The following is a 288358-nucleotide window of genomic DNA, read 5'->3' on the forward strand; positions in this document are numbered from 1 at the left end:
CCATAGATTTCATTGTCTCGTTTCTCTCCTATAATGTTTCTGGTAAAGGCTGCGTGGCTTGCTAATCTAAATGGTAAGAGCCAAAAGTATTGCTTAAATGGCTGCATTTGCACTGAAGTGCTGATGATGGCATCAGCCCCAAGGTTCTGAGGACCTGTGCTAGCCAGCTGTCTGAGATCCTGGGTGAGATAGCAGAAGATACCAGCTATCGAAAACATAATTGAATGATCCCTATTTTTCCTGCTGTTATGTAGTGAAAATCATTTTTTAGTTGTTGAACTTTTTGCCACACAGAATACCTTTCCTTCTGAACGACTCTAGGATGTTCCTTTTTTTTTTTTTTTAAGACAACTCTTTTACTCATTAACCTAATTAGCAGTGAGATGTTTGACCAGTTAGAATGATTTTAGGTAATACGTTTCTTCTGTTAAACTTACGCAGCATCCCAACTGAAGAAAAACATAACTGCGCTTTAACAGAGCCAGGCTTCCTGTTTCCAACACTTCTAGTCTGTGTGACCCTCTGCTGTTCGTGTACAAAGAATGAATCTAATCATCCACATGCTGCAGAGAGCCTGCTCCCATTTGGGTGGTAGCAGCTGCACAGTGAAGATCACCTCCTTTAACATAATTCAGCTGCTGAAAAAGAAGCTATAGGAAATCTCAGTAAACATGTTTACCGGCTCATACATTAATGACCACCTGACAGACAGGGTGCAGTATACAAGACTGGTGCTCTGTCTGCATTCCTGTTCACAGTGTACAGCTCAGATTTACAGTACTACTACGGGGTCGTGCCACCTACCTACAGTACTGACAGTTCTGCAGTGGTTGGTTGAATGTGTTAGTGGGGGGGCACTAGTGGATGAGTTTGTGAAGTGGTTTGGAAAGAATCAGAGACAATCCATGTCTATCCCGGGGCAGGATCTTGATGTAATGGAGGAACGCAAGTGCGTCCACATCAACAACAGGCAGAAGGGGATAAGTGGTCTCTATTTCCTAAGAAAACCGAGATCCTTCAGAAGCCAACCCACACAACCCACAAGATCTGCTTCCTGTCCTGTATCCATGCCCTGAGGGGGCTCTGCATATTATTAGGTTTTAAAGTTGTAGCTTATTGGTTAATACTCCTTAATACTTTATCTGGGCTTGTGTTCTACAGTCATATTTAGGAGACGTCGTGTGGCACACTACACGCTAAACCTCTTAATTTTTATTCAGCGCACAAATGCACAGCATGAGCAGTCCTTTTGAAAAGAAAAAAAAAAATCTCTCATTAGTTTCCAGGTTACGTTGGTGTGATGTCAAAAAGGAACTTTTCTCCCTCCGAGGCATTGATTCATGTGTCATCTCTGCACCAGCTAATAGATCTTAATCTGTAATTAACATTTTCCCCGTGAGCTGTCTCTTCCTGACTTCCAATGTGATGCTCTACCTGTAATTACAGCCAATAAAATCCCTCACCGTGCTCTCTGCTCAGATCGGGGTCATCACAGTTAATCACAGGTTGAGACTTAATAATGGTCATTTGCTCATGCAGGGCAGATGACGTGCAGAGAGATGGAGAGCTTAAATGTTATTTTTTATTAGATACTTTGAGATCCACATTATCCAGCGAATGACTGAGTCTCTCTGATAAGACTTTATTTAGAAATTCTAAAATTCTATTCTGTCCACTCAGATCTATGAAACACAGAGAGGAGCCAAGTTCATTGCACAGGTGAGATGTTTTATTATTGCATGCCATTTTCCCGTCACATCTTTAGGCCTCAAACATACAAACGCACTGGCAAAAATGGCATCTGAAAATGAGAACATTACCTACCAAGCTTACACTGGCTCCAGGAAAAGAGCTGGAGAGTAAAACAATAAGGAGAAAAAAAATATATTATTTTTAGCTGCTTTACTTTGTTTATCATGTAATAGAAAGGCACAGGAGCATTTCTAGAACACATTACTGAGCAGTTAAACACAATCAACCCTACTGAGTATAGTCTGGCTTAAGCATTCGCTGTAACTGCATCAAACAATGCTTTTTATCTATGACAAATGTGAGCGTGTTTGAATTTTAAGTAAATGTTACTGTTTACTGCAAAATTACCATGTCACTGCAGATCAACTGAAGCACACAATGTTGATATAAAGCAGGGGGGTCCATAAAAGAAACTAAATGTACTGCCTTGCTAAACAGCTCACATACGACTTGCTCCTGATGCTCTACCACAGATGATGTTTGGCACTCTTTAACTTCTCTTAAGCTCCAGAGAGCCCCTGTGATGTAGCGCGGACACATTTTGTGTGGCCTGGAACGTCTCACATTTTCACTTCTTTGACAACTTCAACTTCACATCACTAATAATATTCATTTGTAAGAGTTTACTTTTTATGCCATTGTTTTTGCTGAGTAAAGAGTACATCAAAAGAAAAAATAAACATGCACAACTCATCCCAATCCCAAAACTTCTCCTCTGTACTGTATTCAATTGTGGGAAAACACTCATTCTTTCACACACAAACAAAATGCTGAGCAGCAATAAAACAAATTAAACCTAAAACTGCAGAGAGAAGCGAGCTTCGCATCACACTCATCTTAAACTAGGATGATGAGTCCCAAGTACGTCTTAGTATGGACTGATGGATCTTGGGGAAACTGCCTGAAGTATAGAGTGACTATGGGATGAGCTGTTCTCACATTGATGGTATGTAGCGGTTGTGGTGAACGTCACTGGCGTTAAACATCAGTGTTTGTTCCAGGTCGGGACTGCTATGGGACCTCTGGAAGACCTCTCCACCACTATCAGCTCATCTGGGTTGTCATGGGCTTTATAGTGGAACAGAAGATCCTGGATGGCCCGCTCTTCAATCTATAAAGACAGAAAATAACAAGGAAAAAACTGTGAAAAAAAACAACAAAAAACAAACTTCAATTGAGAGGGAAAAGAAGAAAATGCTGACGCTGAAAGCTTAATGGTAATAAGTGTTTTACTTAATAGCAACCAGAAAACCTCAGGGGGGAAAAGTGTTTTTGTGAAGGCTCTGACAGAAGTCTGGCAACCAGCTGGAGAGAAGAGTGTGCTGTCAAAGAGACGAAACTGGAGACACCTCATTTCTAACCAGCACTGTACAGAGTGCAATGCTGATTAGGTAAAAGTCAGTCAGATAAGGCAAGACAGCAGACACAAGAAGCGTCTTCTGATGGACCACTGCCATGTTTTCCATACCGACGCTGTGCACAGAAGCTATCCAATCAGTGATGCCAAGGGTGTGTGTGCGTGCTTGTGACACACAGACACGATATGTTACCTGGATGAGCGCCAGCGGCTTCTCTCGGCTGCGGATCAGCGCGGCTTCCTGCTGCTTCTCTTCCTCCACGATGGAAGCAAAGGTCACCAGGGAGGAGAGGGGAGGGCTGCCCACTGCACCCAGCACCCACGGCCTGAGGGGATAGATGGTTGACACACACACACACACACGTTGGTATCAAGTGCTGCAACAAGAGTCTGAGTCAGTGGACAAAGGTTGAGTCAACCACTACTGACAAGCTCCGGTGTGTGAATGGCCACCTGTCCACCCAGCTTTAACAAGCCTCTGCCACTCCTGCACAACAGTACTGAAGTTAAAATGCTTTGCTGAAGACTTTAACATGATTGCTGCACATGCTACAATAAAAAGTCAAGCTACAACCCTTTCTGATCTCTGCTGCATTTGACACAGCACTCTTCCTAGGTGTGCTGTGTCAAATATCACGGTATTTATTTGGGTCTGGTTCAGGGACACAGGGATGGATGGGAAGAGACAGAGGACATAGCGACATTCCAAGCCAGCCAGACAATAGACATAATCTCTCTGGGGTTTCCTGGGTCTGCCCCAGAGTCCTCTCCAAGTAGGATGTGCCTGAAACACCTGATCTAAAAGGGATTCAGGAGTTATATCCCTCAACCACCTCAGCTGGTTCATTTTAATGTAGAGGAGTGTCTGCTCTACTCTGAGCCACACCAAAATGACTGAGCTCCTCATCTCTGAGGGACAGCCTAGAAACCACTCGGAGGAACTTGTTTGTTCCTTCACTTGTATCTGCAATCCAGTTCTGTCACTACCCACACCTCGAGGCCATAGGTGAGGGCAAGAATGTAGACTCACCAGTGAGATGATAACTTGGCTCTGATGTTTGGCCCTCACTTTACCAAAACAGACTTGGTAAAGCGTCTTCATTACTGCAGACCACATCATCCGCAAAAAACTTTTTGCAAATTCAATTTCAAAGTCCTAGTTTCACCTCTTGGCTGAAACTAGAAATTCTGTTCATAAAGATATGAGCAGAATGGATGACGAGGGGCACAAACGACTGGAGTCTGACTTACTGCTGAAATTTAAAAATACCAGCATATTCTAATGCTGCCTTGTGTAATGCATTTATAGAGTAAAGCTGTGTCAGAGTTTGCAGTTCTCACTGCACTCTCCCACTCATTCAGTCCCCCCCAATGTTATTCTGATAGACCAAGTTAATAGCTACATGTTTCATTACATTCAGCAGCTCAGTGGGGTTTCTGATAGCATGCAGCACACTGTTCAGTCTGTTAATCTTCCCTTGTCAGAGGAATGAAGGTAAGAACAGTCACAGGCTACATCCATTTACACACCGAGGACATACACAGCAACATTTTTGGGGATTTGCGTTCGCAAACACATTGTTTAGAGACTTTTATATTCAGCATCCTTGTTGACGCTAAAAATGGTAGAAAAACAGACTCCAAAACGTGAAGGCTCACACATCAGTGTCCAAATGGATTAGCCTAAAAATAAAATGCAGACCTTGCTCCAACAGTATAAGAAAAGTCACACCTGTTATCATTTGTAAACATGAGGCGAGTTACTGCAACAGCAGAAAAAAAAAAAGCTGTCAGAGGATTCAAAGTGTGCACAAAGGTTGACTGAAAGCTGACTTAAACCCCTTTCCTGCTGCTTATAGATGGTGTTTTTCCCTTGAAACACCATGTATATATATTCACATTTATCCTCCTAAATCCTAAATCCTCCTAAAATACTTGTACAACAACTTAGAGAAGAGGGTATAAATATATAATGTTTGTTAAAGAATACATCTATTCAACACAGTGGGTAAAATATGACATGTCTCATACAAATGAGTTACCTTTAGACTGATTTGTGTGTGCTTTAAGTGATTTTTTTTTAGTTTGTAGGTCGTTTATATAGCGGGTTGTTACAAATCCTGCCAAAAACACTCCATTATGGCGCACGCTAATGTCGTATGGAAAGAGGGGCCTCTGTTTGTGTGATTGTTCATCTGGACGAGAGACAACGCTGGAAATATTTCCACAAGACATAAGCAGAGGAAAAAATGTCTGACATTCAATCACAGCGCAGATTATAAAAGGCATCTCTATTAAATCTGATTTGGGATGTGGAAACTGTGTCCCAGAAGGCAGACACAAGAGCGTGCACGGCTGCTTCCTGAGCCTTGAACTCGCCCGTGTCTGCTCATCCAAATACTCGGGCGAACCTGAAACCTGCTCCCGTTTCTGTGTGATCTGTTGTGACACGAGGGCTGCCCTTATCAATTCTGATCAACATCACTGGCTTCACTTGACTTACTTTCACAGCTGTTTAATATCTAGAGTCTGCTCTTAACAGCATGAAGCATGGCCAAACATACAGCAGAGGAGGATGAAATCAGATAAGAGATGTGCTTACATACAGATAGACAAGATTAACTTGACTTTGCGGACCTGAAAGGAATAAAAAGCTGCAAAGGTGGCCAAACAGAGGATTTCATTGCTTCCGCGCTACCCAACATCAGAAAGAAGAGCACGCCACTTACTACAGCTAGGAATATCTTCTGTGCATGCCGTGTTTATCCAGCTGTTGAGGAACATTGTAAAGGTCAGGGTGACTCAGTCAAGGGCAGGTCAACCCAGCAGCACTGGGTCATTCAGAGCCATTCACCTCACACAACAAAGAGCTTAATGCGTTTCTCAGGCTGTCAGCCTATCCAACTACAGCACATCTTATCAGTGCCCTGGCACCAGTAAGTGTTACGGTTAGTTACAACTCACAGCTTTTATTTTTGTGTTTCCTGAACAATAAGTCTAAACAATCACTATCACTTCCTCTTTTATATGTCTTAGCTGCGAAACAGTGCCTGCTTGTGTTACGTATATACTGTCTTCCTGTTTTGGGGGCCAAGTTTGATGTTCAGGCTGCAGAAATTAGAAGTAAAAATAATGGGAGATTATTGCTAAGACAATGGGTTATCTACAGGGCTGCAGACTGCTGGAAAAAAAACCCCACAACAGCTGATACATGATGACACCTCGATAGTGCCTCCAAGTGGAAATCAGCAGCACAAGTCAGAAACACTCAATCTTACTGCAGGAGCAACCTATAATATGTTTTATGTAACAGATGAGGTACTCTTTGGCCATCTCAAAATATTTGGCACAGATTCGAGTCTCAGTTCAAGTCTATTTCTATCTCCTTAAAAAGAGAGGCTATTTTGGCTCTACCTCCAGTGTGTGGAAGAACCCCTTACTCCTGTACGCTACACTTCGACTTCTGCTTACCCCGTGGGTCTCTCTGACTCGCTGCCTTCAGCACACTTGAATGTGACCCTTCTGGCAGCAGGTGCAGCAACGATGGGGGATCCCAGGGTGCTCTGGCCCCTTTGCGTTCCGGTTTGCCCTGCTCGGATCAAATGGTTCTCTTCCTCCTCCAGCAGAGCCCGAAATGAACATGAGGAGGGTGGGGACTGGACAGCCGTTGCCCTGCAGGTGGAAAGAAATCATAGAAGGGAAGAAGAAGTTCACAATTAAAAGCAAAAGGTGGCTACCCTTTCTGTAGCTGCTGGTGCGTTTAAGACATTACATAGTGGCTCACAACTTTCTTCATCTTGTCTCTTTTTGAGTAATTTAACCACAGATTCAGGTTTCAAATGCCCAAGCTCAAAGGGGACCTATATTGTAAGCATGCCCAACTTTGATCGTAAAATAAAAAAAATAAATAAATAAATACTAAAATCATAGTGTAGGGTAGATCACAAGGCAGATGACTGTGGCACATATTATAACCTGTTTCAGAAACAGAATGCAAATTGATCATGTGTAAATGTCATATTGCTAGTATAGTTAGTCTTACCTAATCCAAACACAGCAACAAATATCCACCACAAGTATTCTCCAAGCCTTTTAACTAAACACTGGATGTATCATAAGACTTCTGCTGTCAAACCATCGACAAGCAGTCAAACGATCACAATGATGCATTTTCACTAAGCCAACTTTTACCTGTTGTACAATGTAAACAAATGTTTTTATTAATAAAGCAGATCTACTTTACAAATAGGAAATATAGAGCTTTTGTAGCTGTTTGCACTTGTATTAGCTGTAAACCTGCTTTGTGGCAGTTAAAAAAAAAAAAAAAAAAAAAATATTCATATATATATTCATATATATATTCATATATATATATATACATATATATATATATATATATATATATATATATATATATATATATATATATATATTCTTTTTCTGTGGAAGGGATTAACAGTAGCATTTTAGCTAAGAGGAGAAGGGAGATTTCCACTCTTGATATTTTCTACATGCTACACAATTTCACAAATACTTGTCCCATCCAGAGTAGGAATGTGTGGGCTTACTGCACAAAATGCATTTTTTCTCTTTTGAGATTTCCTGAAATATATCAGGAACACAAAGGTATTCTAAGACAGTAGCGGTATTCGTATTTGGGCTCACTCACCAGGCCTTTCCACTGCTTTTGGATGGAGTGGCTGTGGGGGTTGGTTTGGATGCTGTGGACTCCGCACTGGCCTCCTTGTTAGCCATGGCCAGCATCTTCCTCTGTTTCTGGGACAGTTTAGTGGAAAGAGGGGAGTGCTTAATGCTGGTGCTGACACTGTGGACAGGTGGGAAAATAAGCAGAGCTCAAGTAAGCAACAGTTCTCATTTCCAGACAGTGGATTAAGAACTGAAAGATACATGTGTAATGTACAGATATTAGTCATTAATTAAACCCATCACTTCCTTCTATTGACTGGAATAAGTGGTATAAATCATTTTTTCATTGAAGATTTCTCAGTTAAACACTGTAGACCACCCGCCCACCTTCCAGGGCTTTTAGGAGTTGCTCCAAGAGTCTGCAGAGAGTTGGCTTCCATGTCCATGATGGTTCTCAGATCCAAGACTGGAGGTGCACGAGCAGGACTGCAAATTGAAAAAACAGAGTCACACTTAATAAGAAAGATATACTGCTCAAATTTCAGTGGTTATTTATTTATCAGGGCTGAAAATGCTTCCTTTCTGTTAACCACCCCCTCAACATAAAGTGGGTGGATATAAGGATAAAATGACATCCTCTCAAGATAGCCTTTGTTCAATCTTAAACCTGCATTTCTCAGCCGAGGAGACGTGGGAAAAACAAATTAATAAGACAATAAAAATGTTGATAAATTTCAGACCATCAAAGTTGCCCTACCAGGGAAGGACCTTTGGGATGGTTTGCGGAGCAGAGTTGGGGGGAGTTGGGAGGCCGTTCTTAATAGATGTTGGGGTGCTGGGTGGGGTCTTCAGCCTCTGGCTAAAAGTTTTCTCATCCTGCAGATAAAAAAAATAATAAAACTCACAAACACTTCAACTCTAACTTAACAGTGTTAAGTAGACCATCTTTGCAGTCTTGATTTTAATCTAGCAATTCATCTAATTATTTCACACTTCTAACTACACGCAATGTGCAACATATTAAAGATGTGAAATTAACCTCAGCTCTCTCATGGAAAACAGGTGACTGCATGTCTCTGGGACTGCCGACCCCCATGTAGCTGCCTTCAGAGTCTGATGTGAGGAGCTCCTGCAGAGACTCAGTCGAGTTCACCTTACCTGACTTCACCAGGCATGGGGAGACCACTGAGCAAAAAAAAAAAAAAAAGCATGTGTTAGGTAACTTGTCATAAATTCAATAACAACAAGATCCAACATCACAAAGAAGCTGACAGCCACACACCAGCAGCAGGAGGGCTTTGGATGATATCAGAGAGAGTATAGCCCCCTGAGCTATCAGAGCGCCTCCTTGGTTTCTTCTTAGCCTTCATTTTAGCTTTTTTTAACAGGATTTCCCTGAAAAAGACAATGTGTGAAATTATTAGCAGATCATTGTTAGGCTGACACACTGAAGACATTTAATAGACGTCTTTAAAGGTATCACAGATAATTCCCTGCCTTTTAGCTATAAACTTTTAGAAATTAACATAGTGATACTGTGTACCAAGTTAATACCATATTTGACTGTACCTGCAAGAGTGATCCAATTCTGCTTCTGGTTTAGGGCTGAATGTGGAGTCCAAATCCTCATCCTCATACATACTGAGGTCTGGTGCACCAGGATATGGGGTGATAACACGCTTCTGCATTGCTGGGATCTGAAATCAAATGGAGAAAAAGAAAGAAAAACTTATGAAAAACTATGCAATAGACAAATAAATCCAAGTATGGCTGTCTTAGAAAACATTACATCACCTACAGTTAATCAACGAATCAATCGACAAACATGTTTTCACAGTCTACAGAGGCAGGAGAAACTCTCTACAGCTCAATCTTTACATTGTGTAGATAATTTTAAGATTTATGATCAGTGAAAGTCAGAACAACGGGATGATTTCTGTGACAAAAGACTGGAAATAAAAGGCAGATGTAGTGACATCACTTCAGACTAGGTGAAGCCCCACCTGTTGATAATAATGTACAAAGTGAACTTTATGTTGTGTTCAGTGTAACTTTAACCTAGCAACTGAGCCCATAAAGTCATCAGGAAACTGTTTGAAGCCAAGGGTTGCTCCCCTATAGGCTTTTATACAACTGGATGTCTTTCTACAACTACAAAAGCTGCCCCCTGCTGTTCACTTTAAAGAATTATTTTATTTCACTGGGGGGAAAAAAAGAAATAAAGTTAAACAATGAGCATCCTTAAAAAGGAAATTCTGACACAGACTGGGGTGTTTTTAAGGGTGGAAGGGGACTCACCATCTTCCTGTAGGCTGCAGAAAGCTCCACCAGCACTTCATCACTGAGAATATCCAGAGCTCTGAGGACACCAAAGTAACACAAAACAAAAACATATTGATTAGAAAACACTTCTCCTGTTTGCTCTGCTCTGTGGATCCATATTCACATGCACACGTTCTACTAAACATATTCATGATCTTGAACACACCACTTTGAATCCAAAATGCTACACTGGCTTTAAGTTCTCACTTTGATTCCAGCAGAGCGGCCATGTTGAGCACAATGAACTGGAAGCAGGACAGTTTTAACTGTTCTGCATTGTACATGATGGCAAACTCCAGGAGCTCTGCAGCGTTCTTCAGAGTCACTGAGGGCAGAAAAGCAGCAGTTTGAAACGATGCAGCTGTGTGTGCTTATTGTTTTCATGAGTTCTATGTATGAAATGATTCAGAATCAAGATGACACGAGGACAATGTGAACTTAATGCAACTTTAAACAGATGCCCCAAGGCTAACGCTGAGAATTAGATACCCGCAAATGAAGGGGGCTACTAAAAGAAAAAGAAAAGCGCAAGTGCAAGAAGTTATGTCACAAATTGGAGTAAGAGAACGTACGGTTCTCCGTGATGACAACCTCGCACATCTCCTTTAGCCGTGTGATGAGCAGCTGGTCAGCGACAACCAACACGTTGCAGACAAACTCTACATTCAGAGACTCTGGCAGGGAAAAGTGAGAGAACAGTATGATCAGTTTGATCGGTTTTCCCCCACATTCATCTAAATTTGGAGAGCACATGACCATAAAAAACTGTTCAAAATGTGTTTTCATTAGGAAAAAAAACCCCAACTTGTTAGGTTACCTTTAATCGTGGGAGACTCATCTGTGTAAATGTACTCGAGAATGACCTGCAGGATCTCTGAGCTGGTGGGCATCTCGAGTGCAGAACAAGACGTAGCCTGAAGGGTTGCGAGACAATATTATCAGAGTATCAGTACAAAACTGTGTGACTTTAGAGCTGTGACTGGTTTAAAAAATAATAATAATAATTATATATATATATATATATATCACAACAGAAGGATGGGGGACTTGGAATACCTCAATCCAGGGGTTACCGAGCATACTGTTGAAGTACTCTGCAGAAGGACAGAAACAAGAAAACAATTTAAGTACATTTTTCAAAAAAAAAAAAAAAAAAGGAAAAAGAAAAGTGTTTCTAATCAACACTAAAATTTGGCTACTCACATGAAGCGAACATTTACATAAAATACAGGTTTCAATTTTGGTCAAACTGGATGACTATCGAAAACATCTTACTAGGTTTTCTCAAGTGTACTTCTGGAGAATATTGTCTCCAAAAAGGCCTACAATAATTAAGGAAGAACTGGATGTGGAACTGTCTCGACTGCATTTGCAGAATTTTGGGTTGGGGGATTTATTTATATAGACAGCTGGTGTTGGGACAGAACATGGACCAATATTAAGTACCCTAGGAATGTCAGAACAGTTGGCTGCAAGACTGCAGCCAACCCCACAGTCTTCTAAGAAATACTGTTAATTACAATCCTACTGCTTGAACAGAAACTCTGCATTTACATTCAACTGGGTTTTTATCTTAAAAACAAACCCATTTTAAAACATCTGGTTCACTTTACAGGTATTGTATTTTGTGAGGTCTGTTCATTTTTTACATGTCTCTTTGTTACCTCAGCTAAGTCATTCTGGATCCAGGAGGGGGTAGCATGTGTATCTAGATGACATGCATGATAAAAACTCATCTTTTCAGTAACAGTATTTGAACCTACAGACTACCTTTGCATGCTCTCTTACAGGCAAAAGGAAGGAAAACCAATTGTGCTACAAGAGGTAATGAGTTACTTTCTTAAGCGGTTAGCCTTTTTAGAATTAAATGGTGCAAATGATATGTTATGCCATACACAGTTGTGCAAAACAAACTGAAGTTACAGTTTTTATTGATTTGAATGCTACCTGATTCATCTTACCTAGTCTGGCACAGAGGACACTTTTATGACAAGAAAATTCTTTCCCATCTTCAGATTTCAGAGTGACATCACAAAGATAAGAGCTGCACAGACATAGAAAGAACAAAATATACAAACAGTTAAGTTGTGTCTGACAAGTTTGCAGTTTATTCAGTAACTAAAGCTGATTATAGACACACATATGTACCATTTCTTCTGGTAGAATTTTGGCTTGTTGCCGGTTTTCTTGTTTGTAACATTAATTTTTCCATTTTCGTATTTGACACCATCCAGTCTGTGCAGAAATAAAAAAAAAAAAATGGATGAAAACAAAGGACACGAAATCTGTATTGCCCTTGAGCTTAAAGTGCGCTCGGCTTCTCACCGTGCCGACAGGCTGCCCAGGCCGAGTTTTTTTGCAACACCCTGTAAGGTTTTCACTGGGTTGGCACCTCCCTCGTTGGCTCCGGCCTTGTCACCTTTGCTTCCTTTCCCCTTTTTGCCAGGCTTGGAGCCTTTGCCCTTGGCCTTGTCACTGTTGCCTTTGGCTGCAGGTGGAAGGGAACGGTACACCTCGAGGGCTGAACGACCACTCAGACCCAAGTCCTGCAGGCTACTGATAAGCCTGCCCTCCTCTGAATCCTGGCCAAGGCAATGGATACAGCAGAAGACAGTCTTCATGAATTAACACAGCCGAGTCAGAGCTAACAGACCTCCCAGGTCAATGAAAATGAAATTATTGTGGAGTTAAAAATCGATGTAGCGTAAAGAAAAAGCTACATTACAGTACAGCGTAATCAAGCACATATGATTTTCCTTTTTTTTCCCCCCTCACCTGGTTTGGGACTGTAATGACCCCCGACACTCTCGGCCTCGCTCCGTGTACCAGCAGCTCACAAGAGTCTGTGTAGATGAAGTGAAGAGCGTATTCCATCATGTCCGGTGGGATTTTTTCCAGAATGAGCAAATCGCACCCCACGGCATCTTCGCTCTTCCTCACTTCCTTATCGAGCTCCTCATCGACCCCACAGTGCTCAGACATGAACTGCTTCTGGAAGAACTCGGACCTCATGGACAGAATGTACTTGTGAGCCGGAAAAGTGCGATCACCAGCCTGAAGCGTCACATCGTGGATGCTGTCCATTTCGTCCGCCTCATCCAGAAGGCTCCCGAAGTGCTGGGAGAAGGATGACGGAGAAATGCTGGGAACCTCGTACAGGCTGGAGTACATATACACAGGGAACATGATTGAGGTTTAAATGATAAAAACTCATACATTACAAACACACTCACACACACAAAAACCTAACTGGATTTAATCTTTCAAATCCAGTTTAATCAGAAATTATATAACATAGCTTTTGAATAACAAGAGAAGAATGATAGCAAGTAGCTTAGCCCTTAAAGAGACCAGAATCTTCCCAGCTGACTCCTAATAAAGCAATGAATGTAATGAGCAGAGAGGAGATCTAAAAATAAAAAACAAGGCACAAGCTGCTCAGAGAAACAGTCCACTCTCCTGATTCATGCCTAAGCAGCTGCAGTGTGAATCCTAAACACATCATTTAGTGACCTTTTTAAGTATGAAGGGGGGGGGGGGGGCTTTAAAGTACCTCTTTTTAAGTATTTAACATTAAGGTTTTACCGAAGTGTGGATAGTAGGGCTGGGTATCGTCACTCATTTCTAGAATCGATTCGCTTCCGATTCACAAGGTCCCGAATCGATTTGATCCACGATTCGATTTAATTCAATTAGATTCAATTCAATTTGAATCTGGGAAATTTTGACAGTCAGAAATATTATAATTCAGATCAGTAGATTTACATATTTTTGTATCTATAAAAAGGAAGCTGACACTCGCAAGACTTTATCAAAGGTGTTAGCGACACAGCAGATGCCTTTGTGTCAAAGTAGCTGAAGATAAAACACAGAAAAACATGAAGGTGATTTTCCTGGCCTGGATTTTATAAAAATATTCTGCAGTACATCAAAAACGAAAGAAAATCATTAATCAACATATGAACATTACCTCTGACGTTACAGCGGTTTTATTAGAGACACGGCTAAGCGTTTTGCATTTTGCATAATTTTAAAAAGTTTAAATTTGTTCAGTATTGAACAGCAGAAATGAGGCTTTCTTTTCGGAAGTAAGTAAAAGGGGGGGAAAAAAACAGCGGCCGACAGCGCTGTAAACAACGGTAGACTTGTGCGGATCTTTGTTTGGATCTTCTTTTGCTGCTGGTTCGGTCAATAATGTTTGGAGAGAGATAAAACTAACAGCTCTAGAATCAGCGCAAAAATGGCGTAAACACAAAGCGCGGACTCGCCGACACATCAGAATCAGCGAGCTGTCGGCTTTCAGCCCCGACTGTGTCCGTGCCGTCGGGTGAGAAAGGCGACATCTCACTGATTCTGATCCGTCGGCGGGTCCGCGCTTTGTGTTTACGTCTTTGTGCAGAATCCGTGTTCCTGCTCTCATTTACTGTTTTAGCTGTTTGGTGGTTGTTGAAATTTTGTGAGGTTTAGCCTGAGATTCTGGCGTTTCGGGCAAAATAAATTTATATTTATATAAATATAAATTTATATTTATATAAATTTATATTAAAAAATCGATTCAGGATTTTAATGAATCGATTTCACGTTATCCAAGCCAGAATCGATTTTAATCGATAAATGGATTATAAAAACCCACCCCTAGTGGATAGTTATAACAATGTTTTTATTGCGGATGGAAGAACTTATTACACTAGTGATTATTATTAGTAAAGATCAGAATATTAAACCTCTTCTTTTTACTTAAGTTTAGATATCATACTTCATAGACATAAAGAACTAAGATTTTAAGACTTTACTTCTTCATGTCAGTTGTTCCTTAGGTGTTAGTCATTTCATTATCTACGCCTTGTTCACAGAGGCTGTGTTTAAGCTGCTTTCTTTCTCAAGCTTGACGTGGATAACCGATCCAAAAGTGGCTCTCTAGGCAATAATAATTGAATTTTATCCTAACACATCAAAATGTTTAAGATAAAACTACCTTACAATCATTCTGGACAGTGTACCTTCTGGTGCTGCATTGTTGCCTTCATACTGGGAAGTAATCTGTGCTCACTGGCACACACAAAAAACTTTTTCATGGCCATTTCACCTACAGTGGGTTACCTAACAGAGATGTATAAACTATTGCATGTGTGGGCTGCTGGATTAGGCAATTTTTTAGGTTTGTGTACCTTTATATAATATTTTGGTTTTTTTGTACACAACATTTATTTTTTCTAATCCATCTCTAATTCACTTTTTCTTCCTGACCTTGTACTCCTGTAACAACTGTATTTTCCCAGCGTGGGATGAGCAAAGTCTCTATCTACAGCTCTACTAAAGTGTCCGTCCCTTATTGTAGTGCCTTTTCTTCACTTGAGGGTATGTGTACCTGGTTTTTGGGTCAGCCTGGAGAACTCCAAAATTCCGGCCCTTTGAGTCCATGGTAATGCTGACAGCTCTGTGGACATAGGGGAGTTTCTCCAGGCGGATTCGTTCATACAGTGTCCCAACATCCGAGTGGCCACACACCTCCACACTGCCCTCTGTAACACAGAAGGAGAACATTTACCACATATAGTAATAATCCATTTCAAGGCACTCCTCTTAACTTTCATTGAAATGTATTTTATAGATAGGCCACAATATAACAAAGTCTAATCCCAGCACGGATAAAAAAGTGTGGAGGAAAAATAAATAAATCAATTGCCAAGTTAACACACCTTTCTCCCCCCTAAATTCCTCACCTTTCTTTTCCCCGTACTTCTTATATTCTCCAGCCCACACACCACTGAAGCCCTCTCCATCCTGAGTCACAAACATCATGCTGTTCTTGCTGAGAGCGATGTCCGCCATGAAGACCTGACGCGCGTACGCCCACCGGCACTGTCTCACCGAGCTGCCAGTGGAACGCCAGCAAAACACCTGACAGAGACAAGAGAAAAACTAGTCTTACTCACCATTTTTATCTATAGGCTGTCACACAGGTAAGGCAGATTTTGGATTGTGTAACCGTGTAGCATAGGTTAGATAACAATAGGAAAAGTAAAGTGATGATAAAAATAACAGGATGTATTTCTTTCCATGTACCAGAATTTAATAAGTGAAGCACAAGTGAACTACAGCTTTACTGTTGTACATCCCTCTTCTGTTGAAGATACAGGAACTAAATGGTGCTTGTCTTGTGGTTTTTAAAGCACCTCTAAAGTAGAACAAAGAGCACAGCGCTGCATAACAGTGCACTTACCCTCCCAGCTGTATCCAACGCCAGAATGACCACCTTTTCCGCTCCTCCCTCGTTCAAGATCTGTGGAGCTACTCGATGGTCCAGACTCCCCCCACTGACCAGGACCTTCCTGATGTTGAGCTGCCTGTAAGAGACCCATCAAAATCAATAATCGGAAAAGAAAGAAGAGCAGGAATGTATTTACAAATACATACATTTGTATGTACGACACTAAACTACAGAACTCACAGAATAGACAACTATTTCCAATCTAGGGGATGATATTTAATACAATAAAATCAAACTTCTAATAAAGCTGTTCTCAAATATTTTTTGTCAGACACAGAGCAGTGCCTGAAATGCAGTTCATTAAGACTACATGTTAAACAAGCAGCAACTTCTGAGCTGCAGTGAAAGAGACTTATATTTATAGATAAAAAAAATCGCTTGAAAACAAAATAAATGAGAAAATTGCTGTGCTTGTAAAAAAATCTTCACATCTGGCTCTAACATAATGACAGATAAAAGCTCTGCGGTTTTTGCCAGAGTATGAGCAATTTTCAGTGGAAAAATATGAGAAGGTTGGAGCAAAGTGAAGTTTAATTAATCAAATTAAAAGATGAGCCATTTAACATAGCTTAATTCATAGCTATTTATTGATTCGGGTATAGGATTATGGTCTAGTCTAACACAATAAAAATATGGCAATGTGAAACCTTTGAGTCTCTCATAGTGATGAACCGACAGAAAATTATCAGCCGATTCTGCAGCTACGCTTGGCTTTGCTACTAAGATAAATTTAACCATTTAGCCAGCCAATTTTAACCCATTTTTTTTCAACTTTTGTTTAGCAGTGAGTATAAGCACAGAAAGACAGTTAGCAAACCACTGCCAAACTGAGTATATCATCTAGCAATCAGGAGTCAGTGGAAACAACAGCGGCGAACAAAACCAAAGCTAAAGGAGACTGAATACTAGCAAGTTTGCCAAATAGCCAGACAGATGACTCAGAATAAGTTACTGCTCAATGTGTAAATGATTAATTATTTGATCACAACACCAATCTAAATGGGGATCATGATAATGTTGAGCTCATACTTTGTTTCTGCTGCCCCCACATGGCCCAAATATACATTTTTGCAGGTTTAAGAGCGCTAAACTTTAAGGTTGGCACGATATCCTACTGATTTATTCACCTTGAAGCCATCTTCTTGCATTGGTAGTCAGCTAAGAGGTACACATCCCCCTTCTCGGTCACAACTACCGTTGCGCCATCACTAGCTGCTGCCATAGATATGGCTACATCCTTGTGGTGCAGAGCTGACACCTGCCGGGGGGCTGTTACGCACTTTTCTCCATTTGGATCCAGCAAGTAACCTGGAAAAGAGGACAAAACATACCAGAAAAGAAGGGATTATTAAAGAGTTTTTTCGAAACATGGAATGATTTTATTTTATTTTTTAAATCTCCTTATTGTCTTTTTTTTTTTTTTTATTTTTTTTTTTATCTTATTAATGGCATTTTACAAAAATAAAACGTCTCTCCTACAATAAGTAAACTGAAAATTGTGCAAAGCTACTTTTGCAATACAATCATTATTCATGAATTTGTGCTAAATATACTGGCTCTGTTCTCTGGCATGGGCACACATGACCCCATGCTGTGTGTTTCATCTTAAACTGACTGATCTAAACTGTTAAATCATATCATGTATCTGAAAAGTGTTTATTTTTTTATTTTGTGGTAATATTTTGGCTGACTTTAAGGATGAGGACTTACCCAGCTGGCCTCCATTGAGTCCCATTGTATAGACAGCCTCCCTGGTCCACAGCACTGTGTGGAACCTTCCTGCTGCAACTCCAATCACAGTCCTACCTTTGAGCATCTTGGAGAAAACCTTTATGAAGAGCAAATCATTACATCATAAAAAAAACAAACAAACAGATAACATCAATTCATAAGGTCATTTTATATACTAATAATGACCAAATTAATTAAAGGTAAGCCAAAGCTTTATGGATTCACTGCAAAACATCAGCAGCTCCCACTGCTACCTCCTACCTGTTTAGGTACAAATGCAGAGGCGGGAGGAGGAACTAGGCCCAGCTGGTGGAATGTGTTGAGACCAAACGTATAAACATAGCCTTCCTCTGTCAGGACCACTGTGTGGTCTTTAGCTGCTGCCACCTGGGAGCAGTGATGGGACATCAGGCCTTCTACCATTCCAGGAACCTGAAAAAAAGCAAAAAAGGAATGAGACAAAAGAAATATAGCCAAAAATATAAAACAAGATTAAGAGAGAGAAACAGAGGGTTTAATAACTGTGTCCAAGCCCATCTGAAGTACACGAAAGAAGTGTTAAATTCGTATCAGCAGAAGGCTGATACCACAGCTCTACATTTCATTGGTTAAACCATTAAAAGCTCAGAAAACAAATGAGACTGTGCATTTAGCGTAACAGACTTAAAGACATTTCTGTACCGTATATCTGTGTAGTTGGGATCTTAAGTTACAGATGCAATACAAGCACCTCTCTCACTTACCATCCCCGTCTCTAAGTCCCACAGACAACCATAATCCTCTAGTGAACACAATTATTGTACTTCCTGTGGCTTTATTGAACACACATTTTTCAGCATGTACTGAAAAGTGTCAACTGAACAAAGTAAGTGAACCTTTGTGCTGACAGCTTTTCAAAATCTCCTTAAAATATGTGTTTGAATCAAGGAGATATTGAGTGCTCATCCAGTTTGTCAACTGACAAAATCTGCTTTTCTACAGAAAAGAAAGAAAAAAAGTTGGTGGGAATAATCACGTCACTAGGGTGATGTGGACACCCAAGATTGTGAACTCGAGGACGAAGTGGAGTGACAAAAATAACCAATCAGCCTTTAAAGGCTGAAGAGTAAAAATAGAGGATTTTCAAGACTGTAGATGCTCACAAGATCAAACAACAATGTGATGTATGAAGTTAAGTTTTGTTAAGCTTTGTGCATTAAATCTCATGATTAATATTTAATTCTGCAGGATTAATCTCATTTTATTTTTAAAAATGCTACATTTTACTGACATTTTTGTATTATTTATATATTTTTTAATCACCATTTTATAATCATCATTATCATCTAAAAGCATTTCTGACTGGAGGTGGCACTCATAGGGATCATTTTGTATGGAAAGGAAAAAAAAAAAGTCATATGACCCCCTTTTCATGTGAGCACACATGGAGACCAAAGCAGAAAGCTTGGCTTACCAGAGAAAGCTGATAACCACCGTTATGATACCCGTTATCTACAACTGAGGTTTAAGGTTTTCCCAAGCCAGCTAGCACAAAGAAAACCTGGCTGTTTTGAACTTCATTTATAATAGATTAAAATAGATTGTGTTTGTCTATAATTATGATTTAAATGAATATCAAATCCAGATCAAGTTTCAAAACCACTTTTTTTTAAACCTAAATTTTCTGTAACTGAAGCAATAAAATGCACAAGCACGTGATTATGATGATAATGCATTGATATATTTGTTCATTAAAGAGGAAGGAATTCTTCATTTCGTTTTAAATATATTTTGACATGATGCCCAGATCTCACCAGATAAGTCTGTTCATCTCCATGGCCAAGTCTGCCTCCCTGTCCATGCCCGCAGGTGAACACCTGGCCTTTCTGAGACAAGAACACAGAGTGGAACTTGCACAGCACCACCTGCAGAAAGAAGAAACAAACGTAATTGTGGTATCCCCTTGTTGCTTTCAGTTTTAATAGCCTGCATATCCCACTACAGGAAAATTGCAAGGTGCTTGGTTGTGCTGATTAATGCTCTTGTCATTATAATTTTGACCTCACGTCCAAGGCTGCAATGCATCTCTTTCCATGTCCCTGGGCCAACCCTTCTTGTAGCGATAGTAAAACACTACGGCAATAAAAGGCCAGGGCACAGGTGGAAAAGCAAACATCATTACTAATACATCGCTCCCCTCAAGCCTTCAATAGAGCACAGGGATGTCTCCTGAAGTATCGCATTGATGTGGACATCCACACACATGCGTACACATGAGTATAGCTCATTTAATTAAAAACATGTCATTGTGGAATTAATATTTAACCTCTGGCACCTGCTGGATTGGACTAGGTAGACAAAGACTACACTGAGTCTCACTGGGTCATGAAATGGTCATGAAATCAGATCCACCTGTCCTCAACTAGCTTTATGAAATGACTCCTGCAGGTTAGAGGAAAAAAAAGAAAAAGAACAACCCTCACACTTTCAGCTGTAAACAGCAATTAAACAACATTAGGCACAGATAAATTATTAGTCAACAGATAAACAGAAAGTGAAAATATAGCAAACGCAGTCTTATCTTATTCCGACACCCATTGGGTACACAGGCCACTGGGGGTAATTGAACTGGTTCCAGGAGCTTTATTAATCACACTAAGAGCCTAGACATGACAAACGCATGAAATTGTAGCCTGGCTTGGCACAGTTTAGCTAGCAGGGGTTAACAATGTACAGACCAGCTCCACTAAGTCACAAATGAAGGTTGTACAAGAGACGGCAGACCACGCCTGATGATACAGAAACAATGTGCTGTATTAGACTCAAATAACATTACTGATCCAGCCACCTCCTAGATGAACCGGGAAATGAGGCCATGACTCACTACAATATGCCAAATTATAGTATGTAATATGCTTTAATGTATAACTTAATACATTTATCGCAGGTACAGTTTGAAGCTCTCCAGCATAAGCATTATTTCAGCTGCTGTGGACTAAACAGTACTGGACAGCTGAAAGGGGGAGGAAAAAAAACATTCTGCAAATTTTCATGTGCCCTGAGGAGAAGGTGGTGTAATACAGGGCTCTGGGGATAGGAGTGTTTTACTGGTTTTACCCAAGTGATGTGGCTTATCTGAAACACCCATGTGCACTGGCTTTTTTCTTTTTTTTTTTAATTTAATGTAATATCTTGGTACTCAGTCAAAACACGGAGCTATGAGTTGGGTTTTCAGGGTGTGAGGTAGAAAAACACTTTCCCACTCCCTTGAGAGATGTTAAGACAGCAATGCATTGTTAGCCTACCTGCTTGATGTAAACTCCAGTCCTGGCAAAGACATCGACAATCTCAGGGTGCTGTCGGCTCTCCTGATTGCCATGACCGAGGCTGAAATTTGTATTGTTTCCCCACGTGTAAACTTCAGTTGGGTCTAAGGTGAAGAAAGAAACACTATTTCAAAAAACAAAACAAAACACTGTCTCCACCTAATGTTCGATTTAACTACAGAGGCCTGTAGTGCAAAACTGGATTTGGGGTTCAGTGAGACACCACATATGCTGCACACCTAGCCTGCTCTTGACAGGCGGCCTAGGTTTGCAGCCTGCCGGTCCAGAGCAGTCCTAGGCTGCTCTGGACCGCTCTGTTCCACAAAGGAGATCAACGCATACCAAACAACCACCTGCTGACCAATCCATTCCCTGGAAAATAACATAACTATTCCTAGAAAAGCCTGGAAACCTACTACATACACACTGAGGTCCACAATGCACAGGTAGGAACTTTTGCAGACTACCTAAAGTTTCGTCTTTCTTTGCAGAATATGAATAAGACATTATTTTTTAAACTGTTTAAAACATTTTATAAGCCTCAATATAGCAATATGATACTAAACTGGAGAATTTTAGCTCTTGACTTGGTGATTTTGAATCAAATCAAGCACACTAAACATGGTTACTGGTTTAAATTCTGTTTTTGTAGTTGCCACCACCAGTGTGTGAATGTGCGTGTGAATGGGTGGATGACTGAATGTGTAAAGCGCTTTGGGGTCCTTAGGGACTAGTAAAGCGCTATACAAATACAGGCCATTTACCATTTTTATATTTATTCTTTATTTGTTTTCAGACCTTTTAAACACCGCAGGGGCTTCAGCTGCAAGAATAACACACACACGTCACACAACACAGACTGTTTAACAGAATACGAAATTGTAATTATATGTCTGAATCGCCTGTGTTCCAGTGATACAGCTATGATAATGATAAGTCTGTTACCTGACACAGTGAGCTTTTCTGGTCTCACTGAGCAAAGCTCGGAGTGCACTTAAACACATTTACACAGAGCTTTTCAACACTGAACTACTCTGCAGCACTTTGCCTATCACACACACACTCGCATTTTGCTTATTTGACTGCAGCAGCTGTGTTGCTTTCAGCAGGTGGTTGTATTTTTGTACTATTACAATCTGATCATCATAAAATAGACTGCTCGGTTGCCATCGGACCTGTCCCTATTTGTGGTTAGTTATATGCTGCCAACACAGCCTCTTCAATGTGAGCTACATTTGACTGATCCAGCCGATAACCACTTACCTATTACCAGTGATATGATAAGGGAAGGCAGAAAAGACAAAGATATCACATATATATTGAATTGTAGTATAGACCCAAGCTTTGTTCTTTTTTGAACAAGCGAAGTGACATATCTCCAAACCAAAGCATTAAAAGCAGCGTCTGAGGGGGTCGGCTTTTCTTACCAGTGTTTCTAAACAAGACATGTGATGGGCGGTCCTTCATGGTCAAGTCCAGGACTGAAAGACCCTCCTTGTCTTGGGTGGAGAGAAGTCCCCCATGCTGCAATACAAAATTCAAATGTAGGTCAAAGTTTGAGTCTCTTCACCATAATGTTTGTCATTTTACAGTACTGAAAGCTTTGATTGGACTGTTTCTTCTTGGTAATAATTTAATAGATACAGTGGTAAATTTTGATGGCACTCCATCAACACACACCTTGACCAGTGATATGAGACAGTGGATCTGTCCATAGAAGGCGCTGCGGTGCAGAGCGGTCCAGCCGGACTCCTTATCCTTAAGCATCAGGTCAGCACTTTTGATTTCCAGCAGCCACTCCAGCAGGGCCTTCTTACCCAGTGAGGCTGCCAGGTGCAGGGCTGTACGACCGAAGGCATCCCGCAAAGTGGCTGCATTGTGGCAGTGTGAAGTCAGGAAAGCCCGGAGCTGCCCCTCAGAGCCGCTTGTTAGTGCAGCAACCACCTGGTCTGCATGCTGCTGTGAGCGGCATTTGAGGGTGCAGTCCAGCGGTGCCTGACTCATCCTGACCTCTGACAAATCTTCACAGTGAAGCCCTTGTCCTCTTGGCAAAGACCTTCTGCCAGCCCACCACCAATAATGGCAAACACACTCAAAAACAATGTAATGTGTGGCAACAAACAACAGAAACAATCGGGAAAAAAATAGGACAAAAATAAAACAGCCGAGGTAGATTGGAGTGCTAGAATTGTGCTTGTGTTGAGGTTCCACCGCACCCTAGCGACTCCAGAGCTCTGCGTGACTCGTTTCAGTCCACCATTTCGACCAAGGACCGCACACAAGGCTGGGTGCTCGCAGTGTACAATGGCATCAGGACTTTAATAAATAGAAAACTTCTTTATGAATTTATACAAAAGAAATTGTACAACATCTGCAAAAATAGTCTTCCCTCTAATTATGTACAAAAGGCAACAACTTCACCAGCCCTCTGACCTTCTCCTCCTGCAGTCCCAACCATCAAACCTGAGGGGAAAGGCCACCTTCCCCCCCAAATTTTGACACCTCTTTTTCACAACTCCATAATTGTAGAGTGTACCTAAAGGAGAAAGTTGAAGCACACATTAGTGACAAAACAGCGTCCTCATTTTGATTACATGTAATCACGTGTGCAATAGTCAAATACAAAAGTGTAAACTTCAGAACAAGTCTTCCCTAAAATCAGTCTGAAGTAGCTCGAGTCGGCTGAGTTTACAAGGTTTAATGTTGACTAATCACCACGATTATGTAACAGGCTAACTTAGCTTAGCTTAATGTTAACTGCTGTTATTGTCCACTCACCATTTGGTCTCGCTAATGGTCAGCTAAAACACCCTTGATGTTAAGGCCTAGTGGCCCCATTTCTTTAATAGAAACAGTCGTATCTCCTTTATTGCTTATCTAACTTGCTGCAGAAGCAGGCTGTGCACAGCAGCTACTTCACCCAGTAATATTAGCTCATCCTGCCTAACAGGGTACTGCAACATAGATAATTTCAAAGCGGGATAAACGCACCGATTTGGACAAGTTTGAAAATCAGCCCAGTATAGTTAATTAAAGACAGTTACCTAATACTACTTTGATAGCTCGCTTAGCTGACACATCATCGCAAGCTAACGTTAGCAAGCTAACGTCGGGGTATTGCTTACCTTCCGCTAGTGAAAGAAAAAAGAGGACATGGAGAAAGTAGCATCAACGACGTAAATCCACTGTGTCATTACTACAAATGGAAAACGCAATGTATTTTTTCGCCGGTACGAATTTTGGACAGGTATGAGCCCCTGCAGGATAGGTAAGAGAGCTTGCATCAATGTCAAGACTTCTGATTGGCCACGGCTCCTGCATCCTGATGTCCTATTGGCAGATTTTTGGGGCGGTCAGTTCAGTTCAGAGTGTGCTGTCGCTCTGTGGGTGATGTCATAGGATGCGATTTTGACATTTAGTTTCCTATACCAAGATTATTCTGGTTAACTAACACTAAATGAAAAACTAAAACTGCATAAAAATTTTTTTTAGTTAGCTACAATAAAAATAAAATATTCTGGGGAAAAAATAAAGCTAACTGAAACTATTTTGTGACCTCAAAATTAACTAAAATAAAATAAAAAAAATATAGAGGAAAACCTTAGTTTTAGTATTTCTTAGTTTGATGAAAATAAAATAAATAATAATAATAATAATAATAATAATTATTATTATTATTATTATTATTATTATTATTATTATTATTATTATTATTATTATTATAGTTACAGTTTGGCTGATGACTCTGTGTGTCTACAAGACTGTTAAAATTTTTAAAAAGTTCAAAAAGTAAACTGAAACAAGAAAACCCAGTATGGAACCAAACTAAAACTAAACTGAATTAAAAACAAAAAGTCAAAATGAAATAAAAACAAAAACTGATCAGAAAATACAAAACTATAATAACTGTGCCTTGTACATATGTTAATGAATAATAACATAATAAAAACAAAAAATGAAAACATACATACCATAAATATTACATCTTAACAAGCTTGCAGATTAATCAAGAGAAAAGACAATAATAAGCGTTCCATAGAAGCAAGAATTCATTATTGAATATTTTTTAAATGACTAATGCTATTCACACTTAAATATAAACTTTGAGGATAAACTAATAGGATAGAAAAGGTTTTAAAAACCATCTCTGACCATTGTTTTGTTTCTTCAACGGTGAATAAAACTTATGTGATGATCAACATTTTGAGTTTACCACATTTAGCGTTAATATAACAAGAAGATGTAAAGTTTGTACACAGCAAAATCTCCAGTGTTAAATTAACACTAGAGAGTGTCTATATGGGTCCACACCTCTGAGTGTTAAATCCAACACTGTTGAGTGTTAAATTAACACTTTTGACAGTGTTTTATGTCTAAAAGTAACCTAGTCAGTTTTGAAGATTAACAATGGCTAACACTGAGCAGTGCTGATTTTCTAACACTGGAAAATAACTCAAAATGTTAGAAATATTCCAGTGTTAGAAAATCAGCACTGCTCAGTGTTAGCCATTGTTAATCTTCAAAACTGACTAGGTTACTTTTAAACATATAACACTGTCAAAAGTGTTAATTTAACACTCAACAGTGTTGTATTTAACACTCAGGGGTGTGGACCCATATAGACACTCTCTAGTGTTAATTTAACACTGGAGATTTTGCTGTGTAGGTTCTCCAGAAAAGTATCATGTAGTTAGATATTCAGAATCCAGGTTTCATGGAATTACACAGATGATTGGCATATTGGCCAGGACTATGAATAGCAGAGGGTCAAAGGAGGGTAAAGCTAAGATTACGCTCAGATACACACTAGGGGCTGCTCCTAAATATGCCATATTAATGAGCACTCCCTCCCTCACCGTTCAAGCTTATGACTCTTGTTCAATTGCCCAGACGATGCTTCTACTACAAGGCCGCAGTCAGGTACAATTACAGCCAAACAGTTATGCCATAATTAATGGGGATCAAAACCATGTTTAGAAATTACACATATAGTACTATATTAATACACAATATCCAGGCACTTTTTGTGTTTTCTTTACTGTTATTTAATTTAGTATTTTGCTGACGTAATAAATCTTCACGGTGTTCCTCGTTTATCTTCATAGATTCATCATGTAAGCAAACTGTCCCCAGTTTGAGACCAGGAGGAGACACACGAACCCAGACTCAGGAGGACACAAGCTGGTGTATTCCCAGTGCTGGTCCCAAGTCTGAGAAATTCGGATGAGTGGGTAAGCAAGGGCATCTGGTGACCCTTTGACATAAGAGACCACATGAAAGCACCTTTTTCCTTTTAACTAAACAGTGCAAAATACTGATTTATGGTCTGTTGCTTAGTAAAAACTACAATTCATAAAAATGCAATAAGGACTGATAATCCTTTACCTTCCCTCCCTTTCCTCATGCAGGGTCACCTCCTCTTTTTGTAGAATATCAAGTACCGCTTCAGTTTTATTCATGAGTTATTAGAGCTTCATTACACTTATTTTTAACTTATGTTTGACAAGTCATTCAATCCAAACGCTACAGTTATTCATAAAAGGAAATCTAGACTCCTGTAGGGTAGAACAGTGACATATTAACATTTAAAATATAAGAAAACAACTGAAGTGTGCATGAGCACAAAACCCTTCCATCTCTCTTCATAATGTCTTCACATCATAATACTAATAATGACAGTGCTGTGTCTCGTTCTTTCTAATATATAACACTTAATCCAACAGCCAGACTGGCTTGCTTCTTTAAATCTGTTCTTGATTTTTTTTTTTTTGAGACTATATAGAACATTTTATTATTTAATACAGAAAGTAACTGCGATTTTCAGGAATAAAATGAATGTTAACACTTCCACACTAAACTATCCATAAGCCCATGTCCCATTTAAGATGAACTATTCAGCCCTCTTCATACATACTGCGAGCCAATTTATGAATACTGCAAGAGTTTCAGGTTAGGTTTATATAAAAAATAAACCACTTATAAGCATAAGCATAAGAAATAAAACTGAAGGCCGAAGAAAACTTGTGGGAGTTTTCTGTTCACCCCCTCTTTTCTTGAATAATGGTACGCTCCCTCCTTGCAATGGTCTGCACTGTGTTGCTGCGGTTGGTCTTTCCCTCTTGACGCGCAACGATTAGGAGGAGCAGAATGCTGGAAATACGTTTGTAATATATGGCACCTCTGGGAGAACGAGAGTTTTGTCTGTTTGGAAACCGGCAGCCGGAATAAGTAACTGGATGTAAAAAAAAAAAAAAAAAAAAAAAAAGAAGAAAAAGAAGAAATAAATATTCTGGATTTGCTTGTTTTGCTAAGGAAAGGGGGGAAAATATCTTGTACCTCTAATGTTCCGCAAAGCCTGAGACTGGGAAGACAAAGAAACAGGATCGGAGAAGTTTGCCTGCTTCACTGAAATGTAGACTCATCCTAAACAAAGATGGTGTGGCGGTAGTTGTATGGAGTTGGAACTGGGGGCATTTTTCGAGAGGATAAACGTGGGAAACGGTGTTAGAAAAACTTTCCTTTGTTCCCCACACCGCGGACGAATAACGAAGCAGGGGTCGCACGCTTGGATTGTTTTAAAAACGATTTATTTACGCACGCTCTGCGCACACTGATTTCCAAACTCCAAGAGGCGCATGTTAAGCACGTTGTGCGATAGTGACTGCGGAGGCACGCGAGGGAGACTCCGAAAGTCCGGCGTAATGTTTTTACTTTTCCTCCTCGCGATCGTGCCGTCCGGTCACGGGTGCCCGGAGGAATGCGTGTGCTCCTCACAAACTGTGAAATGCCAAAACGAGGACTTGGACAAGATTCCGCATTTCATACCAAACAACACCAAAATTCTATTTGTGTCAGGAAACAGCATTTCCCGTATTAGTGGGGAGTCCTTCCCAACCCGCCTGGAGCTATTAACAGATCTCCATCTCAGTGGGAATGAGCTGGAGTATGTGGATACGATGGCATTTAACAACTTACCAAACCTTGTGCGGCTGGACTTGAGCAACAACACACTCCAGAATTTCAGTGAAAGCGCTTTCCCCAGTGACAATAAACTGCAGCACTTGAACCTCAGTAGGTCTTTGCACAATCACTCCACCACAGATGAGCTTCTAAATTTCCTGCGCAGCAGGAACCTCGTCCAGCTGACAGTCTTGGATCTGTCCAACAATGACCTTGTGATTCTTCCCAGCGATATATTCACTGGTCTTTCCAGCCTGGTCAGCCTCAGCCTGCAGAACAGCTCCATCATCAACATCCACAACGGGACTCTCAGAGTGCCCCTATTGCGTGACCTTGACCTGAGGAACAACAGCCTGAAAGATCTGTCCAGCACCATGATGGCAGAGTTCAGCCTTAAGCCGGACCTCCGCATCCAGCTGGCAGGGAACCCCTGGCATTGCAACTGCCTTATCGAGGACACGCTGATGTGGCTGAAGAACTCCACTCAGGTCGTCGACGTCCAGAACCTGACCTGCACGAACCCCAAGGACCTGAGACGCCAGCCGCTTCTGCAGTTGGAGAAGTACGAGCTGAAGTGCTCGATGGAGATGAAGGGTGTGCTGGGGACTTCTTACGTGTTCCTGGGACTGGTGCTGGCCCTGATCGGCGTCATATTCCTGCTGGTGCTCTACCTGAACAGAAAGGGCATCAAACGGTGGATGTACAACATCCGGGATGCTTGTAGGGACCACATGGAGGGGTATCATTACAGGTATGAGATAAACTCTGACCCACGTTTGGCCAACCTGAGCATCAATTCAGATGTGTGAAGAGGGGGCGTACAGCGTGGCACCAGCCTGGGACCGTGCAGTGAGATAATAAATGACTTTATACTATTAAGATTTGCATGAAAGTCTTCCTCCCCCCCACCCCATGATAATACTCAGACTTCGCACCTGTCGCCGCTCCTTTTTACCCACCCCTTAGTGACTTCCCCATCAGCCACTGCCGCATGTCCCGTACCAGTCACCTGGCAGCTGCGATGTCAGCAGCATTGTCTCTGTGTAACAGTGCATGGACAATGAGTCATGGCAAAGGGGTTTTCTGGACAGTTGCAAAGAGTGATATGTTCTATTTTTACTTTCCCCTAAAGGATAAACGAATGAAGGGAACTGACTTGTAACTAAAAGAATAGTTGGTGAAAACACACTGCCAGTCGTTGCATCCTTCTCGTAAAGCCTCAGCTGCAGACAAATGTTACACTGCTTGAGTTTGTTTTTTAAACGTGAACATGTGTAATACAGTATGCCTTCTTTTGAATGATTATAGCGCACACTGCATTAGCTCTTCGGATTTATTAGGTGGATGTGATTGCTCTTTTTTTTTCTCCTGTGATGATATTGAGCTGAATAAAATGCCTCTGGATTGCTGGTATCTGTCTCGACTGAGGGCTTTTTAATTGTAAGACTGAGGAATGTGATCCCAAAGCTGTGATGAAGGAGTTCACGGGCACACACACACACACACACTTACATTCCCGAGGCAGGGCCACAGCTCGGCTAAAAACCACATGATGAACACTAAATCTCACTCCAGCTGTCAGCGAGCTCAGCAATGTGTGAAACGTTTGCACTTTTGCCACTTATAGTATCTCCAGGGTAACAGTGTACGGCTGTGTTCTCATTAACAAGCAACTTTCTGTGGAAAGAAGTCAAATTCTGATGTTGAATAGAGGACACGTCCTGAATTCAAATGAGCTTCTGTCTGCGGGTTTAAAGGTGATGAGAGTAGCCCAACTGTTATCTCCGGTCCAATTTACTTCACGCTGTGTGTCTGATAAAGAACCACTGGCTCTGCTGCGACCCCTTCCCCTCCCAGAATAATGTCTGTAAGCCTGCACTGCAGCCAGAAGACTAATCTCACTACTAACAGCTCCTACCAGCGTTTACTGTAAGCATTTCAATATGCTCCAGCTGCAAAAACCCGGGAAAAAATCAGTGTTCGTGTCGCTCCATGGCACATGCAAATGAAGAAAAACTGAACCAGAGATGCTGGCGCTCATGGGGGCACACGGAGGTATTATGGAAATGAGCCCAAGCGGCTTTTCTTTTCATGTAACCCTTCTTTAGGGGAACTTGCATCCATGGAAGTAAGTCATTAGTGTTTTTACTCATCTGTCAGTTGCTGTTGTATTGGGGGGAGGGTTATTTCTTTTTTTTCATGTTGTCCACTATATTATGGATTAATAATTTAATAATGCGTGGTATTCCTTTGAAGGGATGCCATGCGTGTTGCCATCTAGCAGTACAAAATAATGATGTTTGTTGTGTCTGCATGCAGGAACAACTGTGAACTTCCTTGGCCTTTAAAAAAAGAAGAGATTACAGATAATCATCTCCCTATTCCTCAGTTTCTTTAATGAAGGGGCTCACGTTGCCCGCAGCATGCTATTTCCAGTGCACGCAGCGTGCCTCTTGCACAGATTTCCTTCACAGTTTTGCCAGGCCTGCGTGTTTCTGCACATCTGTGTGTTTCAGGGTAGGGGGGAAAAATAAGAGCTTTTGTCATCAGCTGCTGCTGCTGTAGTTGGGACTGTCTCTGGATGTGTCTGATTAGACTTGTTGGATATCAGAAAGGGAAGTCATGTGGAACGCTGTCTGTGTTATCTGGTGCTCCGGTTAGTGTTGATGCTTTGTGTGTCTCCTGCAGGCGCGGCAGGTAGTGCTGTGTGATACTGCAAATTTTGCTATCAATGTGATACCAAGTAAATACGGGGCCAGTGCTGATGATATCAATACCAATACTTTTGACTTATTAAGGCTGCTTATGGAGGGAAGAGCAGTATGTCATGATTTCTGAAATGAATCGTTATCAGTTTGCAAATTCAGTGACCACTGAATCATTGCGATTTTTACTTTTCACAATAATAACACAACAACACACACCTTTCAGCTTTGCAGAAAAAATAATGAATTTCATAGAATTCATAGAATAGGTTACATATTGAACTTGGTAGATAGAAACAAAGTGTCAATCCAGTCATGCTATTATCAATCTGATACCAATATCAGTGGTGTTATCTATACTATCGGTATCTTTAGCTTTGTGCGTACCATGTGGAACTCTTGCATCTCTCAAGACATTGGTTCAAACAACAGCTTTGCCAGTTTTAGAGGTGGGGAGGGTACTTTTGTGTGTAATGTGTGTGTCCTCTAATTCAACAATGTCACCTTTGATTTATACCTTCCTCATGCACGCTTTAGCACTGAAATTTTAGCCCATTAAACAAGCTCTTACCCAACTGTGCATTCGAAATTGTTGCCGGCTGATTTTTGAAAACGGATGGTCTCATTCTACACACACACGTTATTCCCCAAAGTGAGGCTTCTCACTTGGCCTTCCCAGGAGGGGCGTACAGGTGCAGGCTGCTTACAGCCTAATGTTTCGACAGAGACCATCAGTAAGTAGCTCTCCTCCTCGCACACTATCTGCAGATTCATATTAACAAGTGATTTTTGCCCAGCCACGCCTCAAGCTACGCTTGGCAGAGCAGGTGTAATTACAGTGAGAGAGAAAAGGGAGAGGGAGGCAAAATGAATGGCTGAAGGGGAAGCAGAATAAAATAGATGAGTGAGGGGAGGGCTTTCTTTTCTTTAAGCATGACGACACCGTCTCTGAACCCTTTGTGATCGTTAACTCTAGTCTCCAAGCAGCCTGGCTGTCTAAATAGCTGGCCGCTGACTTGTGGTGTCAAGTGAGGTCCAGTGAGGAGGTGGTGTCTCGGGCAGCTCTCTGGACTCCCTCAGCAGTCTGTTAGGGCCGTCGGCTAAAGCTCATTTCTAGACAGGGGCAGGACTGATGGTTGTACTTGTTAGTAAACAGATACTGTTACAGATATTGGCACCAGAGGCTCAACTGGTACATATATTACCTACTTGTTGCCTCTTGTATGAATACTTACCCACAAAGGTTTCTACTCAAACCTCTGTACGTGCTTGAGAGGTCATTTTTTAAATTAATATTAATTCTTTTTTTTTTTTTTTTATAAATGAGTGCTTTTCATGTTTAAGAACACATATACAAGAAACTATGTCTTTTTATACTTTGGTACTGTACAGATTGTATTTATGGTAAGTTAATATGTTTAATTATGTTCAATATGCTTAATTACTATGACCCGCCCTTTAAAATGTGGTTTTCTTGTAGTTCCGTTCTACACAAGTGCCCATATTTATGTTATGTTACACAAATTTTGGTTGACAAATCAGGTAAACTTCTTCCCTAGAGACACATGTTCTAGGCCCAGGTCATATTTGTTATAAAAACCATGGAGTATGTTTTATTTCTTTTTTTAAAAATCTCCCTAGAATAGCATATGACCCAAAAATAATAGAGAAAAACCCCAAAAATCAGACAACCCCCTATGAGCAAGCACTTGGCAACAGTGGGAAGGAAAAACTCCCCTTTAACAGGAAGAAATCTCCAGCAGAATCAGGGTGAGGAGAGAAAGACAGGACAAAAACAATGTGGAAGAGAGGCAGAGAATCATAACTAATTGTTAAATGCAGAGTGGTGTATAAACACACAGAAAGTAAAACGAGGTGAGTAAAGAACAAGTGCATCATGGAAAGCTCCCAGCAGCCTAGGCCTGCCAATGTGATTAAGGAATGGTTCAAGTTCACCAAGAGTGTTAACTTGCAATTTCCTAAATGTTAGTAAGTTGGGGATTGTTACTAGCAATTAGAAAACTGAATGGTAACACTCACCTACCTCCTAAGTTATGACCTCATAACCTACAAAAAATGTCTTTTAATGTAAATAAGTTTCATCTGAGAACATTTAATAAACCATAAATTTACAAACCTGATAATGAACAGCCTCAGATGTTTTTTTAAGTGTTTTCCTGTGAGCAGGAAGTGGAAGTTAAAGTGGGATTAAATAAATGTGCAAAATTAGAGACTTTGTCCCATAATTAAACATGCAGAAATTATCTGTACGTAATTTCTCTGATAGCTCCAATTGCTTAGCAAGTCTTTTAAAGCATTAAAAGGGAATGTTGGTACCCTGCTCTCGAAGACCCCCACTTTATTCGGCCAACACACAGCTGAAGCCACATCTTAGCATTCAGCAAGACACAGGGCCACTATCACAGCTGATAATGGAGATCAAGGCTGCAGCTGATTATGTAACAGTCATCTTACCTGTCCTTTAGTGCTCACAGGAGATTTTTGTTCCCTGACTTTTGCTGTTAAGGTAGTGCATCCTTCTAGACAACAGACGTACCTCCCAGGGGGCAAACCCAGCCTTGTGCATAAACCTGAGGAAGAAAAGTGCCTCCCTTGTTACTGTCAGCCATTCCCATAACCTGGGTGTACACAGTATAGCCTCCTAGCAAAGAGAAACTGAAGTTGCAATGCATTAGTTTTTATATATCAGAAAGTCTGAAATTTGTCAGTGTTTTGAGAACTGAATAATAAAACACCTACAGATGAAAACTCCTGAAAACCCGACAGAACACTTACCCCATTATACTGCCCACACACACACACACACACACACACACACACACACACACACACACACACACACTGTTCCCTGTTTGTTAAGCCACATTTAATATGCCAGTGCACTTTCCTACTGTTGAGAGACAGGCTGGCAGGTTATCAGATTGCCAGAGTGCCGTAATTACATTCACCACACTGCACTGGTCTGCTGCTCCGCAAACACCTGGCATGTTGCCCCAGCTGCTGACCTTTCCCTTAGTAAAAAAAAGAAAAAATCAGACTATGTAAATGGCGGTTGTGAGTGTGGGGGCATGCTTTGTAGATAACAATTTTAAACAAAGCAACACGAGGTACAGAAATCACCAACACTGATCCTCATCCTTAAAGGTTGTGTAGCAGCTTTTATGAGGTCTTTACGCGTACGTTGGGGCATTGCTGGTCCTGGAGTATTTGTTATCGGCCCAGCCTCTTTCCTTCCCCCTTACGATGTCTTGTCCTTCTCTAATGTGGATTTATGATGCCACGCTTGAGCCTCCCGCTGAGCCACACCAGGGCTTGACGACCACAAGCCTCCGTAAACGAAGACGGAGCTGAGCTGGCAGTGCCGCGGCCTTTTCCAGCAACCGGAAGCATCTGCCACATCTGCTTGAGGGACAGAAATGCAGGGATGAGTGAGAAAAGGACACAAATGCTGTGAAGCTATCCGGCGGCTCCAAGAAAAATAAATATAAAAGGTGGAACTCAGTAGGATGCTTGTAAGATGCTAAAATGCATATTTGCAGTGACCTTTATGTGTAGATTAGCTGGGGTTATGTCATATGTCACTGGGTTTTTGGGTTTGTTTTTTTTAAAGAAGCTTGGGTAACAGCATGATGGTTGTAAAATGTTAATAATATTCTAGCCTTTCCTGTGACCTTTGTCTGTTTGGATGATGGATTTGATCTTCAATAGGTTTTTCATAGAACATCAAAAATTCACTCTTAAACACATCAGAAAGCTCTTGATATTCAACAAACTGGGCCAAGAACATTTGATTCTTATTGCACCCTGGTAGATCATATGCTCCTGTGTTTTTTCAAGTGATTTTTTTTTGTGGAAATTCTGCAGATAAACATGGTTTAGATGCCCCATGAGTAACCCTGGTTGCCTGGCTGTATTATTTCACATTTCAGTTTGATGAAGCTCACACCTCTGATGAGTCTACTGCAGGAATATCTTGACGTAAAAGTACTTCAGTGTCACCACCGCGGCTAAGAAAACAGACTGATCCACGCACCGAACGCCTCCCGTGTAAAGATTTATTTAGCTGTGCAACTCTTTCTCACTCCGCTGAAAATTACCTGTGCGCCTAACAATCTATCAGGCGCACGTGGCTGATTCTCGTGTTGGTTTCTCAGCGCTCAATAACATGGCTGATCAATGGGCCGGTCTCAAAAGGAGCCCCGTGTTTTTCCATCAATATGTTTTCTGTGAACTTGGACTTGAAAGCTGCCCGATTCTAGCAATGTCAGTAACTCAAAGGCAGCCTTTCCAACACTTAAAAAAACCCCACCAGAAGCTGATTAATGTATGGCCTCAACCAAGTGCTTGAAAGTGACATGTTGGAGTGTTTTCACACTCATTTGTTTCTTGAATGAAGTGGTAGCAGGCAGATGTGTTTAAAAGGTGACAGGGGATTTCTAAGAATCACCCCGCAGTTCTTCAGCTTGAGACACCTGAGTTAGAAAACACAAACACTGCAGCTGTCTTTCACTCACGAGGGCAGTCATGGACGCAAGACCTGCGTCTCATCACTGTCTGCGTGCTTTATTTATACTTTTCTGTGTGTGTGTGTGTACAAATAGCTCAGAGCTGAGGTTCCCCTTTTTCTAAATCTGCATGTTCTTACAGAAAGAGGAAGCTGTAAGTTGTTTATCACAGAAGAGTTCATGTCAAAAGTCACGTAGACATTTGCTTAGTTGAAAATAAAAAAGCACATTTCATGTAGCTGATCATATATACACAATTTTCCTTTGACAAAAGGGCTTAAAGCGGGCCTGTTATGCTAATTTAAAGCTCCATATTTTTATTGTAGGGCTCAAGAAGAGCAGCTTTGCACGATTCACTCATTCCAAATACACCTTTGTTTATCTTGAACCCCTCAGTTCACCCACTGTCTGAAATAAGCTCCTCTCCCTTCAAACTGACTGTCTTCTGATTTCCTGCCCCTCTCAAACAAAAGGTTTCAGCAGAATGTGGGTGAACCATGACCATCTATTATCACAGTTTCCTTGTTATTAAAAAGAGAAGTAAGAGTTCTCAAAAAAATCACAAACCTTTCAGATCAGGTGTCAGAATGGTGTCTAGGAAGAGTTATTAATGATCAAGAGACAATAGGACAACATATTGAGACATGTTGATGTTTTTATTTAAAACAAAATGAAGGGATTGTAAAATGAGTCTCATGATGACTTCACAGAGGGTCTGCCCTCAGGTGGTGCCACATTACTGAAGTTTAATGATAATCCAATTCTACATAGAGTAATACTGACGATTCTTTCTTATTTAGCTGCCATGAATTACTCTTTGATTCTCACCCACAGTGACAATGAGGTAGAAATAAAGGGATTTAAATTACCGCAGGAAGTGTTACCACCTGATTGGTAGTCTGGAAACCTGATCTGGACTAGGTAACACCCTTACACCTTTAGCCCTGAGCTCATGGAAACATGTTGCTCTACAGTCCACTTATACAAACAACATGTTTACACTGACTCACAATCAGGGCCTCACAGCTCCGAGTTGCTGTTGAAAGCATTAGAATAGAATAGAATAGAATTCAACTTTATTGTCATTGCACATGCACAGGTACAGGGCAACGAAATGCAGTTTGCATCCATCCAGAAGTGCTTTAGTGATATAGATATATTACAATATATATTAGCAATAATATAGATATGTAAGTATATTACAGAAATGGGTCTATTATGGTATGTTATAATGTACACGGTATGAAGTATGTTGTGAATATTCTATAACTATAGGTATGTACAGGCTGTAGTGAGTACAAGCTATGTACAGGATATGAACAGGATATAAATATGAAAAACTATACAGAATATGAAATAAATAACTTTACAGAAATCTGAGATATACAGTTATACAGAAATGGGAACTATGCAAGTTGTAAACAGTTGTAGGGTTAAAAATTATCGTATGTACAGAATGATTATTTACAGAGCTATACAGTAGTGCAGTTAAGATAAATTAGATATGTGGATAATTTCTACAGTATCTATATAAAGTGCTAGTGGTTGTGAGTGGTGGTTCAGTCCATGTTATTATTGTGTGTTTGAGGGTACAGTTGTCCATTGTGGGTGTGTGTATGTTCAGTCCATGTGTTAACGTGGGTCAGATGTCAGGAGGCAGAGTTCAGGAGTCTGACAGCTGTGGGGAAGAAGCTGTTCCAGTACCTGGTGGTCTTAGTCCGGAGGCTCCTGTAGCGCCTCCCAGAGGGCAGGAGGGTGAAGAGTCCATGTGATGGGTGACTGGGGTCTCTGATGATTTTCCCAGCCCTTTTCAGACACCGCTTCCTGTAGATGTCTTTTATGGCAGGAAGTGGTGCTCCGGCGATGCGCTGGGCAGTTTCGCCGGAGCACCACTTCCTAGGTGAAGCTGTATGAGCACAGTCTTGGCAAATAATGTGTGTTTTATAAATGTATTATAGCGATTTACAGAAATGCATGCCAGCTTTTTTTTTGTACTGTGATGTTTGAGATATTGTGTTCATAGACGGAATTAAAATGACGAATGTAAAATGTAGTTTGAGTTTGAAGTGAAATTTTGTGATTATAAAAATTAAAATCAGATTTTGACATCAGAGCTCTGGTTCAGTGTGGGATTATTTACCTTTTCTGCCATCTGGTGACTTTCACTCCTGTGGAGAATTTCAAGTGCATTCCTGTTCCTGACGATGAGGCTAAAATCTCATTACAGAGAAAGCAGTCTGGAACTTTAGATCTTATCATGTAATCTGAACACAACTGTAAAAGTTCATGCTTTTTTTTCTCAGATTACAATCAGATTTCCTGGCAGAGACTGAAAGAAGGTCAAAAGTCCAATATTACCTTTTTAGGCAGCAGTTGGAAACAATAATCTCTACAAGCTCCATTACAGTGGTTTCAGTCACAGCATGCTATCAGCTTTTAAGCCGGGACTTCTCATTTCTACATGGACAAACTCCAACCACGTACACAAACGCAGTTAGGCAGAAAAATAAAGATTAAAACGAAACACATTCACAATCTAATCTAAAGCAATATTTCCCTACAGCACAACCTTTCTGAGGCACATTTGTGCTGTATGGTAAAGTGGTTCTTATGAAATCTTAGCTACAGTATGTACCATCTCAGAGCAAGAAATGAATCAAATTTAGAGAAGAGCAGGAAAAATAGGGGATTGTTAGATGGAAAGTCATCTTTTTTCTTCTTGTCTTTGTGCAGTTTCCAGTTTTGCAGTGGGGGGGTGGGACTGAAGACAACAGGAGTGGAAAACAAAAGCAAGCTCAGAATTGTTTGTTATGCTGGGCTGAACACGTAACACCTCAGGAGGTAAAATGTGAAAAGGTTTTGATTGCATAGTGTGTGCATTTTCTCACATAAGGTGATCAATTGCTAATCAACCAGAATGTCAAACCAAAGTTGCGAAGCAAAACTTAAAAAAGTTTTGCAAGACGCGAGAAGGATTTGCTGAGGAAAGAAGCACTGAAACTATCGTGATGCTGTATTTAATTTGGCTTTTTTGTACTTGTTTTGCGAGGCCACGCGTTCAACACGGAACAATATTAAACGCTTTGTAATATGATGTAGACCAGCAGAGGGTGTCACAATGAGTAATGACCTCAGCGGAACAGTAGCAAGCAACGGGAGCAGAGACAGCCAGAAGGAGCTTGATCACGCCATCCAGCACTGCTTTTACAAGGTCATGTGGTGCAAAACCCCCATTTAAAAACATGTACGTTTCTTTCTGTATCCAAATTAGAGTGCTCAGCAGGCCTTGAAGAATCAGTATAACAAGGTCCACACAGAATATGAAAACTGTGTTCCTTCCATTAATCTGCTGGTACAAGAGGTGCTAAAGTGGATGCTGTGTCAACTCCTCCAGCTACAGCACTTAGAGAAGAAACAAGAATTTATGCTGCCTAAAATTATCTTCTTTTTCATGGCTCTTTACACATGGCAGCCACATCGGATTAACTTGCACTTCTCTGCTCGTTTTATGCTTGGTTTAAAAACACATGCTCTTCCTGTTTACGATAATGTGAAAGTTGATCTTACACGATATTTCTGGCCGCCACAGGCGAGTATTACACAGGGTCAATTGCAAAACATCACAAAAACATCACAGAGGACAACCGGTGCAGTATGGCCGCTGGATTATCACCTGTATTAAACTGTGTGCAGTGTGTAATACTGTTTTAGTATTTAGTAAATTTAAAATTGATTGTGTCTTTGGAGTTAAATTTGTTCAAACTAGTTGCTGACAATTGTTACCATCTAAAATCACTGCTGCAAATATTGTATATGCTACTGCTGCTGCTACTTTTTAACTGCAGCAAATACAGGGGAATGGCTATATTAAAGATATAACATGTATAAAAGGGATAAAGATGCATTAAAATGAATAGATTTGTGTTTTCAATAATTTGGTGACTTTTGTACTTACACTATACTGCATATCTGCAAGAATTCCTAAACTTGATGTGTTAAGTTGGACTGTTTTGAACACAGTGATAATTGGATTTCAACCGAGTTACGTTAAAAGTTATTATTTTATTTCCTAATGTAGAGGAAATAAGTGCCAGTCTTGTTGCTTATGGCCACACATAAACAAAGCATGGGACTGTAATAGTTAAATTACATAATAATTCATATCCAAAACAAATATATTTTATTTTTGTGACCCAATTGATAAAGCTCTGTAAGGTTATTTTTAGGGTTAGGGTTAGGGGTTAGATAAATAATAAAGTTATTGTATAATTTTGACCAAACTGGTGTCTGAACATGAAACTGAACATTTTTATATCTAATGTGATGCATTTTTACAAAGAAAAAATTAACCTTGTCCAACAAAAGTAATGTTTGGACATCCAATAGTTTCCCAAGTGTATTCAGGAATATTTTACCCCCATACACATCACTATGAGTGCTGCATGAGTACTATCATCTAGAATGATGCTGATATTAAAATAAAGGTGCTTCCAAGGAACTGTCCATGAAAAAAAACATACATTTCATGTTACTTTTAGACACCATTTTGAAAATTACAGTTTTTATAGCAGCATTCAGCTATAACTTGGACTTTTTCCTGCACTTTGTCAGTTTTAGTGCCCCACACCTTGTTAACATTTCATACATGTGCATATTCAAGACATCAAGTGAAGCCTTTTCTCTCAGCAGCTTCAGTGCACGTGGAAATACTTACATTCACATTTCTCCTGTTACAATCTCTGCCCCCAGTTGTCAAGTGTGCCGTTCCGCCCCTTTGCACACCATCTTGTCATTTTCTATTCTCTGTATGAAATGAGACGAGTCTCCACGCCAGAAAGGTCTGACAGCAGCGCTTGAGAATAATGAAACAGGCTTCAGATAGAGCCACAGACAGCCCCCACCCCGCCCGACAGATGACATGCAGCATTCTTAAAGTGCTGTGTAACATGAGCTTCATATGTAGACATCAGATAGTACTTGACGATGCCTCCATTACCATTCACAAGCCAACGCTTTGGGCAAGCTAGATCTCTCCGGTTACCCTTCTGTACACAAGCCAATCTGAGATGAGAAGGATAGAAACTCAATTAGCTTTTGTAAAGTGCTGATCGCTCACATACCTGCTGACATATTCCATACTATACTTGCTAAGCTACGACCTTTCTTATTTCCTTCTTGTCACTACTTTGCATTTTGAGATGAATTTCCAGGCCCCCCTCATAGCAGCAAAATTTCTAAATTCACTGGAGTTTACAAAAAGCACAGCTCAAGGAGGATTAATCCATCACACGCCCTCACAAATCCCTTTAACAATGTGAGGATAAACATGAACAGAATACTTGATCTGACAACTGGTCCTCCGGTTTATACGTCATTGAGTGGGCAGTCTAAAGAGGCGTCGGTTCAGTAACTATAAAGGTATGCGGCGAAGTCACGGCCTTCTTAGTCGTCAGAATGAAGGAGCTGAGACAAAATGTACCGTTTCTCCTCATACTGTCTCCCTCCTCCTTATCTTTCCATCAACTTCTATTTTCTCCTCGCCCCGCAGAGACACACTTTGTCAAAGATTCATTTATTTGAGATGAATCGTTGTAAATCAGAAATATGGGGATTGCAGCCAAAAAAGCAGACAAAGTTCTGAAATTATGTCTGTGGGGCATTGTAACTCCACAAATATCTCTTTGATTTGATGGAGAATATGTAAATTAATGAAATGAGGCGAGCTTCGTGTTAATGGTAAAAAAAAAAAAAAATTCCTCTGCTCCAATCCAGCCAGGTCACATTGAGTTTAAAATGTGACTCACAATCATCTGATAAAGATCTCCTGGCTTCCTAAAAACTCGTTTTCTCCCTTAAATCTTTTATATCTGCAAGTAATGAAGCTGCAACAGAAGCACGCTCGTTTACTGAAGTGCAGTAACACAATAATGTCACTTTATTCTTTTTCTAACAGAAATGTCCCTACTGAACTTTAAATTAAAACAAGGTCATAAAAAGAGCTGAGTGTTGATAGTTGGGCATTTATTTAACAAGGACAGTAGTAACATTTATCACATCACACTTTACATAAAAACACAATCAGTCAATACCATAGCTGAATGTATAAAATACATTATATGTACATACATATAGGCCAAATCTTTTATATCTACTATAGATTTAATATAGACCTTTATCACTATGATGGTATATTAGGAGAGATAAGTATGATATGCATATAGCAAAAATCAGGCGAGGGAATAACTAAATCACTTTACCTTTAATGGATTTTATTTTATTTTGCTGGCTTTTGATTAGTTCTTTTACGGTTATTATCAGTTCAATGTTTTACTAAGAAATGCATTGTCCATTAATTTACTGTCGTAAACCATGATTATGATCATTCAGATCATAATCAAAACAGGTTTGGTTTCCAACCAAAAAGATCTACCAGCTCGTGTACACTATTGGTTCTCGACTGTAAATTAAAGCACAATTAAAATAGTTCAAACATTTTTTTTCAAATATGATGTAGCATTTTTGCATGTCATTTTCTACAAGATTTACAACAATATTTACATTTTTAAATGTAAATCTAAATCGTAAATGAAATCTAAAATTATCAAAATTAAATGTAAAATGAATCATGTATTTTAAATATAAATGCTAAATATTAAAAATAAAATAACACGTAAATGTGACAGGTAATTAGTAAATATGTATATTTACAGAGTTCAGTCAGCAGCATTATGATCTTGTTAGATCATAATGCTGATCAAAGCCCATAGAGCGCTTTGAGTACTCCAAGAAAGTAGAAAAGCACTGTATAAGAGTCATCTTATACAGTCTATCTTTTTAACCTGTTGTCTTCCAGTATGCCCAGAAATTTAGGTGAATACTTTGGAAGGGACATTTTAGGAGCAGGTCAAACTCTGCACTAATCAGCAGATAAACCTCACAGCCTCCACAGTGTGTCCGGTGGATAGCTTTAAGCAATAGTAGCAAATCTGGCAAACATTAGCCCAGTACTGGTCAAAAACTAGCTAATGTTAGTCCTGGACTTGTGAGGCTATGTGAATACAGGTAGTTTGTTTGGCACCAAAGTTTTCATAAAGCTTTCTTTTGATGCTTCTCTGATCAGCAGTTTAAATTTGTATAACAGATAATTATTTACTTTTAACCATGACATTTAGGTGTACTATTTAAATGTAACATTTAAAAAAAAAATTAATTTAGATTTGATATTTGTATTTAAAATTTAGATTTAAATTTTATATTTAAATATTAGTAGTCGGGTTCTGGATGTGAATTCACCGGCTGCTGGTTTTGCGTGTTCTCTCCGTGGCTCCGTACATTCTCTCCATGTCCTCTGACTTGTTAGGCTGAATGGTGAATGTAAACTTGCTATAGGTGTGAATGTGAGTTTTGATTGATTTTCTGTCTCTCTGTATTAGATTTTTCATAGACTGGTGCTGGGACCTGTCCGGGGCCTTGCCTCTTGTTTCATGACAGGTTGGATATGCCCCAGGCGCCCCTGCCACCCTGAATCGGATAAGCAGAAGGGAATGTATGGATGGAGGATGAAATGAAAGCATTGTATAATATATATTATTTTATATTATATTATAAATCTAAACTTAACTTTTTCCCTTTTTTCTAAAGTTTGGAGCTAAATGTAGTAACATGTTGCAATTAATTTTGAGCTTTGATTTACAATCTATGTCCTAAGTTAACCTATTTCCCAAAGTATAACTGGTTAATGTAACATTTATCAGATAATCATAATACATGATGCGACACGTCTTGCTCCTTTATGAAACTCAAAAAATCTACAAATCATATTTGTAATTGTAAAGTAAGGTGCTATAAATTTGAAGTAGGATCTGAATCTCTCTCAACATAACCATTTATCATTTCCTTAACAGGAAGAAGACGGCCTTTAGAGCTGGCAATAGGGAGGAGGTGAGAACAGTTCAAAGTGAACTGAATACATCAATCAAGGAGGCTAAGGGCAATTACAGGAGGAAGCCGGAATACAAACTACAGTGGAACAATGCAAGGGAGGGCTGGAGTGGCATGAAGACCATCACTAGTTTCAGGACAACCAGCAGCAGTGGAGGTGAAGCCTACGATCACCAACTACCTTCTGTTCCTTCTCTCCTTCTCTCCTCTTCACTTTCCTTGTGTCTGGAACTCAGGAGTGATGTCACTCCCAAGTTAGTGCATTCGGGGGGGAAAGTGAGGAGCTAGGTATAGCCCTTCATGTCACTTACAAAGCCAAGAAAATATTGATTTTTGTGCTTAAAAATAGCACTGTAGAGCATTCATGGATAGAGCCTGGTCAGTAATCTGTGTATGGTTTATTCAGTTAGTCACAAATACATGTATGTTCCACAAAAAAATTCCCACAGCGAACTCAGAATTTCAGATTTAAGCCTACTGCTTCAAGCCTATTTCACACCTGCTCCCCGGGTTCCCAGATACATTGCACTCTCAACACTCTAGATCAGGACACCACCACTCTCTCCGCTCCAGCCACCTTCACTGTTGACTAAATTAGGAGACAGCTGTTAAGAAATCACTCAGGCAAGTCTGCGGGGCGTGACAACATGAGCCTTGGAGTTCTGGTTCTGTGCCCAACAACTTTGAGAACCAGGCAGTTCCTTAAAGATGAAAAGCCTGAATATGCAAAAGAATCCCCATGATATCATGTCCCAGTGGCCCTAAGGAATACAGAGCTGTGGCACTCACATCACGCATCACGATGTGGAGAGACTCAACCTCTTTCTTATGGTTAGCCCACTGATAGATCCCACCCAGTTCAGGTTCAGACCTGTGGGCGTGTCTATACCCAACTGGATAAGCCAGTGTGCGCTGTGAAAGTCGTGTTTTTTGACTTCTTCAACACCTTCAGAGTGTCTCTAGTAGGTGAAAAACTCACAGTGATGCAGGTGGCTGCCTCTCTAGTGTGCAACTACAGCAATGTGTTTCAGACAGTGTGGTCAAAAACACAGGAGCCCTGCAGGAGATCATCATCTCTCCCTATCTCTTCACCCTGTACACCACGCAATTCAGCTACTGCAGAAAGACCTGCCACCTTCAGAAGTTTTCTGATGACTCTGCAGTAGTGGGAGGAAGAGTACAGGGCTGTGGTGGACAACTTTGCTGTGTGGTGCGAGCAGAACCATCTGCAGTTTATCGTGGCAAAGACTAAGGAACTGCTTATAGACATGAGAGCAACCTGAACACCAGTGGCCAAGTGAGAACAGCCCATGATCATGATGTTACATGAGTTAGTTATTATTGCTGTTGTTACATGTTACTGTCAGTATTAGACAGCTTCTATAGCTAATGCTGAATAGCCACAGAAGCACATTCAGCAAAAGACTAATTCCAACATGATGCACCACAGAACGCCATCAAACTGTCCAACTCTTCCTTATGACTTATGAAATATATTGTTTATACAGTACATCTTATTTTTTTTTAACTTTTTATTAAAAATAAATTAATATTATTATGCAATAAAATTAAAGTATTCTTATTCAGATAACCAGTTCATTTTGGCATTGGTCTCTTCTTAAAGTGAAAGAGTATCTCATTAAACCTTAAAATGTACATATAGCATATATAACATTTTACAAGTGCTGTGTATATATGTAATTATATAATGATGGTGTTTTAATAAGCAACTTGAAAGGCAAGAACTGCAGACTGTGAGCTCATTTACCTTCACAGACTCAGGTAAACTCCATCTTTAATTAGTGAGAGAGAGAGAGACCAGATAGGTGTGGCTGTGTTTGCGTTTGTGTGTGTGTGTGCGAGCGCGTGCATGAGGGGTACAAAGTCAAACAGACAGCTGCTGAGGAAAAATGAAACGCTTCTTCCTTGTTGTTCCCATTAAGGGAGTTTTCAAACAGTTTCCTTTTATCAGCAGTGATCCTGAACAAGGCTGGCAGGGTTACGGCGAGGCCAAAGCTGCAGGCAATAATGCTGTGCTACACTGACGTTACAAAGAGGAGCGTAAAATGTTAATGACAACAGATCGACTGGGCATGCACACACTCTGTAATCACATCATCCTCCCTATTGGCCAGTTAGTCAGCATCCTTAAGTAGGAGCTGCACTTTCACCATGAACGCTGGTGAAGATGTACACGCAGCGCCCTATAAGCTCCACAACCGTGTGACATAAGCCCAGTCCTCGAGGCCTGCCGCTCTCCTCCGCAGCGACTCTGAACTATGATGATGGGGCTGTTCGAGTGATAAAGGAGCTATTGGATAACAAGCACAGACAGGAAGATCAGAGGAAAAGGGCTGCTGTAATAACATCCCCTGCTTGAGACGCTGACATCCCTGAGAGGCATCATTTAGTGGTGTGAAAACAACAGAGATGCATGGCTCACAGACAAACGCTGCACATTAAGCTTAAGTTCAAACTGCTCTTTTGAAATGTTCCCAGGAATTAAACTCCAGAAGAGCTGATTTTGGGTCAACTTACTTTCCTCTACCAGAACAACATTAATGCTAATTATACAGACGAGCAGAGGAAACTAAGGGGTGATTGTTACCTTTAAAATATACCATAAAGCATAAGAACAGAATAAGAAAAGTATCATTAATTTAAAAAAAAAAACTGTAGGGTGCTTTATTGTGTTTAAACTTTTCCTTTTCTTTTTCAGGTGGAAGAATATATTCCAGGGCCTCTCGAAAGTTGTATAGAAACTCTTTAACAGTGTAATATAAACGAAAGTAAAGCATTTTTTCTTGTTGTTATGGCGGGCTGAGGGTAGAACACACAGGGCAGGCATCAAGCCTACATTGTTCTTTGTATTCCCTTGTGCCGCAGCCAAACTTCCACCCAGAAGCAGCGCAGATAGGTCACAGTGCAGATCGCCCATCATAGATGTGGCATCATGTTCCTCACTCATCTCATGCTAAGAACCGATGGCTCAAATCACCTTATGTGATGAATTAAATAAAAAACCAGAATAATATAATATGATCCCAGCAACTAAAGAAACTGTGTGATATTGTTTCAATTGTGCTACATGTGAGAGGCAAACTGTCTCATTTTCTTCTGTTTTCCCAACATAACCACGCTGAATATGCACTTGTTCTCTGATTGCTGCCAAAACACTGCTCATTCTGTTTCTGACTACTCCCTGAACAGATGCTGGAGCTGTTGCTTCTGCTTTCTTACAGCGTTTTTTTACACTAAGTCTCCTTTATACACACAGTATAAAGGGCAGCTCCTTATAGTTAATTTAAAGGTTGTTAAATCTATGTCGAGTCTATGACATAACATACTCAAGTACGTCCTTGTAGGATTGGAAATGTGGAGTTTGGTATTATTATTGCCTAAAATTTATGTTGAAAACCTGTAAGAATCAAATCAGACATTTGGTGCTAGGTTTGACTCATTTCTTGTTGCTAATTGCAGTAAAATCATTCCCAGCATTTATACTTGTGCGTTATGTGCCTGTGTTGTTCTGCAGTTTCACCATCAACATCAAAGCTAGCAGCAGGCTTTCTCTGTTCAGCTTCATCCATTCTCTCCAGTCAATTTAGTAAAAAGTAATGACAGAAGAAGAAGCAGCAGGCAATAGGTAGGGGAAAAAATGATGCTACTGAACTGGAGCTGGCACTGATGCCACATGTAGTTGTATTTCTAGAGACATACACATACGTATATTATGGCGTACGTTACAGCACAGGGTTTCAGAAAGGTTGGAACAGCTTGAAGACTAAATGGGCAAGTGCCATAGGGATTTCTCTCATATTTCAGGTTGGCTTTTTGTTTTGTTTGGTTGGCCACAATGGATTTTGAGTTAGATGAGTTTGCCAGAAATCCTACATTACAGCAGCTAAATAAGTGTAGAAAAGTAGATTTGATGCGAATTGCAAACTCTGGAGCTTAGATTATGATGTGGCTAAGGCTACAGTGTTGGATGGTTATGAGTTGGTGCCTGAAGCATATGGACAGAAATTCCAAAATTGTGAAAAAAAAAAAAAAAGATCAACCTGGGCTGCTTTTTCATAAATGTTGTCAAGCTAGCAAAGTCAAGGATTTTGCAAAGCTGAAAGAACTAGTGCTTTTCGAAGATTTTAAAAAATGCATGTGGTAGTCTATTTAAAGGAACAAAAAGTTGAGTATTTTGCAAACACTGATGTCCTAGCTGATGAGTTTGCCCTGACTCACAAGGGTGCTTTTTCATCTCCGACGTGGCATAACACTATGGTTTCACCTGGTGTGGATATAGCACGATCACCTCAGGTTTCCCAGTGGAACCTCATAGTGGCTGGAGGTGTTTCTATTGTCAGGAACTTGGTAATTTCTTTGCTTTTTGCCTGGTGCTAAGAAAGAAAGAAATGTTGAAGGATAAAACCTCTGCTGTGGGGTCAATCTACTATTGATTAGCATAAACCAGTGTCTGCCAGAGTGCCAGCAGTAGAGATAGATAAGGTGTTCAAGCCTTTTATGTCTAAAGGCTTTCTTTCACTGACTGGGAGTGAGGGGGACAAAGTTCCAGTCACAATTTTAAGGGATCCCAGTGCAAAGCATTCTGTGGCGCGATGTGGTGTAGTGCCTTTTTCTGACCAGTCATACTGTGGCTCAGATTTGTTGGTGTGGGGAGTAAGAATGAATATGTTTGGCATGCCGCTTCATTCATTTACCCTATTTCCCCCCTTTTGGGTGCGAGTGGGGTGCAAGATCAGCTGCCAGTTGCTGGTATTGATCTTATTCTTGGAAATGATTTGCCTCGGGGAAAGGTGTTTCCTGCCACACCCAAAGTCACTGAAAATCCTGCTGCAGATGTTTTCGTTCATACCCCCTCTGGGCTCAGTGTCTCTTCAGTTTTACCGGCATGCGTGGTTACTCGTGCCCAGGCCGTCACCTTGGTGATGTGGTGGACATTTCCGATACGTTCTTGAAGTTTAAAACTGCTGTTAAGCTTTCTCCTGGGATAAAAAAAAATAAATCTAGATCATTTAATGTGCTACCAAACGACTTGTGTTTGGCGACAGACAGAGAGCAGTTCACTAAAACTCAGCAGTCTGATGCTACTTTGTCTGGGTCCCTGTCTGCTGCCAGGCAACAAGCATATGTAACCCAACCTGTGTTGTACTATTTGACCACAGTGTATTGCTACGTAAGTGGTCTCCGGTGTCTGGAAGAGAGTGTGATGTGGTCACTAAGGCTGCGATGCCAAAAGATTACCAACTACAAGTTTTAGGCCTTGCCCATGATGATCCTCTATCTGGCTAGTTAGGAAATAAGGAAACTTATGACAGAGTTTGTCGCCTGCTTCCAAACAAGCTGTGCATTTAGCCCTGTACTTTGTGTTTAGCTGTGTGTTACTGTGTGTTTCTGTGGCTAGAACTAGATGGTTGTTTTTGTATATATTGTAAATAGTGTAACTAGACCGTTGTTGATTGGGTGGGAAGCCTTTTTCTTTCAAAACTTTTTTTCTCCTGTTTAGGTTAGGGACACAGGTAAAAGGTCTGTATTTTCTGTTGGATTTCTCATGAGAGGTAAGTTAGTTCTGTTTCATTTCTAGAGCGTTTTATTGGTTGTTTTGTTCATGCCCACTGCTATAACCTCACGATAAAAATGCTCGGAAACTCGGGTGCCACTTTTAGGACGTTTACTGACCACTTTTAGAAACAACCACAGCTAGACGCAACACATACAGGAATGTTTTTCACATAACATTCCGACAGGGAAAACCCTGAAAAACCTCTGAAGGTTCCAGGGTGCAACGCCCCCAAACATACATTAACAACAACACGGTCTACAACACCCACCCTGACATTTCCTACCTTCAAAGAAAAATAAAATATTCGGTTGTAAAACTGCAAACTCTGTGGCACCATTGGTCCTTCCTTGGGAGCAAGGAGCAGGGGAGTTAGCTTTTTGTGTTCTTGGACTGTTTGTACGACACTATAGGCCATATCATTAAATGAATAATTAATTTTAAATGCTCCAAAAGGCACAAAGAGCACAAACAGAAATCCGGTTCAAGTGGCTGTTTGAGGATCTACAGCTTTTGGTCCCTTTCACATTGGCTTACTTTTTCATCCTGAGGTATTACAGCTTGGTTCATTATGCTTGAAATTAAATACCAGTTCTTTTTGGATGATATCAGCGGTACTGCAAAAAAGCTGATAAAATCATCTGGGTTATTTCTTTACAAAGGTCAGTTAGAGTTGCATAGGACTGTTTCCACTGGCAGAACAGCATATCTTATAACTACAGGTCCTTTAAGACATACACTCTTTTCCATTAATCATAGAGCAACGCGGTTACTTTTCAGTATTGCAAAATCTCATCCCTTTTAAAACTGAGCTAGGCGTGTGTTTGTCAAGATTAGGTAAAAACATATTGCTTGTTTGTGACCTAATGCTGGAAAGAGGAAAACTTTAACAACTAGCTGTTTATGAATTTAATTGGCCTTTTCTACTCAGTGTGGGTGACGAATGACATTCCTCCTACTTTCTTACAATGGTTCAATTTGTCAGTGTGCTAAAATGATCATTTTATAAAAATGTGCAGAGGCCACTGTATGGTACTGCCAAGGGTGACAGTCAAACCTGCTGTATAGTAATTATAAAGCCATCACTGTTGAAAAAGTCCCTGCTAACTGCTCTTGATAATAACGTGCACTGCAATTAAAGTAGATATAAAAACCTCTCCCTCGCCCTCTTTCCTCCACAAAAATTACATTAAATGCTGCGTGTCATGGCCGTGATTCATTCACCGCATACAGCACAGTACAACGCATGTAGCCTTCAGCAAATTGAAGTGAATCATTTCTTACTTTGTTACAGAAGCTATTACAGTCGACACAATGCACTGCAAGATCCCCAGCCAGAGGCACAGCACGGACAGGCTCTCTTATAGATAAGAAGCAGTGGAGACAAGCAGGTCCAACATTCAAATGTGCTTTTTTTTTCTTTGAGAGAACAATGCAAAGATATGCTCTGTGTCCAAAATGTAACAGGAATTGTTTTTCTCATGATTGTGGAATTACGAGGTTTTCTTTCGAGTGAAGCAACCTGCATTTTAACCATTACTAAAAACTTTAGAAGGGGCTAGTTAAGTCAAATCCCACATATCCTCTATGATTTCAAGGTCTTTCGCTTGAACTTCTGTCACCCTCCATTGCTGAAAATAGACAAAGAAAGGTAAGCACACTTAAAGAAATATTATACTCACGTTTTCTCTCCGGAAGGTACGAAAGTGTTGCAAAAGAAAAGGAAAGCGGCACTTTGACAGAGAGGAAATGAAATGACTTTCTCAACTTGTCAAACTGTCCTCCCTTCCAACTCAGTGGATACGAGGGTCATTGTTCAGTCTCAGCGATAAACCCCCCAACTGAATAAAGGCTTCTGTCTGATGTAGCAGGCCGCCTAGGGACACCTGCATGTGGAAGGTAGTATAATTTGAGAGAGGTACCAGGAAATGGGAATCTCGAACCTGAAAACATCAATGCCTCAAGAGGCTCATAATGTGCACAATCCTGGAACCATTCAGAAAACCGGACTCATCAAACTGAATGCCATCTAAAGATAGATTGTCGGAAATATATTGGAACAGACAAAAAGCCTCGCTTTGGCAAGAAGCAATGGGTAACACACAAACTGGCATGAAGGCACACACAGAAACTGTGAAGACCATCCTGGTTGGCCAGTGGGAATGTGTCTCTGCCTATTATTTGCTTTGGTTCCAGGTTTCCACTTTTCTTGGGTTCATCATGTGAAGGATGTGTTGCTGCAGGGTTTCAGAGGTCAGGTCTGCTACACAAACAGAAGGCCTCTTTATCCTGAGGCTAGAATCAGCTAAAACTCCCGGAGAAAAAGAGGGGGAGGACAGCAGAGAAATGTGCTGAGCAATATTGCAATTTTGTATGTGCCCTATTCTTTTCTTCTCTCCTTGGCTACAGATTTTCTGGTGTCCTAGAACTGCTGAAAAGATGAATGCTTCAATTTTGTCTACAGTTTTGTTTTGTTTGTTTTTTAAAAAAAATATGTTTTAGTCAAGACTGAGATATCGAGGTTTGTGGTTTTGGTTTTCATTGAAACATCTCCAGAACTATTGGGTGGAATTCCAATGAATTAAGCCGTTTCCCTGAGGCCTAATTATAATATCATTGATGTTCCTGACTTTTCAGCTAGAAGACTCAAAGTACATGTAAATTTTTTTGTTTTGTTTTTGGAATGAGGTCTGGGTTTAGATGAATTTGAAGGTTTTACATACCATAGGTTAATAATTTATTTTGGAAATTGCATTTTTGTTTATAAAAGTTGCATTAATTGTGGAGACTATCTGGCAAAATAGAACTACAAGGGTAATAAACATTTGTTTGCCAGGACTTATTTTTTGCAGTAATAAGGTATTAGTAATGCTAACTTTCAGATTGGCCCACAGAAAAAGAGCCATTGCTGCAGCAGTGTATTTGTGTTTATTGCCAAATGTTAGCAGGTTAGCATTAACCAATACCATAATCAATGTGGAGTGTGAGTAGCATTCATCTCAAGGAAGCAGACTTACCTATTTGGTCAAAATATGGTCATTTTTCCCTCGCTTATGGACAAGGAAAAAGTTGAGATAGTTGGTAGCTTACTATAAGGACAGTTCACTTGAACACAGTTATGTGAGGTAAACCTTTGCAAAGCTTTCTGTTTTGATCCCAACATCCCAGAAAAATTCACTTATTTGTTGTCTATCATGAATAAAAAGACAAGATCAAATTTGTGGGCAGATTGGAACGTTTTAAGTCTGACAGATTGTTCTGTCATTATTGTCCCTCCCTCTGTTTCTTTCTGTTCTGCACCTCCTTCGTTCAGGTCCTCCCACCAGTTCACGTAGCTATCATTCTCATGCTCATCTTTACTAAATACAAGAACGAGTTCAATTAAGACCAGAAGTCTATTATCAGCCAAATGTGGTCTGGAACTAAACTCCATCGACATCCAGGAGCAACCTCTAAAAAAAGTCATGTTTCGTTTTCATTTGTGTGAACCCTTGATTTTATGCCCTGTTTCTACCTGGTAAACAAACTCGTTCCTTTTGAATTGGGATTTTAGAGCACACTGTGCATCTACCCCTGGAGTACAGATTAGCAGCAACAGGAAACTTAACTGCTTATTTTACCATAATACATCTGAACATAACCACTGATAAGCATTTTGCCCTCCGACAGTGAGGCAAAAGCTCCTCTGTCTCCAAACTGAGAAGCAACAGACGATTTATCTTCCCTCGGGCTGGAGGAGATATCAAGCTGTAGCGGCAGCAGAAGCAGCATCCTAACACCCCACTTCCAGCAGGGCTTCCATCTCCTCTGCCAGCTGTCAGCTCAAAATGTCTTCTGCCTGTCACACCACAGCTTTCAGCTCAATCCGTATCTGTCTGCCCACCTACCACCTCACTTTCTTTCCAAAGTTAGAAATTAGGTTTTGCATTATGGCTGAATATCAATGTGTATCCTGGAACCCCAACAACTGAAATATTGCTGATGCATTTGACAAGCTTCATTCTCACCACTGTATTCTCACTCTGAACCCACTGCTCATGACAGTAAGCACTTTTCCGTTTGTCATTGCGCTGTCACAAGCATTATAACTTCTAAAAGTGCTTTCTGTTTGTCTGTTTTGAGATGGGTGGGGGGTTTATGCTTGCTGAAGCAGCTGCATCCTTCTTCCCCGGGAGCATGTTGACTTTGTGGCCTTAGCCTGCTTTAAGGCTTGGTGTAGGCTTGCTCCAAGGTTAGCACTGAAGCTTGTTGAGACCGATGGACAAACTAATGAGCCCCTGAAGAGTCATGGATATGACCCAAGGTTTGATTAGATCACAGAGATGGGGAAATTGCAGAGGGAGATGTATGGATGCAAAGGTTGGGTGGTTTATATTTATGGGGTCAGGAAAGCCAGAGGGAAAGACAGTTTGACTTTGAAATTAGGATCACAGAAACGACTAAGAAACGACAGTTATGCCAGTGGCTCTTTGTGGTCATTACTTAAGTGCAGCAGTGTTTGGAACACTAATATAAGATTACTGACATGCTCACAGTGACGGTAATTTTTTTGAGAACTATGAATTAGCATGCTAAGATACTAACACAAATGTATGAGCTAAGACTTAAAGTCTTGCAGGTATTTAGTTAGAAACCAAAAATACTGGAAAAATGTCACAGAACTTAAACAGCTATAGCTGTCGAGACATTTTACTCAAATAAGTCAATTCAGCCTCATTGTAGCATATGAGGAAGATTAAACACCACACTAACATGTGCTATATATGGCATTCAGAAGTACTAATCCTGAAGACTACTTATATAAGAAAGCTACCTAACACAGTTCAGGCTGTGTTGAAGAAAATAAAGATAGTCATAATGTATACTGTATATCCATGTGTGTTTGTGCATGTTTCGATAAACTGCTGCACATATTTCACATTTTCCTAGTACATTATAAAGAAATAAAGTGTTGTTATTGTGGCCCGCAAACACATTATCCTGCTAAAAGAGGCCACGGCCACCAGAGAATATCGTTTCTATGTAAGGGTCTATATGTGAAACTAACATCCACATGGTTGGGAGAATTCAAGGTTTTCCAGCAGAACATTGCCAAAACATCACACTGCCTCAGCCAGCTTGCCTTCTTCCAATAATGCATTCTGATGCTAGGTGTTCCCCAGGTAAGCAACACATGCACCCAGCCATCCATGTAAGAAAATGTGATTCATTAGAGCAGGACACCTTCTTCCATTGGTCCTCCGTTCAGTTCCGATGCTCACTAGCTCACCGTTGGTGTTTTCAGCGGTAAACAGGGTCACCGTATTCACCCTGACTGCTCTGCAGCTATGCAGAGGAAAGCACTGTATATTCTGTTCTGTCAAAACCAGGATTAACTTTTTCTTTTCGGCATTTTGAACTGCAGTCGGCTGTCTGTTAAATGAGACCACATGGGCCTTTGGGGCCACATGCATCAATGAGCCTTGGCCAGCCATGACCATGTTATTGTTGTTACTGTTCCTTCCTTGGACCGCTTTTGGTAGATTTTGACCACTGCAGACTGGGAGCACCCCACAAGAGCTGCAGTTCTGAACTCCTCACACTTGCCCATTTTTTCTGTTTCTAATTCTTTAGCTTTAAGGACTAAATATTCACTTGCTCCATAACATAGCCCACCTTCTTAAAGGTGCCACGATGAAGAGATAGTCAGTGTTATTCACCTCGAGTGTCCATGGTCATAATTTTATGCTTGATCGGTGGATACGAGTCTAAGTTCGCAGTTTAATGGTACTGCCTTCTGCAGTAGAGGATGGATGATCCAGTGGGTGATGTAGGGTCAAATTCTGTATTAGTGCAATATTCTCAAATCCAATAACAATCTGTCACTATCCCATTGGAATCCTATGAAAACTACAGATGGACATCACTTGACTGTTTCAAGATGTTTTTCTCTTTACTTGGTCACCTTCACAGTGACTCAGACAAAAAAGAGAGAGAGAGAGGAGAAGCAAAGCTTGTGTGATCCCTCTTTGGCAGAACAACTCCAAGATTCTCAGGATAGATGACCCATTAGGACTGGGTGACTAAAACGGGAACTCAATCTAATGCCTCATTGCCCCTCAGAGATGAGACAAGCTTTATGGCTTGAACTCTCCCAAAGGGATCTCTTTCTTTTTACACTGGTCATACTCTAATCTCACACATCGCTGTCTCGCTTAAGCCGAAAATAATATCAACACCCATTAGCAAAGGCACAGACCTGGAAAATCCAATTTGAAATTCATACTGTGGTGTTTGCAGACCTGATCATTCCACACGTGTGATGTCACGTGTCAATTTACTGGACATTTATTCCAGATGGGTGAAGAAGTTCTGGACGAAGAAATGTATTAATTTCTACTTCTCAGTCCCAGTCTAAGAACATCAATGACTTTGATGAGCCTCTAACTTTTATTTAGTGCCACTGTCAGGTCAACATTTTCACTTATCTAGTAACAGGTCAATATCCAGATAGATTACCTCAAAACGGAAGACAAACACATAATTATGAGACTGTGAATCTTCATCTTAATTAGTGATCCTAGACTTCTTCTCTAGCACCAGCCTGAGGTTGATATTTGTTATTTTCAGTGAAGCGTCTGGACAGCTATAGCCAATGAGCCCTTCTAGATAAATTCTAACAAATTCAGCACTACATTTTTATATATCGTAATCATCAGGCTAATTTGTTTTCTTGCTCACTACTGATGAATATTTGCAAAACTACTTCTATTTCTAATTAGCAAATATGAGCATTTCCAGAGGTTGAAAAAAGACTTTGCTAGGATGATTGTTTTTGATTCCCTGCTGTGCAAAACACAGCCTAACCAAACCACTAGAACGCCTGAAGATGTTTATGAAGCATTTTACTATGATGTTATTTTATTTTATTTATTTTGGTCACATCGCTTCTCGGTGAGTCTGGCGCCCTTGAAATAATCACAGCATCAGAGTGTGGACATATTGAGAGAAGTTCATAAATGTATTAAAAAAAGATTTGCACATAAAAACATCATGTGCTTATGCTATGCACCATCACTCACAAGGCACACTACCACAGCTAGCTCCCTGTTACTAACTTTACTAACTCAATTACCACAGAGTGATTACTCACTGAAATAATCAGGTTTAGTTTTATGGACAGGACACATAAGCAGCTATTTGCTTTCTCTGGACATTTTTGTAAGGTGATTAGTTTGGCCAGGAGCACCAATGGAGCATTTTAATAAACCAAATTTGATTGGTTGGCACTTGAAAAGTTCATTTTTACACCCCACAATACGATATTAACTTATCAAAATACTACATGATTGCGACGTCTAACATTTTGTGAGTATTGCAATGAAATATTGCAATTTATCACAGTTTTTAAACTGCAATTTAAGTCCTCAAATGTTACATTTTGAGGACATAAATTGGGACGAATGATGTATCAGAATAATACAAAGTGACCGGTGTCAGTCAGTAACCTTCCTGTTCTGTAGGAATATAACCAGAATACAGTCAGCTGGCAGCTAATTGACTTGAGCCCCCGGGAGTTGTCCTTACTGATAAAGACTCATTTAGACTGATGGCAACATATTGGCAATCTGTCTGCAAAGCAATTATTTGTAAACTGATTGCAGTCGGTCCAAGTCAGACTGTGACTGTTTGCAGGACAGGTCCTATCAGGCGATCTCTGTGTAGTTGCCTTAATATCAAAAGTGCAGCCTGAGGTGCAACAACCTCAAGCTCTGGGCAACCATTTAGTTACTCGTGTGACTGAGCCGTTAGCTTGCTCTGATTTAAGAGTTTGCTTTGTCAAGCTAAGTATGTCCAGTGTTGGCTAACGTTATCTCAGGATAGTGGCACATGAGGTGAGCCCTCTTGTTCATAGTACTCCCAGAGTATTCAGTTTATTTCATAAAATACTGATATTTGGTGTCCCTGCACCCATACAATACTGCTACGCAAAATATTTAGATACACTGCTGTATCATTACCCCCCACCCCTAATGCTGATTTTGATATTGTTTATATTAAAACTTGGTGACAGGTGGTTATAGTGCAATGTTCTGCTGGGGAATGGTGGATCCTAGGAATCAAGTGGATCTTACTCACAGAAACACTCGTACAGAGCAAGGCTGATCTCTGAAAATTTTTAGTAACGTTCCAGTAAAACTGGTCAGTAAATTATCCTAAGATGCCACATGACTCCAACCCATCCAAAAAAACAAAAAGCGGTGGGGTCATGTGGGCTGCCGGGCTCTGTGGGGCTTGGCGATGCTGCTACTATCGGCCCCAGTCCGGATGGGCCTGGGCCCCCTGCTCTTGGTGGATTCCAGGAAACGGGGGTGCCCACGGAAGGGATGCTTATCCACCGGGGAAAATAAATCTGTTGGGCATTTTTCTTGGCCTTCAATAATAACAACAATTATGATTGCTACTGTGCCAAATGGGACAGGCAAAAAAAAAGAAGAAGAATATTATGGGCATGGTAATATCAGTTGGGCTGTAATAATGACAGTGATATCTCTGCAAAGAGCCAGAACTATCCCACAGGAAAATTTTGCACCTGGAACAATGCACAACAATGTCAGTTTATTACAATCCTTGCCAGCTGCAGCTGAGTCTCATCTTCTTTTCTTCCTTAAATTTACTGCACACGTAAAAGAAGAGCAACCATTAAAAAAAAAAAGCCCTCCAACATGGACATGTAATTAATTAGTCAGAATATGTAGTAGACCTTTGTTCAGGCTAATATTATTCATGGCATAACTGCCTGAAAAGGCTAATGAGCCACACAGTGTCAACAGACGGTGGTGTACTGGCCAAAAAAACTTTTAATTTGACACTTCTATTGTCTATCATCAAGAGGGGGGAAGACGGAGAATTCCTCAAGGCTTCTGGGTGACTGTGTCTGTTGGCATGTTCACAACAGCGGCAGTAGCCAGTAATGTGGAGTAGCTCCGTCTGCTCAGCGGGCTTGAAACAAATGGGTTATTTAGAGCCTACTTCATTTGCACTTGTGGAGAAAGGGCAGAAAGGAAATGAGAACCCCTTGACGGTTCAGTGTTGGATGTATTTAATTAGCCAATTCACTCTCTGCTTTGCTGCCTCGGTGGGCACAATGCTTCTTTGTATTTTTAAAAGTAATTGTCACTTGCCGCATCAGCATTAAGCAGATCCAGGCATGCAGTGAGGAGAAGGAAGGAGAAAAAGTCCCCTTGTCCTCACTAGGAGCCTGTAAAAATAGACGTGCGGGCAGATATTATGCTGCACTGTTGGTCGGAGATAACCTATGCACACTGGGTGCCGTGTTCATGAGCCGTGAAGTAGAGGTGTGTGCATCACATGCTTCAGTGGTAATCTGTAATAGATCATTTTGCTTTACTCATCTGGCTGGCCTCTGGAGGCAGTTTTGCTCATAAGCAGGAAGGAAAAGTATTTCTCTCTTGATTTATGGGGCAAGTTCAAGCATTCAAATGCGACACTGATGACATGCTCTTCCATACAACATTTGAAAATATGAATTAAAAGTGTCAAATTAATAAATCACCTTTCTTTCACAGGCAAAAAAAGAGTTGAGGGATGAACAGTGACTGGTAGTGATGACAGGTAGAATAACTGGATACATGAGTTAAACTAGCGTCAACTTTGAGGTGAGCAGTTGAAGTGACAGCTAAGTGAAAGATATGGCTTTCTGACATTACATAAGGGGGAATATACAGCTAGGTCTATATGTTTTTGGACAAGGACAGTTTTTCTAGGTTTCTTATTCACAACACCACAGTGAATTTTAAATCAGACAATCAAGACTTGGTTGGAGTGCAGCGTTTCAGTTTTAATTCATGGGGTTTAACAAAAGTTTTGCATTAAATGTTCAGGAGTTATAGATATATTTTATTTACAGTTAACCATTTTTAGAGGCTCAAATTTAATTGGACAGTTAACTGCTAAACAGTTTCATGGACAGGTGAGGCAGGTTCCCTTGTTATTCAGTAACAAATTAAGCAGACAAAAGAGCTGAAGTCGATTCCACATGTTGGACTTTTATTTCGTAGCTGTTCATTGGAGGTATCAAGAGGAGGCCCAACCTGACGTTGATGTAAATGACGGAGGACATCAAAGCAAAACAAAACAAAACAAAACATAAAATCTAAATAAAAAAGTAAGATGAAAGTGCCAAAAACTGCAGTTCCTTCACTGGCCACTTGACGCTGCATCAAAAAGAGAGTAAGTCCCCATAGAGTGCCATGTTAAAATTCTGAACTTTACAGGATTAATAAACATGTTTTACAACCTAATAAAAAATATGGTTCCAGCGTCTATGGACAGTTTCCCCTTTCATAACAACTGTGTACAACTGTATAGCTAGTTGCCAGTCACAGGAACCCAAAACATGGTAGGTGTGTTTTATCGTGAGTCATATAATACTGATGACGGATTTTTAGGCTAATAGTTAGGCTAACACACTTACCTCTCATCTTTTCTTTCCTCACAAAACCGATCGATCCTCCACTTCTTTAAAGTGTCTCCCAGCGCAATTCTTAGTATATTTTGGTTCCCTTGTGCTTTTGGAAATCTGTTTTTTCCTATTTCCGTTGTCATTTTTTTTTTTTAATTTCCGTTGTCATTTTTCCTATTTCTGTTGTGTTTTGTGTGCTTTTGCAGCGTTTTTCTTATTGCTGGTGTTTTCTTAAGTTGCAGTCCGTTTGGCCTCTCAGGGCCACCATACTTTGCCCTTGTCTCTCCTCATTTCTTGCAAGCTTGTGTCTTTGCTAAAGGAAAAGGAATGCAGCCAGTGAGATCTCCTTCTCACTGTCAGACCCTTCTATGCTGTTTGCCTTCAGCGTGTAAAAGCTGGGCCATGGGAACTACTACTCGCTTTGGCAAGTGAAGTAAATGGTAAATGGCCTGTATTTATATAGCGCTTTACTAGTCCCTAAGGACCCCAAAGCGCTTTACATGTCCAGTCATCCACCCATTCACACACACATTCACACACTGGTGATGGCAAGCTACATTGTAGCCACAGCCACCCTGGGGCGCACTGACAGAGGCGAGGCTGCCGGACACTGGCGCCACCAGGCCCTCTGACCACCACCAGTAGGCAACGGGTGAAGTGTCTTGCCCAAGGACACAACGACCGAGACTGTCCAAGCCGGGGCTCGAACCGGCAACCTTCCGATTACAAGGCGAACGCCCAACTCTTGAGCCACAATCGCCCGAAGTGAATAACACTGATTATCTCTTCATCATGGCACCTGTTAGTCAGTGAGATATTTTAGGGAAGTGAATATAATAAAAATGGTCAAGTATAAGGATTTGGGCGAGTTTGACAAGGGCCAGATTGTGATGGCTAGACGACTGGGCCAGAGCATCTGCAAAACTGCAACTCTTGTGGAGTGTTTCTGGTCTGCAGTGGTCAGTATCTATCAAAAGTGGTTAAAAGAAGGAACAGTGGTGAACCAGCAACAGGCTTATCCAACAGCCAAGCACCGGGCCCCACCATACCCAGGGAACATGTGACACCAGGATGCACTGTGGGAAGAAAGCAAGTCGGTGCAGACAGTGTGTGATGCTTTGAGCAGTGTTCTGCTGGGAAACCTTGGGTCCCGCTATCCACGTGGCTGTTACTTTGACACGTACCTCTTTCTAAGCATTGTTGCAGACCGTGTACACCATTTCATGGAAACGGTATTCCCTGATGGCTGTGGCCTCTTTCAGCAGGATAATGTGCCCTGCTACAAAGCAGGAATGGATTGAGGAACACAAGGAGTTTGAGGTGTTGACTTGGCCTCCAAATTCGAGCACGTGTTGGATCGAGGGAGGCTCCACCTCGCAATTTACAGGACTTAAAGGATCTGTGGCGAACATCTTGGTGCAGATACCACAGCACACCTTTAGGGGTTTAGTTGAGTCCATGCCTCAGTGGGTCAGGGCTGGGCAACAAAAGGGTGACCAATGCAATATTAGGCAGGTGTTAGTAAATCCCAAGTTAAATGTCATTCATGGAATCCCTGATTGTTACTTATCCTTACTTGACACGCCGACAACCTTTTAATTATGTTCAGCATCTTAATTTTAAAATGCTAGCATGTTAAGAGGAATGAGGTTTATGGGAGTGTTATTAGTTTTGCAGGCATTTGATCATAAACCAAAATGATGGACGTAACAAACTAACGCATGTCTAGGCTACATGGTAATCCTTGTGATAGTAAAACATTTTTTGTCAAAGCTATAAACATCACACCATCTGTGGGACCACCAAAGATTTCTCTGTAGTAAATCCTGACCGTCTGCATGAATTTCCATCCATCTGGAAATAGAGCAATTATTTCAAATGAAAAGGACCACTTTCAAAGTATAAACATCCTTTTTGACAATAATTCCTCATATCACACACATTATATAAATACTATCAATAACTGGTACACACTCCCAAACAAACCCACAACAAGACAAAAAAAAAAAAAAATCACCTAGCTCCATGAGCTGTAATTACTCTCAAGTGGAAGATGTGCTGCTGTGCCCTGGGGCTGAAGTGTTCCCATAATAAGCCTTCATCAAGCGCCAACTGAAGAACAATGTCCCACATATCAACCAGCAGTCATCTCAGGGAGATAAGACAAAAAAAAGAGAGGTGATTCTTTTAAGCAACTGTTTATTCAGGTTCTTTGCTAAGAATTGTCAAAAAAAACCAAACCCAACACATATACACAGGCTTTTGTACCATTGTGATACATTTCAAGATCATTGGAACTACAAATGTAGTGTGCCATCATCCTGTTTCAACATGAATCTAAGTGCAGGTGATGACACACTAAAATATTCTGACAGAAGCAACCGCAATCCACAACTTGACGTGCTTAACAAGCTACAGCCTGCTTGGTGCACTTCTCCCCCTCCTGCAGTAAATTCCATTCCCATTCTCTCAGTGCACTGGGGGGATGTTAACTTAAAGAAACGGCACATGTAATCCTGGCTGTTCCCAGTAGTTCTTGAAATATGTAACCAAGAGTGATGAGTGGGAGTCCTGACCACCTAGCCTTCTGACCTGCGATCTCACAGCCTTAAGTACGCCACCTAGAAATGACAAGCACAAGTTTAGTAAAGAGTGAAAATCTATGCAGAAACTCACAACATGGAAAAATAAATGGAACTTCAGCATTTGGTCAAATTCCACTTTGCAATGGGCAATTGTACATTTTTCTTTTTCTGTTGTTGGCCAAACCACAGATGTACTCAATCTCTACAGTCCACTGATCAGCTCAGGAGCACATTATCTGCAATTACTGTCTTCAAACAGCAAAAAAACAAAAAAAACCAAAACAAAACAAAACACAGGTGGTAGAGATTTAATCAACTTCAAAAACACACATTCAGATAAACAAAGCCCAGAAAACAAATCAGCTCGCCCCATCCTCCCTCTCTCCCTCCATCTGCTATTCCTGGGTGTGTGCCTGCTGCAGACAATGGTTGTGCTCCACTGAGGGCTCTATATTGGGATGATAGATGAGGGCATTTGCCTCACTCAAGGCCCTGTCTTCTCCGTCCCTGTGCCAATGTCTGCTCACTGCTCAAGCGCATCAGTGGTAATTCATACAAATGATAAGAAATGGCAACGAGAGGTGAACTGCTGCTGCTGCTAAGTCCAAGAAAAAGGAGACGAAGCAGAGACAGACTTGTGATTGGAGGGGCGCCATCCCTCAGTGTGAGAAGCTGATTAAAACAACACTGGTTTTCAGAACGTTTAAAGAAAAAGCTGCAGGTTTCTTCCTTTCTGCGACATTAAATTAAATGCTTAAATGTTTCCCCTGCTTGGACAAAACACGTACATTAACTTTTATTAATCTGTGAGACTCCTCATTTACTATTTGAGAAAATAACAAATCTTTCAGAAAGACTCCACATATAATAGGAACCCTGAAATATGCAACCCACATGAAGAAAACAAACCTACCACATGCGTCAAATTCAGTCTGAGGGACTCAGTGATTGCTCACATATAGATAACAAAGGTAAGCTGCCAGCATTACCAATTTTCTGGCCCACAGCTTGTTGTTATTCATCTTTGGCATCAACTATGAAATTAAGTGGGTTGAAAACCTGGTAACCAAGTCGAGGTAAACAGATTTGACTTTTTCTCCCCCCTTTTAAAGTCACTTGTCTATATTGTTAGAATTTAATTAGAACTTTTCATTAGAATTTAAATTTTTATTATTAGAATTATTGGAATTGAAAAAACAAAAAGCTTCTCAGATCAATGAAAGTCTTTTGGGATGCTGACAGCAGATCTGCCTCATTAATATACTTAAGGGTGTCTTTGATCTATCAGAATTCAGATTTTATACATCATCGCACAGCAAATCCTTCAGAGTAATACACCTAGCTGTGGTGAGAGACCACCTTTTCTAGTTTTAGTTTTCATCTCTACACGACAGCTCTTTAGCTCAGTGGCTTTTACAGTTAAAGTGTGGGTATTAAAGGTAGTGAGACAATGACAAGAGCCTGGTTTAAGGAAGTCACTCGAGTAAACACGCTCTTTGATTCTTGGTGCCAGAGCTCTACTATCATAACACTCCAAACTTGGCCAGCAGCACTGAGGACATGTCTTTGCCTGTGAAGAACTGAAAGAGGTCTGAAAGAGTAGAAGGTGATGAAAGAAACACAGCAAGTTCCCAGCAGTTAAAACTGATAAATAAATAACTTTGACAAAATGAGCAAATCTGCTGATCTCTGTAATAATGCACTGTTACTGCCGACCTCTGGTGTGCCTCCATGACATGACGTGTTTTTCTTTATCGCTTCAGATTATAGCTGCTATCAAGTTATTACTAGCCCAAATACAGGATACTCTTAACCTGTCATAGAAAATGCCATTCATGAGTTACTAGAGAACTAAGGGATTTCATTAAAAAAAAAAAAAAAAAAAAAAAACTGGGGGGGGGGGGGCATGTGAGGAAGTATAAGACAAAGCACTTCTTTAGAGTCTCATCTATTAGGTCTCCAATAAAGTTTGGAGGTATCCAACATATAATCAACTTTATTCATATCTTCATGTTTAGAACAGAGTCCAGTGATGTAAACATTTAACTGAGAACAGGATCACACCCCCCGTGTGTTAATTAATTGCCTGTTCAATGAATCACTACGCGTGCAACTCGGATGAAGCCATTTCTTTCAAAGTGCAGCTGTGTTCCTGATGTGACGGCATGTGGACTGCAGAAACACTGCACGATCGATGGATCTTCCCGCTTCTCCATTGTTCAACACTGGATCACTTTTCTGTCTGAGCTACATGCCATCTCGGTGTGTGTGAGAGGGAGATTAATGAAGCAGAGGGGGAGGAGGGAGGCGTTGTCTGTTTGCAGGCTCAAGAGTGACACTCCGAGCTCGATCTACTTTACACCCCATTACGCTGGCAGGCCCAGGGACGCAGGGCGGGGAACCCAGCAGTCCACACATTCCACATGTAGCATAATAATGGGCACAGCTACGGTGCAGACTTTGATCTGGTCACACTGACTGAAATTAAACAAAGAAACTCAGATCTAAAAACACAACTGATTCAACACAGTTAGCTGCAAACAATGCCGAAGTGCTGTGGTAGTGATATGAGGCTGTTCTGGTTGCTACTCATACAATATGCTGGTGAAAAATAAATATGTAGGGAGACACCTTAAATATATATATAGATAGATTACTGCATTTTATATATCTAACTATATGTTAAATGTAGGCCTGACTTGTTTTAATCCGATTGAACATTGTCTTTTCAGTCTGTAAAGAACGTTTCTTTTTTCATGGCACAGATTTTGGCATCATCACAGAAAAAACAAAAACAAAGGTGTAATTAATGACAATGGCAGCTCATTCCATTTGGTGAGCCGTTCCCGGGCCCTGTAAAAAGCTTTTTCACAGCGAACATTTTCACTTGTCATATCACAAGAAGTGCTGTCACTAATCACATTAACAATGGCTCAGTTCTATTCAAGTGTCCCAGTCAGCCTTGACAGGGTGACAGTGAGCCAACATGCACAATACCAGAACTTTGAAAGTGAGCTCAGTAAATGGAAGCCAGTGTAGGTAAAAGTTAGTAATCTGCTGAGAAGTTAAATGTAGGCACGACACATGAAAGAATGACTGCTAACTTTAATGAAGTTTCAATTAAGCGTCGTGATAAGTCATTCCAAAGATCCAGCATGTGTACTCCCACAGTATATTCATTAGTTACCTGTACTTGTACAACTATGACTTGCTGAAAAGGTCTTTTATTAGCTCCTAAGCTCAGCATAGTGAATACATTGAGTTTTAAGAGCCATTATTATTTCCTATAGTCACACAAATATAAGTACATGCTATGAGTCAGTAACTTGTAAAACCAACATTTAGCACTATTAACTTGCAGTGATGGTTTTCTGTATGACTTTATCAGTCTTGATTTTATCAATCATTGGGGAGTAATTTTGGTCCATTCTTCTTTACAACATTACTTTAGTCCATCACAGCATTTCAGTCAGGTTAAGGTCTGGACTTTGACTTGGTGACTGCGACCCCTTCATTCTTTTCTTTTTCAGAGGTTCTGTTGTAGATTTGCTGCTGCATGACCTAATTACAGCCAAGCTTTAGCTGTCAGGACAGATGACCTAACGTGGAATACTTTGGTATAGAGTTCATGGTTAACTAAGTGAGTGCTTCACTGAGTGCAGATCATGTGGCTGCACAACAAGCTCAAAAAACATCACCCCTCCACCACTGTGCTTAACAGCTTAACAGGAGGTTCTTGTGCTGCTATGCTGGTGTTCAGTTTAAGGTAATTATACTCCATGTCATCTGTCCATTAGACACTGTTCCAGAAGTCTTGCAACTTTCTAAATCTAACCCATGCTACCATGTTCTTTTTATAGACAAGGGACTTACTCCTTGAAACTCTTGCAAACATGCCGTACTTGTTCAGTCGTTTTCTAATTGTTCTGTCGTGAACTTTAATATTTAACATGCTCACTGTTGCCTGTAGAGTCTGAGATGTAAATCTTTGGGTTTGTTGCAATTTCTCTGAGTATTGTACAACTTGGGGGTGAATTTGTTGGGAAGTCCACTCCTTTGGAAATACTGGCATTCTGTTAACACACTTAACACAATGCACCCATCTTCGTAGGACGTGCATGCTTCAGACCAGTAAACTGCCAAAACTTCTGCCTTTATAGGCTTACTTATCCTCTTACTTTCTATATAAAGAGTAGATGGAGCAAAAGTAGACTTAGTTTTTCACAGAGCTACCTAAAGGCTTGTGAAATATCCATTTTTCAAATGACTACAGACTTTCATTTACATAAGTAACAGCAGGAAGTCAGACACAGGGACGGGACAAGAGAGAATCTGGTCAATTTTCAAAATAAAAGACCCAGTACAAACTACATCTCTGCTTCAAGATGTTGCTGTTACGATTAAAGCCATGCGATGAACGGAACACAGCTGCACTGGAAACAACATTACAGACACTACATATTATATGGTATTGTAATATATTACCTGAAAAGTAGCCATTACATATACTGACCAAGATCATGAACACAACACAAAATTCACTTTATTTAATTTACTTTAAATATAGTCAAAATCTACTTTTGTCTGTCATAGCAGGTAGGTCCACATATGCAATACCATATCTGGCTGGAATTGAACCAGTGACCCTCCATTTGCCAAGTGTATGTTACTATAACTATAACAGTAAGCCTTTTACTCACTCAACAGTCTAAGCAGCAGAAATAATTCTTCAGATCATTGGTGGATGCCACACTACATGCTTTGATACTCTGTTGTGTTTTCAAACAGTGAGTCTCACATACTCTTCTCAGACAGTCTCCGGTAATTCTAGATAACCCTATGATCACATTACCTTCCCGTACTCTGCCGCCTGCAGCACAAGAGGCTCCTACTATCCGGAAATGTTTGAGTGTGTCAATTTATCACACTCTCTTTACTGTTACAACCACTTCCACCACCAGACAGATACTGTGTCTCTTGTCTGGGTCGCTCTCTCTGCAACCTTCTCCATTTCAACAGGGCCCAATTTCCCTCCGCTCCACCCACCGCTGTCATGTTGTTAGCAGAGAAAACAAAAATACTGCTCATTATTGTACCACAATGTATATGTGTGTGTGTGTGTGGGGGGGGTGAGAGATAGAGCTGACCTTTTATTAGTGTCTCACCCTTAAGGATTGTGGCGAGATGGCAATTCCATAGTGAGGAATGTTTAAGCTTTAAAGACCACTCCCCTCATAAGAAGGAAGAAGGAAAAGTGGCTTCATCTAAGTTTAACATTATGTTAGTGTTGATGTAAACTGGTGGACTTCAGTTTTTATGCGTGAGGAATGAAAGCAGACGAGTCAAATTCAGATCTTAGTCAAAATAATATAGCAGAGTCTTAAGATTTCCCTCCCAGCGCATTTCATTAGGGAGCCTGGGACAAACAGCAGCCATCAAAGAGAACAAAAGAGTGGGCTTCCTTATGCCTTAAGGGGATATCCTTATTATGGCATATGCCATAAGAGACTAGCACAAAATTGAAGAGCAGAGCTTGTGGAATCACTATAAAGTTTGGTAGCTAGTAGCAATGATGTGAGGAGAAGTGGACAGGTAGCAGTTTAAACTAATCTTCATTTGAGGAAAGCAACTAGAGAACATATTAGTAGTAGCAAAGGAGGCTGGTAACTGACATAACAGAGTGTGGGGTACCTACAAACCCAGCGCCTGGGTTCCAGTAGTGCCCAAGTATCAGCCACAAAGGGATAAGTGCTGAGAGGATTGTTTTATATGTGGATGATGGGAATTTAATGTGGTTTACATGGACAGGGCCAGAGAGCGATCTGGTCCTTTGCCATGGCATTTCCATTTCCTGAGCTAGGGGAAGAAAAAAAAAGTGTAAACATCCACTTGTAAATTCCCAAGTCTATTAGCTTATCTTAAAGTAGCGCTGAAATACCACAACCTATCACGTAGGCAATAAGCAGAGATTTGAGTGTGTGAAATTACAAGTTCCTAATTATATCTTCATCAGTGCTTATACTCAGTTCTTCAGTTCTCCACTGGTTCTCCAAGTCACAAATCAGTTGGTCATTGATGACTTTGATGATTATTTCTTTAAACCTTACCTTATCTGGGTCTCTTCTTAATTATCAGGCTGTGTTAGAAATAAATGGAATATAAAGATGTTCACTTTCTTAGGTACACCTGTTCAACTGCTAATGAAAATATTTATTCAGCCAATCAAAGCATTCTGGCATTGAGGCATATATGCTTATAGTCACAGTAATCTGCTCAAGCTCAAACCAAGCATCAGAATGAGATTTAGAATGTAGATTTTGAGGCTCAAATCTAGCCTTTGTAATTTTTAGCAGACTTGTTTAAGAGGTAGGAGTCCCTTCCCAAACTTTCTGAGAAGTAAGTGGAGGATAATGGCACTAATTACCCCATCACTGTTTAAAGCCTCACAGAGAATAGACTTGTCAGCAAAGTTAACGCCTCCCATTTTCTAGTCGCATGGCTTTCCTTGGCAACTCGGGCTAAATATACACATTTTGCACAATTACAGGTGTATAGGAGCTGAAATAAGGCTGACAAAAGAAAAGTCTTACATTTGACCCACATAATCCCTAAAGCGAGGCTGTTAACTGAAAGCTCTGAATCATGAAATTAATTAAGGCGGGATAAAAACACTGTCAAGCACTACTGAATAATGGAGAAACAAGGCGCTGTATGGAAAAAGGGGGAGCAGTAAGCAAGCGCTGTCAACTAAAACAAAGTCTGTGGTGCTGCTAATACAGCTTTTTACAAAAGGTAGAAAGCTAAAGGTACATGAAGTGCCCTCTCTCTTTGCTTATGTAATAAAGATAAGCAACCAATGAATATGGCTTTACAATACATTGTAAACGTCTCACCTCATAGGACCTCATGCAACGCATCGACGCGGGAAGTGTTGAGTTGCTGTCATCCATCACTTGCAGCAGCTCCTCACACACCTTTAGTGGCAGCACCACAGGATGTCCTATGACACTGACCTCCCAACTAGTTACAGTGCTGAAAACAAAGAGAGAAGCAATGATTTATTGTGACTGCCTTAGCATTTTACGACCAAAATGAAGTCCAGAAAAGCTACCGTAAATCTCAAGTTGAAGTGGTCGTCCTGCCATTTTAATTGACTAGTTTTAAACTGTAAACTGATAACCATATATACAAACACATGGATTTATAACCTGTGTGAGCGCGTGTCGCTATACGTGTCTGTGAGCCTGATGAAGTGTGTGTTCAAGACAAGGACAAAAAGAAAGGGGAAGGGCTGAAGAGAGAAGAGGAAGAGTGATTGAGAGAACCAAGATTGATGGTCTGTCAACGTGAGGTGCTGATCCAGTTTGTTTGGGTGACATTTAGCCGTCTGTGCAGTTTCTGAAAGGGTAAAGTCTCCTCAAAGTTTTGGCAGTTGTACTTAAGATGAAAGACAGTCAAAAAAAAACCAAAAAAAAAAAAAACCCAAAACACAGTAGTGTTTTGGGGGTTTGAGAAAGGCAACTGTGGCTGTACTGAACCCCAACCAGCCAACATCATAACGCTTTGTAGGAGTTGATTAGACATTATGAACAAGTTGTGCATGTGTGTTTTTCATTAGACTCACTTTCCACATCTATTAGACCTCCTGTTTCTCCATTGTACCGGGACAGTGATGGTGCCTGCGACTTTCACTCAATTTATAATCAAATAACTGCCATTAGTGACAAGCCTAATCCACTTAGGCACTGGCTCACTGATTCTCTAGCCAATTATTGGCAGTTTTAACAACGCGTACTGCAACCACTGGCTGCACTCAACTGTAACCAGCTGTATCCTGAATAAGAGGGCCGTCATCCTGGGACTACAGCTCTCCAGGCATAACATTTAATTTAAAAATGTCAGAGATGAGTGATGAAGGGTGAATGGTAAATTATGTGGGGGGGATGGAAGTGTGAGTCACACCGGCATTTTGCTTCGCTAAACTTCAAAAATTCAATTGTCAGAAATGGGTAAAATTCTAAAAAGCAGCCCACCAACGTGAAGCTTATTCTCTAAGAAGACGTGGAGTTCATGGCAGGTTTAAACACAGAACAATTGAAAAAGAACAAAAGAAAAATAAAGACAGACCCACACTGGCTGGGCTGATGTTGCCCAATAGGTGACTGCAGTCAAAAATAAAGCATGTTTAAAACTGTTCAGATACAGTTTCACTATGATAAATAGTAGTTTCACAACCAGAGGGTTGTGACATGTTTACTTTAAGAACAAAATATCTTGTTTAGCCTATTTCTTGGCAAGTTTGCCACAACAAAAAAGATCCTTTTTAAAATAATCTTTATTTGTGATAACTTTATTATGGGTTCCTGTAATATCTGGAATCTGCTGAAGCCATGTGACATAAACAACATGTCAATAAAAAAGGAGTACGTGTGTGACACAATGAAATGACTGGTGAAGCCTTGTCACCTTATTTTTTGTACATAATATGGTGTACAAGCCACTTAATAAGCATAAAAATGAGAAACTGATGGATCAGCAGTAACTGTCGAGGTTTCTTCCTGTTAAAAGGGAGTTTTTCCTTACCGCTGTCACCAAGGTGCTTGCTCATAGGGGGTCATATGATTTTTGGGCTTTTTTCTCTGTATGTATTATTGTAGGGTCTACCTTACAATATAAAGCGCCTTGAGGTGACTGTTGTTGTGATTTGGCGCTATATAAATAAAACTGAATTGAATTGAAAATCACCATGTCCTCAAATGGCCACTTGAGGCATCTGCCAAAAGTGAGTAAAAACTGTGAGTAATAACTATTTCCCCATCTGTGCCAACTCTAAGCGAGGTAAACTGTCATATTAATTACCAGTTTCAATTGTGTTATATCCTAAATGCACAGAGTTTAGTGACATTCAGTGAAAAATGGCGGCAAATTTGCCATGCTCACCACGCTAACATAGCTAAGCAGTATGATGGTCCCTGCCTGAATCTGTAAAAACATATGTGACTTACAACTCCACATTTTTGGGTGTCTCAGAATGTAGGAATTCAACTCTTAGCTGATGTACCTACTGGTTTAGGAACCAGGATGAAGCCTCTTTAGCTCACAACTCTTTCTCTCGGATATGGACTTCCTGTCGGCATGTGCATGCTTACTGATATCGCTGAAGAAACTTGCTTTCTTGTTTACTCCCCTCTACCCTTTTCTCAGGATATGGTTAAGTTTTGCTTCAAAATGGAAGTCTATAAACCACTGAGTGATGTCACAGTGGCAGTGTTGATCTTTTATTTACAGTCTATGACTACTACCTATAATTAGGTCTTAAAGTTAAGCGCCATTTTAAGACTGTGAGTGAGTAAATATAAATTGTGCTGACAAAGCATGAGCTCTCCAACATGACTGTAATGTTATGAAAGGGTGTATTTTTAACTGAAACCGTGATCTTTTCCTAAAACAAAACAATCAGGACGTTGTTGTCTAGACTTAACCACACCACTCTTCTTGTGAAAGGTTAGCTGTGTTTGTGCCTCAGCCTCCAACACTTGCTTTGTTTTTTGTTTTGTTTTTTTTTAAATAAAGTGAATCACTAATATTTCTATTGAGGAGTGCTTACATGGGCTGTTTGAGAGAGTGTTATTTATTTGTAGGAGTTATTGGGTAAACTCGAGGTGGACAAAGTACAGCACAATAAAAAAGGAGCAGATTGTTTTGAAAGTATGTCCTAGTCTCTCACTTCCCCTGAAGATGCATTCATAGCTTGTGTAAGAGAAATCGACTCTGTACCCATGCATCACTAAGCTTAACAGTACATTACAGTATTCCTCTTAACTCTTACTACTATGGCTGAGAAAACCAGCTTTATTTCTCCTTTGGGTTAGTGTTGTCTCTAATTATCGTTTCTCCATCATAACTTGTCAAAACGGTTGAAACAACAAAACCTGTTCTGTTCTGCTTTCACTCTTCCCCGGCAGCGGGAATGAAAAAGGGGAGAAAGAGGAGGGTGGGGGGAAAAACTGCTGAGCTCTGATTCTGTTGAAAATAATGAGGGTGGAAGGCTCTTCCAGTGGGGTGCTGCTGTACTGAGCATGGAGAACCACATGCAGCACATCCACCTACACTTCTCTAATGCATCACAGCAAGGCACACAGAGCCTCAATACAGTCAAAACAACATAACAACCCGTTATGTGTGCAACAAACATGCTGCTGACAACTTTGAGGCAGCTTTGATGGGAAGCTCATTCGCAGGATAACAGACAATTATATCCGAGCAGGGACCCTTAGAGCAACGTGTTCTATTAACACCTAAAGTCTGTTCACCAACAAAGTAGGCTTTCATCCCTCACAGTGAGCCAAGAGAGATGGTGATTGAGAAGGTGCGCAAGAGAGATGAAAGGATAAGATTAGGAGGAGGAAAACAAAGATTGAAGGGGAAGGGGGGGGGGGGGGGGGGGGGGATATGTTAAGTGTCCTCTCTTACTCTCTCTGCTGGATGCCCGTGTCAGAGCAGGCTATGTAGAGGAGTTTCAGGGCTCTCGTAGCTCTGGGTGATGGACTGTGAAGAGCAGGGGAGCCGTTGGAGCTCTCAGTCCCGACACGCGTCTCCGGGACTGATGCTATGATGGAGTCGCTGTTCAAGAGCCAGAGCTGCAGGAGGAGCAGACAGGTCACTTAACACTTGAGACATATGTGGGTGAGGAGTCACACATCACAAAGCAGAGAGATGATATACATTCATTACTTTGATTTTCAGAAATAAAATGGTCTATTCTGGTATAGCTGATTTAACATGAAAGATGAAAATATTTCTTTATTCTGTAGGATAACACAGGTTTAAGTTCTATTCTCTAAGTTCAGTGTAAATCAAGGGTTACTACTGCAATATGATTCCATACTGATGTGTAATAATGGGAGAACAGAGGTGGAAACGTTGATTTTTCCAATCATTTTTGTCTCATTTGGAATATGCTCCTTTTCAGCCCAGTTGCACACAAGATTAATTATACTGTTACTGCCATCCCGAGTTTTACTGATGAGTTTTAATGTGCTGCTGTTTAATATCTGCCAAGAACACAACCAGAACACTGGAATAGTTTTTGGACATTTTTACTGTGAAAATGTTTCAACTCAAACATCAGGTAAAACTGAGAAAACAAAAACACAATTTTATGAATAAACCTGTTCACATGTCAGATACACATTTTCCACTGACATGATGCCTGATCTGGAACAACCAAACAAGACTTGGTGTCATAGAACTATTAGAAGCTATGACAATAAATTTACTAGCATAAGGAGTCTGTCCGCCACGATTTTCTTACAATGGATTAGGAACAAAATGATAGCATAACAGATATTATTCCAAAAACTAGAAGAATATCACAAAAACAGAACAGTGCATTGTTGGAGAAGAGCAAAAATCCATCCTTGGGCAAGACAATAAACTGATTATAGCACCTTACTACTAAACTTGAGTATTCTGTGTTTTCTACTATAATCCTCATTCACAAAAATAAATAAATAAATAACCCCAAAAACCTTATATAACCAAGCATTTTTATCTAAAATTTACTCACTCACTCTGTTGGACGCACTGGGGGAATGCTACACACAACACAATCACAGTCAATCTTTTTCCGTTTCTTTTATCATTTATTTTTCTGATTATGCTGGGTGGTTCTTACCAACAGGAAGGCTTTTCCATCGGGAGTCTGGACAGAGAAGTGGTAGGTGCTCAATGAGTTTGACAGCTCCAGCAACCTAACAGCTACCGTCCTCTCCACAAACAGAGATCTGTCCAAGAGAGACACGACGTTCATTCACTTCACATATTCTGTCCTGAAAAGGCATTCGATCGTGGTTGAGCACTCGCAGTAAAACAGATTGGAGCAAACACTATCTTAGGAGAAGATGATCCTGCCTGATCAAAGTTTACAAAAACAAACAAAAAAACAAAAATAAAATATGTCTGGTAAAAGTTGGTTTTTATGAGGCGGTTAATCAAATCATGAGGCCGTAGACGAGAAACGCTTATGTGCAGATTTTTGAATTATTCAGACTGGTGCAGTGGGACATGTGGTTATTAAAGTGTTTAATTCAGACCTAGACTGCAATCATTTTTGAAGACGCCTGAACACAGTGCTGATATGCCTCATTCACCCCCAAGATCCAGTAAAATCCAATCAGCGGTGTGTCAGATACTTGAGAAAAACATACAAATGGACCTGAACTGATTTATAGTCATCGTACTGATTTTATTGTGAAGGGCTAAAAATATCCAACAGCAGTCATAATGATGAAACTATAGAGAAAGTAAAGCCTGACTAGAGCTTGTGTGACTCGACCCCCCACCACCAAATAACCTGAAATGAAAAAAAAAGGATTATTTTCTATAAAATAGTGTAATTTAAAAGCAACAGATGCCTTCTTGTCATCTGTGGAATATGAGGTTCCATTTGTGCCAAGAATTCACATCCACACTGCACTGCAGATGACAAACATTTTTCATGCTTTAAACACTAGTTCAGTTTTATACAGCATGGGACAATAACAAAGACAGTGCCTTCAGGATGGCAATTGCAATAACGGAGCCAAACAACGCACCGACACAAGATTCACAACAACGTGGCTAAAATGAAAGGAAGCTCAGAAGTAAAGTTGCACTGGCATCAACAAATGTTCTGTCACGTGTTCAGTCGACATGTGCATGCGAACAGAATCTTTGGCACCGACAGTCCCTCGTATGGATTTGAAAGGGAAAAAAAACAAAACAAAAACCTGCCTGTTCAGTGAAGCTTCTGGCTTTCTGTCTCCCACAGCAGGCTCCACCACCACCTGTGTGACGTACAGCTTCAGCGTTTCTGGAAGACACCACACGGGAGAGGGCTCGCACATGCTTGTTGAAATGCTGTTTATTTATAAAAACCTGCAACAATCGTCCCCTACCTGGTGCGACGGCCTCTCCGAGCACTGACGAACAGCTCGCACAGGAGATGAGGGCCAGTCTGCGGCAAGGTTTCTGTGCACACCATAGATAGAGACATCCAGAAACGGATCACCACAAAGCAGCCACCTATAACTCAGCAGTATTAAAATTTTGTAGCTGCTATAGCTAGGTTGGAAGACAGAAAAGGATGTGACACAGAGAGAGATTTACAGCAGCCAGATTGTTTTTCCTGCACTTTCTCTCTCAGCTTTAGTCATGCAGTTGTGCCTGTGTTGAGCGGGTTGTGTGGAGAATGACTAATGGACGAAGAGGGGGATCAATCTTCATCTGCACAGTCTGATTTTGCTTCATCTAAGAAGAGAGTGTCTGGATGGATAGATGAATGGATGGAAAATCTACTGAAATCTTTTTGTACTAATTGCATAAACAGGAGCCATTTCTGTTGCACGTCCCTCACCTTTGGATCTTGGCTGTCCTCTGTGCCAACAGGACTCACTTCCTCAGTCAGAGTCTGCTCACAGCTGCCATCTCGGGCTAACAGCACAAAGGAATCGCCCATTAAACAATCTTCTGCTCGGGGTAACAGTTTCTTGTTAGCAAACGGGTCTGGGTGACAACACCAGTCATCCACGATGGCGTTCCAGTTACCATTAGGGAGAGGAAGAACTCGCTTAAACACTCTGAAAAAGAGGAAAAATAATAAGAAAAAAAGCAATTACAGTGTTTATTGTTCAGCGATATTTAAACACGGTGCTAATTGGTTCTTGTCGCAGTGAGAGGTGTTATCTCTCAATAAGCACAGAGATCCCAGAGAGCTGGCGAAAAATCAAAATACAGAAGAGTATAATTAGCTAAAAAAAAAAAAAAATGATGATGGGTCATCCAACTACATTTTTTTTTTTCCAGGAGTTTCTTAAATGTAGTCAATATCCTTCCCCAGAGCACAGGCACTTCCTGGTTGTAGCAGCATCTTCCAGTGGCAGCTCAAGGAATATGACAAAGACCTGAAAGAGCTGACCCAGGTTCCAAAGTCTCCAGATCCCACAGGGTGGCAAGAGGACAAGCTTGAGCCATGGAAATGGCTCAAAAGGAGGAAATATTTGACCTTTAGTTGTAAAAAACTGGAACTACACCGGTTACTAACCATCAAACACTGGCTTTGGACTCTGCATGTTATAATATTAATGTTGGTTTGCCATATTTGGAAAGGGTGGCATGCCAACTTAGCAGCTAAAGCATGCTAAACTGTAGGGGTTTAATGCACAAATAAATAACGGCTAATTAGTAACAGACAAAAAAACAACAACATAAAAACACAATTTCACAAACCAAATTTAAGCCCAAACTTCTTGGGACAGCAAGTCATAATATTAGTCACATAATTCCAGCACAATGGTCCAAAAGGCACAAACATCACAAGCACAGCAGAAAGATGCAGTTGAGTGACTCCAATTATGTGATGTGTAGCCTCGCGGAGAGCAATGTGCTCCACCTGTCACACGCCCCCTGACTCCAGTAACCAGATGGCTTCATTTTGTAACTACAGAGTTTTCCAACTGGGGTAAATAAATGACAATGATTGTAAGCAACATTTACAGTAAATTGAGCACACATTACAGCTCATTGGATGAGTGGTGTTTACCTCGCCCTTTTCCTTTTTCCACTGTCCACTAACTTGTAAATTGCTGTTAGGTGCTGGAGTGGCAGGACCCAGAACTTTTGTTTTTCTGTTTGTTTGTTTTTTTTAATAAATAAAAACACCTGGCAACTGCAACTGGAAAAAGACTGAAGCCAGCAGAGACGCTATGCACCCTAAACACCTAAAGCTACAAGATACTACTCTTTATTTTATTCCAGCCCTGTTTTATTACACAGAAGTCTTTTATGTGGCAAGTCCAGCCATTAATACCTGAGAGCAGACATATAAAATAGAACATTTTGTTACAAAGCACAATGAGCCATAATGCTGTGGAAATTATAACTTTTCATTTTGCACTGAGTTCTTCCCCTGATGTTTCAACCTTTGTCGACACCTTGTTGCAAAAAAAGAGAAAAAACTATATATATATGTTTTTGCCAACTTTTAGTGAGTTACAGCTGAGAAACATAGCCTGAGGGCAAGGGTCTCCATAATACAGCTATTGCAATTTTCAGCATGTCACATTGCTGACCAGAGAAAGCTACAAGGCAATAAGAACAATACCGCTGTCCAGTCGAACCACCTCAAGGTAAGAAACACAATTGTGTTTTTAATGGCTAGCATAGACCTTTACGTCACACAGACTCTATAACTCTAACCCAGTCAAGCTGTCAGCTGTGCTCTCCGCAGAGGCTCCCATCCATCAATTTTTCCCCTCTCTCTCTCCGACTATCACTCCTACAGCTGGGTCACGCCATCAATAAAGAATCGCTCCTCTTCCTACACAGGAGGGAGTAAATAAAAACCCATTTCCACCAGTGCCCTTCCTCGTCCCGTCTTCTCCTCACCTGTCCTCGAGCAGCCTTGTCATGCAGCCTTGGCAGTAGAAACAATAAGCCTTTTTTGCCCGGAGCATCTTCATCATGCTGGCAGAAGAATCTGTGGGAAGTGGGTGGGGAACAAAAGGCAAAAAAAACAAACAAACAAATGAGGCAGATTTGGTGAGAGGGTGGTAACCTTCTACGACTTGGCACAAAAATCGATGAAACACTGGGTGGTGAAGGTGGCTGGATAGAGAGCGGGCGATCAATCTGAGTTTGATTGGACTGTCACTGATGGGGCTTGGCTGTAAATTTCTGTTACAATGGCAAAAACAAACAGAACGCCAAAAGATGGGAGTTTGGGGATATTATGCAATGGCTTTGGGGTTTGCTTTAGATGAGTCCGTTCAAACCACTTAAAGGGAGCTTTCCCGGGCTGATGATTAGCTGCCTGTGCGCTGCTAAGGATCCTGAGAGGAAAATTTACACCTTCACTCTCTCAGATGACCAAGTGACTCAGCCCAATTAAATCAGAATAGACAGTAAGGCTCTAAATAGCTACCAAAAGACTTTGTTCTTGTCTTGGCACGTAGGAGCGCAGCTACTCAGAGGGAGGTCTCCCTGGGCATTACCTTCATCCGTGCTTCGTTCCACGCTGATGCGCAGTCTGAAATGAAGCTCTTCTCCACACGATTCTCCCGCAGGTGTCGGAATGCAGGATCCCTGCTCGAAGGTGACTCCTGCTGGCAGAGTCAGGTACAGCACCCCTCTGGGAGTGCGGATGTGGAGGGATGAATCTCCACTTGTTACGGCCACATCTGCAGGCGTCTGGGCCACATCTTTCCTGAAAAGCAGATGGTTTGTAAGTGTAAATAAACACAAGCTGTTTGGACTCCTGTAGAGGTTTTAAGGTAAAGACCCTACAATAACAGACAGACAACACAATCAAACAACCTCCTTTGAGAAAGCACGTGGTGACAGTGGGAAGGAAAAACTCCTTTTTACCAAGAAACCTCTGAGAGAACTGGACTCAGGGAAAGGCGGCCATCTGCTGTGACCAATCACATCTATAGCCCATATTACCATAATTAGTTAGCAACTTTGAAAAATTCATTTTCCAAGTAAAAATGATAAATATTTGGGATTTGGGGCTGTTGATAATATAACAGGCTTTCTTCACTTATTCTGACATTTTTAAAAGTCAAAGTAATCAAAACAATACTTTCATTAAGTCATGTACTATAATACATTTTCCTTGTATTTATGGTCACCGCATACTGCAACAAAAAGAAAAAAAATAATTCTGGTGATCTTTCTTTAGGAGGGAGGCCAAATCATCTTTTGGAGCACTTTTGAATGAAAGAAAAACTCCAAAGGCTGACTCCTTTTGTACTTTCTGTTCTTGTCACATAATGTGTACATAAAACAACCCATAAACTTCACACAATCCAGCATAAATTAATCTTTTTCCCTTGTTCAAAACATATGCACTCAGAATTAGCCTCATTCAGTGAAAAATGAGCGAGCCTTTGTTGCACAACAGAAATCAGGTACGTTAAATGATGAGAACTATATATGAAGTGGCACAGTTAGGAGCTATTACTATGAACACTACTGCAGTAATAAACACTAATAAAAACAGTTCAAAGTCAAAAGCCTGAACATTTCCTGAGTCACATGGATATACAACCAGTTTATGGACTTTTTTCTTTAGAGGCAAACACTGGAGAGAGGGTAGCTCTGCTGTTACTGATCACAGGTCTGTACAGTGCTACATAATGTAGTTATATGTAAAACCACACAATAGAACAGCCTGTCAACCATTATTTGAATACTATGAAAGACAGCAAAGGACTAGGGCTCTTGTTGCTGCATTTCAAATCTCATTAGCCCCATCTAGTGGCTTTGTAGTATATACTCAGGTATATACCACCTCAAGGTAAGAAACACCACTTCTTAATACTCACCTCTTTTCACTGGCCATAGTATGACAGTTGGTTTTAATTTTGAATTATTTTATTGTAATTGTGTGTTTTTTAGTTTGCTTTTTCTGTGTTTTAAGCAGCATATAATTTTATTGTTTGATTTATGAATAATAATAATAATAATAATAATATTCATTTATTTTTTAAAAATTTCTATTCTGTGTGTATAACACCAGTGGTGGAATTTGACGCTAATCTGAAAGCTTTAGTATATACATATGGCAGCACAGTGGTACACTGTTGCCTCACAGGATCGAACCTCCTGGTTGGCTGGGGCATCTGCGTACAGGTTGCATGTTATCTCACTCCCTATGTTGGCTCTATCAAGGCACTTTGGCTTTTTCCATTAGTCCAAAAACATGCTACTTAGGTTAACTGTCTGCTACACCCTGGACACTCCTGTCCAGGTGTACCCTGCCTCTCGTGCTAGGACTGCTCAGACGGACTCCAGTGTCTGTACAACTCTAGGCCAGACAAACAGCTAACAGAATGGAAGAAATGATAATGGATTATTCTAGATAACACTACCCAACATTATATAGGCAATTAAACTCATTCAGCCCATCTAACTAAAACATCAATGGATGAAGGATTATGATTCAATAATACATAAAACTTAAAAAAAAAAAAGAGGCTATTATCCATTGTGAATGCTTCCACTTTAGTAATTTAACTATATTTTGATACTAAAATGTTTGCAGTTTTACTTAAATAAGATTATGAATTAGAGAACTATAGAAAACTGCAATAGAGTACCTTCTATAGAATAGAGTACCTTCTATAGAATAGAGTACCTTCTATAGAAGGTACTCTATTGCAATGTAACTGTAATGTAACACAGGGATTTGTTACAGCACTTTTTCAGTTTCACTGGTTATTCAAAGTGTTAGACTTCAAGCCACATTTCTAACCACGCATTCATAGGGTTTTAGTCTAGACAACAACAATAAAGTTCATTCATTTTCAAAACACTATCTTACACGGGTGAGTTACTTTAAGCACTTACTTTAAAACGGCGTTTCACAGTACAATTTGCTAGTTTCTACGATCATTTCTTTTAAAGTTCTTGTTCTTTGTATTAATTTCAAATTCAAACATTAGTAAACGTTAGCGTATCTCTCTGAAACACTGAATTACATTTAGCCTGCCTGCTCTCGGTGCTATGGTGAAGCTGTAGCATCACCTAAGTTAGCTAATGTTAGCTAGGCTTGCTTGTACTTGCCAAAGAAACATGCATTTCTGACTACTTGGTACTTACGATATCTGCTACATACTTACCCCACAATAAGCAGTCCACTCTGAAGCCTTCTCCTCAGCTCCAAGAAGACTCCAACTCCATGTGTCTTGGCTGGCACCTCGTTTGCCATTCGCTTTGTTTAGGAGGAATCCAGAAGAGATGACACGCTTATCAAAACACAAGCGTGGCTGGGTGACGCTAATCAGAAACACAGAATCCAAAGCAGAGTAAACACAAAACCCTATCTGCCTGATGTACCAAACTGAATGTACAGGGTTTTATGTTTGTCCGCGGCGTGACGGCACCACGAGTACGTAAGACCAAGAGCAATAGAGTGACAAGGCAGGAACAACATCCTGTAACGATTTCAAAATAAAGGTTAAACGTTTTTAAAACACCACGCCCATAATGAACACCTTTTTTCGTGTAGTCTTTGGGTTTTAGGGTAAATTATCAGCTGTATGATTAGGAGATGATGTTTAAAGATTCTGTCTAATTCTTTTTATTTTTCGGCAGCCACAGTAGATCATCTGCCTCCATCTCACCCTAGTCCTCTCACTACATTCATGAACCTCCTCTGAGGTCTTCCCCCTTTCTTCCTGCCTAGACGTTCCATCTTCAGCAGCCTTTGTGCAGTATACTTACTATGTATGTTTCTGTTCTGCGTCCTGTTCTGTTTGTATATATTTTTTTATTCTGCTGCTGTTACAACCAAATTTCCCCTTGTGGGACAATTAAAGGATTACTCTATTCTATTCTATTCTATTACCCCAAACTGTACTCATTTCTAATCTTGTCCATCCTGGTCACTCTCCCAAGGAAAATCCTAGTATTTTCAGCTTTAGTGCCTCCAGCTCTGTCACAAATCACCTCTGACACTCACCTGAACCCACTCTACCCTGCCTGTACTCTTCTTCACCAAACTTTGTATTTCATTTTATTGAAATGAAACTTTTATTATTTCTATTTTTATTTATTTTACATTTCTTATCTTTCTATTCACACAACACTGCCACTGCCCAATTCATTGTATCAATATGAATGAATGAGCAAAATCTAAATTTGGAGACGTGGTATAGTGTGAATTATGAATATTTTCCCTCCATTTTTAAACTTGCACTAGTGGAAATGTTTGTGTACAGTTATTAGAGGGAGAAAATGTGCTCTAAGGAGCTGTTTAGAAGTCAACGTAAATTGTGTGTACTCTACATACACGAATGCCATATACTTTGTTCAAATGATACAATACTAAGCCTTTAATTTGAAAACAAAGCTTGCATACTTCCTGGATTTTTCGTCGTGACGGCTGGTGACTCCACAGAGCCGAGAGGCGGAAGACGTCCATGCGGAAGACCAGTTGGACGCCCTGGGTTGGACGTACAGCTAATCTGCAGTGCAGTCTGGGAACTGTCAGTCGTTTAGCTTTGTATCTGTGGCTCTGGGAGCTCACCGATGCGCTCGCCGCTGTTATATTCACACAGCGGGACAACCCTAAGAGAAAAAAAAAAAGAATATGTAGAATATAATTACCTATTGTCTGCTTCCAAAGCCATCTTGTCAACGGGTCTGATTTGTTGTTCGCATGAACGGCTGATACAGTAGCCGGGCCCATCATTTAAAACAACCTGCTACCAACATTAGCTAGCTTTCGACTCATTATTGATGCTGTCAGCTGGTTTTTCCTCGTTTAACGGAATACACGAATGAATGACAGTCGTTTGTCAGTGCCCTACAAAGGTAAGCTTCTTATGTGTTCTTCAATTTCAACGTTATAAAGTGTCACACGACCTGCGCTGGCTGAAATAACCTCACCTGGCTAATGACGTTGTGGCTGCTAGCAGGAATGTTACTGTAACAGGCAGTAACGGTAATGGGGTTAGTTGTAATGTTTCGGGAATATTCCGTGTGTAAAAGGGTAGTTATTCAGGTAGCATTACGTTGTCATACTTTGGTAGCAGCAACCATCGCACAGGAGAGAGGTACTGCTCCACTGTGGGGGTGTTGTTGTTGTTTTCATTGCTGAAAGCTGTACAGAAGTTTGAGAGCACAACTGCCAGGTTTCAGAGCTAGCTCCTTATCGTAACTTTACATTTCCTTGAAATTTAAACTACACAGCTACCTCAGCCCAAGTGAAAGTCTGCTTCTCCTAGGTGGAGAAAAACGGCTATACTTGGTTCGGCTATAGACTTTCTTTTTTTTTGTTTACGGCGGGCATTTTGACGTGACGTCAGAAGAAACACTGGTGTGATTAATAACATTAATTAGTAATGACCGCATTGTGGAGGAAGGCTCACCGATACGCCTATATTGCTACTTGTGTCACAATCCCTCCTCTAACAAGACAAGAGGGCCTGGCCTAGAAAAAGTCTGTGGCTTTAAACCCACTATAGATGTAAATAAACAAGTGCAGATAGCCATATAGTACACGTAGCTCCTAATGTAATATGTGACTTGTCTAACATCAGTTTCTCCCACTGATTCCACTTGTCACTTTTAGCTGCTACACTACAAATTTCAGAGGAAAAACACAGGATCTCACTCAGAAGATGAGTGTTATTGCGCAGGTATTGGCATATTGCAGTGTTATTAGTGTATACAGCTTGGTCAGCATATGTATAAATGTGTATACTGACGACATTGTTGTTGTTTTACATTTTTTCCAAAATATTCAGATTAGTTATATGATGAATGTGTGCGTCAGATGCATTCATATCCAAATTTAAGTAGAGTGTGATCAGCAGCTTTGGTGTATTCTAAGAAAGAGAGGATGCGCTTATTAATGTTGCAATGCATTTTGAATATTATTAGGGTTTTTAGGAATTTTTATGTATAAAATGCCATATAAAGAGAAGGGAATTGTTCCCGGTCTAACAGTATTTATGGATTTAATGGTGGTTTGTCAGCCTGTATAGTGTTTTGTAACACAGGGAGCAGACCTGACAGCTGCTTGTGTGTAAACAAAAGGCCATTTCACGGTTAGGCCGTTACTTATAAATTTCTAGTCAGACTCATCCCTCTCCTGTTAACCAGCCTCAGGAATCTGCTTATTGGAACCCCATTCCTTTTAGACAATAGGATTTCTTGAACTATTGCCTTGTAGGACTCACAGCAGCAGCGTCATCTCCTTCTCTAAACTCTGCAGATGTTTGTGGGGAGGTCACCGTGTCTGCTGCCGTGTTTCATTCCTAAGAGTAAATACGATAATGGCTACTCATGTCAGACTGATTCGATAAAATGGCTCCAGCTCCACTCTGGAGCTATCTGAACATTTAATTGATACTGCAGACTCAGGCTTCTTGTTTCATGATAAGGCACGGAGAGGATAACACTTTGGCTTAATATCACCATTCGTGTTGTCTTTCTTTTATTGCAGGTGTGATGTACATATGTGTGGCTGGTGTTTTACATTAGCATAACATTACCATCCAGGAGAATGAATGCAGAGGAACTGGAGCTGCTCGGTGACTCCAAGTACAGGAATTATGGCGCAGCAGTGGACAAGGCCCTCAAGAACTTTGAGTACTCCAGTGAGTGGGCAGACCTCATCTCTGCACTGGGCAAACTCAATAAGGTAAGAGTTCTATAGGCTCAGCTTCTTCTAAAGATTGCTTTGTTGCCTAACTGCATCTGTATAAGTAACAGGAATGCAGACAGGTCTGTACAATGGCCTTAGTTTCACTTGTTTTGGTTCTATGATTTGTACGGAAAAGCCTTCCAGCTGTCAGTTTTCAAATCCTGTCTCAGGTTCTGCAGAATAATGCAAAATACCAAGTGGTTCCTAAGAAGCTGACAATAGGCAAACGGTTGGCCCAATGCCTCCACCCTGCCCTACCTAGCGGGGTCCACCGCAAGGCCTTGGAGACCTATGAAATCATCTTCAAGATCATAGGACCTAAGAGGCTGGCCAAAGACCTTTTTCTTTATAGGTAATACTGCACTGTCAGTTCTCAAAAAGCAAGATAGTCACAAGGTTTTTAGGTGGGTAGCAATAAACATCTGCCGTTTCCCTCCACAGTGCTGGGCTTTTCCCTTTACTTTCCAATGCTGCTATGTCAGTGAAGCCTGTTCTACTGGGGCTGTATGAGACCTACTACCTGCCCCTGGGAAAGACCCTGAAGCCAGGCCTGCAGGGACTATTGACTGGGGTCCTACCTGGTCTGGAGGAGGGCTCTGAGTACTATGACAGGTGAGAATAGGAACACAAAAAGTAACACTTGGAATGATGATGACGTGCACAGTAGCCCTTAACTAAACCATGAAATAACTGCCAGAAATCTTTAATTTTTTGATAATGAAGTGTTTGTTGAACCTTTTAGACAAACTATATGAAAATATATTAAATTTCAATCTGCATATATATGAGTTTTAATTTGTGTAACATTTGCTACACAAGGCATATTTTTGCAATTTAGTCATTAAAATGTGTCATGCAAATTATGTCATTTTTTTAGGGTACAAAAAAGTCACGCTGATGATATAGAAGTCTCAAAAACTCTCAAAAACACACATATCAAATACGATACGCTGGGCTTTAAAGAGTTAAATTGCTGTGATAGCCCATTACAAGAAAGCATTTTATTGCCTAATGTGGAAAGGAAGTGATAATAGATCATATGAATGATAAATGAGGTATGTGAGTCATTGCAACATCACTATTACTAACAGAGGATAGCCTGAGACTTAGTACCTCAGTGTGGACTTTAGACCGATGTATTTTCATGTCTCATAATGATCACTGAAACAGTCTAAGATTGTCCTGAAAACTGAAAGTAGGCATCTATTCTTTTCATTTGTTCAATCAAATCAAAAGACTATCTTAGCATTTATTGGCAAATGATAGGCCAGGTATTCAGAAATGTATTCATCCTGTGCAAAGTAAACCCTAGGGGGCGCTCCAGTTCCAGTTAAACTATGATGGTACTACTGGCCTACAGTATATATAGTAGACTTTCAGCATGCTCTAGTAGGAAACGCATAGGTGTTTCCAATGCAAACGGTGGTGCCATTTTGTTACAGTGTCCCAGTAAGTAATACCGTATGGAATTAATATTTGTGAATACAAATGTGCCTATTTATGGCATATCTGAATGTTGGCTGTCTTTTCAGCCTGTTAGTAATTGTATATACATTATCATTGTGATTCCTTTCTGAACAGATTTTGCTTCTGTCAAATTACTTTTAAAAGGAGGTTGTTTTATGTATTTATTTTTGTTGTTGTTTCAGTATTTTCTTTCTCATTCAAAGGACTTTCATGTTGCATTATAACCTAAGAACTAACTTATGTCTTATAAACCTTGTGTGCAAGGTTATTATAGTTAAATTATATTTTACCTAAAATTAAACAAAAAAAAAAAAGTTTTTTAAAATGTTTTGGTTACCTGAAATAAAAAAAAAGCTTTCAAAATAAACAAAATTTACTGTAGTCATAACTTTAACATATCTTCATTCTTTGTTATTGTGGTTAAATCTGTGAAAACAGATTTCACAGATTTATCAGTAGGCTATGGTGGATATATTTATGCATATAATAAAAAAAAAAGTTTTATAAAGCAAAAAATAAGATATGCATCTTAATGTGGCTCTTACAATTCATATTTGTCTACATGATTATAAATTATTTCCACAGTGTTGTGTTGGCACGGTAATATTTATTCAGAACTTCATGTATCTTGCCCCTGACACATACCAGCTATTTTAGAATAATTAAAAAGACTAAAATCTAACAATGAGACTGTTTTCAGCTACTCTAAAGAAATGTTTTTTTTCAGAGTACTTAACAATGTAATAACAATGAAAGCTAAACTGAACGATGCAAGCCGTAACATTTGAAACTAACTGAAACAAAACTGAAGTGAAACACAAATATACTGCCTTCTTGTTAGTTCAGTAGACGTTACACCACTATTGGGCCGTGTTATCTGCTGTGTCTCAGTGAATGCTCTCTTCAGAGAAGACTCGGTAATGACTAATAAATTAATATGGTTTGTTATTTAACTTGGATTGTTTCTCAGTTAAATCTTGTTGGAAAAATAGCAATAACATTATCAATACTACTATGTATATAGTTGCATTAGTAATACATATATCTTATTTCTTGATTGGCAATATGATAATTAAGGTGTAGTGTGAGAATGTGAACACTTGCTTTCTGGAGTTCTCAGATTCCTGGTTGTGGTGGATCTCATATAAACCCCCTTTACTTTGGGATTTTTAGATGCTCATGTAGACAAAGACTTTTACTTCTTAGTACCAGCTGTGCATTGTGGACTGCATCATTTCTAGCGCCAGGCCAGTTAGAGGTAAAGGTTGGTGTGTGCTTACTAAGGCTGGTCCCTGTGACCCGTCTGTGCTTCCTGTAGAACCAACACCCTGTTGGAAAAGGTGGCTGCAGCCGTGGAACAGTCGGCTTTCTACAGTGCCTTGTGGGGCAGCATCCTGACCAGCCCCTCTGTGCGTCTCCCCGGGGTATCCTTTGTACTTCTGCACCTCAACCGTAAGCTCTCCATGGAGGACCAGCTTTATGTCATGGGTAGTGACATCGAGCTCATGGTACGTGGCAGATAATTCCTCATGACAGCATTGCATGTCCTTCAATTAAAAATATAGGTCTTGACCCTTTCAGTGAGAGCACTAGTTAAAAAAATGCACTACAGCTTAGAGTGGATTGGGCTGGCTGGATAATATTCTGTTTCTGTTCTTGCCAGGTGGAGGCAGTCAGTACTTCAGTCCAGGACTCCAGTGTTTTAGTACAGAGGAGCACTCTGGACCTGATCCTCTTCTGCTTCCCCTTTCATATGAGCCAGGTAGGGGGAAGTAGCGTGGTCTGTGTAGTATGATAACAGTGTTTCCCTGAGTCTGCTTTAGACTGAAGTATCTATGGACTTCTCATAATAAGATATCCGTTGTAACATTAGTATTATTGTTCTTGTTTTTTGTTGTTTCAAATCTAAAGGTGTTTCTTTGGGTCTTTCTGTGCATCTGCACATGCATGCGTGTGTGTGTATCTGATCACAAGGAGGCTGTTTAGGCAGCTAGCTTGGTGACTATTGCTGGCTGCTTGTTAAATTCTTCACCTCAAAAACATTTCTGGATCTGGCAGGGCTAGGATGGGCTTGATTGTCTTTGTGTTTGTGTGTAAAACCATATAATCTGTGCAAAAAGGACAAATACACAATGACAAATATTGTGGTATGTTGTGTGTTGTGTTCAGGCAACTCGCCCTGACATGATCCGGATCCTGTCAGCAGCTTTGCATGTGGTTTTGAGAAGAGACATGTCCCTCAACCGCAGACTCTACGCCTGGCTCCTGGGTGCGAAATCCATGCTCAGACACAGTACTGACACTCGGATGCATCACAGTTTGTACTCATCATGTCAGTTGTGGAATATTGTAGAAATAGGGGGATATTTTCCTGATTTTCCTGTATTTGTCAAAGTGCATGGTTCTTAAGAATTGGTTACTTTTACTCTTACTATTTACTCTTAGCCTTAAATCCACTTTCATGTAAATACAAGAGGACTAACAGACAAGTTTCACAGACCGTGGCAGGAATCCTGAGACACAAAGCTTTAAACACACTCTCCTTCTGTGTGCACACTATGTTTCTGCTGTTTTTAACAAAATACATTAAGCTTGTATCTGCTTTGGCTGTTGTCTTACTTTATTTTTTCTTGTTTGCAACTTACTGCGGGCAAACACACTGGTAAGTATCAGCATGATTAAAAGGCGACACTAAGTGAATCTGCTCACTCTTTTTAACTAAAGCACTGTGCAAGCTTACAAAGGGTTAAATGCATTAAATACAAACATTTCTGAATGACAGAAATGATGAAGGAACAAATCAGGCTGAGTCTTATGTTGAGGTAAACAGGAGAGTGTGATTAGTATTCAGTCAGCAGCACTTATGTTGTTTTGGTTTTATTATTCGGTCATTTTGGAGATTGACCCAGTCTAATCTAGTCACACTTAGTAAATCTTGATCTGCCTTTGAGGCTGAAATATTACTAATGCTTGAGCAGCCACTAACTGTAAAAGAAGCTATAAAACACACAGGTTTATCTCAGCGAGAGATTCAACCTCTATTTGTTCCTCTTTTAACAAAGGGTTTACACCTTTTCCTGTGCTTGAGTGTTATAGAATTTTTTCTGAATGTTAATGTGAATCTAAGTGTACGACTTTTTTCTTTAAAGGCTTTGACAACAATGGGGTGATAATAGGCCCCCGTAGCACTCGACAGAGCAACCCGGAGGAGCACGCTAGCCACTACTTCAACACCTTCTCTAAGGACATGCTGGTCCAGGTGAGCTTTCAGGCTGACTGCATAATCAGGTCACCAATGGAAAAATTGTTTTTTGTGTAAAACTGATTTTCGAAATATTCCCCAAACAATGTCTCTTGAGACTAGACATGTCTGCAGTATGGTGGGGGGAAAATCTTTTGTTGTTGTTTTTTGTGTGCTACACAGTTTTTTCAACCCCCTTTATCCTTCTCCCACACTCTCCCTAGCTGTGCTGATACTGTATGTCCTGCTACTATTCCCAGCAGCCAGCGCTTTGAAGACAGCTCAGTTCTTGTGTAATCTGCCCTGCCATGCTAAAAACAACTCAGTGATGTGCTCTGGTACTCACAGTGGGCACAGAGAGCAGCCAGCAGCAGTTTTATTTTTACATTTTATTTAATTTTTTTAATTTCTTTTTTTTGTTTCTTTTATTTATATATATATATATATATATATATTTCCTCCTTCGCCATCTGCTCAGATAGTTAATCAGAGCTCCCTCCGTAGGGATACGGTCAGTACTACAGGGACCGTCTGTTCCACGGCTTTGCCAGTGATGTGGCAGACGAAGCGTGAAACACACACGTCACATACAGAAAGAGAAAAAAATGAGAGGGCAACACTGTGAAGACAAAATTGGTTCTGACAAACATAATGGAAAAAAAACAAATATGAATATGAAAATCAAATGAATATAAATTATATTTTATGATTCTTGCAGTAATAAAGTGTGTGTGTGTGGATGCGTGGGGTTATTTTTTCAGGCAATGGTGGGGATTTTGCAGGGTAAAGCTCGAGGCGGAGAGGAGGAGAGCATCCTCATGCATGACCTCAAGCCATTTCGCATCCTGATCAGTCTACTGGACAAACCAGAGCTTGGTAACCAGTTTATTAGTGTTGAGATAATAGAAGTCTAATTAGTGTCCTATATGCACTATGTGTTATATAAATAGTCTGATTTTTGAATGTGTCCACACACTCTGCTTGTGTGTCATCCAAGGGCCTGCTATCCTGGAAGACGTTCTGATCGAGGTGTTTCGAACTTTGCACACACAGTGCAGAACAGAGCTGGACCTCCAAAACCAGAGTCCCTTCAGCAAAGATCACACACACCTCAGCAGGTCTGTCTGATCCACTACTCGACCTTCTTTACTGTTGAGACATGAGGGATGATAAATAAAGCCTCATTTATTCGTCAGCTCATTTAACAGTGACGGTGGACACTGGTATAGTGAAATATGGACTTACAATATAAAGCTTACGCAGCAAAAGTAGTACATTAAATACATAAATCACTTTAAACCATCCAGTCAGATACATTAGGTCAGACTGTTAATGGCAAGACAGTGACAGGAGGGAGCACATTAGTTAACTTTGGCTGAAAGGACTTTTGTCAGTGAGATAATAAGATCCCCTCTGTGAGTATACGGTATTTTTTTTTCCAAGCTGGACAATGAATGACAAATAGAATTTACTACAGAGCGTACTGGACCTGTTATGGAATATTCTTATTTGCGGAGTTAATACATTTACTCTAACACTGGCATGCTGTATCGTGCTGGAGCTGCATGATGCTAATTTTGACTTCTTTCTCAGTAAACTGCGGGAGAACAAGAAGACGGCAGAACTGATTAAAACAGCCAATTTGCTGTTTAATTCGTTTGAGCCGTACTACATGTGGGACTACATTGCTCACTGGTTTGAGGAGTGCTGCAGGTTTGTATATTAAGATAAATGTTGACATACAAAATACAATTAAGGCAATTGAGGCACATCTTGCTGATATCAAAAAGTGTAAATCTGTTAAAAACTAAATTTGCTGTCTTGCTTTTGATGCTTCATTCTTGTTTGGTTTTCATTGTGGTGGTAAAGCTCTCTTCAGCCAGTAGTGGGAGCTAATTCAGTTCATAACAGCTGTTGTTTCAAGGTGCTTAATACTGGAGGATGTGCAATATTAGATTTAAAAAAACATTTATTTTTTTTGGGGGGGGGGGAAGGAGTAAGCGCCCATAGCAGCATAACTAAGAGATGGTTCAGGGTCACCTACTCTCCAGTCCTAACTATATGCTTTATGAAAAAGCATTATCTTTAAATTAGAGAGGGTTTCTGTCTCCTAAATTCAAACTACAAGCTGGTTCAAAAGGAGAAAAGCCTAAAAAGAGCTCTTTAAGATATGATGAGATGAATCTGGTCATTCAGGAAGTTCAATTTAAATTCAATTCTGGATTTCACAGGGAGCCGACAAAAAAAAGACTCTATCTCTCTTTCTCGTCCTCATTAGTACTCTCACTGTGACATTTTGGATCAGCACGAGTCTTTTTCAGGGTGTTTTATTAACTGAAACTAAAGGAACTACAGTCCAGTCTAAAAGTGACAAATGCTTTCTTAGTTTTTCAGCTTCACTCAGAGACAGGATGTTTCTCATTTTAGCAAAAAAATGTTCCTAACATTTAAGTAGATATGTTTCCCTGTTGCAGGCGGACAGTGAACAGCAGTGCAACTGCAACACGGCATGTTGGGAGTGCAGATCCTCCTGAGCTCTTATTGGTTGAGTTCTGTCAGCTGGTAGATTTTCTGCTGGATATTGTTTCCCTGGTGAGTCTTTCTTTCTTTCTTTCTTTCTTTCTTTCTTTCTTTCTTTCTTTCTTTCTTTCTTTCTTTCTTCCTTCCTTCACTTCTAAGCATTTTCATGCTTTCTTATCAATTGTATTATTTTCTGTGTGCTACTTTGTCATTTACAGATTTATTTATTGAACACTACAAAACTTCAGTGATCTGAGGTTTTGTAGTCCGTACCAATATCATTGAAATTAATTGAGTGTTGACACCAGATACAATTTCAAGGTTTTAATTGAAACAAATTTGTTAGTGACTTTGCTCTCTTAACGTTAGGAGCAGCACCCAGCTCATATTTGGAGCTGACTCTGATAGATGGCAGAAACATTGCAGTTTGAAGTGTGTCTTCCTTTTGTGTAGAGTGTTCCTATTATTACAGGTAGCAGCAGACCTGTAGCTGTACATGCATTTCTACATGTTATTTTCATTGTCCAGTATCTCCATTGTCTGCTTCATACTACAGCAGTGTTAGGTTCCTTTGACGCCCTGTGCTCTTTCTTTTATTACCGTACCTTCATGTTTTAGTTTCTGTCTTTAATAGGTTTTTTCTTTGGTGTTGCATTTCTAGCACAACCTGTCGTCTCTCTCCTACAGTACTTTGTCACCTTGCTGGGCTTTGAGTCTCAGTCTCTCTCTCTTGGCTCACATACTTTCTTTTTATCCAGTATGTCCCCTACAAGTACTTTCGCTATTAACAATTCTGCACCCATGTTGTCAGATTTGTCCTTCAGATCTGTTTCTGTAACATCCAGTCTGTGGGATGTTACGGCCACCACTCGGGTGTGTGCCTTCCTCCTGTCTGTTCTGTGTGTTTGTGTGCCATCACTGCACAGGTTCAAAAAGCCTGTGTGTTTCATTTTCCTGCCAAAACTATTGTTTGCATCTTTGTAAAATTATGCTTGTCTAGACTGAATTTCCAATCTGAATGGTTTGGAAATCCCACACTCTTTTATTACCCTGTTTAAAAGCGTGTGTGTGTGTGTTTGTGTTTGTGTGTGTGTGTGTGTGTGTGTGTGTGTGTGCGTACACACGTGTGTGTGTGTGTGCGTACACACGTGTGTGTGTGTGTGCGTACACACGTGTGTGTGTGTCTGTGTGTGTGTGTACGCACGTGTGTGTGTGTGCGTGCGTGTACGCACGTGTGTGTGTGCGTACAGGTGTATGTGTATAAAGAGAGAATGTTGTGAGAGTGCTGTGTTGCCCGTTCTCTGCTCGCTCCTGTCTGTTCAAACTATCTGCTCTTTCTCCTTGAAGCCTACTAGAAGCATGAGGGTAATCTGCCAGGTAAAGTACTGCTCTTTCCTGCTTTTTCACCTCACCCTGCTTCACTGAGGCTACGATAACATTTCTGCAACATCCCTCAGGCCATCTTTGTTGCCTCCCTGCTTTGACTGATCATTTCAAATTGACTGACTTGTTGTCACTTAATGTCATTTTAATCCCAAATGAAATAAACACGATCCCAATGGATTATGACATACCATCACATGTGTTGCAAGCTTAACATGGCTGTTTGGTGTGGATCTTGTGAAAATGAAATCACTGCCCAGTGTGTATGTGCTTTTTTTTTTTTTTCTTAAGCATGCATGCAGTTATATGCTACTGCAGTGCTGACATATTTATTAAGAAATATGACCCTCTTTGAGTTAATGCTTGTGCTATAATATGTTTTGTTAGCCTTTTTTGTTTTATAAAATCTGTGTTATGAGTAAAAATACTTTCCAACTTGCATAGATTTAATACATTTAATGACAAAACTACAATTTTCTTCCATTTGAACTATTGAACTAAAGGTAAAGAAAAGAAAGTTAATAAGCAGCTCTTAAAACTGGGTAAATGTAATCTTAGATGAGTAAAATCTAACCCAAAATGCAGAAGCAAACAAAGTACCTATTTACTGTTTTTGCCATCAAAAGAACTATGATGGCGAAAACAGGGGTCTAGGGCTGGATGTCCCAGAAAATTCACAACAATGTCAGACCGTGCAGTGCTCAGAGAAACTGCAAAAAATTGCAAAAAAACCCCCAAAACCACGCAGCACATATAATAAAAAACAAATACAGTGGTCCCTCGCTATAACACGGTTCACCTTTAACATAAAAAATAAAGTTGGCTGATTTGCGGATTTCACCTATCGCGGGTCATTTTTAGAACGTAACTCCCGCGATAAACGAGGGACCACTGTACAGCAAATCAGCAAAAACACCTCAAACCAACTGTCAACCACGATGGTGGAGGGATGATGATTTGGTTTTGCAGCCACAGGACCTGGGCACCTTACAGTCATTGAGTCCACCATGAATTCCTCTGCATAACAAAGTATTCTTGAGTCAAACGTGAGTATCCAGCAATTTTTTCTGGCGCAACTGCACCTACTTCCAAGGTGCATGGAGAATACAAATATCTGATGACGTGAAGACTCCAACGAAACTTAAATTATTAGTGAACAACTTTATTGGTTGACAAATGTGTTTCTGCTTGCGACCTTCATCAGGGTCATTACAAAATATCAAACAGTTTGTGTTTAAATAAAAAAACAGGAAACAGAAAAAATCCAAGTGGACCAATCACACATTCACAAATAAGCAAGCTGACCAATTAGCATTTAACAGGTTAAGCCGAAGGCCAAACAGGCTCTGGACTAAACCACTACAGATTAAAAAAGGGGGTGGGGGGGATTTACCACGTCCTAAAGTAGTTCATATTCCAAATTACACAGAAAAATGCAAACGAGTTAAAATAAAAATAAAGTACACTCAGGAAAGTCAAATGTGAGGCCATCTGTCCAACAGCTAAAGCCTGACTGAAACTGGGGCATGTAATAGAATAATGATCCCCCCCAAAAATACAACAGACTGGCTGAAAAAGAAAAGAATCAAGGTGTTGCAATGGCCTGATCACAGTCTGATCTCAACCTGATTGAAATGCTTTTGCGTGACTTTAAGAGAGCTGTACATAAATAGATGCCTCCAAACCTTAACAACCTAGGGCAACATTATGAATAAGAGTGGGCCAAATTCCTCCACATTTTGATAGACAGATGAGACAAAAAAATATTTCTTCATGTTTTTTCTTCTAAAGGGGACTAGCTTACAAGCTGTTAAAAATTAGAATATACTTTGGCTTTCACACTGCTTCTGTATTTTGGCTTATTTGCTTGTAAAATAAATAAATGACATCATGTGTTGTTCATATCCGGTTGTGTTTACCCAATTCTGTCCTGTTCTGATGTGTAAAAAAATTTAGAATTGATAGTTTTATTTTCTTATTTAGACTTTATATAAGATGCACACACATTCTATATACTGATAAACAGATAAACAGTATCAAATAGCATTTTCCACTTCTTTCTTCTTTAGAATTAGCACATGGTCATTCACTGAAACGATACAACACTAAATTTATTGATTCAAGGTGTGATCATAAACAAATAGGAACATTCAAATTTTCTGGTCTAAAATGTTTTTTTTTCCCTGCACTTCCAGACTGTTTTTAGTGCTGCTGCTATTTTTAGATCCCTCAGAGGAAGACCTGTTCTCTCCCTTTGCACTTGTGCCTCTGTGATGTACTGGATCTCCTCCAGTGTGTCAAAACAGTGATTTCTTGCCATAATGTGGCATGTAGTGCCAGTTGTGAGCGAAGATTGTGTTGCAGTGGTAAACAAACATTACGATGTGGTGGGTGGTTCCACTGAATGTCCCTTTTCAGATGTCTCAGGTCGGTAGTCAAACTCTAAGTTAACAACAATCATAACAATCCTGCTCCTGGTTCCTGAATACTGCTCAACTTAGCTTGATGTTTGACATACACGGTGGTCATTATGGGATTTCCATAGAGCCAATAAAAATAGCAGCAGCAGTGGAAGTGGTGCACAAGAAGATGAACGAGCTCAGACAAATTAAATCGGGTACTTTTTTTGATATTTGTGGGCCTGTAACTTTTTTTGGTCACACCTCATGTAAGTTAAAAAGAAAGCACACAAAAATTCCACTGACTTGCCCTTTGATACTCAGTCGTATATATGAATTTGTATTTAACAATATTTAATCAAGCAAACTGTCTTCTATTAACAATTTTGAGTTAAAGCCCAGCATCAGCATAGCTAACAGGCGTAATAACTTTATATCACGTTCCCCTCTAAGCCCTTCAAATGCACAGTAATTATATTCAGTTCCACAACTCAGTTCTGTTTTGGTCCCTTGCACCTTTTTAGGAGACGTACATAGAAATCCAGACAGAGCATCTCCCTCAACTGCTGTTGCGGATGGTAGCAGCCCTGACCTGTCACCTGCAGGCCCTGGGCCTCGGCGAGCTCACCCACTGCCTCCGTCTGTGCTCCAAGATTCTCAGCAAGGTGCAACCTCCACTGGTCTCCCCTCTGGCCCTGCCATCTGGCCCTCAGGCTCAGGGCCTCTCCAGCTCTATCGGCAAGCCATCAAACTCAGCAAGGGACAAAAACAGAGACACGGAGGACAAACAGGTGATTACAATGTCTCAAAATGTTTCAGGGGTGTAAAAGGGAGTTGGAGTTCCTGATAAAGGGAAAAAGATAATAATTGGAAAGTGTCGGGGTTAATGACAGTAAAGAGATTCAAAGTTAAAAATAAAGCACTAAAAGAGAAGTCAGTGTTCTGCCAAGCTCTGACTTTGTTGATCATTTAGTTTAGTCTCTGATCCTTTAAAAAAACATAGACCCTGTTGCTGCCAAACACAAGGATCAAACCTTAATTTGACTGGCTTTCCCTACAAGTTATTGGCCAAAAACTCATCAGCTTAGGCTCTGATGGTGTGTCCTGGTCCATGAACAGGGCCTCTTGGTGCCTCCTGCCAGCCTTCTGGCCTGTGCTGTCTTTGGCTGGGTGGCCCTGCCATTCCACGCTCCCTCGACACAAGTCATTTGAAGATTATTCAGAACAAATGCTGCTTTCGGCTGTTGAGGTCCTTCTGGTCCCTGTCCAACAACCTGGTTGTTTTAAGTGTTTGTAAGCCTAGTGAGCCATGATTTAAAGTTCAGTCAGTCCAGTGCTCAGAGCTGGAGAGGGCCATGACTGTTGAGAGAGCGAGAGAGAAAGAGAGAGAGAGACCCATGAGGGGCTTGAAAGAGGACAAGTAGAAAGGCAGAAGATGGTTCCCCAACAGCTGAGCCCAGCTCGCTTTTTCCTCTGAGGAAGTAGAGGAATAAACTAGCTCGCGATGCCTCTGGGGTTTGCCATATCCATCAGAGTGGAAACATTCTGCATACATCCATTGAATACTGTTAACACCCCACCCCTACACCCACTCTGAGGGGCATATAGAGAACGTTCTAGCAAACATGCCATCTGAGTCCAAGCTCCATAATGTACACGCTACCTCACTCAAAATATATCCCAGGAAGCCTCGAGGCCCCCAAAGGTTGGCCGGAATAAAGAAATGTAAGAACTTCAGTCTGTCAGTCTCGCTGCAGCAGGATGCTCCCTCAGATCAGGCCCAGCAGCTGTGTACGCAGCCTTACTATATAAAGACCAGTGTAGTCATAAACTTTATGCGTCTGCTGCAAGGCTACCACTATTTTAACTAATAGCTAAGCACATAGTGATTATTTACTGAACAGAGTGCATATTTTTTATGGACAAAGGCTGTAAATTTCTGCTCAAGTCACTATATGAACGATACACTGCACTTCCTGGAAGTGTCTTTAGATTATATTATAGGTGGAGATTGAGTTACTTGAGCAGTGTTATATCAGGAAAAACCAAGTTATATCAGTAAGTTGCAAATGAGAAACAAATTCTGTAACTTGCAGCAAAAACTGCAACTTCAACAAATTTTGCCATATGGTGTCTTACCATTTCCTGCAATGCCTTATGGAGTAAAAAAAAATGCTATTAGATAAATTTATGATGTCCTATTTTAGATGTAATTTCTAATTATACTTCAAAGGGTCTGCTGTGACAGTGTCCATGATGATGCTTCAAAACATCTCTACACCCTTCATTCAGCTTAATACCTTTTTTTTGGTTTTGGTTTTGTATAGAAAAAACAATCATTAATAAGAAATCTGAGAGTTTTTCAGAAAATAATCCACTTACAGATGGATAATGTCTGCATTTTTGCCGATCTTTCTTCCTTTGTCTTTTTTTTTTTCTTTTTTTTTTGATAGACTCTCCCTTCCACTCTGGAGGGCCCTGGCACTGAGGATGTCTTCGAGGATGTGGAAAACACTCCCAGCTGTCGCTCTGAGAGTGGCTTCACAGAGTTTGTCCAATACCAAGGAGACATTCCTGAAGAGGCAGAGCACACCCCTCATCCGCACTCCACAGTCAGAACAGGCCGTCGCTCCTCAGGCCCGTGTCATTCTAAACCTATGGACAAACCAGTCATGCAATGCTGTCTGGAGCACTTCCAGCAGTTTCTCTCCCGCCTCATCACCTTATACATTATCCCAGGGCAGGTGAACAAAGTCGAGGGTCACAGAGGCGAAGTGACACAATCAGGGCTCCTGGTTTCAGAGAGCTCCCAGAATGGTGATCATGCAGAGGTTTGCTCGGGCTCTGGGATGGTCCAGAAAGAGTGCATTGCTGCCTTCACGGCTGCCTGCCAACTCTTCCTTGAATGCTCTAGTTTCCCCGTCTACATCGCAGAGGGGAATCTCAAGTCTTCACCCAGACAGGAAGAACTGCTTGGTAGGTGCAGTCTATGTTAATAAATGCACTAATGGGTGCATACAGTTGTACATCATTGTAAATAAGAACAAGGAAAGTTTGTTGACACGAATTCATGTTAGTTAAGTCTTTAACATGTTTTCTGTCCCTCCTGCATCCATGCAGAGAGTGAGCAGGTCCGGCTCCCGCTGTGGCTCCAGACGCTGATGGATGCCTGTTGCCTGGCCAGTGACTTCAGCCTGCAATGTGTAGCCATATCCCTCCTCATGGACCTAGTTGGGCTTACCCAGTCTGTTGCCATGGTTACTGCTGAAAGTGTGGCATCTGGCGCCAGCTCCGAGTCCACCCAGCCCATGAGTCCAAGCCAGGGTCGAGTGGCTGTAGTCATCAGGCCGCCGCTCACTCAGGGAATCCTAAAGCACATTGCTGACAAGACAGACTTCTTCAAGGTAGAGATCTGGTTCCAGATTGCAGTGGAACTATTTGGCTTTTTTTTCTTTATTTTTTTTAACCCCATTTAATGTTTTGCTCAGTCGGTGGCTCTGATTTTGTGGGACCAGCTGAATGAGGGAACCCCTCAGCACCATCAGCGCAGTGTGGAACTTTTCTACCAGCTTCACAACCTCGTTCCTTCCTCCAGCATCTGCGAGGATGTCATCAGCCAGCAACTCATGCACAGGGACAAGGTCAGCATAGTGCTCACATTACCAGGCAAAAATCAGATAAAAGAAATCCATGCTGAAGCATGTTTCTGTTTCAGCAAATTCGTCTGGAGGCCCACGTTAAATTCTCTGTGCTGTGGCATTTAACGCGAGATTTGAACATCACCAAGTCTTCTCCGTTTAGTCGCACATTTGACAGGTACATGTGAAACTGCTGATCATATGGAAATTGTGCTGATGAAAGTATCCACCATTAGTAGATTCGATGACCCCTTTTTCTTAAATTCCTTTTCATTTTTCCTTTGTCTTACTGTTGTCTTTATCCCTCAGATCTCTCTTCATAATGCTGGACTGCCTGAGCTACTGGGATCCATGTACCAGTGCAGTTGGTCGGGCTTGGCTGAATCAGGTCCTTCAAAGACATGACATTGCCCGGGTCCTCGAACCACTCCTCCTCCTCTTGCTCCATCCCAAGACCCACCGAGTCTCCATTCAGAGGGTGCAGGCGCAGCGCCACTTAGCCCAAGTATTCCCTGAACCGCCTGAACGGGAGCCATCAGAACCCATTTACAACAGAGACTCTGGCTTCTCAGACAGTGAGCACTAACCTTTAACTGTCTTTTTGAACTTTGGCTTCACTTTGGTTCTTTATGTAAATATTCCTTTTATCTCCTCCTTACTTTTCCTTAGACTTCAGTCAGATCCAGAGTGCGAGGGTTGGACAAGAGGATCTCCGAGGTTTGACAGTGGGTGACATGGAGCCATTCTGCCTGACTGTAAACCCATTGAGTGACAGCCTGTCCATAATGAGTCTGAGCAGTGAGAACTTGCATCTAGCTGGTGAATATCAGCCTGCTCACCAACAGGGGGAGCCTCAGAGTTCAGACTCCACTGGTTCTCATTCTTCTACAGTGGAAAATGGCAGCTTTGAGGAACCAGAGGGAGTCAAATGCATGATAAATGGCTCAGACCCACAACCTGGATCCTCAGATGACCCCTCTGAGGATTCTATAGAGGAAGTTGTGTCTTGTGTTTTAGGTGAACTCATCGACAGAGTTCTACAGCTAGTTGATGAGGGCTCTCTTGAAGTATCATATCCACCTGAAAACTGGCCCCAAACCGACACTGACAGCACCTCCTCGGATATATCCACTGGTACCCGCCTGGACTCTGGGCTTCCTCATTGTTCCAACCACCAGACTGTGCCGGAGATGTTGGCTGAAGGCACACTGGAATTTCTCACCATCACACCAGCTGTTGCGTCAGTAGACGGACAGCACAAAGAGGGCATTACCCGCCATAGTTCCTCTCCTTCCATTGTCACTTTGCCAGACAGCTCCAACCCGGCCACCCCAGACCACACCCTTCAGGTGGATGACCCTCAGGCCCGCAAACGTAGCCATAGCAGCATCCAGCTTAGCCTTAAAGGGAAAATTATGGAGAAGCTGGCAGACAAGTCTCCAGGGGCAAAGCCAAAGATCAAGAAGATTAAGAGGAAGGAAGAGGAGAGACAGAGGAAGGCAAATCAAGCAGACAAACTGCGCCCGCCCAGTATTTTCTTTGGTGATAGTTTAGATCTAGAAAACTGGTACAGCTGCGGGGAAGGTGAGGTGTCGGAGATAGAGAGCGACACAGGCTCTCCCAGCGGGGGCTCTGGGATGACTGTTGGGGGTGTCAGCGTTACAGGACGCAGCTCATCCTCTGCCCCACCTCGTTTTAACATCCACCCCCTCTACCAGCACGTCCTCCTCTACCTCCAGCTTTATGACTCTTCCCGGGCACTCCACGCCCTGTCAGCCATTGCAGCCATGCTTAGAGCTGCTCCCTCAGGGTTTGTGAGCGCCATCTCCACCACCAGCATCAACAACACCTACACCCCACAGCTGTCTTTGCTTCAAAACCTCCTAGCCCGTCACCGTGTTTCTGTCATGGGCAAAGACTTTTACTGCCCCATTTCCCAGGACTCCCACTCCCATTCATTCCGCAGTGCCATGTACCTGGAGATCATCATCTCACTATGTCTCTACTTCCTAAGAAGTTATTACTCTGCTCATGTGCCTGCAGGCCCTCAGGACTTGGCAGGGAACCGGGCCATGCAGTTAACCAGTGTGGAGGTCTTAACTCTCCTTTTCAGCGAGCTAGCCAAAGTCACAGGTGGCTCAGCGAAGGGCTTTGCTAGTTTTATAAGCGATGTCCTCTCTAAGTGCAAAGTTCAGAAGGTGGTTCTACACTGCCTTCTCTCTTCCATATTCAGTGCTCAGAAATGGCACGAGCAGAGGGTGGCAGGGGTCAACATGGCCACAGTGGAAGAAGGTCTATCTGAGGACAGCGTTATCAACCTGTCAGAAGACCAGATAGACAGCTGTAGTGCAGTCCAGGCCCAGCTGCTCAGACTGCTGCAGAGTCTTGTTGTGCTTGAGCACAGGGTCCTTCTGCCAGCTGATGAAGGAGCAGAACCTGTAGTAGGAGGGGTAGGAGGTGGAGGGACTGGAGGCAGTGCTGGAGCAGGGTTTGAGATATTGGGTGGGGAAGTGGAGCATGTCAACCCTCAGCAGCCAATGACATCACTGCAGTACCTCCACGGACAGCCTATCACAGCACAGGGTATGTTCCTTTGTTCGGTCATCAGGGCCTTGCATCAGCACCACGCGTGCAAGATGCACCCACAGTGGATCGGACTCATCACAGCCACACTACCCTACATGGGGAGAGTCCTAAGGAGGGTTGTGGCCTCGGTCACTCTGCAGCTGTGCAGGAACCTGGATAATCTTCTCCAGCAGTACCGCTATGAGACTGGGATCACTGACACCAGGTATTAATGTCTAGATGGATCTTGTTAACTATGTAACAGATCAGCAGTACAGTGCATTAAAATGCCATGGCATGGCTTGGTCACCAGAGGGCAGCCTTGACCATCTTATGTAGTGATTCACTTGCAAGTAATTTTCTCTAAAATGCCTCTATAATTGTGTAAAATGTTATGCTTTTTTGTTCATTTGAAATATTTCACATTTAAACTGCTTATTCTCCGTGCTTTTTAGACCACAGTGGATGGCTCTCTGCATTCCTCCTGACCTGATTCTGACTTTGCTAGAGGGCGTGACAGCCATCATCCATTACTGCCTACTGGATCCCACCTCCCAGTACCACCAGGTGAGGGCATCATGCACCACATGATTGCAGCAGACTGCATTCTGATACCTCAGTGAACATTTATAGGCCTTTACATAGACTCATTTACACAAAGCAATGCCTCCCTTATATTTTAGAATAGTGGTTTCCTTATTTGATACATTAGTGAGGATAATCATAATGAGGTTTTACACATTTTTTGTTTCATTGTCTAAAGCTTTGCAGTATACCAGCATTCAGTGTCTTGCTGTATGTTCTGCTGTTTAGTTACAAGTGAGCGTTGATCAGAAGCACCTGGCTGAGGCTCGATCAGGCATCTTGTCCATCCTCCACACCATCATGTCTTCTGTCACCCTCCTTTGGAGTGTCCTCCACCAGGCTGATAACTCTGACAAGCCAGCTGCTGCCTCTGCTGCTTCCACATCTAACATCAACCTTGGCTCCACTAAGGTATATAAGTTGAAATGTATTCATGGTTGTCTAGTCAGTCTGGTCTCATAGTTAGACTGCTCAAATTGACTGAATTGGGTGAAAGGAGCCTCTAATATTAAGACTTTTAGAAGATTTTCATTAATAGATTTTATTTCAGATAACTTACCTTCAGAAGTGTTTTTTCTTTCACAGATCATCTGAAATGCCTTTGGCATCAACACAGACACAGAGACCAAGTATCGACCAGAAACTTGAATAATGGAGTTTTATCTTGGTCTTGTTCTCCTTAGTTGTCTGACTACTCAAGAGCTGGCTCTATTGATTCTTGGTTTACCCGTTCAACTCATGTGGGAAAGAAGTAGAGCTGTTACAGTGATCTGATTATTTAGTATCTGGTCTGTCGACAGGTCTGCTGCTTGGCTCTATATAATAAAGCAATACTAAAACAGAATCTCATTATTGGTGCTTAAGGATTTTCTTTCTGCAGTTATAGATAATTATTTGCCCCTTGCAGATAACATTTCATGTTTTACTGAGGTGGGATGGAAAATGTAATTTCGCAGAGATATTGTGGTGAATCGTATCCTGCAATTGAAATAACTTGTAACTATTACAGGCCCCGAGTCCCTGATGGAGGAATAATTAGGACTAAATAACTTGGTTATTTTTGTAACCGACTTTACATATGCGAAGTGCAAGGCCCAGTTTAAATGTTCTTTAACAGTTTATTGTGTCACTTATATGCTCACTGTGGAAAGTTGCGTGTTATACATATTTGAATATGACATGTGAGCCAAGAACTTTTAGGGAAGTAAACTGTTTGCAGCTGTATCATGGAGAAATCAGAGCTCTGCAAGATAGACTGAAATTATAGGATGTTGATGGTAGAAGTATGGTTAATGTTTGTGCATTGTTTCTGCAGAACCTCCGTCAGCAGATCCTAGAGCTGCTGGGTCCAATCTCCATGAATCATGGCGCTCATTTCATGGCAGCTATAGCCTACGTTTGGAATGAGAGGAAACAGGTCAAGACTCCAGTCAGAAATAAGGTATACACAATTAAAATGTGGACGATTGTCTCAATGCCTCCATTTGAAGCTATTTAAATAACACAAAATATTTTTCCTATTTGCTGTAGTAAATGACAAAGTGTGGTTATTTCTAAAAGCATGCTGAAGTTATATATTTTCATATTTGTTCTCTTTCTCTTAATAGGAGTGTTTAACCAGGGTCCAGTATGCCTCAATTTGATTACACTCTTGAAATCATTGTATTTCTTCCATTGAGTCTGAATGACTTTCTTTCAGGTGATTCCTGTAGCCAGTGAAGAGCAGCTGCTGCTAGTTGAACTGGTTCGCTCTGTCAGCGCCATGCGCACTGAGACTGTTATGCAAACAGTCAAAGAGGTCCTGAAACAGCCGCCTGCTATCGCCAAGGACAAGGTTGGTGTTTTGGTGTTTGTTGCTCAAGCCAGTCTTTATCTGTTTTTGTCTCCCTTCTAAATTTTGCATAACAATGCTAGGACAGGAATGTACTCGTGTGAATATCAAGAGAATCATTATGATTTATGTCAGTAAAAATGAAGAACTGTGGTAATTGTTGCCATGATTTTCTGCTTCAGAGGCTTTACGGTTTGTTTTAGAGGGGCGCTTTTTAATTTTGATCCCTTTTCTCATAGGATACCTTGAAATCTTTCAGTTAGAGTTCAGTCATTACAATAACTGTTTTTTCTGCTTTCCAGAAGCACCTCTCTCTAGAGGTCTGCATGCTGCAGTTCTTCTATTCTTATGTCCAGAGGTGAGTACACAGCTTCTCACATAATTATATAATTAGACACCATATCTGTTGAATTCCGATATACATAGAATACACTCTTTCCTTGTGTGTATAATTACAACAACTAACCACTCTGAATTTATGATGTTGCCTCTTTCTGTGTTAGGATTCCTGTTTCCAGTTTGGTTGATAGCTGGCCATCTCTGTTGGCACTGCTGAAGGACTCTATACAGCTGGGCCTGCCCGCTCCAGGACAGTTTCTCATATTGGGGTACGTTTCTCTCCTGGGTGTTACAGTAGTCCAGTAAACATAAACTGAGTAAACAGTGGTATGATTCACTTTGCTTTGTCATTCTTTGTATAAAGCTGTTTTCTGTGTTTCTGTCCAGTTTAGCTCTAGAAGGCTTTTATTTTGAAATAGTTAAAGAAAGTCTTAATGCTATAAATTTAACAGGGCAAGTAGAACCAGTTATACTAAGCAAACAAGATACAGCTTACTCTGATAGAATCCTGCTTCAACAAAATGTCTCTTTTATTTTGTAACTGGGGTAAATAAAGGTCTCTGTCAGGATTTTCCAAAATACAGTTTTTAATTTTAACTTATTTAATACCTTTGCTCCTTTGTTTTTCTTCTCCAGAGTTCTAAACGAGTTCATTTTGAAGAACCCTAATCTGGAGAGCAAGAAGGACCAGAGAGAGCTGCAGGTAGGTACTGCAGCCAGATTGTAGATAATAATGTGACAAGTCCATGCTCTACAGACATGCCGGATTATAACGTGCTGGATACAATCAAATTAAGCACAACAAGAACACTGAGGGAATCAAAATCATTTGTATGTTCAGGACGTGACCCATAAAGTGGTGGAGGCCATTGGGACGATTGCAGGCTCCTCGTTGGAGCAAACCACGTGGCTGAGGAGGAACCTGGAGGTGAAACCTTCTCCTCAGATCGTTGTGGATGGAACCAACCTGGAAGCTGATGTAGAAGGTGCGCTGCCTGAACTTTACGATCATACATGAAAAGGCTGTTAGCTATGTTGCTTGATAGTCACACTAAACATGTCTGGCCTTGACACCAACTACATTCTCTGCTTCTGCCATGGATGGTTTAATGTGTTTCTTGGTTTTCCTTTTCTCGTCTTGATTTTTTTTTAAAGATGATTTCGGTAATTCTGTGAATTCAGATAGCAGAGTCATAAATGTAGCTAACATTTTCGGGTTTAATCTGAATGCCAGACAATAATTCTTAGCGTAACTCAGCTCAAGCAAAGCACGTATAAACTTGTGTTCACAGGAGCTAACATGTCTGAAAACATGTGAAATATGAATAGTTTTGGGGTGCTTCAGCGTGGATGTGTTATTATCTGTTGTGTAGCTGCTGCTAATGTTTGGTATGTGTGTTTTGTAGATTTAATGCTCACAGTGATGGAGGCCTCCAGCTTCACTCCATCAGTGTACAGTGTGCACGCCCTCACGCTATTGGCCGAGGTAAAACACCTGAGTGTCTGTGACTCAGTTCAACCCTGTCTTTGTTTCTCAAGCCATCAGTCAGTGACTGTGCCGCTTCATTCCACTGTTCGTCTTGATTATGCTTCAAGCTGCTCTCGCTCATATTTACCAGCAATGTTTAGGCCTGTCGTTATCAAGCACACCCCCACGGTCCATCTGAACTTCTTAGAGCTGATTTATAACCACCTCTCAAACTCTTAAACCATTATTAATGAACCAATAAATTCATGTGCTGAGTTAAGTGTTATGCTTTGGAGGAGGTGGATAATTGAAATCGGTGGCCACCTCCAATGTTTTGGCTGTTTTAGCTCAGAGTGGAGCTCATTACACAGATATTGCCCATGCTTCATGGATGCAGTTTATAGATGGATGGATGCATATAAGGCAGTTCATCAAATATGTCCTGCACTGCAGTTTATGCATCTGGTAGCTGGTGAGTAGTGTGATGGTCATTTCTTATTTTTCACTCTTTGGATAAAAGTACCTAATGGCAGAAAGAATGTGACAAAATGTGGAGTGTACATGACTTTTGTGAAAAACACATTTATTTAAGCAAAAAGAAAGTTAGTATGCAGTCAAATATGTATCATATCAGTAACATGTTTGATGTGTGATGTGGTTTGTAAATAAAGCAACCAAAGAGCGGGAAACTGTGCGAGAAAAGAGCGCTGTTTAGCATGTTACTATGTCCAAAACCTTAATATGCACAAATGAATGAGAAACTTACTGTTTCAAGAAGAATATTAAGGTGTGCAAGCACTGGAAACTATGCCAGCATAAAAAATGCACAATGCAGTGTTTGGATGGTGTTCAAGGCAGCTAACTTCAAGGACGCTTCAGTTTAAGTCTCTTTGGTGTAATGTGGTTTTTACAACTTCTTTTGGAAGCATCACTCAGCAGTTAATTGAGCAGTCATTTTAAAGCATTATCATAATTAACTTTAACTTCTGTACTCATCAGAACATGCATGTTATTTAAAAATGTTTGCTCACCTGGGTGGATCCCCCCCCCCTGTCTCTGTCTTATGGCTTTTTTTTTTTCTGTAACCAAACAACACAGGAATCAGGTGTTGAGGCTCAGTGGCTGTAACTATCTGCTCTCTACTTTTGAAAAATGTTGCTTGGTTTTGTCCCATTTACTAAGATTTTGATGTAAACAACACAATGAATGTTGGCTGTATCCGCCAGGTGCTGGCTCATCTGTTGGACATGGTGTTCTACAGTGATGAGAAGGAGAAGGTGATTCCGCTGCTGGTTAATATCATGCACTACGTAGTTCCCTACCTCCGCAACCACAGGTGTGGATGAGCTTCTTTGTATTGTGTGCTGCTTTTGTCCTCATTGAGAAATAACACTATGTAAATTCTTCTTTTAAAAAAAAAAAATTTAGTAATGATAATCAATAATAAAACGCATTGAATGTCTGCATGGATGCTTCACATCCTGGTCATTCCTAATTTTTCTCTGACAGCGCTCACAACGCCCCCAGCTACCGGGCTTGTATCCAACTGTTGAGCAGTCTAAGTGGGTATCAGTACACCCGGCGTGCCTGGAAGAAGGAGGCCTTTGACCTCTTCATGGACCACACCTTCTTCCAGATGGACTCCTCCTGCGTCAGCCAGTGAGTAGGAAGGAGAGGAAACTAACTGTGTGTGGGTGAAGACTTGTACAGCTGTAATGCAAGTTATTACAAGAGAGAAATGCACTTAAGAGATCACAATTGAAGGGGGATAGAATTATAAACAAAGACACTTCATCTACATAAGAGAGAGATTTTAAAGTAAAAGCTTCACTATGTTTAGTTTTGCATCTGTTGCCAAATATAACAAAGCTGTGCTTGTAGAAATTATTCCATAATTTTCCTCATTTTTGCAGCTGGAGAGCGATCATTGACCACTTGATGACTCATGACAAGACCACATTCAGAGACCTCATGAGTAAGCTAGTTTCCCTATTAGAATTTGGAGATGTATCACTGGGTGCAGTCACAGATCATTTATCAGACCACTCCCCCCTCCCTCCACTTACTGACGGCTCAAAACATTCTAATATGTTACAGATATTAAAAGCTAAAAGACTGTGGCAGGTGAAGTAATAACACGTCACATTTGTGTGTGTGTGTGTGTGTTCCTGTTAGCTCGGGTGGCTGTAGCCCAGAGCAGTTCCCTGAGTCTGTTCACCAACAGAGATGCTGAGCTGGAGCAGAGGGCCATGCTGCTTAAACGTCTGGCCTTCACCATCTACAGCAGCGAAGTGGACCAGTATCAGAAATATCTGCCTGACATACAAGGTAACCTCACACAGAAAACACCACTCTGAAGTTCCTTAATATTATCCGTCGCCTGAAAGCCCAGCTGAAGTTATTAGGTATTTTTTCTTCTAACGTGTGTGTCCACAGAGCGTCTCGTGGAGAGCTTGCGTCTGCCTCAGGTGCCCATCCTTCATGCTCAGGTGTTCCTGTTCTTCAGAGTGCTGCTGCTGCGCATGTCACCTCAGCACCTCACCTCTCTGTGGCCCACCATGATCACTGAGCTGGTTAGCAATACAGGCTACATAAAATCTGACCCCTGCTGCAGCTGTGCCTGTGTTTTACCCAAACTGACGCACTCACACATTTGTATGTTGCAGGTTCAGGTGTTTCTACTGATGGAGCAGGAGCTGACAGCAGATGAGGACATATCAAGGTATACAATGTCTTGTTATAACAAACTGGTCTGTGGTGGTAAATGTACATCACAGACAACTCACTCCTGTCTTCCTGTCTGTTTGTTTTTTAAACAAAACCCTGTTCCCCTGTAGGACATCCGGGCCATCTGTGGCTGGGCTAGAAACCACCTATTCTGGAGGGAACGGCTTCTCCACCTCCTACAACAGTCAACGCTGGCTCAACCTCTATCTCTCTGCCTGCAAGCTTCTGGATCTGGCCTTGGCGCTGCCTCCTGAGAGCCTGCCTCAGTTTCAGATGTCAGTACAGACACTAGCTTGCATGTCATCGTCAGGGACTCAATAACAGACATAATTTGTTTAGGTAGAAGTGTGTGCCTGTGTGTCAGTATTTGAGATGTGGAAGGGTACATTGTGATAATTGATTATGTGAATTTCACTCCTTTAAAGCTGTTCTGAGTCATTCTGAGTATGTCACGCCTCATTACAGGTATCGCTGGGCCTTCATCCCAGAGGCTTCAGACGATTCGGGGTTGGAAGTGAGACGTCAGGGGACTCACCAGAGAGAGTTTAAGCCCTACATTGTCCGACTAGTGAAGCTGCTGAGGAAACGAGCCAAGGTATCTCATCTTCTCTTGTCTGCACAGGTTATTAAATAATGAAGATAAATGAGTGCCTTTTACAAAGAGGAAAGTTCTTGTTAAAAGAGGCTGTTTTGCAAATTGTAGTTTTTGCGGGTTGGCAGGTGAATATTCAGCTTTAGTAAATTATTTGCCTCCTCCTCCTCATAGAAAAACCCAGAGGAGGACTGCTCCACCCAAACCCTGTCCTGGGAGCCAGGTCACCTAATGCTGACCCTCTACGTGATCCGCAGTATGGAGCAGCTGCTGCCCTTCTTCAACTTGCTCAGCCAGGTGTTCAGCAGCAAGGCCAGCAGCCGCTCAGGCCCCGCCTACGCTCACAACCGCACAGATTCCTCTTTCCCCAGCCACAAGGAGGGCCACAAACTGGAGAGCCAGAAAGTGTTCTGGAGTCGAGCTCGACAAAACATCGAGGAGATGGTTGAAAAAGACTTTCTAGAGGGGCTCATCAAGACGTGAGGTCAAAACAAGCGGAGGGAGAGGGAACTAACACACAACTGATCAACACTAGTGAACCTCAACCTGTACATTAAAAAACTATATGGGACTATAAACTTGGGGAGGAGTTTGTACATTCTTTTTTTTTTTTTTTATAATGATTTTTCTTTTAAAAGCTACTTTATTGATTTTAATTATTTGTATATATGGAGCAGCTTTGATGACTTTCAACATTTCATGTGAGTCCTTTAGGATAAAGTGAAAATGCTGTGCCATTCCATATCGATGTGACTTAATAAAGATTTCTAATGAGAAGTTTACATCAGCTATGTTGTTCTCTTTCTAAATATTAAGAAAGAACTTACACTACGCCCCTGCCATTCAGTCTAAGTCTCTTCAGTCTCTTCTCCATTCTCATCTGAGCAGGTGTAGACTGTGTATAAAAGATAGACAGCCACTACCGCATTGCCCGTTGGTTTCCACATTAGCTTTGTCGTCATCGGCATCTTGTTTTTCTGGAGCCAGCCTTGACTACAGTTACTCAAAAAGGGTCGAGTACTAAGTTATCAGCTGATGCTAGAGAACATAGAAAAATGTGTGAGCGCAATACACAGACACACCTACCTGCTGTTTAGTGCAGTAACGGGGTAATAAAATACTAGAAAATGCCTAAAACCAAAACTGAAGCAAAGACTGCACAGAAAGCCATTCTTGTCAGATAATTCCATTTAAGATGCAAAGCAGCAACACCACAAAGGCAGTCAAGAGGTCAGTTTGTCTCTGAGATGACTGTATCAGTATGGACTTTAGATGGTACCCTTTTAAGTTCCTGTTGGTCAACTCCACCTACATTGAGTAGACACTCAGCAGGAGAGGAGCAAAACATATAAACATTGTCTGCAAGGGAGTCCTAACAACAGTAGCCTGAGCAGCTACGTACAGTGGCTTGCAAAAGTATTCGGCCCCCTTGAACTTTTCCACATTTTGTCACATTACAGCCACAAACATGAATCGATTTTATTGGAATTCCGTGAAAGACCAATACAAAGTGGTGTACACGTGAGAAGTGGAACGAAAATCATACATGATTCCAAACATTTTTTACAAATAAATAACTGAAAAGTGGGATGTGCGTAATTATTCAGCCCCCTGAGTCACTACTTTGTAGAACCACCTTTTGCTGCAATTACAGCTGCCAGTCTTTTAGGGTATGTCTCTACCAGCTTTGCACATCTAGAGACTGAAATCCTTGCCCATTCTTCTTTGCAAAACAGCTCCAGCTCAGTCAGATTAGATGGACAGTGTTTGTGAACAGCAGTTCACAAACGGAGACTTCATATTTTTTCCAGAGTAGTCTGATTTGATAACTGAGAGATGAGCGCTGTCAGATGGGAGAGAGGTCACAGCTGTTATTATACCCTATTAAAAATAAATATATTTAAAATACATTTCTAAGTGCCATGAAGAAGTATTGTATTTTATATGTAGGTCTTTCCAATGTACATTAACACATTTTAATGTGCATTTTTATGAAAAACAACTGATAGAACTGCATAATGCTGATCAAAAAATGTGATTCAGAGCACGACGCCAGAAGACTTCAGCACCATGGACAGGGCCGAATCCGCTGATTGGCTGCGCGTGGTTATATAAAATCGTGTTCCCTGAAGCTGCACGCTTCTTATGACCTTCGTAGTAAGGAAGCAGCATGACAGGCACCAAAACCCTGTAGAGTAGCTGTATTAACCCTTCACATCCTCACGCAGCCACCCCAGTCGCCCACCTCCCCACCTCTCTCGCTTCTCCCTTGAGCTCTCGCGATAAAAGAGGCTGCAGTGGGGTTGGTAACACTGCGTCACCTGACTCAAAGGAGGGGGCAGGGCGTGCTGAGAAATATAAATAAAATAATAATTAAATAAACGGAAGGATGTAAGTCCACCGAAAGCACCGCCATCCAACGACCCGGTTTGAAGCGCGCATCCCCGGAGCTGACGGTGAGGAAGGCGCAGAGGAAGCGTAGGGCTGCAGAAGGAGAAGGAGAGAGTGAGAAAAACAAACAAACAGAGAAAAAAAACGCTGCACTGGATGGTGTGGGATGAAGATGATGATGATGTTCCCCTGCACGCCCCGCTGATACTCAGGGACTGTCAGACTGGGGGTGGTGGTAAGGATTATCCAGGAGACAAGCGGAAGGAAGACAGGGAGGAGGGGAGGCAAGAGACAAGCATCATCCAGGGAGGACGGCATTGTGAGGGAGGCTGTCCGACCATAACGCGGAACAGTAAGAAATTCATTAAAAAACGGAGGGGAAAACACTGAATTAAAACCTGGATTAGCGTTTTACTTTTTTGCCCTCTCCTTTTTTTTCCCCTTTCCTCCCCTTTTTTTTTGCATATAGACTGTAGTTATCACCGGATACTGGAATTCAGGGAAGAAAGTCAGTTCATGATTGTTCCAGAAACGCATGCAGATCCAGCAGATCTGAGTGGAATACCAGCTCTCCGCTTGTTATGCAACTCAAATCAGTTGCGGCTCTTTAGAAAGTGCCCTAATATTTCTTTTCCTGGAGCCTGTGTCTGTGTGGTGTTCTCGAGGGCGGCTGGGATTACTGAGGCTGCTCGCTCATTCCGGCGTGCGTGTGTGTGTGTGTGTGTGTGTGTGTGTGTGTGTGTGTGTGTGTGTGTGTGTGTGTGAGTAGGGGGGGGGGGGGGGGTAGGACCATATTGGAGGCTTGCTGGTTGTACTCCGCGGAGAGAAGATGTCGGGGCAGACGCTGACGGACCGCATCGCCGCGGCTCAGTACAGCCTGACGGGATCCGAGGTGTGCCGAGCGGTGTGCAAAGCCACCACGCACGAACAGACAGCCCCGAAGAAGAAACACTTGGAGTGTGAGTACATCTACGGCTAAGTAACCCCTCCATCTATCCTTCTCATGCACAACTAGGCCTTGCACCAAAGCCATGATGGTTACCCCCCACCCCCACATCCGTTACTCCAGTGTGTGTTAATATGCTTGGATGGGTTTCTAGTCATAGTATATACTCACGTGTATGAACACAGACACACACACACACACACACATGTACTACCGAAAGACCACCAACAGGAACTGCTTTCAGTCTTAACTTACCAAGCCAAAGTTAATATATAATTACATGGCCTCTCACCCGCTGACTGTGCATTAGTGTAGAGCCAGAATAGGGAAACCACGAAGTCTCCAACCAGATACTTACAGATAAAAGTCCCTCTGATTGCATGCTATCTCTCCATCCAATGCTGCTCTTATGCTAGTTACTGCATAATTAAAAGGCTAAAAGTAGTTTCAGTACTACTAAGCACACAGGTGGGGTTGTTGCCTGAGACCTTGTCCTCTATGGTAGCACTGAAAAAACTGCCAACATATTTATCACAGATTTCTTTTTTTGTTTCTTGGTGCAGTTTCTTGATGTTTTTCATTGCACGATCAGGGTTGTCAAATGAAGGAGCAGGCGGTGCCAATTCAATTAAAAAAAGGCTATTAGCTTTTTGGAAAGGGTGGAATGGGGCTGTATTTACTGATAACACACAATTTCAGGGACAGTCAATATCCCCAGTGGTCATCCATACATAAAGTAGATTGAACTCTCCAATGACTCATGCGCAGAATAGATAATAGTGAACACAGCAAAGGTGGAGGTTTCAGTTAGAGTGGTTTTTTTCAGGATGCAAATGAATGACACAAGGCCTTTAAGTATTTTTGCCAATAAATATGCAAAAAACAGACCAAGCTTGTGCATTTGATCAGAACACATACATGTGAATAACACAGCCTTTTGCTTTTTCTGCACAATGATATAATACAGCTTGTATTAAGATATTCAACACACAAAATTAATTTGTCTATAATATAAACACCATCCATGCATCACATCTGGGAAACATAAAGACTTGGCATAAATAGAAATACATGGAATGTCCTCAGTCCTCTTCCTACACCAATGAAATCCGTGATCCCTGACTGGATTTTTATCCAAGGAACCTTTTGCCCCCAAAATGAACGATTTAGTGCATTTATTTGGTTTTGGAATAATTGGAAACATTAGGAAGTTATTGAAACAAGCTGGTGAGAGGTCAGTGAGTGCAAGTCACTGAATTGTTGAGGTTATAGGCATCTATATAGACAGAAACTAATGGAGGGAGAGTTACGGCCGGGATGGCCGATGTGTTTGAGGTGTGGACCCAAAAACAGACATGTGAGAGAAAAACGAAGTATAACAAAAAGCAAGCCGTTTATTAAGGGTGATATCAAACAGAAAACAAGGCAAGGTGAGCTGGGGAAAAACTAAACTAAAACCTAAACTGGGATGAACTAAAACTAACATGAAAACTATGCCATGGTACATGAACATGAATCAGAACAGGTACATCTGAAAACTGTGACAAGAAACATGAACCTGAACCGAAGCATGAAAATAATCCTGAGACCTGAAGTACATGACGCGAGACAAAGAGACGACCCAACAGAGGGGGAACAGAGGGAGATAGAGGACACAGAAGGGTAATGAGGGAAGTGGAAACACCTGGGGAAACACAGCTGACACAATGAACCTGACGCCACAGGGGAAGCAAAACTAAACACACTGAACATGGAAACACAGACTTTCAAAGTAAAACAGGAAACATGGAGAGACATGAACTGGGACACACAAGCCTGATACAAGAGACAGAGAGTCCGAGTGAGAGAGGGACAAAGAGGAGAGAGACGCAAGGGGAACCTACCTAGACAAGGAGATAACATATGACAAACAGAAAAAGACTCATAAACAAGGAGACATGGACGATAACATAAACTAGACTTCAACTACGATGAACTAATACAAAATAACCCAAAATACTCTGTCACAGACCCAGCCCCCTGACAGGGAAATTATTGTTTGTGTAATTTTAAACAGACAGAATCACCAGGGTTGGAAATATAACGGTGAAATCATTGTCTGTCAGTGTCCAGTCATACATGCCCATGCCATGACGCTTCCTCCGCCGTGTTTGACAGATAGTGTTGCTTTGGATCATGAGGTGTTTCTCTCTTTCGCAATACTTCTCCCATCATTCAGCTGCAAGTTCATCTTGGTTTCACCATCCACTTTTTTGTCTTCTTCTTCTTCTTCGTTTTTTTTTTGTTGCAGATTTTCCTTTAGATGTTTTCTGGCAAAGTCTAATCTGCTCTTCCTGTTCTTGAGTGTAACCAGGGGTTTGCACCTTGTTGTAATCTCTGCATATATCTGTTTATGAAGGTGTCTCTTTATTATAGACTATGTGACAGTGATACCTCTTCCTGTGTGAGGATGTTCTTGACTTGGTTAGATGTTGTAAAAATGTTTTTTTTAAATAATGGAAATAATTTGCCACTTCAGTTGTCTTCTGTGGTCTTTCAGGTCTTTTGGTGTTGCTGAGCTGCCAGGTCCTTGTTTTTAAGAATAATTCAGATTGTTGATTCGGCTGCGTCCATAAAGTTTTTCCTAGTTTCTCTTTCTAATAGGTTTATTTTGATTTTTCAGCCTTATTATGTCTTGTGCTTTTGGCATCATATTGAAATACAGTGATAAGCTATCAAATACAAATTCAACACTTTAAGCCAACTTCAGACATTATGTCTGCTTCACTGGGAACAGGCCTCACCTCAACTACTCGTCACTCAATTGTCCAATTAATTTTCAGTCTTTATTAAAAGTCTGCAAAGCCTACACCTCAGTCACATATTGATTGTTTGAATCTACCATGTTGGTGTATAGGCAAAAAAAATGCAAAAATGTGTCTTTTTCCAACAGCTTGTGGACCTAACTGCACACATAAAAACCTGTCTGTAGCCATTCACAGAAGTAGAACACCTAGCTTGCTCCTACACTAAGCTAACAGCCTTGTTAGGTTATTTTATCTTATGTTAAAGCTAAACATTTCATTTTAAACATGCTTCCCCCACGATATTAAAAATAAATAAAAACTATATAGTAAAATGAATTTGGCAGTGACAGGCAGAACATGCATGGAAACTCCTTGTTTTAACTCTTACAAATAAGTTGCATTAGCATAGCTTACTGTAACTTTAAGCTAGTACCATTTAGCTTTTAAAATCTCTGCTACAAGTGCCAACATGCTAAAAAAAAAAAAAAAGAAGAAGAAGACCTGAAAATCTTTTAGCTGAACTTATTTTAATTTAACATTTTAAATTCATGGAGCTCTTGAGTTCATACTGGGTTTTTTTTTCAATCAAACTGCTTCATTGTATGTGACAAAGGTAATTTGTTCTGCAGGAGAAGCAGCCTTAGGTTAAATTGTTTGACATTACATCCTGTTTTACCCATAGCTGACATTTAACCCAGTGTGCTGCTTGGAGAAAAAATGTCTACTTTTACCGCTAGCAGAAAGATGCATCTTAATCATCAGTGAAACTTGTTGCCAAGATTCTCCAACACCGCTGTAGTCCTGTTTTATATCGACATGCTTGGCATCCATTAATACCCCTGGAAATACACTCTGTCGTCCACACAATCACATGGATTTATGTATGTGTATTTGGCTCTAGGATACTCTATTACTGAAGCAATTTACATATTTTAATAACATAAAGATGCTGCAATATAACTGATTGCCTTCTTGCATATCAAATCCTTGTTGTATTTCATTTTGGGAGCTTTTTGGCTTGTAATATGACGCGCTGCTTCTCACTCTGCCTGAAACCTGACAGCAGCACATTTTTGTCCCTCTCCAAGTGAATAGATAATGTTTGTAGTTGGTCAGTCTGTTATCAGTGCCAAATGATACACTAAACATGTACTAACTTCACTCTGCAAGTCATTTAAAAAGGGGGGGAGAAAACATGCTGAATTGTAAAAGGGCACTTTGTGTTAGGAGCTGTGTGCTCAAGGTCTAAAAATATCTCTCATGGATTGTTCCACTGACAGCCAAATGTGTGTTCGTTTGGTTCAAGTGACATCCAGGGCAGTAAGCTCCACAAGCTGTGATCCCCAAACCGTGCAGTGAGATAGAGAGACAGGAGAAAATTAGAAGTTACTGTATTCAGACTGAATCAGGTGCTGTAGTGTTTCTGAGGAAAGCACAATAAATAGATAGTATTAGAAAAGAGTGGGATGAGAATATATGTCAGACATGTCTCCAGGTTCATGCTTCTTTACCTTGGGTTTTTAAAAGGCTGGAGAAAACAAAACGCAATGATGAATAGTTCAGTAAAAGTGTGTCTGTGGAGGCTTAGCAAGTATTTGATATCACTTTAAAAAAAAAATAAAAAAATTTAAGAGCCTGACAGATGACTGAGATGCAGATCGGAAGTCTTCTAAACTCTTAAAAGATTAGTGCTCAGGCAGCAGCACAGATTGCCCGACACCCCACATGCTATGAGTGTGTCTTACAGATGGATCTTGATATCCTCCACACAAACACACAAGCACGTGTCTGCATGTGTGCATTCACAAACCTTTGGCAGCATCCCAGCATGAATAGACTTGCATGTGGATCCAAGTGAGGAGGTGCAGCTGGGAGTCAAGTGCTTCAATGGGCCAAAGTTTTAAAGGGGATGAGGATTATAGCAGTGTACAAAGATCACTTCTAAAAAGTCTGGTAGTTCGTGTCAGTCGCACAAAATCTTAAATATGCACTGAACGTGTGCCATAAACAAAGAGTCACTGCAAACATGCTTAAGAGATTTCAAGCTAATTTAAAATCCAGCTTTTATGAGGAAGGAAATATGCTCAACAGAATTTCAGGCATTTTTTTATAAACAGCAGAAAAGTCAAGCAGGCACATTTAATGTTCCCCTCACCCCCAACCAGTCATGGCAGATGGCTGCCCCTCCCTGAGCTTGGTTCTCGTGGAAGTTTCTTCCTGTTAAGTGGGAGTTTTTCCTTCCCACCATCGACATGTGCTTGCTCATAGGGGGTTGTCTGACTGTTGGGGTTTTCTCTGTATTATCGTAGAGTCTGTTCCTTACAGTACAAAGCGCCTTGAGACGACTGTTGTTGTGATTCGGTGCTATATAAATAAACTTAACAAAAATGAATTAATATCAGGTGTTCTCATTGTTTTGGTGTGAAGATGAGGACATTTGTGTGAAAATACAATTCCTAAACTATATGTGCACAATTAAGAGATACAATGTATTTTTTTAAAATGTGTTAATGTTTCAGTAAATTACATGGGCTAACTTTAAGTTTAAATTAATCAGTGGAAATGTTTTTAGTGTGGCCATCTGCCATGCTGGCACGCATGTACGCTCAGAGGTTCACAGTGGAGTGAGAAATGACACAAGCAAGCGAATGTTCACCACACTAATCAATGTATGAAACAGAGATGTGTGGGATGACGGTGAGATGCTGCTGTTTTGAAATATTAGAATTTTAAAGAGGCGGCGGCTGAGTAGAGAAATGCCACCGCATCTGATGCTGCTCCTCCATCGTGGGCGTGTTCGAGATGCCGCTTTGGTTCTTTCTGCCTGGATTGATTGGAGTCGGTGGATTACTCAACATCTGCCACCGTAGCACAGTGAAACAGCAACTGCGACAAAACTACTTCAACCATCAGGTCCGTTTTGTTATTACCTGCAAAGACCGTTTTGTTTTTCAATGCCTTAGAAATTAGGAGTCTATGAGCAGTGCTTGAATGCATCTCTTTGCGCAGTTGGTCAACAATTTCAACTAGATACAGGCCTAGAGCGTGGATCAGAGGACACACAGGGTTTCTGCAGCCTGAAGGGAAGCAACTAGATAACTAGTGTAACAGGACGGGCACCACAACTCCTGCTGCTGTTCCTAATAGCCTCCATCTCTAGCTGCCACTGCTTATGTTGCCCTTCACCTCTTAATCCTCATGCTGTTTAGGGAGCTATAACAGGTTTATAGTTTGAAGGTTATATTTTCAGAAATGTATGGCATCATGTTCCGCCTGCTCTTCTCTTCTCTTTGCTTCTCTATATCTACACAATATTTAAACCTTTGCAATGTTGATATAATGACCTGATTAAGCGTCACAGCTGACATTCTGTCCATTTTTTTCTGCAATCATTAACACCAGCTCTCCCACTGCTCTAAAGCCAGTCACTCTAATGGACAGGGGGGTTTTCATGGGTTTTTTTTTTTTTTACCCAGAGACACGATTATACTCTGCTTAGAGCAAACACAGGATACAATACCTTCTGTGTGTGTGTGTGTGTGTGTGTTGGAGGCGGGGAGAAACGCAAACAGCGTGCTGAGTCCCCTTTGGCTGCTATGGTGCTGTTACCACAACATGAGTCACCATCACCAATGTGTTACCATGTTTGAGAGGCCTCCTGCCTCCTCGTAGGATGGAGGATGGGGGAAGGGGCTTGAAGCGTGTCTGTATTCGTTTACATGGTCAATGTTCAACTTTATTTGCCCTAAATAAAGGTGGTCTAGTGCAGACAATATCTCTGTAAAATATCCATCTTATTGTCCATCTTTGTTTTTATGATTTTCCTTGTGCAAATGTGATAGAATGGCAACCCTGAACAGGTCATTAGCCTTTCACAGGGCAAACATGGAGAGACAGGCGATCCTTCACACCTACAATTTAGATTCATGTCTCTGCACTGAGGGATTAATCCAGAGTGAGCATTCTGGGAAGCACACTTTCCCGGATAGCATTAGATGCGAAGAGTGATACCACTTCTGTATCTGTAGCAAATATGAAGCCACAGGCAGGTTAACATGGCTTAGCTTATCTTCAGTGGGATTCAGAGACTTGGCCTTCATTCCAAGCATGGTGGAAATGCTGAAGACATGCCCAGTTTTCTCTGTAACAGCAGAGGCTTGGCATCCCTGAAATATGTCAGTAAAGTTGACACAAAGTGACATCTTTTTAAGCACCTCCACTTGTTGACCCTGTGCTGTCAGTGTGGATATCGTCACAGAAAGTGTCGGCTGCTTCTGCAGCGTACATTTTCATGCTGCTTCGGTTAGATCCTGTGAGCTACGAGTACAATCTAGTGCTGTAATCTTACTGTTTTTGACACCTGTGACAGCTTGCTGTTGTCACAGTGTGTGTGCGTGTGCGCGTTTGTTGAAACAACTTTGTGGTGACCAAAAATTGGCATGCCACTATACCTGTTGGGACAAACAGTCACCAATTTGAGGACAAAAGGCCGGTCCTGAAAAATTTGAAGGCATTTTTGGGGCTCAAAATGGGGTTTTAGGGTTCGGGTTATTACCAGGTATTACTGCCTAATGGAAAACCCCAAATATGTTTCAAGCTGCGCAGAACCAACCGGAGTACAAACTAATGTAAAAGGGCTAAAAGCTGCCTGTTTAGCAATTTAGAATTTTTTAATTATGAAATTTTGTCCAAAGCATTTGCCACATTTGGCTGAACACAGCATGTCAGCATGTTCCCGTATACGTCTACATTCGTCCTGTGGCTTTCGTCCGCAGTGCAATCACCCAAAAGTGCCAGCGTGCTGGCAGTTCCATTGGCAGCCAGACGTACCCAAGCCTTGAGCCTGCTTCATCTCAAGAATTGTTCCTTCTTTTTTAACCACACTTTCTTCTTTCTATCAAGTTTAACAGTGTTTACATTTTTTTGTTTACCTGCTTCTTTTTTGCTTTTTTACTCAGCAATACTCATTCTCCATGGTTTCATTTCAACTTCGCTCCTAATTTCACTGTATTTCAAAACTAAAAAACAACAAAAGCTTTCTGATTTCTACCTGCAAGCTTGCCATTCTGTATTCTTGTGCTTGGAAATTGTGATGGACCAGTTCCCTTTATAACTCTTAAAGATTTTTGCTTAAAATGGTGCAGCTGGGGAAGAAGTGTCCAACTGTCTAGAAAACAATTCTTCCTTTTCTTATACTGACGCAATGTCCAAATAGTTATGGACTGTGATATTCATTTTATTTATTCAGACTCTCCTGCATCATCTCTACTCCCACTCGTTCTTCTTCTCTTCTGTATAATGTTCGAGTGCAGTGTTTGCCTAATGGTGAGCTTCAGAGAACAAGTGCAAGAGTAAAAGGAGGTTGTTGAGAAGGCTGGCCATGTACTGCTGCGCTGATCGCACAGCGGGGCTCTGCAAAAGCCTCCGAAAGTCTTTCTAATGTCAAGCAATGTGTGGGAGGTGCACTCTTCTACCATCAGTGTGTGTCCAGATTAATGAGCCGGGTTATGGATCCCCCATGCCGCTGTTATCCGACCATCTACTCTAAATGTGAGCACCAGATTGAAAGTATTTGCTCCTTTTCTCTTAATTCCTCCCACCTCTTACCCTCCCTCTCAGGCCTATTACTCATATTCTTTAGAGGTCGCAGTGCCCTTGAGTTTGCTAGCCTGAGAATGAAAACATGCCGATTACAGTGAAGATGAATCTTTTGGGGCAGAGGGGGTTATTGTGCTTAAATGGGCAGGACTGGATGCAAGCGTACACTCCTTTGTTCTGGTATGCAGGTAAACAACAGCAGAATCTCCCACAGTAAAGGGGCATGTCTGTACCCAGGGCTGCATATCAATAATGCAGGGAGGCTAGGGTTTCCTGCTGTTTTATTAGGCTGCTCCTTCTATCTGCTTCAGGATCTGACATTTGCAATAAAAAGCAAAGTGTCACAAGAAAATGTGACTCTACTTCAAAACTACTTCAAGGCTAGATTGTTTTCAGTAGTTTGTTACTGCTTCTGTTGATTCTTAAGAGTTTAGTTTAACCCACTAAGTTCAATGTTATCATTGATAATGGCCCTAACCCTGACCAAAACTCTAACCTTTGGTAATCATGTTAGTTATTATTAAACTGTTCTCCTAAATCTTGACAATGAAGTTGCATAATAATAATAATGATAATAATAATCTTACTATAATTATCATATGTACGTATGTAGTCCGTTCCTTAAGTCCTTGTTAGTGAATCTTGATTAAACTTAATATATGAATTGCTTAGGGTATCAGTATCTATATAGCATTTGGGAATTATTTTATTAACATTCAAATCCTTACAAATATTGTATATTACAAGCACTACTAGCTGATCTCCGCTAACAACCTGTCACCTTACGTGTACGTTACATCACGTGTATATTATGTGTACATTGTGGTTTATAACTAAATGTTACTAAACAAATTGTAGCACAGATGCAGTTTGAGGTCACTGAAATGTTTTGCCTTGCAAGTCTGTAAATAAGTGTTTATCAGACAGTGATGCTAATAGTAACTGATTACTTTGTTCTGCACAAGGAATATCTAGCTTGCAAAGAAAAAGAAGAAAAAACACATATAGTGATATAATGAAGATAAAAAGAATAACATGATTAATTAACATACATGTCTGCCTTAATACCTTAATGAAGCGCCACAGGCTGGCCTGGAAAAGACTCCAGCTGGGTAGATTTTTGCTAGTAATAATAATATAACATTAATCATCATCATCATGCTAACTGACATACATCAAAAAGTTAGTTTATCCTTTCTCCAACATATATAGTTAAAGTTAAAGTTGCCATCTATGTTTTTTGGGTTTTTTTGTTGCCTGTCCCGTTTGGCTCTTTTGCATAGAAAAACATAGGCGAAGAAAGATGCCCAACGGATTTACTTTACCAAATGGACCATCCCAGCCATGCCGTAATGGTCTATTTGATTCACCTTTTATTGTTTATTTTATTTTATTTTCACTTGCTAAATACGGGACAGACTTGACTGGGGAAAAGAAAGGGGAGAAAGAAAGAGGGAAAGAAAAACAGCGGAGAAGAGGGCAAAAAACAAAAACCAACAAAATAAGCAGACAAAAAATACATATATCAATCACCTGGATCACCTGTTGAGAATGAAAAAAAATGGAAAACAAGCAGAAGAAAAAGAGAGCAATATAATAAACAACATCACGATGATCTATGGGAATATAACAGTAAATACTAAATATTAAACATTATTGTGCAGCACGTAAGATCGACAGCGCACAGTGTGCTTTGAGGTAGGAGCCAAAAAGGGTGTAGTTTGTGTGTGTGAGCACCCGTGTGTACACCTGTGAGCATGAACGCGCTTGTATTTAAAAGTATGTAGTAGTTCATGTAATGATCTGCTAGAGGGTGCCATCTATGTTGAATTAGACCTCAGAGAGTAAATAACATCATCAGGTGCTATGTGCAACAACCCCCTAAAAAAGTCAACAACAAAAAATGTCTTGGCTGCAGCACATGGTTCAGCACACAGGGCTGATATTTGTCTTTGTCTGCTGAACCTTCCTCAGACCACAACTTGCTGCACCCAAGAGAAATCCACAAGCTAGACAATTTTCTGTTTACACAGGGAAGACCCTCATACTTAGGGGAAATAAACAGCTAATACACTGACTAATGTAGCAAAGGCCCACAGCAAGACAGAAGGCAGAACTGATTTAATATAAGTAAGTTTTTCTTTTGTTGTTTAATTTAAATGTCAGATAGCAACAGCAGTTTTCAGATACAGGGGATGTGGGCAAGAGGAAGGACAATTAGAGTAATTAGAGGAAGACTAATCAGTAAATATAGCTGGCAAAAACAGATCTGTTCACCGACAGAAAAGATTAGTCATATGATGAGCGATGAACCAGTCCAGTGAACAGTGAAGGTTCATTTCAGACTATATTATCATCACAGTAAATCAGGCTGTTCAAGGTCTATGGGCACATTTATATTGTACTGTGTAAACATGTATCTAGTACGGCTTTTCTGGGGCAAAATAATAGGTGTGACCCCCCCAAAAAAATCCTTGGTATGGATGCTATCGATATTTAAATTGATCCGCCACCTTTACTGAGCACACACCTTTAATGAGTGCCAGCCAGGCTAAAAAAAGGTAATATCACTAACTAATACACCATGTTAGTTAACCATGCTAATACCTACTAATCGCCACCAAGCCAAGTGCCTGTCTCCCACTCTAACTGTGCTTGATCACATTTTCTTAAACTTCTTCCCTTTTATTCCAAATCGTATCATAACATAAGAATATAGCAGGACTTTTTTGCTTTTTTTTTTTTGTAAGTGTCAACACAAATGTAGATATTTCTACACAAGCTAAGTGCGACAAGCCACTATACAGGATATAGCAGATAAGATCAGGACATTAATGCCAGATCAAAATAAGTTTTTCCAATTATTAAAAAACACTAATATACAGAAACAAATGAATGCGGGATCCTGAAAAAACAAAACTACAAACTCCACCAGCAGCGGGGTGAAGTGTCACTAAAAGCCAAAGCGTCCATACGACGCTGCTATCTGTGTCCACCAGCAGTAACTGCAACATTATATGGGATGCCTGCTTGTTCCTCAGATGTCATTTCCAGCCTCCACAGCGTCTGAATCCCAATGGCTCCCTCTTTGTTTGGCTGCCACACCACATTGGTGCCATGCTACTATGGAGCGCAGTGCATTGTGGGTACAAACCCCACCTCCCCTTACATGTTGCTGAAGGGTGAAAGGAGCTATAAATAACCACTGCGCTCTCGTGGTCCATTCATGTGTAAACTCATGCAGCATGGCTTGTATCACGCTCTGCACACTCAAACACGCGTACACACACACACACACACATACATGCACACACTCACACTGCTTACTGAATAAACCAATATTCATGTTTATGTATCATCTGTTCAGATGTGGAGCTACTGTATATGGATATGACAAGATAAAATAACCACTGGTTATATGAAGGGTAAAGCTGAGTATTTATGTGGATTCAGAGCCGCTTCTGCTCTCAGCCACGTTCAGGCTGGTATGACTCACATGCATCTGGCTTTGGCTAGATAACCCCTATCATTTTGCTACTGTGCAGATGATTTCAAAGAAATTTCGCCGCATCCTTGATGTCACTGCAAACACCAGAGCCTGTTGCCTAGGAAACCACCTTGGCATGTCCCAAGTGTCTTTCGACACATTGGTAAAAAATAATCTATGAAAAAGAACAGAAAAATGTTGAGGGTGTTGTTGGTGCAGGAGGCCTCGCTATGGCACATATATGTGTGTGTGCATCTTGTGGTGCACTCATGCTTGGTGGTGTGCCTTCAGTTGCACTCACATGCAGTGGTTTTGATATCGCTTACAGTTATTGATGTGTTAAAGGAAGAGCTAGTTGAAATCCGAGTCCTGCCACTTGAGAGTTATTGGGTGTGGCAGATGCTGCGAACATCCTGATAAAGCATTCTGTGACAGTTATCTGAACATTTAGGTCAACAGAGCACATGTTAAGTTCCAAGTGTGAGAAGATCGAGCCCAATCAATATAATCCAGCAGCACCACCTGCTCAGGGAACACCTTTGCAACAGAAGTCTGCTATCATTTTTGCTGCATGTATGCGCGCGTCATTTAGAGCTCCTGTTTGAATGAGCTCCTCTTATTCAAACAGGTGCGGATCTCTTGTTTTCTCTCCTCCTGTTTTGGAACAACATGATCATGCATCTCCCGTCTTTGTTCGGTACATTGCACAAAGACGGCTCAGGTGCTGTGGTCGTAAAATAGAGCAGCAAAAATCTGTGTTTGTGTGCGCATGCACATTTGCGAACAAAATAAAATAATAAATGTGCGGAATAGTGTAGAGGCTATTATAATCTTCATGTCACAAATAACCTTGTGTAACGGCTACACCGTTCCCTAGGCTTTAAATGAAGGACACAAGCTGTATGCTGATAAGGTATACTGTGGCCACAGTACAAGACTGACCCTCCTGTTTTTAAGCTATAATGGATTTTTTACATTTATTTTTCAGGAACAATCAATAAAACCAAAATTGGGGTTGTAATTCACAAAATACCACAGAATGAAGCCTCCCAACTGTACTTTAAGCATTTCAGGTGCCTGAGTGTGTCCATGCTACTGCAGGCCATCACACGAGAATCCTCCACACAAATATGTGTGTTTGCTACACTCAGTGTTGGGGAGTAACGAAATACATGTACCGCCGTTACGTATTTAAAATACAAAATATGAGTAACTGTATTCCGTTACAGTTACCGTTTAAAAAGGTGGTATTCAGAATACAGTTACTTTGTTGAAATAAATGGTTTACACGGCGGTATTTTCCTGTTTCATATTGTCGCGGGTCAGGACTGTTTGGGTTTTGTTTGACAGCTATGTTCTGTTGTTCCAGGCGGCAGCGTTATGGTTGCCATGGTTACAGGGTGACGCGCGCTCTCTCTGCGACTGTGTGTTTCCTGGGTGAGAGAGCGCCTTTTTGTTGTTGTTGTTGTGCTAAGCTAATAGGCAGAATGCTACAGGCATAGCCGTAAAGAATGTAGCATCATGGGCAGTGTAGTCCGTGCTGCAGGGAGAATGGACCGCCATACTCCTGATGTGTCTGTGAGCGCGAGGAGGGAGAAAAAGGAGAGTGGAAAAGTACGAGTTGTCATTGAGCAGAAACGGGAGCTGGAAACATGTAAATATAATAATAACCACTGCAGCCAAGAAGAGTGCCTGACGAGCCCAGTTGTAAGTAAGCTATTAAGACTCGACTGTGTTCATGTTTTCCTCCGAAACAATAAGTTCTGTTGGAGCAGCCTTTCAACGCCTCTCTCTGTCTCAAACTTGAACCAGACAACAAAGTAAAGCTATTTTTCGGCTACGAGCCCGACACGGAACCCGACGTATTAGCCAGAGGTCCCTTTACTATGGTTCGGAGCCGCGGACCTTCAGTAATAGTAATAAATCACACAGCAATAGTACATTCATGTAGTTGTAAAAAGCATGATAATATATTAAGTAATCCAAAGTATTCAGAATACGTTACTCTCATTGAGTAACGTAACGGAATACGTTACAAAATACATTTTGGGGCATGTATTCTGTAATCTGTACTGGAATACATTTTAAAAGTAACCTTCCCAACAGTGGCTACACTATAATCATTGAATTCAAGTGTTTCACTTCCATGGCCACAGGTGTATATCAAGCACCTAGGCATGCAGACTGCTTCCTCAAACATTTTCAAAAGAATGGGTCGCTCTCAGGAGCTCACAGTGAATATTGTGATAGGATTTGCACTGTGATAGTGGAACAAGTCCAGTGGTTAAATTGCCTCACTACTAAATATTTCACGGTCAGCTGTTAGTAGTATTATAACAAACTGGAATGGAATAGGAGAGACAGTAGCTCAGCCACGAAGTTGTAGGGCACATGAAATCACAGACCAGGGTCAATGGATGCTGAAGGTCACCAACTTTCAGCAGAGTCAATCGCTTCAGACCTCTAAACTTCATGTGGTCTTCAGATTAGCTCAACAACAGCGCATAGAAAACTTCATGGAATGATTTTCCATGGCTGAGCAGCTGCATCCAAGCCTTACATCACCAAGCACAATGGAAAGCGTCGGATGCAGTGGTGTATAGCACGCTGCCGAGCTCAATCAACGGAGTCGTGAGCCTAACTGATTTTAACATAACCTGGATTATGTGGAGAGTTTTGGAATTTGTTGGACCTGACTACTAATAATTAACAGCAAACCTGGGAATTCATTTTTACACATAAAAGTAAAATTTCACTGTTGCAACAGGTGAACTATGACAAAAGATTTGAACCAGAATCTGGACTAGAAGCTAGGACTGTGCTGGTGTTTCCCATGCAGAGAGGGTGCAGACAGGCAGCCATGCCATAAAAATATTTATGATTCCATCTGCTGCATATTTCTGCACACAGTACACGGAACGTGGATCCAAACATGCAAATAGTTGTTAGTCAGGGTGATTATATCTGTGCGTGCTAGCACTCCGCTACGCTGGGTCCCCCGTGTCACTCGTACTCATACTCGCACGTATAAATAATTAAAAGGGAAGAGGAGGGGAGACGATGAGTCAGGAGTTCCTGCTGAATTGCTGCTAAGAATCTCAATCTGAACTGAGACTCTACCCACGTTCCTATCCTGAAGTACGATTGGGATTCGCTTCTCATTCCTTTTTGAAATATTTCCTTCGACTTTATCCTGCACAGTTTCACACAAGCAGATCTGACCAGATTCTTTATTTAATGTTCACAACCTGCAGCTAGAATCTGACATGCTGATTAGGGTAGATTTAAGCAAAATCTTTATGGAGATAATAGATGTAGTAGCTTTGTATTTTGCATCACTGTCTTACAGCAGCACTGACCCTCACAGGAGGAAATACAGAGAGAGAGAGACTGACAGACAGAGAGATGAAAAGCGTAGGATGATGCAGGCTGCTGACTCATCAGCCCTGTAGGGATTATCCTTCACACACTTTACATGTTTGTGTGTTCGTGCGTGTGCTGTGGGCATGTGCACTGCCTTACTATTTGAGAGGACGTGCGCAGCCATCATTGCTGCATGATGAAAGCATGACAGAGGAAGCAAAAAAGCCAGCGGACTTGTAACACGACTGTCAAAGACAAAACGCCCTTGAACGCAATTTTTACATCATTATTCATTCATTTTCTCTCCCAGCTACTCATACCGATGAATACAGGTTTTGGTTTATTCATGGAATGAGGAAAAATTAACAGCAGTCCATAAATAAATCATTTTATCGAGAGAAGGTGCAGAGATACGTTTGTCTACACCGCTTGTGGTTCTTGCTGGAATGTCAATGAAAATTTTACTTTTGCTCAAAGCAGACTTACACGATGTCTCCAAACATCATGTCAAGGATGCTGAGTAAAGCCAGAGTCTCCATGAACAAAGACAAAGTCTAAATCCAGAAGATTCTTGTCTATACCCAAAAACCTCTACAGTTTGGAACTATTTAATGTCGCTAAATTGTTTTTTGTTGTTGTTGGCATTTGCCTTACCATTTTTTCTTTCTAACCTGTCAGTGGCACATTCCTTAAAAAAATGAAATCCCTCAAACACCAAGAGTATGCTAGTATCAAGCTGGACCTCGTACTATCTTCCAAAATGCCATAAGGCTTTCTGACAAACATTCAGCAAGGTGCAGGAAACATTCCTTTGAGATTTTGGTCCACAACCTGAAAGCATGACATAGTTGCTGCAGATTTGTTGGCAGCTCATCTATGATGCTAATCTGTGTACCATCACTTCCACATCACTGATTTCAAATGATGCTCAGGTGGTATTAGGGGGCTTAAAGTGTGCCAAAACAATGTCCCCCACATTATTATACCACCACTAAGAGTCTAAACCCTTGATACAAGCTGGATTGATCCATGCTTTCATGTTCTTTATGCCTAACTCTGACCCTACCATTCAAATGCCACAGCAGAAATTGAGACTCATCATACCAGGCAACATTTTTCAGTCTTCCATTGTCCATTTGTGAAAACTGCAGCCTCAGTTTCATGCTCTTAGCTGACAGGTGTGGCACTCAGTTTGGTCTTCTGCTGCTGCGGCTCATCTGCTTCAAGGCACAACATTGTGTCCATTCAGAGATGCTCTTCTGCATACCTTGGTATTAACGAGTGATTAGTCGAGTTACCGTTGTCTTCCTTTCATCTTGAAGAAGTCTGATCATTCTGCTGTGACCTCTAGCAGCAATAAGACATTTTCTCCCAGAGAACTGCTGTTCATTGGATATTTTCTCTTTTTCAGACTATTCTCTATAAATCAACCATGTGACCATTCAAGGAAATGCAGTTTGGGGCCCTTTGGAGTTGTCTTTCATCCCCAGAGGCTGCAATTTTTTAATGACAACAGTTGGGCACTCCATTGAGCATTTACATGACTCTAGATGTTGGTGTCCACTTCAGTTTTCTGTTGATTAAAAAAAATAATAGATATGGAAACAAAAACATTTTATACTATTATACTAGCAATACAAAAGTTAACAAAACAATCTTCTATATAACTTTTTGAAACATTCAGTCTTATTTTTAAAGTAAAACTTACAAGTTCCCAATACTGGTTGCAGATTGTTCCTACTGTACGATGTACCAGGTGCAGATGCAGTGGCATTTAGTCAATAATAAGCCAAAGAGGAAAATTGAATAGACACCTCTCAGCTTTCCCCCCGGTGTGCTGCCATTAAGTGTGCAGACATGGATATGACACTGTTAATGAATCGACAAGACTCAACGGAAATATTTGGTGTCTGGCTTGCTCTGCTCTATCAAGGCTATTAAAATGACAGCGGTCATCTTTTCTCTGCCTTTCTGTCCATCGCTTTGAGCACACATCTAGTTATCTCGTTCCTCACGCTGTCGCTGAAGGTATGCCTCTCCTGTCTGCCAGTGAATAGATTTCCTGCACAGAGGCTTTTCCGTTATCTCTAAGATGCTGATAAACAGGAGGGAGGAAACACAGCTAAACACTGGTCTTATTTTTGGGTGGATATTCGAAGCTTTTTGTGCTTTGTCCTCTTTATCAGCTTTATTTTTGAGCAACAAACATTTAATATTCAAGTGGAAAATGTAGGAGTTAGCTAACGTTATTTGATTGAAAATGTGTTTAAGAAATTAAAATGAGCTTTAAAGTTGCTTTCATTAATTCAAATATAAGAATTTTGTTACCACTGTGGAGTACAATTAGGGAAAGAAGCCCCCTATCCCAGAACTGTGTAACTATATAACCTACAAAAGTAGCATGTATCATCCATCACCTATCACTTAATGTGTTAGCAAGCATTTCCAGTCTTTTTTGCTTCCCACCAAATCTTGATGAAAATATCAAAGTATGTGGCTTTTTAGCTGGAAAGTGCTCAACTATGTTGCTAACAGTTACTTGCTAACCTTAATCACCTGGATCTGGACTACTGGCTTGGGGTGCCAGAGTTTTTTGGGGGTGTGGGTGCTTTTAAAGTAAGGCTGAGGAGAGTGCAGTCTTAAGCTGTGGCTTCATAAAAGTAGGTCACATAATAATTTCCTCTGTGTTTTCTTTGTGGACAGGTTGTGGGTGTGAACAGAGCAGAGATGGGCAGTAACGCGTTACAAGTTACAAGTAACGCGTTACTGCGTTACTTTACTGCTTTAACGCGTTACTTGTAACTCGTTACTGTAATCTGATTACTTTTAAAAGTAACGCGTAAAGAAAGGGATTACTATTGCAAAAACTGTAATCTAATTACTTTCCTGTAGGAACGCTGCGTTGCTGCATTACTAAAACCGTGATTTTTTTGCGAGAATGTCTCATGACAGTGACGTAAGCGAGTGCGACGTTCGTGACAACAGCTGTGTGCAGATCAACAATGGATAATATATCGAGTACGGGAGAGAGTATGAGCGTGCAGTGTTTAAAGCGTGGAAGTACTGACCTTACTTTGAGTTTGATTCCATAAAAAGTGACAAAAACATTAGCATCCGTTGTGCGTGGGAAGAAAACTTCTTTTTACAGCGAAAAAAACCCCTAAACAAGCACCGAGTGCGCAACGACGTAGTGGGAAATTCACAGAGAAACTCGCGGATTCTTCCGCTGACCGCTGCGGCTCATCTGCACCAGGGCACACCTCCGCCTACCCCACTCCTGCTTTACAGGTGAAAATAGAGCAACAGGACCGCTAGTCTTTGACTTTATTTATTTTCTGCTATGTTTTACTTGCATCTATTTGAAAGACTGAGTGTAAACACAAAAAAATTTTTATTTTATGTGCTGGAATGTGCAGAAAATAGGTTTGAATGTTAAACTAATTTCTTCAAGTCAGAGAATGGTGCATATAATTTAATTTTTACTTGATGCATAAAGTTAAAAGATTAAAACTGATAAAACAAGTAAAAAAAAGAGACTTTTCCATTTGATTACATTTTGTATGATGGATTATGCAGAAAAAGTAGAATTGGGCTGAAAGATCTATCGCTTTATCACCTATTCAGGTTGTAAATCGTGTTTTTAAAAAGTAACTAAGTAACTAAGTAATTAATTACTTTTGAAAATAAGTAATCAGTAAAGTAACAGGATTACTTTTTTTGGGGAAGTAATCAGTAATTAGTTACTGATTACTTTTTTCAAGTAACTTGACCAACACTGGGCCAGAGGCTAGTAGATAGGTGGAATCTGTTAAATGACTCAAGAACATCAGCAGCTTAAAGTCAAATAGATACTACAGTCTTTCTAGAAGCAGGACCTGTTATTCAGGAGCCATATTGGAAGCACTTATTGGGAAGCTTTTTGAAAGATTCTTTCAATTAATTTTCTATTAGGTAGACATAAAGACTGCATTTATGGAATATCCAGTCAAGTCTGATAAAGAGAAAACATGTAAAGGTTTGCAGACTTTGTCCAAAAATAAAGTTGTACAGGGAAGAGTATCTCTCTTATAATGTCTCTACTGCTACGCAGGTCCTCACCTAGCTGAGACCAAGGATACCACACATTTTATTTAAGTTGAACCCAAATGTGTTCTGTCTTTAAAGAAAGTATCATCTACTCAATCATAGAATGATTACAATATTGAAAAAAACAAATGCCTGAATCCTAAATTGTGGATATCCTATTGTTGTGATCTAAAATGTAACACTAAATGTGATTAAAACACTAAAAATCTGGACTCCTGGGCTCAACGACTGCAAGGATCACCAGCCCGAGGAAAACACAAAATACACATGACCCCGTGACAAAGACAATTCATTCTTGAATGAAGACATTGATCTGGCTTTTTAAAATTTTGCCAATTGTGTTTATTATTAATTTGGGAAATAGAAAGGGGGGGGGGGGGGGGGGTTGTAAAGAAGAAGGTAAAGGAAAGGGATTGAAAGAAGGAAAGAGATAGAGGAGAGAAAACCCCAACAATCCCCTCTGAGCAAGCACTAGGTGCGACAGTGGATAGGAAAAACTCCCTATGAAGGAAGAAACCTATGACAGAACCAGGCTCTAGAGGGGGCAGTCAACTGTCGGGACTGGTTGGGGGGTGAGGGTGAAAAGAGAGAGAGGGGGGGAGGGAGATGGGACAGGTGTTAGGAGTTAAAGGGAGACAGGGGAGGGAGAGGTGTCAGGAGAGAAAGGGAGAGGAGAGGTGAAAATTAAGATGGAACAGAGGTGGAGGAAGACGAGGTGACATCAGCAGTAGAAAAAGAAGAAAAAGCAGGAGTGTTCTTCCTCCAGAAGAAGCGGAAGCGTTTTTTCTTCTTTTCCATCAGCTTTTCCACGAGCACTTTTTTCTCTACGATGAGGGTTCGCAGCTGATCGATTGTCTCTGCATTCTCCTGCTCAAGTCTCTTGCATGTTTTCTCCACTTCTTCTAATTTGGCTTGTTTGTCTTCAAGCCTTTCTTTCATTTCTCTAGATGTTGCCTCCTGCGTTAGCTTTGCCTCGTGCAGCTCTGTATAACTCTGTTGTAATTTGTTGTGCGTGTCTTCCAACTGCTGACTGCTCCTCTCGATTTCTTGAAGTGTACACTGCAGGTCTTCGTTTGTTTTCTCCAGTTGTTGCTTTAGCACCTGCATCTCAGTGTTTTTGCACTTCAAGTTGTCTGAAAGTTCCTCGAGTTCTGTGTCTTTTCTCAGCATGTCATTGAGCTTACTCTGCATCTCTGAGCATTGGTTTTGCAGTTTTTCCTTTTCCCCTTCCAGTTCAGTTTGTAGTTCAGTTTGTTATAAAGTTCTTGCAGGTTTTGGTTTTTCCTCTCAAAGTCCTGGAGAATTTCTTTGTCTTCTTTCTGCTTTATCTCCTGTTGTTCTTGGTCTTGAAGCAGCTCTTGATATTTGTGCAGTGTTTCATCAAGCTTTGCCTGCAGCGCTCTGTATTGTTCCTGCACACCTTGCATGTCTCTCTGGTTAATGTCCAGTTTTTCTTTCTCTTCAAGGATTTCTTTATTCTTTTGCAGAGCTTCATCAAGCATTACTTGCAAGCCTTCGTTGTGTTTCTCGATGTTCTGAAGCTTGCAATCCAGATGTTTCTGTTTCATGTCTTGCTGTTCTTTCTCTTGAAGGAAATCTTTATTTCGCTGCGGTGCTTTATCAAGCTTTATTTTCAGCTCTGTGTATTTTTCCTGCACGTCTTCAAGCTCGCAGTCCATCTGTTTCTGTTTAATTTCTTGTTGCTTTTGTTCTTGAAGCAACTCCTTATTTTTGTTCAGTGTTTTATCAAGCTTTACCTGAAGCGCTTTGTATTTTTCCTCCATGCCTTGGAGTTTGCACTGCTTCATGTCCTGTTGATCTTTTTCTTGGAGGAGCTCTTTATTTTTTTGCAGAGCTTCATTAAGCTTGATTTGCAAGCCTTTGTTGTGTTTCTCCATGTCCTGAAGCTTGAAATCCATTTCCTTCTGTTTTATCTCCTGTAGTCTTTTTTCTTGAAGAAAGTCTTCCTTTGTGTGCGGTCTTTCATCAAGCTTTACCTGCAGCGCTCTGTTTTTCTCCTCCATTTCTTGGAGTTGGCACTGCAAGTCTCTCTGGTCTATTTTCAGGTGTTCATTCTCTTCAAGGATTTCTTTATTTTTTTTTCTCTGAGACATGTTTGAATCTGTAAACTGTCACTCTCAAAAGGATCCAAATGTTTTAAAAGATTTCTCTGGCGAATGTTTGAACGCTACCAACATAAATGCTGCGAATAACGGATAACGGATGCATAGTTTTTTGAGTTCTGGGAACTAAGTAGATTTTACAGTGCAGTAGTTTGAACATTTATAATAACATTTCTGCACACTGGAACAAACCTGTCTCCTTTTCTAGAACTGTTGCTAACACTTATGAGATGAAAATGAATCTTCCATCGTGAAGATAGAGAGTGACAAATGTTACTTTTCTTTTTTTGTTTATATCTAAACTTTAAAAACAATAAAGGAAACTGTTGAAATTACCTGGACTACCTCAGCCCAGGTGTAACATTAGCAGACAGAGGGTTTGATGTTGCAGAATCTTTGGAGCTGTACCATGCTGAACTGAAGAGCCCAGCTTTCACCAAAAGGAAGAACTAACTGGCCCCTAGATTGCCCAATCAAATCTCTTAATGCCACCTGCCCTCTCCTACATTCACTGTGGGCTCACCTTGTAGAAAAGAGTTGAGTGTGGAAGAAATGGCAAAAATGTGGAGCTGAAAAGCTAAGAGAGAAAAAGAAATGATAAATAAATCAATGTGTCAAATTAACTGACATGTTAGCTGGTGGAGTACCCACTGCATTATATACCGTAATTGTCGGGCTATAAGCCGCTACTTTTTGCACAAGCTTTGAACCCTGCGGCTTTTAGTCAGGTGCGGCTTTTCTATGGCTTGTCCATGATTTTTGTGATATCGTAAGAGGATTTGTTTTGTTTGTTCCGCTGTTGTACGGCACTACGTTGCCTGGCGGAAGGGCATGTGATCAGACACACAGTATCGGGGTTCCAGAGTGGTATGTTGGTCACATGTCCGTCCGCCAGGCAACATAGTGCCATACGAAGTAGTGCGAAAAACAAACTTCAAAGTAGCGCTACGCGTTCAGCGGGAGGCGTGGATGACGAGCGGCGATAAACTTGCGAAAAGCAAGTTATGCTCAATTCTACCAGTGGATTCTGACAGCGTGGAAAAGTGTGAAAACATCCATGATCACCAACGGATTTCGAAGGGCTGGACTGCTGCATGATGGAGAGGAGGACACCGCCACGGCCCTTCTGAGGGTGTTCAACTTTGACACTGACAACGAGGATTTCTTTGGTTTTGAAAGTGACAACAAAGGAGAGAAGCAGAGAGTGGATGACGAAGCCATCCTGAGCCTGTTCGTATCCGACACTGGAGAAGAGGACTTTGGTGGTTTTAGTGTGCAGGAAGAAGAGAAAGATGGTGGTGAATGACTGACTTTTCTTCTTGTTAAAGCTGTGTCACTGCACCTGAGCCTAAAAGGTAGGCCGAATCTATTTTTCTGGTGTGCTGTAGGTTATTGTTATACATATACATATATTGTTAATGTTATACTACATTTGTTACTCGTTTATGAAGCACAGTACATGTTTCGTACTTGTAATTACCGGTACTTGTACATATACCCTAAAAAGTTATGCAAATATGTACCCGTAACTTGTTTTTCAAAATATTAATAAAAGGGATGTGTCTCCAAACACCCATCTCTTTCCAGACAATTCCCTTTGTGCATATTCTCTTACATATGATAAGTCAACATTGAAACACCTGCGGCTTTTAGTCAGGTGCGGCTAATGTATGTACAAAACAGGATTTCCCCCTGATTTTAGCTCGTGCGGCTAATATTCAGGTGCGCTTTGTAGTCCGGAAAATACGGTATATATATATCATCTCTTTTTTATAATAAATAATCAAAAACTTTATTTAAACTAAGATTTTAAAAATATGTGCAGTGATTGATGTGCTCTCAGGCATGTGCTTCAATCCACACACAAATACAAAACGATCTGACCACACGTACAACTGTTTCACAAACTCTATAAAGCATTCACACTCCAATGGATGCATCAGAAAGCAACTTGGGATTACGATCTTGTCCAAGGATGTTTCGCCTGCAGACTGGAGCAGCCAGGGATCAAACCAGAAAACTTTCTGATCAAAAGCTGACTTGTGCTAAATCCTGAACGGCAGCCACCCCATTTTAGCCAGCCAAGATTAAATGGCACATTCTTTAATTACAGAGTTAGGGATTGTTACATGGAACTCAAAAGAAATGTTGAACCCATCTCGTGTCCTGTGTCTTCTAAAGCTGTCTGTACTTTTACAGACAAAAGTTCATCAGCAAACAGTTTGCAGGCCTCTAATTATCAGGCTGTACTCAAGCGCTTGAATTCAACCTAAAAGCTGTGCTGTCATACAGAACCAAGTACCCTCCGCGGAAATTATAGCTAATGTCAAAACTGGATCTGATGAGACAGCTATGATTTCTGGACTCGAAGTAAATAATCTTGAATCAATTTATACAACATCAGTTTGTTTGTCTTGCTTTCATAACAAATAGTTTGAGCCATAAAAGAAAAAGAAAAGAAAGTATCATCAAGAGAAAGACAATAAGCTGCCTAGTTTGTTCGAAATACACCGCAGTATAATATTATATCACATTTTTTATCTCTAGTTTTTCGTGTCCGGTTATTTACAAATGAATACTGTGTAATGCTTGTGTAAGTGAAAACCTGTCCGGCTACCTTGATCAGATTTTTACTGCACTACAAACTTCTAGTATGATTAAAAAGAACAAAGAAGACACAATGAATATAAACAGAATATAATGCTTTTCACTTAAAAGTAAATACTGCCCAGAGAGTGAACTACTGTGGTGGAGTGCTTCTGGTTTACGATATAATTTACACGTGAGCCTTGAATTCCAGTTTATGAAATGGCTCTTGCTGATCATGCAAATACCTCTCTGCCCTGTCCTCACTTTCTTATATCTTTGTTCCATGAAGTTGGGACATATTAATGATATTTTTTCCTGTAAAATTCAGTAACTCTTCCTTTTGCTAACAGTTCCAATGTGTGTCAAAGTGTGCAGGTCCTTCTCAAAAAATTATGATTTTGTGATAAAGTTCATTATTTTCTGTAATTTACTGATAAACATTAGACTTTCATATATTTTAGATTCATTACACACAACTGAAGTAGTTCAAGCTTTTCATTGTTTTAATATTGATGATTTTGGCATACAGCTCATGAAAACCCAAAATTCCTATCTCAAAAAATTAGCATATCATGAAAAGGTTCTCTAAACGAGCTATTAACCTAATCATCTGAATCAACGAATTAACTCTAAACACCTGCAAAAGATTCCTGAGGCTTTTAAAAACTCCCTGCCTGGTTCATTACTCAAAACCGCAATCATGGGTAAGACTGCCGACCTGACTGCTGTCCAGAAGGCCATCATTGACACCCTCAAGCAAGAGGGGAAAGACACAGAAAGAAATTTCTGAACGAAGCGCCTGACCTGGGCTACAGAGAAGCAGCACTGGTTTGTTGCTCAGTGGTCCAAAGTACTTTTTTTTTGGATGAAAGCAACTTTTGCATGTCATTCGGAAATCAAGGTGCCAGAGTCTGGAGGAAGACTGGGGAGAGGGAAATGCCAAAATGCCTGAAGTCCAGTGTCAAGTACCCACAGTCAGTGATGGTCTGGGGTGCCATGTCAGCTGCTGGTGTTGGTCCACTGTGTTTTATCAAGGGCAGGGTCAATGCAGCTAGGTATCAGGAGATTTTGGAGCACTTCATGCTTCCATCTGCTGAAAAGCTTTATGGAGATGAAGATTTCATTTTGCAGCACGACCTGGCACCTGCTCACAGTGCCAAAACCACTGGTAAATGGTTTACTGACCATGGTATTACTGTGCTCAATTGGCCTGCCAACTCTCCTGACCTGAACCCCATAGAGAATCTGTGGGATATTGTGAAGAGAAAGTTGAGAGACGCAAGACCCAACACTCTGGATGAGCTTAAGGCCGCTATCGAAGCATCCTGGGCCTCCATAACACCTCAGCAGTGCCACAGGCTGATTGCCTCCATGCCACGCCGCATTGAAGCAGTCATTTCTGCAAAAGGATTCCCGACCAAGTATTGAGTGCATAACTGAACATAATTACTTAAAGGTTGACTTTTTTTGTATTAAAAACACTTTTCTTTTATTGGTCGGATGAAATATGCTAATTTTTTGAGATAGGAATTTTGGGTTTTCATGAGCTGTATGCCAAAATCGTCAATATTAAAACAATAAAAGGCTTGAACTACTTCAGTTGTGTGTAATGAATCTAAAATATATGAAAGTCTAATGTTTATCAGTAAATTACACAAAATAATGAACTTTATCACAATATGCTAATTTTTTGAGAAGGACCTGTATAGCAACAGCTTGTTTGTTTGCTCATTTTTGTTGAGCTCTTTGAAACATTGCTTTCGAAATCAACTTGCTCTTTTAATTCTTGCTCCTCTGCACTAGAGCGAGCTAAACGAGGAAGTACCAAGACATCAATTTTATTGAGAAAGTAAAGCATCAGCTGGAAGGTCCGCCGGGCTGTGGAATATGAAAAATGAACTTGCTTGATAGTATTTTGTATTACATTGCATATCACATTTAAGTACCTAATAATTAAAGGTGCCCACTTTAAAGACTGCCTATGTTATGACAGGCTGAAAACATATTATCATATCTTCTACAGGAAAGTTATGCTTTTTTGTTCCTCATCATGAAATGTATTTAATTATTAACATGGATTATTTATATCGGTAATTTACGATTTAATATCGCTCAGCTACTTAACAACTCTAAAAACTTTTTTTCCTTCCTGGTGGACTGCCCTCCATAGGTCCACACGTCTGATTGGAATTGCAGTTCTTGCTTCATTTTCTTCTCTGTGTCTTTCTACTGTGGAATATTCCACTGCCTTCCTCTCCACGCTCTGCCTGCTGGTGTTAATGACTGGTTGCAGAAACGAAACAAAGCAGCAGCCAGTGTGACTCACACCAGGCTCTAGTGGCATAATGTAAAGAGCTCATCTAAGTACATTTCAATATGATGGAAATCAGCAGCTTCCCAACGCAGCTCTGCTCACACAGATGAGCTCTTCTTGCTTGCACAGATGAGCCTGCTGCTGACTAAAAATGGACACTCGACTGGCAAAATAAGAGTTCACAGAGATCAATATCTAATTATAGCCCTAAAAGATGGTATTCAATGATGACAATGTGTTGTGTGGCCAAGGCAGTTTAGTTTATAAAAGTGGCACCTCCTTAATATGATTCTGAGAACAAGACCATTTGAAAAAAGGTTGTATAAAATCTCTTTCCATTTGAAGGTGTTTTTCCATTTGAGGGAGTGCTTTGCATGTGAAACCGTTCAGTCAGTTTAAGTGACAACTGTGAGAGTGTGACTGTGAAATGTAGCAGCAGCCAGATGCAGTGTCATTGCATTTATTCAAGTGCACTCTTATTCGTCACTTCTCGCCCATCTCCCTTCTTTCAGTGTAGCAGTTTGAGTTGCCATTACCTCACAAAATGAAAAGGCTTTCAGCACAGTCTGTATCTGTGCTGCTTATGTCCCTTGCTAGTATCCATGAGCTGACCTCTTGTTCCATCTTTCCCTTGTGCTTCTCAGACCTGATCCAGGCCACCCAAGAAACCAACGTGAACGTCCCCCAGATGGCCGACACGCTGATAGAGAGGGCTGGCAATGCCAGCTGGGTGGTGGTTTTCAAAGCCCTGATCACCACACACCACCTTATGGTGCATGGCAATGAGGTGAGATCACAATACACGCAAACTTAGTTTCCACTTTGAGTCTTTTTGTGGCCATTAATGTGGGTTTAGCCCCCCCGCAGACACAACAGAGGCCTGTAGTTGTTCAGGAATAGCCTTGTTTATGTAGGTTTGGTTTTGATCTCAGTTCATCCAGCAATATAAAGACATAACAACAGGTAAAATCTGCAACAGTTATGTTTTTCCTTGTCAAAATGTAACCAGAAAAGATGAATTAGTAGTTTTCTTATTTCTGCCAGCCTAGTGAACTGATATTTTCATTTTGTGTGTGTGTGAATAGTTTTAAACTCTAGGTGTGAATCTAAACATTGATCCACTCCAGAGAAAAAGATGCACAGTGAATGCAGTACTTTCTGTCAATTCTATGTCTATAGGCCTCAAGTGGCCAAAATAAATGGAAGTTCAAATCTCTTTAAGGGGAACTGAAAGAGAAAATGGGATTTTACAGGTTTAACACAGATGAAAGTTACAGTCAAGGGAGTAACATTGTGAAAAAAAATGGCACAGAGGCAGTGAAAATCTGTTTGTCACCGTATGTGTTCAGACAGACGAAAAGCTCTGTGAATATGAGGATGAATTGGCTCGGTAAATATAATGTTTGGCTTTTTGTGCTGTCGAGTCATCCAGATACCACTATTGTCCATTATTATTGTCATGTGTACATATCTCTGTGAATATCGACAGCCTGCATAAAGTTTAGTTTGTGCTTTTCTTTGTATTTATATGAGGCGGTAGAGCTTGATAGGTGTTAGATTTCTATCTGCTCTTTGGACTTAATACATTTATTTACACCACCATGAGTTTGTGTATGTCTGACGCCAAAAATCATTGCTGTATTTTGTTTTGTGCTTAATTTTTATTTGTTTGTTGGAAATGTAACTATCAGTGAGAGCACTAGCATTTCTTCACCTATGGCCGTGGATGTCCCTACTCCCGACCATAAAGAAAGAGAAACAGCAAAACATAATCCCATTCATTCAATGGCAGTTGTGCTTTAGCCGAGGGACTGGCCTGGCCCTGACTCCCTGACCCAAATGTTGTCCTGATACATGAAGAAAGCCGAAGGCTCTGAATGGGGAACTCGTAGAAATAAACAGCAGATGACACAAAGCAGAGAGAGAAATACTGATACACAAATATTCTTCAGAAAAGCAAACACACTGTGGCTAATTGGGGAATAAGCCATTACTTTCTCTGCCCTAACGTTTCCTATTTATTATCATGAGGTGGGGGAGTGCCTTTCCCGGCAGGAGCTGACAGGAAGCAGATGAGATTTAGCAACAGGAAGATAACAGCATTGACCCTTGCAATCCCCACAGCAGGTGTCAGAGGAAAGGACAAGTGTAATTGCTTTACCATGGGCCACAATGGGATGCTGTGGCACTGCACATGCATCTTTTAATAACGGATCTCAGTGTGTACATAATGTCACGAGGGGAATTTTTTTCCCCATGTTTTTACTGTAATCTGCCTGATGTGGATGTGAATGTGGGCACAAGACTTCTGTATGATTTAATAGTGAAGTTTGCCTTATGGAAGCTAGTTGTTCTGAATAACCAGGTTAAAAAAAACAAAAACATAAAATAAGAAATAAATAAATCTAAATATCTTTTTTTTCTAGACTTGGTTAACTTCACATTTTCAGTTATTTTCATTTTGTTTGAGCTTTAACAGATATAATAAGCTCTTTCAGGCCACAATTGCTGGCCATCTGCAAGCTGCTTTACAACCCACTTCAACCCAGCTCCTCCTTTCATGGTTTCTTTGACTTGATTGTTGCCTTATCTGCAGTCATTGATGCCTCCTTTGACTTTCCATGGGAGCACATAAAAAAGAGGGAGATCCAAAAGCAGATACAGCTTACTTTGTTATTTTCATCCAAAGCATTCAATCTTCTTTAAATTATAGTTTCAGGCACAGAAAAGCCCCCCAAAAACCCCAAAACCCAAACCAAACCAAAAATCTTTGTTTACTTGAGGACTAGATTATTTGTTGGGTAAAATGTTGCTTTTTTGGCACATTTACAGCATTTTAGAAAGCCTTAGAAAGCCTTTCTGAGCAATTTTCTCTTTATTACATGAAACTTTATTTCCTAGCGCTCTCCTTGATATTCACACCCTCCCACTCATAAAGCTGCAGCACTGCTCCTTCAATGCTGATTTTCTGTTCAAGAAAATCAAAAAAGTATAGAGTCACACCTTTTATGTCTATTCTCCACAATGGGTTCAGAGGGCCTTACTGTATCTGTACCGAACAGCTCCTTAGAGATTCAACCATCTGTTTAAAAATGATAATCAGCTATAGAATTAACAGCGAATATGCCATGTGTTCATTACTGAAGTCTCTTAGGATGATTCGCTAACCTTGTGTGTGCATCTTTTCCTGCAGAGATTCCTCCAGTTCCTGGCATCTAGAAACACCTTGTTCAACCTCAGCAACTTCCTGGACAGAACTGGCTCCCATGGTGCGTGGTGTTCCCTTCCCTCTGTCCAATTTCTGACACACCTGCCCATGTTCCCTAACTTTAAGTAATCCTGGATCCCACCACTAATTGATTTAGCCCATTTCTGCATCTCTATTAGCTCAGTTTAGGATATTTGAAGATACAAAAGCAGAGCAAACTTGAATTTTAAAAACAAGCAGCAGCAACACTTCCAGTAACCCCTGTTCCTTTCGGTCAATTTTGTTCCAGTGAAGTTATTTCTGTCTTTTTGTGATGAATTGTAGGTCCAAAAGCTGTTCTTATGAGCATTTTGCCTGCTAGTTGAACTACATAATGTGGAAAGCCATTTTTAAGACTATTTAAAATCTAAATTAGTTTAACAGGAGGATTATGGTAATCTGGGTTTACTGAGGTAAGCACTGTTATGGTGATTCTACACTGACAAAATCCCCATTAAATTTATCCCTTTAAAAGTGGTTTAGGAAGGTTAAGTCAGAAGCTCTGTACTACTCTTTTGGTTAGCTGTCTTTACTTGTAATCAAAATGAGACTAGCTTTCATACTTTTAGTCCTGAACAGAGTAAAGCTCATCAGCTGCTGACACTAGCTCATATTCTTTGTAGTACAAATACAAAGTTTAGCTTTAGATTGAGGTAACTCTATATAAAGCTAAAGCTATGTGCTAATTTTAGCGTAGCATAACTAACGGCACAAGCTTTGTAAAACTAAAACTGGTCATTTGTACACATTTTGTATCATTTTGTTTTTTTATTAGAGATGAAATATAATTACATAAGAGATAAAAACTTACATGCATTCAATTTCTATAAAACCATAAAAAAATACAAATATTCAACTGCAAATCACATGAAGAGGAAATGGAAAAGTAAATGAACTGATTAAAAAAAAAACGCAAAGTGAAACAAAACAGAACAATTTCAAACCAAAAAGTTTTTCCATGTTATGATTTACCCAATATAGGCCCACAGCTTCTCCAGCACACACCCTGCTCCTTGAAATATTTAAGTGCTGGGGTTATGGAGCTAGGTATGCCCCACTTAGATCTTAAATGCCCTTTTAATGTTAGAGCTAATTTTAAGACTTGTTTAACTCTGTATATTGAAATAAGCATTATTTATAGGCCAAGGGCAGACTTGACTTTCCCTGGATCATCTTTATTAAACATTAAATCTGTGACTTGGCTAACCAGGCCACAGTCAGAAGCTTTTATTTAAGTATTTTCCATAGAAGCCTATGTGAGGCCTACCACCTGTCATTAGTTTTAACAAGATACCTCCGCCCTATTATGAGTAGGTTTTGAATCATAAGCCCCTTAAGAGATCAGTTGTCCTTCTTTTTGAAACACATATAACATGTTAAATAATGTTGTAATTGCTAGTTGGTCTTCTTTTTAAATTTTACAGTCATGCTAACTTTTCCTCGCAGTTTACAGCCATTATGCTAGCCTAAGCTAAAATCTCTTAGCTTCACTTTTATAATTTGCATACAGACATGTAGGTTGAATGAAGATTGAAGCGACAGGCATTTAGCTAATTCTAGCATAACTGGAAGTGTGTGGAAAAAGCTAGTCTGACTTTGGTGTCATTTTTGATATATACAACCTTTCAAAACTTTGCTAATGTCTTTCTTGCACTGGGAGCTGTGCATGTGGATGCTTATGCGTATTTTGTCCTCAGGCCTCGACATGTCCACATTTATCAGACGCTACAGCCGCTATCTCAACGAGAAGGCCTTCGCCTACAGACAGATGTCTTTTGACTTTGGCCGTGTCAAGAAAGGGTGCAGTATCTATTTCTCTTTCTCATATGGCCTTGCTGCATGATTAATTCAGCTCTGTTATTGATTTTTCATCTTTTAGCATGCTTTTCTTACCCAAGATCAGAAATATACACCTTATGCAAGTCGCTGTCCATATCAGTCAGAATAGCACATATCCCAAAGCCACAAAGGTCATGTTTATGAGTAGGATTGGCTCCATCACCTCCAGCCTGGCACTGAACCACATGCATTGCTTTACTGGCATGTAGAGATGTAGAGAATACAGAGAGGGGTAACACTCATGCTTATGGATGGGACTGCTCTATTTAGCTGGCAGTCACAAGGTCCCTCTAGCTAGATAAACTGGCACTGAGAAATAGACTTCAGAATAAAGACAAAATACAGATGAGACACAGTGGCGGATTCTTGTGTGTGACAGGTTCAGAGGCTGGATTCATTTCAGTGGTTAGTAGACCATGTCTTCCCCAATAATCAAGGGAGTGGGGGTTGTTCATAGTAGCTTTCTCCCCAGGCTCTGTTTTACAGAGCTGCTGCTTAAACCTCACAATTTCCATTTCTTTCTGTCTCAGAGCTGAGGGTGTGATGAGGACCATGTCAGTAGAGAAGCTGCTGAAAGGAATGCCTACTCTGCAGAGCCAGATCGACGCACTGCTGGAATTTGATGTGAGTGACACTCGCTAATAGGCGACAATGTCACACTGCAAGGCATCCTGACATTGCCCTAGAGATACTGAACGGCTTTAACAAAACTGTGTACTGTAGCAGCATCTATGAAGAAGTGATACATGATATCAGGCCACATTGTTTGGAGTCATAGTTTAGCTTTACGTCTAACATTAGAAGGGTAAAGACCTACAAGATGACAACATGACCGCTACAAAACTGAACGTGGAGGTACATCCACTCGTACGGAACGAGTAAACCTGACTGTGTGCTGGGTAACTTGCCAGACCATTTTGAAGAAAGATATTAAACTTTTCTCAAGTATACATACTAATTTGACTATGTTAAATAAAGACGCTGATCATGGGAACCATTTTACGAAGATTTTGACTTCAGCTATATTTGTCCCCTCAGGTGCATCCAAAGGATCTCAACAATGGAGTGATAAATGCCTGCTTTCTCCTGCTCTTCAAAGATCTGATCAAGTTATATGCCTGCTATAATGACGGCATCATCAACCTGTTAGGTAAAGAGTCACCCCTGAACTTTACCTTTATGAGTCGGTATTTACGTCACTGTCTTGATGGGTGAGCAGATGGATTTCATTTCTAACACTACTCCTGAAAGAAAAAATGGGTGGCAAATGCTTTTTGTCTGTGGAAACGGTTGGATATGTATACTGCAGAGTAATAGGAAAAGCTTTGGGTGAAATTCAGGGGGATAGGGTGTCACATTTCAACCTCTTTTCCTTCTAGAAAAATTTTTTCAAATGAAGAGAAGCCAGTGTAAAGATGGGCTTGAGATCTACAAGCGGTTCCTGACAAGAATGACTCGAGTTTCCGAATTCTTCAAAATTGCTGAGGTAACCTTCTGAGCAGCAGGTGTCACTGATTGGCTGGGAGCTGAAGTACATTCTGGCAGTTGTTGTCTTACCTCTTGCTGTTTTCTTTTAAAGGAAGTGGGAATAGACAAAAATGACATACCTGAGCTTACTAAGGTAAGACTGTCAAATTTGAGTTTTGGGCCATTTTGGGAGATATAATATTCTTTTAGACTACAAGCTAACAGACTAACTAACAGTGGTGTGGTCTTTCTAACTATATTGCATGTAATATGAATGTCTAAAGCTACTATTTGTTTTTTCTGCTGTGTCCACCACAACTGCTCCCACTTGACAACAATCAGAAATTCACAAACAGGAACCACACAACCGCCACACAACCAATAAGCTGTGTTCATTTGTTGATTGACGGTCCCCGTGGCTCCCCTTCTCTCTTTACTTTCAGAGATGCAGATCGATCATTCGGGCTGAGAGTGTGAGTAGTTAGCAGTGCACAGAGATAGCTTTGGGAGCAAACAGCTTAGGTAGCCATTTAAACTCTCATTGAGTGCACTGAATTAAAGCACACTGCACAGTGAGTGCAGACCCAGCAGGCATACACCAGGCGCTCTGACAAAGTGGGATGATGTGACTAGCCAGCTGGATGAAAGCTAGGACATGCTGAGCAATGCTGCTGATCAGGTGGCTGATTTTAGCACAGCTAGTTTTCGTTCAACAACTGTATAAAACAGAGCAGATTGGATTGTTATCCTCAGACTGTGCTGCAGTTTCCATGACAGCTATAGAGTCACATGATTAATTTTTCCTAATCTGATTCCTGATGTATTTATAATAAGCAATCCCCAGGATGAGAAACCTAATTTTCCAGCTGTTTCCTGAATCAGTTGAAGTTTTTAAAGCTCTGTTCTGCTGTGGAAACTCTGTGGCTAAGGTTGTTCCTTTCAGACATGGCAGCCTTGCATGAAAAGTGTGCTGTAGTGCTGTCTGAAGCTTGTTAGGTCATTGCTGAGCAAGTTGCAAAAAAACACTTAAACTGAAACAGAACACCTTTATCTGGAGATACAGGTTGGATGGCTGTGAAATATATCAGCTCACATAAGAGTTAAAAGAAGTTATCGTGTTAGCTTTAACCTCCTGTTTCTGCATTTCAGGTACTGTCTGTTTACATAAAGTTAGCTGAGAATTTCAAAACCAGTGTCATGTCTGTGTGCTAAAAATGAGGCGTTTCTTATGTGCGTCTTCTCATTCCTAGAAACATGGAATTAAATTAGTTTTACTATTTTTAATAAAGACAAAAAAGAGCAGGTTATGTTTTTTCTGGTGAAATATTTAATGGATAGACCAGTATTTAGGCTAAGCTAAATAAGAACTTCCTAGCACTAGCTTCATATTTATCTAAACCTGAAACATCTTACACATGTCAATCATCGAAAAAAATCTTCTTCATTAAATGTTTCAATGTTGTATTTTCCTCAGGTTTTTCCCTATTAATCTGTACACTATGTTACGTTCTTCTATTGTCCCTCAATTAAAAATATAGTCAGTTATTTCTTTTATTTTATTTAACAGGAAAAAAGTGTTATTGTACTCATAAATATACATCGATTTGTGTGTAATTACGTCTTCCAACAAACTCACAAACTTATAATTAACTCAGGTAAAATACAAAGGAGTGTGCGTCAGTCTGTGCAAGCTGCCATGGTGTCCAGCCATCCTAAATACAGTGGCCGAGATGGACATCGTTGTTCCACCAAATCATGTTTTATTTATTTGGCCACATATATTGTACACCAGAGGTGTAGAATAAGAGAACTCGTAGGTGTTCATGTAAAGGAAAGAGATGACATGACCGGCATCTGGATAAAATGTGATTCTCTTCAACCTTCAAACCTTGGAACACATGGAAATGTGCATAAACATATTTTTTTTCCCTGATATTGTTGCAAGTACTGATTGTCGGCAGATTAGAGTTTTAACCCTCCTGTCTCTGGACAGCTGACAAGAGCTGGCTAAAAAACAACAACAGTTGGTTATAACTTAACATTGTGCCAACTAATGTTAGGCTCGAATGTCTTAAAAATCACACTTTCCCTCTAATAAACAGTTTGATTGCATTTGCACATCATATGAGATTTTTTTTTTTTTTTTTTTTTTGTTAAGTATCCAAGTCCAACAATATTAGATCCACTCGAAATACAATTTTACTAATGTCAGCTAACAGCAGCTGGCAGCAGCTGAGAGAAACTAACACCATCTTACTGACTCATCGACTCCTATCACTAACATGGCAGCTAACAGCAGCTAACAGTGGCTAACAGCAGTGTTCACCAACAGAAAAGTTCAAGATATCCTCAACAACTCACCCCAGTATTGCTGCCATCAGTCAGAATTGAGCTTCTCGGTCTCATCGACTCACATCAGACCCCTTTCACAAAGTTTTATGGCTTCCTCCAGAGCAAATAAATGTAGAGACGTAGACGCATATTGCCAGCTGAGGTAAACAGCCGAGTGACAGCATACACTTGCTACAGATGATTGAGTTGTTTTACCTATAGCGGCCACAGTAGGAAGTTTTAGGAACTTAAATTGGGAGGGGTAAAAAAACAGAATTCAGTTGACTGCAATCTGCAATCTACTGGCCTCTAGTGGTAAATTTTACACAATAACTTATGAAGGAAGTGTGGGAAGCATATAAACATGGTGTTCTAGCAACATCTGGCCCCAACATGGCATGCTGATGTTCTGCTTATAGAGAAATTCTTTATTCTTTGCTTCCTTTGGGTTGGATTTCTTGACTTTTCTGACATTGCCATTCAGATGGTGGCCATATTGTAATATGAGGAAAATCTGATACAGAGTTAAGAGTCCAGACACTGACTGTTTATGACTGTTTCTGAGCAGGAGAAAAGAAAACTAAACAAATCTCTTTCTGTTAGTTTGATAAAATAAGCTATAAATATTAAATGGTACTAGATCAGCTCTCTAAACTGCCATAGTTTCCTTTACCAGCCACTGTTAAAAGCTATCAGCAATAAATTGCCATAACAGCATCACTGATCATTACAGACTAACCTACAGACAGTAAATTCATCTCAGTGAATGAGAGTGCAGGAGAAAAAACTATCAGTCTTACAGAGCCCTGAAACCTTTATTTCAGTATCTATTCTCATCCCTTCTAGGAGGATTTACATCAGCACAAACAAGACAGAATAATTTTAGCATTGACTAACTTGCTGTGTTGTTATGTCATCACTCATGCACACTTTGTGTTGTTTTGTTGTTGTTGTTTTTGTTAGAGCAGCAAGTAGATGTAGAAATTATCCTTCCAGTGATGGCAGTGTCAGCCATACGTTCATACGTTATCCTGGAAGCTTTTTGCTATCACAGAGATTTGGTTCAGAAGCTTTTTGTATTGGCTTCCTAAAACGAGAGCCATTATTGCATTTGTCTAAGCTTTGCAATAATGGAGTTAAACAGTTAAAATGTCCTCTGCACAGAGAACAGTTTGTACTGAGTAGTGAGGACAGACACTTTAAAGTCCCAGGGTGATAATGATCTATCTATTCCTCTCAGTGTCAAGACAAAATTATCTGCCTTGTAAGTCTTCAGTTTTAAAAGGGAGCTATAAATAAACAGACCCAGAAAACTGTGCAGAGAATTAAAGAAAGTGTTATAGGAAGAACAAAAAACCTTTGCTGAGATTCTTAAGATTTTTTCTAAATATCATACTATCCTTTTTACTGCACATCATTAGGTGATTATGTTGAGTTTAGCTTGATTGAGCATGCAGCTCCGTATCGTGGCTGTTATTAGCATGAAGATGCTTCTGTATCTGCTCTATTCTGAATGTGGTGTCCCGGCGCTTGTGTAACAATTATTGTTTATTGTCCATTTTAGTATGTATAATGCTATGAAAGTTTTTTTTAGCCTCCCCTTATTTTTTTATCATTTACTTCCAAGAACCCAGTGATTTTTCTTTAGACATTGGCTGCTTTTTTACTCATTTTCAGTTCAGTCTTCGTACAGGATTTTTGTTTGTTTTAGTTATGTTTTATTTTTGTTTAGGCACTTAATACTGCTCTGTGAATCATTCAAGTATATAAAAAAAATCCAACTTAAGGCATTGAATAGTGGTGTGTCCCCAGAAAGAAACAGTTTTCAATGATCTATTTAGGCATTTTGTTACTAGCAGCTTTTACTAAAACAAAGTTTGTTCTGATTTCTTTAGTTGTATGAAAGCAACATAGTTTGACCAGCATAAGCATTCCTATTTTTACACCAACCAGCTGATTCCCAAAGAGCTATCAGCCAAGAACTTTATATATTATGATATTTTGATACCCTCAGACTTTAATTCACTATGTAATAGCAATGGGAAAGCGTCTGATTGTCAACAGCTTCACTTTTCAGTGTGACAGTGATCCCAAACACACTGCCAATGCAGTAAAACCATACCTGAAAAACAAATAATAAAACACTATCAACCATGGATTGGTCTCCTCAGGTTTAGGACCTCAGCATTACTGAAGCAGTGTCAGATCATATTGAAAGAGAACAGAACAATGAATGAGTGCTTAGATTCCATTAAAGTTGACAACTTCCTCCAACTCCCAGCTCCCCATTGAATTCAGAGTCCACTTCAAGATTCTGGTACTGACTTATAGAGCTCTTCATGGACAAGCTCCTGCCTACATCATTGAACTTCTACAGCCCTATGTCCCTAGCAGGTCTCGTAGGTCATGCAATCAGGGTCTACTTGTCATTCATCATACAAGGCTGAGAACTAAGGGAGACAGAGCTTTTGCCACTTTTGCTCCCAGACTGTGGAACTCTCTCCCACTGAGCTTAAGATCTCTGGACTCAGTAGCTTCTTGAAAAAAAAACAACTAAAACACATTGTTTTAAAATTGCATTTTGTTAACTGTTGTCTGTTTTGTTTTATACTTTGTTATCCTTGTGTGAAGCACTTTGTGATCTTTTATCTAGAAAGGTGCTATATAAATGAAGTTTTAATAAAGTTTACTTACTTACAAAAGGCAGCCAACATCCAAAGAACAGCTTTGAATACGCTTCAAGAAACCTGGAGAACTGTTGTGGAAGAAGGCATGCCTAAATCTGTGTCCGCTGTGTGACAGAAGGTCAATTAAAATACTGTATATCAAAAACCAAAGATCATTTTACAATATTGTGAGGGTTAAAAAAGAAAAGAAAATGGATGTAAAGTCCCAACAGACAACCAGCACAGAGCAGAGCTGTCTATTTGTGCCTGAATATATTTTATACATTATAAAAAATATATTTTGGATAGCAGCAGCAACATTTGTTATTTTTCCTTACTGGTTTGTATGTTTTTATCATAAGAAATTTCCATTTCTAAAAAAGCAAACAAAAAACAAAACAAAAAGGAGAAGAAGCTAGCACTCCAGAAGAACATGTTTCTTTTATGGATTTAATTAAGGACGAAGGAGCCAGTCAGGATATTTTGCAGCCCTAATGTGTTAAAACTCAAGTCACAGTTAAGGCAATGTGCCAGCCTAAGGTTCACTTTGGAGCGGTGCATTCAGAGATGTAAGAAAATGAAAATAGAGTGAGGTGTTCCAAGAGTCAGTGCTGCTGAGTCAATGTTGATTAGATTAGACAGAGAAAATAAAACTGAGCAGGGAGGACAGTTATCAGAGCATCACGCAGGAATACGAGAAGGCAGAACAGCCATCAGGATATTAGCCAGTCTGCAGTCTATCAGCATATTAGAAAAAAGGCACTTAAGTAATCTCCTCAGCTGCTGTCCTTCTATTTTATAGCCACCACGAAGAAGCCCTTGTTAAAGAGGCATTTGCACAATCCAAATGTGATCCATAATTTCCCTGTGCACCCTGGTCTGCTCTTATGCCTTTCTGTCTAACTACTCAACATGCTGTCTGTGTTTGAGTAATTATCAGCCCCTCTCTGTGTATTTGTCTGCAGGCCCCCGAAAGCCTTCTGGCGTCTCTGGAGACCCACCTCAACACTTTGGAGGGGAAGAAACCGTAAGTAGATCGAACAAAACACCTATTTAGTGGGTTTTTTAATGCTTAACAGCAACGGTTTTTTGCAGGGGTTTTGCTCATTTGTAGTAAAACTCACTAATACTTCTCCAACTTGTCATTTCTTCTTATCTTTACACAACTCAGAGAGGATAAGTAAGTAATCTCTGTCCATAAGAGTAGGACTTGTAAATGTTATTTCACCACCACCATTGTTTCCCCTTATTCATCAGTGTTTTGCCTTATTCAGGTTATACATTATTTTTATATTATTACTCAGTGATTGAATAGACACAGCGTCTGAATATCCTGCATCTTTCAGAATCATCATTTCATCATCAAATCATTTGGAGCGATGACAGGCCTTGCCTTTTCGCACATGTCATCGCTAACCTAAAACCTTTGTATCATCCTACTGTAGAGTCAGCCCCAACTTTTACAAAGCTTCAGTCACATGTCAGTCATTACTTTCTATGTGTAATGTCAAAATAAAAAAGCTTTGTTCAAGTGGTGCTGGGGCCAAGAAGTTGTAACTCATCAATGCAGCATATATCCATTAATTGAAGATGCTTGCTTAATGGATTTGCTTTGAAATGCTTCCTGCCTGAAAACGACAAAGGGATATTTAAGCCGTCACTTTGCCTCCTGTCTCAGTAGCAGCCATTAGCTTCCATTGTGTACAGCGTTAAACTCGTTAACTCATGTGCTGTTGTTGTTCTTGCAGGTCGCCCACAAAGGTAAGCTATGCTTCATGATAATCACAATGTAGCTATGATAACAGGACTCCGTATTTATGTGTGACAACTTTCAGAGTCAAAATACAGTTATTGAGAACTTGAATCAAGGGCTTCACCCTTACCAGTTTTTACTTTAGATGGGCAGTGGTTTATTGTTATTCATCTGCTTAGAAAGCTTGTGAATCACATTAGCTTACATGAATATGTTGGTCATCATCTAACGGGGGTTGTCCTCTGTGGCAGGATGCTACCGCTAACAATAGCATGCCGGCAGCAGCAGCACCTGCTGCGCCAGCCAAGCCTGCACCTCCCGCTGCTGCCGGTGGGCCTCCAGCCCGCCCCGTGCCGCCTGCCAAGCCCCCTCCACCCTCTGTCACTCCCACTGCACCAGTCCCCACCACTGCCAGCAAGTAAGAATTACTCATCAATATAACAGATTGTTGTAACTTATCTGCATCGATACCACATTTTAAATGGATTCCTCTGTCAACCCACCCTTACTGTCTTTTCCCCCCTGTGTTCAGTGCACTTGATGATGGGTTCCTCTTGGATCTAGATCCCATGTCCTCCTCATCAGCAGGGGGCACTGCAGCGGCTTCCTCCACAACTGGATGGGGAGGTAAGGTCATCTTGATATACCAAATGAAATGTTTGAAACTCCCGTCATTTTCTGATTTGAGTACAAGCTGATATTCCCACATTTTTAGACACTGATTGTTGATTTAGCAGCTTAGATTGACTAACATTAGCTAAAATGTTAAAAAAAAAAGAAAAGAAAAGGGGCCTTATAAATGAATGCCTACAAAGATATCATGCTAAATGCTGTTAGAGACAGGTCTGACCCCAGAGTAGTCCCACACCCATTCAATCATGCTGCATTTCATTTACCTCGGAAGTTGGATGTCAGAGCTGGGACTGATGTCACTCCCAAGTTGGGTTCATTCAAGTAATAAAAGCAAAGAAAAGTAGGATTTGTTTTGCTTCTTCGGAGGTAGAGGCAGCCATACATAATTAGAAAGCAGCACAATAATAGTTTTTTCTTGCACTTTAAATTAGCGGTGCATCAAGTTCATAGATAGAGCTGGGTCAGTGCACTGTATATGGCTTATTTAACCAGTCACAAAGACACAGCAGTGGCGGCACAGATTGGAAGTTTTATTATCGTTTACATGCACTGGGGCCATTTTGGATTATGAAGTCGGGGTTGGCGGGGCTGCCCTAACTTTCTGAGTTGTAAGTAAGGGGATGTTTCAGTTAAAAATGACTGACTGGGAATTTTGGAACTTCTGACTTCTGATTTTAAATGTAATACAACATTAGTCCCAAAGATCAAGTGTTTTAGGGAAATTATGTTCGTCATATCAGATTGCTTGTCCAATACAGAACAATACAGACTCACATGACACTGTTTCAAGGCTGTATTTTGAATTCTTAGAATAGTCAGTGTAGCTCCTGATACAATGTTCAAATCAACTGGATTCATCATTTTCAGGCAAAAAGTCAGCATCCCTATAAGCTAATGATCCATGTAGGTAAACAATCAGATCCCTGGTATTATAGAGTGTTATGAATTAAACTGTGAGATCAGCTTTTTGTTTCTAACATACTCAGCTTATTTGCTTATGTATCAGACAGATCAACATCAATCTTTTTCAATGTGAGAAAAACTTACACAGAGGAAAGAAAATTTAGATCAGATCTTCTAGTTATGAATATAGATTTTGTTCAATATAGCTTATAATTTTGGAAAGCTAACAAGATAATATATTTTAATTAGTATTTTACTCTTTTAAAGACAAAGATAGAATTTATTAAAAATAGGAAATGGACAGAAGGGAAGATTCAATTAAACTGAAATCTAAACATTACAAAATAAGGAGATCAGAAACATTAACGAAACATAAAAAGCAGTAAATTTATTTTAGCATCAAACACAATTAGTTAGGAAAATCAAGTTTATTGGGTGTTATTGTCACGGAAACGATTGTAACCGCCACTTTGCCCAGTACGTCTTGGCTTCAGATATAACCCTTTGCTACTGCTGTGAGAAGTTTCTGCTAAAAGTTGTAGCTTATGTTAAACCAGACCTCCTGAAGTGTAAAGTACTGTGTATCTCTTGTCCTACAGCCTTATGCCCAGCTCTTTAACATGCTGTTAGGTTTAGTTTAACAGACTCACACTGTCACATTATGGTCGCTCAGCTGTGACAGGGGAGAGTTTTAGTGATATTTAATGACCTTAACTTAATGTAGTTCAGTGAAAGAGCACATTTTACACACTTACATCAAGTTCTTCAATAAATCTTTTGTTTTTTAATGTTTCAGTTACTAAACTACTCGCTGCCAGCTTTACTTTACATTATTTGCACCATTTTTCAAAGCACACAGTGTGGTGAGGTTACTGCTGAGTGATTTTTCTTGCCAAAATAGAATGAATGAAAACCAAGAAGGAGAAAGAAGAAACTGAACAGAAAAACCTGCCTGTATGCTTCGGCTGGCAGCAGCATCAGTTATTTATAGTGTGTAATAAATGTGCAGAAACAAACATAAAAAAACCCTCTTTTATTCTTCTTAAACTTTTACTGAAAATCATTGGCTTTAACAGAAAGAGAAATGGGACTCTCCTCTTTAACATTGTGAAACTTCTTGTGGTTTTAATCGCAATTTTAACGATTTTTTTCCTACATGTCCTCTGATACCTTAACCATGGCTGTGGTCCAGCCTTAGCCTTTTTAAAGCCTCAGTTATATTAATGACCCTTTCATTCAATTGGATTTGCTTTCGTCCCATCTCTGCTTTTCTGGCTTTCCCTTAAAAGGTTGGAAGCTCTCAAATTAACCACAAAAAAATCATTACTTGGAGCATCTGCATAATTTAAAAGTATATCTCTTTCTTAACTCAGTCATTCACTGTCTCTGACCTCTCTCTCTCTCTTTGTTTTTGTTTGTGCTGTCTTGAAGATCTCTTGGGTAAGTACTCTGTTGACAGTGTCGCCTGCAGTCGCCTGTTCAACTTGTCTCTCAACCTGCAGTTCTGAATTTTCTTTTTTCTTTTTGAACTTTTCACTCACTTTGACGTCTTTGACTCTGCCGTCTTGCTCCTTCTTCCCTATTTTCTCTCCTGCTGTTTCTTCCTCTCTTTTGGGGGTTGTGACTGGGTCGTGGCGTTTGGATTGCGGGGTTTATCTGCGTAGCGACTCCGGCCGCTACCGACGGAGCCTCTGAATCTCTCCTGGCAAAGAAAGAGTCTGCTGATGCCAATGCTGCGGCTGCTGCTGCCCCCGTGGCTGCCCCGCCCATAGCCCCTGCTCGTTCCACCACTGCTGCAGCTGCGCAGGCGCCCACCTCGCTGCCCATCTCTGCTCCTGCCTCCACCACCTCAGCCACAGACATCGACCTTTTCGGAGGTCAGTGTAGGTGGAGGGTAGGATGCAGACGCGGCCTGCCTGCTTTTCTGCAACAAGCCCATTCATTGTTTAGTTACATAATGATAGATTTCCTTTGTATATATAAAATATAAAATACCAAAATTAAACTGGTATTTTTTCATTCTTTAGCTAGAAATGTTTGAGGGTTTTGGGGGGGTGGGGGTCAGAGCTGTTGATGTACAGATGTACTTCATTTTTGGAAAAAATAATGCTTAGTGATGTGACTAAACATGTTTTTACGTCCTGCTTTGTGACTGCCATGCACATACTGTTGTGCTGGCTTAGTGTCCAGCTATCATGCATCATGTTTTTCACTCGGCAGGGGAAAAACCTTTACCATTTCAAATCCGCCCCCCAAAAATTAACCAGTACCGTACAGCATTATTTCATTCCCCTGCAATGTGCAAAATCATGATGCATATATTTGAGATTTGTCAATTTGTGCTTTTTGTTATCGCCCTGAATTATTTTCTTCCTATGAGTTACTAATAGTTTCTTAAATATGCCAAGACGAAAACTGGCTGAGTGCTATTTAATGATAATTTGGCATATTAGTTAATACTAACAAACATTCAGAGTACTACTAAAACACCAAAGAGAAACGACCTTTGTCCATCCCTGACCTTGACATTTCCCCTCTTGTCACAGAGTGCAAGTAACTTGTGACAACATGCCTCATTTCACGAGCCTGCACTGGTGGTGCACTCACTGAATGCAGCATTATGCAGCCCCATCAAAACAAAACTCATCATGTGACTGATGATACAATGAGATCAATCATTGCAGTTACTGGGCTGCATATTTCTTGTATTCTCTGCTTTTTCCTGATGCTGACCTCTCATTTTTCTTCCCTGTCCATTTCATCTGTTTATTCATCTTCTGTTCTATACATCCATGTGTGTGTTGGTGTGTTGGTCCGGGTGTTACGTTTTGTGTTCGCGTTCCGGCTGTTTTTCGTCTGCAATACCCTAGATGCGTTTGCACCTTCCCCAGGAGATGGTCCTGCTGCCGTGGCCGCGGGCCCTGCTGCTGATGCATTTGGTGGATCTGGTGGGTGACAAAACAGCTTTCTGTGCAAACGTGTGTGCATGGAGGTACGAGTGCGTGTGCGAATGTGAAGGCTGTTGCTTTTATTATATTAATAAAGCTGCTTCTGCTTTCATAGAAGACAGTAGAACAAACCTGCCCTCAGGTCCCACTGTCTCACCCCAAATCCTACTCTAATGCCCAAGTCATGGACCCTCTCCTCCTAATATTCATCCAGTGAATACTGCAGTAAAAAGCAAAGTACAGCTATTATCTTCTCAGTATTCCAGAAATAAATGTCTTTTTTAACACCACTAACCATGACACAACTGGATTATGATGGTTATACTAATCATATTTTATTTTGGTTTTTAATAACTTGCATTCAGCTGTTCTCTTTGGCCTGCAGCAGCATACATAGCAGAGAAACTGAAGCAACCTACATAATGTCCATTCAATAAGCAAAAATGTTACTTTACATTACAATTACCTCTACTGTAATCACAGAGTATTTAATATTTATGTGTGATTAACCTTAAAAATAACTTTCTCCTGCATCCACACTTTATCTTCTGTGTAAAAGGGAAGCGCTAGCTTTTGACAACTTTGTGCATTGGTTAGCTTAGTTTTTCAACAATGAGAAGACTGGAGTGATTCCATGACTTTTTTCCAGTTTTTGCCACAACGTACCCCAGTGCTGCTCAAAATACATTAATCGCCAAGCTTAGGTTCTAATAACTTTGTAAAATACTTAAATAAAACAAATAATTTTGTTCCTTACTTTGTCAATTGTGTTATGAACCTTGATGTTCACTATAACACCATCGCTAGGCCAAAATACATCTGTACTTTGTTAGCTTTTCTAAGCTTCAGTTGTTGTTTTAAGTTCATAATTAGCATGTTGCCTTGCTAACTTTAAATCATTACTTGCCAAACATTAGCAAGTCACTAGTGTCAGTGTGAGCATGTTAGCATTAAGCGTATTTACCAGTGCACCTGCCAAAGTTATTTACTTCAATAATAAAGATCAAGGCCATTTACGTAGATTGATTAAGAAGTACTATATACAGGGAGTGCAGAATTATTAGGCAAATGAGTATTTTGTCCACTTCATCCTCTTCATGCATGTTGTCTTACTCCAAGCTGTATAGGCTCGAAAGCCTACTACCAATTAAGCATATTAGGTGATGTGCATCTCTGTAATGAGAAGGGGTGTGGTCTAATGACATCAACACCCTATATCAGGTGTGCATAATTATTAGGCAACTTCCTTTCCTTTGGCAAAATGGGTCAAAAGAAGGACTTGACAGGCTCAGAAAAGTCAAAAATAGTGAGATATCTTGCAGAGGGATGCAGCAGTCTCAAAATTGCAAAGCTTCTGAAGCGTGATCATCGAACAATCAAGCGTTTCATTCAAAATAGTCAACAGGGTCGCAAGAAGCGTGTGGAAAAACCAAGGCGCAAAATAACTGCCCATGAACTGAGAAAAGTCAAGCGTGCAGCTGCCAAGATGCCACTTGCCACCAGTTTGGCCATATTTCAGAGCTGCAACATCACTGGAGTGCCCAAAAGCACAAGGTGTGCAATACTCAGAGACATGGCCAAGGTAAGAAAGGCTGAAAGACGACCACCACTGAACAAGACACACAAGCTGAAACGTCAAGACTGGGCCAAGAAATATCTCAAGACTGATTTTTCTAAGGTTTTATGGACTGATGAAATGAGAGTGAGTCTTGATGGGCCAGATGGATGGGCCCGTGGCTGGATTGGTAAAGGGCAGAGAGCTCCAGTCCGACTCAGACGCCAGCAAGGTGGAGGTGGAGTACTGGTTTGGGCTGGTATCATCAAAGATGAGCTTGTGGGGCCTTTTCGGGTTGAGGATGGAGTCAAGCTCAACTCCCAGTCCTACTGCCAGTTTCTGGAAGACACCTTCTTCAAGCAGTGGTACAGGAAGAAGTCTACATCCTTCAAGAAAAACATGATTTTCATGCAGGACAATGCTCCATCACACGTGTCCAAGTACTCCACAGCGTGGCTGGCAAGAAAGGGTATAAAAGAAGAAAAACTAATGACATGGCCTCCTTGTTCACCTGATCTGAACCCCATTGAGAACCTGTGGTCCATCATCAAATGTGAGATTTACAAGGAGGGAAAACAGTACACCTCTCTGAACAGTGTCTGGGAGGCTGTGGTTGCTGCTGCACGCAATGTTGATGGTGAACAGATCAAAACACTGACAGAATCCATGGATGGCAGGCTTTTGAGTGTCCTTGCAAAGAAAGGTGGCTATATTGGTCGCTGATTTGTTTTTGTTTTGTTTTTGAATGTCAGAAATGTATATTTGTGAATGTGGAGATGTTATATTGGTTTCACTGGTAAAAATAAATAATTGAAATGGGTATATATTTGTTTTTTGTTAAGTTGCCTAATAATTATGCACAGTAATAGTCACCTGCACACACAGATATCCCCCTAAAATAGCTAAAACTAAAAACAAACTAAAAACTACTTCCAAAAACATTCAGCTTTGATATTAATGAGTTTTTTGGGTTCATTGAGAACATGGTTGTTGTTCAATAATAAAATTATTCCTCAAAAATACAACTTGCCTAATAATTCTGCACTCCCTGTATAGTTAACTATTTTGGTAAAGAAGAAGAAAACTTAATACTTAATACTTTTACTAATTTGTATACTTGACTAGACCCAGAATTACTTAATGCTAACTAGGCTAATTTTCTAGGTTCTTTGCTCCATGTATTGATAGGTGTCCTGCTCTTATTGATAAACCAGAAAAAAACAAAAACAACCAACAAACAAAAACTAATGCTAACTAGCAAATGGTTGACTGTGTAGTAGTTCTTTAGTAATAAGTAATATTTAATCCCCCCCCCCTTTTTTTTTTTTGTCAACCCAAGTTAGAAAGACTTGAAAAAAACAGTTTAAATTGATTTTTATTAGATACAAGGTATTTATAGCATGTCCTTTCATTCTTATATACTGCTAGCAGTGTTCACAGAGCCGGCTGTTTCCTGGACACATGGATGGTTTGGATTAGGCTTGCATGTTTGAGACAAATTGGGCATCATGGAATTATTCCACTACTAACTATAGTCCATAATTACAGTTTTTTCTTTCTATTGTATTTTCTGCTGAAGTTTGTGGATGGAGCACTGAAGTTAAAGAGTTACCATGTATTGTTTTACTTTCTTTGACCCTAACTTGACACTTCTGAGGTATTTAGCCTCACAAAAATGCTTTTTGCAGTTTTTGTCACTTTAACAAATCCGTAATCCCTCCCTTCCTCATCCCCTCTCCACTGACCCATTCCCTTCTTTTCTAATCATTACCCCCTCCCTAACTCCTGAACGCCACCAACCTGCTGCTCTTTGTGAAGACCCCTTCGCTACGACGGAGGGCAGTGCGGACATTGCTCCAGAACTGGACCTGTTTGCTATGAAGCCCACCGACACGGGGGCGGATGCTGCTGCCATTACTCCTCCCACCTCTAGTGATGCGCCGACTATCATCACTCCCATTGCTGCCCCCACCCCTTCTTCCACTAATGCCACCACCACAACTACTACTGCCACAACCACCACCGACACCACCACAGAGTCTGCAGCTGCCCCGACTCTAGATCTCTTTGGTGGTAAAGTCTTCTCGCTCTCATTATGCCTCTCACTGCATTGCCCTGCATTATGACAATGGTGATGATGATGGTATTAATAATTATGATGATTGTGTTGCTCTTGGTATTGATGATGATGATGATGATGGTGAAAATTACAATAACTTGCCCAGTCCCTACATTCTGATTTGTTTTTATATTTTTCCATGATACCTTTCCTTTAGATTGTTTATAGTCAATCAAGCATTTTGACCTCTTCTGTTAAAAAACCCCCAAAAAACATGAATATAGTGAATTAGAAAAAATCTCCAAAGCCAGTTTTAAAATTGAATATTATTTACAGACCAGGGACCAAAACTTGTACTTATTTGATCTCTGTGGATAAAAGAAAATTTTGTTTTGTGTTTATTAACAGAGGTGGCTCAAATTGTGTTGATTTTTTTAATATTACTAACAGTCTCCCAAACTTGGAGGGAAGAAAAGTGTTTTCTTCTCCTGCTTGTGGCCAGAGTTTTTAGATACTGGTGGATGGGAATGCTGTATTATAGCTTATGCATCTGAGTTAAAAGGGAATATCGCTAAATGTCAGAATTAAAGAACAGAATTTGTCTATGTTTGTTTTTCAGTGTGTGGAAAGTTCTAATACCCCAAAGGCCTTAAGAAGCCCAAATAAGAATTGTTTTTGCTGTATATCTTAGCCAAGCTAGCGATAGTACACTGATTCTGATTTTCAGGATAAGTATACTTTGGTCATCTGCTGAGCTTTCTCAAACTCAGCAGAGCTGAGCCATTGATTTCTAAGTTTTGTTGAGCCTTTAGGTTTTTTAAATTTACCAGTGGATTGCTTGTCGTGAATTTTAGTGCACTCATTTTTAAATTAATTATAATAACTCATCTAGTCTCAGCATGAAGGTTATATAATTTTAGTTAATCTATGACAACTTAGACCTGCCAGGGCACAAGGGACATGGACCCACCCTCCTGTCGGCCCGCCACCTGCAGGAGATGCCGTAGGGGTCGGGTGCGGTGTGCACTGAGTGGCGACCCGGGGCAGAGACCCTGGCAGACTGATCCCCATCTACCAAGACTAATGACTGGGACATGTAATGTCATCTCTCTGGTGGTGAAGAAGCCTGAGCTAGTGTGAAAGGTTGAGAGGTACCAACTAGATATATTCGGGCTCGCCTCAATGCATGGCTTGGGCTCCAGAACCAGTCTCTTGGAAAACGGCTGGACTGTCTAACTCTGGAGTTGCCCTTGGTGAGAGACGGTAGGCTGGGTGGGTATCTTAATATCCCATCTGGTTTCTGCCTGTACATTGGAGTTTTTGGATGAGAGGGTTTGTTCCCTGTGCCTTCAGGTCGGGGAACGGATCCTGACTGTTGTCTGTGCCTACGCACTGAACGACAGTTCAGAGTACCCGACATTCCTGTAGGAGCTTGATTTGGAGGAACGGCCTGCCAGATCTGAACCCAACCAGTGTTCTCTTACTGGACTTATGTGTAAACCACAGTCTGTCCATAGCAAAAACCATATTCGAACATAAGGGTGTCTACAAGTGCATGTGGCACCAGCAGGTCGATGATCAATTATTTAATCGTATCTTCAGATCTGCAGCCATATGTTCTGGATACCTGGGTGAAGAGAGGCGCTGAGCTGTCAACTGATTACCACCTGGCGGGGAGTTGGATCAGGTATTGGGGAGGATGCTGGACAGACGTGGGGTGCCTAAACATATAGTGAGATCTTCAACTCCCTTGACAGAATTGCTTAGACAGCATTTCGAGGTAGACTGGGGACATTGAGTCAGAATGAACAATTTTCAACGCCTCCATTGCTGAAGCAGCTGCACCGATGCGGGCGCAAGGTGGTTGGTGCCTGTCATGGTGGTAACCCCCTAACTAGATGGTTGACACTGGAGGTGAAGGGAACCGTCAGGCTGAAGAAGGAGTCCTATTGTGCTTGGTTAGCCTGTGGGACTTCTGAGGCAGTCGATAGGTGCTGACAGGCCAAGCGGAACGTGGCTAAAGCAAAAACTTGGGTGTGTGTAAAGAAGCCATTGAAAAAGAATTTTGGACTAATCATACTCCCTCCAAAATCAGCTTGGTAGTTTGTTGCTAAACATATATATATATATATATATATATATATATATATATATATATATAAATAAGGGATCAAACGCATTTTGTTTTATCCAACAAATCTAGCAAATGTACAAAGGTAAATGACAGTCCTCTTCTGAGTTTTTGTTTGTTGCTAATTATTAGCATACTAACATGCTAACATAAAATTAACTGAAGAAGCCAGATATCAGAATATTGTCATGCCAACATTACTGTTTAGCTCAGAATGCCACACAGCTACAAACAGGATTTTCTAAATGAAAGTATGTTTATATATTTTTTATTGGAGGGCAAAGGAAATGCCAGGTGTTGAAAACCTCTCCTGTTAGTCTTCTTATCTCTTAGCTCTTGAATTTTGAACATGGCAGATTGTAGTGATTATTATATAGAAAATATGTAAGTTTTTCTTCATGCTTAACTTTGGCAATATTCCCCTTTTAACTCTCATTCTGCATTGCACTGAATAGATACACAGCAACTTACCCATTGAATAATCAAAATATCTGCTCTCTCTGCTTTCCCCTCATCTCTCTTCTGAATCCATTTTGTATGCACTGGACTTCGGACTCTGAATGTACATATGATTGTGTGTCCTTGTTCGTAGATATGTTTGATTCTATGCCTGAGCAAAGCCCTACCACTGAATCCAAAGCTGCTACCACTCCTAGCGTAGACCTTTTTGGTGCAGGTACAGGAGTTGATATCCATTTCTCTGTGTATGGAACCTCTTCATCTCCTCTGGTTTCTATATGTCCACTCCTCTGTCAGCTGTTCTTTTTCCTCACCTCTTGGTTTGTCCCCCCATAGTGGTATGTGACAACTGTGCATGCATCCCACTCGTCAATTACCGGATAATCGTTGTGGCTGCTTTCTTTCTATGCTTGATCTTTCTACCTGCCACGCTAATGCTTTTTTTTTTTTGCCCAACCTCCATGGTTTTCTTCTTTCTCGTATTCTGCCTCTTGCTTGCGTTGGTAAATTAGACCTTCCTGCTGTTTCACGCGGGCCCTCTCCTTTGCCCGAGCCGGCTCCGGCTGGAGACATTGTGACGGGTGAGTCAAGCTGCTTTACCTTTACTGCATCACTGTTTCCCTTCCTTTTTTATGAGGGGTGCAGCCAGACAAGTTTTTGCATGGTACTCGGGTCTGCATGCACATGCAGACCCAACCTCTACTTCCAAAGGATGCACGCTTCAAGGATGTGGATACACAGTTAAGATGCAGGGATGCTTGCTTCCTCCTTCTGCTTCTTCTTCTCTGCATGTCTGCTTTAGTCTTTTTAGAACAGGCAGGAAAAAAACCCTACATGAGCAGAGGAGTCTGTCACTGGAACTGAAGCAGTGATTAATAAAACTGATTTAATTAAATCTCTTTTTCTATCTCTTCTGTCCAGATTCGTTTTCATCTCCTGCTCCTACCCCTGTCGCTGCCCCGGCTCCTGCTTCTGTTCCTGCGGCAGGGACCTCATCTCCACCTAAAGCAGAGCCAGAGCCTGTCATTGACCTGTTGGGTACTGTACATACAACACCAACTGACAGATATATAAGATTTGCGAGAGATTTGTTAGAGTTGTAGAGTTTGTTAGAGTTAATAAAGTGTAAACCCACTTTATTAATGTCTCAAATACACTCACATTCGGTAAGCATCAGTGTCCTGATACCATAAAGCATATGTAGGCTCACTCAATAGATGTTATTTAAGTACTGACTTGTGGTATATCACTTCTACAATAAAATGTGACATATAATTGATGTTGATGTACTTTGTGCCTCATATTATTTGACTTTTCCGTATCTTTCTTTTGTTTGTTTGTTTTTTGTGGGTTTGTTTTGTTTTAGGTTTTTTTATTGGGGGGGTATCCTAGAGCAATTATTTCTCTATGTCAGGGGTGGGGAACTCCAGGCCTCAAGGGCCGGTGTCCTGCAGGTTTTAGATGTGTCCTTGAACCAACACAGATGTTTTCATTGTATTTTCTGTTAAAACAATTCTTGGATGGATTGCCTTAAAATCTGATTTAATTTAACCTTTTTTGTTCACACTTTTTCTTTTTCTTTTATAAAGATAATTTTGTGTCCTACCCACCCCTTCATCGTGTCTCATTTTGTGTACCAGGGCTGACCTCTCACCCCTTTCTGCCCTCCATGCTGCCTTGTGGATAACTGGATGCTCCCGTAGACTCTTTCGGGGGCCCTGTGGAGGAAACGCAGAGTTCTGCTCCTGTAGGACTTGAAGACGACCTGCTGGGAGGTGAGTCTCTTCTAGTTGTCACTCTTTGGAGTTCCATCACAGTGTTTCATGCGAATCAAAAGACTGAATGGACAGAAAACTTTAAGTAAGTTGTGCTGAAAAGTCTTTTAAAAACTTTTCATTTTGGCAAATGGTTGATTGGAGAGTCTTACGCTGATTAAGATGTCGTCAATAAAGTAATGACTTGGCAGCTCTAGTTGAATTAATTGCACAGCTGTTCCAGAGTGACTTAGGACTCATTTGGAATATGTCTTTCCTCCACGACCTCCCAATGACATCATGGCTATGTCTTGCCCATCACATTTAGATCTTTATTGAATAGTTGATGAACCTACTGGGAGGTGCAGTTGTGCATTAGCTACACTGAAACTACAAAACCTTTAGAAGTAGATAATGATACCCAGACACTTGGCAAGCATTTATTTGGCTCTCTGTATGTTACTGTAAAAAGAAAACTGTGCAGATCTGGCCCAGTAAATGTTTCAGTGCGTTATAGAAACAGTCAATTTAAGTGAAAGTCTTGCTTTCAGAACCGTCATAATAAGACTAATGCACAGTGTATTGGCAGCATACACTGTTATAACTCATCAACCCCAACGCTTCAACATTACACAGTTTTTTCTCTTCTTTCAGCTGTTAAATACTGCTGAATGCCTTTATAACTGAAACATCTAAAAATAAATTTTGTCAGGTAACTGTGGAAGAAAAAAGGTATTTATTTAAATCATTATCAGCATCAGTTCAATCTTCTCAAGACACTTTACATCAGAAGGTAAAGATCTACCATAATAGTGAGAGATATATCCCTATGACCAAGCACTTGGCTATAGCAGGGAGGAAAGCTTCCTTTTTTAACAGGAAGAGCCCTCCACTAGAACCAGGCTCAGGGAGGGGAAATCATCTCCTGCGACCAGATGTTGGGATTAGTGTAAACAGGAGACCGTTCATGGAAAGTCCACTAGCAGCCTGAGGCCAGCAGCAAAACTAAGGGATGGTTCAAGGTTTCCTGATTCAGCGTCAACTCCAAGTTTTATGAAACAGGGAAGTTGGAAGTCTGATCTTTAAAGTAGATTGGTATCTGCCTTCTGAACCATAAACTAATAGCTTGTTCCACAGGAGAGGAATCTGATAGTTGAAGGCTTTGTCTCTCATTGTACATTTGGAAACTGTGAATGACAAGTCAGCCTTCAGTCTGACAGCAAAGTGCTCTGTTGGGACATTATGATACTATGAATTCTAAAGATATGTTGGAACATGAATATTTTATCTGTTTTCCTTTCGGAGGGATGATCTATTCCTGTTTATTTCACTGTGCTGATGCAGTACTCGGTATGATTCTACAGTCCTGTTGTTTATATCCTTCAGGACTAATGTCCCCCACCCTCACCCCTGCTGCCGCTCCAGCCCTGGCTCCAGCTCTGGTGCAGAATGACCTCCTAGAGACGGGTTTTGATGCCTTGGGCGCGCTTCCTTCGCCAGCTCCACCAGTACCTGCTGTAGTGGCAGCAGTACCAATAGTTCCAGCTCCAGCAGCAGCAGCAGAACCTCCATCCACCACATCAGCACCCTCTGGTGGCTTTGATGCTTCAAGTAAGTGGTTGTTATGTTGCTTCATTTTAGTGATTGATGTCATTGTCTTGTGAGTTAAGAGAATTTTATGAAATATTTTGTTGATATTTGCACAGGTCTTGCTTGATGTGCATTAATCTCGGTTTGCTTTATTAAAGCCGAGCTCTCTTAACAGCTGACCTAGTTATTGTTACCTGCTGACAGCTTGATTTCTGCATGAATGAGACACTGACGTGCTGGGGTCACAGTCTGACGTAAAACTCTTGTTCCTGCTGACTGCTTTATTCCTCAGCACCGCTGCTTCTTTTGCACTGGTCTTTCTCTCTTAGTCTCCTCTATTTTACTTCTTTAACTTTCACAAATGCTGTGCTTTCTTCACCTCCCCACTCACCCCTCCACTCTCCCTTCTTTCTATTTTCTTGCTTTCTTTCTGTGTTTCTCCTCTGCTTTACACATCTTGTTCCCTCATCACCCTCCTTCCACTCTGCTGGGTCATTGCTTGCTTCTTCTAATCTGTAACTGGTGAGTTAAACCCTGCGGTGGATAACAGCATGCCCTTTGGACTACTCTCCCTTACTGTTTTCTTTACCAAAGCTGTTCCCAAGTTGCATGTTGTCTCCTGCATGAGACACGATTGGTGCTTACCCTTAATGCATCTACGTTTCCCTTCAGGCTTTTGGATTTTAGCCTCTTGGAGTAACCACATGCCATCAAGGCTTCAGCGACATCTTTCAAACCTTCCTTTTTTTTAAAGCATTACTCTGATGAAACCTAATAGATTGGCATCGTATGATTAAACCTACTGCAAGCATTAGTCAAAGACTAAAGGTTATGGTCTACTTCCTGCAGTTACAGTTCATTCAGATCCACTACAGACTAAAGAAGATTAATGGTTCCATCTGTAAGATTTTTATATTTTGCAGTATGGCTCTGTTTTAGGACTTCCCCACCCTTTCACACACATACAGGGAAAGCTAGAGGCAGGGAGGTCAGTAGAAAGTGGAAAAGAGGAGCTAGGTGGAGGCAGATTGCAAAGTGACTTGCAGATGGGCAGCTTCTTTGGGTAGGCTATACCAGCTTAAAGGTACAGTCCGTCATTTTTTGATTTTATTTAATTAAAAAAAATGTACTCATAAATATATATTGATTTGTTTGCAACTACATTTTCCAACAACTTGATGCATTCTCATAAACTTAGAATTAATACATTAAAAATACACTGGAGCAGATGGCGGTTTGTCGAAGGATGTTATGTATGTGGCAAGACTGGCCATAGAGATGAGAACTCATAGGTGTTCGTGTGTTGCAGAGGCAAATTTAATTTGTTTCTGAACCTTCACACTTGAGATATGAAGGATAGTACACATGGGGGTTTTTTTTTCATCAGAGAAGGGGTCTCCTGGGGGACTTCCGGTAATGGCGCTTACTGAGTAGATGTGTTTTAGGTCCGCTCTGCTACACGGTTCAGTATTTACCTTGCGAACCTACCTCTATGACATTTTGAATCCCAGTTTTGGATGTCTCTTGCCATTGTCGACTACCCATGATCCAAAGGGTAAACAAGAGAAGGGGTCTCCTTTACCAAAGAAGTGAAAACTCAAGAGACAAGCCTCTAAAACATGCAAAAACAGCAGATTAGGAATGTGGCTTTCCGGTCTCTGGACAGCTGAGAACAAGCCAGCTAAACAGCAACTGCAGATGGTTAAGCTAACATTGTACCAGCTAATGTTAGGTCAGAGTATCAACTGTTTCTCTCTCTGATAAACAGTTGGATGACCCTGTCACATTGCATGAGAGTTTATTTACTAAATGTCTGAGTCCAGCAATGTTAGATACACTTCAAAGAAAGTTTCACTAACACTGGCTAATAGCAGCTAACAAAGGCTAACACCAGTGCTTAAAAACAGGAAAGTTCAGGATATCCTCAGCAACTCACCTCAGTATTGTTGACATCAGACAGAAGTGAGCTTCTCTGTCTCATCGACTTGTACTTTCACAAAATTTCAGAACATGGTCTATATGAGATATTACAAAGAATTTGTAGCCGAACAATCAGCTGAAGAGGACTGGCATTTCTGGAGCAAATGTTATGCCCAATTTTTGCCAAAGCTGTTACTGCTGCTTGCCTGCTTTACACTGTGAAGCTGTTAATAAAATTAAAATTGATCGTTTGTACATGCATATATACCACAACAAACAGCCAACTTGTAACAATACAGTGCTTCTGTAATTGTTAGTTGGAATTAAACCAGCTGGCCTTGATGACACCTGGTTTAGAACATGTCCTCCACATGTTGCTGGTTTTTAAGTTCTGAGATGTGACAATCTTAACTGGTTGAGCAGCTGACCAAGTGAGTTCAATTGGTGCAGTTTTGCCCTCAAATGTATTACCAGACATTGTGCATGTGATACACAACTGAATACTTATGCTGTCACAGCCAGATTGTCCCACTCATCATACTGTCTGCTCTGTGTTCATTAACGTAGGGATTGACAGGTTTGTAATCTATGTTGTTTTATCCCACCTTCCCACCATCAAGTGTTTGATGGATTAGGTGACTTGCTGATGCCTAGTGTAACGCCCCAGAGCACTGGGGGCAGCACTACTGGAAGCACTGCAGGAAGCATGGGAACTCCTGTTGCAGTGGGGGGTATTGCAGCCGCTCCATTCGCCACCCCTCCTGCTACCAAAACCATTGTAGGAGATCTGGACACATCGCTGGCCAACCTGGTTGGAGGTAAACTGTAGCTTTTCCTGTATGGAGTTCTATTATTTGTCTTCGTACATAGAAAGGTAACTCATTCTTCCTTCTTTTTCCTCTTCAGACCTTGGAGTAAAGAAAAAGTAAGTGTGTGAATTCTATAAAAATTAGTTAATCATTAGATTTGCAAACCCTTTCTTTATGATCACTCATTATATGAAGCTCATTTGGCCCAAAAAGACAGAGATTGAAGTGACATTAATTGCATATATCTTGACTTGTATCCTACATTTAAACTCCTTTAGGGACTCACAGAGTGAGAAGAAGCTGACAGGAGGCGCAAACTGGATGCCACAGGTAGCCCCCACAAGCTGGGCTACACCGGGAGCCCCCATGGTAAGAACAGTATTCATTCCATCAAGATCAGAATCAATAACTACATTTCTTTTAATCTGTACTTTCATTTAATCTGGACAGTAAAAACAGGTCACTTAGGCAGCCACTGTGCAGACACTTCCTGAACCAAGATGTGTTATTGTGACCTGTTCACCTGTTTGTTCTCTTTAGACCGGTGCCACCCCTGGAGCTCCTGGGGTGCCGGGAGCAGCTCCCCCTGGTGCAGCCATGGTGCCACCAATGAGTGCACAGCCTGGCTTTGGCATGGTAAGCTTCATTTAATTTATAACTAATCTTTTCTGAGGATTGTAGAGAGTTTCTAAACTAAGAAATGTTTTTTTCTTTATGTTTAACTTCATGTTTAACTGACTGAATGCATATTTTTGAAAACAGACATCCAAAAACTACACCCCTTTGAGCTGCTTTTCTATCTTATTGCATTTTTGGGGAATTGGGGAATTGTATCGCTCCAAGACTGATGTCCTTCCCTTGTCTTACCAGCCTCCTGCAGCAGGGCCTGGAGCTCCTGTGATGCAGCCCATGATGGGACAGCCCATGATGAGACCTCCCTTCACTGGGGTGGCCGGAGTTGCACCTGGAGCCGCTGCACCAGGAGCACCGGTAACACATCACAGTCTTTCCCTCAAAATTAGGCTGTATTTTCGCATGCTTGTTTAAGTGGGACACTCAAGATAGCTAAATGAAATAAAGAGCCATTATAACAGCAACTTGACCAGTCTGCCCATATGGAAACATTAAGTGAGAAGGGCTAAAGGTAGCTGGTTAGCAGGGGCTAAACTTTTAAAAACACATCGATTGGGTTGTCTGACAGTAAATTAATTGTGCCGTGATCTGTGCATATATATGTATATTTATACTGGCTTTTATGTATCAATTAATAGTTCTGGTTTTCATATAGATCTATAGAGCTATTCCTTACAAACATTGCTTATATTATTAAGAATCATAATAAGAAAACAATTTTTTTGTCCATTACAAAGCTGTGGGACTTTGTTCTAGCAAACAGCAAAACTACAACATAAAGTACAGTATATAAGCTCCAGTAAACTTCTCTGTGAATGTGCTACAAAAACGCATTAAAAAGCACATAAAAACAATGTAAAACAACATAAATGAGCTACATGTTGGGAGTCAATCTAAAAAAATGTTACTTAATTTTGAATTTAATTAGTTATATCTTCTTATCTAAAATATCTGTGGTCAATTTTAGAAGATCTGTGTGTCCTGTTTCTCCAGCTTTCTCCAGGACCTGCAAGCCAGAGCCCCAAGAAGCCCAAGGACCCATTGGCAGAACTTGACCTCAAGGACTTCTTATAATGCCCCAGGTGGGAGCTCATGAAAGAATTCTTGTTGTACGTTTGTTGGAATCATGTGACTTGGCAGTGCCACTGCAAACCTGAGTTCAGAGCTTAAGAAAGTCATCAACAAACAATAAAGCCATATACAGCATCTTCAGGTTTTTTTCTGCTTTTAGCTGAAGTTAAATATTTTTTTTATTTCTGTGCTTTTATATCCACAAAAATAAAATGACTAAGAATGAGCTTTGGATTAAATAAAACCCAGGTGGAATTGAGCGTCTTCAGCTAGGATTAATACTAGTGTGATTAAGGTTGTAATCCTGTTTAAAGGTTCATATGATGCAGAATTCAGAGCTTAATCAATGATATCAAGCTGCACAGTCCACAAAGCAACAAAACCGTATCAAACTATCACATTTCCATAGCTGTGCTTCACAGTTGATATGAGGCTACGCTGGAGAAGTTTTTCCTAATTTAATTTTAATTTTATGGATTAAACATCTAATAAACTGTGTGCAACTGATCAGTTTTCTTAATTTAAATGATGAAAGCACTTCTAAAGTTTAATTTTACATTATACTTGGTTGAATATGTCATCACTAGCTGCGGGTTTCAAAGCTGACGGTGTTGTTTAATGGTTTAGATATTTTATAGATTGCTGTGGTTGAATGTACGTAATTGAAAACACACATATACACACAGGTAGTAAACTTGATTTAATGTTTGGTAGTTTTCAATCTGCATCTTTAATTTCAGGTATTTGGTCTTCAAAAGGATACTCATGAACTTTTTGAATATAAGAAACATGAAAATCAGCTGGTTTCAGATCATCGCTTTGCAAAACAAAAATCACAGTCAGCTTCCAGTACAGACCTTTTCATTTGCCTCCAGAACAAAATGACTTTTATATTAAAAATGCTCTCTATTTCCTGTCTTCCAGCTGCTTCCCTCTTTGGATGAGAGCCCCCTCACCTTTTTACCTGGTGTCTGTCAACATCTCAGGATGCCAGCGATGTTCAGCTATTCAACCTTATTAAGAGCCTCTTTTCTCCACCCTACTCCAGCCCAGCCCTTCTCCTGTGTGATGTTGTAGCACAAACTGTGAAAGTGAACCATAGCGGATTACATATAAATATACGAGAAAAAAATAAAAGCGTGTGCTTATGTCGATGTACCAAACTTTTGTCTAAACAAAATCACTTTAAAAAAAATAATTAAGCGCGAGAAAGCGAAGGCGTACGTGTTCGGATTCATTTCTAGTACTAAGTCGAATGATGGATGTGCTTTGGTGTCCTGAGCTCCTCCCCTTATTTGTCTCCGCCCCTTTCTTTGTCCGTACCCCCTTGTAAAAGGGGAGGGGCTCTCCTTTTGTCCCGCTCTGATTGGATTAGAGTGGGAAAAACAAACAAAGCCCCGGGAGATTTTTCTGAGAAACATGCTGTGTGTTGTTTACAGAAAGGTCCTCTTTGATGTACATAGATTTCTCCGGGCGAGGATTTCATCTCTATTCTGTACGTGTGTTGAAGAGAAATATAAATGTGAGTCAGACATGAAGTTGTAAGAAGTGGTGTGAGTATCCTTCTATTTACCATCATCTTTCAACACTATTTGGAAGCAAATATGACTACCGCTACATGATTAATATACTGTGTATTTAGAAACCTCTTCTATGGGCTTCTGAGTCATACAAGACCAGCAAGTGATCCTTTTGTTTGTTTCTCTTGTTTTTCTTGTTTTTAACTGGTGGCTTATTTTTCTACATTTCTTCTTTTGTCTTTTTGTTTTATGTTATTCATTTGTATATGTTCTGTTTGTTGTAGAATAATCCTCCATACTGCTACTGATATTTGCTGGTATTGCTATTACAGGACATATCTTAAAATGTACTTCTTCAGCACGGAGGTAAATTCAGACTATTCCTGTTTAACTGTCTATGTAAGTCTGCTTTTGACACTTCTCACACGGGGAATGTCTGGTGCCTGTTCTTTCTTTCAGACTTTCTCAATAGCAATGCCATACCAAACCCTGTGTTCAGCCAGCCCAAATTAATCAATTTGACATCCAGTTGATTTAAGGATTGAAATTTATATTGAGTCATTTCTAAGAACAGCAGTTAATCAACATGGTAACCTAGCAGCAACTAGAAAATCCCATCACTGACTTGGGTGCGGATTAAAGGTACGTTATGGAGTTTGCATACGATATTCTGCTTGCATTCAGTATTTCACACCAAAGAAAGCTGTTTAAGTATCCCCAATCCGTTGATTATGGTTATGAATACGAAGCATTTACTTCATGTAAAGAAAAACCTTTGAAATGTACAGTGTTTACACCTCCTCATCAAAACCTTACTCCTGTTAGCAGTGGAAAACTCCACATGGTACCTTTAACTTCAGTGTTATCTAGCAGTATGCACCCACTGAGCAAACGTGGCCAAGTTATAATGTGAAGAAAAAAATCCGATCCTGCTGCTGTCTAAACACTGCGTTTGAGTTCTTCATATGATCAGTACTGACGATCGGCCAATTTTTAGTGGAACTGTATGTAATTCTGTATGTGGCCACATGAGGAACAGTGTGTAGAGAAACCCACAGGAGGTCACTGTCGAACCTTCTGAACGTGTTCCCCAAAGCACTTCTGTTCCTGCTTACTTACATTGGAATCTGTATGTTTTCAGTGTTGACATATGCATATGTTTGGACATTGTTTAACACCGGTCCCCCTCTCCTGTGCTGTAAACTACAGACAGTTATCAAGCTTACTCTGTGTGTTGTCTTCTTAGTGGATTGGTTGTGTGAATCAGATGTGATTCAGAGAAAATAATGGGAGATTATTAACATTTTTCATGACTAAATTATGAAAATTGTATTTTTGTTTAGTTGTAAATTTATTTTATTTACAATGGCCCTCCCCATGTGCATGTAAGCCCTTTGAGATGCAATAAATTCAATGATGGATTGAACTGTCTGGCTCCCAAATGACTGCTTTTTGTCACGGTTCGCTTGAGGACTCACACGCAGGACTCAGAGGCACAGTCAGTATTTATTACAGTTCCACCAGGTGTATATACAAACAGTGCAGGGGATAGTGCTATATACAAAGCGGTGACAGGGAAAAGGCTCCGGGGAAATCCAGGTAGGGAAAAGACACTTGCTCCTCTTCTGACTCTCTCTCCAAACACTCACACAAAAAGGGAATCCGCTCGGGGAATGCAGGGTCGGGTCCAGGGGATCTATGTACAGAAGGAAACACACGTTAGAGGTTTTGCACAGGGAAGCAAAAGAGAACTTTGCTCAGAGCCGGGCTGCACTGACGCGAGTCACACACAACGATCCAGCGATGAGTAGAAGCCACTCCCTGGCTTAAATGCTGGCTGCACTGATGAGGCCCAGGTGTTTCCTCTTCAGAGGGGCGTGGGCCGAGGGCGTGAACCCACCATGAGTTCCGCCCTGGCGAGAGAGAGAGCAAGAGAGAGAGAGAGAGCAAGAGAGAACACTACTAGTCAGCGGCCTGCTGATCCCCTGGCCGTTTCACCACATGAAAACGCTACATTATAGGTTTTAGTTTATAACTGTCTTTTGCTGTGGCTCTGTCCTCCAAAAGAGGTCTAAAAGAGTAGAGTTGAAAAACACGTGTATGTCAAAATTTGAAATGATCACAAAATAATCAACATACACAAATCCTAGGCCGGTGTCTCTTCCCAGTTATTCCAATCTAGATGTGGGGTTGTACAGTCTGGGTGCAGAACGAAGCATGTGCAGTCTGTACTGACTATTATGATTTCATTCTGAGCATGAATGCTTCAGTGTTAGTATTTTGTTTGCTGGCATTTTTGTCTTATGTCTTAGCCAGAGGTGACCATATTTGTATGAAATGATGGAGTGATATCAGCAAGTCATTTTTTTGTGCTGTTTTTGTTTTTTGCTCAATTGTTTTGTCTTTTTTAATTTAACTTTATTTCTCTAAGCCAGCGGTCCCCAACCCCTGGGCCTCGGACCGGTACCGGTCCGTGAGTCGTTTGGTACCGGGCCGCGAGAGTTGAGGCTCAGGTGTGAAATGTGTGGTTTTCAGGGTTTTTATCGGTTTTCAGCGTTATTTTGTTATCGTTTTTATCGTTTACTCGGTTTTCCTGGGTCTTTTCACGTGTGTTATGAATAAATCTTCTTTTTTTCGGTACCGGTACTAGTTTTATTTTGTTGTATTTATCCGCGACACCTTAAAGGCCGGTCCATGAAAATATTGTCGGGCATAAACCGGTCCGTGGCGCAAAAAAGGTTGGAGACCGCTGCTCTAAGCCATATGTTGATAAAAAATAAAATTTTCCTTTACTGATTCAGAAACTAAACTCCACAGTGTCCAAATTTAATTGAATACTTTTCTGCGAATGTTTTAAACAAAAAAACAGATCCAATGTGAAATGTGTCATTTTCACAGTTTAAACAATTTCAGCTTTTTCAATCATTTACGCAATAAAAACCTATTAATCTGTAAGGTTCAGATTAATAGTTAGTTAGCTTGATAACTAACTAATAGTTAGTTTATCCATTAGTCTGTGGATAAACTAAGTTTACCTTTGACCGGAGAAGCCAGTGCAACCCCATACATCTGAGAGAATTTTCTTCATCCCCTTTCGTCTTCCATGAAAAAAATAACTTTTTTGCATGTGCTGCCAGAGTGATTCACATCTGGGCTTATAATCTTGATCCCATAACACTCTGTTTCTTCTTTTTTATTGTCTCAGTAGATTTGCTAAAGTGCTTAAGGTTGTAGTCCTGTTTAAAGGTTCATATGATGCAGAATTCAGAGCTTAATCAACGATATCAAGCTGCACAGTCTGCAAAGCAACAAAATCGCATCAAACTATCACATTTCCAAAGCTATGCTTCACAGTTGATATGAAGCTACTCTGAAGAAGTTTTTCCTAATTTAATTTTAATTTTATGGATTAAACATCCAATAAACTGTGTGCAACTGATCGGTTTTCTTAATTTAAATGATGAAAGCACTTTTAAAGTTTGATTTTACATTATACTTGGCTAAATATGTCATCACTAGCTGCGAGTCTCAAAGCTGACGGTGTTGTTTAATGGTTTAGATATTTTATAGATTGCTGTGGTTGAATGTACGTAATTGAAAACACACATATACACACAGGTAGTAAACTTGATTTAATGTTTGGTAGTTTTCAATCTGCATCTTTAATCTCAGGTATTTGGTCTTCAAAAGGATACTCATGAACTTTTTGAATATAAGCAACATGAAAATCTAAAAAAAAAAATCCCCCCCCCCCCCAAGAAATCCACATTTAAAACCTTCCATTACATGACAATATTATAGCATTATAGCAAATCCAATATCCTTTAGATTTGGAAAAATATATGCAGCTCAAGTAAATTGTCGGATTGTTCGGACCCATCTTAATGCAACCCAAATCTGTAGCCTCACATTAAATATATAGTTACAGTATGTGGCTAACAAAACATCTTTTAAAAGCCTTCTACTTTTTCATAAATTAGCACCACATCTTCTGGATAAGCACCAACACAATTATGTTCACAATAATGAAACCACATTTCACTGTGTTGCAAGAACAGAGAAAAAGATTGCAAGACTCACAGAGAAAAAAAAAACTATTTTCTATAAGGATCCTTTCTCTATTTAGACAGTCGATTTGTCTTCAAAAGGTAGTTTGAAAAAACAACAAAAAAAAAACAAGATAGATACACACAATGGAACATGTTCAATTAAAAATGTTTATAAAAAAGTTATTTCCATATCTCCATATAGCTCAATTGCGAAACAAGAGTTACAATGATTTTTCCTGGGTCTTTTGTCAAACTTGATGCGCACTAGTGGAGAAGACTTGTAGTGCAGTCTTTTCATACAGGGCCTAGAATAAGAATAAATGTACCAGGGATAATATAATATACACACTTTTCAACCTTCCAAAGAGGTCATATCTTTAAAAAAAAAAAAGGTCAAATTAGAAACAGCAGATCAGAATGATCTGAAAAATACATATAATATATATGATTTTTCTCAGTTGTTTTTTTTTCCTTTTTAGCAAATAAATTAGAAAAGCTGAAGAGCCACAGTTCTGATGCGCTGACGAGTTTCTCTTGTCAACACAGAGTCTGAATGGCTCTGTGTGTGTGTGTGTGTGTGTGTGTGTGTGTGTGTGTGTGTGTGTGTGTGTGTGTGTGTGTGTGGACCAGTGTAGCAGGAGCCACTGGGAGGCACAGGAGGTTACAGGAAGGCAGTTGTTGGGCCCCTGATTGATGATTAAAGACGAGGAGTGCGTAGGTTGGGGGTCGCTTGTACCTAGGGTTATGTATAAGGGGGAGGTGGGGTCCTGTGTTTTTTAGGCTACCTGGCACGCGCTTGAGTCCCCATGGACCCAGTTGCAGATCTGAGCATATTTCAGGGGTGTTATCCTCACTGCCACGTTGTAATCCTGCTGCGTCCCGTCCCCATTAACATCCACCCACTGGTGACCGGAGAAGACTCCAATGATCTTTCTCTTCCACTTCTTCTTGCCTGGTTCTTTGAGGCGGATGTAGACCCCAGAGCCACTGGAGCCAGGTTTGGCATCGCAGTATTGGTACAACAAATCATTGGATTCCTCAGACACGGAGCAGAACCGGTACACCAAGTTACCAGGTCGGTCATCATCAAAGCCGGAGAAGTGGATCCTCCCAGCAGGAAGCTTCTTGACTGAGGAGATCACACCCAGATCCATGTGCTTGACTTTTGAGGATTTCTTCAGCTCCAGAACAGCATAGTCGTAATCCGCAGCCAGTCCACCCGACACGCCTTTGAACCAACCCTTAGGAACCTGGGTCTTTTTGACTCTTGTCCACCTAAATGATGGTTTCTCAGATTCCACGCTTCGCCTATTCCGGTTCTTCCTACTTTTCCCTTTTCCCCTCCCTTTACCGCCATTCTCCTCCTTTTCCTGTCCATCTTCTTGAGCTGTGTCTCCCTTTCTTCTTCTACCTTTTCGTCGTCCTCCTCTCTCTCTGCCTCCTTTCCCTCGCCTGGATTTCTCCTTCAGAATCCCGACACGTAGTTTCTGCACTCCATCTAGATAATCCTTTCCATCATGGATGCAGTGGGCAGCAGTCAGCACATGTTTAGGGGATACCAGAACCCCAGAACAGCCTGTGGACACCTTCACAGAGGTGGAAAACGGATATTTGGTAGAGAACTGCTTATCAGCGATGGTGAAGCGGGTATCTGTGCCATACACCTCTCGTTTGTGGCGAGAGCTAGACGAGGCATTTCTGGACCATGCAGTCATCTCGTTGAGACCCTGCACAGAAATGGAAGTAAACGTGCGTGTGCCATTTTCGTAGACTGTCTCGTAAGACAAGAACTGCTCCAAGTCTTCCAGGGAAGGTGAAGGAAGGCGACGCTGGCACTCGATCCCACAAGTCCCACTTAGCTCTGGCTTTGGATGAGCTGAGAAGCTTGGGCTGCTGAGAGGCACAGTACGTCTTTTCCTCACCAGAGGAACTTTCCACTGCGGCCAGGTGTACTCATCATCTACAGCAGCTACAGCCACCACAGCCAGCACTGTCACTGGGACCAGGACACAGAAGGGTATGTGGCCCATTGTTAAGTTGGGCCTGGCTCTGAAAAATAAGAACATATGAGGGAATTATTATTATTATTATTATACTTTCTTTAGCCACACATGATACTAATTGTAGCACTGATGGTTGCTCACTCCACTCTTAAAACTCTATGCTAAAATAGCTCAACATCAGTACATAATTTGCCATATATTTATGGCATAGAGGATATATCCTACTGACTTTGATGACATCCTGCCTTTTCCTTTGTCACCTGCTAGCATTACCACAAGCGTGAACTGTTGGATGGATTCCCATAAATCTTGCCCATTTAATCCTTCGCTAACATCAAAACACCAAAAGAACAATTGCCATAAAACTCTCTGCACATATTCGTGGTCCCAACAGGATGTACACTGCTGACTCTGGTGAATCTCTTAGTTTTTCTCTAGCAGACACTCACACCATCGTGAGGGTGACACTTAACCTCCTAGGACCTGGCGTCCACATATGTGGACATTACATTTTGGGTTATTTAGACCAAAATACTAAATCTTGCTCAACAAGGGCCTGATATCCACTTACGAGAACATTATACTGCAACTGTTCTATCAAAATTTCAAATGAATATCCTCATATGTGGCTCTCATTTTTCTCAGAAACAAAAATTAGACAAAAAAAAATCTGGTAATTCTTTGTTTTTATATTGATCAGGTCCCAATCAGCCCAAATATCAAAGGGAAATTAAAAAATGCATGCCATGTAAGAGTTCGGGTCTTAGGAGGTTAAGGTTGGTGTAATCTTTAGTTATCTGTGTTCCCCAGAGGGTGAACCATAAAGATGCTTGCAATGACAAGCTTTTCATGTAGGACCACAAATTTGTCAACATTTCCCCCTTTTCCTGAAATATATAAACATTCACGACATGGACACGCTAAAAAAAAAGAGACCATTAGTCATCCTGATATGACAAATCATAATAATCCTCTAGCTGTAGCCAACAGGTTGTTCCTCTGAGAACTATTGGACAGAATGAATTTTGGTTGGTTCAGACTAAAACACCTCAATATCAGGAGATCATTTGCCATGCAATTTTTTTACATGCCATTGTAGTGCATGGAGGACATATTCCACTCACTAGTGATTCCCTGCTAGTCGTCCTAAGCTTCAACTTAAGAAGGCTGAAACCTATTGGATGGTTTCCCATAAATATTAGTGCAGAGATCCATGGTCCCCAGATGCTTAACCATAATGACACTGGCAATGCCTTGGCTTTTCATGTAGGACTACAAACTGTCAAAATTTCCCATTTATTAATTGTAATATCTAAACATCCACAACATGAATTAGCATAACAATTTAAAGTTGGTGGTTCCCCAAATTATGAACCACAATAACTTTGGTCACCCCAAGGTTCATGTTTGTGGTTTTGAAGTGAAATGTCTCAACACTTTTTGTACTGTTTGCCAGGGATTTTTTTCCCCCAAACACTAATAATTAAGTATGTTCAGAATATAGGAACACTCTGATTTCCCTGGAATGAAAAGGTCCAATGTTAAGACCCCTGGATCACAATATGCACAGTCCCATTACAGCCACAGGGAGGCAATATAGCCCAAAACATTAGAGATGTCCAACAGACTTGCAGTTCTGCAGCACTACAGTTGGCTGTGCAGCAGTGTGACAGCACATCACACTTATGTATTTAAATGCTTGCCAAAAATGGTTGCAAATTGGTGCAGTTTTATTTTTATTAGAAGCAATGGCACTCAGTTTAAAGTAGTCTTGTGCTCCTCAGACATGTCTCTGGAGCTGTTACATTAGCTGTGTGGTTGAAAGATTTATATCCTCTGAATCTTGCTGGAGGCTGCGGGGAGAGAAAAGGATAAGATGAACCCCGATCCTCCGAATGGGCTGAGACATTGGCTTGGAGGTTCGCCACAATGGTTAACCTTCTCTTTCTGTAATGACAGTATCTGGTTTCCTTAGCTGCACTCGACTCTTTGCATGCACACGAATGACATCAAACACTGAGACTGTGCAGTCTGCACACAGCCTGCTGGCTCGTGCTTCTACTGTACGACTGTGACGTTGCCAACAGTCCTGATAAACCTAAAAAGAAAATTACAATTTGTGTGCGTTTTAATAGATTCAGCAGACCGTCACTTCACTGCAGAGCAGTTTCGTCAGCGTGGCTGTGGCGATGAAGTCACACGTATGCAAGGAGAGAGAATGATTTGGCACAAAAGTGCAAATCCAAAAGTTAATTTTAAACAGAAGTCAGGGGTGAAAATATACAGGGTTGAAACTGAGTGTGACAGACCAGCTGGAACACAAACCTTTAAGATGGGGCAAGGGAGGTGAGGGGTTCCAAAGACACACTGCCTTTCAATTAGATGATGATGTGTTGTGAAAAAGGCATGCTGCCTGGTTTGGTACAGTTCCCAGGAGACTCAGCTGAGACAGAGAACCTCACTGGTCAAGGAGTCAACCCTCCAGCTGATAAACTTGTCATTAAGCACACTGTCCTTCAAGTAAGTATAACTGTAGTTGGGACTTTTTGGCTTCAGCTTACCATAAAGCTTCTAATAAAACTTACCCATTGGCCATCATTTAGCCACCCTACAACAGACAGCAATAAACTGCAAGCCCACAAGAGCTGTAAAACTCTCTCAATAAATGAGAAGACAAAAATGACGTTTAGTTTTGTGTTTAACTTCACACTTTTGCTGCCAGACTCAGACACAAACACACAATCTAGGAGAAAGCCTGCAATTATTCGACAGAGAGTGGAAACTGATATGCTGCCATGGTGGCTCTCGGTCTTAGCATAAGGCCCTCATTTCAGGATGTGCCCTCTTCCTCCCTCCATGGAAGAAGTCACAGGAAAGTATTGGGGGCGCCCGGGAGATAAACGTCACCAAGGGGTGGCGCTGTGGCACAATGGTGTATAATGAAATCAGTAAGCCTTAGCATTCACTGAAGCCTTTTTTCTTAATATTAGATCCACTTCTGTCAGTCAGGTGGTAAAGAGATAAAAGATTCAGAAATCTGACATTAAAGCCCGATTGAAACCCTGTTTAAAAAATCAAAGTAAAAATGTGAGGCGTGTGTTTTCATTGGCAACACTAAAATGTAAATAAATCTACAATTAAATCCCATATTTAGCACATATTCAGTAATTCCACATCTGCATCACCTGTACGTGGAGAGTAAATTGACAACGTGTCTATTTAAGAATGCACTGAAAGTATTTCAGTGTGCCCTAAGGGAATAACATCGCACAACAATAGTAATTATACTCAAAATTACTGAAGCCCGTGTGTGTGTTTGTGTTTGCACTCTAATCCAATTAAATCAACTTTTAAAACATCAACAGGTCGGAGTAAAACGAAAAGAAAATCTATTAAAAAAGTAAATAAGTTGTAAAGAAAGAAAGAAAGAAAGAGACTGAATAAAGTCAGTCATTCCCCGCGTTCCCCATCGGGACACAATAATAATGGGTAAGTGTGCACAATAGCGCTTCCTACCTGCTCGCATTCGATTGATGGATCTGCCAAATCCGCAACGTTATTGTTTGTTTTCCCAGGACCTACACAAATGAACTGGAAAACAAACGGGACTTCACTGCATCCCAGACCTTCTGCTATCAGCAGGGCGATGGCTGCCTTCTCCTCATTGCTCCTTCAAAGAGGCTGAGAGAAAAGTCGCTCCGCTCACACTGCACTTGATGCTGAGGAGGGAGGGAGGGAGGGAAGGAGGTAGGAAGGGAGGACTGAGGAGGGAGGAAGGGAGGCAAGGGGGGAAAATGTGAAAGGGACTTCTTTTTTTTCACTTGTGACAAAAGCTGTTCACATATGGGTGGGACCAGACCTTGCGATCTAACTAAAAGGCTGAATCGGGAGTGAAGTCAGTGGTCTATTCACCAGCAAACCCGGTCTGCGTGGAGGAGGTGGAGGAGGGGAAAAATAAAAATGAAACGCACCTCAGTCTGTAGAACTGTGAAGGAATTAATTCAAGCGGTCTCTACAGAGCGTGGGGCGTTTCTGTTGTGGTGCGTGTGAGTCTCCACATCTGCAGCGCTCTTATTCTACAGCGTGAGGTGTAAACGCCACAAAAATATCATAAGCAGCTGCTATTAACATGTTTTTTTCCTTCTTCGCCTTAACATATCAAACATATTCACCGATTACCGATATAGTTTTATACTTTTTGACCCTTCAAGTCGAATTCCACACCTTTTGATTTAGTGAGGCCACTGTTGTTGTCACTTAGCGCTATATAAATTAAACTGAACAGAGCTGAATAGATTTGTTACCCCTTAAAAGATCCATAGGTTACTTATATTTAAGTTAATTCTGTCCTCTAAGCATCTAATCTTTGAGATTTGAGGTTACAACTCAGGTAGGGGACTCTTATTATCTATCAGTGACTCCATTTATTTACGTTTGAGTACACAAAAAGACACACATATGCGTGCAGGAAGCCATAAAGCTTGACACTTTACTTATATATTTCGTCCATGCTTTTTCTTCCATGTAATTCATGAGGTACTTTGGTAAATGTGGATGCTGACGACCTCGCTCTGCTGGTTGACTTGGCAGGCTCGTCTGCTGCCTTCATTATGCAGCAACCCACTCAAATAACTGTGCTTGTTTAGTCTTTGCATTATACAATCTGGAAACCAAACGGGACAAAATGAGAGGAGGTCTCAATGCCACTGTGACTATATGGTTGAAGTCTCAATGAGCCAAGAAAAATATGTGTGTAATGAGAGGGAGAGAGAGAAAGAGGACGGATTGGAGGGGAGAGTGATGATACACATGTGGCTCAGGAGGGCGTGCAGGGAGTGCAGCATGTCATTAGGGACAGAGAGTGATCTTTGAGTAAGCTCCGCTGTCACTCACTCTGATGTACAGCAGGAGCTTTCAGTCTTCTTCTACTGGTTATAGAATTACACCTGCTCCTGAAACTGGAAGCAGAGGAGACTTGGGTGGCCCACAACACCTGACAATGTTAATGATCATGATGGGCGTTTGTCTCTGTGGGTGGTGAACACACACGCGTGTACAACTACAAAGCCTGATGTTTTCCAAGCAGGATGCACAGCAATAGTTATATTAACCATGCCCGTGGTATCTGGGTGTGGTCCTCACTTCTCTTTCAGACTCTGTAGCTACATTTTGAGAGAAGAGATTGATCCACTTGCCAGTGACTCCTACAGTTCCACAATGATTTTGCATAGTCATGCTCACGCCCAGCATATTAAGTTAAGCAGAAGGCTGCACAGACAGTGGAAAAACATAGTGTATGTGACATCACTCAAGAGGAACTTTTTTTTAACGGTTAAGTTGGGTTACCGCTCATCATCTCTCTCAGATCACTGAAGCCACAGTATGTAAATCATTTTGGTAATTAGCTGGGAGGAGCAGTAAAATGAGACATGAAGGGGAAAAAAGGAAGAATTTGGATTTTAAAAAAAAAATAGCACAAAAAAAATGAATCGGAGAATTCTTGTGCTCATGAAGGATACTGTCAGTTTCTATAAATCTTGTATGTTGATGGTTATTCTGTGTCTCTCTCTGTTTTAACCTTATCAAGGGTGTTCCCGGTGACCCTGGTTTGGCAAGTGGTGGATGAATGAATGGGTGGAAAATTTTATTTGTTCACATTGCATCCTTTAATCTGCTTTAAACAGCCTACAAATTGAAAATTTGTATTATAAAAAGAGAGTTAGACTGATGCAATGGGACTGCATGGCGGTGCAGCCGATGCCTCTGAGTGTGAGTTTTCTCAGCATCGCCTCACATACCAAAGACGTGCACGTTAAGTGATTCTAAATGGGTTTAGAGTTTGATCATGGTCTGATTTCTGGCCGGGCACCCTGCTCAGGATTTCATCCATTGTCAGCTTGGATAGGCTCCAGCCCCTCACTACCCTGTCCAGGATAAGACAAGGTATAGTTAATACATGTGAGATACATGAAACACAGGAATTTTGAACCCCAAACTGATCATCTGCACCACAGCACACACTTAAAACATGACAGGCTGTCAGAAGGCTCAAAGGTTGAATGGTCAGAAAAGTGACTTGGCACTCTCACCCACCGACCTGCCCCAAAGTGCATCTCAACACAAACTGTTTCTAAAATTAGTCATAGGCAAATATTTATGTGTCAGTCCACACAGAGTCTGGTTGAATGGTCATGGTCATGGTGAAATGTGGTTGACTCTTTAGTAACTAAAAGTGGCTGGCAGCAGTTTCCACTGGGTGTTGTGGAAGTAAAGTTCAGCTATGGCAAAATGCTTTTCTGTATCAGATGTGATGTAAATGTGGGCTTACAATAGCAAAGTGTGCACACTGCACAAATATTTGCTCAACTCATATTTCAAACAACCATCCTTGCTTGCATGAGGCAGATGTTGGTACAGGTGCAAATGTTAAACTATAATGCTTTTTTTTTTCCCTCATGAGGTTTGTTCATGTAAGTGGCCCCACTTCGTCAAACTGGACAAACTTGTAATGAACTGTTTCTCTCAGACTGATGATTCAATTCAGGTTTATTTATATAGCGGCAAATTAGAAAAACAGTCACCTCAGGGCGCTTTATATTGTGAGGTAAACACCCTACTGTATTCTGGAGAAAAATCCCAAGAATCAAACAACCCCCTATAAGCAAGCACTTTGTGATGGTGGGAAGGCAAAACTCCCTTTTAGCAGGAAGAACGAGGCTCGTCTGCTCAGACTGGTTGGGGGTTGAGGGGAAAGACAAGAAGAGAAAAGAAAAGGAAAAAAATGAAGAGGGAGAGAGGTCAAAACACCGACTAAAGGAGAGAAAGGACAAATATAATGACATGCTGCAATGGTGTATAAACATGTGGGAGTGAAAAGAGGTGAGTGGAGACTAAGCGCTCAGTGCCTGACAGTGCATCCACGTGAAGTCACGCAGCAGTCTGAGCCAATAGCAGTGTAACTAAGGGATGGTTTGAGGTCACCTGATCCAGCTCTAACTATAAGCTTTATCAAAAAAGAAAGTTTTAAGCCTAATCTTAAAAGTAAAGAGGCTGTCTGTCTGTAGAATCCAAACTGGGAGCCGGTTCCACAGTAGAGACGTCTGATAACAGAAGACTCTGCTTCCCATTCTACTTTTAAATACCCTAGGAGCCACAAGTAAGTCTGCAGACTGAGAGTGATGTGCTCTATTGGGCTCACACAGTACTATAAGGTCTTTAAGATAAGATGGAGCCTCATTATTTATGTAGTGCTTTCTATTGAGATTGCCTAAGGAAAGAATATATTTAGTAAAAAGTGCTTGACCTAGCACAGAACCCTGTGGTACTCTCTGACCAACTTTCATGTGTGAAGAAGACTCATCATTTACATGAACAAACTGGAGTCTATCAGATAGGTATGATTCAAAGAATTGCACCACATTTCCTTTGATAGTAACAGTGTGTTCTGCTCTCTGCAGTAATATGATCTGCAGCACTGAATACTGCAATGAGATTCAACAGGACAAGCACAGAGATGAGTCTACCATCAGAGGCCATAGGAAGGTTATTCCTAAGCTTTACCAATGCTGTTTCTGTGCTATGATGAAGCCATATTGAAACACATCAAGTAGGCAATTCATCTACACATGATCATTCAGCTGTTTTAAAACAGCTCTTTCAAGAGTTTTTGAAATAAGTGGAAGGTTGGAAATTGGCCTATAATTAGCTAAGACAGCCGGACCAGGTTTTCATATCTGACTACAGAATATTAGAGTGTACAGCAAATTAGAGCGCTGTGCTCTTTGCACCACAAAATGAAACCTATCTGTTCATGAATTTGCTTGTGGATTATGTTAGCAGCAGAAAAGCTAGTGAAAGCCACGGCTTCTCAAGAACTCCTCCTAGGTGCCACTTAAGAACAAATCTGTTTGTAGAACTGCATCTTGCATAATTATAATTATGTATTTGGGAGGCCGCTCAACACCATAACAAACTGTGACTGCTGTTATTGTAATCTGAACACAGGAAGACAAAGACACACAGTAAATGTTCCTGTTTTCAGTAAAAGTCAAGGTCAAAGGTCAAAGAAGATCAAGGAAAAACACTCACAGAGAGAGAGAGAGAGAGAGAGTGAGAGTTAGAGCTTTATGTACCCTGTTCTGTATCTTCCAAACAGAAAAGCAGGGAGTGATATTCCTGGTCAGGGCTGCACTGTGGGGACAGAGGTTCTTTTGTGTTGTGTGTCACACCCTGACAGGAAGTACTCTCTTTGCACTTGGACTACTAGATGGGTTCTTAGTGGTGTGCCTGAGTGCTCAGGATCAGACATTACAAACCTCTGCAGCAGTAAACCAGTATATGGGTGTGGTTCTTAAAGGTGTACACAAAGTTTTGTGGAGACATTCCTTCTTATTGACTTTGATCCCTGAGCAAATATTTACCTTTATTCATACACAGTAATTTAAGAGACTGCCAGTGATTTCCTGCTCTTAGTGATTTGTTGTCTGGAAGAGATAAAACAAAAGCAGCACAAAGATTTGTTTCCTGTCCAAACAAAGCAGTCTGAAAGCTTGAAATGCTGGAAACTGCAGTTCCTCCAGTGGCCACTTGAGGCTGGATCCAAAATTGGGTAAATCCTCATAAACTCCCATGTTAACATACCAGGCTTCAGTGTTGAAATGAAAACATTAGCAGTCTGATGTATAAAACTATTTTTGCCCTTCATAAAATCTGCAGGATGACCTATCACCTGTTTGCATTGTCTTAAAGCTTAAGGTTTGGCTGTCTTGATTGACAGGTTAATGCAAGTTAGATAACTCTGTCTGGCCTCCAGTTTTTTTCATTGAATAATAATTTTTGCCATAGTTTTAACCAACAGCAAGATAATGGTAACTAAAAAGTATGATGAGAGACGCTTTTGTCAGTGAATAAAAACGAGATAAAAAATATTCTGAAGAGACGAGAGCCATTCAGAACAAATTAAGTGTAGAAAGGCAGGACGAGTTTGGAAGCGTTCCAGTCAGACGTAATTTCTTGTCAGTAAGGAGAGACACGCACATTTGATCATTTATTTATTGAATAATTTGGGGAAACAGTACAAGTAGTTCCCTGTTTCTCAAGAAAATGCAACAAAATATCAAGGCTCGGGAGGAAGACAAGAGTAGACATATTTTGCATGGATGCCAATGAAAATAAGACTTTGTAAACCGCGTGGAGCAACTCTCACCTGTAACAACACAACTAACTTTCATACTTTGTATAAGTGCATCAATTTTAGATTTTAACCTTATAATGATTAGCTGACTAAAACTAGACTAAAATTAAAAGAATTTTGATGACTAAATTTTGACTAAAACTAAATGACTAAATCCAAATTTGATGTCAACATTTACACTGCTGGCCTGAACTGAACCCAATTTGTATTGACAACTTTTGCAGCATTTACTCAGAGTTTATAGATACAGTTTGCTAACCAAGCTTGCTAGCATTAGCCGATAAATCCTCACCTCACCCCTTCATCTAAATATGTATCTTCTGGTTCCGGAAAAGACAGCGGGTGTGGCCAAAATGCCAACACTGAAGATTCAAAATGTGGACTCCAGAAACCAGTGAGCAGAGATGGGAAGTAATGAAATACTAATACTCTGTTACTATACTTAAGTAGAATTTTCAGGTATCTGTACTTTTTTCTGACAACTTTTTACTTTTACTTCTTACATTTTCACACATTTTTAAAACAGGCGTGTTACTTTAGATTTGACAGTATCATTTATAGCGTTTATACTACGGGTTTAAAATTGGGGCCAATTGTAGGAGTCAGTGCAGGTGTCCGTAAGTTGCGGCTGCGGTACTTTAGAATCTAGCTAGTGTTACCCAAGATGAGGAAGCATAAAGGGAGTGACGTTCTTTTAAGTGTCACGATTCTTTTCAAATGCACCTTTCTATCAGCTCAGCAAACATCAGCAAACACGAAAAATGTTCGTGTGCAGTTTGCTGATGTTTGCTAGCTTAAAATTCATTTTGAGGGAGATGGAGAAAGATAAGAAAGACCAGAGAGGAAGAAGAGAGGTTAGATTTAAAGGTAAGGACTGTTCAGTGACACTTGATAAAGTTTACACGTGATGTCATCATTTTAATTACATATTGGATTTGAATATGATGTGTTTTGATAAATTAGATATTTTCATATTGTGAAACGTCCTGCAAAACAAACTAAGCTAACCTAATTTTGTGTTATTCAAATGTTTCATGAAAATATCGCTTTGTCCAGGATAGACAGGTTAGTTTGCAGTACTGTGGTGGATTTGCAGTAAAGCACTGTGTTGGACTGATGCACAGTGGCTGTGGTACTCATGGTCAGAGTTAGGTTACATCAGGTGTAGCAGCAATGAATCTGCATTTCAGCTTGATGCTAAGATTCAGTCCCTTAATTCCAATTGATATCAAGTGCATATTGTTGAGTACAAAGATAGTATAAACAGTATAGTGTCAGTGTAGGAGATAAAAAAAAAAAGCCAAGATAGCTCGTGAAGCATTTGATAACATCTTGTTGAATTCAGCAACAGGTCACCATTAGAAATTATTGTTACTGAGTTGTGATTCTTTTCCCTAAGCTGAGCCACTATGACAGATCTTTAGGTTCCCCCACCTTCTAAATCCCACTGACTAATGTACTAATATTGCTTTATTATTATATTAATCCAGCCTGTACTTTTTCACTTTTACTTAAGTAAAGAAAGTCTGTACTTCTGCCAGTGAGTGATGCACAGTGGCTTCCTCCATATTTCACAGAGAACTTTGTTGCCCTTTTTGCTGTATATACCGGCACACATTAAAGGTGCCCTACTCCTCCACATAAACCACACTAATAAACAAACTCACTGACCCACAGTTCACTTCCACATGTTTTATTTTGACAACTGAACGCCCTTTTAGCACTGCAGCAGAGTAAACAGACCACCATTGATCTGATAGGGTTCGCTGCCTGACTGACTGCCTCTCTCTCTCTTTCACACACACATGAAAACGCTAATACTGTATACATGTATAGTAACAGGTCAGTTAGTCAAAGGTCTCTCTTAGATCTCCATTCAGTTTATAACCTTTTTAATAGTAAATATTTGGATAAATGGTCAGCCTGCTTTCAGAGTCCAGACTGTACACGTTGAAAGGCTCAGTGCCGTCGCACGTGCTCCTTTAAATATCGTGCAAATGAACAGGCAGCTGCAGTTTTCCTGCAAACTTGTGAAGGCAGGTCACATGCTATACAGCTCACTGTTTCATATTGTTGTCACAAAAGAATTTGTAATGCTATTTTTCAGCGAGTCTGGAAGACTTTGCTCATTTTATTGTTTTCACGAATATCATCAATTCTTTTACTCTTGGTCTAATGCCAGGGCACTGATTTTGTGAGCTGTAATGGATGCTGTAAAGAAGAAGAAGAAGAAGACAAATCACAAAGAACATGAATGTTTGCACCAGACTGTGTGACAAACTGTGTTTTGTTTGCACCAAGAACCACAACCTGTCAACCTGACGATGGCATGAGAGGAAGTCAGGGCAAAACAAGAACTGCTGCCAATGATCTGTGTATTGCATTTCTTTTTGGTTCGTCCTGTTTGCGTTGAGTGATTTTTCAGAATGACAGATTGGTTTTGCCTCTGTTAGTCTGCCCAGTTCCCAGATTGACAACAAAACCGCACAAAATTTTTTCTCAAAGACATTAAGGACATTTAGATCTGCAGTCTTGTCATTAGCATCTGTGCCAGGAGTGTTGCTGTGTGTGGCCTCACATTTGCACTGACTGCTCATAATCTGTTCCTGCAGAAAGAAATAATAATAAGAAAAAAGTCCATGGCATGCCTGAAACATCCAATTTGAATGTCCTTAATCCCCTCTCCACTGAAAAAAAATCAAATGTGCCCTGAGGGTAGGAAACAGAGCTCCTTTTGCTTTTCGCATAGTATTTGGACACTTGAGGTTTCCAGCTGTGACTGATGATCTTGTAATTTGTGCTCCTGTGCAGTCATGGTTAGTTCGTCAGCCCCAAAGAGCATGAACAGAATCGCATTTAAGGTTCCAAGTCTCCTTTGAAAAGGGCAACCAAAAATAGGGCGGTGCTTTTACTGACCTCTCTTGCACGGTTACCTCACAGAGATGATGGCCTTTCAGCCCCTTCAGACAGGCAAGTTTAAGAAAACTTCTTTAGAAATGACTTCAGTCCTTATCCACAGTGTCAATACACAGAGTACAGCTGAGAAATCTGAACTCACAAAGAGGAAGTAAAACAAATACAAACAGAAACCTTATCTCCTAGTGTATGCAAAACGTGGAGTAGGCTTTATAGTTTGCACAAAATGTTGGCTTGAAATCACTCACCTACACTGTGCAATAACCTTGACAGCAAACATATATTTTGCAGATTATAGAGCATCACCAGTGAAGATTATTTGGCAGCACGGGGGAAAATGGAACCAACAATTCATGCTTCATGCTTGTTGTTGAGCTGAGGGTAACAGATCTGTGACGCGTCCCGCTCGGATGAAGCTGTTTAGACATGCAGAGACAAACAAGGTGAGATGTGAAGTTTATCTCTGACAGACCTCTTGTTAAGAGAAGAGATTTGGACTGAGGAGGTGTTTTCATTTCCCAACACGCTGCCAGAGATTGAGACATTTGAGAGGCAGGAGAAAACAGGCAGAAAAAGGTATTTGTGTTGCAGATAGGGGTTATTATTATTCAGAAGGACCGATCTGATCAAAGAAGGACCCATTCATAGCTTCTGATGTGAAAGTGTGCTGGTAAAGTCTACCTAACAACTAAAATAAACTGGAGTGTTTTTTGTCATTGAATACATTGCTGTGGCATGCAACGTTTAAAGAAGACAGACTCTCACAAAGGGAAGGTTTAGAGTGTTAACACTGTCATTTTTCAAAATTTTAAAAGCCATTGTTATTCCTCTGAGTAGTTGCTCAGCACAAATGAAGACAATCATTTAATGCCACCAGTACAGGACAAGGCTATGAGAAGATAGGAAAGCAATTTTAGTCGAAATAACTGTTACCAGGGAAAGATGAAGGAACATCTGGAAGTCCAAGGAAATTTTTCCTGACAGCAGCTTTGGAGATTTTCTAGAAAGGGGAATCAAACCCCTCTTTGATTGCAAAGCAGCTTCTGGAAGATTTAGTATCCCTTTAAATGATGGTGCACTAATCTGCTGTGCAGCCACACCTGCACAAATATGATGCTCGTGGAAGAGTGCCCAGTACACAGCTTTTCCTGTATCCTTAGACATTTGCATGTAAAAGAGACAGTTGTATTTTGAAAAGTTCTTTGCATTGTTGAAGTTAAAATAGGACATTTTTGGTTACGGTGAGGAAAGGTATGAAAACTTCTATGGAACACTTCTAACTGTTTGGCAGAGGATGGGTTTATAGAAGCCAGTATAATTCGGGATATTTGAAGAGAAGAAGTAAATTGGATCAATTCTGTAATCCAATATCATGGAATTTTTTTTAAAAAAGAGCGTTAAAAATGAAAAGAGGTTTTACAGCAACATAATGATCCTAAAACAACTCAAAAACCTACATCGCATGACCCCAGAAGGCACAGTCTGGCTTTACACGGTCAAGTAAAATATGCATGTTTATATTTATCCCTCTTTAAAATTTACTCAACCAATGATGCCCAGAATTTCCATGTCACTGTATATGCACTTTTTAAAACACTTTATAAAAAGTGCAAACGGGATCTTGTTTCCATCCAAGGAGTCAGACTTTCTTGTAATCTTTTGAAGTTGAGAAATGTTTCTGAGGACTACTTAAAGAAATTAAAAGAAAGCTTGCCTAAGAGAGTTCAATATGTGTTGAAGAAAAAAGTTGATGTTACAAAATATTGACTTTCAAGCTTGTTAGAATTCTACAAACTCAAAAGAAGGGGTTGTTGAAGTCTTTTGCACATTACTGTAAATATGCAATGATATGCAAATACCTTCAGAGTAAGAAAGAAAATAGGGGCATTAGAAAAGAGTTTGTATGTTGATGGAAGGAGACTCGGACATTATGCAGGAACAAAAAGGTTATATAAACACACCGTGTGAGTAGTGTAACGCACTAATCTCTGCTGTCTTTCCTGGAGAATAAAGGGGGTTTTGTTGAAATGCATGATGGATCTTTGGATCATTCTGTCCAATCCCATTTAGCAGTTTGACACCTTGAGCTGGATCTTCATTTGCTTCTGTTCACTTGTTTATGAGAAACATTGGCCTCATAAACAAGTGAACATGCCTGTTTTAAATCCTGCAGTCACATTGAGTTCAATAGTACTCCTTGTTTTATTAGTGTGAAATGATCAGGACCCACACAGCATTCGAGTGTCAATCTGAGTGCCTTTATTTTTAAGTACAGCGTTTCCTAGCGCTTCTTGCACGGTACATGTTCAACTGGGAAGCCAGCTTTCCAGCTCCTTCCCACACCACACACACTCCGACTCCAGACACTAAAAAGGGCAGAGTTCATTTGTTGTAATCCCTCTTACCTGTCCCCTCTGTCCTCCCCGCACAGCCCCATGAGCTTACCGTACCCCCCTCCATTGCAACAGAACCAAAGACCACACCCCTGCCACAGTCAGTAAAGTCATTATTAAAGAGGCAAAACCCTATTCACATGTTCCTGCATGCAAACACACACACACATACAGACAGAAACACACAGAGAGAGCCAGACTGTGCCAGAAACAGTCTCTGTTCAGCAGTGGTTTGTTAGAAATTGTAAAATGCAATAATCTAAATTTTCAGCAGAAAATGTTCTCACCCTGCAAGACATTTTTATTTCAATTTCTTAAACAAACACACAAGGCACAGCATCAGGTTAAGCTGTTATAAAAAAAAAAAGGGAGTCGTTACAGGGTTTAAAAAGTAAAGCATATGCAAAAGTGCAAAATCGCTTAGTTCTGCCTGTATGGAGGACTGAAACTGCCAAAATCCAAAAAAGGAAATAAAATAAGGAACAAGTCACCTACTTGTTAGATAACTAAATGTTGCATTTAAAAATGCATGCAAATGGATATTAAAACTAAATGTAGGTATTAATAAATCAATATGTTGTGAGTAAAAAAATATTATTATTTTTATCTCTGTATCTAATTTGCAACTGTATCCATTGAGTTTGTTTGTAATATTTGTGTGCTTTCCAATTTATGTATTTTATATTTATTAAATTGTCATTTTAAATCCATTAATTTTTTTGTTTATGTTTTCTTATAGACATTAAACATTTGGAGTAGCAAGTGAGCAAATTAGCATCTGATATGGGTGATAGCAAGCATGCTAAGTAGCATTTAATTATATATAAACTCAAAGGAGCTTGCAAAGAAAAGCATCTGGACTTCTTTAAGTTTACTTGAAGACGTTTCACCTCTCATCCGAGAAGCTTCTTCAGTTCTAAGGTCAAATGGTGGAGAGTCCCAGATATAAACCTAGTGGGAGTATCCCCCCACAGAGGGACAAAAGGACCCCCTGATGATCCTCTAATCGCCTGAGCCAAGGTGTGAAACTGGGTGTGGGTCCCAATCAGCCAGAGTTTCGGGTGTGTTCATTGTGAAACCTGGCCCCACCTTATCATGCGAATTCCTGAGGTCAGATGGCCCAGGATGTGAGTGGGCGTTAAGGCGTCTGGGAAGGGATCTCAAAACTGGATTATAGATGGCAGAGAGTTGGTGTCGTAAACCCCCGCCTCTGTTCAAAGATGGTCGCTCACAGTGGACATAGATGGCTTCTTTCACTCCTCTTTCAAACCATCTGTCCTCTCTGTCCAAAATGTGAACATTGGCATCCTCGAAAGAGTGTCCTTTATCCTTAAGATGCAGATGGACTGCTGAGTCTTGTCCTGTGGAGGTGGTTCTTCTGTGTTAACCACCTCCACAGGACAAGACTCAGCAGTCCATCACATCCACTCACATCCTGGGCCATCTGACCTCAGGAATTCGCATGATAAGGTGGGGCCAGGTTTCACAATGAACACACCCGAAACTCTGGCTGATTGGGACCCACACCCAGTTTCACACCTTGGCTCAGGCGATTAGAAGATCATCAGGGGGTCCTTTTGTCCCTCTGTGGGGGGATACTCCCACTAGGTTTATATCTGGGACTCTCCACCATTTGACCTTAGAACTGAAGAAGCTTCTCGGATGAGAGGTGAAACGTCTTCAAGTAAACTTAAAGAAGTCCAGACGCTTTTCTTTGCAAGCTCCTTTGACTACGATGACCTGGATGACTGAGAACCTTCACAGACATATATATACACTCATTGGCCACTTTGTTAGGTACACCTATTCAATTGCTTGTTTTATGCAAATATCTAATAAGCCATTCACATTGCAGCATCTCAATGCACATGGTCAAGGCGACCTGCTGGAGGTTAAACTGAGCATGAGCATAAAGGACAACAGTAATATAAGTGAATCTGGTTGGTTGTTCTTGGCAAATGGGCTGGTCTGAGTACTTCAGAAACTGCAGATCACACAACCATCTCTAGGGCTTAGAGAGAATAGCCTGAAAGGAGAGAAAATATCCAGTGAGCAGTGTTTCACTGAGAGAAAATGCCTTGCAGATGCCAGAGGTGAGGGTAGAATAGCCAGACTTCTTTGAGCTGAGAGAGACAGCAATAACTCAAATAACCACTTGTCAAAACATACGTATGTAGAAGGTCACCTCTGAATGTGCAAGATGTCAAACAATGCCAACCCTGCAGCAAAGACCACACTTGGTGCCACTTCCATCAGCTATGAACAGGAAACTGAAGCTACAATTCACACAGACTCAGCAAAAGTGGACAATAGAAGATGATGTTGGAAAAATGTTTTCTGGTCTGATGAGTCTCGATTCCTGTTGTGACATTTGGAAGTGTAAAAAACAGGAAAGCATAGATTCATCCTGAGACATATTCATAGAGTATGTTATCTGTAAGGCTCAGTAATATGTTCCTCAGGATCTGTTCAGGGCCAACTTGAAACAGAATGATGTATTAAGATCAACTCCTTCTTGAAGTATATGCATGTCACTTCAGCCCTTTCTCATAATACAAAACAGAAAGGCTGCAGCTTAAAGCTCTCTCTTTTTCCACATCCCCAAAAATCCATGGAACCAAACAGTGGGTCATTATGAAGGGTGATCAGTGAAAGGGCCCATTGATTTGCGGGATTGGGGGAAGGTCATGTATGGACTCAAAGGAGAGGGAGTAGAAGCGAAAGAAAGCAGTCATGTATGTATGTAGCATACTTGGAAGTGCGGCGTCCCTCAGGAACCCCTTGAAAGCATCCACCCATTTCCTCTGCTGTTGCTGAAGGTGCGCAGCAGGCCCAACGCCTCTGAGTTGTTCTGTTCAGAGTCCAAACAACAACAGTTATAGCTTATTAAACGTACCTCAAAGGAGGAAATGTGGTTCTTGTTCAGACTTTCCTCTAAAATGTTGCCATTTTTAAAAAAGCGGAATGGCTTCTGGGAGTTATGGAACGGTTAATTATGGGAAAAGTTGTTCTTCATGTTAAACAAACCACACAAAGGTCATTGTAGGTAGAGTTAATTGGCCCAGGCCTCTAAATATTCAAAGAGGAGAGAAAGGTCAACATGATTTTGAGGCCCAGGCAGGTGAGCACAGCATCACACAACAGACTAACATTTTCACCTGAAGCTCTCATGTTGCCTTGCACTTTGACCTTTGCATCTTTCATCTGTTGGCTAAAGCGATCCCTTGTTTTAATATATTCAGTGATCCATTTCTCATTTTTAGAAGTTGTGTCTTTTAACATCAATATCAATTTTGAGCATTTTCACACTGTCTCTTCTTAAAAGGATTCATGAAAGGTCACACCCACTGAATTTTGCTGCTCAATAAAACTCTAATACACCTAACTGAAATGAAATGTACTGACAGTTTTGTTGACAAAAACAAGATTTTAAAAAATTATGAAAATATTCTTGAGAGATGAGATCCAATCAGACCTAATGAAGCTGTGTAGAAAGGCGGGACAAGTTTGGAAGTGATCCAATCGGAAGTAAACTCCTTGCGTAGTAAGTTTAGGTTAGACACACACATTTGATCTGCTCTTAGGAAAAAGTACAGCTTTCTTTTCCCTCATGAAAACATGTGAAACTACTGTAAATCAAAATTTGCTTTAACAATTAACGCTGGTCACAGCAACTACAAGAGTTAATGTTCTTTGGATTGACCATCAAGGTCCAGAAATTTCTTTTAATTTTCTTTAAAAAGGAGAAGTGGTAGGCAACATGTTTTTGCACGAGTGAAAAATAATCATCTTCAGCATATGGAAATCTGAGAGAAAACTACACTTCTGCCTTTTTTAGGCTTTTTAAAAACATGTTTTTTTAAGGTGAGTAGTAATAGAAATGGAAATGGATTGGCATGTAAACAGACTCTACCTCCCACAAACCCTCAAGTATCCAGGCGATGTCAACATGCAGAGTCTGATATGCATGAGCTCCTCACCACCATGAAGGCAGGGGGTAAAAAAAGGGAAAAAGGAAAAAGAAAGAGTGTGTGTGGTTCATATCATCTTTGATATAAGATCTGTATAATCCTCCGACATGTTTATTGGTAAAGGCACTTGCAGCATTTAAATTTTATATCTGCTGCTTCTATGACAACCTTTCTGCCAGGAGAAATCCTACAAGTGATCTTACCTTCAAAATAAATGACTTGGAACTCATCTGTATCTCTATTGTCTACTTTAAAAAGGTGTCCACCCGTTAGATCAGTCTTACAGACACTGTGATTAAACTTGATCTGAGCTCTCTTTTCTACAGTATATGCTGACAAGTAGATATGGTTTTCCCACTCCACGAAGTCTGGCTCTAATTAAATTTAATGGACATGTCTGTGAATGCTTTACCATCAGCTACTGTGCAGGAAGTATGGCCAGGTGTTGATGTCAGTGTGCAGTCGAATTAATGGAGGTAAGTGAGAAAACCACGGGTTTCTGACTGATTGGATTGCTAGTAACTGTATTTGTCTTTGTCTGCTGTCTTATCCTTTTCCTGCCCAGAAAAGTCCCTTAGGGATAAACTAGAATTAAAACGCACACAAAAAGGGGCTACTGTGTATAATGCACACTGCATGAGTTCACAGTGACTATTAAGGCAGCTCTACAAAACAAGCCCATTATTAAGATGCTTTAACAAGGGGTTATATTCTTAAAACAGCTGGCACAGCAGGGTCACAGAGTTGGAAGGTGTTGCAACTGAAATCAAAGGTAAATTGCATACAATCATGTTAATGATGTAACAAGTTATTGTTGGAAGGAGCACTTTTTATGATGTTACATCACAAGCAGTCATTATTCTTTGTCTTTCATTATCTGCAAAGCCTGTGCGCTTAAAGTAATCTTTCATTCTCACAGATCTGTCTGACCACCATTTATCTAACGCTCGCATCATTAGCCGAGGTGCAATTTAAGCCTTATCATTGGTCAACATGTTGCCCAGTCAGCTGCTATTTCCAACACTTTCCAGATATCACAATATCTATTGGATGGACTGGTATGACATTTTATGGCATCTCATTATTTCTAATGCTGACTCTAGACTTTTATTATTGCAGACTTTAAATACACTTTAAATAGACTTTTACTAAAAAATCTATCCACATGTCAGTGGTCACCCAGCTTTGGCGCTCTCTTGGCCTTTCATCTAACCTAACAATAAATGGCATAAGCTCGGGTGCTAAGTTAAAAAATGTAAATAAATAATTAAACCTGTCTTCAACACACACGCAAAATCCTGTCTTACTCTCTCTTCTGTGTGAAGTGTTAGCTTGTCCAACTCAAGAAGGCCTTATTTGTGGTACAGTAACACCAAAAAAAGTTTTGTACCAAAGGGTAAAAGTCTTTCTTTGTCTGTTGAGTTCTGTTTTTTTTTTTCCTTTTGTCTTCTCTCTATTAAGTTTGGCTCTAATAACTCATAATACCTGCAAGCAGGGGCAGGACAGTGAACCACAGACTGTATATATAAAATGGACACGGAAGTACCATAAATTTGCATTCTCTCTAATGACCAGCAGGGGGCGAGTCCTCTGGTTTCAAAAAGAACTGTACAGACGTCTAAGTGGCCCCACTCACTAGTGGCAAAGTCTTACTTAATACAACACGAGTTTGTAAGTTGTGTTCGCTGGTAGGATCAAGGAGGATAATACAGGCCATGATTTAGGGCCCTACAGGTTGCGACCCTATAAACAAACACTGTCTCTCACTCTTTGTGACCAGTTTAAAAAACAGCAAAATGGCAGCACCATAGCTAAACAGCAAGATGCCCAGTTTGAGACTTTGTAACAGAACCATGCCAACCACTGGGTGACAAAACAGTGAGTACATCTATCTTTTATATACTGTCTATGTGTTCAATCAACAACTGGATCTGTAACTTGCTACCAACAATCCTTTATGAATATGTCTGTGAAGGTTCTCAGTCATCCAGGTCATCGTAGTCAAAGGAGCTTGCAAAGAAAAGCGTCTGGACTTCTTTAAGTTTACTTGAAGACGTTTCACCTCTCATCCGAGAAGCTTCTTCAGTTCTAAGGTCAAATGGTGGAGAGTCCCAGATATAAACCTAGTGGGAGTATCCCCCCACAGAGGGACAAAAGGACCCCCTGATGATCCTCTAATCGCCTGAGCCAAGGTGTGAAACTGGGTGTGGGTCCCAATCAGCCAGAGTTTCGGGTGTGTTCATTGTGAAACCTGGCCCCACCTTATCATGCGAATTCTTGAGGTCAGATGGCCCAGGATGTGAGTGGGCGTTAAGGCGTCTGGGAAGGGATCTCAAAACTGGATTATAGATGGCAGAGAGTTGGTGTCGTAAACCCCCGCCTCTGTTCAAAGATGGTCGCTCACAGTGGACATAGATGGCTTCTTTCACTCCTCTTTCAAACCATCTGTCCTCTCTGTCCAAAATGTGAACATTGGCATCCTCGAAAGAGTGTCCTTTATCCTTAAGATGCAGATGGACAGCTGAGTCTTGTCCTGTGGAGGTGGCTCTTCTGTGTTGTGCCATGCGCTTGTGAAGTGGCTGTTTGGTCTCTCCAATGTAGAGGTCTGGGCATTCCTCGCTGCACTGTACAGCATACACCACATTGTTAAGTCTGTGTTTTGGCGTTTTGTCTTTCGGGTGAACCAGTTTTTGTCTGAGCGTGTTGCTGGGTCTGAAATGCACTGGGATGTCATGCTTGGAGAAAACTCTCCTAAGTTTTTCTGATACACCGGCTACATAGGGGATGACAATGTTGTTGCGTCTGTCCTTCTTATCCTCCCTCGTTGGTGTCTGGTCTTCTTTTCTGTGCCTCTTTGCTGACTTTAAGAACGCCCATTTAGGATAGCCGCACGTTTTGAGTGCTTCCTTTACATGTGTGTGTTCCTTCTTTTTTCCTTCAGGCTTAGAGGGAACATGTTCTGCCCGGTGGTGTAGGGTCCTAATTACTCCAAGTTTGTGTTCCAAAGGGTGATGGGAGTCAAAGAGGAGGTACTGGTCCGTGTGTGTGGGCTTCCGGTAAACTTCGATGTTGAGTTTGCCGTTCTCTTCAATGTGCACAGCGCAGTCCAGGAAAGGCAAACAGTTGTCCTTTGTGTCTTCCCTGGTGAACTTGATGTTTTTATCCACAGCGTTAATGTGCGCAGTGAAGGATTCCACTTCTTGTGTCTTGATTTTGACCCAGGTGTCGTCCACATATCTGTACCAGTGGCTGGGTACTCTTCCTTTGAAAGAGCCAAGAGCCTTCCTTTCCACTTCCTCCATGTAAAGGTTGGCTACAATAGGTGACACGGGGGAGCCCATGGCACAGCCATGTTTTTGTCTGTAAAAGCCTTCGTTGTATTTGAAATATGTAGTGGTGAGGCAGAGGTCTAACAGTGTGCAAATCTGATCGGGTGTGAAGTTGGTCCTGTCCTCCAAGGAGCTGTCTTCTTGTAGTCGTTTTCTGACAGTCTCCACGGCCTCCGTGGTGGGTATGCAAGTGAAGAGAGAGACTACATCAAAGGACACCATGGTTTCATCTGGATCCAGGGTAAGTTTCTGGACCTTGTCGGTGAAGTCGGTGGAGTTCTTGATGTGGTGTGGGGTGTTCCCCACAAGAGGAGCAAGGATGGTAGCAAGGTGTTTAGCAATGTTATAAGTGGCTGAGTTTATGCTACTGACTATGGGTCTGAGTGGGACAGCTTCCTTGTGGATTTTAGGAAGTCCGTAGATGCAGGGTATGGCATCCCCTGGGTAAAGGCGGTGATATGTAAGGCGGTCAATAATTTTGTCCTTTTCAAAGTCTTGAAGGCAAACTATAACTTTCTTTTTGTAGCTGCTTGTGGGGTCTCGCTTTAAGGCTTCGTAGGTATTGTTGTCACTGAGGAGAGTAGTGATCTTTGTATGGTAATCTGTAGTGTTTAGGACCACGGTGCATCTTCCCTTATCAGCTGGTAAAACAGTGATGTTGTGGTCTTTGCTCAGGGAAGCGACGGCCTTCTTTTCCTGTATTGTGAGGTTGGATGGAGGGACTTTGGCACTGGAGAGCGTGGCTGAGACTTTCATCCTGATTTGCTCTGCTTCTGTCTGTGATAATTTATTAATCCGTATGGCAGATTCTGTGGCTGTGATGAGGTCCACTATGGGCAACTGTTGTGGAGAAATGGCAAAATTGATCCTTTATGAAATGGGAGGCTGGCACTATTTTTTAACTATGTGTAACTGATGTACACTATAGTGACACAATCCTCCATTTAAAAAAAAGCCTTTAATCCACACATGGCTTCCTTAACGCTTGTTGCTTGGTAATATTAGGACGTTGGGCTATTATATATACTTCCATTACAAGTGGCAGAATTGAAATAAACAGAGGAAATTGGCACAGGCATTTACAGTGTGTTTATGTTTACAACTAAAGTGTAAAAGCACATCACAAGCGCATATTTCTTTTTGATGTTGGATTATAAAAAATTATATTGTAGGCTTTCTTTCTCTGTTTATTCATAAACACATCCAGCCAGGTGGATGACTTCCTGAAGAACATCCAGCTGTTCCAGCACTGCGATTACCTTTAATGGGTGGGCTCTTGGTACGTCCCATATTCTCTCATGCATTCCTCATGCCTCACACTGCCAACTGGCGTCCTGCCTGACCTTCCAAAATAACTTCCAGCCTGATACAGAAACAGACGGCAGATGTTTGCTAAACAGATTAGCTCCTCAAACACAGAGTGTAAGTCAGATTTTTTGAAAAAAGGAGGTTTTTGTCAGTTTGGAAACACTTTGGCTGCAGACACTGATCAATATCAAGCGCTGACCCATGTGATAGACATGACGCCAGTCTCGGTTTTTCAACATCTGCACAGCTGATTTTTCTGCATTTCTATATTTAGCCAAAAAATAATATTTCTGTTTTATCAGTATCAAGTTTGGAATCTTATTTGTCTTCGAATACTCCTGACGCAAAATCTTGTCTTCATTAATATCTTACTACAAGTGATGGAATCATACACAAACAGGAGCAATTTAAATTAAAATGTGATGACGGATGGTGGCATTATGCAAGCTGATTTGTGTGATCCGCCACACCTACAGTCCTAATTAAGCATCTATGCATTAAACTCTTTCTGTTAAGTTTTTTATTTCTTCGAACTCTTTGGCTTGTTTCATTATCAGTACTTAATTAATGATGGAATGACAGAGAAATACAAATGCATGGTGTCACAGAGCTCAGCCAGGTTTGTCCAAGTTTATAGTTGACAATGATTTGATGAAAACACTGCCTGCAACACACTGTGCAACACTGTGTGACCTCAGGTGAACCCCAGTAGCCTGATCATGAACATATTTTGAGTGCAGCTGAAACCGATTTAAGATTAATTACCACGTGACTCAACTGATGAGAGGAATATGTAGCATCAAGCCAATAGTTTTTACCACTATACCCAGGTATTCTTGGGATACTGCAGACAAACATTTCGGGGGTTATAAAGCACTACAAAATCTGCAGTTTCCATTATCTTAAGTTGACATTAGAGCCTTAAATGATCAGGGCAACTGGTGTAAAATCTGTGCCAAATCAGATGTGCAGGTACATCCACTGTACCTATCATTTAAGTTAAAACCTAACCTTGCTGGGATATATTATTGGGTGCTGCAGGGGCCTGGGTCTGAGTGTGCCCCAAACCAGCGGTCCCCAACCTTTTTTGCGCCACGGACCGGTTTATGCCCGACAATATTTTCACGGACCGGCCTTTAAGGTGTCACGGATAAATACAACAAAATAAAACTAGTACCGGTACCGAAAAAAAAGAAGATTTATTCATAACACACGTGAAAAGCCACAGGAAAACCGAGTTAACGATAAAAACAATAACAAAATAACGCTGAAAACCGATAAAAACCTTGAAAACCATACATTTCACACCTGAGCCTCAAGTCTCGCGGCCTGGTACCAAACGACTCACGGACCGGTACCGGTCCGAGGCCCGGGGGTTGGGGACCGCTGCCCCAAACCATTTCCTGCAAGTCATTCTCCCCAGCCTCTTTCAGCCAAATGCCAAAAATGCATCTTCAAAAAAGAAAACTAACTTTTCTCACGTTATAGTGCAGATCTGGTAAAGTTCACTCAATTTGTGATTCATTACAGACTAGAAGGCAGGAAAACCATTTTTCCATAATAAAGTATATTAAGTTATTATGGGGGGAAATGGTTATATAAGTCATATTAAATAAACCTATTCCGAATAAGGAACAGGGAACAAGGGTGATGTGCAGAGCTGAAGTAACTACAGAGGGATCAAGTTGATGAGCCATGACATGAAGCCATGGGAAAGAGTTGTTGAAGCTTGGTTCAGAAGGTGAGATGAGCAGCAGTATGGGTTCATGTGGAGAAAGAGCACTACAGTTGTGTGTTGATGCAGAAATATATGGAAGGTCTGAAGGAGCTTCACTTTGGACATAGAGAAAGCATATGATAGCGTGCTAAGAGAGGATCTGTGGCACTGCACGATGAAGTCAGGAGTCGCAGAGAAATATGGGAGGGTAGTGCAGGACCTATGAGAACAGTGGTGGAACAGAGACCGGAGAAGTGGTTGTATGCTCTACAGCAGGGGTAGGCAACTCCAGGCCTCGAGTGCCGGTGTCCTGCAGGTTTTAGATGTGTCCTTGATCCAACACAGCTGATTCAAATGGCTAAATTACCTCCTCAACATGTCTTGAAGTTCTCCAGAGGCCTGGGAATGAACTAATGATTTGATTCAGGTGTGTTGACACAGGGTGATGTCTAAAACCTGCAGGACACCGGCACTTGAGGCCTGGAGTTGCCTACCCCTGCTCTACAGAGAAGAAGAATGAAAGTCAGTTGAAGTGAGAGAGAATGTATGTGTGTGAATGAGAGGGAGACAGGTGGAAAGGTGAAGAAGCAAGGAGTAGTTTGCGAAGATGGATAACTTTAAATATGTGGGATCAACAGTCCAAGGTAATGGAGAGTGCACAAGAGAGGTGAAGAAGAGAGTGCAGGCAGGGTGGAGAGGTTGGAAACAAGTGTCAGGGATGATTTGTGACAGAATGACAGCAGCATTAGTGAAAGGAAAGGTTTGTGACACCTGCTTTCATGCATGGTTTGGTGACAGTAGCTGAAGATTTTCAGCCAGAGCAACCAGGAAGGACAGAATTAGAAACTAGTACGTCAGAGAGACAGCTCGGGTTGGCATTTTGGAGGCAAAGTTTGAGAGACAAGGCTGAGATAGTCTTGAAATGTACAGAGGAGGGGTAGTGGATACACTAGACCAGGGGTGACCAACTCCAGGCCTCAAGGGCTGGTGTCCTGCAGGTTTTAGACGTGTCCTTGATCCAACACAGCTGATTTAAATGGTTAAATTACCTCCTCAACATGTCTTGAAGTTCTCCAGAGGCCGAACTAGTCATTTGATTCAGGTGTACTGACCCAGGGTGATATCTAAAACCTGCAGAACACTGGTCCTTGAGGCCTGGAGTTGGACACCCCTGCTTTAGACAAAGGCTGTTGAGCTGTTTAAACTGTCCAAGCTTTAATTGTTTAATTGTTTCAGCTGAATAAGGTGCAATAATAATGTTCTTTTAACTTAAGTAATTAAAAATCATTCTTAGCTGATCCATATGTACCTCTGGGCATGCAGCATTTTAAAGTTAAAATTCATGGAAATAGCCTTTATCTATATTTCAGACTAATTCTGCACTACTATCCTCAATATTTCTGGGCTTAAAGTGACTGCAAGAAATGCAGTGTTAACTATAAGATAATCCCATAACTATAAGCACATCCTTTTTTTTTTTTGTCTTTAAAACCTTTATATATAAGACACCAATACTGTTCATAAGGCTCAAGGAGTTTTCTCCTCCTGCACTTCATACTCACCTGAGGTTTTTCACTTTCCATTCTGCAGGCATTTTAAGATAACTTTATCAGTCTGATCGTCTTTAGACCTGCAACATGAGCAAAACACTGTGCCATAAAAACCAGCCTCAGTTGTGCAACACCTCAACGTTCAGTCACATGCACTAGCAGTCTTGTGAAAAAAAATATATATATAACTTTAAAACTTTTTTTTGTTAAGGAACAAAAATTAATGTGTTGTGTTTGTGTAAATGGGTCCAATTTCCAAATCCCTACTAGGATAAAGTTCATCGATCTGGACAAATCATCCGGTTCTGGGTAAAGTCTGCTCTGGTTTGTTAGCAGTCACACCATAAACACCAGACATATGGAGTGAGGGTTGAATAACCTCGCTTTCACTCCAGGAATGCCGGTGTATTCCTGACTGTCAGACGTCATTGGTGCTTGCTGTTACATAACTCTGTGACTGTGTCAAGGCTGGAGGTTGACCTTGGCTTCAAATGTCTGTGCTGTCATGGGCCTCAGACTCACCGTGCTGGAAAATGATCTTAGCTATGTGTTTGTAACAAATACTACAACTCATCAGAGACTTGTTGGGCAGTCTGAAATAATCCAAGGCAATATCTATACTGAATATTTTATGCTAGTTTATGAACTCACTGTATTTTTCTGAGAAACTATTTGCTCAGTGCAACACTTATTGTTGCAGAAGCATTGCTACCACAAGGCCTACTAATAGGGGCCTACTGCTGTGACTACTTCAGTCAAGCAAAACTTTATTTATACAGCAATTCACTTAATTCCTTTCACTACACCCTCTCTTCACCCCATCAGCCTTACCCCCCTACCTGGATATTAAAAATCTCAACAATCTCAGCAGCCCTCTGGTCATCGGGCAGACTGTTCCATAAACACTGAGCATAATAACTAAAAGTAAGGAGTTTTACATCAATGGGCTAGTGCACTAAGTGCATTTATCATATAAACCACGTGCAAATAATAACTACTTATATGAACTGTTTTGCCTGAACTCTATGACTAATGTATTCTTTACAAAAGGGGAGGTATATCTAGCCTTTTTACTGATTTATAAAGGAATGCTCGCATGGCTATATGGCTACATTAATAACCTTGCAGTAATAATAATAATAATAATAATAATAATAATAATAATAATAATAATAAATTTTATTTATGAGCGCCTTTCAAGTCACCCAAGGACACTTTACAATAGGATAAAACACAGTCTTTCCTTAAATAGCCTAATATCGCCTTTATACATAGTCTTAAGATGTGTCACTACGCCAGTTATAAGGGATTACATGATGTCTTCTTATGAGAGTCTGTAACTTTGTTCAAGTAACCTGGTAACGGTTGCCAGGTCAGGTAACACGGAGGCACTTTGCTCATAACGAGACCTTCGGTTAATTACGATAAAACACTGATAAAAGAGACTTTGGCTCTTGTTGGGCTGAGAGATTCCCCGAGCGGCAGACGTGAAGACCAGATCTCTGCGGCTGGACCTGCGCATCCACTTGTTGAGTAAACAACAGTTCACGGGGCTCGCTCTATTTAAAGCGACAACAACATGGCACACGGACTAGTCAGACGAGAGTCAGTGGAAACGGAGATGCACAGGTCCGAGGACAAGGGGAAGAACTTCGTTCACACCAAGAAGAGGGGCTACAATGTGACGCGAAACCCCCACCTGAACAAGGTGAGCGCTCGTGCCCCGCGCGCGAGGTTTCAGTTTTCATGAATGAACAAGGTTAACAAGTTAGCTGATGCCTTCGGGGGCTACGGGAAATATTAGCACCCTAAATACAGCGGGAAAGTTCATTCTCAAATATCGATATGAACGGGGCGAGGAAACACGGCAACTTATTATTATTTTATTGTGGCAGTGATTTGGTACAAACCCACAACGACTTTTTGGTATTGAGTAATCAAACTGCTAATATAAAGTTTCACAGCTAGCTTAATTGTTTTCTACAATTCGTGTGTCGTTGTTATTTTACTACAAAAGCTCCAGTGTATTTGATATATTTATTCAGTCATATAACAATCTTCGTGATGTGACAGGACCCATGTCGGAGCCATAGACGAGTAAGTGAATGTAACAGCAGCTAGGCGCTTTAGGTATCAGCTTTAGACGCGGTTATATTTAGATTTAAAGAGACCAAAGGCTTCGCTTACACGGAGAGCCTGGCCTTTTGTTATACTGCCCTGTCACATATCGCTTTACCCGGACAGCCATGGCGGGATATTGCATATGTAAGAGTGACTCCGCTCATCCCATTTACTGTAACACTAAAGCGTGATTCAGCACATAGTCACAGAAGCTGACACCATGTAACGAGACATCAAGTTGAAAGCTTGTTTTTTCTTCTTTGTTTTAAAGTAAAATGAGGAACAGAAAGCTATTGGAAGTTGCTTACTCTTGAAATAATTTGTGCTGAGTTGCTTCTTTTCAGGTCATGAGAAAAAGGGATGACTTTACATGTTATAGTTTGAAAAACATACCTAACTCAAGCCTTATGACCACCCTTTTACTGTATCATCAGTAGGATATACTTGTGTCCATTCCTCCCATAAACGCACAGTAAACAATGAGGGTCTGGCAGCTTTTGAGCCTTTCCAGTGTTTTCTCCTGGTGTTTGTGGTGAGATGGGGCCCCAGAGGTCAGGCTGTGATGACAGGATCTCTGTCCATGGTGCTGACTGACCTTCAGAATGACTGGCTAAATTCAGGTTCGCCCTTATGTCAAGTGTGCCCCACAACCACTTGACCTTTTTCAGGCTAATTTTGGAACGCTCCTGCTGTCTGTTTTTTCCCTCTGACCTGTTTTTTCTGGCCTCTCAGTAGACGAATATGTCTGACTCTTGGAAACTATCTGAAAATATTCAAAACAGTAGGCCTATCCGAGGTTGACATCTGGGCTGTTTGGATTTATTTGACCAGAATTACAGATACAATATACATAATACACACTGAAAATATGAACACTGCCTGTTTTCTAAGTACAAACTGCTCCGGGCTGATAAACGTTGCAGTTGGTTTACTGCAGATGAAGGAGTTGCCAGCCTGGCAACTGATAAGTGAGATAGTGGAGGTCAAACAGGCCAGTGTGTGTGTGTGTGTGTGTGTGTGTGGTTGTGTGAAGTGAGGGGTGGAGAAATGGTGGCTGCACAGAGGCCTGTTTGTTAGGCAGGTTAATCACTCCACTCCTGATAGCACCTCACGCTGCATGTCAACCCTGTGTATGTGTGTTTAAGTGTGTATAGAGTAGCTGGGCGAAATGAAATGTGTATACACAAATGAATTATGACTAATAAGAATAAATTATGGCACCTTTTGTAATGTGGGTGTGTCCAGCGAGACTCATAAAGGCCATCCTTTGTTGTGTGGTGGTTGTGAGCTTTGAAATAAAGACACAGATTGATCATGTTAGTCTTCCTTTATAAAAGTCCTGTTTGTATATATGTAACCCTGACTGATCGCCACATGAATGTCAAACAGTGTTTGATAAAATAAACCAGACTGCTGCAGAGTAAACAGGCAACCTTTGTGTCATTTTATGCAGTGTCATGCTTAGTATGAAATCTATTCGACTGCAATAAATATACTGATATCCTCCTTGTGACAGTAAGTTATATGGTTTATGGGAAATGCTGTGTTGCACAGCTTAATTATAGATCACTTTACCTGCTAAAGGAATAGAAAGTGACAGTCTAAGGTAAAGAACAGGGATGCCAAACTCATTTACTTTGTGGGCTACATTGTCCAGCCCACATAGATCTTAAGTGTCCTGAACCAGTGAAACTCCCCTTTCTGTCAGTGTAAATAAGCTTCACTGAAATAAATGTGTAAAATTATAGGTCATTGCAAAGGATGTCCTGTAATTATAAAATGGATAATATTTGTGAATTGACAGAATATGTGCTTTAAAAAAACAAAACTGTAAACTCATTGGGGGAAAAAATCATACATTTCCACAGTAAATTAGCTGATTTCAAAACAAAAACACCATGAAGGGTGAGGGTGGAAACGTTCAGCTTGAGGCTTGATAAAAAGGTGTCACTAATCTCGGAGTGATGTCACTAGGCTACTTTCATCTAATATGAATGAAATAGTGACTTGATGTATATTGAGATATATATTACTATTGACTGATGTGAAAAAAATTGTCATGAATAGATTTTTCCCATATTGCCCAGTCTTGCATTTAGTTTTGATACATAAAGCTACTCAAGCAGGAAGTGGACACCAAATTTAACAATGCTTGAAAGCCGAACAAAAATTTAACAATGAAACAAAATTAAAAGTAATGGTTCCACCAATGAGTCCACCCCTAGTCTCCACTTTACCTCCTCAAGTGAACTTTGCGAGCAGTTTAAAATGTAATATAAGTCATAATCTTTACATTTATACAAGAAAATACATGACACTAATGAAGCTGTTATGAAGTATGAATTGTAGGGGAAAAACATATTTTTGGAGAAAGTCACCAAGCGACCAGACCCACCCGCCTCCTCTCACCAGTTTCCTGTTTGATACTGTCACTATCAAATACAAGCCTAAAAATGGTAAATGGCCTGTATTTGTATAGCGCTTTACTAGTCCCTAAGGACCCCAAAGCGCTTTACACATTCAGTCATCCACCCATTCACACACTGGTGATGGCAAGCTACATTGTAGCCACAGCCACCCTGGGGCGCACTGACAGAGTCAGAGACAAAGCCAAAAATACAACTTCAGGAGAAATTAAAGTTATAGCTTTCTTCACAAACAGAAGACGGGGACTGCCAGGATAGCTCCCGAGTGGCAACTTTGGTGCTGCCACTGTTGGCCAGCATGCTGTCTGTGTGCTTTACCAAATAGGCATCAAATATTAACATCAGTCCTGGCAGCAATCGACGTGACCGGGTTGAGTCTTGGTTCAGAAATGCTGATTAAATCAGTGGCTCACAAAGCAAACTCTGTTAATACCACAGACATATTGAGGAGATCTTGTGCTGCATTCAAATTGTCAGCCAATTCATTCAAAAACGTTTCCACAAAATAAAAAAAATGTCAGCCATATTTCCGCAGGTTTCCTAACAGCTTCAGCCAGCTCTTCCTTATATCCCAGATATTATTGTACAGAAAGAATAAAACCTTAGTGTGTGAAGTGTCCCTGTGTTTTAAATATACTCCTTCTTACAATACTACTTCTATGTACTACTAATATATTACTTCATACAACCATTACATGTCCATTGCCAAGTTCTGCACTGTTTCTCAGGGCGTCATTATTACCAACAACATCTTGAACATCCAGTTTCATTTTCTCTTGCAAAAATTTGAATTTTATTGGTTGAATTTCTCAGAGAACTAATTTGAAATTGTGTGTGTGTGAGTGTGTGTGTTTTAACCCTTTCTTTATAGTAAGAGGACTGTCATAGAGACCATTGTGGATGCCTGGCCCTGTGTTTAGAGCTGACCCAGTAAACTGTTTGCTCGTGACTCACTTTACACATGTGGGCCTTAAATGGTCCCAGTGTAGGGGAGGGATCGTAAAGAAGGCTGTCTGTCACTTAGCTTGTGGCACTAGTTTGTCTCTTTAAATAAAGGATATGCAAAGACCTTAAACATAGAAATCCAGACTAAAGTAACACAGAAACACACTTATCTCCATTTTAAAATAATTTCTCTCTCACACTCTTTGCCTACTGCCCTTTTCTTCTTCTTTCTGCACTCTTTCTTTGCAGTGGTGTCAAGGAGGAATGTAACAAGCACCCCAGTCCTTTGTTCTTTATTTTACTAGATGGCTTTTCATCTCATTTTAAAGTTAGCCATCCCAAATGAGCTCACAGTTTGTGGTGTTATATTGTTTTGGAAGAAAGAATTAATAAGATTCATTATGTGAACACAAAACTTTCAGAAGCAAGCACTGGCATAGCCTGCTGTGAATGTACTCAGCACAAACATTTTCTCAGAGAGAACTGTTTGGACAAACGTAAACGTTTCAGTTTTAAAATGTTCTTTGCTTGGTGGTTTGGGGAGAAGATAGGACACAAATGCTCCTATACATCATGGTTATAATCTTGGTTAATCTTAATTGGTGGTTGTATGAGGTCAAAGTAACCTTCCCATCAGCTGTCTAACGTTAACCCAAACACACAAACGCTCAGGTTAGAGTAATATCAGAAAAAAAAAATGATGCAGACAGCTAAACTTTTCTCAGTGCTGTACATGACCCGGGGCTCGAGGAAATTGGAGGAAAAGGTAGGAAATGACTGTTAAAGCATGTTAGTGGCCATACACAGGCGTGCTTCTGTGGTTAAGGCAGTGGCACCTTGTTGCCCTCCTCCTGATTTGAGCAAGCCCTGGGGATGAGGTGTGTTTACCTCCCTCAGCTGGCCTGCTTCACCCCAAACAGGAGGCAGTCACTGCACAACCTGTTAATTGATGCTGAGGGGACGTAGCACTGAAAGCAGCCTGTCCTCACATCGACAGGCTTCGATTTCCTTTTAATCTCCCCATACATGCACGTAAGCCTGCGCAGCTGATGTATGGACATACAAACACACGCACGCACACACACGCACAAACACGGCTTCACCTTACTTCATGGTTAATGTGCTCTCTCCAGAGGTGGAACCGGATATTATAGGTGTGTTTTGTGTGTGCGCACCACGCAATAATGAGATGAAGTGGGGTGCGAGAGGTAGAAAGGGTCCTCTGTGGCAGTGAAGAGAGCGCTGGCCTCGCTCCACAGAAGTTCTCTGTCTCTCTGCTTGAACACACTTAAATGAGGCATCTGTGTGAATCTCAGGCGCTCAGTGCGTCTCTCTGTGACGCTGGTTCCGTCTGCTGCTGCCTCAAAAAAAAAAAAAAAAAAAACAACCCAAAAAAACACAACAACAACAACTGCATCCTTAAAAATGCTCTTAGCGCCTAATCAGGGATGCTGTTCCTAACAGATGCTCATTCACGGGATCTGAACGGTCTTTACCTTGTCTGCATAAAAAAACCATCAACCTTAGCAATAGCAGACTCACAAAGACTTGCATTCAAATACAGTTAGCTTCTGAGAGAGAAATTGTGCGCTAAACTTGACATAAACTTACACTTATCCCCTCAATTAAACAATAATGTTTTGTTTGTTAAGTTCATTAAGATCACTAACATTCTGCATCATTTGAGCCCATGAATACTGAGTAAAATGGAAAGTTCATGTGGATGCCTCATTTGTAACCACAGCCTCCACATATAATGTTGCAAGATGGCCACTCAGATGGCTGCTGTTTGCTGCTCGCCAAATCTGAGCGAGCAGCAAACAGCAGCCATCTGATTGGGCATTGAAGATGTCCTGTTATGCCAAAATGGCAACCTTTCTGATAACCCTCAAGCAACTGGAAGTCATTAAGCTCTCATGTTAGATTTTCTCCCATTTGGCTGTAACTTTGTTTCAGCAAAGGATTTTGTTTTTTCCTTCGCCGGGTTTGCATTTTCCTCAAACTGAGACATAAATAAATTTAGCAACTAACAAACAAATGGCAACAAATAAAAACTGCCTTTAATTCGGAAGTGGGAATATTGCTGCTGTTGTCTGGTTCTAAATCCTCTCCTTTGGGCATTTGTCTTGTGCTTTGGTGTTTGTTCCATTTGAAACATAATGAGCTCCAGCCGCTTTGCATCTATATCAAAACCTGATGAGGTTTTCATAAGCCTGCATGCTCTCTAACTGAGTTATGTCACCGTTCCTTAAAAGAAAACACAGTGATGACATGGCACTGATTTTAGCCAGTGGAGTCTGGAACTTTGATGGCTGCTGATTCACCGTGCCAGTGAGACACGAGGACAGAGTTTGTTTTCTGCACCGTCACGACTTGGAAAAGTTTCATGCTGACTGTTTGCTGTTTTGGGGAAGCATTAGTGTAATGCTTTGTTTGTGCTGCTAGCTAAGGTTCCCATGGACCTTGGGAATTTTTGTGCATTTATCATTACCATAGCTTTCTAGCACCCACCTATTGTAGAATCAACATTTCACATCCTAGGGGAAATCCTTGAGTGTTTGTGATGATAGTGCATTAGGTTTAAATTAGAGCATTTCATGAGGATCTCTTGATGGAAGCAGGAATGAACAAGGAGCACTTACTGTGTTGCCAAATTCTGACAAATGTTACGTTTTTGCAACATGAGGAGTTCAGAAGTATGGGAATTGCACTGTTTTGCTTCTGTGGATGAGCAGATTGATGGCACCCAGAGTCAAAGACATAAATAAAAGACAAATAAAGACAGCAATGTTTTCCTAGGATGAAGATGAAGAACTCTTAACATCATTTGATTTCTACTCTAGTACGTTTGTATGGTTTGAGGATAGACGGACACAGGATAAATAACTATGTTCTTATTGGTCGCTTGATTGTTTTATTTGGTTTATGATAATAATACCACCAAAACAAAAATCCCATAAGCCACAGCTGTAATTTTAGCACTAATTAGCAAATGTTAGCATGCTTAAAAGTTAAACCAAGCAAGATGGTAAATAAGCTGATATTAGTGTTTAGCTCAAGCTAAAGTGTTTTAGACGGCAGAATAAGCTACTAGCTGGGCTGTCTCAGGCTTGTTTCTGCATTTTGTAAGACCCAGAGTTAATCTAAACTAAGCTTCCTCTAACCATACACAGTATATCAAAGATGGACATAGCTACTGGTTTACAAAGTCCTCCTCTGTATCCACATTAGCATCTTAGCTATCATAACTGTCTTTGCTTCTATATTTTTTTCATTTTAATCCTGATCGTATTGTGTGTGAGAAAGTTTGTTGCATCAATTTGTGTGTGTGTGTGTGTGGGGGGGGGGGGGGGGTGTTACAAGCTGTTTAGTGCCTGTTTGTGGTTAAACTAGGGATGATGTTGTCAGTCAGATTACAAGCCTAAGCACTGAAAACAGTACAAGAGTTTCAGTGCTAAACTCCATAGAGAGCAGCTACACTTGTTAATGCGCTTCGCTATGCGGATGTGTGTGTGACATGCATGTGTGTGAGTTGTCCCAGGTGTGGCCAGGTGTTTAAGGTCACATCACGGGTGAACAGACATTCCTCTGATAGACTGGAGTGGATCGGGCAGCGAGAGAGAAAGTGGACCCTCGTTTCCCCTCCAGTGATCACCCCGCTAACCTGAGCTTTACACACTCACACGCACACATGTGTGCACACGCAGGGGCGAACACACATGTCTATGCTGTGCTGTTAACCTGCTGCACCATGAGTGCTTTAATCAGTGTTTTCTCCAGGGCTGGCTCAAATAAACTTCGTGTAACGTGATCAGACTGTCAATTCAACTGTCTGCACGCACACACATACACTTCTCGTGTGTGTTTAACAGCAATTCCTTCCAACTAGCGGTCCCTCCTCAGCTCACTTTTTTAGGGGGGGGGGTTGTGTTACTCATTCACATGAGTGCAACGGAGAAGCCATTAGCTTGTCCCAGACAGAAAGAGGGAGACTGTCTGAGCCTCATCACCCTCCTATGAAGCTCATCCCTCCTCTTTCAGCCTGTCGTTTTCCCCTCCCCTCCTCCTCAATGCTGCTTTTGTCTGTTATATTAGCGCGCTGGAGGTCTTGTCATGACTTAACAAAGATGCATCAGAATTTAAGAGTAGTGTTTGGTTTCAGTGTTCTGCAGCTTGTGAGTGTATGACCATTATGTGCAAATGTTTTTTTCCAGAGACAGAAGAGATGGTTATCATTATGACTGATGGCATGCAGACTGACAGGCTCTGTGATGTTGCAGCTTCATGAAAAAGGAGGTGCTTAGTTTTAATGCCCTTCAATCAATAGGGTAAAGGCCTGGTCACGCCTGCAGATAGAGCGGTGAAATTGAGCAGCAAAGTCAGTTGATTCCAAAGGAATTGCTGACTTCGCTCAGCAATCAGTGGGTTTCCTCACAAGGGCAAATCCCTTCATACACCGAACAAACTTGATGACACATAAAGTTTAGAAAAACTTTGAGTAATTGTGAAATTTATGTGACTTTCTTAAAATTTATTCCACCCTTGATTAAAAAAAACTATGACATTTTTTTAAATGAAAAGACATGTGTTACCTCTGACCATGATATATAGCATTATTGATGACCCAACATTTTTTAACTGTATCAGTGTTTTTATAGTAAAGAGAGAGGTTAATTACTTTTAGATTTTTTTAAATTTACTGGAGCAGTAGATTCACAGGTGATACATTGGCAAAACATTAACTGTGCACAACTTAATTGCATTTGCATTTTTTCCCAAAAACAAAAAATGCTAATTGAGGCAGACACTACAAAGGAAACTCAGATCAATAAATAGACCTTAAAATAAATAAAGAGGACACAAATATATGTGATACAGTGACTCACCCAGAGTGTACCGTTTTTGTATTTATGACTGCTTTAATTGACTGTTCACAATCTGCTTTTAAAATATATTTGTTCTTCCTTCTGGGTATTGACGGATGAATTAGACAGTTATTTTAGGACAGACTCTGAAATTGGATTGGCCGTCTGTGGGAGATTTCCTGTTCCATTAAGACAGGTCAGCCATCGGACTCTTCAGTAAGACATCTGTCTTATTTGTGTTTTCCTGTCTGCATTAATCAGCTTGAGGGTATTACTTGCTTTTTATGGCAGAAAATAAACAGTACAAATGAAGTTTCATAACAGGAGAGTGGCAACACTTGCAGAGTTGCACATTGCTGTCAAGGCTCATGCTGTCACCCAAACGTGTCCGATGAATGCTGCAGTACTAGCTGAAAGTGAACATTTGGATCACAGAGCTGATTTTCTTAAGGGCCTTGGGCATTTTTCCAGGAACTCTCTGGCTCCTAAGGGACCTGGGCTCTGCAGCATGAAAAGGGCGGTCTCAAGGGAACTGGATGTGTTTAAGGAACTCTGCATGTCTGCTGCCTCCACCCACTTTAAGGCTGCCCTCCTTAGGTCAACAGCGGCTCCGCTTTCAAGGCTGTTTGACCAACATGTCTCTGCATTCGCAAGTTGGCACCTCCTGATTTAAGGAACTCTGCTTTTGCATATTTGCTTGAGATGGAGGATTTAAGACGACCTTGTTGATCAGTCTCAGAACTCAGGGTTGCTAGGCGGAGTACATGACCCATGAAAGTAAGGAGTGACTCAGAGCTCAGAATTTGTCTGCAGATTTGGGCAAGAGAAATATGTTACTTTACTCCATTTTTAAAAGCTGTGCAATACAGTCCGGTGAAGCCAGTGGAATTAAAAATTTAATTAAAATCGCATATTGCATATGAGAGCATGAGGGTGGGAATGGATGTTTGTATCTGTGTGTGCCTGTTTGTCTGTGTCCATATGTCAGGTCGGGTATCAGACGCCACCTCTCTGGGGACATCCCAGGTCCTCCAAGGTATGGAGGCCTATCTCCCCCACCACTTCCCCTACCAGTGGCAGACGCACTCAGACATCGGTGCGTTGGTGGTTCTTTGTGTCCGGGGATGGGCGTCCAGGTACACACCGGCTCACTCCTTGGTGGCTGCTTATCGGGGCCTGGAGCCTGGGGCTCGCTCGGGCCAATTCGGGAGTGGGGTGCCCTCGGCCTCTCGGCCTGGGGCTCGGTCACTCTGGCACAGCTGGTAGCTCACGGGCACGTCACTGCAACCCCTCCTGGCTTCTGCTCCGCGGCTGCTGAGTGACCCCTCATCTGGGACTCTCGTCAGCTCTTTCTGGGATAGTGGCGCGGCTGCCCCTCTGTTGGTCTTCCTTGGTCTCTTGTGTCTGAGGGCCTCTGGATGTCTGGAGTTTTGATCTCCTCCATACCTGCTTCATGCCCTGGTGGACGGGGCTGTGGCTCCCCACACCCTCTAGCAGATCATTACATGAAGGAACCTTTTAAATACAAGCGCGTTCATGCTCACAGGTGTACACATGGGTGCTCACACACACAAACTACACCCTTTTGGCTCCTACCTCAAAGCACACTGTGCGCTGTGGATCTTACGTGCTGCACAATAATGTTTAATATTTAGTATTTACAGTTATATTCCCATAGATCATCGTGATGTTGTTTATTCTATTGGTCTCGTTTTCTTCTGCTTGTTTTCTTTTTTCATTCTCAACAGGTGAAATTAAAAAAGTATCTACTGTTAGAAAGAAAAAAAAAATGACATTAAAATCGAAATATCCAAGGAACCACAAGTAAGCCAGCAGTCGTTGACATAGTACTGTGGGGATTTTAAGTTTTCTGAAAGAGTCTGAAAACCTGCATTCTCTTTAGTAGCCAGCAGTGGGTGACTCCCCTGGTTGCAGAAATACTTCCAGTTGTATAGTTTTTTTTTCCTTCTTACTAGTAGTTTTATTTGAGCACATAAAGCCCATACCCAGTGCAAAGTTGCCATTACCCTGCCATTGTCCTTTAGATTAAGGTTTTGATGTTAAGTAATGCAACAATTGTTATATGTTTTATATTTAAAAAAAATAAAAATAAAAATCATGGCAGTCATCATGGTTCTATGGGTTTCATTGTGATGTTTACCAAGCACATAACAAACAATCCAATTCCAGCTTATGTCAACAATTTAAGAACATTTTCACATAATAAACTTCTGGTTGTGTAGTGAGGACTCCGCCTGTGTCCATTAATTCCTCATTTTCTTTTCTCAGTCTGCTTTTTCCTCGTTGCTTTTCTTTGACAGTATTATTAACAACATGTGGCTAAAATGTTGATATAGAAATCACTAGTTAGCTTTCTGATGGATGCATTTGGGCCACTGAACGAAGTTCGATTGCTAATGAGCAGATCTGATTAGGTGCACATGCACGCCTGACGTGGCACATTTGTTGCAAGGTATTTTTTAGGAAAAGCTTAGTCAGGCTGTAAGATCCTGAGAGGAGACAGCTGGGCGCTGATGTGTGCGTTTTGTCTTCCTCCTGAGAGGAAAGGATGGATTTAAAGGGCTTTATTCAGAGGGTAATCCTCTTGAACTCTGCTATGGCTTCCAGTTTAGCAGGAAACAGATGGGGGTATCTGGCCTTTGCTTAGAAACTCAAATGGTAAAGAAAGCTTGTAATGCTCTCTCTACCTTTGCACTGAATACAGACATTCAAAAGTGAGAGCTTAGCTGGGCATAAAAATGACATTGCAGTCATTAATTTTGGACATTTGCATCTACAACATCAGGTGTTAAAGGTAGTATTTGTTCAAGTCACTGCTCAGTTTTATAAGGCATTGTACAGTCTTTATTTCCACACACTTGCTGCTATGCTTTACAAGTTATGAACTGTCCTTTGGTGTGTTTTATGTGATGTCCATCACCTACACCTTGCTGCAGATTGTCCTGTTGCTTTGATGGAACATGGACAAATAGTGGATGTAAACTTTAGACATGAGCTATAAATCCTAACCATAGCAAAAATATGGATAATACCAGCTGACAGGGAAAGTAGAGATTTATGAGATACTTTACTTTTTAAACCCAGTCCCACATTTATCTAAAAAGATGTGTATTTTATGTATGTTAAAAAAAGACATTATTGTGTCATACAGGTAGGTTCAAGGTTATTTGGGCAGTGAAATTTCTTATTTTTTTTGTAATTTTGGGTCTGTACACCAGCACAGCAGATTTAAGATTACATTAAACTTTCATCTTTAATGCAAATGGTTTACAAATTTTTTTTTTTGCATTAACTGTTTAGGAATTACAGCTATTTTTATGTATAGTTCCACATTTTCAGAGGCCCAAAAATAATTGAGCAAACTAACATCATTTTATGAATAATTGTTGTTTTTAATAATTAGATAGAAACCCTTTTAATTTGTTCTGGACTTCTGCCTGAGGTCTAGCTCCCATCACCAAATCTTCCCTTGAGAAGCTCTGCAAGCCTTCCCTGCAGTAACCTTCAGTTGCTGCTTGTTTGTTGGTCTCACTGCCTTCAGTTTTAGCTTCAGCTGAAAGTCCTGCTCTGTGAGGTGCTGGTTACTGTAACTGGGTGCTGTCCAAACAGTTTGGCAGCTTTTGGCTGAACCTGAGCAGGTTGTACAGGTCAGTACACTTGTACACTTCAGAAAACTTCACATCATCAATAAACTAGTGGCCCAGTTCCTCTGGAAGCCATACATGCCCATCCCATAACACTGCCTCCCCCATGTTTGAAAGATGGTGTGGTACACAGCAAATCCAGCATGTCCAAATTAACACTGTCAGATTTGATTTCAACACTATTAAAGTGTCTATATGGGTCCACACCAGAGAGTGTTAATTTAACTCTTTTTGGAGAGTTGGTACGTTAACTCTGATTTAGTGTTAAACACCAAATCTGTCTGGAGTTGATAATTTAACACTTACTAATGCTAACTAGGTGTTAAGAGTTTATATATTAACTCTCAAAGAGTATTTTAGTTTAACTACGTAAGAGTTATCTTCTAATTAATTCTAAAAAGCGGGAATTTTACTGTTCTGAACTTCTAGAAATTTCTTTTGGAAATAAACATTTACTAAAAAGACGCAATGGTTTTTGAAAAACATTTATTCTGAACTGTGCACCACAATTTCAAAACATTTTCTGAAAGATGTAACAGTGTACATGTTCTCACTTTCATTAGAATGTTGTTTATCAAAAGGTCTGACATAGGTGAGCTGGTAAATGCAAATAACAGCATTCTTATCACTTATTTCTTCAATACAATATGCATGTCCTTCATTCATCACTTTGTGGAACTTCAACGCACTTCTGCTCTCCCCCATATTCCATCTTCACAAGCATATCGTATGTGGAGAAATTAGTTGACACTAATTAATGGCACAAATAATCCGGTAATCAATTGCAGCACAGTAAAAAAAAAAGGAATCCTTTTTGAGCCGTTACTTGTGTAAAGTATTTTCCCAAAAGACAAGGACACAGACAACAGGTAATACTGAACTAAATGTAAAACCTCAACCTTTTTCATGTTTACCTAAACCGTGTGCACAAAACTCTGGAGGGATCTACATGCTAACGTAGAACCCAGTCAGGACATCTGCTACTGCTGTTTGCTCGTTTTTTTATGGGAGATCGTTTTCAGGCTTCAAGTAGCACCATTATACCAACATTTCACATTCTAGACATTGTTTTAGGTGTATTTGACCAAAAATTTGACTGAAAATTCACATGCAAGCTTTTTTTCAAGGCTGTGGTATTTGCCCTGCAAACAATACCTTTCAGCTAGCTAAAACAGAATATTATGCTATCACCGAGCAACATGGCTAATGCCTGTTGTGATTGGGTCCATTCTGTATATTTTGTGGATATACATGGCTCATTGGTCTAGGGGTACAAGTGGTCACGGGTTCAAATCCCAGACAAGCCTAGCTGAAACTGAGGTAAAATTCTACCTCTCTACCCTGAACAGCTGTAGAAACAAAGATCCTGATAATGGTGTTGTTGGTGAATTAAACTGGGAAAGATAGAAAAAAAGGACTGCTGTTCTTGTAAAACCTTAACTTGGTCTAAATTCAAATTTTTATGTAAAATATCATAAATTTAAACGCTACAGAAACCAGAAACAATGAGCTGAGTAAAGTGAGTCTGAATAAAATTTCTGAAATGTAGGAAATGTTACTTCATTTAAAAATAAAAAGGATGTCAACAATTAATTTTTGTGTATTTTGTGTATTATGTACAGATATAATGTAAAGTGCGCTCAATTTTTGTAAAATTAAAAAAAAAAAAAAAAAACCTACAAAACCAAAGAAAGTACCTTACATAAGCCTTATTATGTCCTGCTAAATTAAGCACATGCAAAGGGATTATAAATATTGTGGTGCAGGTCTTATTGGTCTAGGGGTGTAATGAGCACCCCATGGAACAGCCAGAAGTGAATCCTGTGTAGAGTCTGTGGAAAACTCTTCCCTCGGCTGTCGAGTATTTTCACAGACACCCAAACAGGAAAAAAATACAATGAGCAGCAGAAACATAAATGTCTTTTCTCTTCACTTTCATGTGGTCAGCTTTATGGCACTTGGAGCAAACTTGTGTTAACATGAAGTGCTCACATAGGATTGATCATGACTATTCGTAATGAAAATTCTACTAAAAGAGGAAACCCCTAGTGTTCACCATACTCAAGGTACTTCTGGAGAGTTTCAGTATTTCCCTCACTATGCCAAGTTGACACATTTTACCTTTTGCTTTTCTTACATGGACTCAAATTCATGCACATGCACTCGTTCATACATGCACACACATTCAAGCTTAAATTTCTGCAAGATTTTCCATCCATCAGTGTTACACCTGCAAGCGCAAGGCAGAAGCCATAAATACACTTCCCATTTACACTCTGTGTACTTTTAGAACCATTTAAGAAACCCTTCACTTTTACTTTTCAGAGGGAGGAAACACTTTAGTGGTCTGCAGGGTGGCCTTTATAAAATGCAGGAAAAGACTGTTACACCTGCCATGGGCTTAACAGAAACCCACTCCTATTTATCAAAGTTCACGGTCGGTCCCGTTAGCCTATAATTATCTGCCATGTGTGGAGTTCTGAAATGAACGCGTGAGCTTTAACTCCACACAGACATCTCTGACCTTTGCCATCACATTCCTGCCTCAGACTTGTTAACTGTCTCCCTGTCCTTTGTTTATTGAGACTAACAGTTTAGCTTGACTGAAGCAAATGTCTAACCACACAGGCTTTTGATGCACTGTGTACATTCTCCAAAATTTACAGGCATTTTAGTAGCTGTTCTCCCCCCCTAAACCCAGTGAACACGTGCTAACCTTGTGTCAGTCAAAGTGTTTATGCTTCCCTTCATTTCAGTGGATTCTTTGATTGATTTTTTTTTCTTTTGTTTTTCCGAAACCACACAGGTAATTACAGCTCCTCAGTCAGTCCACTGTCTGAAACAACTTGTTTTGGAGCTTTTTAAAACATACTTTTGGGGCAACGCCAGTCTTCTAATCCAGATTATTTTAAGAGGCATGTTTTAGAGACACATTTAAAACATGATGCAGGTTACTGGTATGTGCTGCTGCTTATATCAGTGATGAAACAAACATGGACGTATTGGAATTGAGTTAAATAGCAGCACAGACTTCCAGCAATCATCCGGCGCGCTTTGTTTTCTTTTTAGAACAGGCCACTTTCAGCCCTTTTCAGTTTTTGCTCGTGTGTGTTCTAGAAGGACTTTTTGTGTATTCACCCACAGCTGAGAATAGTCCTTAGCAAATAAGCATTTTTGTCCAGTTTGAGCGATGTGTAGTTAAAAATTCAGCCGGTTTCACAGATGCTTGTTAAAAATTGTTTCTTAAAAAGCAAACTGTAAAGTGCAGACAGTCATTTTTGAGGACATCTACCAAGGTTTAGTGAGGATCAGGGTGTGGCGTGGTTTTCAGACACAGCTTAGGTCACATTTCTCTAAGAGCAGGCCTTTGTTTCAGGATGCAAGGTTTTCTAATATTGCTGGTGTTTCCACTTGATTGCTGATGCTTATAGAATTTATATGGAAAAGGATGACTTCCCTGGCCATTTTGAACAATGGGTGCAGTGATGCAAGTAGCCTTGCTTCCTCAGAATCAGGAAAGGTATTCCTGTGAAGTGTGTTTCCAGTATCCAGCAGGTTTAGGTTTACACTGAGACCTACATCACTTTCCCTTTCTGAAACCCTAGACCATTTATATGCCAACTCCATATGGAGTTTAAATGATGATCATGCTCTAAAACAGACACACATGCATACACAGACTGCTTGCTTTTTCTAAGACATGCATAGATAAGAAAGAGGAGTCAGATGGGAGGTAAGAGAGAAATTATGAGTGAGGAGGAGGAATGTTTCTAATATTTTTAAAGGAGCCTAGAGTTACAGGGAAAAGGTCATCAGTAGAGTATAAGGGGTCATTATTTGTGTTGGCCAAGAACCAGTCAGTGCACACCTCAATCCAAATTTATGGTTGCTGTATGATTTGCAGTTAAAATGCACAGAGTGAGCAAAAACACACATGCATGCACACGGTGGCATGAATGAATGCATTCATTTAGCCCTTCACTCCTTCTTTCTCTTTTCCTTCTTTCATCCTTCATCATTCACACACTTACGCACTTACAGTGATGTAAAATATACACAAGAACACCATCACACACCTCTACAGTGCCCCACAGGTTGTTGGCTGTGTACTGCTAGATGCTAAAGACTGCACTATGAAAGGGTATTAACACTTGTTTTTGTTCTCTTTTTCCACCAATTCCTTTCCAGCTCTAATATTTAAGATCAAAGCTACAGACTACTGTTGAAGTTATAGTGATTAATGCCATAAAGCTTGGAAAAAAAGCTAAATCAGAGAAAGAATGCAGGGCTCACACATTATGTATACGTGTTAGTGAGCCTGCCTAATTTTTTAGCTTATTGTCTTCAGTGTAAGTACCATAGGGACAACAGCCAAAGCAAGCTAACAGATTAACATTTAGCAGGATGTCTGCTGAAAATGACTGAAAGAAAGTTACATAAAACTATAGTTTACAAAATGCAAAATACAAAATATAGATACATCTTGTCACGTTCCTGGGTCTGTTGACCCAGCGTTTTAAGCTTTAGTTTTTTTTTAATGTTGATGTTTAAGTTCATTACGTTAGCTAAGTTCATTTGTTTATTAGATTCCTCTTGTGTTTTCTTCCCCTGTATTTAAGTTTCCTTCACCCTTTATGTGTTTCATGCTGCGTGTCTTATGTTATCACATTCGTGTTGTTATGTCTGCTTTCCATTCTGTTTCCTGTTTTATTGTGAAAGTCCTTGTCCTATGTGCAGTGTGTCTAGTTTTGCTTCCCCCTGTCTTGTTAGGTGTGATCTGTCCCAGCTGTGGTCCCACCTGTTCCCCATCCCCTCATTATCTCTCTGTGTACTTAAGTCCTCTGTCCTCCTTTGTTCAGTGTCAGGTTGTCTGTTGGGCTCCATGCTCCATGCTCCATGCTCCATGCTCCATGCTCCATGCTCCATGCTCCATGCTCCATGCTCCATGCTCCATGCTCCATGCTCCATGCTCCATGCTCCATGCTCCATGCTCCATGCTCCATGCTCCATGCTCCATGCTCCATGCAGCTTTGTATCTATGCTAAGTTTCATGTTCTGTGTTTTTCATGTTTATTTTTAGTTTCGCCAGTTTAGATTATTGTTTATTCTCATCTTTGTTTGCCCCATGTATTATTTTGTGTTTCTCTATCAGCCATATTAAACGGCTTGCTTTTTGTTAACTCAAGTTATTTCCGCTTATCTTGGTGTCTGCATTTTGGGCCCTTTTTCGTCATCCATACAGTCTGCCTCCCACAGACTGTGACAGAATGACCTGACCATGTTGGACCCAGCGGACATTTATTTCAGTGACTTTTTTTGAATTTAAGATTCGTGTTCCTCAACTTCGTGGACTTTGGATTATTTCCTGTGCAGGGAAGCAGGAGGAGGAGAAGGAGGCTATTCGGGCTCAGCTGACCCAGATAGCCACAGCTAACCCAAGATTTTTGGATTTTTTTGCCTGAGGATATAAATAACTCTGAAACCCTAGACCATTTATGTGCCAACTCCATATGGAGTTTAAATGATGATCATGCTCTAAAACAGACACACATGCATACACAGACTGCTTGCTTTTTCTAAGACATGCATAGATAAGAAAGAGGAGTCCGATGGGAGGTAAGAGAGAAATTATGAGTGAGGAGGAGGAACGTTTCTAATATTTTTAAAGGAGCCTAGAGTTTGGATTTTTATATCAAAATTAAGTTCTGTCCATGAAGAGAATAAAAAGGGCCTTCTATCAATGTCACACATACTCATTTTGCTGTACAAATTCTCACATGGGTGCTCTTAAGACGGTCCTGGGTTTGAATCCACTGGCTGGCTGGGGTCCTTCTGTGTGTGGTGTTTGCATTTTCTCCCAATGCTTGCGTGTGTTCTATCCCATTTCCTCCCACAGCCCAAACACATGCATGGGTTAGATTAACTGATTATTCTAAATTGGCTGTAAATGTAAGTGTGAGTGTGAATGGTTGTCTGCCTCTCTGTGTTAACCCTAAAATAGACTGGTGACCTGTCCAGGTTGTATCACGCCCTTTGCCCCATGACAGCCTAAGGATGCTTTTGCCACTAGCAAGCAGAAGTTTGATGAGTTCAGTTCTGCTTACAGCTCAGCTTATTATAAAATTTCTTTCTTTTTTCCTACGTGGCAGCACCAGAGAGAGGCTGAGCTGAGTGTGTCGGTGGTGGTGGTGGTTAGCTTTGCTGTTATATAACGATCCTGGTCGGCTGGCTGATCACAGACTTGAATAGCTGCGACTACTGGCCCATTACATCCAGTGAGCCAGTCACTCCACCAGCCAAACGCTGGCTGCCCCAGCACTCTGCCTTTGACCTCATAAAACAGCAGCCGTGCCCCCTACGTTCTTTCTTTCTTTTCCCGCTCTTTTCCTTGTTTTTGTCACTTTTCCTTGTTTTTCTAATCTTTGGATTCTATCTGCTAATCCCAGCTATGATAACAATGGGATAAATCTGTCATTCCACTGCGATATCCACTGTCTTACGCCCACCAGCTGTTTTCACAGCGTCTAGACATACATGCCGCTATTGATTAAACAAGAGGATGGCACGGTGCGCTGCTGGACAATGACGACGTCATGCGGCGTGGTTCTTCTCTTGTGGCGAGATTAAACTGACTCACTGCTCATGTTTTTGTGCCTCAAAACCAGGTCTTAGGACAGTTTTGAGTGTGGTGTGTGTGCTTGTGAAGTACGCACAAAACCCTGTGCACATTGTCTGCACAAGCTGTACGTGCTTATGATGATTTTACTTAAATTTGCATTAAAAATCACCATTTCTTTATAGTGTGTGTGTATGTGTGTGTTTCTAAACACTGCAACTGTGATGGAGGAAAAGGAGGCGTATGACTCAGTCTTTCCCTCAGCTGTTAGCCAGAGTCTCCCCCGGTGTGGGTCACAGTCAGCCAACCGAATGAACTCATCAGGACGCTTCCCGTGATAGCAAGTTTCTAATTCAGTTTCAGCTGACTCTTGATATTTACCAGTCTCCTGCATGTGTTTTGGAGTCTGAATGGGATTACTCGGCACGTCTGGGGCACATATTGTATTCAGGTTCAGGAATTGAGATGTCTACGTGGGTATTTCTTAAGCTTCAAGGCAACTTTTTTTTTTTTTTTTTATGCAAGGAAAAGAAACATTGTTTTTGGCTTAGCAGACACATTGACATAGTTAACTAAGGTCCTACTTGCTTACTGTAGGCTGCACATCTAACTGTATGAGTCTAAGCTGCATTGTGGGGCGCACACGTGGCAGTAATAGAGGGGTAGAGTAGATGGTGCTGGTGGTGGTGTTTATGGGAACAACCTCAGCAGTCCTCTGTTCCCTGTTTGGTCAGCTGCAGCGAGATCGCTGGTCTGAGGAGCTCTGACATCACCAGCCGAAGTGAATCCAGATCCACTGGTCTATGGTGTAATAGCGGTGTGGGTGAACTTAACCGCTGTAGATGACTTTCTCACAGTGCCGTTTAATGTTACGCAAATGTTACCCCTCTCTGCAGTTTTATTTCAAAGTCAACTTTTGTATTGCCAGCCATCAAAAAGGGTGTCTCCTTTTTGCCAGGATAAAGTTTTTCTGCTCTTTGCTTTCCAAGTTGTGAAATATATCCTACCACTCTTGCCCACTCACTCACTAAAATGCTAGCAGGGTTCAGGGAAGCAAACCATCCAGCCCAGAACTCTCTAAAAGGAGTTCTGTAAAGGAAACCAGACAAGTTATTGAATGCTTTTCTCGCATTAAAATCATAATTTAGAGAATTTGAAATTAGTCGATTTGATATTAATATGAGTAAATGCAAATGCGTTTTTTAAATAATGATGTTGTTTATTACAGGACAAAAGCTATCCAAACCTACCTGACCCCTTTTTAAGTAATTGTAAGTAAGTAATTGTCCCCCTTGTGAAGTATTTGATTATTTCATTTTTTAGTAAGCTAAATTCAAATAGGATCAGTTAGGTTTGGATAGCTTTTTTCCCTTGATAAATAAAATCATAATTTAAAAACTGCATTTTGTGATCTTAACCATCTAAGTGTAACAAATAAGAAAACTCAAAAGGGCCAAATACTTTTTAACAGCACTGTAGTCTCTGAGACAGAGACTTTTAAAATGATTTGAAACTCTACTTTTCAATGACTTGTGGCAAATGAAATGTTATTGACATGTTTAAAATAGCTCCAGTATTTATTTTATTAAAGGGTCAAATAGTGCCAAAACATCAAACCTTTGAGGATCCTGAATACATGCAATTAAAAGATTACTTGATTCCCAGCCCTAGCCTCAGATTAGAGACTTACTGTACTTATGACTTGCAAATCAAGCTTACTTTGCCTCACAGTTTTCTTTTAAAGACATGCATTAACACCCCATAAACCTCTTTGCCTTTATAGCTTTACAGTGTATATGATGTGGTTTACCTGTTATTATGTACAAACCCTTTTCTGCCCTATTTTTTTCGCTCTACATTTGCAGTTCTCATAAATACTGCTGAATCATTAGTTGCAACAGCAAGAAAAACATTTTTTTTTAAAGGCAGAAAAAAGGATGCAACAGATGGATGAGAGGATATATCACCATACACCACCTTCATCCAGCAGTTTATGTGCTAAACATGTTGTACATGAAGGCCATGTTGTGTATTGCCTTGGCTCTCCCACACTCCCTCTCCCACACAGCCCTGAATAGAGAAGTGCTCTGTGACCACACACATCTCTGCCAGGTCTTATCTCAGTGCCAAACATTTGAGCCCTTTCCCTGTCGAAGGCCTGTGGGCTTTTGTCCCCCTGTCTGATCTGTGATTGTGGTTGAGAGAGGCTCAATGGGGAAAGGCCTCCGTTTCGTGCTAGGCTCTGGTCACTTTCAATAGGGGCTGTCTCTGCAGGAGAAACATTGAAGCTCAGGGGCACAATAAGAAATGGAGAAAAATGAAACTCAGTCTGTGTGGCTGGCTATTATTTAAAAATAAAATGTGCATCTATGATATTAAATGCAGCCCATTCCCTTTTTTCTTATCTGTGAATCTTACACGTTGATTCAATATGTCTTTGTGTGCAATTACATAATTCTGAAGTTTTCTCAGGAAGGGAGTATTGTGGTTTAATTCTTTAGTTTTTGTTTGTCAGCACATTGACAAAATTGCCCCCATAGACCAGTTATGTAGTCTTACAGTAAAATACAAGCCCTATTTTTGATCCAAAAGAAAGAAAAATAAGGATGGTAAGGAAAGGTGATAGAAAATAATATATATTTTTTTACCTTCATTATACATATATTTATGTGTTTGTTTAAAGTCACATGTATATATTCCAAAGATATTTGTACTTTAGTATGCTATAGATCAGACATCTATTCATTTATTTTCTGCTGTTTATCTGGAGCTGGGTCATTGGAGCATCTCTCCAGTATCTGCCCTGGGGCCTTCTCCCGGAGGCACATGCTCAGAATACCTCACCTGGGAGGCAGCCAGGAGACATCCTTGATGTTGAACCACCTCAGCTGCTTATACTCTGAGTCCCTCCGAAATGACTGCACTACTCATCCCATCTCTAAGGGAAAACCCTGGTGCCCTCTCGAGAAAGCTCATTTCCACCGCTTGTATCTGCAATTTCAGTACCTGTCACTCCTTCTTTTGGCTGCTTCTTTTAGGTGTCGGTACTCGCTACAGCCTGACAGCTTCATATTTGACAAAAATGCCACCAAAAACAATAACACCACAGGCATGGTTGTGAGATTGTGTTCCGCTACACTGAAATATGGGAAAGAGCTGGTGGCACTAAGCTGTTACTCAAGCAGTCACATTACTAAAAATGCAGCTTTAACCTGTAATGCAAGTTAAATAAGAGAGTTAAAAAGTCTCCCACATGTACAGATGTCAGGAGGGAGAATTGTTTTTCCTTGTTTGTTTGTTTTTCTGATGTTGTTTTTTGGGTTGCTTCCTCGGTGGACTTGGTTTTTCAGCTCACATTACAGCTAGATAATACAGAGCTCAATTCCTACATGATTATCTGACTTGGTGGATGTGATGGAAGGCTTTGATTTGTTATGTTCTGTTCACTTCAGCAGCCAGAACTCAGTTTCCCCAAAATGAACTACAACATTGCATTTACATTATTAATTATATCACATTGTTTCTTTGCGTAACATAACTGGATCTGATGTTTGTTTATACCTCGGAATATAAGTTAGTTCAAATCAAGTTATCCTTGATGACTCTGTTAAGCTTTAAAATGCTTCGCCTGTCCCAGCAGATACAGCCCTTTTATCAGCCCCATGAGGAAACAGTTGTTTCATATCACACTGCATTGAATGCATGACAATCATATACTTGTTTCACTCATGTTTGTAATTTGTCATCGTGTGCAGGAAATTCCAACATACAGCATTCACTGCATGCTTTTCACAGTGAAATATCAGTGTGAGAAAGTGTTTCTGGACCGTGTTATTGTTGGGATAAGAAGCCCTCTCCTCTCGTGACATTAAAGAATTTCTACATGAAGGAATACTTGAAGGCTGTATTGAAGGGAGTGGCTTTACTGTCAACCTTACAAGCTCAATGTTAGACTGAACTCTGTGTGGTATTGGCCGAAGGAAATTAAAAGGCTGAGACAGCAGAATGTTTAGGTTTCTAAATCTTCATGCTGAAAAGTTGCACCAAACCCACCCTTTGAACTCCATAGGAAGAACAGAAAGGCATTTTATCAGCTTCAAAGGACTTGTACTTTCATCTCTGTTGTTTAGCCTTCTGGCATCTAATTAGATGTTTCCTCTATCCACTGAGTGTTTAGGGGTGGGCATGGCACCAGTCCAAGGTTAAGAGCTGGCACTGCCCAGTGGGTAGATTACAGGTTAAGGTTGCTACTGCGGCTTCTGGAACATGAGGCTGCGGGCATCACATGTGTTGGCACAGGGTGCGGGCACTTCAGATGTGGTTAGGGCCATGTGGAAGCTTTCTAGGGTTTATCCCGCCCAGCCCAGTTTAGGGCTCCCGAACAGCAGCAGTGAAACTCAGAAACCTGTGTTTAGACAAACAAACATAGAGATGGTTTGTGTGTATACACAAGTGTCTACGTTTGTCACTGTACTTTCGTTTTAAAGAATATAAACCAAGAAAATATAGTGAAGACGAATGTTGATATTTGTTCTATTAAGAATATGTGGATCTTTTGTTAGCATGCTGCTTCATTTAGTTTGAGACTTTCTTACATAATTAACTGAGCTATATATGTGAGTGACGGTTGGAATTCTTCTGCAAACTTTTGGTTGGAATAAAGGAGAGCAATGGTCCACATTTTTCTCCATGTGCAGCTATCTTAACTTTTCAGTTGTTAGATGAAAGCTCAGGCCACCATTCCTTAAATGTATTTACCCTGGCTCGTGTTGAGAGAATGGTCTTCTTTATACATTATTAGGTCGATCGACAAGCATGTTGAGGGAAAGACAAACAAGACACCAGGACTGAAGAGATTGGCAGTTCTTTTTACATGCTAACATGGGCGGTGCAGAGTCAATATTCAAGTCATAAGTCAAAAAGATGTCAAATCTGGTGTTAGTGGTTTCCATGCTTTGCCCTGCCAAACTCTCTGAACCATGTACTGCTAATCTTTCTTACCATAAAGCCATCTTATGCACCCCACCCCTGCACTCTTCTTCTGTCGTCCCAAGTGGCTAGGTCTGACCCGGCCACTAGGTTTTATCTTTAATCATGAAATGATTCTGGAGCACAGTGTTTCCCCCTCTGGACTGCTTAGCTGCTCGATCCTTTGTCAGGGATGTTAATTGGTCATTTAAGGCGAGACTTAGTGGATGGTATCTGTTTCACATGTGACACTGGTTGCCTCTGAACCATGTCGGTAATTATTCTTAATGAAGCGTGGCACTGGGCAAGAGCTGTGATATATTGTACAGTGTAAATTCAATATTTGCTTTTTTCTGGTGTATTTTTCTTTTTCTGTTCTTTTCTCTTTAGACCCTGAGACCTAAAGCGAACTGATTAAGACATTATGCGATTCTTTACTTAAAGAAACATGTCCAACACTGATGTCTCTCAGGTCACAGAGTTCACTTGCAGAGCAACGACAGAGCAACACCAGGCTAAAGGTGCATATTTTTGAGTATGAACAAAAATGATTCCTGGCAATAAAAAATCTGTCTCCTAAAACATTCTTCTAATCAGTTAAATTTTCTTGGCACATTGCATGGAAGGAAATAAAACATCACCAGCAAGGAGTTAACAGTGTGAACATCACATTTTTGTTGTATAAAGTGGTTTGAGTGCTCAGGTAGAGTAGAAAAGTGCTATATAAGAACCAGTCCAGTTAGTGTATGCATGATTCCTGCATTTGTCTGACTGGATGGCATTCTCTGAGCCATGAGCCATTCTCCTTCCTTAAATGTTTAAGTAAGCAGAATTTTTATCTCACTTTAAAATTATATTTGATGACCTACTTTTTTATATTTAATTTTATTATCCACCTTAGTAAAGTACACCATGCACATCTGACTGCAAAGTTTCCTTCCACACTATTATATCTCTGTCTCTTGTTTCCCTGTCTGCTAACCAGACGAGATGTGGCGGTCTCAACTGCTGTTTCAGCCTGAACCATGCTGAAGTAGTCTTCCAGTAGGTGGACAACTGGTTCATGTGCTGCTTTACAAAGCTCACCAAGGCAGCAGAGCAGAGTAAGGCAAACATTTATCCTATCCCTCCCTGAGCCTGGTTCTGCTACAGGTTTCTTCCTGTTAAAAGGGAGTTTTCCTTCCCACTGTTGCCAAGTGCGGGCTCATAGGTGACTGTTCCATTATTGGGGCTTTTCTCTGTATTATTTTTGGCTCTGTGATATAAATAAAACTCAAATGAATTGAACTGGAATAAGTATGCCCATTATAAGCTTGCTGGCTGCCATCGACAGCTGCAGTTCAGTGGAGATACATGCACCAGATTCAACACAAGATAAATGGCCTGGCCTGCATTTGTATAGCGCTTTACTCAGTCCCCAAGGACCCCAAAGCGCTTTACACTACATTCAGTCATTCACACACACATTGGCAATGGCAAGCTACATTGTAGCCACAGCTGCCCTGGGGTGCACTGACAGAGGCGAGGCTGCCGGATACTGGCGCCACCGGGCCCTCTGACCACCACCAGTAGGCAACATGGGGTTAGTATCTTGCCCAAGGATATTTGACATGCAGCCAGGAGGCAGCCTGGGATCGAACTACCGACCTTCTGATTAGCGGCTGACCTGCTCTGCCACCTGAGCTACAGCCACCCACAGACTATAAGCACAACTGCTCTGTTACTTTCTAACATTGGAAGTGCATGCAGGAATGGAGTGCATCCTTTATTAATGTCCATAGTGGTTAGCATTGCTCGTACTAAAGGAACAATCAGCTTATTTTAGCATGTAAAAAAAGTTCTTTTGAAGTACCAAAAATAAGTGCCGCTGGGTTTAAGTGCACTAATATGTTGGCTCTTTAAAGTACAGTCTCATGACTGATGCGTATCTGTTGTAAAGTGAGGTAAAAATAGAACATGCATATCGTAAATAACCTGAAATGAACAACAGCAGAAATGTTCTCAGTCAGGACAAGTTTTGGGCGTGTTTGATTGAGTCATTAAGCAGCCAAAAACATCACTCGGTTAGCATGCAAATGCTGTTTTAAAACCCCTCCTGCACATACAATCTGACAGTGTGAGTGAAAGTGAAATCTAATGAGTCTGAGAGCTGTGAAAGCACTGTGAAAGTAGGACGTAAGCGCACAATTGGGCAGGCTAATTATAGAGCTACATGTGTGCAAATCTGCTCAGTTAATCTGTGCAAGAAAACCATTTCTCCCAAAGGAAGTGTAAGCCAGGGCAAATAAAGCGTGTTTCTACTAATTAAAGGCTCCCGTTTGTCTGTTTATGTGGGTGTGTGTTGAGTGTTTTTTAACTTTAGTGTTCAAATGTGAGTTGTGTCTAAAGCAGCCAGTCCCCAGAGGACACCAGTGTGTGCTGCAGCCAGTGAATCTCAGCTAATGGAGGAACATTGTGAGGAATCTGATTTTATAGGCTCATATTAAGCTCATTTTGCCGTGTGTATTTTAAGACTCTCGCATAGTCTGCTGCTGCAGACATGTCCAGCTGCTGCTCCAAACTCACATAGAGTCTGATGAGAACAGCTGGCTCTCTGAAAAATAGAAAATCTCTTTTGATAATTGGGGAAGGTTGTAATTCAGAACTGCTTCTGTCCTTTTGAGGTCTGTTAAGTACAGGCTACACAGAGCCTCGGCTAACGACGGACGGACTGGGGTGCATAATTCAGTATCTCAAATGACTGATGCCTTGTTTTTCCCTGAGTCAAGTTTAGATTTAGTACTGTCACTAAAAAAAAGAAAACAGATTTATGAGACTTCATGTTTACATGCTGTTAACTTATGTAGTTACATACAGTAATTCCTGCTTGCTGGTAGGTAATTAAGAAAACACAAAATCCTTTTCTTTCAGATCTCCCGCCAAAAAGGGCAATGGCGTCTCTTTGCTTGTTTCTTTCGCCTCATTACCCAGAATCATTTAGATTAAATCTAAAACCAACAGTTTGGAAACCATCTGCTTTTTTATTCAAATAATGCAAAGCTAATTTGAAGCGTGTCTGTGGTCAGCACTGATGGTTCACGTGACGTCAAAATTGCAGAATTTTATTATTCTGTGTCTCATGCTTTGCTGCTTTTCTTTAGCAGTGGGTCCTGTGATATAGTGCCTTTTTTTAACAACTTCAGAACCATTTTAACACAACCAGAAACATAAATGTGCCAGAGGTTTGGCAGGGTTGCATGTAAATGGTTGGTGGCCCGGGGATGGAAACCAGCACAGGGACGTTTACAGCCGGGCTTCGCTTCTGTCTTACTAGTCAGCAACAGTAGCTGGCGTGCTGAAGCTGAGGTTTCACCGGGTCGCTGCACTTTTATGGATTGAAAATGCTCGACGTATCATGCCTCACTTGCAGAGAATAGTCAAAGCTGTTCCAGTCTTAAACATGGGCTTGATGCTTGTTATGGGTTTTTTGGGGACAGCCATGCTTTCAGAGGAGCTGAAGTATCCAAAGTACCCCACCTCTTTCTACTGTCACTTTAAGATGCATTACTTCTCCTGAGTGTGATCAGTCTCTTCTTTGTATGCTCCACTCATGCATATTTTTTCCAGTATTCCAGTTCAGGTCAGGGGGTGAACAAGATAAAAGCCAACGCAGAGGTCAAAGTTGAAACAGGTCATTAGCCTGAGCCCCGTTATGTACGTGGCTTTGTCGGTAAATGTTGACATCACACCAGAATGTGAGTTAGCAGCAGCATATCTGAGAGCGAGAAGCCCGTCTGAGAGCAAGCAGTCAGCCGGAGCTGAGGACAAGTTTAACCCACCTTAACACAAATAAGTGGTGAATGTGTTCCATAAAATATTCATTTATTCACATTTCACAGCAGTATTGCAACACAAACCATGATGATTAGTGCTGCTTTAATTTCAGGACATGCAGAAAAACACAGATAATTCTATCATTTAAAGAAAGTAATTAAGGTTGAACCAATCGATCTACACTCATCTGCTGTTTCAAATGTAATCCATTTCAGTTTTTCGGTGCTGCAGAAAGCTGCCTCTGCCTCATACACACAGGTTCCCCAGAGTGAGCTCTCTTTTGGATTAGGAACTGCCGTCACAGATCATAGCTAAATATCTTAATCCAAAACTAGAAACAGAGACCATGGCATAAAATGTTTTTATATACACAGTATTGTTGTTTAGGGTCAACAGTAACAGTGTAACAGACACGCACAGTGACTGATAAGTAAATGTTATTGGAAAAGTTGCTGAGGGTAATGAAAAGTGACAGAGGAGCTGAGTCAGACATGAAGCTGACACATAGGGATGCACTCAGACTGATGCATGAGTGTGGGTCTAAATGGTTCTTATGATTCATTTAGAAAATGCCAAAAATGCCTACCTGCCATTAACGGAGAGTCAGATACTAAGAGCTCAGTAAAACAGACTTTTGCATTCCTGTATGCTTACTATACCAGATAGTTTGGGACTCACAGTCAGTGGTTTCACCCAGTCTGAAGGTCATGTGTGTGTTATTATGATGGCAGACAGTGGATTTTGATTGTGTGTTTATTTTGTGCCTGTGTGTTTGTAGGGCATGGCTTTCTCCCTGGAGGAGCGTCTCCAGGTGGGGATCCACGGCCTGCTGCCTCCCTGCTTCGCCAGTCAGGACATGCAGCTGCTGCGAGTGCTCAAGAACTATGACATGAAGAGAGATGACCTGGACAGGTGAGACTGGCACAGTCTAACACAGATGGGAAATCTCTTCACAGTCAAGCTGCAATGACTTACCCACCTTATCTTCTATCAGCTTCGAATCAGCAGCCCATGAAGGGTTGAATTTCAGCTAATCCTCCTAGTGCACGCAGAGAGTTCCACATCTGGAAGCCTTCAAGACACGAAAGGGATTAGTGATCTGCCCCTCTAAAGTCCACATCCATCTCCTAACGCCATAGATGTTACCTAACAAACCTGCACGCTATTCTCCCCAGCTCTCCTGCCACCTCTTCTTGTTGTCATACCCTCCATGTGGTCCAAATGAAAAGTGCAGACAGTTTTACATGCTTCATTAGACTCAATGCTGTTACCATTGTGCAATGAAAGTGCCATTTGCAAACATTTCAGTTCGAGCTCTTTGATCAGTCAAAGTCATCGTCTGGTTTACGGTTTTGAATTATCTGCAGCGCGCTGAATAATATGTGTTTGTGAAGCTGCCCCTTGCTCTAGTTAGCTGTCACTATAATGCTTGTGAGACAGGATTCAGGGTCAGCAGGAATTACTGTAGATAGCTTCTTGACAGCCTCTTCATTTTTCACCATAGCAACAGTGCAGCGTCAGCATATAAAAACAGTTATTACAAGCCTGACATTGCCATTCCCATGCCCTATCGGTGTCATTTACAATCTCTCCGGGACTTGAGCGTCTTCCAAACTATGAGTTTTGCTCTCGTAGATCACAGACTGCTATTTGCCTGTCGTTGCTCGAGCATGCTGTGTTTACATACAGTCTGTCCTGTGACTCTGAATCCTTCTTTGGTGTTTAACGCTAGACGTTGTCATTCATTTTTTTATTGAGCATAACTCAAAATGTCATCTTCCCATACTATTTTAATCCCACGTGTGGAATTTGTCTTGGTTTTGAATATTTTGAAAAAAGAGAAACGGCACTGTGAGCACATGCGTTTGCCATTTGAGATGATGGAGCGACTCGAATGCTTGCTGTGACTGCACCGTCAACACAGGAAATGGATGTTCAAAGCCTTCGCCAAGCACAATACTGCAGGACATAAAATGGTACAGCTGAAGGGGAACTTCACATCCAGTGATGTTGTTAAAAGGCATTAATAGATTTAAAATGAGCCAAGGCTGAGCAGAGCTTGTTGATCACTCATGCTAAGACAGATAAAGGAAGAGATAGATGAGGTCCTAAGTCAGCTGCCCTACTAGGTTGACTTTAAAGGAAACAATGCATCCAATAAGTCAGCAGGGATACTGCTTTATAAAGCAGTGTATACTGTAAATATTGCTGTTTCCTGGGTGTGGGAGTGTGCTCCCTTTTAAGGTTAAAAATGGAGAAAGAATTTTTTCTTAACATTTGCCTGCATCAAATCAAACCATATCACCCCACAGGAAATTATTAGGATTTTATATGGAGACGTAACTAGTTGTGTGGTTTTGTTTGATGGTTTGATGACTGACAATCACAATTGAAGTCATTAAAATGTTGAAGAAAAATGTAAAATGTCTATTATTGTGCTCAACTGAAGCCACGTGTCGACACAGTTTCCACCTTTTTTCTCAGTCGTGCCCTTCTTTGTGTTTCGGGATCTCCGTTTACTCATGAAGACCAGTTTACTTTCAGATCTTTTACTTTTCTCTCAGCCCACCAAAGAAAGAAAGGATTATATTGTGAAAATGACCAAATGTGATGATCACATCTCACTTTTGCCTCTCTTTAAATTCCACACACAATGAAACATACATGGAAATTCAGTGTATAAGGCAAAAGCAGAGTTTGTAGAGTTCTAATGAACTTGAGAGTCAATATTTTGCATGAACTTTATTCAACATCTGAACTCTCTGAGGCAGCTTTCTTGTCATTTCTTTAAGTAGTCTTGAGGAATAGTTCACCGGGCTTCTTGAAGGACATTTAAAACTCTTCATTAGCTGCTTTTTGTTCTGTTCTCTGTCAAGATCCAACACTGCTTTAATAATGTCGAGCTCCGGGCTCTGGGGAGGCCCATCCATGACTGACAGTGCTCCATTGTGTGTTTTTCTACCCAGGTATGCTCTTACTGCAGGGCCAGTGGGTTTGTGTTGCTGAAAACTGGATGAGATGAGATGATGAGATAGCCTTTATTTCTCAGTTGCAGGTCTTTTGCCCACAACCGAGATGACAGACCTTGCCGACCGTACATACAATACACAAACATCACATTGGGGAGACAGGTCAGGCTAGGTAGCGAGGAAAAAAAACATTGAAATGTGTAACACAGAAGGATAATACAGGAATGCACAGATATCAACACACCATACCACAATAAACACAGACAGCAACATGGGAAAGTGTTCCAGTGTGTACATCTGATCTGGGAACGCTGCAATCTTTCGACTGCGCCTCCAACTGACCCGATGTCCACATCAGAGGGGAGGTAAGCGTTGGAGGTGGCGTTGGATCCAGGGTAGGGAGGGTGATGCGTCAGTGAGTGCTTATCAGTATCAGTATATGTATGTGTGTGCGTGTCCATAGTTCAGCTGAGACAGTGTCCTTCGCCCTGCCAGGCTAAGTAAACAGTCTTCCAGCCAACCCAGGTGGCCTTGCATGGAATGGGAAGCAACAGACTAAACACAGTCGTTATCAGGGTGTTTTGTTCAGCTCCGGCCTTGCAGCTGGCGCCAAAGGGGTATCCGCATAAGTGATGGTATTTTTTACTTTAGTGCGAACAGCTCATATGAATTTCAAAGCAGTTCTACAGTCCAACACTGGTCTCTCAATCTCCCGTTGGAGAGCTGCGAGCTTCGCCATACTTGCGTTCTGTGATGTTGTCATTTCTTGTGCTCAAGGAGCCAATTTCTGAGAACTCACGGCAGTGTGCCTCCCCGAGATGTCATCCAATTTGCCCAGAGATGTTATTCTGGGCTAGCCCTTTCGAGATGTATCCAGTCTGCAGTCAGAGATCTTATTCTGAGTATTCACAGCAGCCGTAGCCTCTCCAAGATCTTATCCGTGCTGACTCAATGAGCCCATTTTGAGAAACTCACGCCTCTCCCATCGTTCCAATCCCAGCGGGCAGCCTTGTGGGGGTTTGAACAGCCGGTTCCTCCTTCTTAATTCTTCGATAAGTCAGGGCCAAGCCAGCTCCGATCAGCCAGAACCCTGTTACCATGGTTCCGAATAGGTAGATATCTTCAGCACTCAGGCTCACCCAAGCCCAAACTTCTCGTTGAGAAAGGGGTGTCAGTTGCATTTAGGGACCAGTTGATCCAATCCATAATTCCTCTTTTAGGTTTTAGAGAACAGACTGTGAGAGAGTGTTCCAGGGAAAAAACACGAGACTAGACAAGGACATAAGCAGGGAAGATAAGGGAGAGGAGAAAAAGTGTGTCCGCCTCCTCCGAGAACCAAAGAAGAAGAGCCAATCAGACATTTTCTAGAAAGCTTTCTAGAAAAGAATAATAATAGTAATGATAATGATAATAACTTTATTGACTCCAGAGGGAAATTTATATGTCTGACACAGCTTATCTGCTATTTGCATGAAACTGAAAAACCTGATGGGTGTGAATGATTTTCTGTAACTCTAAAAACTAATTTACATAGCTTTAATCTCAGCCATTGCTTAAATTTTCTTTTAAAAGGAAATCTTTTAATTTCCTTTTTTACAAGTCCATAATTTACTCTCTACTTTTCCCCCTGGCACTGATGTGGGTTCTGTACTGTTCCATAGCAGCTTTTGAAGGTAAAAATAAATATTCACATGTTATCAGCAAATGACATTACTAACGGCTATTTATATGACTATAAAAACATTTCAGTGTCTTTTAAGTGTGGACCACAGACTGTGTCAGCACACCTGCCAATTAATGAATTGCAGTTGGTAACCTCTGGGTACCAACCGGTCACCCATCATGCAACACCCTCAGGCTGTGGGTGACTTGCTTTAAATTGCAAGGCGATAAAGCAAGTCACCTGGTGGGAAGCAACCTGTCTTCAGTTAGTCAAGGTCAAATTGGACTGACTGCAATCATTCTCAAACAGATTGGTGAAAGGTTGCCAATGTTTCAACCAGTCTGCTGAGCAGAAAGTCATTTTGCAGGTAAATCACTGTCTTACAGAATCTGTCACTATTTATGGAGGAATTTCTGTTTCAAATCTGTGAGCTTTTACATGAAAGTCTATTGGAATCAGCTCTTCTGGAATTGCAGCTTTTGACACTTCCAAGTTCTCTTCATTTTTCAGCCCTAGAGGTTGCCATTAGTATAGACTAGAACAAACCATTCACAACTGTTTTGTCACCATTTCATTTTCCTTTCAAAAAGACAGACTCTCTTTCTAGTGTTTCAGCAACAGAGACAAGCTTTCATCATGCCACTCTGGCCAGACAAAGAGCCCCAGAGTAACATTTTCCACTCTCTTTTTTTAGTGCTGTGAATTTTGAAGTTTTGAATCTGTCATTTCACCTGAAACAAATCCATTGAGCAAAAACCCCCAGAAAACCTCAAGGGCAGCTTTTTTTCCTGTAGTTTTTGGTTCTCCTCAGCAGATCATGTTTGCTCAGGTGTCATGGACACGGTTTCATCACTTTGGTTCTTACTGTAGAAACAGATACATACGGTTTTTGAGTCTTCAGTAAATAACAAATTGAAGGCTAAATTAATGAAACTTTTTTATTATATGATACTGCAAAAGCAAGCCGTTATATGGTTATATTTGGGTTCATCAATATGAAAACACATCTCTTCAAGAGCAGCTGTCAGCACCGTGCATTGTGCAGGTGCTGTGGCCTAACCTACAGGGAGTGCAGAATTATTAGGCAAATGAGTATTTTGTCCACATCATCCTCTTCATGCATGTTGTCTTACTCCAAGCTGTATAGGCTCGAAAGCCTACTACCAATTAAGCATATTAGGTGATGTGCATCTCTGTAATGAGAAGGGGTGTGGTCTAATGACATCAACACCCTATATCAGGTGTGCATAATTATTAGGCAACGTCCTTTCCTTTGGCAAAATGGGTCAAAAGAAGCGTGTGGAAAAACCAAGGCGCAAAATAACTGCCCATGAACTGAGAAAAGTCAAGCGTGCAGCTGCCAAGATGCCACTTGCCACCTGTTTGGCCATATTTCAGAGCTGCAACATCACTGGAGTGCCCAAAAGCACAAGGTGTGCAATACTCAGAGACATGGCCAAGGTAAGAAAGGCTGAAAGACGACCACCACTGAACAAGACACACAAGCTGAAACGTCAAGACTGGGCCAAGAAATATCTCAAGACTGATTTTTCTAAGGTTTTATGGACTGATGAAATGAGAGTGAGTCTTGATGGGCCAGATGGATGGGCCCGTGGCTGGATTGGTAAAGGGCAGAGAGCTCCAGTCCGACTCAGACGCCAGCAAGGTGGAGGTGGAGTACTGGTTTGGGCTGGTATCATCAAAGATGAGCTTGTGGGGCCTTTTCGGGTTGAGGATGGAGTCAAGCTCAACTCCCAGTCCTACTGCCAGTTTCTGGAAGACACCTTCTTCAAGCAGTGGTACAGGAAGAAGTCTGCATCCTTCAAGAAAAACATGATTTTCATGCAGGACAATGCTCCATCACACGCGTCCAAGTACTCCACAGCGTGGCTGGCAAGAAAGGGTATAAAAGAAGAAAAACTAATGACATGGCCTCCTTGTTCACCTGATCTGAACCCCATTGAGAACCTGTGGTCCATCATCAAATGTGAGATTTACAAGGAGGGAAAACAGTACACCTCTCTGAACAGTGTCTGGGAGGCTGTGGTTGCTGCTGCACGCAATGTTGATGGTGAACAGATCAAAACACTGACAGAATCCATGGATGGCAGGCTTTTGAGTGTCCTTGCAAAGAAAGGTGGCTATATTGGTCGCTGATTTGTTTTTGTTTTGTTTTTGAATGTCAGAAATGTATATTTGTGAATGTGGAGATGTTATATTGGTTTCACTGGTAAAAATAAATAATTGAAATGGGTATATATTTGTTTTTTGTTAAGTTGCCTAATAATTATGCACAGTAATAGTCACCTGCACACACAGATATCCCCCTAAAATAGCTAAAACTAAAAACAAACTAAAAACTACTTCCAAAAACATTCAGCTTTGATATTAATGAGTTTTTTGGGTTCATTGGGAACATGGTTGTTGTTCAATAATAAAATTATTCCCCAAAAATACAACTTGCCTAATAATTCTGCACTCCCTGTATAGCAGAGAGGCCGCGCATGCTTTTTATCGTCTCAACAAGAGGCACCCTTGTGCTCTTGACTTCATGGAAACTTCTGTGATCAGGAGTAGAGCCCTTTCAGGCATGCTCTGCTTAATTTGGTTCAAATGCAAACCTTCAGTTCCCAGTAAATCTACAATCACAGTCAAAAGCTTGTGTAGGTTATCTGAGAACTATTTTTTTTTCACTTTATTTGTTTCAGTTATTTGGAACACAAGTAAAAAAACTTCTTCACAAATCAGGTTTTAGGGGGAATACTTCTCTTCTTTTCCTTCTTTCTCATTTTTTTTCAGTAGCTTCAGTTCCTTTAATCTCCCTGGTTTGTGCAATGTTGCAGCCAGGTGAACACAGTGTTCTCTCATCCCTCAGTCTCCTTGATAGTCTCTCGCAAACATCCAGGATTTAACATCTGACTTCAATAAGCTTAGGTCAGCAGCTACCATTTGTCAAGATGCTTAAGATTAACATGCTCTGTTTTCTTCTCTGTCACTCCCAGATATGTGTTCCTAATGGGGCTCCAGGACCGCAACGAGAAGCTCTTCTATCGGGTGCTGTTGTCAGACATCGAAAGGTTTATGCCCATCATTTACACCCCCACTGTGGGTCTGGCCTGCCAACAGTATAGCCTCATATTCCAAAGGCCTAGGTGAGTCACTCTCACAGTGTTTTTCTTCCTCTTATATTGTGAAATGGTACATTCCTAAACCAATAAACCCACTTAACATTACATTTATTATCAGCTTATTTCAGGCAATGTTGTTATCCCTCAGTTGGTCTTTTAACACTCAGTTATTAAGTGTTTTATGGTACTGGTTGTTGTGCTCAGTATCAGCCAGCATTTCTTTCTGTCTTTTTCTTACTGCTGGCTGTGTGGCATCTATATTTCACTGCTTCAGGCTGCCCTTTTACACACCGAGTCCCACTGAAAAGAAGTGCCTGGTCACAGGTGTCAGCTAGTAACATACCATAGACTGATGGTATAAGGATAAAGGCAAAATGCAATCTAAATGCACATGGCAGATAGATTATGGTGTTCAAAAAGGATGAGAGATTCACTGGAGAGACAATATGCTAAAAAAGTTGACAGGCAGCAACAATAATATTGTTGAATAGCACAATCTGGGATTTAATCAATTGTGTAGATCATTATTTCACCCAAGGCTAAAAGCCATATAAATGTTCAAGCATGTGTGCCAACAAATGACTGGTTGTACTGTAACGAAACCAGAAGCTCAAAGACTCTTAACCTATGTGTATGCTATGTTGGAACTGGACTCTTTGATGCTATAAAATCTGAAACAAACTTAGAGGTTGCGGTAGGCCTTAAAGTTGTAGTTTGGTTGGACCGCTCAGCTCGAGGAAAAACCGCAGTAAGCTGTTGAAATCAGTCCAGCATTTACCTTGACTGGATCTGGATCTGGCTCTGCTCCTTGCAGACAGACATTCACAGGTTTCCCTTTCTTCTCTACTGTAAACGCACACACGCACACCCACACCCACACATGCACACACACATTTCTCTGATTGTATCTGTTTTCTTTCACCTAGGTTCATCTGGTCCAAGTCTCTCACTATCTGACAAATAAATTCCCTGAGCAGCTACTACTAGATATTGAGCTGATACTGCTTTCACTCTCGTTCTGTTTTTCTTGGATCCTCCTCCTTGCATTTAACCTTTTTCAGGTGGTTACAAGTGCTCTGTTTGCTTCCCACTGAAAAAGGCCACCATTTTACTGTCCTCCACGGGCCCTTAACCTCACTTAACTGGAATTATAATTATTGACTCTGTTCAGCCTCAAGCAGCCAAGCAATTTTAGCTACTAAAATGACAGGAGTGGGGTCATTTATGACAGTTTATATTTACAAGTGGAATGCTTCTCAATGGCTTTATTTGTGTTTATCAAAGCTCTAGCCATTCTTACAACACATGTTGTAACTGTTCTGTTTTACATGATTTCAGTCATTTTTAAGGCGAAACAAATTCACTTAATTGACTCCTTTCCATCGGTTGAACTATTTTCATCGTTGCTAATTTAGGTATTAAGTAGCTACCTCTCTGCAGCTGCAAATCTTGTGCTCTTTATCTGTTAGCCATGGTTCACTGCAAAACATTACAAGGCAACAGGTAGAAGTAGAAAATTACAATAAAATCCAAATCTGTAATGTACAAAACATATGTATAATTCTTGAGTCATAAACAACCCCATCACACCAATGGTCTAATCACAAGACATATGAAAACGTCTGGAATTAGATTAACAAATGCATGGTTGGAAACAGCTTTGCAATTTTAAAATATCACAGTGGCACGTGTAAATATGGACCTCGGGTCATAAATGATATCAACTAGTCACTTTAAGGTGAAAGAATTAATAGTATTTATGTAATCCTAAATATAGACATATAAACCTACTCTTTGTTAGTGAACTACTGTCAGGAGCTGTAAAAAATATAAACCTTCATAATATACAGATTCAAATATGAATCTTCATCAATGATGACCTTAATCTTAGGAACCTACATTTAGAAAAAAATGTTATCCCAAGTCTAGGCCATCATGGGTGAAAATACAATCATTCTAACTGACACACAAAAACCATTTGCATATTTCCAAAAGACACTTTCTTGTCTCCAAAACATAGGGTTAGGGTTTGATATCACTGATAACTAACTAATAGGGTTAACTAAAGGTGACTACTAAAATAGTTTAACAAAGAAGCTGGAGTTAGACAGTTAACCTGATAGAATGGTAAAACTTACGCTGCTCTTACATTACTTCCCTCCATACTTACACATGCTTTGTCCGATGGAGAGATGTGTCCTCACTGTCAACTACAGCCACACCAAGTGCTCCAGAAGTACTTGGTTTGAGTACTCATAATAGTCATTTGCTGAACATGAAATGCTTTACATTGCTCACTTTCAAGGGTCGCCATTTTGGCTGTGCAGTTGGAAGTAAAAGGAGGATATGTTGTCTACACCAATGATTGTGCCAATATAAGCTACCTAGCTAACAGTGCCTGATTGCACTTGAAACCACATATTACATTTATCCTAGAATTGTTATGTGTGTTAAATTGTCACCTTTATTGTAGAACTGTCTAGTTTTATGTGTGGTCAGAAGCACAACATGTACAGCTGATAATCACGCTGCAGTAGCTACCACAACAGTTACAGTCATGTGTTACAAGTGTTACAATCATGTCTTGGAAGCAGCTACTTTCTGCTACTCCAAAGTTACAAAGGGTAACTCCACAAACTTCATGCAGGAGATTACCACAGATACCCTCACTGACATAACTCCAAAGAGAATTAAATCTTCTAAACCAGAGCGCTTTCACTTGTTAGGTGACTGTGTAAAACACTGTACTATGGATTCACTCAATCTAAGACAACACTTGTTCTACATAGCTACATATGTAGTGTACTAACAGAACTGACCTAAACTGAAACACAGTAATAACCTTAGAAATCAAAGAATGATGTCAGAAGGGTAGTGTATATTTTAAAGATACCAAGTAGCAATGGGGGTCTACCAGTATTCCCTGCTATCAGGAATCTGGTCTGCAGCAGCGGGAGAATTTTGCTTTATTGAGTCCTGGTTTCATACAAACTCTTCGGATTCTTTGGATGAGCTGTGAAACCGCAGTTTTCCAAATTGTGTCCAAACAGTTTTATTTTAAACACTTACCTCTGGTACATTTAAGGTGCTTGGAAACCAAAATTCTCCCAGGCACATAACATTATCCAACATCTTGCTGTTTCCCCATCCTTGCAAAACTATTTGGAAAATATTCCTAGCATGCTTGCCTTCTTCTCACACTGAGCTGCCTGGAGGAGTCATTTTATACACTCCCTCTGTCTCAGAGCAGAGTGAGCCAAAACGTGCTGCCAGAGCCTCTGGGGTTGGGAGCTTGGCCTCTTTGAATGCGCATCAGTGGGTCGGTTAGCAGAATACACCGGGGACGAATCCGACTGCCTTTAAGAGGCTCTAAGAGATTTGGATTTTCAGCCAGGTTGCTGCTCTGTACTGACATAGCCTGAGAAAAGAACAATGATATCTAGATTACTGCATTTTAAATCCCATGCTGACTGAAAGACTTGAAGAACTGAAGGACTTCTATAAAACTAATGTCTGTAGTTTTATAGAAGTCCTTCAGCAGAGGTTAAATAAGTGAACAGCATTTGCTATCCCAGTGAGCTTCTTCTTTTTTTTTATTTTTTTAATTTTAACAGCTGTAGGTGGTTATATTGCATGATGATCTCATGTAATCTGTGGTTCATATAAGTACCCTGAAAAAAGCTGCTGCTGAGGAGAAGTGATGCCTTTTGGAGAAACTTGGGTGATACATGTCCCTTTGCAGATCACACAAAATTCAAATATGAACACTGATGAATTACTATGTCAACAAGAGGGGAAAAAGGTTTGCCAGAACTTATAATGATGATTGCTGTAAATCATTAGCGAGGGTGATTGTTCCAGTCTACAAGCTGCAAAGGCATACTATCCATCCACTGGACAGATTTATGGTAACATGGGCTGGGCTTGTTTTAAAGAGCCTTTGAATAAACTCTTCTTTCACCTGTTTTCCTCCAGCCCCTCTCCTGTTTTGTCTTTTCTCTGTACCGTTATAGAGCAAAAAGTGGACATCTTAGTTTAATGAACACGTCCTTTGTGTCATATTGAAAAACCACCAGCAAATATGAGTAATAGCATTTTCCATGGACTTGACTGTAAGGAACTACACCACCTTTACAATTTGCTATGTGTTACTGCTGAGGACACGTGGCCGTCATTTTGGTGTTTGGGGTTTTTTTTTTTCTATGATCCTGAAGGATAAGGTCAGGTTTCAGATTTGTTCTGGGTACATGCTTCTGTTTTTGCTTTTTACTCAAAGGAAATTTGAGAAATCTTCATAATGGATTACTGATGTCACCATGCATCCATGTGTGTGAGTGCATATGTGCACGAATGTCTTCTATACTGACCACCCTAGCAGCAGATTAGGTTCTAATCACTGACATTCAGGTATAAAGACTTTCTGTGTGGAAGCAGGAACCCCTCTTTGTCTCATCTGATTAGCAGCTAATCTACCTCTTGGACTAAACACTCTGACACCAGGACTTGTAGCAGAGGCTCAAAGTTGAGCACTATTAACTGTCAAACCAAGGCTTTTTTCACTGATCTTAAGATAGGAGAGAGAGACAGTCTGACAAAGGAATACATTCACATCACGAGAAGATTTGTGCTTCTGCTTACTTTTGTTGGTTTGTAAGCTTGTGAGCAGATAGTGTTTAGCAGATAATGTTAGCCTGTCTTCATCACACAAAGTTTGTTTCTGTTCTCACCATAAATATAGGTTGTGTACTTTTGTTTGACAGTTGAAAGGGCCCACTTGTGATAAATGAAAATGTTTTTCAGCAGAAACATGATTCCAAGTGTAGTTTGAAAATAATTACCTCTAGCTGAGCCATTTAGTGCTCCTGTGACCTCTTTGGTGTGTCTAAAAAAAATCCTCATAGGCCCTTTTACCGCTACCAACCGTGCCTTTTCAAGGGGCCCTTGTCATAAACGATACGAACCAATCCATTTTCCTGATGGAGATGGAGTGGATTCCACTTTGAGGAGATCTGTATAGTTTTATCTGTCAGAAGCTAGAGGCTTTCTTAAAACTAAGAGGCATTCTTGAAGGCAAGGTGAAGATCTTCTTCTTTTAAAAGTCTTAGCACCAGTGTGCACCATGTGATATGATATATAGAAACTATTTTTCCTATACATTTAGCCCTTAAGCCCTTTCACTGAACTCTTTCAAAGATGGATTGTGTTATTAAAGACAGGGCATGTGAGAAAGGCATGTTGTCAGATCAATCTAATCTGATTTATTAGAAGTATGTGGCTGATGGTGTTATGATGCCTTTCCTATCTGAAAGAGTGTATTTTATTTTCAATGAACAATGTAAAAATGAGTTAATTGTAATGAAATTATTCTTTTTTTCACATTTCTTTTTCCTCTGACGCTCTCATTTTGACTTAAGTTGGAAGGTAACTGCACTTTTCATCAGTCCTTGATAGCCCAAACTCACTCACACTGAATTTCAACTTAAAAAAGATCTGTCTAGAAGATTTACAAATCGTAAAAGGTTTCTGTAGGTAAACCTATCGATCACTAACAGTTGTCCACAGTTGGTTGTGTCACCAGATCTCTGAGTTTCTCATGTGCTTTTGCATTGTGCTCTCGATCAAGAGATTGTTTTTGCCATGACTGGACAGCATTGAGGTTAGCAGGGACAGAAGTGGTTTAAAGTATTAAAATGTAAACCTGAAAGCTGAGGTTTGTGTCTTAATTATGCTTTGTGTTTTAAATCTAATTGTGTGTATACATTTTCTTTATAATAAAAACTGTACTGTAGCATCACTTCAACAGACCCAAGCTAAGTCTTGAGTGGCTGTTCTTTGATTAAGTCAGAAGTCGAGCTACAGGAGGTTATAATGAAAGGCATCAGCTGAAGACTTAAAGCCGCCCCTAAAGGGACACGTGCTGAATGATGAAGTGTTCCAACATCGCAGATTATGGGCTTTTGAGCTGTGACTTCACATTATTCAGGCCCACACACAGTGTTACACTGCAAGCGTGTGCATTTAGATTGATAAGCATGCAGGACAAATTAAAAAAAGAACTACATTCTTCTTCTGGATTGTTAATAATAATTCCACTCTGGACTTTGAGGACTTTGTATAACAATATAGAGCTTATGTCCAAGGAAATGTTCAAGCCAGTGAAAGCAAAGAAATTTTCGGACACAGCAGACCTAACTCCTTTTTTCCTGCACTATCCCTTTTTATGATTTCATATACAGTTTAAATACACTTTAGTGTTACAATTTACTGTGTAAACATGGAAAGTAATCAAACTAAATACATCTTTTGAATAACTGTGTGTACTGGACTAAGACTACCTGGCTGAATCGTCTTTGACCTGCATTATCAGGGACCATTGCTAATTTAACTGCCATAACTTTCCACGACTGAGAGCAGTGTAGCCTGCCTGAAAACCCAGGTGGTTGGATTTGGCCTTTTCTTTTTCTTTTTTTTCTTTTTTTAGAAAGTCTGCTTGCTGTCCTGTGTCTTTAAGAAATGACCATGAAATCATTGTGATATTAAGTTGGGGTTTGGTTTGGCTAATGGCTGTCAGCCTAAAAGCCTGCCTGGCCAGTTCTATCCAAGTCTCACCTCAAGTTTGGCTTTAGTCTCACACTCTCTGTTGGTTTACATCCAGTCACGGTCTGAACTCACTGCTTTTCAGATTCTGACTATATTTAAAAAAAATCTGCTTAAAATGCCCAAATTTCAAACCTCAGAAACTGCTTTGAGCAACATTACACAAACCCAAAGAACAACACACTACTGCCAGTGTATCGTGATATGTCTGAAAATCATCAGCAGTATTTTGTTCTACACGTTGCTAATATGTATATAGATGGCATCAGAATAAACTGACATATGGTCAGTTTTTCACTGACCATTTTTTTACAGTGCTAATATTAGACACAGTTGATAAACTAGTATGAGTGTCTGTGTTGAGTATGACACAGGTTTCAACACTATTCAAAATGCAGTGCAGGTGTCTTGCAGGCAATCGTTTTGATATGAAATAGCAGGTAAATGCAAGTGTTACTGATGTCCATCAAAAGACAGCCAGTTCCTAGCTCATCAGTAGTGAAGTGTACACACAGCTCCAAAGGAGCCGAATAAAAAAATCAAATTCAGTCCGACCTTACTGGAACTGCCAAATGACATATTAGTAAAAGTCCCCATTCTTCTAAACACAAAAATTACAGACCATAGTTGTGTTTGGCATTTATCCCCCCCACATCATCTCCACAGTTCAGATTTTGGCGCAGAGTAGTAATATTTCACCAGCCCACACTGGAAAACACGACTTGCTGACCATCCCCATGAAACTTATCTGATACTCTTTGTAAATCACACTCGGCCTGGTTTGCAGTTTTAAAGCATACCCAGTGGTGCCTTAGCAGCATGCAGCAGAAAATGTATTGAGCATATGTCACACAAACTGAAAGGTCAGATCTTCTCTCACAGCTTTAATGGGAATTTCACAGAGCCTTGGGATGAGAGAAAAAAAATGCAATAATAAATATGATGACAGTGAGTCAAAGAAGTTGCGCAAATGGCTAAATGCAGCCCAGCTAGTACAAAGTTGATGCAGCTGTCATCTCTTGAAGAAAACGTGGTGGAACTATAAAAGTGAAAAGCAGCAGAGGGTGACGAGTTATATACGACGCCTTATGGGATAGCCCAATTTTTCACTGTTGCCCACATCCTCCACTTCTTACTTAGCACTCTGTTTTAACAATGTTATGTTTTCTCTAAGACTGCTGTCGCAGAGCTCCTATAAACAGACAGACGGCAAACTGAAACAAAACTATATCATTTCTTTATTATACCTGTCAAGTCTTAAATACGTGTGTATTGCTTGGATGCCCAAATAGATGTTGGAGGGGTCCAAAGCTAGTATACGAGGGTTGCCCAGACCTCAGCAGAGTTGATTTACACAGCTGACCTGCACAAGTCTCACTGTTGTGTAATGTATAATGACAGGTGTGTTATCTAACGCAGCACCTTATCAAGAGCCATCCCACGACAGATCAGATTTGTGGAAATGAGTGGGCTATCTTTATCTATTTCATTACTATTTTCTATATTATTTTCTGAAAATGAAAATGGTCCAAGGAATCTCCACAGCCACACTTCAGAGTGAAAAATGCAGTCAGCTTTTAAATAAGCTTGAATTAAAAATTATACTTAAGATTTTTAATGTTAAGGGTTAAAATACATAGAGAATACACTGTAAACAGACTGGTGTTGTATCTTAGAGGTGGTACATACAAATCTTTAGCATCACACATGGGAAAGTGTCTGAGAAGTTTGCTGAATCCACCTTTGTTTCCCCCTGGATTAAATGGAAATTCCAAAGCAAAATTTCCCAGACTCTGAATCCAAGCTCGCCTGCATTTTGTCACCTATAATCTCTGGTGTTCTCTTTCCCATTCTGTTCTGGTATTAAAAAAAACAAAAAAAAAACATGTGACCAAATGGCATGATGCAAACACTGGGACACACCAAACAACATCAGAAGGATAGTGTCACTATATAACTTCAGTCTTGGTCTAATGGAGCTGGATTGAGTCTGCTTGACAGTTTGTGGACAGTACACCACAACTGCCTGTTTGATTTGCTATGATGCGAGTTTTTCCAGGTGTGGCAGAATTTCAGCTACATATACAGTTATTTTTCTGTGTTACCAAGAATTACTCTGTGTACGTCCTGCAACTAAGGATCATGTTTGTCATTTCCTGTCGTGGTCTTAAATGACCCATTTTTCTTGAGCAATATATTCTGTTCACAATTGGAAAAAAAACATGTGGGTTATGTGGGCAACCCTATGATGTGTTTACACCCCCTCATATGTCAATAAGCTGTATCCTTTCAAAGATGAGATGCCTGCTTGCATTGGTTACAGTTATTTTGCTTGTCATTGCTAAAGGTCACTGAATTTCATTCGTATTCAGTGGCTTGTGGTTGCTACAACTCAGCTAGAATCTTCCTCTGTTGTTGCCCCTTAGTTATTTGGTGTGTACAGAATGGTATGAAATCTTAATTTAGAGCCGTGCAGCTTACGTCTGAAACTGGGTCAGCTTCATTCTGACATGGGACACCCTCCTTACTGATAAGAACTAAGTCAACAGATCAGTCATTAATCACCGCTTTCATATTTGCAATTAGAGAAGACCATTTGTCATGAAATATGAGATACTACGATATCTGACACTAATATATTTAAACAGCTCTGCTTCTTATTAGCCAGTTTAGCAGTCTCCTCTGCTTACTGTAGCTAATGGTGAGAAAGCACTAAAGGCTAATTTCTCTCTGTTTTGACAGCTCCATCAGCTCTCAGCTCAACTTTGGCATTGAGCGCTTGTAGACCTGTCAGATATTTGGCCTGAGGTTAGAAATGGAAAATTTGAAGATATCCATCTGCACTTATGGGCCATATTAGTTGTGGAATCAGTCAAACGGCTTCCAAACTTGGATTGCTATGCACACACAATCACCGTACTGTAATTAAAGTGCGTTATTTGAGAGGATTAGGGAATGTTTTTTGGCTTTAGGTATTTCACTTTCAACTGAGACAGTCAGAACACAGTTTATTTCAATAAAAAATACATTAATCTGTCCAAACTTTTGTCGCACAGTGGGAAACCTCTCTGTGAGTGTGCAGGAACGTGAACCGCTCTCCATGAACTGTCCCTGTTAGTTCCTGTGGTGCTTGTCCTGGAGAACATAGTATAATGTTAATATAAACGCAGCCTTAAATGCAGCTCTTGGGAAATCAAACCATGTCATTTCAAACACTTGTGTTTGCAGAGGGCCTGAACTCACATCTTCCGGTACTTCCAGGCAGTGGGAATTGGAGATGATTCAGTCCATCTGACTGTGGATACAATAATGGATTCTACTAACACTCACGTCTATTAAATGTGTTAAGAATGGTCAAGTGTTAAGAATACATTGATTAAAGAGCATGCTTTGTGCAGCACATACACAAAGAGTTTGGAGGTCTTTAGTGATTACAACAGCTCCATTTCTTTTTTTCAAAGCAAAGTCAAAATTCTCTAAATGGTTAGCTTGAGAGTTGATGTCCTGGATATTGTCATCTCAGGCAAAACACAGCTGTGGTTATGAGCACAGAAGCCCCACCCTACCTGCTGTTCAAATATTCTGTTTGGGAAGGTCAACCAATCAGAAGAAAGTTGGCTTAAATGGAACAGAAACCAGAGCGCTGCACCTCAGTCCAGTAAATAAATAATGATTATTCATTGTTCAGTGTGATTGCTGTAAGAATTATGGTAAGCACTCAAAGGCCCTGTGCAGTGAGCCAGAAACGTACAACAAGATTACTTGACATGAGAGGCAAAGGCATGCTTATTTTTGAGCGCCTAATGAGTCGACATGCTTCTGCAAACCTGCTGCACAGTTTGTTGCATCTGCTGGGATAATTTATTTGTAGATAAAATAAATACAATAAACCTTGGTTTATCTTGCTCAAGCCTATTTGATCCCAGCCAATGTGTTGTAACACCAAAATGTATACTGTAAATACACATGACATGATTTACTTAGAGTGTATTTTTGCAGAGCTCATTGGAAGCCAATTGCTTGAAACCATCCTGCTGTTTCATACCGTTCATATTTCCTCTGGAGTGTGGCATAAAACACAGAAATGTTGCATAAAGTGTTTTTTATATAGATTGAATTTGTGTACGACATGTTCTATGACAGTGATATACATTCTTGTCAATACTTCAAGTGAGCTTGTTGGGTTTCAGTGTCTACTTACAGGACACCAAATGCACTTTGACCTTGTGGTTATTACGACTAATCTTAGTAAGTAGTATTGCAGACACCTCACCTCTTCAGCGCGCCGTGTGACCTCGGCAGTAACAAGGTTTGACCCCAGGTGACTCCCTTTCTTCCGTTTTAATTATCGGACACTTGAACTCTCCCCTGAACGTTCACTTTGATTTAGGGCTGAGCTCAGTTTCCTTCTTAGAGGTGAAAAATGCCACCTTCTAGGCAGTTGCATATTAACAGGGCACACATTCTTCTTTTGGGTAGAATTGCTCAAATGCTTCTTTAACACAAGTATAATCCATTCTACAATTCTGTCTGTAGATGTGTTAAGTGAAATTAAATCAATTAGAATCAAAATGTTAGTGACTTGGTTTAATATTTTACCTGTAGTTAAATCACTCTGAGCTGAATGCTTCTTTTTATGTGAAATTACACAGAACAAAGATTTTATTATTTTTTAATTAGTTTCATTTAATGTAACCTAGAAGCTTAAGTGCTGCATCAATGTATTCCTTATGTTTTATAGTCAAACAACCCAAAACATCTGATTTTAACATGGGACATTTTAACCACATAATTATTGGTATAACCATGACAAGCAAAAGTATTGCAACTGTGTGCAATGTACTTGCAAACATAATGCTTTGAAATATTTGCTTCAAAGATGGGGATCAAGTCTACAGTCACTGGTAGCCAGTTGCTGTCCTCAAAACAAATTTAGTGTGAAGAATAGCACAGTTAGACAGAGTCTGCTATCAGTTTTCTTTGGAGTGGGATTTAGTTGGCAGTTACATGTAATCTGTTTTAAATAATAGGGCAATTAACTGTGATAAATTATCCAAAATTGTAAATCTATGGATGTCTGCATGCACAGAAATTCACATTAACTCCTTACACTCAAAATCCAGCCAGAACCTCATAGATTTGAAAAAGTAATCCAGGCTGACTCAGACTGATTGCAACATGTTGGCAATCTGTTTTTCTAAATTAGAGTGCAAAAGTTTGACGATCTATCTGAGAGCGACGGCAGTCAGCCCAATTCAGACCGTGACTGGAGACCCGTGGGTGTCCAGAGATTGAAGGTGTTAGATGCTCAACCTCACGGTGGTCACTTAGTTGCTGCAACTGCTTGCAATTAGTCGCAGAATGTGAAAAGAATTCAGTGCATCTGACAGTCACTGAGTAACTGCAATTGTTCAACAAGCCATGCTTAATAACCTCAATAAGCAGAAGTTTCCATCCTATTTTTACTCTAGTTTCCTAAACCAAACCAAGATTTTTTTATTTTTGCCTTAGTCTAACCAAGGTGCAAGCAGATACTGAAAATAATAGGCTCATTAAGTCTAAAAAGAAGTTCACATTTACTTGGATTCAAATGGCACAAACCCATATCTCAGTAGTGAAAGTCAGGATGAACAGATTTAGTATGCTTATTTGTACTCTGTATGGTTTTATCTGTAAAAGCTGAGCCTCATGCGTCAGGTGAGCTGCTGCAGAACCACACAATCTCTTATTAACGTTCTCCAAAACCAGACAACCAGGTTTATGAACTATTTGAAGTTTCCAGTTAATTATCAAATGACAGTATGAATTTCACAGCTCTGGACTGTCTTTTGGCTGACTTAAAAGCACCAGAGACCATGACTATGGAGAGAAAAACGCACCTTTCATAAAGCATTGACCTGTAATATTTTGTAAAATATACAGTAATGGCTTTACCTTCTCACTTCATGTCACATATTACATGAATTATCTTTGCAGCTCTAAGCCATGAAGAATTGGATACTCTGAAAGTACTTTCCCATCTGGTTAATAGTGAACACTATGGCATCTAGTCTGCCACCACCCCAGACATCCCTAAAATGCAATCCACATTTTTTCTGTGAAAGCCTGAGCATACAATAGGTCATAAATCATTGTCGTTCTATAGAGTGCTCAGTGATTTTAGAGCACTTCTGTCTAATCATCAATTTGATTTTTCATGAAGCTATTCTTTATTTGTTATATAGTTATAACAATTATATAATTTAGGCTTCTTGCATACTTCACGCAACACAGTGTTGCTAAGACAGAGAAGTTGCAAATAAACACGGTACACTTTGACCAGTTTCTACACTTTTTGGCCATGGCAAAACCAGTTGAATTTGAGTTTGCATCCCACATAAAACGTCATTTGCATGAATCAAATGTCAGGATGTGTGTGAAAAGTAGCAAATGAATGGAAAAGCTGGTTGCACAGGACTGAAACTCATCTAATAACCAGCTGGGTTCATCAGGTCTGTGCCTCTGATTCTTTTAGCAGGGCCTTTGTGCTGGAACAGGATTTTCCTGCTGTTTCTTGCCCTTTTAGTTATGTAAGCTTGGCGGACAAAGAAACTGGACAGTCCTTCACCCGGACAGTTAGAGCAGACGACTGGCTATGAAAGCCCAGATTCTCACACTGGCTGCTTGCTATTTTCATCACCTGCAGGTTGGCCTTTGTCAGAGATTCCATGTCTTCTTATGTTTTGCCTCAGCACGATATCTGGAGTGATGAAAGGCTGATCAAATTGGCTAAACTGTGTTCATTTTGGACTTGAGTTCCCTAGCGCTAACCCCCCACATGGACAGCTCCCAAGTCGCGAAATCTTCATGACAGATTAGTTATACGAAGCCACGGCTAACATCAGTGGGCTGCAGTGGAATGAAGCGGGGGCAGCCCCAGTGTCTGAGGCCAAACACTGGAGCTGGTTCTCACTTGTGGGCGAATCAGGCAGCGTGCTGAACACTCTTAATGTGATGGAATCCTGTCAAAGTGTGAGCGTGCCACGGAAAGTGGGAAGCATTAGAAGAGTGCATTGTCTTTGGAGAGTCACAGTGCCTTGAGAGATGGGTGTGAAGGGAAAGGGAAAAAAGAAGGAACTGGAAAGAGAATCCCTCCCATCACATTTCATTTTCGACTCATGAGAGAGGTGCTGAACAAAAGTTCTGTGCACAGTTCACTTACTGCTGTGATAAATTCCTCGAAGAAACACGACAAAACATTTTTTTCTGCTCTAACAATAACCGAGAGGCTGTACTAAGACAGGGAAATAGGAATTGTATTTGTTGAGTTTATTCAAATCCATTCATTATAATTCTAAACTATTCACCCACTGTGTGGATTCCATGTCCTGTTGTTTTTGTGTTTGCAAATTTCTCTTACCCATTCCCAGAGCGCTTTTGCTTTTTTTCCCTGCTTCATTGATGGTCATCATTTCCATTGCAATTAGTTATTTTAAAAGTGGACAGCATTGGCGTCAGCAGCAGCAGGAACATGGTTATTGATTGGGTCTGCCAGACCTGCTCTTCTCACAGTTTTCCTCTTTTGCGCTATTGGATTAGTCAGTTGCTTGGCTGCTCGAGGTGCTGCAGCATAAGGGTGTTATTTTAATACCGACAGCTTCACTCCTTTTGGCCTCACTTACTAAATTGCTCTGGAAATGACCAGTCGACCAAAACCAACAGCATGACCTCAGTTTTTAAACATTAGAGATGATTTTTTTTCTGTTTTGCTTTTACAGTATATGGATGTGGTAGTTAACTTACAGCTAAGACAAAAATACATTTTGTCATAAAATAAAAAACAATCTCTGCTGTGCAATGCTATTCTCCACAAAAACCTTCTTCTCTTTTCTTAGAAAGCCATTAACTTATTAAATACCTCTCAGCAAAGGAAGCGAGTAAGTTGAAACCGGCAGTTTTGCTCCTTAAGTATTGTGCTGTCTGTCCTTCTCTACAGCTTGTGGTTAGGTACCACATCCAGTAACAGAAATGCCTCTGTCTGCCTATGAGTGTGTCGTAGAAGATGCTGAACTCACTTACAGAGAAGGATGACCGTCTTTCTAATTACAATAGGAGACTGATGTTCAATCCAAATTGAAACATGCAGAAAAATTCAAAACACTGTTATCTTCATGTCACAATCAGGACTGACTGTTTGGTTGACCCTGTGGCGAATGAGAAGCTGGAGGCTCAATTCCCTTCATGTCTCTGTGTTTTCCTCCTTTAATGTTGGTAAACCAAGGTGCAATGGAGGTTTGGTGGTGATTCACTGTGGCATTAAGTGCACACGCCCATGTCAGAAGAGCTACAACTAAAGCAAGTTAAGCAGCTGGAGAGGAGGAAAATGTGTGTGTGGATTTCTGAATGTAATTTGGTTTGTTCAATAACTGCACAGTTCCTCGCTGGATTTTCAAGATGATGGATATGACCCCGGGATATCTGGAGGTGGATCACCATGAAATTTGGAGTCAAAAATTTAAATACCTGCAAAATTGTCATCAGCTGATTTCCTGTTTGGTACTGCCTTAAAATGTTGAAAATGGATGGTAGTCTTTTAGTATTTCAGCATTTAGTCTTGTTTCCATAGTCTCTTGTTTTATTTCTTAACATTACCTTATGTGGAACGGACCGTTATATAAATGTAGTGTACTTGGCTTTCACGATACCTTCAAAATATTAACAAATCTGGTCAGTTTTTAAAGGACCAATTTTAATTAGTTGATAGTCCATTAATTTCTTTTCCTGAGTAGACAGGACTCCATATGTCAGTGCATTTGTAGAATATCTTCATTGCTCTGCATCAGTGTAAATCCAGTTTAATTTAAGCTCTGAACTCATTGCGCTGAAATAATAACTCCTTTCATACTGTTATTTTAACTGTTTTTCAAAAAAGCAGTGTTTTTGGTATCCAGTTGCATTACATTTAAATTTGTGGTTCATCTTTGTGTTTTTAACTCTTCATCTCTTGAACCCTTTGGCCAACTGATTAATCTATTCTGATGAAAAAATGGGAAATGGTTTGTTTTTGTTCCTGTGATCGTTTGTTGACCTTCCCAACTTTAATAAAATGATACCTTAAATATCTCAGCCATTGGTCTTTCAGAAATAAATACTCTGTCTTTGAATCTGTTTTGAAAAGCCAATGATATCAAGAGAATTCAAGCACTGAATAAATATTTTCCAGTGAAAAGTGTTTTTGGAGTGGCTTAGCTTTTGTATATCATAGGTTTCCCAATGTACTAACTGCAGTTTAATGAATATCTACTTCATGTTCATTCTCAATATGTACCCCAGCTATATAGATGGGGACAGAATTTCCAGGCCCACTTTTCTATTTTCCGAGTGCTTTTAAACAGAACAAGAAACTTTTATGACATCTTCTCAGTTATTTCCATTATTTTACTTTTCATACAAAAACACATTTATTTAACAATATCCAAAAACTACCAGTGATTAGTTCCCTGATGCTAATTGTTAATTGTGTATACTTTTTAATGGCTAGTTTTCAGCATTCTTCTTTTGTGAATCTCTCAAGAGAACAAAGGGGATCCAGAATTGATGGCCTTCTGACATGGACATTGATCTTCAGTTTACCCCACAAATTTTCAGTGGGATTCAGGTTAGGGCTTTGTGCACGTCAGTCAACAAAGTTCTCACTGGCTCTCTGGAGGTAGTTCTGCATGAGAGAGATGTTTCGGCTTGTGTGTTGTTAGAAGACAGTGAAGTGATGACCCAGACACAGCTTTGATGCTAACTGCTTGAGGTTTTCTTTCAAAATCTTCACACATCCTTTGTTCTTCACGGTTCCTTCCACCTTGATGAGATTCCCAGTTCCAGATGTACTAAAGCGTTCCCACAGCATAATACTCCCACCTCTGTGTTTCACTGTGGCACATTGTTCTTTGGGTTGTATGCCCATTCCTCTGGCAAGAGAGCTCGTATTTGTTTTCTCTTCAGTCCAAAAGATGCACTTCCAGTATGCATATTCTTTCTCCAGGTTTTCCTCATCATATGTCATTCTTGCTCAAAGGTATTTCTTCTGCAGAATTCAAGATTTTCTTGGTCTGTAACCTCGCAGTCATTCCTGTGCAGGGTTCTAGTGAGTGTCTTCTTTGAAAATACAGTCCTGACTTGGCTAAGTTATTCATTCATGTCTTGGCAGTTGTTCTGGGGTCTTTAGACACATATTTTACTAGTTTTCCGGCTTTCCAGAATCTTTGAAATCTTGGGCTTCCCACCTCTGCCAGTTTTGTTATGTACTGTGTGGGTCTCTTTATGATACTTTTCACTCCAATTCTTGACACTTGGAAATGCTGTAGGAACCTTGTATCCATCTCCTGCTTTTTGAGCATCAACAATTCTTTTTCTCAAATCTAAACAGATTTCTTTTGTTTTTGGCATGATGTCTTATTTACTGACAGCTCCAACACTTGCTAAAGTTTTTTTTTTTACTGTGTAAAGAGAAGCTGCTTTGAGCACAGCAGTGGTTTGTGCTACAGTATGGCTCAGTAAAAAGCTCAGTTTGTCAAGGAACAAATAGTACTGATCCTGGTATTTTTTGTTTATTTCTGAAATAATTCTGTTATTGGGTGCAAAGAAAAATAATGTATGCTTTCTAAAGAAAAGTAATATGCTGAGAAATGTTTGAAATTCCTTGGGGAAGATGTTAGAAAAAAACTTTAACAAACATTTTAAATTTTATGCAGGGGGGGGGGGGGCTAATAATTTTGTCCTCATCTGTGTATGGAGGATGCATCTCATTGGTAATTAAGTGCATATGCAGCACCACTGCAGTATGTGAAAGTGAAATGGAATTATGTCAGTTAATGAGCTAAATGTGTCTTCCTTCTGTACCTCCCAGTGTGAATCTGTTGGTATGCAGTTACTGCTATACAACTTAGATACCTATTCTCATTACATAACCCTTAAGCTTTTGCATGTCAGTGATCTCAAGCAGCTCAGTACTAAATCACATGACTAGCCTTCTAGTCATGCGATTTATGATCTTTTGTATATAAAAATAAGCATCTAAAAACTAAAATAAAATTGGTATAGACTCTAGCAAACCCAAGTTGGATAAGCAGTCTAGAAATTTATGGAATGCCATTTTGACCTGGTGCCATTTGTTTTTATCACAACATTGGTTAAATACCAAATACCATTTTTGGTGAGCCCAGAATTTTCCACGATGCATATGCATATTACATTATGCACCTACTAGACAGTGTACACAGTTAAGGAAGGATCAGCTAGACTAAAATTCTAAAATATTGTGTATTATTTTTTATCTTGTGGCCTAGAGACAGCAAATAAACTTCTAATTGTTAAATGAATCAGTAGCCTTTATGCTGTGTGTTGTGTGTGTTTGAAGGCTCTGCCAAGAAAATCTCGTTAATTTAGTTTTTAAGTGAAAAACCTGAAGTCATACAGTCACCGCTGGATCCTCTCGACTGAATGGACATTTACCTCCTGACTCTGGGCAAAGTCACACTAGTAACATGCAGGCGCCATTCAGCTTCAGTTAGACTCTTCAAAGGAGTTTTTAAAATCAAGAACTAAATCCTGTCATAATGTTTTTCCTCAGTGGCCAGAGACAAACCATAAAAAAGTTTTTCATGCTAGATTTGTTGCTTAATTAGTTGTCAAATTCTCATATTGCGCGGCTGTGACCTTTAACATTGTTTTCACACTCTTTCTCAGTGATTTGTGTCCATTGTGTCAGTTGAACCTTGCTAACTGAGGGCGAAGATTAAGGTTACACGGCGGGAGTGAAGAATGGTGGCTGGTTTGGTGTGGACACGGGTCAGAGATTGGAGGTTGCTTTTCTCGTGGGGTTCTGGTGTGTTTTGGGGTCATGGTGAAGAAAGCAGCTTTCCCTCCCGACGGCGTCCAGCAGCCACAATCCCTGGGGTGTGTTTTGTATGGGGCTGCAGGTCAGCCGTTGGGCTGTTTCGGCCCATCAGGGTGTTTTCTTTACCTTCTGTGTTCACTCCACACTCTTACACTGGAGGAGCCAGACGTGGCTGCTCAATGCTTTGTGGCTGTCCTCTCATCTAGAAAATAGGGCGTCTGCTACTCATTGTGGTTATTATATCAGCAGCAGCCAGACACATGCACACACACAAACAGGCACATTAAAAAGCAGACTTTAAAAAAATGGAATATTGAAATCATTTAGTAGAAGCCAAAGCATCAATCCGAGGATGAAAATGTGCCTCTTAACCAGAGATATTTACTCCAGTGGTTGGGAATGGGCCTAAAGATTGTTCAACTACTGTGAAAATATTTTTAAAATGTTGTTTACTTACTGCTTCATGTGTTACACCTAAACAACAGGAATTTATAGTGTTGGAAAAACTACCCATCAAATAAGAATTGAAGTTATAGTTGCCAAATTATTGTTAATCTTTTGGTGACAGCAATTGCTAAAGTTGCTTAGCTAAAAGTTAGCTAAAAGTTGGAGGAACCGTTAGGTAAAAAGTAAGAGGAAACATTTAATTGTTAAGCTTTAAATTGATAAGATAGATGGCCAGAATGGTTTACTTAAAGTAGGGAACAAACATACATTAGGGATGATCTTAGCTGTAGCTAGTCACCTACTGAACGGAAGGTTGGTGGTTCGATCCCTGGCTCCTCTAGTCTGCATGTCAAGTATCCTTGGACAAGATACTAACCCCAAGTTGCTGTCTGATGCATTCATCGGAGTATGAATGTCTGAATTAGGATCACTCAGTTTAGAGGAAGTGCTTGTGAGACTGGGTGTGATTGGGTGAATATGGCATGTTGTATAGAGTGCTTTGAGTACTCCAAAAGAGTAGAAAAGCGCTAAGAATCAGTCCATTTAGCGTTAATAGTGAAATAGCTAGATAAAATGAATAAAAGAGTAAAAAAGGGTACGCTAGTTATTCCTTAGCTGGAAATTATGGTAGAAAAACTAAATGTAGATAAGAATAAACATTAAAACTCCAGACTACATAAAACTTTCTATGAAAGGTTGATATAAATATGTATGAGCTATTCAAATAGGAAATGAATATAACAAAAAATGTGGTATAAATACACAGAATAAATAACTGCTGAAAGGTTTAGTTGCAAGACATTTTGAATTCATCTGACAGAGCAGCAGATTTACTTCTTACAAAGAAAGTTTGAAATCATTGTTGTAGGAAAAACAATATCAGTGTTGGCCACAAATCTTTATGGCCAAGAAATTATGCGGTCCACCTTATTTTTTCTTGTTAGCTAAGCAACGATCAAACTATCAGAGGGTGGAATTTTCCTTTACCCTCAACCCAAATCTGAACCTATAACTAGCAGCAATGACTTCATTCTGCAACAATGTTCTCACACAAATATGCAAGACACACTCTTTTCCCTTTTGTTTGTGTGTTGATGTCCACTGCACACACAGTTTACAGTACTGTTCCCTGATCTGTGGGTGAAAGGCTTCATGTCATACACAACTCCCTTACAGCTGCCATATATTGACAGTGACTCATCCAGCTTGGTTTGTCCATGTAAAATCAGTGTTCCAGATGTATTAGCCTAGATAGACAGTGATGATGGATTTAAAACACTATGACTTGTGACGTTATGAGATACATTTATTTACTATTCTATGAGCTGTAATCCTGATTAAGCTCAAAGGAGTGGCTCAGGTCATGAGGTCTACAGCTCCCCGGAAAGTACAAAGTGTCAGAAAATTAGTATTGGAGGAAGAGAAATAATGAAAAACATGAACCTGAAATGTTTTGGTAATATTCAGGTTGACAGAGGTTAGGAATTACTGCCAGCCAGCCTGTCTGCTTTGATTCATTGTATCAAATTGTTTTCCAACAGTCATATTTTGAGGTCAACCTTTCAGCTCCATCACCTCTCTTTCCCCAAAAAATCATCATAATGCTGTTGCTGGCAGTGGCTCATGTCCTCCTGGCCTCACATAAACACACACAGCAGGCCACTCCTTCTCCTCGCTCTTGTCCTGATCCCTACAGCCCCTTACAGCTGCAGACATTTTGCAGACTCTCTTAATGATCTCTCCGCGCTGCTTTTGAACCGGCTCTTGAACATTTTTGTGCATAGATGTGCAGATGCGTGCAGATGTGCGTCAGAAGAGTTTAAACTTTTTGAATGCCAGATGTCTGTGGCCATGTGACCTTTATTTGACCTCCAGACCTCTTTTTATTAGAGGAACCACTGCACTTTTTAAAGGCTTTGCAACAGACAGTGTCTTAGGTCATTCATGCTCTGTTTGTTTTATTTAGAGCCTGACTGATTTATTATTTGTGTATCTGTTGTCCAATAAACTTTCTTTTTCCTGGACATAATGCAGAAACTCATCCATCAATCCAGGCCGCCTGTCACTGAAGCAGTTAAACAACTTCTAAGTGACAGGGTGCCTGGGGTGTATGACAGTTGTCCTGCTTTTTTTAATGCTCTGGATGTTGTGGGGCTGTCCTGGCTGATGTTTCTCTCCAATATGACATGGAGGTCATGGCTGATAGGCTATGCTGTAACTTCAGGGGGATCTCACTCCTCACCCTCTCTGGGAAGCTCCCAGATACTGGAGAGGAGAATCTGTCCATTAGGTGAACTAAGATTCAAGAGGAACAATGTGGTTTTTGTTCTGGTTGTAGAACTCTATATCAGCTCTTTGTCCTCTTCATGATATTTAAGGGTGCATGGGAGTTTGATGATGTCATTCTTTTGGCTTCATCAGGTGGTGACTTCTAGCTTACACTGTAGCTGAGAAACGTGAAATGGTAAGAATGAGAACTACCAACTCCAGGTCTGAGGTTTTCAGCTGGTATAGGGTGGAGTGCTCACTGGGTTGGGTGTGACTGAGTTTTAATACATTGGGGTCTTGCTCAAAAAACATTTAAGAAAAATATGTATGACATTTTTTGACATTTTACTTTCTTGCAAACGTATGGTCTCTTAATGTCAGCTTTTGCCATGCTACACAACAAAACACTACTGTCTACACTTGAAGTATCTGCTTCATGGAGTAGTTGCACTGCTGTATAGTAAATCCAATAGTCATGTTTAAAGGTGAGCCCTGTGTGTAGTGGCTATAAAATAAAACAAAACAAAAAGCCTGAAAACAACAAGTTCAAAAAAGCGTTTTGTGTATGAGCCCGGCCTCCTCGATAACAGATTAAGAAGGACACGTGGAGAGCCAGGAGAGCCGCGGGACTACTGATGTTGTTTACCACGTATAAGCATCTCTTCCATTTAAATGTGGTCATCGCATGATCAGCTACCCTGCTCAAACCAAACACACACATCTTAATTCAGAAGTGGCTAAACTTTATCCTAAAAGCTGATGGTTTGGTTTAAAATATTTGCTATTGAGCATGTGGTTTTAAAGCTGTTTAAATTGAATCCATTTTGCTCATTTCCAGGACTCTGCTAGAGTACCTTTGATTCACAATTCAAAATATTGCATATTTATCTTATACTCTGCCACTTTGCCACTAACCCAACCTTCCTCTTATTGGCTGTCCCTGAGTCTGAGCTTTGTCCTCACAGATAATACCAGAGGTTTACACTAACTGATTCACAATTAGTATTATTGTGAAGCTCATTATTTGAAGGTGGATCTATCTGTTTATCTACCTGTCTGTCTATAAATAAAACATATATAGATACATAGATAGAGTTTTAAAGTTTATTTTAAAATAAGGAAAACAACTATATCGAGTGCACTTAATTAAAGCATCTGTTTCAAGGCTGTTCACATGTGGGATATCCACTGAATTTTTAATTTAATCTTTTCTGCTGTGTTTTTTCCTGCCATATCACAGCCTTTTTTTTATTTGACACTTTTATGTCTTTCTCTTCATCTCACTCTGTTTTTTCTTAGATTTAACAGTGTCTCATACTGTTTGCATTTTCCTCCTGGTTTCCACCATAAGCACTGATCTGGGATGCTTTTTTTCATTTTATGAGCAGATCCTTATAAATAGTGATGTTTTTACTGTTGTTGGGATACGAGGGAGGTTTTGCCCTTACATACTATAACCAGATGGGTCAGTAAAATAGGAAAGGTACTATAGTGGGACCCCACACACTGAGGAGATCTCTTTATCCTTGTCCTGGAGCAAAGGACATTGATGTAAGTGAGAAAAAAACAAAGAACAAAGACGGAGGTTTGGTAAGGCAGGTAGGGTTGGGTGGGTTAGGTGGACTAAGATCAGTGAATATTTGGGGTCCAAAGCAAAGTCCCTGAAGAAGCCCTGGGCTTAACATTACTCCAATACTCAACATAGTTTTGTTCAGAAGAAAGAAAGCAGAAATGAAATAGCGGTTCACTTCAAACAGTTACTGAGGTAAAGATTTCAGGCTCGTTCTTTAAGCACAAAGTGTTGATGTGTTGCCATTCTTTTGCCAAGACTTTCTTAGTGACATTTTGCTTTGATAGAGCAGAAATGTCAAAGTTAAAGACTGAGAAAGAGGATTTTCTGGTTAACTGTCTAATATCTAAAAATGTAAAATGTCTGCTTTTCTCTGTTCTAGGGGGCTGTTTATCACTATTCATGACCGTGGTCACATTGCTTCAATACTACAGAACTGGCCAGAAAAGGACATAAGGGTAAATAACTCAAACATAAGGTCAGCAGTGATAGAGTTATAAAAACACTGATGCTAAAATTATGTAATTATTTTTGGTGATCTTTGGCTCAGGTCTATTTTTCTGATGTCCTGCGGTCACCTGCTGTCATGTGTTCCAGATAGAAAAAAAGTCTGGTACTATTGTTATTATATTTTTTTGTCCACACACAACGAGACCGGGGAAAGCAAAACTGAAAACACTAACATAGCATATAAGACTATCAAAGTAAAACAGGAAACACAAGACATGCACAGAGACACAGACTGACACTGAAACAATCCGAAGCACAGACATGAAAACATCCCTTTACTAGACGTGACACAAGGAACACAGGGGAAGCACAGAGACAGAAACCAAGAGACTAGAAACTATAAATAACAATGAAATCAGAGACTATTAATGATAATTCAGAACATAAAATGCTGGGTCACAGACCCAGGGCCATGACAGTTTGAAATGCATGGAGATTTACAGCATAGCAAAAAACCACTGCTTTCAAATGTGTAGTGCTTGTGTGCTGTGTTAACACTAAGGGGTGTGAAAACAGAAGGAGAGTAGTGTTGTAGTGTTGTGGTGATTGATGTAGAACAAGCTAATGGGTGGTGTGTTTAACTTTACTCAACTTGAAAGCCGGCGAAGTGATTACCAGCTGGACGGAAGAATACTGGTGACTGAAATAAGGCAAGATGTGAAATATTTACGAGGTATGGAAATGTGCATGACCATGTGTCAGCTACATTGTGTTTTATATGGAGATTTCATGATGAATGAAAGATGGGACTTGACATTATTACATGACAGGGTTGTGAAGCTGGGAAGTATTGGCTTTGGTCCTTTTATGCAATTAAATAAATACTGACTGTTTGCTAATGGAAAGAAAATAAAATACTGAACTGTTTACTAAAGTATACTGAAGGTGTTTCTTTTAAAAATAAGACCATATACAAACCATAAGATGGTGATATTTAATGGTGAGATGCATGATTATCCATTTAATACAGTATGACTGCACTAAATATTTCAAGATGATTAGAGGGGCTCTCTCTAAATCCAGTAGTCTCTGGGGCTTGGAAGACTTTGGCATTGATTCCCTTGACCTGTCTTACTGGCCAATTTCCCAAAAACCTCAACTATTTCTTTAATCTTGTGTATAGCACAACTATGTGCAAGTCATAATCTAGCCATATTTAGAATGACGACACCAGAAGGCATTCTTGGCATGTCAAATATACCTGCAGCCTCAGCCACCTGTTCGCAGCTGTCAACAGCAGGGCATTTACCTCGGCACTGACATGCCGCCTCTCGTTGTCAGGGTGGTCTTATGATAAGCTCGCCTAATATGCCCTACTTTAACAGAGGGCACGCTGGAGCCAAGGTAGCCATCCACTGACAGGACTTGGCTGCTTTTCTGTCACATATTAGCAAGTGATAGAAAAAACAAGCTGCTAATGGTATTTAGTAAGGGTGCTGTGGATTTTAAATTCAGAAAGCTAACGGCACTCTTTAAACATTCAGATTATGGGAGAAAAAGGCTGTTAAATCCTTGGGCCAGAGTTTTCTGCGTCATAGCAGTGCTGGAAAAAAGAACTGAAGAAAAAAAGAAAAACAGAAAAACACTCCAAATTAGGAACATTTTGCATTAAACTGTTCTGCTGCTGATATTAAACATTACACAACTGTTTTTTATATATATATACTGTGGAAACAACCCACTGAGAAACTTATCTCTTAATAAGTAAAGTGACTTGTGAATGGAAAGCCAGGTGGTGTAGGAGTGCCTGGCTCACTCTGAGGAAAAAAACATGTTTTCTGGTAGTGGGGTGGACTTGTATTGATGAAGAAATTTGGAGCTGGAACAAAATAAGGCTAAGCAAAGTTATTTATTTAAGCAAATTTAATGTGACTAGCAAGAATCTGATATCCCAAATATGGAAAAAAAGGTTTGAGTGATTTCTTCTAACCAGAATGTAGTTGAACCACGCACAGATTTTTAATAAAAATAATAAGATAATAAGATCTCTGGTGTGACCTCTGTATGCTGTTTTTATGGCTGACAGTTTAATCTATTAACAGGCTGTGTGCGTGACGGATGGAGAGAGGATCCTCGGGCTGGGGGACCTCGGCTGCAATGGCATGGGAATCCCAGTTGGCAAGCTGGCCCTTTACACAGCCTGTGGAGGTATGCCACCACAGCAGTGCCTACCTGTCATGCTGGACGTTGGCACAGACAATGAGGTAAATGCTGAGCTTTGAATATGACTGAGTCCCTACAGCAGCATCTTTTCTATCTTTTCTGGTACTTTTATAATACTCTACTGAATTGAAAAGAACTTAAACAAACAAGGTTAAGATAAAATGACATGTTGATTTGTGAGCTTTAGAGGTACTGCGACGTGCATTTTGTAACCTTTGAGAGAGATATTTAGTATTAAACCCTAAGCAGTGCAATATATGGCACACTTGGCTGTCTACATGGTTATGATGAAGAATGACGGGCTCATTAAGTTGTTGTCTCTTGAAGTACCTTGTATCTCTTTAGAAGTATTTGACCTCTTCAAGTTGTTTTCGTTTGTGGCCATGGTGAAAAACGTCTTTTAAACTTCTCTCCCATGTCATTCATCCATAAAGCCCAAGATTGTTCACGTTGGTCCAACAGTGTGGGGCTTTTACAGATTAAATTAAGGTGTGTTTTTTTCAGCAACTAATTCAATAAAATAGCCTTGGGCTAGAGCGGTTAATCCCCCCATTGGTGGGCAAGACTAGAAGTCAGCCGAGAAAGGAAAACAAATCTCACACTTTACAACCAGGAAATACCCTTTACCTAACCAAGGCTAGCAGCTCCATTGATGGGTGCCAATTGGGAAAGCACCTTTACTCTTTGCCAGTTTGTAGCAGCCAACAGAGCTGTAGTCATCCATCTATGGACCCTGTTCTGCATGTCAGCAGCTCTGAAAGACGATGCAAACCGGGCATGGAGCACGTGTTTGTGTAGCCTTAAACAGACTAAGAATAGTCTTCGTGTGCTTCTATATATACACAACTCTTGGCCTTGGCTAAGGGCGTGGCACACTCAGATGCATGTGTGCCCAGCACAGCTGAGATCCATCCGTCAGTAGATATCCTTCATTTTTCCAAGACCATCTTTGGATGACTCAGTCCTGGGCTTTAGTTTCATTCCAAGCAGATGTCTCAAGTGGATTAAGGATGAGACGTTTCAAAGAGTAGTGGAGTGTGCAAATAAAGTGTAGGAAGAAATATTAAGCAGCAGGAAGAAATTCAAAGAGCAGTAAGACTGGACAGAGGCCAAGAAAACCTTTGAGAACATGCAGGTGATGTCTTCTTTGATGAACTGTAGACAACATTTACTCAGTGCAGTCGTCATCAGAGAATTTAGGCTCACAGCAAAAATCCCCTGCATAATAACAACAAAAACACTGCTCTCTTCCTGGAAACCTCATAAAAAATATTACATTAGTCTTTTTCCTGCCATTCTAACCGGAATAAGTCATTCTTCCAAGTCCTGCACCTCAGCTCTTTATCTTTATAAGCCTGCTCTGCCTTTTGACCTTTTCCCGTACTGTCATCGCTACAGACTCTAGTTTTCCACATTGAATCTTCTGCTCTGTTTAAGTGATGTTATTTTAGGGTGATAATACTGTCTGCAGATCTTTGGGTACATGACAGCAGTTTTAGACATTTATGGGCATCACAGCACAGCTTTAACAGGTCTTTATAGAATGTCCTGATCCATACTTGCTCTTATCCCAGAGTGTCTTTTTACCTCATTCCAAAACAGTGACACAGTTTTTTGACTGCTTAAGTATGTGCCATCTTATAAAGGAGGAGTTCTTGTAGTACAGTGCTAATCTCAGTTCAGTTGGATGTTGATTATTTTAGAGATGCTTTGTTAGCTTGTACAAAGAGGAGAACTTCACATATCTCATATTTATATGTTCAGACTATTTTTAGATTGTTTAAGATTTAAGGCCTTATGAAACAGATGGATTCAGATGGATTTTTTGAGTGTTTCTGCTCCATGTTGAGTCACATACACTGATAAATGTATTGCTTTTTCAAGCGACTTCACCACCACTGTATTAGATTTATATTAATCTTCTTAAATCTTGAAAAGGAGCTCAAGAGTCTTTCTTTGTCAGCACATTCCTTTAATGTTGTGTTAGATATAAGATTTACTATACATGTCTGACACTCACAAACATACAGATATATATTTCTGCTGCTCATTCAACCTATACATAGCTGTACAAGAGCTTTTTCTGTGGTCTGCCTGGCCATGGATGACTTCCATTTTTCTGTTATTCTAAAGAGATGACAGAATAAATGAGACGTAATAGGATAAATAGACTGCTATGTGAGTGTGTACATGTGTGGTTCTTCAGGACCAGTTTGATATGGAAGGGAGGCTTGCCTGCTGCCACTGGTAACTCGCTTCACTCTGCAGGAATGATGGGAGCAGATGGAGGTGGAAGGCTATGTGGTAGTGGTAGAACTAGCTAATTATTAAAATGGCTGTTATTATGGGATTATGTGTGTCCTTGAGTGGATGTAGGGGTAGAGAGAGGCAGGCATCCATCCAAACAGTCAAGAATGCAGGCCCCCACAAGCTAGACATACCTCTGTTTTTTCTTTAAACCAAAAGTTCACATTTTGTGACACTGACTTATTTGCTTTCATGCCAAGAGTTAGATGAAAAGATTGCTGCCACTGTAAGGCCAGCAGCTTTACTGTTTAGCATAGCTTAGCAAAACCAAAGCACATCTCTGTCCAGAGGTAACACAATCAACTCACACCACTCCAACACCTTACATGGTAATCCGTACCAACGTGTAAATTTGGTGTTTTAATCTGTTTCCACCTTTTCTGCTTGAGCTAAGCTAACCAGCCTCTGACTATAGCTCCATATTTGTCTTGATAACAAACATCAGAGTGGCTTAGACTACTGTGGGGCATAGTTCTTCTTCCCTTATCTCCTTTCACTTATTTAATCATTAGTTATTATTAAGCTCTGGCTCTCTTCCACAGTACGTCTTTTGTCCTGTCTCAGTCCCCTCACCCCCAAACTGGTCATGGCAGACGGCTGAGCCTGGTTCGGCTGGAGGTTTCTCCTTCCCACTGTCTCCAAGTGCATGAGGATAGGGGGCTGTCTGATATTTGGACTTTCTTGTTAATACTGTATCCCACAATAAAAAGCATCTTGAAGCAACTGTTGTTGTGATTTGAATGCTTTATAAATAAAACTGAATTTAACTAAAATTATATTGATTGTTTCACCTTATGAGAAGTGCTGAATCTAGCCATTTTGGTGGGCAGCTAAAAACCCTAGGTGGGCATTGTGAGTGAAAAAAAGACCAGAGGTTAGAGCAGCCAACTAGTATGGTGGAGGTTTCCTGTAGCATCCCTGAGATGAGTGCTTTTTGTATATAATCCACGACACAAATAAGGATTGTAAAACAACCTACAAATATTAAGAACCCTATTATTAAGAACTGGAAGCCAAGACTTTTTCGAGTGTTTTTTTGCACTTTTTCCACAAACTCTCAAGTTTTCAAACTGTTCCAACAAAATCATTGAAGCAACACGATTGTAAACTCATGTCTTCACCACGGCGCAGCGTACCAGTTTACAAAAATCGAGAGGTGCACGATTGGCCGAAGCACAAAGATTGTGGCGCGCAACACAGAATGTGATGCCAAATTCGGCACACGACACGGCGAGCATAATGGCTCCATTATTTATGTGTTGCAGCTGTATGTTGCTTTCTTTGGGCTGAAGGACAGCAGTCACTGCAGGAATTAGAATGTACTTTTATTCTTTATATGTTAGATTTAGTGCCTGGTGGTGTGCTGGTTAGCACTGACATCTCACAGCAGTGCTGGTTGTAATCAAAACTGGAGTCTTTCTGTGTGGAGTTTGCATTTTGTCTATGTACTCCAGCTTCTTCTCACAGTCCCAAGACTTCCCCCAGTTAAGTGGTGATTCTAAAATGGCTGTAGGTGTGAGCGACTGTTATGATAGCTTGGCGACCAGTCGAGTGTGTACCCTGCCCTTACCCTAGAACGGATGGGATAGGCTCCAGCACCCTCTGTGACCCTGAACTTAAAAAGTGTTTAAGATAATGGATGGATTGCGAGGAAGTGTTGAGCCCACTCCTCCTAATAACTAGAACTGGACTAGTTTATGAGCATGCTCTGTAGCTATCTTGCTATTATTTTTTAAGCAGCACATGTGTGAGCTGTGTAAACTATTGTGAGACCCGGCAATAAAATATCTGTATCTGGACAGTTCTTATTGCTTTCTCGCACAGAGAACATGCAAACAAAGCAGCTTGAGCTTGCAGGGAGAGGGTTTCAGAAACAGATACACAGCATGAAGGAAAGTAAACATTTTCTCCAGTAGTCTCATTTTTTTTCTCTCTGCTTCACCCTGTTATCTCCCCTGATTGTGTCTGTCTGTCTGTTTCTGGGTCTGACTCATGCTGAAATGAGAGTGTGATGTCATCCTGAACAATATGCTGTTTGTGCGAGTCCTGGGTGGGCTATCAGACTTCAGCGCTTGGGTGTCTTCTGACTCAGACAGGTAGAAGATGTGCAGTGTTAATGTTCAGTTTTGTTTCACCTCTTATTCAAAGTTTAATGTTGTATGCGACACGTATATTAAACTCAAGTAGGCACAACAAGTCATTTGAATATAGATCTATATTATTATCTTGAAGTTGAAGTCTTCAGTGTGGAAACGAGTGAAATAGGAGCTCCTGTGTCTCACAAGCACAGACTGTAAAGCCATACACGAGGACTAATCCCCTCTGAGAGAAGAGGGCCTGTGCAGCACAAAGGACAGCTTAGCCAATCAGCAGCAGATAATCTGGGACAGAAAGACAACTCATGTCAACAGTTCAGCACAGTGTCAACGGGGTCAGAACACTTGAAAATCACTCACGACTTCTTCTCTTTCACCTTAAAAAGCAGGGGTTTGATTTTTTTGCAGTTACTAAATGAACTGAGTGACACAAAAAACTTTTGCTGCTCCCTCGGATATCAGGGATATCAGAACCCTTGTGGGACCACATGAAAATGTTTTGCTTGTTTTGGTTACAGTTGAACTTGGCCACCACTGCCAGGAAATGACTCGTCAACTTCAAATAAATATTGTCTTAAATAAGCTTTTTGAGCTGTTCTTGGACATGGTGACTATCGACCCTGCCATGGAAAGGTGGCTTCTCCCTTCTCCAAGCCGCATTGATCGTAGTGCCACCCTTTAATTATCCATTTCCATAAGTAAAGGTCGTCTGTCCCAGCGAGGCAAGACTGCACTGTGGACCAGTTCCCCTAAATTTGGTCATCACAAATGAAGTCAGTGTTTATAGAGTGCAGCACGTGTAGATTTAGCTAGAAATTGGTTTTTGTATTATTAGACACTGCATGTGACAGGTGCACCATGCTGGAGGATGAAAGACCTGAATTTGTGCTTCAGGTTGTGTTCTGAAAACACTTGTTATCACAGGATATTATTATTACTAATGTCTTAAATTTTAGTTCTCTTCACCCATCATTATCTATCATCTGAAGCAGGTTGTAGATCAAGCCAGAATGGTGGTGGGTGTAACTCAGGCTTAAGTAGCAAAACTAGATAGCTATCGTTTGCTGGACCATGAGATACAAAAAACAAACCATTAATGATAAAACGGTTTCTCACTGTCGCCATCTTGGTATTGAAATAGACTTTACAAATGGGGAAAGGGCCTGACTATGAAAACAAGGACATTGCAAGCTGAAAAGTCGTTACCCAATAAGCAATTTTTTTTAAATCTTATTTTGTATTGAAACACATTTTGTCATGTTTGTTCTTAAAAAGTACTACTTTACTCATTTACTTGATCATTTACAAAATGAACTTCATGACCTGAAAACTTGCAACTGAGCTCATGAATTCTCCTGAAGAGTGTTTACAGACGTTTTCCTACCAATTAATTTTTGTGTGTGCACACACGAAAATCAGCTTTGTTACAGACATGAGAGCAATTGTAATTTGTTTCCTCCATCCCTGACCATGTCAGATTTCAGGTGAAATATGCCCTGATGCATCAAAGCAGACTTTGTGGGCACTCTGTCACTCTAGTGAGGAATTTTGGTTCACCTAACAAACAACAGTGTCACCCTCGCTCCCCGTCTCTTAAACACACACTTGCTTTTATCACTTCACTCAAAGGTCAAAGGTCAATCCTTCATTTCCTCAGCCTGAAGGGTCCCTTTGACTGTTTAGTTGCTGTACATTTAGAAAACAGTTTTTTATAGCTCACGCAGTCACACGTTTACATTCTTAGTTTCATTTGTCTCTACCATCAGTTGTTATCTTTCATTCTAGATGATGGAAAAGTGGAAATTTTTAATTGGATTCACTTTACAATCTTTAGTTAAAAAAAACCCCCAAAACTACTGCATAGTTTGACAAAGAGTAGGGTAAAAAAATAGGCAATATCTCTGGTTCTGCAGTATCAGTTTAGGAGTGCTATTTTGCATAGCTTCAGTCTTCCTAGGATTTTTATGTTCTTCTCTCATGTGTTGCCCTTTCCTCTCCTTCCTGTGATTTTACAGGCTCTGCTGAAAGACCCTCTCTACATTGGACTGAGACATAAGAGAGTGCGAGGCCAGGCCTACAATGACCTGCTGGATGAATTTATGAAGGCTGTATCAGACAGGTATGGTCATATTTACCTTCAATTTATCATTTGCCCACTTCCTCTTTGCGGCCTGCTATCGCCATTTCAGCGCGCTGCGCTCTTAAAGGGAAAACGTTAAGCAGTTTAGCATGGTCAGTGGATGCTTTACCATGCAGCCAAATTTCATGGGATTCAGGGGTCTGGAATTTGAGTCACATTGATTCACCTTCTTTGAACCTTTCTGAAGTTTAGGTTGCTAAGAAATATTCATCAAAACTCTTGCTTACTGGCTGAGTGGCAGCATTGGCTTATTGAAAAGTGATCAGAGAGTCAGTGAAGCTTTTTATTTTATTGGCATGTTTCTTTCAGAGAGATTGAGAGAGACTGAAACCAGCTGACTAGCTATTGAGTAGGCAGCAACTATTCTGGACCTGTCCACAAACATTTGTTTCTCATTAATAAATCAAGATCGAGCTCTTTTCTTTTCTTTCAAGGATAAAGGGAAAGCTTTGTTGTTTCTCATAAACTTGTTTATACTAAATGGTTGGAGAATGTGACAAAGGATGTGAAAGACGCTCACACAACTGGTGGAGACCTCTGGTTTGTGGAGGAATGTGCCTTTTCTGTGTGTTTACCCCAGTAATCCAGTGCAGGGAAAGTATCTGGTCGTGTTATTCCCAATCAAAGAGAATTTGTAATTGAGATCTGTGATGTCATGTTGACATGCAAAACCTTATTAGTGGTTAGCTTTGGCTTCTTTCACTTGGAGCCACAGTAAGGCACTGAACTATTTAGTGTCTTGTATGGTCACTTACTTGATTTGTATTATCAGAGCTAAAGTTTATTGCTTTTCTGACCTAAAATTATTGTGGACATGCTATTGCTTCTTGTTGGGACTGGTACCTCCTGTGTTTACTGGAGTCTCAGACATGTCTGTGTACCATGGAGCCATTACAACCACACACACACACACACACGCACGCACACACACACACACACACGGCTGGTAGAGCCTCATCCTAACCCAGGGAGGCTGGAGTCCAGAGGGAGAAGTCTGGGTCTGGGCCTCCTCCAGCTGGCAACAGCAAGCCACGACTCTAATAACCGGGTAGCTTCCCAACTACAGGGAACAGCAATGCTTTTTCCCCAAAGGAGCCAGATTGGCGGAAAATGAATAATTATGGGCTCAGAGATTCAATGAATGATTACAGCTCTGCAGTCTTTTAAGTAATATTCATGTTTAGTTTTCTAAGAAACTAAACGTGAACTAAAATACTCCAGATTGACTCATCATCAATAAGGAGAAGTCTTTTTAATCCGCTGTTTCAAGAATACTTCTTAGTTCGAAGGCAAATGGTTGGTGATGCAACCCGCTGTTTGATTTCAGGCCAGACTCCCAACTCCACAAAAGAATCAGGTTCAGTGGTGCTTTTGTCTGCTAGCAGAAATGAAAGTAATTATCTCATAATCTCATTGCTGCTGCACACACCCACAGCACAGGGTAAGCCACAGCTCTGCCGGGGTTCGGAAACTTTGAACTTCACATTTCTGCTCAGCATTTTGATAATTTGCTTCAAACTTAGAAATCCACTTTCATTGCATTGCAACCGTCATTGCAGCTCTACAGGTTTTTTCCTTAAAAAGCTGGAAAATGATTTAAACTTTTTTAGACTCAAGTAAAAAAAGAATACCATTTAAAAAATGGCCATAAAAAGCCGAAACATAGGCTACCAGATTTAAATTTCTCTGCTTTCTACTTAAAGGTCAGCTCCTTTTGAACTACTGTGATTATTCAGGTACTGCTGTTACTTTTAGATGGCTACCTGCATACTCTGGTGTACCCTGGATTTCTTCCACTGTGTCAAAACAGTGCATCTCAATTTAAATATTAGTCCACAGAGCCAAGTTTGGGGCAGACATCTTTTCTGTTGGATTCGTTAAGAATTATCTCAACTTTTTAGGTTGTTCTGTCTGTGGGTCATAGCCGCGTCCCATCACCAGTGGTGACCACCAGCACGAGGCCACGTGGGGTTGACACAAAAGAGTATCTTTGCCCTTTGTGCAAGTTTGTGGTCTATTGTGAAATCACAGTTGTCCACAGTGGTGGTCTGAATGAGACTAGAGAAAGTTATCCAAACCCAGAGAGGTCACAATAAAGTGTTCATTACTTTAAAAGATAGATTTGGGCAAAAAAAATACAAAATAAATAAAAATCAGATGAAGCCAGTGAGATAAACAAGTAAATGGAAATTGTTTGATTTAGATGCCATCTGTGCCATTTTAGTATTAGACACAGGAATTCAAAAAGGAAAGGCCTAAAGTAAGCTGTATTCAAGAATTCAGTCCTGTACTGGACCAACACACTGAGATGATAATGAATTATATTAAATAATGTATAATTAATATAACAGATAGCCGACTGAAATACTCAATTCAATTCAATTCAATTTTATTTGTATAGCGCCAAATCACAACAAAAGTTGCCTAAAGGCGCTTCATAGATACAGAGAAAAACCCAACAATCATATGACCCCCTATGAGCAAGCACTTTGGCGACAGTGGGAAGGAAAAACTCCCTTTTAACAGGAAGGGGCGGCCATCTGCTGCGACCGGTTGGGGTGAGAGAAGGAAAACAGGATGAAAGACATGCTGTGGAAGAGAGACAGAGATTAATAACAGATATGATTCAATGCAATGCACACACATCCACATCTGCTTTGTGTTGTCACTGACGCTGTTCTGTTCTTGCTGCCGCTGTGCTTACCTGATGTTTTTCACATATGCTTAGAGTGAGAGGAGATCCCAGAACAGAGCCATACAGCCAAGCATAAATTATTGCAAATGGGGAAAACAATTTTCCTTTGATTGCTTCAGTTAGGGCGACAGTAATCAGATAAAAGTCAGTGTATGGAAAGTAAAAACAGACTAATAACCAGAAGGCATGGCTCGTAGGAGGGGGAGAAAGACAATGGATAGGCCAAAAGTATTTGAGCTCCATTTGGAGACCTGCAAGGTGTGCCTAAAATAGTTTTAGGGCCCTACCTGGAGACTCCTACATGAAGAAACCATGCAGAGAGCTGAAAGAGGAGAAATCAAAAACACCCTAGATGAATAAATTTCATTAAAAGACCCTTGGAGGCCAAAGTACACTCTGACATACTGTATAGTGTTGTTCATTTCATAGGAAGGGCTGTGCTGTATTTTACAGAAATAGACTTAAGGGTATTTCATGGATAATTCTGACTAGCATGCAAAAACTATAGGAGTGCAATCAAATGTATTAAAAATTTTGAAATGAGAGACTAAGGAACAGCCAGACAGACTGATGGACGTATATATGGATAAAAGGACCAACAGAGGAAAAGAGAAAGAATGCAGAATGTGCCTTTTTTTTAATGACGGCTCAGGGATTTGAGGAAATAATGTGTGCTGAGAGATGCTTGCTCTCTGGAGAGTGAGAGGGGGCTGGGAATTTATTAAGGCCTCAGCCACAAACCCCTGTAGGGACGGAGGGAGCAGACAGCCGTGTGTGTGTACACAAACACACATGTATGCACACTGGTTCGACAGCTGTGTTTGGACAGAGCACCGTTGTCCGTGACCTTCTTTGCTGAGGTCCACCTTGGCTCTTGCAGCCATCATGAATGCACCAAAAGAAGTTCAAATCTTCTCCTCTGATTTCAGTCTCCCCCTCCTCGACCAGTGCGAGCATAAATGACTTCCACCTACTTCCTCTTAGTGGAGAGTCAAGTTTCATTAAGTCTCAGATGAAGCCAGATCACATTTCCTGTGGGAGCTGGGTCACTCGTTAACTCCTCAGATATACAGACATAACACCAAACGTCTGAGTGATTCGCCACATGGGAATGCGTCTGTCGGCTCTTGTCTCTCTTTTTTTATATACTGTCAAACATTAATATTATTGTCGTAAGCGCTTACTCTCAATATATTAGACTGCTTTCGCAGTAAGTGCCAAGAGACTATAAAATCTGAAAACAATGAGCCTGAGAGTCTTTCCTTTTCTTTTTCTGACAACATTTTGTCACAAATCACAGGGAAAAAAAGGTTTTAAGTAAAAATAGGACCTATTTTTTTCTAATCCAGTAGCTCAGATTCCTGTCCCATGAAAGGAAAGCTTGGGCTGTAGGCTTTACTGCCTGTATGGTTGTTTCCTGTTTTTATACATTTAAATTGACTAAAACACCTGCTTTCACATGATCATTTATATCATAGAAATGGAGGATGAATGATTGGCTTACACTAAAAGCTAGCACTAATATAGCAGAATCTTCAAATAAGCTTTGAAAACCTGTTTTCCCAGTCAGCATCAGAAACCTCTAAGAGCATAATCAAGGAATAAAAGAGACAACCAGTGGTGTAGGATAAGGATGGTATGTAAAATTTGAGGGCTGTCCTTTGTTTAGTCTTACAGTTGAAAATAATGTAGTGATTTAAATAAAACAGTAAAATTCATATGAAACTCTATACCAGACTAAACAATGACTATGTGCCACAAGTTGCTGTTAGCTACTGTTCTGGTTCATGGTGTTAAAGTCCATCTTTTGTATACAGTCTTTGGTTTCAGCCATAGGAGAATTGAGACTTTTCACTGTCTTGTTTTACATTCTTAAACAGCTGTTTGATTTTTCCTGCCCTCTGTCCCATTTTGAGGGCTTTCCCACGAGGCCCTTTCTGGTACTCAGAAACTCTGTGAACAGACACCGCTGTTGATAAAGCAAGGCTCCAAGACCAAACGTGACCTTTCACCCCTATCCAGTGGCAGGCTTAATCCATCTCTATCTTTTTAATAACACAGAGAAAAAAAAGTCACTGTTTTATATAATGTAGATGAGCATCAAGTCTCAAAACCTCCCAGCAAGTCCTGTTCTTCATTTTGAATTGTAAGGTTCTTACGCACTACATTTCAGCATTTCAAAGCTGAACTTTAAAGCAATAGTAAATGCAAGAAACATATAAATTATTTTACAGTAAATTAGTAGGATTCATAATTATACTTCATACAAATAACTGTAAAACTAAATGACACTGAGATATTATCAACGTTACATTGACCCTTTTTTCTGTGTTGTTACCCAGGCACAGCCCTTTAAGTGTTTAAAAAAGTACACATTAATTAAAACAACATGTGAGTTGCCCTCAAATACCAGCTTTTTCACTCCTTGTTCTCAGCATTTACTACTCTCCTGTTTCTTTTTACGGCTCTTTGTTCCAGTGCTGATGCCCACTGACTGTTTCATTGATGGTGTTATTTAAGTTTAAAGTGGACTTGAATGACTGATTAATTTAATTGCTGCCAATCCGTAGCAACCGATGGCACAGGATCCACAGTGGAACCTTCTGTTTAAACATCTGCATTTTGTTTTTGTACAATTACGGCTCATTCTGCGTTAGCACAGCCTGTGCACCTCTCCCCAGTTGTGCTCAGAGATTATTGCATTTTTCACAGCACAGTCAGGAGCATGGCGAGTGTTTTTTCATCTTTTGGGTGGGCCTGGGCTTGGTTAGGATTCTGCCCTTGACATAAAAGCAAATCCTGCTTCTTTGTCCAGTTTTTGTCCTCACTTTTTCAATTCAGTTGGAAAAGCAGTACATTGTCAGGTTTCAGCAGGTCATCAAGAAAAAAAACAGATTTTCACAAACGGCCTCCAATGTGAGCTGTGTTTTAAGCAAAGCACACAAATACATGCTGTCAGAAACACTTCCCCTATCTTTATTGGAGCAGGAAGATGCTCTTTTCTTTCTGCCACAACCACAGAGAGTCAGTCTGTAGTTTATGGTCAGTGAATGCACATAAATATGCGTGTGTTTCCAGCTTAGTCATTCTGAAATATCTCTCAAAAGACCTGTCTTGAATTCAGATCTTGAATCCAGATCTGTCAGCGCTTTGACGGTTTTGCTGAGAATAGTTGCATTGAGTGAGCACTATTCTCCCCTCACAGAGGACTACGCTCCCTCTGCTCTACGTGAACTGGTGTGACCTCTCCGGCAGAGAGTTACACCAAACCGTACCAGAGGGCGCTGTGCTGGCGATTGGGCAAGGCCACATCTATCCTCGCCCGTCGCCTGTCTCCTTTTTCCTGAAGCCCAAACACAATGAAAAGTTTATAGCTCCCTTCTTGGCTTCATTATCCCTCCTCTTTGCACAGGCTCTCTGTGCTTTAATGCTGCTTACTGCTTTATAGAAAACACATTTCTCTCTTCAGCACTGCTGTAGTCTTGGCAGTAAGTCAGCTACACTGTCAGTCTCTGCACAAGACATTGGTGGCTGCAGCGAGGATTAACACTGACCAAGGAATGGCATTCTCTCACAAGGACATCAAGTTTTATTACAGCTGAACTCAGGTTGCTTCTCATGCGTTCTTTTACAGCCTCGCTTCCGCTCAGCTCCATCCTCCTCCGTCCTCCAAATCTAAGCAGTTTAGCAGCCACTGGAACAAGTGGGAAACAGCTTTAGTGAGACGTCTGCGTAACAGCGCAGACAATCTCACACCTTTGTGGTCCGAGATGGGGGTTTTATGAAATGACTGAAAAGGGACAGAAAAAAGAAAGTGAGGAACTTGGATTTTAAAACGTCTGGCCTCTCTCTCTGCTCAGTTCACTGACAGGGCTGCAGGTGTTAGAAGAGACTCGCTCTGTTTGCTTGGCCTGTCCCCAATTTCCTCCATCACTCAGTTGCTGAAACATGAGCTCTGCTTTTCATACGGGTTTCGGACAACCTCACCCTTTCCTAATGTTCCTATGGTCTTGAAACTGACTTAGTGCACAAACAGTTCTCTGCTGTTCTTGAATGCTCTTAGAGAGTCGCATAACTTAAAGCACTTTGATGCAGTAATCTCACACATCTTTTGTTAATGTGAGAGTTTCAAAGTCTGCTGCAGGGTCTGTACTTGTAACGTTACCTAGTGCAAGGCTTTTCTTCAAAGAGAAAGCCGCATGTTTGGAGCTAGTGGACATTCATGGATAGCAGCTACTAGCTTCATGTGCTACTGCGTCACAATCATTACTATAGATTCCAGCTGTCTTCATTAAAACACCATTACAAAATAAAATAGAATGGCAAAGCTCTCAGCTTCATATGCTATATTTTATCTGCCTCTCTACCTGTGACTGTATACATCTGTATCTGTTTTAGTCTTCTTCCTCACAGAAGAACGGGGCGAAGCGAATGTCTGGGAGCAAATAAAAACACAGCTATTTACAGTGTGTGCTTAGGTAAGAGTGCCATCTCATTTAAAAATTCAGGAATCTGTGTTTAGGCAGGTGTGTGGTTTTTTGTTTTTTCACTTTTATGACATCCATTCATGCGATGTAACTCAAAGTTGGTGGGCTTGTTGCATTTGAGCCCAAGGAGTCTGAAGTTTTTTGGATGAGAGATGTGCTTTTTCTTTTTTCTTTTTTAAGAGAGTATAATTTTATGTAAATTATTTAAAGACTGTATTTTACATAAAATGCTTAAAAAAGAAAGGAAAAAAAACGTTGTGACAGCTGTTTCTTACAAAATTAGAGAAGTTCGTGATTCTTGACTACAGAGCTATATCCTTGACATTTCAGCATAGACGGACTTTTTAGCACTAGCTGGACCATCTAGAGCTGTCAATAAAGTTCAGCTTTGAATGCAGCATCATTCACCCAGTTTACTAACTGATAAACACAGAGGAAACTCAGAATAAGAAATTAAACGTAATACTTCTTCTTCTTTTGGCTGCTCCCTTTAGGGGTCACCAAAGCGGCTTGTCCGCTGGTCAACAGCACCGGTGGTGTTCATTGTTAACCAGTGTATGGAAATCTTATTCTTCATGATCTGTATGTCTGCTTTAGTAAAGATTTTAGGGTGGATGCCCTTCCTGATGCAACCCTCCACATTGTTACAGGCCTGGGCTCAATACTGCTGTAGGAGTACACTGGCTTGTAGCCCCCCATGGCTGGGTTAGGAACTGATGCTTAATGGAAACCAAGAATTTAAATACTAATTAAACTGGTACAAAAACCCTAGAAAACTAAAGAGGATCAGAACTCAAATAACATAGCAATAATGAAATATAAGCAGAAATCAAAAATTAACATAAAAATAATCCAAAGTGTCAAAGACTGCAATAAGGGTAACACTTTAAAAAAAAGAAACCAAGCTCGAGTATGCTGATAACAAACACCAGGCCAAGCTTTCCTTCTCCTACATCTGCAAACATTTTTCTGCTCTCCAAAAATCAGGAAATCCCTGAAAGACATGGAAACTTTCATTTGGCTGCTATATCTTGTTTACAGATGTGAAATGCTGGGCTGATGTTTGGTTGGTTGTTTAAAGTTTTTTGTAGGAGCTCATAAGCTCCGGCTCCTGTGTTGATTGCATGTGATAGGCGGTCCGAGCCCAACACTGCTCGGTGTTCTTTTGCTCCGATCTCACCTTTTTTGTGACTTTTATTGGATGTTTGACCTCTCTCACTGAAGCTCGTTGTGACCAGCTGTTGTACATTTTACAAAGCAGTGCTCTTCTGTAAGCTGAGACCTTGAATTCAATCAGTTGTTAACTTTTTGCACCAAAAGCCAGCAGTGCTGTTGCCGAGCATCTCCCTCTGGAGTGAAGAAAAATGCTCTCTGTACACGTGTGGGCTGAATTTGAGATGTTAAGATAGCGACTCTCCTTCCCCTGCTCCTTTTCATCCTCCGTTTTGGCTCAGCCTGATGTAATGCGGCTCTTGTGTTCACAGGTATGGAATGGCCTGCCTGATTCAGTTTGAAGATTTTGCCAATGTGAACGCTTTCCGCCTATTGAGCAAGTACCGCAACAAGTACTGCACATTCAACGATGACATCCAAGGTAACACACGCACACACGGATGGATAAACCAGTCGTCAGTACAGCTGATAAAAAGCTGAAGAAAAACACCAGATGTCAAAACCAAACTGCCCTTTAGCTCTTGTATTTTTTTAACTTTCCAAAAGTTTTCCCTGTGACTTTTTCATTAGCATCCTTAATAACCAGCCCTAAGAAGACTAAAAAACACTTAAGTTAATGACAGCTTGCCTGCTATGTAAAAAGTGGACAGCTTTTTTTTTTAGCTGTAGGTACATTTTTACTGCTGAAGGGAATGTTACTGCAGAGTCACAGTCTCTACTTTTACATCACTGAGGGCAGCTAATTGCACATGAAAAACAGTCAGACTTTATAAGGATAATAAACTCCTACTTTAACTTCAGGTTTTATACTGAATACAGTAAAAAAAAAAAATTAAGTCAATAGGAATAAAAATAGTCAGCACTGAAGTTTGCTCCTGCTCACATTCTGCTCTACTTACAGCCTCTTTGGATTCTGTAAGGTGTTGTTAAACAAAGAATTCAGTTACATTTCAATTCAATTTTATCTTTTTTCTATAGTGCAGAATCACAGCAGCAGTTGCCTCAAGGTGCTTTATAGGCTAAAGTAAAAACCCAGTATACAATACAATACACAATAATACAGAGAAAACCCCAACAATCAGATGGCCCTTTATGAGCAAGCACTTGTGACAGTGGGAAGGAAAAACTCTTTTTTAACAGGAAGAAACCACCAGCAGAACCAGGCTCAAGGAGGGGCGGCCATCTGCTGCGACCAGTTGGGGATGAGGAGAGAGGGACAGAACAAAAGACACGCTGTCGAAGTGACCCAGAGATTAATAATAACTAATAATTAAATGCAGAGTGATGTATAAATACAATGAGAGTGAAAAGAGGTTAGTAAAGTAGAACTAAGCCTCAGCCTAGGCCTATAGAAATGTGACTACGCTTGGGTTCAGGGTCGCCTGATCCAGTGCTAACTAGAAGCTTTGGCTTAAAAGCAAAGTTTTAAGCCTAAGCTGAAAAGTAGAGAGGGTGTCTGTGTCTCAAATCCAAACTGGGAGCTGGTTCCACAGAAGAGGGGCCTGAAAGCTGAAGGCTCTGCCTCCCATTCTACTTTCAAATACCCAAGAACCACAAGTAAGCCCGCAGTCTGGGAGAGGAGTGCTTTATGGGGTGATATGTTACTATGAGGTCTTTAAGATAAGCTGAGTCCTGATAAGAATGAGTCAGAAAATCTCAAAAATAGTTATTAGGTTCTATTTAAAAATGTCTCTCAAAGCAGAGTTCTCCTGGCCTCTGAGCAGCAGACTCAGGTTAGCAGTCTACCCTCATACATGCCTCTGCTGACTTATGTTGAGAGTCTTGTCACTTGCTTGGCTTTGCAGTCAAAATGATGCAGTGTCCCCAGAAAGTTAAATGCACACCTCACCTCTCAATATCTGGGCTCTATACCACTTTGGTGTCCTGCAATAGCTCATACTTTAGTTATCATTCAGCTAAGATTGGATGACACATGACGTGATCGTGTGACAGGATCGCATACAAAGTCTCTTATCCCATGTGTTCCGCTTGGTTATGGAATCATGTTTCTATCACACAGAATGTAAAACTGGAAGAGTTGCGGTAAAAAAAAACCCTGTGAAGCTGCATTATCTCCAAGCACTAAAGTTCATCTGTCTTAATCTGCAGGTACTGCTGCAGTAGCAGTAGCAGGACTACTGGCCGCCCTTCGCATCACCAAAAGCAAAATGAGTGACCATACCATTGTGTTCCAAGGAGCAGGAGAGGTGAGTGCAAAATTCATTCTGAAGAAGAGACTTGTTAATGCTGACAGAACATACCTAATTCTGCTGTAAAAAGAGAGCACCAGCACTCTGACTAGTGAACAGTACAGTGATTTCATTACCATTAATCAAGACTGTTCTCAATCCTCTTCACCACAGTTAGCAGCACTTTCTAACACAAAGAAGACATTACGGTTTAATATTCTTTTGTGAGGTTGATGCGATTTTATGGCAGGATTAGTCATGTGAAACTAAATCTGCCAATCAGCTCCCACCATCCTACTGTTATCCTTTCTGTCTGCTCACAGGCAGCGATGGGGATTGCTGAACTGATCACCATGGCCATGGTGAAGGAGGGGCTCTCCAAAGAGGAGTGCATGAGAAAGATCTGGATGGTTGATTCTAAAGGTCTCATTGTCAAGGTACCTTACTTAACCTGCAAACATCTGTTATAAACATGCATATTTAACTCAGACCCATTTTTTTCTGTTCTCTGACGTTTCTACTAATAACTGAATACCTTTAATTTTCATTCTCAGGGTCGGGACCACCTGACTCATGAGAAAGAGAGTTTCGCACACGAGCACCCACAGATGAAGAAACTGGAGGATGTGGTGCGGGAACTGAAACCTACAGCTATCATAGGTAAAACATTGTATAATGTTATCTGTCACCAATGCATTTGTAGACTACAGTGAGAATGTGAGGTCATTTTGAATATGCTGAAAATGAAGACTAAAACAACTAAAAGTTGCCAAATGGAATAAACAGCACATTACTGTCCCAGGTGTGGCAGCTGTTGCTGGAGCCTTCTCTGAGCAGATCATCAGGGACATGGCCTCGTTCAATGAACGCCCCATCATCTTTGCCCTCAGCAACCCGACCAGCAAAGCTGAATGTACTGCTGAACAGTGCTATACATTCACAGAGGTGCTGAAGACTGTGCATCCCAATGCGTGTCCAATTTGAAGGATCATCCCTAATGAAAACAGGCATTGTAAATACTTTATAAATACTTTTCTGTGTTGCAGGGGCGTGGCATTTTTGCCAGTGGTAGTCCATTTGATCCTGTGACACTGCCTGATGGGAGGACCTTCTACCCTGGTCAGGGAAACAATGCCTACATCTTCCCTGGTGTGGGCTTGGGCGTCACTGCCTGCTCATTACCGCACATTACTGAGGAAATATTCCTCATTGCAGCAGAGGTAAAACATTCACTCACACAGTCTATAGTCTATATGCATCCTTTTCAATTTGTTGTGCTCTCTGTTAGTACCTGCTCTTTCTTTGCTTTGAAACAGGCTCTTGCTCAGCTGGTGACTGAGGAGCACCTAGCAGAGGGAAGACTGTATCCTCCTCTCAGCACCATCAGGGATGTCTCTTTCAAACTGGCAGTCAAGGTGAGCTCAGCAGATGCACACAGTGCAGGAGATACATCTTGTCATATCTGGGTCCAGTTATATGAAACAATGAAAACCTGTGTGTTACAGATCATGGAGTTTGCCTACAAGCACAACATGGCCACACTTCGCCCTGAACCGTCCGACAAAGGAGCCTATATACGCTCACTGTCCTACAGCTCTGACTATGATGACTTTGTTGTTGACTCGTACCGCTGGCCTGAGGACAGCATGACTGTGCAGTCATGCAAACTTTAATGCACTGGACATAGAAACCCTGGGAAGGCATGGTGACTACTGATGTGCACTGTCATCATCAAGATGTGATGTTGGGATATGAGAGAAGCTCTGTTTAGAATTTTCTTATTGATATGCGTTACTGTGAAATAAGTGACGACAACACATAAATATTGAAAAGCACTGGAATGTTTTTAAAAAGTACTGCAAGACAAAGCAGTCATGAAGTGTTGTACCAAAGGCATCTTTTCACAATAATCTGAGGAAAGTCTGTAACATGATGTTGCATTATGACTGTACCAGTGGAAATCAAAAAATTCTTTCTCAAATAAACATTGTTTGATTAATATTTTCCATGTTCAGTGATCACATTTGTACTGACAAAAGGGCAAAGATGGACAGAGACTTTGAATAAAACCTTCACTGAGTTTTGTAGAGAATCGCTGTGTAAAAGGTCCTGCCACTGAATGATATTGTGCTTTGCCTCCCTCTAGAGGCCACCTTATGTCATTGCAGTGGAACAGGGCGCTTATACATATCTTGGCTTTTGAATCACCTTTCTCTATGTATGTTTTTAATAATGTGATTTGAGCTGAAAACTCGTTTGGCGCATATTTGTTAATAGCAAATTCAAACAAAGAGATGCATTCACAAACTGTGTCACGCAGAAAAAAAGAGGCACACATGTATCAAAGAGAGCCAAATTCAATCCAAATATTTTATTGTCCAGCTGTGATTTGCTGTCCTTCTGGTGCCTTTTGAATTAAATTGAGGAGGATTTTACATGAATTAATTAATCAATCACTCGCCAGACAGTCAGTACCAGAGGCCTTGGTGAGCCCACTGCCCATCCCAGTGTGAAATCAATAAAGAAACAACCAGACCAGTCAGCATCCAGTGTTCAGCGTCTCGCCCGGGGCAAAAAATCTGAGAGACAATCTTTATTAAAAAAAAAAAATTTCCCCTTACACTTTCACTGTTCCAGCCTCCATTTAAAATCCCCAAATCTGCCCTGGGCAACCACTGCTCTGACCTGAGGATCAATATGTCTCAATGTCAACACCATCCAGTTATTAGTTGTGGCTGTGCGAGCCCCAGGAGCTATAAAACTAACACATAATTGACTTTTGTAAGGCTGTGTTTGGTTTGTAGGGGAAAAAAAGGATTAACATCTTCTTATTGCCAGACAGTCTAACAGAGAGTTGTAGCACTCAAAAAGAATTCAGAGCTGAAAACAGAGAATTCCACAACATCAAAGAATAACAAAAAGTTTATCTTCCAAGGGGGAAAAAAACATTTTTGAAACCTTATTTTAGAACAAATGAAGTCGGTGATTCAAAATAACCGACCAAATGTTTTTTCTGAGGTTAAAAAGTGAAGAGTTGCTACTAGAAGGTGTTTGATAAAGCTACTTTAAAAGACTGTAAAAAGACATGGGAAGGATTTCAAGTTCCTCTTTCAAAATTAATTAAACCGGTCATTTCTTTAATTAAATTACCTTTTTATTGGTTAGATTTTCCCCAAAAACTTCTCTCTCCATGCCCTAAAAAGGCTTAGATTTACCCCTTTGTACGTGCAGGTCTGTCAATATGCAAATTAGTCCACAGGACAATCTCAGCCAACCCCTCTACTACTTCCCAGGACCTCTTTATCAAACAGCCACTAATGTGTCATTAAAGGCAAGTAAATCCTGTTCCTGATGCAGTTCAAAGGTGTAAATGTTCATCAGTGGTGCTGCTGACTACTTATTTTACTCAAGATGTGTCTTCACAAACATAAAAGCACAATATGGAAATTTTAACATGGTTAAAAATTTTAAGGATATAAGTTAACCTTAGAATCGCACAATCAGAACACACCAGTAATTCCATGAGTTATGTGCAAAATGCCGAATGTTAACAGCACTTCCTATTATTGAGGAAGAAACCCTTTATCCTCATTGTCAGGTTCAAATGTATTCATCTAGCAAGACGGTCTATTGTTTCAGTTTTTGATCTCATTGCATCATTTCTTTATTGATTAGAACCCAGTAACAACATTTAGATAACATTTCCTCCTTTTTTAAAAATGTAATATTTCTATTAGCTATCCTTTAGCTATTTAACTATTTAGCTAGTGTTTTAGTGTCTCAATTCAAACAATATACAACTTATTTATACTTATACTGTTTATTCATTACTTTTATGTATCTTTAAGCATTTTTAACAAATACTTTTACCTACTATTACACTTTTGAACTGTTTTAGCTTTAGCTCTATATTTTTAGCATGTGTTACCATGAGCTAACAAAACTGATGCTTTCGCTGTCCGTTACTTTTAGCTGTTATAGCTCTTTTTATTACTGGTAGCTAGCTGAACTGTTTATTTATATTTCAGCAGTTTTCATTGTATTTCTGTTACTTTTAGCCATTTCAGAATTTCTAAGATAAGCTTACTCGATTTGAGCTATTTTACTTCATGCAGCTACAACCGTTCTTTAACCTTCTAGGACCTGGCGTCCACATATGTGGACATCACATTTTGG

General features: G+C 40.6%; 7 protein-coding genes and 1 pseudogene across 10 annotated transcripts; 4 read left to right on the forward strand and 4 right to left on the reverse strand.

The window, feature by feature from the left end:
- Nucleotides 1-1707: 1707 nt before the first annotated feature.
- On the reverse strand, nucleotides 1708-24702 carry ibtk (inhibitor of Bruton agammaglobulinemia tyrosine kinase). Its single transcript, XM_084943615.1, has 29 exons — nucleotides 24511-24702; nucleotides 23066-23921; nucleotides 22813-22909; nucleotides 21365-21489; nucleotides 19874-19984; nucleotides 18342-18512; nucleotides 18060-18177; nucleotides 17477-17657; nucleotides 16302-16425; nucleotides 15802-15979; nucleotides 15447-15600; nucleotides 12854-13238; nucleotides 12404-12660; nucleotides 12227-12313; nucleotides 12040-12122; nucleotides 11135-11172; nucleotides 10896-10992; nucleotides 10651-10752; nucleotides 10286-10403; nucleotides 10055-10115; nucleotides 9326-9453; nucleotides 9039-9151; nucleotides 8796-8941; nucleotides 8514-8632; nucleotides 8144-8242; nucleotides 7779-7934; nucleotides 6581-6781; nucleotides 3303-3435; nucleotides 1708-2863 (listed from the first exon to the last, which is right to left on the reverse strand). The coding sequence occupies exons 2-29, from the start codon at nucleotides 23387-23389 to the stop codon at nucleotides 2738-2740; spliced, it is 4032 nt and encodes a 1343-aa protein (XP_084799741.1). The 5' UTR covers nucleotides 23390-23921; nucleotides 24511-24702; the 3' UTR covers nucleotides 1708-2737.
- A 2782-nt stretch (nucleotides 24703-27484) lies between these two features.
- tpbg (trophoblast glycoprotein) lies at nucleotides 27485-29758 on the forward strand. Its single transcript, XM_084944195.1, has one exon. The coding sequence runs from the start codon at nucleotides 28021-28023 to the stop codon at nucleotides 29152-29154; it is 1134 nt and encodes a 377-aa protein (XP_084800321.1). The 5' UTR covers nucleotides 27485-28020; the 3' UTR covers nucleotides 29155-29758.
- A 31981-nt stretch (nucleotides 29759-61739) lies between these two features.
- Nucleotides 61740-81092, reverse strand: ube3d (ubiquitin protein ligase E3D). Its single transcript, XM_084944173.1, has 10 exons — nucleotides 80805-81092; nucleotides 78174-78385; nucleotides 77569-77659; nucleotides 75539-75761; nucleotides 75081-75153; nucleotides 74917-74995; nucleotides 73820-73928; nucleotides 72616-72782; nucleotides 69036-69174; nucleotides 61740-62178 (listed from the first exon to the last, which is right to left on the reverse strand). The coding sequence occupies exons 1-10, from the start codon at nucleotides 80891-80893 to the stop codon at nucleotides 62158-62160; spliced, it is 1203 nt and encodes a 400-aa protein (XP_084800299.1). The 5' UTR covers nucleotides 80894-81092; the 3' UTR covers nucleotides 61740-62157.
- Nucleotides 81093-82115: 1023 nt separating this feature from the next.
- dop1a (DOP1 leucine zipper like protein A) lies at nucleotides 82116-109874 on the forward strand. Of its 4 annotated transcripts, none has more exons than XM_084943261.1 (38): nucleotides 82116-82500; nucleotides 84137-84334; nucleotides 84508-84689; nucleotides 84779-84949; nucleotides 87123-87312; nucleotides 87468-87566; nucleotides 87974-88073; nucleotides 88954-89063; nucleotides 89807-89921; nucleotides 90043-90163; nucleotides 90639-90758; nucleotides 91520-91637; nucleotides 92913-92942; nucleotides 95872-96138; nucleotides 97801-98323; nucleotides 98468-98751; nucleotides 98836-98988; nucleotides 99063-99163; nucleotides 99295-99560; nucleotides 99655-101776; nucleotides 102006-102117; nucleotides 102364-102546; nucleotides 103451-103576; nucleotides 103835-103969; nucleotides 104269-104324; nucleotides 104470-104574; nucleotides 104942-105008; nucleotides 105147-105291; nucleotides 105712-105791; nucleotides 107000-107109; nucleotides 107283-107432; nucleotides 107687-107748; nucleotides 107949-108101; nucleotides 108210-108346; nucleotides 108440-108495; nucleotides 108611-108775; nucleotides 108966-109095; nucleotides 109267-109874. In XM_084943261.1, exons 2-38 carry the CDS (start codon nucleotides 84197-84199, stop codon nucleotides 109573-109575), a joined length of 7491 nt encoding a protein of 2496 aa, XP_084799387.1. In that variant the 5' UTR covers nucleotides 82116-82500; nucleotides 84137-84196; the 3' UTR covers nucleotides 109576-109874. The 4 variants fall into 4 exon arrangements, with proteins under 4 accessions (XP_084799387.1, XP_084799388.1, XP_084799389.1 ...); XM_084943262.1 differs by having other exon boundaries at nucleotides 88981-89063; XM_084943263.1 differs by lacking the exon at nucleotides 92913-92942.
- Nucleotides 109875-111442: 1568 nt separating this feature from the next.
- On the forward strand, nucleotides 111443-173489 carry snap91a (synaptosome associated protein 91a). The gene is made up of 28 exons (XM_084942615.1): nucleotides 111443-112442; nucleotides 139420-139562; nucleotides 141969-142044; nucleotides 143720-143822; nucleotides 144392-144485; nucleotides 144900-145011; nucleotides 145241-145347; nucleotides 145441-145482; nucleotides 151291-151352; nucleotides 152074-152086; nucleotides 152330-152496; nucleotides 152611-152705; nucleotides 155046-155054; nucleotides 155279-155491; nucleotides 156485-156562; nucleotides 159936-160190; nucleotides 162900-162983; nucleotides 163279-163347; nucleotides 163688-163804; nucleotides 164470-164541; nucleotides 165907-166131; nucleotides 168651-168848; nucleotides 168937-168955; nucleotides 169118-169208; nucleotides 169380-169475; nucleotides 169710-169829; nucleotides 170466-170554; nucleotides 171468-173489. Exons 1-27 carry the CDS (start codon nucleotides 112313-112315, stop codon nucleotides 170544-170546), a joined length of 2871 nt encoding a protein of 956 aa, XP_084798741.1. The 5' UTR covers nucleotides 111443-112312; the 3' UTR covers nucleotides 170547-170554; nucleotides 171468-173489.
- Nucleotides 132434-133863, reverse strand: LOC146377444 (uncharacterized; annotated as a pseudogene).
- Nucleotides 173490-174349: 860 nt separating the features above from the next.
- On the reverse strand, nucleotides 174350-182050 carry prss35 (serine protease 35). The gene is made up of 2 exons (XM_084942614.1): nucleotides 181632-182050; nucleotides 174350-178161 (listed from the first exon to the last, which is right to left on the reverse strand). The coding sequence occupies exon 2, from the start codon at nucleotides 178140-178142 to the stop codon at nucleotides 176889-176891; it is 1254 nt and encodes a 417-aa protein (XP_084798740.1). The 5' UTR covers nucleotides 178143-178161; nucleotides 181632-182050; the 3' UTR covers nucleotides 174350-176888.
- Nucleotides 182051-205860: 23810 nt separating this feature from the next.
- me1 (malic enzyme 1, NADP(+)-dependent, cytosolic) lies at nucleotides 205861-286183 on the forward strand. The gene is made up of 14 exons (XM_084943136.1): nucleotides 205861-206200; nucleotides 234690-234823; nucleotides 241546-241695; nucleotides 264805-264880; nucleotides 266975-267136; nucleotides 273514-273617; nucleotides 282305-282414; nucleotides 284103-284200; nucleotides 284506-284619; nucleotides 284737-284842; nucleotides 284985-285127; nucleotides 285229-285402; nucleotides 285499-285597; nucleotides 285688-286183. The coding sequence occupies exons 1-14, from the start codon at nucleotides 206072-206074 to the stop codon at nucleotides 285853-285855; spliced, it is 1767 nt and encodes a 588-aa protein (XP_084799262.1). The 5' UTR covers nucleotides 205861-206071; the 3' UTR covers nucleotides 285856-286183.
- Nucleotides 286184-288358: the final 2175 nt, after the last annotated feature.

This window comes from Perissodus microlepis, chromosome 11 (assembly GCF_051167445.1).
Source record: "Perissodus microlepis isolate ML-2025 ecotype Zambia chromosome 11, ASM5116744v1, whole genome shotgun sequence".
NCBI lineage: Eukaryota > Metazoa > Chordata > Actinopteri > Cichliformes > Cichlidae > Perissodus > Perissodus microlepis.

Coding starts and splice junctions, on each gene's coding strand:
- ibtk (XM_084943615.1), bottom strand. CDS start 23,389: ATGAGTCAGGCACCGCTGGACTGCACCCTCAAATGCCGCTCACAGCAG. Junction 22,910..23,065: donor GTCTCATATCACTGGTCAAG/GTGTGTGTTGAT, acceptor TTTGTATTGCAG/CATGGGGGACTTCTCTCCAC. Junction 10,404..10,650: donor GGTTGTCATCACGGAGAACC/GTACGTTCTCTT, acceptor TTCTGCCCTCAG/TGACTCTGAAGAACGCTGCA.
- tpbg (XM_084944195.1), top strand. CDS start 28,021: ATGTTAAGCACGTTGTGCGATAGTGACTGCGGAGGCACGCGAGGGAGA.
- ube3d (XM_084944173.1), bottom strand. CDS start 80,893: ATGGCAAACGAGGTGCCAGCCAAGACACATGGAGTTGGAGTCTTCTTG. Junction 75,154..75,538: donor AGGACAGCCAAGATCCAAAG/GTGAGGGACGTG, acceptor TGGTGTGCACAG/AAACCTTGCCGCAGACTGGC. Junction 62,179..69,035: donor GTTGCATGAGGTCCTATGAG/GTGAGACGTTTA, acceptor TGTCATTTCTAG/GTGGCGTACTTAAGGCTGTG.
- dop1a (XM_084943261.1), top strand. CDS start 84,197: ATGAATGCAGAGGAACTGGAGCTGCTCGGTGACTCCAAGTACAGGAAT. Junction 104,325..104,469: donor TTCTATTCTTATGTCCAGAG/GTGAGTACACAG, acceptor TTTCTGTGTTAG/GATTCCTGTTTCCAGTTTGG. Junction 108,102..108,209: donor ATATCTGCCTGACATACAAG/GTAACCTCACAC, acceptor GTGTGTCCACAG/AGCGTCTCGTGGAGAGCTTG.
- snap91a (XM_084942615.1), top strand. CDS start 112,313: ATGTCGGGGCAGACGCTGACGGACCGCATCGCCGCGGCTCAGTACAGC. Junction 143,823..144,391: donor TTTGGCCGTGTCAAGAAAGG/GTGCAGTATCTA, acceptor TTTCTGTCTCAG/AGCTGAGGGTGTGATGAGGA. Junction 169,476..169,709: donor CACAGCCTGGCTTTGGCATG/GTAAGCTTCATT, acceptor TTGTCTTACCAG/CCTCCTGCAGCAGGGCCTGG.
- prss35 (XM_084942614.1), bottom strand. CDS start 178,142: ATGGGCCACATACCCTTCTGTGTCCTGGTCCCAGTGACAGTGCTGGCT.
- me1 (XM_084943136.1), top strand. CDS start 206,072: ATGGCACACGGACTAGTCAGACGAGAGTCAGTGGAAACGGAGATGCAC. Junction 284,843..284,984: donor GAAACCTACAGCTATCATAG/GTAAAACATTGT, acceptor TTACTGTCCCAG/GTGTGGCAGCTGTTGCTGGA. Junction 285,128..285,228: donor AGTGCTATACATTCACAGAG/GTGCTGAAGACT, acceptor TCTGTGTTGCAG/GGGCGTGGCATTTTTGCCAG.